This window comes from Heteronotia binoei, chromosome 3, assembly GCF_032191835.1.
Source record: "Heteronotia binoei isolate CCM8104 ecotype False Entrance Well chromosome 3, APGP_CSIRO_Hbin_v1, whole genome shotgun sequence".
NCBI lineage: Eukaryota > Metazoa > Chordata > Lepidosauria > Squamata > Gekkonidae > Heteronotia > Heteronotia binoei.
This window is the reverse complement of record NC_083225.1, coordinates 155,532,121-155,774,594: the sequence shown is the minus strand read 5'-3', so window position 1 is coordinate 155,774,594 and position 242,474 is coordinate 155,532,121. Positions and strand designations below refer to the sequence as shown.

The 242,474-nt window shown below is 44.3% G+C and overlaps 3 protein-coding genes across 6 annotated transcripts; 1 reads left to right on the top strand and 2 right to left on the bottom strand.

Annotated features, from left to right (window-relative positions):
* The first annotated feature begins 21,475 nt into the window (after positions 1-21,475).
* B4GALT4 (beta-1,4-galactosyltransferase 4) lies at positions 21,476-60,113 on the top strand. 3 transcript variants are annotated; one of them, XM_060234669.1, is made up of 8 exons: positions 21,476-21,648; positions 31,286-31,469; positions 41,450-41,891; positions 43,528-43,760; positions 47,959-48,146; positions 52,656-52,778; positions 58,819-58,923; positions 59,423-60,113. In XM_060234669.1, exons 3-8 carry the CDS (start codon positions 41,606-41,608, stop codon positions 59,562-59,564), a joined length of 1,077 nt encoding a protein of 358 aa, XP_060090652.1. In that variant the 5' UTR covers positions 21,476-21,648; positions 31,286-31,469; positions 41,450-41,605; the 3' UTR covers positions 59,565-60,113. The 3 variants fall into 3 exon arrangements, with proteins under 3 accessions (XP_060090652.1, XP_060090653.1, XP_060090654.1); XM_060234670.1 differs by having other exon boundaries at positions 21,488-21,648; positions 41,406-41,891; XM_060234671.1 differs by lacking the exon at positions 21,476-21,648 and adding an exon at positions 30,966-30,986.
* Positions 60,114-61,065: 952 nt separating this feature from the next.
* On the bottom strand, positions 61,066-82,327 carry LOC132568645 (beta-1,4-galactosyltransferase 3-like). 2 transcript variants are annotated; one of them, XM_060234673.1, is made up of 7 exons: positions 82,155-82,327; positions 78,432-78,904; positions 71,789-72,024; positions 68,564-68,754; positions 67,722-67,844; positions 62,863-62,967; positions 61,066-62,478 (listed from the first exon to the last, which is right to left on the bottom strand). In XM_060234673.1, exons 2-7 carry the CDS (start codon positions 78,667-78,669, stop codon positions 62,325-62,327), a joined length of 1,047 nt encoding a protein of 348 aa, XP_060090656.1. In that variant the 5' UTR covers positions 78,670-78,904; positions 82,155-82,327; the 3' UTR covers positions 61,066-62,324. The 2 variants fall into 2 exon arrangements, with proteins under 2 accessions (XP_060090656.1, XP_060090655.1); XM_060234672.1 differs by having other exon boundaries at positions 82,151-82,222.
* Positions 82,328-105,365: 23,038 nt separating this feature from the next.
* Positions 105,366-185,619, bottom strand: LOC132568642 (galactosylgalactosylxylosylprotein 3-beta-glucuronosyltransferase 1-like). The gene is made up of 7 exons (XM_060234665.1): positions 185,342-185,619; positions 135,581-135,789; positions 131,616-131,764; positions 128,991-129,523; positions 126,503-126,799; positions 124,649-124,752; positions 105,366-105,721 (listed from the first exon to the last, which is right to left on the bottom strand). Exons 3-6 carry the CDS (start codon positions 131,725-131,727, stop codon positions 124,666-124,668), a joined length of 1,029 nt encoding a protein of 342 aa, XP_060090648.1. The 5' UTR covers positions 131,728-131,764; positions 135,581-135,789; positions 185,342-185,619; the 3' UTR covers positions 105,366-105,721; positions 124,649-124,665.
* Positions 185,620-242,474: the final 56,855 nt, after the last annotated feature.

Sequence of the window (242,474 nt, the reverse complement as noted above, 5' to 3'; positions counted from 1 at the left end):
AGAACTGTGAACAGAGCTTAATTCACAGAATGGATTTCTTCCACCTCCTTTTTTTCTTCTACAACTCCTTGTGCCTTCCCCAAGCCAGGGCAGGATGTGGTGCAGAGCTTGAAAAGGAGAATCTGGAAATCATGAATGCATGTGTATCCCCTCACCCCTTAATGTGTGCAAAAGGCTCTTCCATTTGGGCAAGGAGGAGATGGATCCAAACCATCACTTCTAATATTCTGCACTGTTAAAAAGGTCTTAGGATCTCTCCACACAACTCTTTTGTTTTTTAACTAATATATATATGTAACCAGTGATAGTCATTTTTAACAGCCCAAACATCTCCTCACCAAGCTACTCATCTTTTAGAGGGATAACACATGAACAAAGTTTGAATCCGGTGGCCCCTTCAAGACCAACACAGTTTTATTCAAGATATGAGCATTTGTATGCAGGCAGTCTTCTTCAGGTAGCTGTGATGAGGAAGTATGGGAGTATGTCAGAGCAGATGTGACATAAATCAGTTAAGTAGAACCCCCCCAGTGTTTATTTGTTTCTAAAATATTGTGTGGGTAGGGATTCTTGACCCCAGCAAGCCAAGTGAGAAACAGAGGTGATTTGCCCTTGCTTTGCAGAAGAAGGCAAGGGCAAATCACCTCTGCTTCTCATTTGCTTTGCTGGCGTTGCATAAATCATCTCCAAGTAGACTTCACACACACGCAGAGGATAAAAGTAAATTAAGACACTTCTCTAGATTTTAACAATTTGTGTAATGTAGAATAAAACCTTTAACGCATGTTACCCTGCAATGTTTATTTTTCCTGAGCAATGACTCCGCAGGATCACATACTGCGTGGTCTGAATGGTAAAGAATGGTCTTTGCAGTGCTTGATATTTGAGATCTTTTAACAGGGTTCTTTGAATGTGCTGTAACTTAATCTGCTATTTGCTTGAGTGAATTTTCCATATTGTAATGAAAAATCTTCTGTAAGAGGCTGAATAAGTTTTGTTTGGTAATATTTTAACGCGATGAAAGGATGACCACAAGGTGGTAGCAAACTGTTGAATGTTGTTGGAAAAAAGTGGAGAAAGTAATGTAATTCTACCAGTGGAGATACACAAGGGCTTGTGAGGGAGGAATCTAATTTTCCTCTCCTTTGCCATTTTCTTTTTAACTTCCACTAAAGCCCCCATACCTTCTCCCTTTTCCTACTTCGTTTTCTCCTCTTCAACCCCACCAACTTACCTACTTTTTATCTGCCTCCAGCTGTATTTTTAATACCCCACTTTTCACTCCAGTAGGGCCCTAAAGCAGCCTACCTCATTCTCCTGCTCTCCATTTTATTCTCATAACTACCCTGTGACATAAGAATTTTCCAGATTGCAGCTGCCTTTCAGGTTTTCATGGGTATTGTGGCAGTTCTGATGATTGCACTATCAGTTCACACTTACTTCCTGCCAGGGGCGACCTATGGGCAAATGTCACCCTAGGCAAACTTCTGGGACCCCCCTCCACAGCGCCACACCTCCGTGGGGCCACCACACCCCCACCTCCCCCCTGACTCCCGCCCCCCTTGGCTGTGCCTCCTCTACCCTCCCTGGTCAATTTCAGTGCTGGGTGTCACGTTCTCAGGGTGCAGGCAGGCAGGCAGGAGTCCAAAGCCAGTCCAAGGTCAAAGTCCAGGAAGTCAAGCAGGAGCCAAGACACCAATGCAGAATCACAAACCGGAATCAGAAGTCAGTGTCCAAAAGCCAAAAGGTCAGGGTGCCAAGGAAATCAAGCAGGTCAGGATCAGGAAGGAGCGTGGATGCAAGCCAGAGAATAGACTTGTTGCTTCCACAAGGTTACCAGGTCCTGGGTGGGAGCAATATGGGAGTCTCAATCAGCCTGCTGCCTGGGTAGCAGTGACTCTGCTAGAACTCAGGGCTGAGAGATCTGAAGCATCGGCATGCCTCATGTCTTCGCTCTGAAAGTTCTTTCCAGAGCCTGCTTCGAACTCTTGAGATGGGAGGAGGAGAGCTTGGAGGAGATTGATCATCAACAGCTGACACTGGTGCCTGGAGAGTGATTGATGGGCCAGCTGCTGTTTGTTCAGCTGAGGAACAGGCTGGCAACTCTTCCAGGTCTGTTATTTTTTTTTTCATTTCATTTCAATTTTATTTATATCCCGCCCTCCCCGCCGAAGCAGGCTCAGGGCGGCTAACAACAATCAATACATTAGTTTTACAAGGTATTTAAACAAATTAACACATTAATTAAAATTCTACTAAAACTCAAAATCAATAAAATTAATAAAATTAATATACTGGTGCTATTTAATACAGATTTCATAGCAGTTTCCCCCTTAGTCGGTGAAGGCCAATCGAAAAAGGATGGTCTTGCAGGCCCTGCGGAACTGTTCAAATTCCCGCAGGGCCTGCATGTCCTCTCAGCCCCACCCACCTTACAGGGTGTCTATTGTGGGGGAGGGAGATAGAGATTGTGAGCTGCTCTGAGACTCTTGAGTGGAGGGCGGAATATAAATCCAATGTCTTCTTCTTCTTCTTCGTCAGGGCTCATGACACTATCCCCCCCTGCAGGACTCCCCCCCCCCCACAGACGGGCCAGGCTGGTCAGGGTAGGCCGTGTGGAACTGCTGCACGAGGTCAAGTGCATGTAGATTGTCTGCGGGTTCCCATGAATGGTCCTCAGGGCCATAGCCTTCCCACTCCACAAAGTACTGGAGGTCCCCGCGGTGTATTTGGGAGTCCAGGAGCTGGTGGACCTCATATTCCTCATCATCATCGACCAGGACAGGAGGCGCTGGAGGCGGCAGTTGGATGGGATCCGGAGGTGTAGCAGAAACATGGAGGGATCGGTGGAAGACGGGATGGATGTGGAGGGTGGCCGGCAGCTGTAGCTGGAGAGCAACGGGGTTGATTTGGTCCATGATCAGATAAGATCCCGCAAAGCGAGGGTTCAGCTTGCGAGACTGGCCAGGCTGATGCAGGTAACGGATGGAAAGCCAGACGTGGTCCCCGGGCTTCAGTGGGGACCCCACCTGTTGTTTTCGGTTGGCGGCTGTCTTGTAGGCCTCTTTAGCCTGTTGAAGCTGCTCTCGGAGCAAGTCCTGGAGAGTTCGGCATTCCTGTAGGTGCGCATCAGCAGCAGGGACTGCTGTGGGGGGCAGGACTGCGGGGAAGAAGCAAGGGTGGTACCCATAGGTGGCTGCAAATGGGGTCTGTTGCGTGGACGCATATACAGCATTGTTGTAGGCAAACTCAGCCAGGAGTAGCAAGGCGGCCCAGTCATCCTGCTGGTAGCTGGTGTAACAATGCAGGTATTGTTGCTGCGTGGCGTTGGTGCATTTGGTCTGCCCATCCGTTTGGGGATGGTACGCTGAGGACAAATGCACTTGGGTGCCTAAGCTGGGCTTGCCAGAATCGGGAGGTGAACTGGGGGCCTCAGTCTGAGATCAAGTGTGCCGGAAGCCCGTGCAGGTGAAAGACATGCTGGAAGTAGAGCTAGGCTGTTTCAGGAGCCGTGGGTGGCTTGGGACATGGAACAAAGACAGCCATTTTGGTGAAGAGGTCCACCATCACCAGGATGCAAGTGTGCCCCTTGGTACTGGGGAGCTCGGTGATAAAGTCCAGGGAGACGGTGTCCCAGGGTCCTGCAGGTGTGGGTAGGGAATGCAAAAGCCCTGGGGGCTTGGCTGGTATATCCTAGGCCCTCTGGCAGATCTCACAGGAACCGACATAGCGGGCCACGTTGGCACGGATGCGAGGTCACCAGAACTCCCGAGTGAGCAGGTGCAGGGTCTTGTGTTGGCCAAAGTGCCCCGCAGGAGGGGAGTCGTGGGTCAGGCAGAGCACTTTGGCCCGGAGGGGCCCTAGAGGCATGTATAGATGCCCAAGGTGCAGGAAGAGACCTTGGCAGGTAGAGAGGTTCCCGGCTGAGCCATCTCACACTTCTAGGAGGCATTGCTGAGCCCAGGGGTCTTGGGCCTGGCTGGTCTGGATGTCTGCAGCCAAGGTCGGGCGAGTCATGGTGGCAGAGAATACCGAGGGTGCAAGGATGAGCCCAGTTGAGGTCTCCTCCGTTAGAGGCACAGCGTACTCTGGTTTTTGGGAGAGGGCGTCCGCTTTCTGGTTTTGCAGGATGAAGGTGATCCGGAAGTCAAACCTGGAAAAGAAGAGGGACCACCAGATCTGACGCTGGGTGAGGCGTCAAGCAGTCTGTAGATGTTCCAGGTTCTGGAGGTCAGTCAGGACCTGGACGGGGTGGCGGGCCCCTTCAAGGTGATGCCTCCAAACCCTGAAGGCGGTTTTGATGTCCAGGAGTTCCCGCTCCCAGATGGTGTAGTTGCGCTCTGCGGGTGTCAGCCAGGTCAGGACCGTCTTTATTTTGTTCAGGTCCATCCGAGTCCCATGGGGTGAGACAATGTGGCCAAGGAACTCGACTGCTGTTAAGTCAAAGGCACACTTCTCTAGCTTGGCATAGAGACTACGCTCACACATTGGCATTGCGGGACCTAGTGGACGTGCCCTGCGTGCTGGGCGAGGTTTTGGGAATAAATTAAAATGTCATCTAAATAAATGATCACAAAGTGGTCGAGCAGGTCGCGGAAGATGTCGTTCATCAGCCTTTGTAAGACAGCGGGGGCGTTGGTCAGGCTGAAGGGCATCACGAGATACTCATACTGGCCATAGCGGGTCCCGAAAGCCGTCTTCCATTCGTCTCCTGTGCAGATCTGCACCAAGTTGTATACGCCCCGGAGGTCCAGCTTGGTATAGACCTGGGCCCCCTTAAGGTGATCCAGTAGTTCTGGGATCAGTGGCAAAGGGTAATGGTCCCGGACAGTGATTTTCTTCAGGCCCTGGTAGTCATTGCAGGGCCGGAGCTTGCCGCCTTTTTTCTTGACAAAGAGAACAGGGGCAGACAGCGGGGACGTGGATGACTGGATGAAACCCCGTTCCAGGTTTTTGGCGAGGAAGTCCCACAGGGCTGCTAGCTCTGGTTCGGACATGGGGTAGAGCCGCCCCATAGACATGGGTGCCCCTGGTACCAAATTGATGGCACAGTCATAAGGCTGGTGCGGGGGGAGCTGGTCAGCCCCCTTTTCCTCAAAGACATTGGCAAAATCTGTGTAGGCTGGGGGAAGTAGAGGACCAGCAGCCGGGGCGGCAGCGGCCAGGGTGGCTGACTGGGCCTGGTGAGGACAAGGGTCCTTGAAACTCAGCTTTCCCTGTGCCCAGTCCACGAGGGGGTTGTGCTTTATGAGCCAGGAGAGTCCCAGAATGAGGGGAAAGCGGGGCATGCGAGCAACATCGAATTGTACTTGCTCGTGATGGTGTTGGATCTGGAGCGTGAACGGGTGGGTCTCCTGGGTCACCGGACCGGAGTGGAGGAGGCGCCCTTCGATGACTTCAACCAGGGTCGGGGTGTCTTTGTCCTGCACTGGGATCTGGTGTTGCTTCACAAAGGCCACGTCGACGAAGCAGCGGGTGGCCCCGGAGTCAACGATGGCGTAGACGAACAGCCAGAGCCCGTCCAGCAAGCTGAGTGTGACCGGTACGAGGAACAGGCCCTGGTCAGTAACGTAGGGTTCAGGGGACCCGGCTAGGTGCCCCAAATTGGGGGGTCCACTCAGACTTGGGGCTGGTCTTTTACTGGTGGTGGTGGCACAGTACTGGGCTGGGTGCGCTTGGTGAGGCAGCCGGAGAAGTGCCCTGCCCCTCCATAGTACAGGCAGAGATTCTGTGAGCAGTGCCGTTCTTTTTCCTTGGTGAACTGCAGCCATGCAACCCCGAGTTGCATGGGCTCAGGGTCGTCAGTCTCAGGACTGGTGTGCATTGGTGTTGTCACCGTCGCTAGGCAGCGGGGCAGCTGAGAGGGATGGGTGCTGCTTCGCGCTTGGCGGTGGCTTTCCAGGCGGCCATCGATGTGGAGACACAGCGTGATTAGGCCTTGCAGCGTGGCCAGTTGGTCTACTCGTGCCAGCTCATCAAGGACTTCATCAGCCAGCCCCTCCATATACTGGTCCATGAGGGCAGCCTCATTCCAGGCCAGGTCTTGGGCCAGAAGCTTGAACTCAGTGGAGTACTGGGAAACCAAGTTCATACCCTGCTTCAGGGTCTGGATCTTCCAATTGGTGGTGGCTTCTTGCTGGGGGTTAGCAAAGGCGACCGCCATATGATCCAGAAAGCCCTGGTAGTCCGTCAGCAGGGGCGAAGGGAAGAAAAAGAAGAAGAAGAAGATATTGGATTTCTATCCCGCTCTCCATTCCGAAGAGTCTCAGAGTGGCTCACAATCTCCTTTACCTTCCTCCCCCACAGCAGACACCCTGTGAGGTGGGTGGGGCTGGAGAGGGCTCTCACAGCAGCTGCCCTTTCAAGGACAACCTCTGCCAGAGCTATGGCTGACCCAAGGCCATGCTAGTAGGTGCAAGTGGAGGAGTGGGGAATCAAACCTGGTTCTCCCAGATAAGACTCCGCACACTTAACCACTACACCTAACTGGCTCTCCAGGGGCTAGAAGCAAGGGGGTAGCCCATTTTGCTGCCTGCCCCTTTAAGACGCTGACAATGAAGCATACCTTGGTCTTGTCATTGGGGAAGTCTATGGCACATAATTCAATATACAGTTTGCACTGTGCTAGGAATGCAGGAAACTCCTCCACCTTCCCAGTGAACTTCTCTGGGAGAAGCACCGGGCACTTGGGTGGGGCAGCGACAGTGGCTTGCTGCTGCTGTTGCATGTGAGCCACGATTTTTGTGAGGTGCTGTACCTGCGTGAGCAAGGCTGCTAGCTGCCCAGAGCCTCTGCTTGCCTCCTCATCCATCTTGTGGAGTGAGTGTTGGGGGTGGAAGCAATCTGTCACGTTCTCAGGGTGCAGGCAGGAGTCCAAAGCCAGTCCAAGGTCAAAGTCCAGGAAGTCAAGCAGGAGCCAAGTCACCAATGCAGAATCACAAACCGGAATCAGAAGTCAATGTCCAAAAGCCAAAAGTTCAGGGTGCCAGAGAAATCAAGCAGGTCAGGATCAGGGATCAGGAAGGAGCGTGGATGCAAGCCAGAGAATAGACTTGTTGCTTCCACAAGGTTACCAGGTCCTGGGTGGGAGCTATATAAAGTCTCTCTATATGAGAGCCTGGGTAGCAGTGACTCTGCTAGAGCTCAGGGCTGAGAGATCTGAAGCATCGGCGTGCCTCATGTCTTCACTCTGAAACTTCTTTCCGGAGCCTGCTTTGAACTCTTGAGATGGGAGGAGGAGAGCTTGGAGGAAATTGATCATCAACAGCTGACACTGGTGCCTGGAGAGTGATTGATGGGCCAGCAGCTGTTTGTTCAGCTGAGGAACTGGCTGGCAACTCTTCCAGGTCTGTTAACCCTTCCAGCTCCTCCTTGTCAGGGCTCATGACACTGGGGAACCGGCGCTCGAGCGCTGCACTCCCTGGCGGGCCATCTAAAGCCCCCCCCCCGCCAAACACCTGATTAAGACTCAAACACTCACTCAAAGGCAGTGCTGCAGGGCCTGCCGGCGCTCAAGCAGCGGTTCCCCAGCACTGAAATTGACCAGGGAGGGAAGGGAGGGAGGAGGCAAACTAGGGGTTTGCCAAGGGAGGGGGGATCCCAATTCGGTGCCCCCTACCTCCCAACGCCCTAGGCAACTACCTAGTTTGCCTAGTGGCAGGACCAGCCCTGATTCCTGCCCCCCTTGTCTTTTTCCCCATCATGGTTCCATCTGTTCACAAGCACACTGAGGACTGATTTTCCAGGTTTTCTTCCCCAGTTTTTTTTGTATGCAGTGTTTTTTTTTTTTGTATGTAGTGTTTCAGCAATCTCAAGGGGACTGCACAATCCCCATTAAAATACATTACCCACACATCACATTACAACTGAGGGTCATACCTGGTGTGTCTCACCCCTTATTGAGAGGGCAGTGGCGTTGCAGCTACAGAGGTTCCTAGATGACGCTTCCGTCCTTGACCCGTGCCAGTCTGGGTTCCGACCGGGCCATGGGACGGAGACAGTGCTGGTCGCCTTGGTGGATGACCTCCAGCGGCATCTGGATCGGGGCGGCTCTGCGGTACTGATGTTATTAGACCTGTCGGCGGCATTTGATACAGTCGACCATCAGTTACTAAAGCGCCGCCTTGCCGACATAGGGGTTAGGGGGCTGGCCTTACAGTGGCTTTCCTCCTTCCTCTCCGATCGGGGACAAAGGGTGGCCATTGGGGGCGAGCGATCCCAGAGGCACACACTTGATTGTGGGGTGCCTCAGGGAGCAGTTCTCTCCCCAATGCTGTTTAACATTTATATGCGCCCCCTTGCCCAGATTGTCCGGAGGTTTGGGCTGGGTTGCCATCAATATGCAGATGACACCCAGCTCTATCTACTAATGGACGGCCGGCCTGGCTCCGCCCCAGGGAACCTGGATCGGGCCTTGCAGGCTGTAGCGGCGTGGCTTAGATTGAGTGGGTTGAAGTTGAACCCAGCGAAGACAGAGGTCCTTTGCGTGGGTCGCGGCGCCCAGGGAGGGGAAATAGCTCTCCCAACCTTCGACGGCGCACTATTGGAACCAGTGCGCCAGGTAAAGAGTTTGGGTGTTTTACTGGAGCCTTCATTATCAATGGAGGCCCAGATAGCAGCCACTGCCAAGTCAGCATTCTTTCATCTGAAGCGGGCAAGGCAGTTGGCCCCCTTCCTGGAACGCCGCGACCTCGCAACAGTGATCCATGCAACGGTCACCTCAAGATTGGACTACTGTAATGCCCTCTACTTGGGGCTACCTCTGTGCCGGACTCGGAAGCTGCAGCTAGTGCAGAATGCGGCGGCCAGGCTGTTACTGGGGCTCCCGAAATGGGAGCACATACAGCCGGGGCTGCGCGGACTGCACTGGCTGCCGGTTATCTACCGAGTCCAGTACAAAGTGTTGGTTATCACCTTTAAAGCCCTATATGGCCGAGGACCTGCCTACCTAAGGGACCGTCTCTCCCCGTATGAACCCCAGAGGGCACTGAGGTCAGCAAGTAAAAACAAAATGACCATCCCTGGGCCGAGAGAGGCCAGGCTCCAAAGCACCAGGGTGCGAGCCTTTTCAGTTGCGGCACCTGCACTGTGGAACCAGCTCCCGGAGGAGGTGCGGGCCCTGCGGAACCTCGACCAGTTCCGCAGGGCCTGCAAGACTGCCCTTTTTAGATACGCCTATAATGATACGGACTGCTGAGTTGCAATGAACGAAGAACCGCCATCTTTAACACCATTTAAACTGGCAGAATCAGCGCTAGAACAGCTATTACTGCCAGATATATATATATATAATGTAATTGTAAATTAAGTATTTTAACTGAATTAACGGGTTTTTATATGTGTAATTTTAATTGCTAATCTAAGCTTTTACTATTTATGTTAATATATTACTTACTGTTAGCCGCCCTGAGCCGCTTTGCGGGGAGGGCGGGGTAGAAATAAAATTTATTATTATTATTATTGGTTGCCTCTATTCCCACGTTTGAGCAGTCTCTCTGATTGCCCTCCCTCCATTTTTTGAATTTTTTTACCTAACTTGCGTCAAACACATAGCTTCAATCACATACCTAGCATATTTGAAACACAGAACAGATCATTTTTAACAACCCCCTCCTCTATACAACAAAATTGTCCAGGTCAGGGCTCAAGTGTGCTCACTCCTGATGAACTTATGGGGCTTACACTCAAGTAAGCATGTGTAGAAAGGGGTGCTTCTGGATGAGCTTGCCCTGATCTCCAGTACCTGTGCCCTTTCTTGGGGGAGAGGCTCCATGAAAGCCCCCTCCTTGCTCCAGTTCCTTTTCCTGGGCCTTACTTCTGAGTTAAGCAGAAAAGTGGGGTTTTTCTCAGGTTTGTAGAAAGATCGTTCTTGTTTGTTCATAGCTCCAGTCTCTAAATTTAAGCATCCACACAGATGGGGTCAAATGGACAATCAGATGAACTGATGATAGCTTGAGGTTCCACTGCTGAAGGCTGATTTAACCATTAAGGCCTCCACTTGAAGGTTGCTGAACAGTCCTTCCTTGTGATGGTGTTTTATGACTAGATACAATATGTATAGGAACCCCATGGTGCAGAGTGGTAAAGCTGCAGTACTGCAGTCCAGGCTCTCTGCTCACGACCTGAGTTCGATCCCGGCAGAAGCTGGGTTCAGGTATCTGGCTCAAAGTTGACTCAGCCTTCCATCCTTCTGAGGTCGGTAAAATTAGTACCTAGCTTGGTGGGGTGAAAGTGTAGATGGCAGGGGAAGGCAATGGCAAACCACCCCATAAAAAGTCTGCCATGAAAACTTCATGATGCGATGTCACCCCAGAGTCGGAAACGACTGGTGCTTGCACAGGGGACTACCTTTACCTTTTTACAATCTGTAACATTATCTTTTCTTCCTGCATTGAACTATAATGTCAGCCAACAGTGTGGAAGCTGCTCCCTTGTGCTACAATAAATCAGTGCATGAAGTTCATGGAGTAGATCTTTCCCACCTGACTGGCAAAAAGCAACTCTGCAGTATCTGGTTTGGTATTGCACTAATCTACTTATTTGTTGTATTCCGGCCATGGAGCATGGGTCACTGGGGATGTGGTGGGGTAGGTAGTTGTGAATTTTGTGTATTGTGCAGGGGATTAGTCTCATAGGTGTTGAACTCATTTGTTATGAGGGCTGGATCTGATATAACTGAGACCTTGTTGGGCCGGGCCATGTCAGGTTGGGCTGGGCTATTTGTATACCTATTTAAGCTTAGGTAGCAGAGATATAAATTTATAAACACAATTTTTTTTTTTTACAAAAAATTAAAACATGCTTAAAACGTTAGCATTCATTGGTCTTAAAGGTGCTTTCTTTGTATTTCTCCCATGGGATCCAGGGAACGGGGCAAAGGAAAGTGTGGCTCTTTCCTTCCTTCCCCAGGGGACTGGGGGGGGGGGAGCCTCAGCCAATAGAAGAAAGAGAGTTGGCTCAATAGCTCCACTGCACGATTGAGAGAGCTCTGTCTTTCCCCTTCCCTCTCCAAGGGGGGAGGATGCTCACCCAATGGAGAAAATAGAGGTTTTGCTCTGTAGCTCCTGTGCGATTGAGCAAGCCTGGCAAAGCAAGCTGTTACACAGAAGGAAGCAAGAGAGAAAGAGAAGGAAGTAGATGCCAGCCCGTTGCTCAGGGGCCTGATAGGAACCCTCCAGGGGCCTGATTTGGCCCCCAGGCTGCATATTTGACACCTCTGGTCTAGATGACTGGAGAACTCTTCCAACTCTATGATTCTATGAAAAGATGTTGCTGCTAACAGTAATTAATACGTATGATTGATATTTCTTGTAATCAGGCTATAGCTAATTAGCAGGTCTGCAATGGTGTTAAATTTTGAATCATTTTAATGGGAACACAATATTCAGTTTTAATATTTAAAATTAAAATGGAGGTGTTTGCATTCTGTCTTTCTCTAGGGATCCTTAATACCCAGAATCCTTAGATACCTTAGATACAGCATATATTCAGTAGGGTTGCCAGCCTCCAGGTGGTGGCTGGAGATCTCCTGGGATTACAATTGATCTCAGCTGGGATTACAACATTTTCTCAGCTAGAGAAAATGGCCACTTTGGAAGGTGAACTCCATGGTATACTCCATTGCAGTCCCTTCCTTCCCCAAACCCAACTCTCCTAAGGCTTCATCCCCAAAATCTCCAATGTGGAGCTGACAATCCTAGATTGGGGGCACACAAAATGTATTTTCCATATATCAGGTTTTGTCCTTCCATGAACTTTATTTTGGTAGGTTAGGCTGATAGCTGTTTCCCTAAGGACTAGGTGTGAGCACTACACATGTCTGGGCTGTACACAACTAGTAGGACCCAGTGGGCTCCATTAATAGATACAAACAAGAGTTCACCAGGCTACTATAAGCCTATTGCTCACATGAATCCCAGGCAAACCAGTGTCCTGAAATTACCATCTTAAGCCCTTCTCTGGGTGCCTTTACCTTTTGAAATTAGATGGATGGCTACTGGAGAGAGGATCCTTTGCTCCTTTCCATGGGAAAAATCACCTAGCACCTTCTCACTATTATCCTTTACACCAGAGGTAGGCAACTATTCATGCCCAGGTGCTAAAAATTAATGCTCTTGTGTTGGTGTGCTAGCGGGGAAAGGGGACAAGGGTTGTACTTGGCTGACACATGTGAAGCAAGCCAAACTCCAGAGATATTGCCAGTGTAAAGTACCAGACTTGGAGACGAGCGTAGGGCAACATAGTTTATTCCATGGTACTATACAAGATGGAGAGAGCGAGCACGCGGGCCGGATCCCGCATATATACAGTTGCCGGACTATTCTCCCTGCTGGCCGGTCCAATGCCGGCCAGCCGTATTTCCCGCCACGAGCTGTGATTGGCGGATCGTTGCGCCCAGCGCGGAGGCACCTGGATGTTTCTCAGTTGCCTCCGCGGCTGATGTCATTCTGCTGTTGTGGCCCTTATGAACTGGTTGCGTTCTGCGAACGCCATACACTACACTCCTCCCCCCTTAGTTAGTGACATAGTCCTGGAGGTAGGCGGGAGGTCGGCGCTCCCGTGTTGAACGCCTGGGAGTGGCTTGTGGTGCCGGGGCTACTTCCGCCTCTGGGGTTTCCCCGGGGGGTTGAGCGTTGTTGGGTTGTGGGTCGGGGTCCGAGGGTTGGTCCGCCTCTGCTGGTGTGTGTGGCCGTGGTGTCGGTGCAGGTGTCATTGGGTGCCCCTCGGACCCTGTCCCCTCCCTCGTTTCCGTGGGTACCTCTGGGAGAGTCCGGCGGCGTAACTGGTCGATGTGCCGGTGTAGGATCTGGCCCCCCTCGGTGGATACCTCATAGTGGCGGGAACCCACGACCCGTAGTACCCGCCCGGCTACCCACTCGGGGCCTGAAGCGTAGTTGCGGGCGTACACTGGGTCCCCTGCGAAGAACCCCCTAGCCGCTTCTCTGACCTCCGGTGACCCTCGCACGTCGGGGGCTCTGTCGGGGTTTAGCCGATCAAGCCTTGTGGTGAGCTTGCACCCCATGAGGAGCTCGGCTGGGCTGACCCCGGTGACTGGGTTTGGGATGACCCGGTTGTCGAAGAGGAACGCGGCTAGCCGGTGGTCCCAATCGCCTTGCACTATCCTTCCCAGGGCCTCTTTTGTTGTTCGGACCATCCGCTCGGCCTGGCCGTTGGTGGCCGGGTGGAAGGGGGCTGACCGGATGTGTCTAATGAGGTACCTCTGGAGGAACGCCTGGAAGTCCCCCGAGGTGAACGCTGCCCCGTTGTCCGAGACTATGGTGTCCGGAATACCGTGGGTGCACAGGACCCTGCGTAATGCTCTAATGGCTGCTGCTGACGAGGTAGACCCTACGGGAACGACCTCTAACCATTTTGTGTATGCATCCACAATGATTAGGAAGATCTGTCCCTGGAACGGCCCGGCAAAATCAATGTGGAGCCGGGACCACGGTTTCCTTGTGGTCTCCCACCGTGTAGCCGGGGCGCTGGGTGGGTCCGGCCGCGACTCCTGGCATGTGCTGCATCTCCGGACCCAGTTCTCTATCTCCCCGTCCATCCCCGGCCACCATACGTAGCTCCTGGCCAGGGCCTTCATTCTCACTATGCCTGGGTGTGTTTCGTGGAGTGATTCTAAGACCCGTTTCTGTAGAGGGGGGGGGACCACTACCCTGCTCCCCCATAGTAGGCACCCTTTGTGGGCTGTGAGTTCCTCCCTTCGCATTTTGTAGGGTTTGAACTCTTCCCCCATGTTCCCCTCTGGCCACCCCCTCACCACCCAGTCGAGCACCCGTGCTAGGGTTTTGTTTTTCCCGGTGGCTCTAGCCACCTCCGCCGCGTGGAGGGGCTGCTCCGGAAGCGACTCGATCGACATGACCTGGTGTGCTGGGGCTGGATCGGGGCCTGTGTCAGGGAGCGGCAACCGGCTGAGAGCGTCCGCGTGACCCATTGCCTTGCCCGCCCTGTGTACCAGCGTGTAGGTGTACGAGTTGAGGAATTGATTCCACCTCAACACCCTCTGGGACAGGATTTGGGGAGTTTGTCGGTCTGGGGCCAACAGACCCAAAAGCGGCTTATGGTCCGTCGCTATTGTGAACCGGCGCCCATACAAATAATCGTTGAATTTATGGACCCCCGCTACTATGGCCAGGGCCTCCTTGTCGATTTGTGCGTAGTTCCGTTCTGCCGAGGTCAGGGTGCGTGAGTAGTATGCGACCGGAACCTCCCGGCCATCCGGTAACTGGTGCCCCAGGACTGCGCCCACCCCGTACGGCGATGCATCGCAAGCCAAGATGACCGGAAGGCGCTCGTCGAAGTGGTGCAGCACCCCGTTGGAAACCAGAACGTCTTTAACTGCCTGGAAGGCGGCGGCTTGCTTCTTCCCCCACACCCATGGAGCTTTTTTGTCCAGTAATCGGTGTAGGGGTTCGGCGAGAGCCGCCTTGTGGGGTATGAACGTGTGGTAGAAATTGAGGACCCCCAGGAAGCTCTGTAGCTCCGCTTTACACGTGGGGGCTGGGGCTTGAACAATGGCCCTGGTCTTTTCCTCGGTCGGGTGGATTCCCTCCGCGTCCACTGCGAAACCCAGGAACTCCACCCGTGGCACCCCCAACATACACTTCTCCCTCTTAACTTTTAGTCCAGCGGCTTGGAAACGGCGGAGCACCTCTCGCAGGCGGTTGCGGAATTCCTCAGGGTCCGGGGCGGCGATTAAAACATCGTCGAAAAACGGCTGGACTCCGGGGATCCCTTTAAGGAGAGCATCCATTATACTCTGGAAGATCCCCGGAGCCACGCTGACCCCAAACTGCAACCGGTTAACCCTGAACGCCCCCCTGTGGGTAACTATTGTCTGCGCCTCGGCCGTTTTAGCGTCCACTGGGAGCTGCTGGTAGGCTTGTGCCAGGTCCAGCTTCCCAAAAATCTTTGACCCCGCCAGGGCTGCCAGGACGTGGCTGACTACTGGCACCGGGTATGGGTTGTCTTGGAGCACTTTGTTAATTGTGCACTTGTAATCGGCACATATCCGCACGTCCCCATTTGGTTTGACCGGGGTCACTATGGGGGTCTCCCACATGGCGTAATCAACTGGCTCCAGGACCCCTTGGGCTACTAGGCGGTCCAACTCTGCCTCGATCTTGGGCTTCAAGGCGAAGGGGACCCTCCTTGCCTTGAGCCGGATCGGTCTGACCGTCGGGTCGAGCGGTAGGGAGATGGCCGGGCCCTTGTAACTACCCAGCGACCCATCGAATACGTCGGGGAACTCTCCGCACACCTCCCCGAACCCTCCTGCTGTGGCTGTGCGCGCCACCTCTACTCGGATTCCCAAGGGGCCAAACCATGCAAGACCCAACAGGGTGGTAAGCGGCCGCTTGACTACCAGGATGTCTAGGGGCCCTCTGAAGGACCCCCGCTCCACCAGCACCCGTGCCCACCCCGCTATTTGGACCGGGTTTTGCTGGAAGTCCCGCAATATGAAATTTGCCGGTCGCAGCTGCAGCCCCTGGCCGGGGCGTAGCCTTCTCAGGGTCTCCTCCGCAATTATGGAGATGGAGGAGCCTGAGTCCACTTCCATGGTGCAGGGGGCCCCGTCTATGAGGACCGCCATTGTTATCTTGTTGGGGGTGGTCAGGGGTAAATTCAGTACCTGAAGTGAGGTGGAGGCTGTGGAGTGGGACTCGGCGGCCTCGTGGTGCGCGGTCGGCCGCGGGCGGTTGGGCTTGGCTCGGCAAGCTCGCGCGATATGGCCGATCTTCCCGCAGCTTCTGCAGTCCCAGGTCCGGTACTGGCAGTCCCGCCGATCGTGGGGGTCGCCGCAGCTGGCGCATTTAGCCCTTTCGCTGGTGCGCTGACTCTGCCGTTCGTGGGCTCGGGGGCGCTGTGGAGCTCGGGCGGCGGGTCCTGCGGCGCGTCGCGTCTGGAAGGCTTCTCCCTCGTCCTGGTGCTCGGGGTCCAGCTCCTCGTGGTGAGCGGTCTCGGTCTTGGCCCGGGGAAACGTCCTGGCGGTCCTCTCCCACGCTACCGCCTCGCTGAAGGCGCCCTGGAGGGTGAGCTCTTCTTTGGCGAAGAGCTTCTGCTGGAGCCTTTCATCGCGGAGGCCCCACGTGAATCGGTCGGCCAGGGTTTCCTCCAGCTGGGGAAAGTTGCAGTTCCCGGCGAGTTTGCGGAGGGCCGCCAAGTAGTCCGCTGCTGACTCTCCTGCGGTCTGGTCCCTTCTGTGGAACAGGAATCTGCGAGCCACCCGTGAGGGCTGCGGCAAGAAATGGCCCGTGAGGAGCCGGATGATCTCCTCGTAGGATTTCTCCGCCAGGCGGGCGGGCGCCGAGAGACCCTTCGCGATCTCGAACGTGGCTGGCCCGCAAACGCTCAGGAGAACATCCCTCTTTGCTCCGGCGTCGGTGATCTTGTTGGCCCGGAGGTAGAACTCGACCCGTTCCGAGTAGGACTCCCAGCCTTCTGGATTTGCGGGGTCGAAGGGCTCGAGGTAGCCGGTGATCCCGCCCTGGTTGGCCATGGTGACGGCGGCGGTCGTGTCCGGTCGTTCGTTGCCCAAGATCTCCGTCGTGGCCGATGAGGCTAGGATCCCACCTTCGTCGCCACTGTAAAGTACCAGACTTGGAGACGAGCGTAGGGCAACATAGTTTATTCCATGGTACTATACAAGATGGAGAGAGCGAGCACGCGGGCCGGATCCCGCATATATACAGTTGCCGGACTATTCTCCCTGCTGGCCGGTCCAATGCCGGCCAGCCGTATTTCCCGCCACGAGCTGTGATTGGCGGATCGTTGCGCCCGGCGCGGAGGCACCTGGATGTTTCTCAGTTGCCTCCGCGGCTGATGTCATTCTGCTGTTGTGGCCCTTATGAACTGGTTGCGTTCTGCGAACGCCATACACTACAGCCAGCATCTCATGGATTAGTCTTGAACTCAAATGATGGCTCTGCAGGTTTGAGAGGCAATGATGGTCATGACCCATGCCTGTTGCCTTCTCCTCGGCTGTTGGCACCAATAATGCTGCAAGTACCTTGGTTGCTTGGGTGGAGAGGTTGCCTCAGATGCTAAGCAAAATAGCCTGCTAGGCCTCTGTTGGCACGCATGCTATGTAGGGTTGACAGGTCCAATTCAAGAAATATCTGGGGACTTTAGAGGTGGAGCCAGAAGCCGGGTTGTGACAAGCATGATTGAACTCCAAGGGGAGTTCTGGCCATCACATTTAAATGGACCACAAACCTTTTAAATGTCTTCTCTCTATTGGGAATAATGGAGTGCCCAGCAGATATTTTCCCCTCCCTCCCTCTGCTTTCAGATGACCCTAAAGCGGGGGTGGGAGAGGAGGACCTCCAAACCAGTGGAACCCCTGCCCCCAGCCCTATTATGGGTTGCCTACACCTGTTTTGGAACTACCCAGTTTACCTGAACAGTGGGGATTCTGTTGTTAATTGCAGAGAAGCAGTTGTGTTACTATATTGCAGCAAAATTACATAGGAGTTGGGTAGCACCTTAAAGATTAACAAAATCAGTTCACCTCAACTGGGTGTGAAACAGTTCAAGCACCAGCGGAAGGCGTGGAATATGTGTGCTATTAGCACCTATAGTGAAACAGAAATCCACAGTCCCTGCTAAGCTTCAGGAGGTACATTGTCTTGAATTTATGAATGGAATCTAATTCTACCTGTTAAGCTCTTTGGAAGGAGAACAATAATCTTTAAATCACCCACAGTATATCCTGGGAGGTTAAAATGTTCCCTTGCTGGTTTATGAACATTGTTATTTTTAACGTCAAATTTGTGCCTATTTATTCTTTGGGGTAGGGACTGTCTTATTTTTCCAATGTAGGGAACAGAAGGGCATTGTTGACAAGTGGATCCTTAAGACACCTCTGGGTTAGAGTGACAGAAAGCTATCTGAGGGATCTGGGTTCAAATCCCTACTCTTTCATGGATGATTGCTTTGAGATATTGTTGCCAACCTCCAGGTGGGGCCTGGAGATCTCCCAGAATTACAACTTCTCTCCAGGCATCAGTTCTGCTGGACAAAATGGCTGCTTTGGAGGGTGGACCCTATGGCATTATACCGCACTGAGTTCCCTCCCTTGCCCAAAACCTGACTTCCCAAGGTCCCAAATCTCTAGGAACCTGGAGCTGACCATGCAACTGGGAGATGTTGGGCCAGTCATGTACTGTCAATCTAACCTACCTCTCAGAGTTGTGAGGTTAAAATGGAAAATGAGAGTATGTTGTAAATCACTCTGGGGATAAAAGTGAATTATAGATGAAATAGATAAAAGCTCCCCCCCCTGTATAATATGCCTTTAAAGAACAAACCCTGTCTTGTCTTTTAAGTCAGTGAGGGGAGCAGATTGTTGCAGACTTACAGAAACATACGTAAGACTAGGTAGACAGCTTTCTGTAATTTATAGAGAGGCCTCAGGTAGTGATCCTTTGTATGAGCCGGGTTGCTATTGGCACACTCCTGTTTGCTGGAGAATATGCCTAACATGCAACATACTGCCAAAAAAAAAGAGAGCAGCATTTATGAGATCACTTGGATGAAATAAGAGAATGGGTAAATCCCTTATGTGAGTATGTTATCAGTTTTGTGGATACATTTTTGAAATTTATCTCTGAAAAAAAATTGTCCAAAGTTATTGGAGGCAAGTAGTGTTCCAGAGTGGGGGAAAGTATGACAAAACGGACCAATTTTGCACTAGAACTTTAATCCTGGTTTAGCCCTATTCCCAAGCTGACATTCTACACTAGAATCATAGAATCACAGAGTTGGTTTCTATGATTCCGTGATTCAAGTGTAGAATGTCAGTTTGTGGACAGACCTAAACCAGGATTAAAAGTCTACTGTACAGGGCCATAGCCAGAATTTGGAAGGTGGGGGGGGGGGCATTTACATTCTTGGGGGGGGGGCACTGATGCCCCACCCAGTGCCCCAAATGACCTTCCCTAGTGGCTCCCTCCCTGCCTGCCTATCTTTCTTGCCACCGCCCTCCCCCTCCAACCAACTTGCTTCCAGGCTGGGGGCAGAAGCAGCCCCCAGCCCCCAGGCAAGTTAAAGGGCCCATAGGTCAGCTGTTTCTCTGGCCCTTTAATTGGGGGGGGGGCTGGGGGCTGCTTCTGCTGCCGGCCTGCACACTGTTTTAGTGGCAGGGAACGGAGGGCTGCGGCAAGCTCACTACCACCCTCTCCTCCCCGCCAGTAAAATAATGTGTGGCCTGGCAGCAGAAGCAGGCCCCCGCGTAAGTTAAGGGCCTGCAAAACAGGGCCTATTCGCCCTGGAGCTGCACCTGGCAGCAGAAGCAGACACCACCACCCCCCTCTGCCACCTTTTTGATTTTAAGCGCCAGCAGCCTGGTTCCATTCGAGGACAAGTGGAGACCGTCTTTTTTGAACAGCTCCCGCTTGTTCCAGAAAGCATCCCAATGCCTAACAAACTTAAACCCTTCCTCCTTACACCAGCATCTCATCCACACATTGAGACTTCTAATTTGTGCCTGTCTCTCCAGCCCTGCATGTGGAACAGGTAGCACTTCTGAGAAGGCTACCTTGGAGGCCCTGGCTTAAGTCTCCCGCCTAGCAGCCTAAATTTTTCCTCCAGGACCTCACGACTGCATTTCCCCACATCGTTGGTGCCAACATGCACCACAACCACCGGCTCCTCCCTAGCACTGTCTATCAGCCTATCTACTACACGCATAATGTCCGCTACCTTCGCACCAGGCAGGCAAGTCACCATACGGTCAGTACACGGTTTTGCCACCCAGCTGTCTACTTGCCTAAGGATCGAATCACCAACGACCAAGACCCCCCCTCTCTCCCTGCCCAGGGACGATTCCTTGGCGCGAAATGATTTCCGCTCACCAACCGAAGAAGAGGTCCCTTCTGAGGGCGCATTCCCCTTATCCTCAGCCTGGTGCCCTGTTCCCTTTCGACCCTCATGCTCCCTGGCAGCAACGGCGCTGCCACGTTCAGAGCAGGGCTCATCTAACACATCCCCAAGAGTCTTCTGTGAGTGCCTGACTGTCTCTGCTTCTCCAGGTCAGTCACCTCAGCCTCAAGGGTATGAACTTGTTCCCTGAGGACCAGGAGCTCCTTGCATCGAGCACACCCTTAAGACTTCTGTCCTGTGGGCAGATAGTCATACATGTGACACTCAATGCAAAACAATGGAAAGCCCCCACCCCCCTGCTGGCATTCTACCTTCATGATAGCTTTTTAAAAATATGCAGTCCCGTTTTAAATCCTGTTTGTTTATGTTGCTCCCCACCTGGAGAGTCTACTTACCTTATTGGGAACATAAGGAGTCTGAGTTCCTGGTCCTTACACAGCCCCCAGGCCAAGAGCCCTTTAGCTCTCGCCCTTCGGCTCGCACCTCTGGCAAGGCACAGCTTAATAATGCAAAGAGGGTGGGGAACACAGCCACTCTAATCAATCAGCAACAATCACCTTCAGTCACCTTCACCTTCTCAGAAGTTTTCAGCAACTTCTCCAGCTGCCAAGCCACAAACGTCACCCTTGTAGCATTCTCTGCTCTATTCCAGAGGTCTCTGCAATGTTTCCATTGCAATGTATAATCATGGACAGGGCTTTTTTTGAGCAAGAACACACAGGGATGCAGTTTATTATTATTATTCCAGCTGACTTGGTCCCAGGGGTGTGGCCTAATATGCAAATGAGTTCCTGCTGGGCTTTTTCTGCCAACCCCTCCCCGTTTAGTGGTTAAGAGTAGTGGACTGTAATCTGGGAGGACTGGGTTTGATTGTTCAGCTGCTGGGTGACCTTGGGCAAGCCACAGTTCTTTCAGAGTTGATCTCTGTGAGCTCTCTCAGCCTCACCCACCACACAAGGGAAGGGAAGGGAAATTCTGAGTGAAGGGTGGGTTATAAATCCAATTTCCACTCTAAGATTCTGAGTGAAGGGTGGGTTATAAATCCAATTTCCTCCTCTTCATATTCATATAATTAATATAGTATTTGTGTATAGTGTGAGATTTAGTTTATTAATGCAAGAAAGTAATTAAAACAGTATCTGTAATTTTTTAAAGTGAATATCTGAATAACTGTGATACTCTGAAATGCAATATGTTCCATTTCATTGCGTATCATGACTTTTACGAAAAGTCCTAAGCGATATCTGTCATCATTTTTAACGGGAAATAATAAAAGGGGTCCATAAAAACGTGCCCCTCTCGAAATCGCAATCCTATCGCATAGCTCCAGTTTCTAATCCGTGTTAGCGGTTCTGCGGTCAAAACAGGGATGGGTGCTGGGCAATGGAGCGATACGATCCGGTTTAGACAGCGTTTACCCGTAGGAATTTATGGAAAACTGCAGATAAGAAGGGAAAGGGCAACAGCTGTAAGGCTAGGCACTCAATTTGAATGCATTGGCTGGAAGCTGGAGAAAGGTTATCGAGGGTTACTAGGCCTGGTTTCTAGGCAACCGTAGTGCGGCCACCGGCTATGACGCTCTAGCCTGCCGGGAGGAAACTCTATGGTAATGGAAAGCGATCGGCCCGTTCTCTTCTCTGTGGTTGGCGGGGGATTTGGGTTGATACCCGAAGCCCTGAGCCGCTAGGGAAGTAACGGAAAGAGGAACTTCGTCGTTGGCAGAAGTACAGGGACGGAGCGGCCCGGCGAGGACTGGTAATTGCTGCAGCGGATGCGTGCGCCCCCCCCCCCCTTCCTCCGCCGAGTGGGACAGCGATGTCCTTCTCTGCAGCCCCAGCCGATGCTTATTCAAAAGCTAGCCCCTTGGAGTTCAGCATTGCTTAGGAAAATGCACTCGGGAGTGGGCGGTTAGGGCCGCCGTAGGTTGGAATTCTAGGCACGCTTTCTTGGGAGTAAGCTCTGTTGAACATAGCAGGTCTTGCTGCTTTGGTCTGTAAGCTCTGCAGCCTGGTAGTTCTGAGTTCCCTTAGGATGTGCACGCTGATCAGTGGAGACCGAATACCATGCATGCATGACCCCCAATAGCTGATGTTGCGAATGCACAGAACAATCCGCCTCTGGTATTACTGGGTGATAATAGGGAAAGAGGTTGCAAAACGCCCAGAGGTCCACGCTGGGATGAGCAGGAACTTTTTGATCTTGTTTCCCCAAAAATGGACTTAATTAACAGTTGGAATGTGCATCTGGATCTTATGAAAGCTGACACAACCGTTTTCTTGTTAAGTAGAATTGGGACAATTGTATTCTTCTTTGGAGCATCGTGGCATTTTTCTGAGATGATTATGATAGTAGTTTTAAGTCAACCATAAACAGCTGAATAAAAAGCAGCTGTGCTGTTCAGAGGACTGAGTATTGCCAGTGCTTTTAGAGCCTGTGTGGTGTAGTAGAGTTTTGGGCTAGAATTTGGGATGGATCAGCTCCCTGCGCTGCCATGAAGTTTGCTGAGTAATCTTGGACATGGTCATTCCCTCTCAGCTTTAACCTACCTTACAGGGTACTGTGAGGCTAAAATAGGAAAAAGAGGATCTTGTATACCACTTAAGATCCTTGGGAGAAGGGTGACAAAAATGTGCTAGACAAAAAGGTGGGGGAAAACCGTGTCAACCCTGTATGTGTTTTTCCTCCTGAACGTGACCTGGTGTACATTGTAATAGAGTATTTGTTTAAGGGTATCTGAAGAAAATTTAAGGAATGCAGTGGAGCTGTGCAGTTTAAAATGTTATGGAACTACTACAGCTTAAAGGAAAAGGTGTCTTTTAAGTTATGAACGGGTCACTTTTAGAAGTAAGATCAAGATGGATAGCTGTTGTAGTCTGTTTGTAGCAGTAGAAATGAGCAAGAGTCCATTAGTAACTTAAAGCCTAAGAAAATTTGTGGCAGGGTATGATCGTTTTTCATTATTAACATTTTTATTAATTTTTGAAGTAAACAAGTAACTATCAATATTAATGTGAATTAATGATCTTTCATGCGTTATTGGTAGGCTTTAAGGTGCTCCTGAACTTGTGCTCTTTTCTACTGCTTTAGAAATGGTGGTTTTTTAAAAATAAAGGTGTGCCTGATACCTGTGACATTATATGTTCTGATTAATTGCACCTACTTTTCAGGTGTGGTTATATATGCTCTGGTGACTTCCAGATTTTATTGCTTTAACGTCATGATGGAGTGTTGCCTTTGACAAGTGGTTTGGAAGCTACATCCAGATGAGAGTGCCGCTGCCAGGGTGCTCTGAAAGGAAGAGCAAGATGTTTAAACCACTGTATTGGTCCCTAATGGCTAGGATCTCTTTGTCATCCTTGGCAATCAGATGCTTTTCAGAGTCTGGAAGAAAGATAGGTAGAGCAAGAAGTGGTTTGAATTTGGAGATGGAAAGGCAGAATGTGCTGGAATGTTTTAAACCTAAAATTAGCAACACGGGAAGCAGTCTGGTCAGCTGCAGAGGCCCATTCTTCTTGCTGTGTGGCATCTGAAACAGTGTGGGCAATTGTGCAGTCTGTGATAGGAGCCTGTTTCTTTCATTGTGCTATGTGTGTACATTTGCAAATAAATCAGGTATTACAAAGGCTCCCTAAGTTTCCACTTTGTTATTTCATCCAAAGGCGGCTAAACCTGACATAGGATTCTTATCTCACTGCAGCTGCTCATTTTCTGCCCTCAAGCATTTTCCTTCCACTCTAATCAAGCTTATCATAATGCACATTGTACTTTTGCATCTTTTACAAGCATTCTTTACAAGACCCCTCCCACCTTCTGTCTAGGGCATAAACACTTTGAGATCTCCATTCCTAGTGGTGTCTGACAAAGGGAACTTTGACTCTTGAAAGCTTACACTCCAAAAATCTTGTTGGTCTCTAAGCTGCTATTGGACTTAAATCTAAATCTCACATAGCCATTTTGATGCTGGGCTCATTGATACAAACCTCCCTCTCCCTCCCTCCCTCTCTCTCTCTCTCTCTCTCTCTCTCTCTTTCTTTCTTTCTTTCTTTCTTTCTTTCTTTCTTTCTTTCTTTCTTTCTTTCTTTCTTTCTTTCTTTCTTTCTTTCTTTCTTTCTTTCTTTCTTTCTTTCTTTCTTTCTTTCTTTCTTTCTTTCTTCCTTCCTTCCTTCCTTCCTTCCTTCCTTCCTTCCTTCCTTCCTTCCTTCCTTCCTTCCTTCCTTCCTTCCTAGAAAGATGGAAGGTATGCTGTACACATGTATGACAAGCTGTCAGTGTTTGTTCTTGTATAAGCAGTTGTCTCCAGTTATCAAATACAGTAAAACTATTTGTGGTCAAATTTCAGTTCATAAATAAATTTATAGTGGCCACGCCAAGTTTTGCTGTTGTGAAAATAGGTCTTTGGTTTGAGTTGTGTGTTCCAGACTTTCTCTCCCTGTCATTAATTATTCATAGCCTCGCTATGAACCTCATTGTAATGCTTCATTGGACTTGGAAAATCCTGCCAACATATGATTTAAATGCTTGCAAGATAATCCTGTATATGCTTATGGAGAATTGTTATGTTATGGCCAAAATACTGGGTGAAATTGCCACAATTAAGCAGGTTTTCCAGAGCACTCAATGCTATGCTGTGTTCACTGCACAAAACTGGTTCTCATGCAGATTGGTTGGTTGAATGAAACCATGACTCCCACTGGAAGCTCATGTATACTGTTAAGTATTGCTTCAAAGTGTGAATTTAATTTATGTAGTGACCAAATACTCAACAAGTGTTTTGGATAATTTGTTTATTTCCTCTTGGCATTTGTGAAAAGACTTAATACTTAAGTGCTTGCTCATACAAAGTATAAGTACTAGTCTCTGTTCCAGTCCCTGGTGCAGTATTTTGTACCCAATGATACATCCTAATGCTTATTTTAAGATTGCAAGTTTCTTTATCATGCCCTAAAATACTTTTTCTCCCCCCACTTGTTTGTTTGTATTGAACATAAAGTATGTCACCCAGTGAACGTCTATAGTGGAGTGGGATTTTGAAACTGAGTCTCCAGTTCCAGTCCAACACTTTAATCACTATACCATACTCTCAATTTCATTATTGTTTTGTTTGGATTTTTTAATGGACCAGATTAGCACAGCCGTCTACAGTTCTTATTGTTTCATTAAACAGTATACCATAGTTCTTAACTTCACTCTAGAAAGGAGCATTCAACCATGCCAAGCCTAGGGCACACTTTTTAGCCCCCAACTTGCATTACAGAGATAATTGCTTAAGCTGTATAATTAATATAGCTAATTTTCAGTGTAGCAAAATCTGTGAATACTTTACTCTGTCCACACAAAATAGTGTTGCACTTACCTGTAATCATTGTTCATCTAGGTGTCTTGTGCGCAGGCACACGTCAGGACTGTGCTTGCACAGGCCAGCCACTAGAGGCTCTCTCACACCAAATTTAGTCTTTCTTTAACACTCCCAGGGGACCCCCTTCCCTGCAAAGCTCATGAGAGGTCATTTTCTTTCCTAATAGTCATGTGCTTTGTTGGGAGGATTCCTCCCTTCCCTAAGTCCTGCTGAGCTTGTCAGGATGTGTTCTCTTCAGCTCTCATTGTTGTGAATTTTTGCAAAGTTTCCCTTACTTCCTGGGAACTCTCTCCTCTTTGGGAAATGTCGCAGGAAGCTTTGTTTTAGAAATGGGCTCAGCGCGGTACAAAAATGACCTGTTTGGATGAATACTTTCTCTGCCTTTTCTGCTTGGGTAAGGCTCGTAATATAGCTCATGCAAGATTTGCCTTCAATTTATCCTGAATACCGCTCAGATTGAGCAATGTGCTTAAAGGCAAGCTTATAGGAGAAAGCGTTCTCTTGCTGTAATAGCTCAGCAGTGAAAACATCTGCCCTGGCAGAACACAGTCAATCCTTGCCTTCAAAATCACCAGTTGGAACCGACCAACTTGTGAGCTTGCCCTTGAATGTCATGATTCTGTCAGTTTTGGGAACAGAACTGAAGCATTAGGTCCGATCACCTGCCCATTCAGCTGAATGCTGCCCATTGGAACCCCCACCTAAGAAAGCCTACTCCAAATCAAAACATAAAGGAGAATCATCGTTCCAGTTACATGAGGCTCCCAGAATCGATCAGCTCTTTGGTTATAGCCAAACTTTCAGTTCTAATGAAACGACGGGAAGTTTCCTCACCACAGATGCCTTCTCCGCATGCCTCCCCAGTTCATTCATTCTCAGAAGCAGAAATGGAGCCTGACCATGGTGCAGTGGAGGTTCCAGCAGCTAATCGACCATTGGAACTATCCGCCCCCCAGCACCCTGGCAGAGTTCTACGCCTCCGCCTCCTTTGGCAAGGCTACCCTTATTATTCTCCTTCTAGACCTCAAGAATGGGGCAACTGGCAATCACAAAAGGCACCTCCAGACCTAATGCACCCCTTTTCATGGAACCATGACATGGTGGGTCCAGAAATTTGGTATCCTCCTGCAGTCTCTCCCCACCTCATGGGCTATGACAGACCAGTTTTAAAAAGTTCAGCAGTGCTGTAAAGGTAAAGATAATCCCCTGTGCAAGCACCAGTTGTTTGTGATTCTGGGGTGACATTGCTTTCACCGTGTTTTCATGGCAGACTTTTTATGGGGTGGCATGCCATTGCCTTTCCCAAAAAGTAGTTCCCTGTGCAAGCACCAATTGTTTCCAACTCTGGGATGACGTCTCATCACGTACAGATGGGTAAAGGATTGTGAAGGCTTAATTCCTCACAGAGCCAGTCAACCTTAGATGCGAAGAAGTGTATCATTTTACTTAGAACAAAAGGCTTCCAGTAGTCCCCGTGCCTTTTTGTATGCTACTCTGGTAGCTCATGGGGGAGGTCAGCCTCAGCACAGACCATTTCTAGATGGTTAGTCTTGGCTATTTTGGAGAAGCCCTCTCTTAGACAACATCTGCCAAGCAGCAATGTGGTCGTCATTGGGCACCTTTATCAAGTGCTATTCTGTGGGCATGAATCTGAGAAGGGGTTGGCAGAGCCGTGCTGGACTCCTTGTTTAATTTAATTTAATTTGCTATTTATACCCTGCCCTATCCCGCAAGGCGGGCTCACAGTGGCTACAATGTAACAATATTCCACTGCAACTCACCCCATCTCCAAGGTGTAAGGAGCTCTGTAGTCTTCCAATGTGAACATGAAAACAGTGTTGCATTTACCTGCAACTGTTGTTCATCGAAATGTCCACTGTGCAAGCCCACATTCCCTCCCTCCTATCTTGCTGTGAGTTCATAGGATGCAGTTACATTCATGACACTCACTGCGGCTCAGGAGGACTGAGGAAAGGGGGGAGCTGTTTCCTGCACAGCACATGACCATTAGCTGGAAAATGGCCTCTAATGAGCTCTGGAGGGGAGGGGCTCCCCTTGGAGTGTTAAATACCAGAGTATCTATCAGAGAGGCTCTGGTGGCTGGCCTGTGCAAGCACAACCCTTATGTGTACCTGCACAGAAGACACCTTGATGAATGTGCAACTCTATTTTGTATGAACAGAATTGCAAGGAAGCCAACTGAAGTGAGAAGTTGGCTTGCTCTTGTTGATCAGGACTAGTGCTGCTAAATCTACTTTGTAGCCGGTTTCCTATTCATGATTATTTGGCAATGTCTCTGAATTCAGTGGAGGTTGTGCCCATTGTGGCCAAGATCTTAACCTTTGTATCTCAAATGATTGCTGCCGCTGATATCGCTGCTGGGAGACTTTGCACTTCTGCAAAGAAATCAAAGGGTAAAGATTATTGTTTAATTGGTTGCCTTTAATTGGTTGCTTAGTTCATTTTATTATATATGGATTTCATACAGCTGAATCTTTGGAGCATTTAGGCAAGATAGCTGCACCTCTTTAATTAAGCCAGCTTCCAATTAATTAAGTAATCATAGCTTCGGGATGCAGTCGGGCCATGAAGAAATAGTTTGTGTCAAGATGGATTGGGCGTTATTCTTTCTGGTTTAGCTTTTGCTAATAGAAACCACCTTGCCCCCCCCCCCTCTCTCTCTCTGGTGTTTAGAGGTTGTACTAGTTGTGGACAGTCATCAGCTAGATGGTGGAAGCCAAAAGGCTGTGCAGAATGAATTGGGACAATTGTTTTCCATCTCAGATGAGGAAGAAGATATGAATGGGAGTATAAACTTTCTCTATCATGTTGACAGTGGTAATCATTGTTTGTGCTGACATTGGCCCCTGCCCAGAGAAAATGAGTTGTGCTGATGCCCCATGATAACTTATTTGCCCCATGAATTTCAAGAATTGTTTATGTTCTCTGGATTGAGATCTCTGTGCATGTACCTTCCCCTGTAAATATTTTAAACAAACACAGAAGAATTGTCCCTATCTTTCAGGTTCTGTGTAAATGAGCTTTAAAAATTACTTATGTTCATTTGACAGCTGTTAAATGCTTTTTAAAATCTTATCTGCTGTTGATAAGGCTATAGAGTTTACCATTGGTAGCACATAAGGAGCCACTCGAAAGTGTGGGCATTGTGTCAAAAAAGAAATGAGAGTGAAATGTATAAAAATATTTTGCACGCATGTTGGAAATTGAACAAAATGAAAAGGACATTCTGTCATTTATGGTGGATGTGTAACAAAGCCAAAATTGTTTGGATACAAAGACATTCACTAATCCAGAAGATTCTAAAGACAAATGTTCAAATCAAACTCTGGGTTTTTCATCTGGGACTAATTGGTGGACAACTAGAAAAGTCGTGGAGCTTTATTTCTATATATAACAATGGCAGCAAGATTATTATGTGCACAAAAATATAAAAGTTTGACATTACAAAGAAATGACTGATGACGATGATGGAACTTGCAGAGATGGCTAAATGTACTTCTTTGATCAGAGAAAAGATATTTACACTTATTGTTAACTAGAAACCCCTTATAGACTTTTTGCATGAAATGGAAAAAAACGAACTGATGCTGGTGTAGATAGATAATTAGATAATTTTATTTATATCCCGCCCTCCCCGCCGGAGCAGGCTCAGGGCGGCTAACAACATCATTCAAATTTCCATTATACAAAAGACAAAGTTACATTTAACATTAAACATTAACATTAAAATTCTGATAAGTTTAAAATTAATTAATTAAATTGATAAAAGTGCTAATGCTATTTGTTCTTTATGATGGCAGTAATCATTAGCAATTTCTTTCTACGTCAGCGAAAGCCAATCGGAAGAGGAAGGTCTTGCAGGCCCTGCGGAATTGTTCAAGGTCCCGCAGGGCCCGCATTTCCTCTGGAAGTTGGTTCCATAGGTTCGGGGCTACAGAGGAGAAGGCCCGATTGCGGGTGCATTGCAGCTTCACCTCTCTTGGTCCGGGGGTGATCAACAAGTTTTTTCCAGCTGACCTCAGTGCTGTCTGGGGTTCATATGGGGAGAGACAGTCCCTAAGGTAGACAGGTCCTCGACCATATAGGGCTTTAAAGGTAATGACCAGCACTTTGTAACGAACCCGGTATATAACTGGCAGCCAGTGCAGCTCGCGCAGTCCAGGCTGTATGTGCTCCCATTTAGGGGGAATTATAATGGAATTGTGGGAATTATAATGGAATTATTATAGAATTATTATAGAAAAAAAGTTTTAAAAATAAAAATAGAGCAAGTGTTAATGTTTGTAATTTTACGTGTATTTGTTGTAAAGAAAATCAGAAGCCACTTTATATTTCTTTACATTTTCCTTATCTTTTTTCTTTAGCTTTGTATTTCTTTTTCTTTTTTCAATATTTTTATTAGTTGTCTTTTGGTTTAAAAATTCACAATAAAATTATTTTTAAAAGAAAAAATGCGTGTTGGAAAGGAAGCACACTTCAAGAGACAACCTTTTTTGTTAATTACGTTAGAAACTTGGTTTAGAAAAAAAATGAAAATAAAGCACAGTGGTTTGATTTAAAGCTCCAGTGATGAGAAAATTTCTAACAGACATCTCAAATTATGTGCTGGAGTATTTCCTCCTATATCAGAATTTTTGCATATTTAAACCAGGTGTAGATTTGGGTCAAAGATGTTGCATTATAAGCAGGCCTTTTTTTTCCTAGAAAAAGAGGTGCCAGAATTCTCAAGAGGGAAATGAAGAACACATGGGTACCCCTCATGAACTTTTAAACATATCTGGAGAATTTTGTTTCCATGAAGAGGTTCTGGAACTCCATTCCACTGCGTCCCCCCAGAAAAAAACCCCTTATTATAAGCAAGCTTTGTGTATATACCCGTCAGGTGTTATAAATGTGTTTGTAACATCTTAAGCAAATCTAGTATTTACCAAAATTTGTTGTGCAATACTTCCTGTCAATTGATCTGCTTCTTTATAGCTTGACTCAAACCTGTTGCTAGGAGACGTAGGACCTGTTGTTCCAGACCAAAAGTCACACTTGCAGTAAAATAGGTGTGAGCCTTTTATCTCTCCCCCTGTCCTGCAGTGGCCTGTATGATGAATCTGTAGCAGCTGACCTGACGCACACAAGTGAGCAAATCATCAGGAAACGCTTTGTATTTTTGAGAAAAGTTTTGGTTCCCCATTATAAATATTCAGGGCTTTTTTTGAGCGGGAACTCACAGGAACGCAGTTCCAGCTGGCTTGGCACCAGGGAATGTGGCCTAATATGCAAATGAGCTGCTTTTTTTCCTACAAAAAAGCCCTATGCTAAACAATGGTGATGTCAAAGGGTGTGACCTAATATGCAAATGAGTTCCTGCTGGGCTTTTTCTACAAAAAAGGCCCTGTAAATATTATATGTAAAACATTTAACTTCTCTAGTTTTGTTTTGATTTTATTTGTTTGTATTTTATTCCCCCTTGTGTATTTATTTATTGCTTGTATATTTATACAAGAACAGTTTACAATTTTTCTTTTCATTTAGAGCATGCTGACCATCCCAGTTCCAGACTTGCTAAGTGGCAGAATAGAAAGGCTTATTTTTATCATCCTCTGAACAAAATGTCATCACTCACAACATGGTGTGTTAGGGGAGCCTCTTTTCTCCCTGTGCTGTGACACAACAGAACCTCTGTAGTATTGGTTATGTTGGCAAGCAGGGCAGTATATGAAAGGTATATGTTGTACCCTGAAGAATTTTCCCAAGGATTGAACCATGATGGGAAGGAGGAAATGCGGGTGTATTTGTTATGTTTGGCAGATTATTCTATCTGGTCTTACTTGTGTGGACATCTAATGAGTGGATTTCCTCCCCCCCCCCCACTGCTCCAACTCCCTTGAGTTCACCCCAGTGTGGCTCTTTTCCATCTCTTGTTAGAAAGGAAAAGGGGTGGGGGATGAAGTACAGAAGGGAAAGCCTGAGGGGAGTGGCTTTTGATAGGAAAAGGCTGAAACTGGTGACTTTTCTTTCCAGAGGTTCCTGCAGTTTTGAGCAGACTCCTCCTCCTCCAGAATCTGTGCAGAGTCAACAGAGAGTTCTTTATGGTGTGGGGTTTCATGAATGAAGAGCGCTTGCTGCTTTGGCACTGGAGCTGCCTTAGTTCCGAGAAGAACAAAACAGCTTTGCTGCAACAAGAGGACAGCAGTGGCAGGATCAAGTAAGTCTTAAGGTGCTTGTTTTGTCTCCAGCTGAAACTAGAAGAAAAAAAAGGGAAGAGTGGAAGACTCTTGACTAGAATGCCTCTTTTCTGGCACAGCTGTGCATGGATGTTTGATAGAATGTTGGTTAGGAGACAGTGGAAAGGTAGTCAGCCTAACAAGTAGGGATGGCTACGGAAGCCAAAGGGTGATTTTCGTGGGATCTAGACTGAGCCACTTCATGGATGTTAAATTGAAAATCTGGAAATAAGCTGATTTTAAAAGCATTGACTGAATTCTGGTCTCTGTTGTTACCTCTGGTTCCAATTATGTCAGTGTTTTTGGCTCACCTGCCTTACGTTTCCCGTTTCCATTTATCTGGTCATGCTGGCTGCAAGAATAAAACTGTTATTGCATGGTGAGTGTGAGAGTTGGTTCTACATTCTATAGTTTTCTGACCCTTCTGAGACTTTTCTAAAGCATTTCTTCTGTTGTCCCTTTTCCTGTTTGTACCACATGTCTTTCATTGTGGGGGTTCTATCATAACGCCTTATCGTAGTCCAAGGACAGCCAGATGTTCTGCTGCATGGGAAACAGGCTTGTGGAATATGATTGAGCAGGAAATGGATGATACTGAAAATGTGTGCTTTATAAGTATCCAGTTCATTGTTGCAACATTTCTTGCTTTTGCTGTGTAAAGTACTATTTATTCATTTCTGAATGCTTAATCATAGCATGCCTTCATGACTAGGTTTGTTCTTGCAGGGGTGCAATAGCAGTGTTGGTTTCTGACCAAGGGAAGACAAGAAAAATGCTTGAAATCTCCTTTTAAGGGAAGACAAAACTTGGGACAACCTGTCCTCAGGTGGCAGCTGTACAGTGCCCAGATATCTTAGGATCACAGTGTTTTCCTTGTTATGCTTTACAGCAGTGACCTTTGAGGACTCACTGGCCACTTTTAACCCTTAGGAAGCAGCAAGGACCCCCATGAGGTGCAAGCTCATGACATCAAAGGTGACATCAGAATTGTGTGACAGGAAGAGGAGGAGCCAGAGATTGCAAACATGTCTGCATTTAAAAAAATGAGTTGTTCAGTGACTCCACCAGGTTACCGTGCTGTTGCTCTCAGTGTGTGTGGGAGGCAGGGGACATGGCATCCTTGCTATCTATACCTGGGCCTTAGCAACAGGTCCCTCAAAAAACCCAGCAGCTCTGTAGGGGCTTGTGACTTAGCTGGTGGAGTCTTGTGACCTACTTAGATCCCAGCCCATGGGTTTTATGCCATTTCTTTATAGTTTAATCACCACCATAAATAAGCACTTGAATGAGTTGTGAAATAAGTTACAGTAATGCATTATCAGAGTTTTCATTTTGATCTTTGGAAACCTTTACAACTTTTTAGTAATTCTGTGCATAGAACTAGCAGACTGGATAATAATTGCCTGCATGCACTTTCTGATACTGATTGGTATCTCATCTGCGGAAGTAAGCAGATATTGTACAACTCTCTGGACAATGTTTGCAGTTCTGTGTTCTTCTAAATCTGGAGTGTCAAATGTCCGGCCCTTAGACCAAACTAGCCTGCCCAGGGCTTCAATCAGGCCCACTGGGCTCTCTTCTCCCCTCTTCTGTCCTCATCCTTTGAAGCTCTTTGAAGCCCAACTCCCTGCCTTCTCTTTACAGAGACTAAAGCAGAAAGCAAAGCTGCAAAGAAAATGCAGAATGGATTTTTCATTCAGGCTGCTTTGCAGAGGCGACCTGAATGGAAAATCCACTCCACGTTTTCCTTGCAGCTTTGTCTAGGTGTTTTAATGTAGTGCAGCTCAGTTTAACTTCCCAGCGTTCCTATGGCCAGCTGAAGCTTCCTGGAGTTGTGTCCTTGCAAATCAAATGTTGATTCTTTGAGCCAGCTTTCTCAATTCAATGGACATGAGAACTAGTGCCTAGTGAGTACCTTTAACTTGGAAACCCACAACCAAAGGGGGATATTACACTGGAGAGCCATTGCTAATCTGAGTAGACTGGGGTGGGGGGAAGCTTGCAATGCCTTGGCTTGCCATTTCATGTTTTCCCAGGCTGAGAGCATTTTATTTTTTTAGTTATCTGCTGTGTGATCCTTGTGCTTTTCCTTGATGTTTTATTTTTAAAATTGTATTGCAAAATCCCACTATTCCCCCCACCTTTCCATTTTAAACAAAATATTACAAGAGTTTTAAACATGTTTGTATTTTAAGTTAAAAAATGATACCTTCAATTGTGTTTGCCTGTGTTCTTTATAAAGTCTATATCTCCACTATGTGACATTACATTTTAGGACACACATGGCTTGGCCCCACAAAGTCCCATTTATATCAGATCTGGCCCTCTTAACAAATGAGTTTGACACCCCTGTTCTAAATTTTGCAGATGTTTGGATATTTAACTACTTTTTAAAACATCTGCAAGTTTCACTTCAGATTATTTGATATTCAGCTCCCCCTCCCCTTGTTCCCCATCCATTTATCTAGTTGCACTTTCTGTAACATACATACGTGTAACAATATAGCATTGATGCGGTCCTCAGATGTTCACACTTTTTCTCTCCTTCTGGGTTAGCGTGTTGCTCAGAAGACTGAAAGTGGACATGACATGCGTTTGACTGCTTTGTATGTTCATGTTTTATTGAGTTTATTTCCTCCTGTAGATTGTTGTTGTTGTTCCATAGACACTGTGTAGGAACGGACCTCTTCAGGACCTCAAGCTGTACTAGAAATAGTGTGGGCATGTGATATGCTTTGTTATAATGTTTCTTTGTCTTCTTATACTAATACCCCATGTTCTAACACTGTTATTTAGAAAAGGTGATTTGAATTGAATAAGGGTGCTTTGTCAAGTTTCTGATTTTCAGCTTGCTGAATAGCATGCAGAGTGATTAGTTGCTATAACTATTTAAACAATATAGTCACAGCTAAAAAGATCCTTTTATCTAAGGGTAGCATATGTAGTTTTCCATTACCTCATTTTTATCCTTCCAACAAGCTTGTGAAGTGAGTTATGCTGGAAGGTAGTAATTGGCATTGGATCACCCAGCAAGCTTCAGAGCTGATTGAGGATTTTAATGCGAATCCCTCTAGCCCTAGTCTAACATAACTGCTGTACCATACTTGTTCTCCCAAACCCAGGAGCATAATCCAAAATTTACCTATGTTACCCAGAAGTGACATGAACACATTGGGTGATGCACTTGCATCACTTCTGGATAATGCAGGTGTGCTGGGATGGTGCCCAATGCCACCTGGAAGTGGTGTGTGCGCATTGGAGAGGGCGAACACCTGAACTGAACCAAGCAGAAGCTCAATGAGTGTTCGGGGAAGCCTCCTTCCCTGAACCTTGGTCTGGGGTTTGCAAACTGACCAAAATTTGAACTGAACTTGGGCTCAGATTTAGGTCTGTGCCTATCTGTAGACTGGGATCTTATGTAGCACTTTGGTACCAGTATACCTAAAGGTCCTCCTCCCACGCTATCCAGCTGACCAGGTCTTCATCTCAAGTACTATTCCTCTGACCGTGGAAGTGAAGTAGGTAGTAACTTCGCCCGTGGAATAGCCTTCCACTTGAAGCTCATCTGATGCTTCCTTTTAGGCACGAAAAAGTGTTTGGAGTTTACATAAAAATGTTTTGGTTCCCCCCCACAGCCTTCTAATTGAATACTGTCTTGCCCAGCTCTCTCTCCACTCTTATATTGCTTCCTTTTATGCTAAAAACTGCTAGCTGCTGTTTTAAAATACTGGTACTGGATTTTATTGTTGGCGTTTCAGTTTGTTTTAGTTAATTGAGTTATTTTATAATTTAAAAATATAAAATTGTATTGTGTTACTTTGTATTGTTGACCTGCCTCAGGCAGATTCTGTGGGGTATCTATGTATCTAATAGTGAATACCCTAAACCTGTGGATCAGGACCACACCCAATGCTAAAGAGATTTTTCTACAAGCTTGGGGGAGGCCTTAGGTTTGCTGAAAAATCTGAAAATTTATGAAAAATATATTGGGAGGGGTTTAAATCACACTCCCCCGACAAAACAGCATTGTGTGCGATGCAGAGGATGCCAGGAGAGGCTCTAGGCCCAGTTGCCACAGCAAGGGATGCTGGGAGAGGCTCAGGACCTGACTGTGGTGGCGAAGGACGATGGGAGTGGCTCCCAGGCACTGCTGCTGCTGCCTATCTCAAAGGTGGCTGGTGTGTCTCAGAGCCACTCCAGGCTAGGCAATGGGGGGGAGTTAGGATTCCCCCATGAGTCTTGCGGGTCCCCAGCTGTAGGATGTAAATACTTTAACTTAAATAAAAAGGGAACAAAATGAGCCTGAAGTCCTATCCACTCGACCCTCGCTGGTTTGTTCATGTATTGCTGAACTATGGTTAGGCAGTATCACTGAACTAAGCTGTAGTGTGTATAAATTTTAATATGTTTCTGGTTTCGGTATTGTGTTAAAGCTCTTAATATAACTTAATTTTTTTAAAAAACAAACCAGCAAACCATGAAATGTTATCTACCCTGAGAGAAAACTATCGACTGAGATCATGAACATTTAGAAATGATCTTTTTTTTTTACAGTCAAATATGCCTATTGAGTTTTCCACGTACAAAAGATTTTAACAATCTTTGTGTTAATATTTAACGTTTATTTATTACTGATTGCTATCCATGTGGTGGTAATTGATGTCAAATGAAGGTCATTTCCTCATTCTGGGACCAGTTCACACATGTAGGTTGTTTCTCCATTTCTCCCAGCTGGGCTACGTTATGGAACTTCACGCCAAAAGTCAGCATAACCTTGAACTGTGGATAGATATAGTTGACTGTGGAAAACATGGGTTTTTGGAAACGTCAGCATGTTCTGCTCACTGCTGTGGTGATGTGTTCAGTTGCACAGTTGAGTCCGACTCTTTGTGACCCCATGGACAAAGTCACCTCAGGCCCTCCTGTCTTCCACCATCCTTCGAAGTCTGCTCAAATTCGTGTTTGTTACATTAGTAACGCTGTCCAACCATCTTTTTTTTTTTTTTTTGCCGTTCCCTTCTTCTTTTGCCTTCTGTCTTTCCCAGCATCAGGATCTTCTCCAGTGAGTTCTCCCTTCTCATTTGGTGGCCAAAGTATTTGAGCTTCAGCTTCAGCATCTGACTTTCCAGGGAACAGTCAGGGTTGATTTCCCTTAGGACTGACTGATTTGATCTTCTTGCAGTCCAAGGGACTCTCAAGATTCTTCTCCAGCACCACAGCTCAAAAGCATCTATTCTTCAGCGCTTGGCCTTCCTTATGGTCCAGCTCTCATAGCCATACATTACTACTGGGAATACCATCGCTTTGACTGTACGGACTTTTGTTGGCAGGGTGATGTCTCTACTTTTTATTATACTGCCCAGGTTTGCCATAGCTGTCCTCCCAAGGAACAAACGTCTTTTAATTTCATGGTGATGGAGATAGCTATTGATTATATCTCTATACACATTTCATGAAATGCCCTGTATTCAGGGGTGGTGAGCAGGGGTTGCATGGTGGCAGAAAGTATCTGGGCCCGCCGGTCTGCAGTCTGCTGTAGTTTCATACCAAGGCCATTGCCAAAAAAATCCATCTGTCATTTTGTGCACAGCTGTGGATCATTTGGTATTCCTACAAAAGGAGGGTTATACTGGATAAGAGGGAGCTGGAGCTGAGGCCGACAAAGCAGTAATTGTAATTACTGTAATTATTTAATAATCGTAAATACTTGTAATTATTTAGATGTTTATAAACTCCCCTTTTCTACACAGCCAGAAACTAAAGCATTTTATGTTGTTGTTTTCCCCTCCTCCATTTTACCTTGACAACAATCACCGTGTTTGGTTTGGTAGGTTAGGCTGAGAGAGAGTTGTGAGTGAGCTTCCATGGCAGACTGAGTTTTTGAATCTGAGTCTCCCAGATCCTAATCAGACGGTCTTAACTACTATGCAACACTGGCAGAGTAGTTGGCAGAAGAGCAGCTTTGAGGTCATGCCTATGCTGGAGTTCTCCTCTAGTGGGACCAGATGTGGATTGGCCTTTTAATATACCAGGATGGTATTTCGTGGGCAACTGTCCTAGAAGATTGCTGGGGGCCAGGAGCAAAGGAAGCTGAGCCTCGCTAGCATGGGGAGCACTTCAGGGACTATTTGGTCTGAACTTCTCTGCCTGTCATCTCCTTCCACATCATGATCTGGGTCCAAGCTGAGCAGCCCCTGCACAGGAGCTCCTTTGTCTGTGTCCATCTGTGGTGCAGGGGGTACAGGAGGAGACAGCAGCTGAGGTGCTATGCTTGTTGTGATCATAAGCACTATTCATGTTTGGCTCAGGTTGTTCTTGTAGCCTAGTCTACCCTACAAAGTTGAAGACTATCTGTCTCTGTCTCTCTCTCTTGCTTTGCCATAATTCACCTTTGGGTACTGAAAGTAAAACTTTAAATAATTATCTCAGTCCTCTCTGAGTATTCTAGGCCAATACCACATTTACTGAGAACCTTGATTTAATATGACAAAACTTCATAATCTGTGTGATATGTTGAGTTCTTTAATTAAAAAACATGGATGTCTGCCATTAGTCTTGCTGCTCTGTTTTTTTAAAAACTTCCTTGTATATGTTAACTTCTTTGCATGTTCTGATTTGTTTAACTTGTCAATAAAGGCTGTCATGGAAGGTGGTTTTTTTGTAAGTTTAGTCACAATATTATGAAGTTGTGCCTGTCATTTGGAAGAACATTGTTCTAATGACTATAGAACAAGTTCTCAACTTTGATGCTGACCAGTGTTTCCATGGACTCAAGAGCTTCTGCTCACAGAACATGATTTCTCACCCTCCCCTATCATGCAAAAGCCCCAAATGTTCCCCTGAACCCTGTTACACTGGATCATTTGGTCCCCCCCCCCGAAATTCATTAAACAAATCAGACCTCTCTATGAGCAGAGATCCTTGCACCCAGGAAAATGTCTACTTAGGATCCAACCTATTGTTGCATATATCAATGTGTCTAATTTTCAGTGTGGCCAGATCTGTGGATTCTTAAATCCAGAGACCAGAGCCATCAACAGGCAAGACGGATCTTTCTGCAATCTTGGGGGGGAGGGGGCAGATAAAATGTAGATTGTTTGCTAAGTGGAAAGGAAATGGTGAGGATATGGGGATTCCCAGGAGCAGGGAGAGAAGAAGTGATGTGGGGGGAAAGGAATACAGGAGCAGCTGAGTGCCCCAAAAAGTCTTTGTGGGTTCCCCAGTGTGCAAGTGTCCCTAACCCAGCAGCTGGCACTGTGCAACTCAGCCAGAGTTTTCCTTGGAAGTGGTTGTGTGGAGTAGGGAAGGACGGAAAGCCAAAGATCAAGGCGATAGATTGGCTGGTGGATGGGAAGTAGAGGAGACAGGAAAAGGTGAGAGGCTATGGGGTTTTCAGGAAAGAGAGAATATTGATGGAGAGGGAAACATCCCCAGCAAGTCCTTATGGGGCATTCACTTGTCATAGTCTGATTTTTATAATGGTTGTCAGTGATCAGGATCTAGCAGTCCCTTAATGGGTGCTATCTGTAATCATAAATGAAAACTATTAGGTGTCAAACTGAGCCCTTACTTTTCAGGTGCACCCAAGAGTTATGACATGAATCGGTGCTTCAGGGTTTCACTCCAGAGGATAAGAAAAACAGAATTCAGCACAGTAGTACTTTGCAGTGGAAGTCCTATTCTTGTGTTGTGCTTAAAAGTTTATGATTGCAACCTTTCTTCAGTTTTTTTTTTATTTTTTTGCAATGATGGTGGGGGTGACAGGAGATGGCTGTAGATCTCAGCAAGTGAATTGAGGGAAGCTGGTATTATCAAAGATTTCAGGTTTTCATGGCTGGTAACATCATTAGGAAGCTGGTATTGTCCAGTGCTTATGGGACTTTTAGAGCCTATGATTTGCATCCCACGAATGAGTTCCATGCATGCTAGATAGTCTCTGCTAAAACCTCTGTTTGTGCAAGAACCTGTTGAAGAATTTAATGAAAGAGTGGCAGAGGGGAAGTCTTTATCTTTTGGATGCCCATGTGGCTGGCATGCCACTCTTCCCGTCCTCCTGCTCAAGAATTTCTGTCCACATGCAACCCACTCGCTCTGCACTGCAGCATCTTTGAACTCTCTCCACATGAGTGACAGAGAACTCTGGACTGAGGATTCCTTTGGCTACTCCTACCAAAAACATCAACGAGTCCCAACAAGTATATGAGAATTCTTCCTGCACTGGCATATGACCCATTTGTGATAGGGCCATAACACTGGAGCTTGATCATCACTGATTACTGTTTACAGCCATTTGGAAGGTACTAAGAAGTCATCTTGCCCATCAGGCCAGCATCTGAGTATGCATAATGCAAGGCATGGTGCTGCTCCCTTCCCCTGTCTTTCTCTTAATGTCTGATAGAACACAATCTGATCGTATGACAACTGTGCATTGTTCTACTCTTTTCTTGCACCACTTGTGGTTAGCTAGAGCAGTGAGGTAATGCTGATGACATCTTCAGTGCATGTTCGCTGAAGGAGGTGTAGCTTTTACAAATGCATATTGGGTGCATTGGAGACCTCTAAGCCTTTTGAAATAATTTTATTTGGGCTTCATTCCCCCCTCCCAAAGTCTCAAATTAACTTTAGCATGTGTGAGTTGCTTCTGTTGTGATTTAGTTTAGTTTAGTTTAAAAAAAAACACTAGGTTAGAGTCTTGATTTAAGGTTACTTGTGTCTAATAAACATTCTGTTCTGTAAGATCCAGTAAAATACAATATTTGCGTGAATTGTGCAACATGCAAAATCCTACTCTTTGAATTTGCAGATCTGGATTGTTCTGGCTGTGAAACTTTTTGGTATTATTTCTGTGTCAATGGAAAGGTTAGCATCAATACTGTATGGATGGAGTGGGCAGTTTACTGTAAAATAATGAAAGTAGGGCAGGGGCTGACTGAAAGGACAGTATGAGTAGTAAAGCCATGACCTGATTGGCCCAGGCTAGTCCAGTTCTTGTGAGTTTGGAGAAACTAAGCAGGATTGGTCCTGGTTAGTACTTGGATGGGAGACCACCATGGAGATCCAGGGTTGCTGTGCAGAGACAGTCAATGGTAAACCACTTATATTTGTCTCTTTCCTTGAAAACTTTATGGGGTTGTTATAAGTTAGCTGTGACTTGACAGCACTTTCTACCACCACATGAGTGGTAAAACCTTCGCTTTGCTCAGTCTTCTCAAAATGGCCTTTTGGGTGTGTTTTTCTAGCAGGGCTCTTAGTGGCTCTGAGAGACCAGAAATAATTGCTTGCCAGGACAACAGTGACTTGGGATATAAAAATGTACACAGCATGTGCTCTTCCAGCCCACTTATGTCTCACTTTAAATCATGCCTTGGTCTTTCTTGCTTTATGGGCAATCAGCTGGACCCATGCAGTTATGCTGAGGTCTCATCTAGCTGTGCCTTCATATTCATCTGTAAAGCTTTCAGGTGGTAAATTCTGAAAAATACCAACTCTTCCTTTATCAAATGGGCCATTGACTTGATCCAACATGGCTTCTCTTATGTTCTTATGAATGCAGTTTCTGAGGCTATATTACATTGGGGTACAGTAAAAGTTTGCGGCACAAATCCAGACATTTAAGAAATAGTCTTCTCCTCCCTACCCTTGCAGTATTAACCATGTGGTCCCTGTTAAGGAGGCAGCAGATAAAGTAGCTGTTTTCCAACAGTTCATAACTGACCTTAACTCACAAAGCAGAAAGTGGGCTGAAGGAAGTGGCGTGGTAAGAGAAAACATCTTGAAAGTTGCTTGTGGTAGCAGCACAAGGACCAATGCCTAGCTTTCTTGTGCTTGATGAATTATCTTGAGGTGAGGGGGTCTCAGTGCAGATGAGTGGTAGAAGTAAAAAATAATTTTTTTTTCCTGCCCTAGTCTCTGAACAGGTTGATCTTTTGTAATGTCTGCTTTGTGTTTCTCGTTGAGCTAGAAAGCCATGCGTTCAGAAGCTGGAGGACCTCTGTCAGAATGTGGCGCCACGGACCTCTATGTGTTGTGTTGACTTCCCCGCTCTCCTCAAAGTGTCCTGCTTCAGGGCTACATCGGGATCCGTGCCAAAGGAGAAGCTTGTAACCCGGGAAGGGCCATGGGCTTGAGCTATGCCTGCCTTCACGTCTCCTACAAGCTCAAACTGCTGATGCTCTTCTCCGTGTGCATTTTAGTGGTGGGCTGGGCCACCTCCTCTTACTTGGTCGATGCTGTGCATGAAACCCCACAAGCAAAAAGTGTAGTGGCAAACTTCAGGAAGTCAACCGCTAGTGCCGAAGAGCAAAAGGAGGATCTCAACAGGCAAGCCAGGCCTACTGTGAAGATGCCAAGTGTGAAACTGCCCAGTATGAAGTCCCTTTGCCCTGCTCTGTCTCCTTATCTTAGTAAGTGACCTGGCTATTTTTTTTTGTGTGAGTGGAAGATCTTGCTTGCTTTTAGAGGTCCGAGGGGTAAGGAGGCTGCACAGTACATTAGTTGTGGCTTGGGTTAGATTCATGTTCAGTGTGGGCCTGAAACTTCATTAGCATTTGAAAAATGCTAATTTTTGCTTTCTTATTTTGGTGTTCTGCTGCTTGGTATTGTCCTCCTGTGTTTGGATATGGCTCTTCTGTTTGCTGATTTAAAGATTTATACCCCATCTTTTCATCAAATGATCCTCGAGGCAGCTTACAAGCAACAGATCAAACCCAGTGTCATAAACATAGAATTAATTACTCAAACAGCCCTCCTGGCTTGTGACAGAGACAGGAGCAGTGTCCTTTTCATCCTGTCTGCTGGCCCAGAGCAACCTGTTTTTTTTGGTAGCGGGTGAACAGACATCTCATTACTGCTCCTTGTTTGAGCGATGACTGTGGCCACACTGATCTTCTGTCAAAATGGTGGTGCCCCTGGGAAAGAGGGAGGGTGCCTTCTGTCCTTATCACCCTTTTAGAACCTGACATATATTACTGGTGTGGCATAGGCACCCAAAGGTTGGATCGTGCATTGCCCTGGCAATAGTTGACTCCCAATACTGTGTGGATTGGCCAGATTGTATATCAGTTCTGCATCTCCCTGCATCTCCCTGGGTGCCAACATCACTCCTTCCCACAAGCCAAGCCATCTCATGGGCCTCTGTTACTCAGGGCTGGCTGGAATGTTCACAGCCTTGGGAAACCCATGCCACACTGGTCATGTAAGAACCTGGCTGCAACTGTCATTAAGCTCATTGCAGGGTTTACTGCTGTTGCCAGCATTGCCTTCCGAGTTGTGCACTTTCCAGTTTGGTGTTAGGATTTAATCCTGCTTTGAAGACTGTGCTGTCACCTGGTAGTTCTGGGCTGGCTCTGAATCAAATTTGACTGGTGGAGGAAATGAGGGTTTGACAGGTGGTGGTGACGATGAGAGAAGTGGAGGCTCACCAGCCTCATATTTCTCTTCCACAAACACACCCTTTACAAGTTTATGTTCTTTGTTCATAGTCCACTTTTCTCACTGGGACTCAAGGTGGCTTAGAAGATACAGAAGATACAATTTAGTCAGTTAGCACAAGTTATCCAGTAACAATGGAATAGGACTGGGATTACAGAAATGTAAGAAACCGTGCAAGCAGGAAGCTGTTTAAGGGATGATGTATCATAAACAGTGCAGACAGCAAATTACAAAGTTTATATTACAAAGGCAGAAGACAGTCTTGTAAAAGCAAGATGATACATACAACAGATACTACAATAGACTACAATCCTGTTTCTTTATAAGGGCCTCCTCCTGGACTGCTCCATTGCACATCAGTTTTGATCCTTTTATAAAAATGGTCTCCTGAATGTTTTCAGCAAATCTAAATGCAAACCAGCACTCCATGCTCAAATGGTTTAGTTGCAAGTTGAGAAGTTCATAGATAAAATATCATGACATACACTCCCCCTCCCCCCCCCAAAAAAATTCATCATAGTGCCAACATCTTTAACTTAAATGAGCTGTTTAAAGCTTAAAGATTTCCGGTTTGCAGAAATGAGGCTAAACACTTGGCTTTTCCAATAGGGGGCCCCAGCAAGCTTACCTTCAGGGCCTCTCTCACCCTGGAAGAGGTTCAGAAGGAGAATCCTCGGGTGGCAAAGGGACGGCATCACCCAGAAGACTGCTTACCCCAGCAGCGAGTGGCTGTCTTGATTCCACATCGTAACCGAGAGAAGCACCTGCTTTACCTCTTGGAGCACCTTCACCCGTTCCTGCAACGGCAGCAGCTAGACTATGGCATCTTTGTGATTCACCAGGTGAGTCTATATGGAAAACACACCTGCTTTGCATCTAGGATGGAGGGCTGAATCCAGATCTTGCTGCCTTGTTGGTATTTCTTCCAGGCCTCCTGGGTACATCTTTTGCCTGTCACACCTGTGTGTTCCATTGGAGATCCGTATGCTGCCTAAGGCAAGCCCCAGATCTCTTTTGCACAGCTCTAATACAAATCTGTCTCAGTGTGTTATCAATGCTTATGAGTCCCTGTGTACATCAGTGCTGATGAGTTTCTTCTGCTGCAAAGCTTAAAGCAGATCAAATGAATTAAACAAGCTGGTGGCAAATTAACTTCATGTGCTGTTGCTAAAGCATGGTTATTTTCAGTGCTGGTGGCCCTGAAAAAAGTGTGCCTGGCTCAAATACTTGCTTGTATATGTCCCGGGGCTTGGCTTGTGCTTATGTCAAACAATCATCTTATTGTGGCCACTTACAGTGAAACTTTCTCTTTCCCTTTTTCTCTCAAATGGGGGCTTTGTTTGTTAAGGATAACACAAGAGAGCCCCTTAACTCAATGGCAGAACACCTGCTTTTTCCCATACACTTGCCATGTTGAAATAAAAACAAACCTTTTACATTTCCGCTTTGGTAACCACGGATATACGTTTGCACCATTCTGAGCAGAGCTGTAGGCTGCAGCTGAAATGAAGGATGTTTCTGGACTGAGGTGCTGTACAGAAGTGGTGAGGAAGGTCTGCTGATGGATGGTAGAGCAACGGTTGAAACTGTCTTATATTAGGTTGGTCTATCAAAGCTACTATTGCCAGCTGCTATCCAGGCTTTCAGATAAGAGATCTTTTGTATCACTGCCTGCCTGATCCTTTAAACTGGAGAGACCAAGCATTGCGCCTGTGTTCAAAGCAGATGGTTTTCCACTGAGCTATGGCCCTTTCATCACTTGCCAGACATGCAGAAGGCCTTACATTCAATTCTTGGCATCTTCAGGTCGAGGATTTTGAAAATGCATCTCTGTTTGAAATCCTGGAGGGTTGCTGTCAGTCAGAATACGAAGCTAACTGGATCACATGATCTCAAGCAGCTTCATAGGTTGGAGATAGCTGGGGCAAAAAGGAAGGAGGCTTAGCATCAAAGCTGAAGCAAGGCCAGTAGAAGGAGTTGCATTAGATCGGTGGTTTAGAGCAGGGGTCCCCAACTGCTGGGTTGTGGACCGGTACCAGACCGTGGCCTGTTAGCAACCGGGTCGTGAGTTGTATAATTATTTCATTATATATTACAGTGTAGTAGTAGTAATAATAATAATTTATAATAATAATTATTAATAATAATAAAATTTAAAACATTGTATTTATATCCTGCTCCCCACTCTGAATCTCAGAGTGGCTCATAATCTCCTTTACCTTCCTCCCCCACAACAGACACCCCTGTGCGGGTGGGTGGGACTGAGAGAGCTTTCAAGGACAACTCTGTGAGAGCTATGGCTGACCGAAGGCCATTCCAGCAGGTGCAAGTGGAGGAGTGGGGAATCAAACCCGGTTCTCCCAGATAAGAGTCTGCACACTTAACCACCATACCAAACAAATAGAAATAAAGTGCACAATTGTATCATCCAGAAACAATCGTCCGTCCCCTCCCCCCACAGCCTGTGGAAAAATTGTTTTCCACAAAACTGGCCCCTGGTGCCAAAAAGGTTGGGGACTGCTGGTTTTGAGGCACCCCCATATTTTTTGTGCAGCCACTGAGACTAATGAAGAAGGGCATCACTGTTCATTCTAGCCCCATGGAGCCTGAGTGGCAGGTGGGGACTTCTGGCGGCCTGACTGAAAGTAAAGACAGTAAAGAAAGTTAAAAAATGCAGCTGGGAGGATGAGAGAAGGACAGCCAGCTGAGTGGACTTAAAACTGGCCCAGGAACATGGTGTGAGGGGTAGGGGGATGGGCAAGGAGGACATGGCAGGGAACATTTGCAACGATGGAGAAGCCATTGCTGGGAACAAGAGCAGGAAGGAGCCAGCTCACTGGTATGATGGCTGCTTACCAGGAGGCGGCAGGGCTTCAGAGACCTGGAGGCAAAGGACTGTGGAATACAAGGGAGGATGGGTGCCCTGCCCTCTTGGAAGAGGGAGGGAGCAGTGTAGCTTAAAGGTATCACAGCTGAGCAGACTCTTTGGGACCACTCTAGATGGACTCCATGAACATCAGGCACAGTCATTTCATTAGACTGGAGGTGGGGCTCAAGGACTTTAGGTATTAAGGCAGGCTGTGGGGTTGATAATCATGTGAGTGCCAGTTTGCTGGAGACTGTGAAGGGGAAGACCGATTTGTGTATAGTGTTTGTAAAGGCAAGATTGCAGTCTTACAGGGAGGATTATGGGAGGGTGACACCAGCAGGAAGCTGCAGAGGGGATCCCCTAGTCTGAGGCCACATGTAACACCACAAAGGGAAACTTTATTCCCAGAGACAAGATCTAACACTATATTTGTTAAATGTTTACACGTAAACTCAGTTTTGATTTTAAATTGACCATTTGCTGTCTTCGTCTGCACCTGCTGTCCTAGTAACAATATATAATTATTATTGACTCATTTTAAAACACAAGCAGTGCATGACTTGACATCAATTTTTGTTTGTTGGTATTTGGTTTTATAAAGCCAGCTTTTTAGTAAGCAGGGCATGTGACACCTTTTTTCAGGATGACTTTTATTCATTTCCTACTTGGCCCCTGACGAATGCTGGTCAGGACATGTTCTGAATGCCTTGGAGAATTCATGTTTCTACTCTCATTTTCAAGCATTACCAGCTTTTGAAATGGGCAGCTAGGTTGAAAGTGTGGTCACAAGTTCTTAAAAAGAGAATGTTGTCATTGTTTTCATTAGAATGACTTGCAGAAGAATAAACAATATAGAGTTAAGGTGTATGAGAGGTTTACGTATAATAGGCCATTCTGCTTTTATTGTTTTTTAAATGCAAGTTACATCATGTATTATAATGAAAAGAAAGATTCTATCTTCCTATATTTTAAAATTCTTGTGCAAATGGAATGCTAATGTTTAAGTCAAACGTAGTGTTGATCACAGGACTGAGAGATTTCCCTTCCCACATTCAGTTGTTAATACAGAATACTTTTTTAGTGGAATGAATTTATATCTCTGCTAATCTTAAGAGCTATTAATGCCAAGTATTCTATCTGAAGGGTCAAATCCTGTATCTCTTGGATACCTGACTTTGCCTAAGCCAGTTGACAAAGAGTGAGCAAGCCCTTAGAAGTCTAAGTCAGGGGTGTCAAACATGCAGCCTGGGGGCCGAATCAGGTCCCGAGAGGATCCTATCAGGCCCCTGAGCAACTGTCTCTTATCTGCTTCCTTCTCCCTCTCTCTTGCTTTCTTCTGCATCTCAAGCTTGCTTTGAAAGGCTTTCTCAATTGCACAGGAGCTACAGAGTAAAACCTCAATTTTCTCCATTGGTTGAGGCTCCTTTCCCTCCTGGTCCCCTGGGGAGGGAGGGAAAGAGTCAGAGTGCCCAGTTCCCTGGATCCCATGGGAGAAATACAAAGAAAGCACCTTTAAGACCAACAAGTGCTAATGTTTTAAGCATTTTTTTTATTTTAAGTTTAAAAAACAAATCTTTAGTTGTGTTTGTCTGTGTCCTTTTAAAAGTTTATATCTCTGCTACCTAATCTTAAATTGGTACTATGGCCCAGGCCAACATGGCCTGGCCTGACAAGGTCTCATTTATGTCAGATCCAGCCCTCATAACAAATGAGTTCGACACCCCTTGTCTAAGTGGTCAATACCCTGTCCCCACAAGGAACACCTTTGTACAGAAGTAGTCATCAACACCTGTGGGCAGGGCACATTTGCTTGCCCATCTCCATTCACAGTTCAGCTCCCATAGAGGCCCTCGAGACACACCTGGCAGTGTTCATTCTTATCCAGAGAATTTTGAGTTGATTTGTGTGGCTGACTTTCTGGGTCTGGACTGAGGCCTGAGTCCTTTAAAAATGATTGATCTAGTTAAGACACGTCTATCCTACCTCATTTAATCACCCCACAGGTCCTGTTGCTTCTGTTGCTGCGTCTGGATACAATTGCTGTGAGGTGGGAAGGATCCCGTAAATATGTTTGATGAGGACAGAATCTTGGCACAAGGCTTTCCTAGCCTGACTGGCATGCCATGAATCAGTTCCACCTCTTTTGTTGCTGTTGTTGTCGTTTGTTGCAGGCTGGAGATGCCAAGTTTAATAGAGCAAAACTGCTGAATGTTGGCTACTTGGAAACCCTGAAAAAGGAGAACTGGGATTGCTTCATATTCCATGACGTGGATCTGGTACCAGAGAACGACTATAACATCTACATGTGCGGCAATCAGCCAAAGCACCTGGTAGTGGGCAGGAACAGCACAGGGTACAGGTAGGTGAGGCAAGGGTGATGGAAAGCTTTGGCATCTTTTGAAGCAGAGTCAGTTCACATGCAGCTTCGACAGATATAAACTGTTGAGGTTTACATCATGCTCTCTTGTTCTTCCTTCTGTTTCACTGATATCTACTTATTTTCATCACACTTTGGTGCTAAAGCCAGTTCTTGAAATTGAAGCCGGATATGGAAATTCTATATAGAAGTTCCTCGAGTAGAGAACTTTAAGCCAAGACAGATCCAGGGGTGGTGGCGGAGCACTTGGGCAAATCCTTGCCTTCCCTCTGGTCTTTCACTGGCATGTGGAGGCTGGAGGGAGGGGCACTCTGAGCTGAAGCAGGTTCCAATTAAAACGTGTAAATAATAATTATTTTAATCTAGCCATACAGCATTCTTTCAGAGAGTATTTTCTATAATGGGACTCTGGTGTTCAAAGAGAATGTACCTAATTTCTGATAAGACTAGGAGTGTGGTGGTCCTGGATAAATTTCCCAGTTTTCTGAACTTGCAGTCAAGCAGATTTTGCCTCACATTGTTTTGTGAGCCAGTTTGGTGTAGTGGTTAAGTGTGTGGACTCTTATCTGGGAGAACTGGGTTTGATTCCCCACTCCTCCACTTGCAGCTGCTGGAATGGCCTTGGGTCAGCCATAGCTCTGGCAGAGATTGTCCTTGAAAGGGCAGCTGCTGTGAGAGTCCTCTCAGTCCCACCTACCTCAAAGGGTGTCTGTTGTGGGGGAGGAAGATAAAGGAGATTGTGAGCCACTCTGAGACTCTGAGATTCGGAGTGGAGGGTGGGATATAAATCCAATATCACCATCTTCTTCTTCCTCTCCCCCCCAATTAAATTGACGTACTGAGTTCTCAGATGCCTTGCGCTGAATCTCACCACTGATCTAGAAAGGCCAGTATGTCTATTCAGATTGGCAACATCTCTGTCTTTCATGTCACCTCCTGTCAGATCCTTTCATCTGGAGGTGCTGGGGTTTAGGGCTGGGACCTTCTGTCTGCCAAGCATATAGTCTGGCACTGAGCCATGGACCACACACCCTTTTGTGTACTCTTTTATTGGCACTTCTGCCCAATAAGTCAAAAACCTCAGCAAAGCTCCATGATGCAATTGTGCAACCACAGGAGCACAAGACTGTAACTCCTCCTGCTCTTTTCTCTTCATCCTTTCCGAGTGGCTTGCACAACTGTGCCGTTGCAGTGAGAGCTGCCTTTTTTTAATCTCTCTGTGCAATTGTCCCAATACAAAATGTGATATATGCTTGTTACATCTTTTCTATCAAGAGGAGTGCACTGGCCAAGGTTGAACTGCTTGTTATCTTGTCTATATTTTAAGTGTGTGGTGTTTTTTTTCATTGGTTTAATAAAAATCTCTCACTCGTACCTTTCTCAGCTGATTTGATACTTTTGGACTTCTGGGGTATTTCAGAGATCCCATCAATTTGGAGAGAATTAATAGCAATCCTATGTTCCACAGCAAAATTTGTAATAGTACGATTGTGGGAAAATATTAATTTACCTGCAGTTACTGAATGGTTTAAAAAGTCGCTGAATTTTGTATGATGGCTAAAATAGCATCTAATATTCATGAATCTGAAACAGTTTCCAACACATCTAACTCTGACTCAGTTTGGTTTCTCTTTATTACTTACATTTCTGATCTGAGTAACCCCTCATGGTTATCTAATTTAGCAAAGACAATAATTCTTAGTTCTATTTTTCTCTTTCTTTATAGTATGTATAGAGAGCAACTTTTAGTCCTTTTTTTTCCTAAGGACTAATAATAATTGGTAATTTTATAATCTTCCAAAACAATGGTTTTTTTAGAAAAACATATTATCTGTACTTCAATAATATGTCTGTGCATTAACCTCCAACCAACAGTTATATATTAATTACCCAGCAGTTGCTATTGTTACATTATTATATTACCAAATAAATAAAAATATTTTTAAAAAAATCTCTCAGCCATCCAGGCTGTGTTCCATGGGCACTGACATGGTTTGTTTAACTGAAAAGCTGTGACTCAGCGGGGGAGAGACTATTTTTTGTTTGCAGAAAGATCCAGGTTCAATCGCTGGCATCTCCAGTGTATAAAAAAGGATGCTGGACAGAAAGTGTGAAGAAAAGACTTTTCTCTGCCTGAAATCCTGGAGAACTGCTGCCAGTTAGAGTAGAGGGGACAGAGGCAAGCTAGATGAACTTCATGCATGATGCCAAACAACGTCTAACCTTATCCTGAATATAACCTTATATTTTATTTGAGCCCAGTGGTACCTTTAAGACTAACAAGTGTAAGCTCTTGTGGGCACTCACATATTTTCAGATATCTGCCCACCCGAATCTTATCATTTGTTGATCAGCGTAGCCATCCTTGCCCTTTATATCCCCAGCACCTTTGAGGAATAAAGACTTTTGACTAAGGTTTATGAGCCTTTAGCTCATAATGAGCAGATTGGAGATATCTCTTATTTGTGCAGCACATGTTTGCTCTTTTAATTTATTAGAAGCTTTGAAGCCAGAGATAAGATAATTCCAAGAACATTCATGCCAAGGCTTCCAAGGAGATCATCCCACGGCCAGTTTGGGGCCAATTTAGAGCCCCCTACCCCATACTTACTTAATCTGAGCTGGCTGAGTCTCCTGTGGAAGAGAGCAGAAGACAGCAGGGAACATGTGGATGATGCAACCAGATGATTCTGAAAATGTCCCTTCTGAATCTCTCTATGAAGAGGGCTGAAAGGCCCTTGTATACTAGGAGCCCAGGAACACATGGATTCAGCTGGTGGGCTCCTTCAGACTGAAACTGTTCATTATGCTACTTGTTGCCTGCCACTGCTCTGAAGAGCAAGCCCTTGAACTGTGTTCCCATTTAGAAATCTAAGGGTGCTTCTAGGTGGAGGTTTCCTTGTTGTTGACCTGGAAGCCAAAATTGGCTGTTCCAACCTTCTGTAAGGAAAGAAGGTTTCTTTGCTTGTTTGTTGCAAGCCTGGATTGTAATTTGCCCCAGTGGGCGAACTTTGACCAGTAAGGAACATAAAGAATCATTACTTGACCAACATAAATGGAAATGATTTATTAACCAAAAGCACAACCCAGCAAATGCAATAGCACCAAAACAATACAAAGGTAAAAAAAGATATGAAAGCATGAATAGTAGAAAAACGTGCAAACTTCCACTGTATTTCAGGTGGCAAAGCAATTAAAAACACCATAGATGAAATATATAAATGAAAACTTTTCAAAAAGAAAGGATATAGGCCAATAATAAAAGATTTAAGGACCAATTATAATTGATTATGTAACAAGAAACTATGTAATAACCTACGTTCCCAGTAACCTGCATCCGCTCTAGTTAAAAGCTAACACCTGTGTGTTACCCTGCATCTTTAAAGCACTTCGCATAGCTTTCTTGAGTTTTTAGTTGGAATCCTTAAAAAAATCAAGAAGATACAGATCAACAGATCACTATAAAATAGTGAAAAGAAAAGATGGGAAGAAGCAAAGCATGAAGGCCCTACAAGCAGCATAGGAAGTGTGTGTGTGGCAGAGGGGAGAACTGGATTTGGTTTAGGGGAAAGTTTTAGAACTTCAGAAAAGAAAGTCTGGTCCTAATGTGTTCTGACTTAGCCTCTCATTTAGTTCTTCATTAGTCAGAGGCAGCGATCTTAGGAGAAATGCCATTCTTCTCCCTTCCCCATCTACTTACTCAAATGTATTATCCAAATCTTTTTGGGGTTCAACACAGCTTCTTTCAAGAAAGCTCCCTTAATCATCTTTTACTTTCATCAAAGGAACCCTTTCAGTTATCTATCCCATCTCTGTCAGTACTTGAACACACACTTGTTGGCTTCTGTAAGCAACTTTGTGGCTATTTAGGATTATGTATGGTCAAAATGTGTCTTCTCTTTAAGCACAATGTTGAATTATTGTCTTTCCTGGCCTTTGCCACGTCTCTGAGCTCCTGAGGTGACATAGTTAGGCTGGCTCCCCTTAAGAAAGATTCTTTTTTTGTCCTAGACCAAACTCACGGTTCTTCAGAGCAATCAGATTGAACTTCTTTGGAGTTCAAGGATCAAGTGTAGGGAGCATATTAATACCTGTCATGGCTTTAAACAGCTTTGTTTTGGGAGGCATGTGCTTGGTTGTGGGACAACCTAAAGACACAGTCTTGTAAATTAAAAGATCAGGAAAGTAGCTTTTTGTGCTGGAGTTTAGCAATAGCACATATGGCCAGGGAGGGGTTCTCTGATGTGCTTCTTGCACAAAGTGATATCTTTGAATTCCTAGAGCTGGTGCCAATTGGATCTTCCTGGTAAAACTAGTCTCTCAAGAGGCCCTTGGAAGCAGGTTCATACAAGGTCCCCCCCCCCCACTCTTGAAGGTATGTGGGTTTGGAGTTCAATCCAATAATGTATTTCTGATATAAATAATGGGTATTCTGGTTTTTTGTCATTAAAAAAACATTCTTTTCTCCCCCCCCCCCCCATGTGTTCCCAGGTTGCGTTACCAAGGATACTTTGGAGGTGTGACTGCTCTAACAAGGGAACAGTTTTCCAAAGTGAATGGCTTCTCTAATAACTACTGGGGTTGGGGAGGAGAAGATGATGACCTTCGGCTCAGGTAATTAGATGCTTTTGGGGGAGTGGGTGGCTTTTTCTATAATGACTCAAAGGTGGTTTAAGATGAATGGTGAAGAAGAAGCAGTTTAGGCTATTTGAAGATGACAAGGTGTGGGATTTGACAAGTTGCCTAATGAAAGGCATCAGACTCCCGTTATAAAAAGTACAGACTATAAAAAGGAACATTAGTCTTGCGGCAGTTCATTTGACCCTAGAACTAGTAAGCAGAAACTTTTCATTCTTTATCAAATGTCAAATAAACTGTTTAAAGAATTTTTATTCTTTGCACCTAGATCTTTTTCCCTTAGAGATATTCCTATTAATACTGCCTTTTCTTAGCACTTTTGTAATACTTGTCGTATCTAGCAATATATTGGCATAATAGAGGCAGGTGGAGCTCTCTTTGATATCAGAAGGCAGATCAGTATTTAAATTTGTACCAGTTATGCCCTTGAGTATCTTGTGAGTTGGTGAGCATGCAGCCACCAAAGAAATATTGGCGAGGAGGAGATGGGAGGAAGTCTATAATTGGCAGGGCATTCAAAATGGTACAGGTAAGTAAAAGGGGACATGCACATGAAAAATATTATTTCAATTCTGTATCGGAACAAGTATGGTTTTAATAAAATATTGGGAACAGTTGCTGTTCCAGAAATATTGGAACAATATTCCTGATATTTTATTAAAACTAATTCTGACTCTCCCATGTGGAATTAAGGGGGAAAGGGGAGAGAGACAGCTAAACTGCTATTTTTTCCCAGTGGGCAGAAGGACCTGATCCCCTTCCCACCCCCGTTAAAATAATAGCCATTTAAAGTTTACAGGCGCATGTGCTGCTAATCACCTGGGAAGCAGCAGTCCTTCTTCTTTTGCTGTTCCTGCCTCGCTCAGCCTCCCTCAGTAGGATTCCTTATTCCAGTATTGTTAGGAGTCCAAGTGGCAACACTGGAATTGGGAGTTGTGTTGGGAAAGCAGGAGCAGTATCTCGTGTTGCTGATCCAAAACCTGAAATATTGGTCATTTTATTGGCTCAGTAGTATCTGCCTCCATGCCTGTAGTTAGACACCCTCCTGAAGCTCATCCATCCCGTGTGCTTTCTAGGTTAAGAAGCACAATGTACCAGCCCTTTGGCTTACTAGCCTTGAGTGCCAGTAAAATCATGGCTGTCCATCAGAACATAAAGCAATGTGACCTGGAGGCTGTGGTGACAGTTGTGTGCTCCTCACAGGTTAGCTATAGTATCTGTAATTTAGATACTTTAATAAGGAATTGCACTCACCATGTGTTTTTATAATGTCTGTTGTTTTATCTGGCAAATATTTTTAGCCTTATGTACATCGCCCAGAACATGGATCGGGCAATTCACTACTGCTGTTGTTTTTATTGTTTCTGGAAAGGCTCGTAAAATGAGTATCATAAGAAGTTCTTTCTATAAATTAATGGGTCAGGTAGACTGCACTTAGCACAAGGCTGTGCTCTTGGGAGGAAACTGTGTAAGGGCTCGATAGTGCAGCTGTTTTGGTTCCCAGGATGTCTGAGTGCTAACTTCTGAAGCAGATAATTTGCACATCTTCATAAACTTTGAATCAGGGGAATGGTAAATGCATAATTAGTGTTCCATCCCTCTTCACTAGATATTTTTAGTTGACATTCTATCAAATTTAATATTAAAATACTAGGACCTGTGTAATGTGAGTACTGTAATCTAGTTTCTTCAAGTCAGATTTCTGGATTGCCTGCTGTTCTTCTTCCATTCAGGAAACTGGCTGGCCACATGAGCTGGCAATTTAGTTGGCACTGTACCGTTTCCTTACAGGAACTATTTATTGTACCCCTAGAGAGTTTGTCCGTTCTGTTTGCCCTCCTCCCTGAAAATCAACACAGCTGCAAGAACACAAATAGTGCAAACTTGATGAAACCCACAGATAGGAGCATTGTGGGGTTTTTTGCCTGGCTGCAAGCAAGGGGCATGTTAGAGACAGCCTGTTTTATTGTCTGGTGATGAATTGATGACATCAGGGTGCCATGACATTTGCTCAACTGTCCCTTTAAATTGAATTTGTGGCTGTTTGCTTAACGAGTCTGGTGCTGCAGGAATGTGGCAAATGGATCATACCAGTCTGCAGTATTCTTTCCCCAAAAGTTAACCTTGATGGCTTTTTAACCCTTCGCTTGTTTCTGTAGCTAGAACTTTTCCAGGTAATAAATACTTTGATTTCTTCTTATTCAGGTATTACAATAGCTATTCCGCTATTACAATCTTGTCCAGCTAAGGAGCTGTTTTAAAAGTTTGAGACAGTCTGATATTTTTGGAGAGTCTATTTAGATTTCTGGTGTCTGTTTTACTGACGTCTTTACATTTGCAAACAAAGGTAGTATCGATTCACACAAGCATATGCTGATTTCCAGCAGCAGCCATTGGAGGTCTGTCACAGACTTCACTCAGAGAAAGATCCTCAGTGCCGCATTTTTCAATGCATCCAGAAGAGGGTAGCAGTTTCCATTGACAATCTGGCAGAGGAAGTCACTGGCTTTTCATTTCACCTTTTTGTCTCTGTTAGGCAAATTGCCCTTCACTTAACATCTTCTAATTGTAAAGAGCCTTAAGGTACAGATAACAATGCAGGGATTGCACTCTTTTCACAGTTCTAATCAGAATGATGCCTCAGGCTGCCCTCTAACAACTCTCTGCCAGGAAAACTTGTGTGTGGGTGACCTTAGACCAGTCAGTCTGTCCTGCCTCACAGTGTGGTTGTTATGAGGATAAGATGAAGAAGGGAGAGCCATGCTGTTAACTGCTTTGGGTCCCCAGTGAGGAGAAAAGAAAAAGAACATGCCATCAAGTTGCAACCCCAGGCAGAGGTGGTTTGCCATAGCCTTCCTCTGCATAGCTACCCCCGTCTTCCTTATATTCACTGTGGCCAACCCCATTCACTTTGAAGCTCTGGCAAGCTGGGCTATTGGGGCTGCTGCTCTGGAGGAAAGCAGGATCTAAATTAATATTTTATTCCTGAGTGGTAACTGTTTTAGTATATTGCAGGGAAATGATGGCAGCAGGAAAAAAAGGAAGACCCAACATGAGGTGGATTGACTCAATAAAAAAACCCCATGGCCCTCAATCTGCATGACCTAAGCAAGGCTATTAGCAATATTATTTTTTGATGACTTTAACTCAGAAAACAAGAAGATATAGGATTTATATCCTACCCCTCACTTGGAGTCTCAGAGCGGCTTACAATCTCCTTTCCTTTCCATCCCCACAACAGACACCCTGTGAGGTAGGTAGGGCTGAGAGTTCTGAGAGAACTGCTCTTGAGAAAACAGCTCTGAGAGAACTTGTGACTGACTCACAGCAGCAGCACATGTGGAGGAGTGAGGAATCAAACCTGGTTCTCCCAGATTAGAGTCCACACTCGTAACCACTACACCAAACTGGCTCTCTTTATAGGGTCATGTTGGAAACAACTTGAAGGCACTTAATGCCCTGAAGATGAAACAGGAGTCTCTTGTCACCTTGAAGAAAACAAGTTTGCATCCTGTCAAAAGCTTTTGTGGACTAGGGGTGCTTTTGTATTGAGAGTCTGCATCTAGCAGATGCAGGGGGGTCTAGTCCACAAAAACTGATGCTAGAACACAAATGTGTTAGTCATTAAGCTGGCATAACTTCTGTCACTGATCTTTCTGCAGCTCTGGGTATCCTTTGGCATATTTTCTAGAGGTGTATTTGGGCTAGACTGGCTGCGTTGTACTTTGCAACAACATGCCTCTGGAGCCTTTTTCAGTCATTCAGACTTTGGGGCTGCTACACAGAATACATGGAGAGGACGCCATGCATGATTCTCTCAATATGTGGTCACCATTTTGTACAAATAGGGCAGCATGTGTGTTTTTCTGGGTTTGTTAAGTGCAGATGTGTATTCTGTAAAAATCTGCATTTCCGACTGTGTATGCCAAAGCTGGAAAATATGCATGTTGCCCTGTCCACACAGAATGATGACTGCATGTATCCAGAGGATTGTGTGTAGCATGCTTTCTTGGAAGCTGAAAGAAGAGTGCCAAGATTACTATGATAGGAAAGGATTGTAGTATCATTTCTCTAGTCTGAGTATTTTTGATAACGACAAGGTATTCATGGAATCCCTATTGCATCCATTAGACGTTACATCTGATATGCAGTTTGGGAAAGGAATCCTTTAGATGATTTCAGTCACCTCCTAAGAGTGGAAATACCACATTGGGATGAGTGAAATCTCTGGAACATTTTGAACAAAAGAGGGGCTACTTAGCTATGACTTGGTAAGGGCTCTGTTGCCATACCTTTGTCATATTTTCCCTTTTTTGACAGCTCAGGGTTCATGCTTGAGAAAATGTGTACCAGTCGTTATCCCCTCACCCCATGAACTATGCACTATGGGATCATTAATTTGCCCCCCTGTTTTGTTAAGTTTTCTGGAGCCTTTCCTTCCTCAAGTTGATCTCGTTAGCATTTGGACTCCTTTGTAGAGGCCATGGGCTTCACGGAGAATATTTCTCTATCAGAAAGAGAGTCTTTCTCTTCCTACCTAAATCTCCCTGGGGAAATTCAGAATGGCCCTTGTCCATTTTGGAAGGGAATTGTAACACATCTCTAGTAAAAAGGGAAGGGACCTGTAGAAACTTGGAAATCACTGCTTCCTAAAAGCGCAGTGTGCATTTCCTTGAACTGTTCAGCAAGCTAGTTGCTGTCAATGGGAAAGTGTACCCTTGTCCAGAAACTATGGGTCTGTTAGTTTGATCTAGGTTGTGGACCAAGGAAAATAGACAAACAAGGAATGTGTTATATGGTAGTTGCATTAAGGAATTACTTGTTCTATTGCCTTGTCGTTCCCCCCCTTCCCCCACCCCGCACAGTGCTGTTAGCCCAAAGGGATATTCTGTGACCAAAACTTAAGAATGTGATAATTGTTTTGAGAGCTGTAGGTTATTAACCACTGTTCACATCTTCCTGGTTTAGTTTATAAAATTCTGTTTTTCACATCTCTGGCTTTTGCATGTCTAAGCAGACCTTTCCTCCCTCTCCCAAAGGAATCACTGAAGGGAAAGGTGAATGAGGTACCGACTGGTGCCCAGGAAGGGTACTCCTTCCCATTCAAGCACATCCCACTTCTGTGAAACTTCCCCTAACTAAATTTGTGTATTCACAATTAAAGTGGGTTTAAAGGGATAGATTTTTAATAGTGTATGCCTTTGCATGAACTAAGTATGGCTGTGATTTGTACTCAGCTGTAAATATGGAGCCGGGAATGTTGCTAGTTCCAAATTGACTTTATGTACAGAGTGATTTCATACACATCAGGAAATGTAGTTAGAAGGAACTGGAGTGGCATTGGTCAGTCCTATTCACATAACTTGCCTTTTTGTCGATGTGATGGTGGCATAGCCAGGTTGGCAGTGCTTAATGAATCAACAGGCACAAAAATATGAAGGAGGAAGAGATTAGATTTATACTCCGCCCTTCATTTGGAGTCTCGGAGTGGCTCACAATCTCCTTTCCCTTCTCCTCCCCACAACAGATACCCTGTGAGGTAGGTGGAGTGGAGAGAGCTCTAACAGAAACTGCTCTTGAGCAGAACATCTCTGAGAGAACTTTTGACTGACTCAGGGTCACATCAGCAGGTGCATTAGGAGTGGGGAATCAAACCTGGTTCTCCTAGATAAGAGTCTGCACATTTAACCACTACACCAGGCCATTAAAGGCCATTAAAGGATACTGTGAAAGTTCATATCACATGTTCAAAAGCAGAAGTAGCAGCAGAAAGCCTATGTACAAAAATGCTGTGTGTTCTACTCCTTGCTCATCCATCATCAGAAGATAATAGTAGGCTGTGCACTTGTTGCTGTGGAAGCGAATGTGCATTGGAGTCCTTATCATTTTACTGAATATTAACTTTGACACTATCTCATGGTTCAGTTCCTACTTCACAAGGTTTTTCCTCCCCCCCTTCCATTATTTCTGTGGCATGCTTATAGCTCCTGCTCACTCACTGCTACTTTGTTTTCAGGGTTGAAATGCAGAAGTGGAAAGTGATCCGACCATCCCCTCATGTAGCCAAGTACACCATGATCTTCCATACAAGAGACAGAGGCAATGAGGCCAATGGACAGAGGTGGGTTAGGACAACGCATGGTCTTGTCAGGCTGTTGGTCTCTTGATCACATATTGTCTAATCCGATAGGCAATAAAGCACTATAGGATCATGGGTCTTCAGGGTCTTAAGTGTTCTATAGCCTCTCTGTTCAAAATCTTCAATTAGAAATACCAGAGATTTAACCTGAGACCTTCCTCTATGTGCAAAGCATGTGCTTCACCACCAAACTCTAACTCCTGCCCTTCTTTTAATTAATTATAAATATGTGGAAGGGAGATTTGGAAGACTGTGCAGTCAAAGAAAAGCATGGCCAATCACCACGTATCAGCAGATTTTAAACTGTGTAAGACCTAAACCTGGTATGAAAGCATATACAGGTGTACTCACAAAAGGAGTCAGTTGCCTTTCAAGTTGCAGTTTAATGCACATTCTGAATTTGTTTCCTCTGCTTTCATAGCTCAAACAATTTCTCAGTCTTCCTTTTTTCTCTCCCCCCCCCCCCTTCCAATTTGTTCAGGATGAATCTCTTGCGTCAGGTATCTCGAGTATGGAAAACAGATGGTCTAAATTCCTGTTCTTATAAGCTGCTCTCAGTGGAATACAATCCTTTGTACACAAACATCACTGTGGATTTTGGCATGCCAGTCAAGACCGCGTAACAGTTTCTTTTACAACAATGAATGTGGTGGGAATGGAAAAGAATTTCCAAGTCAACAGAGCTGCAGCATTTTTTAAGGTTTCCTCGTCAGAGGTTTCCCAACAGGAACTGCTGTACCAAGGTACAATAATGTCCTCATCCTGGGTAGTTTTGCAGTAAATTGTCTTGGACAGCACTGTTGATTAAGGTTGCCTTGGGAGAATGTCCACATGGAGCTGCCTTTTTCTTCCAGGACAACATATTGCCCCTTCCCCCCAGAGGGAATATTGGTTAAGCTGAGACTGAGTTTCTACCTTTTAAAAAAGTTGGAACTGGAATATAGATACAACACAGTGCCATCTTTCAATGATGCAAAAACAAAGGGCTTTTTCACCCACAGCACAACCTTTTTCTAAAACAGGTAAACCATAACAAACTGGGTTTTCTGCAGCCAGTTGAACAAGAACTCATCATCACTGAGTGGAAGGTCCATGATGCTGTCTTGTAACAGCCACTGTAAGAGTATGGGATATTTTAACTTTCTCAAATAAAATATAGTATCTTTACAGTCTGTTATACTTTCCAGTTACTTGTCAACTAATAGGGTCTCAGATAAGCCCATTGAATTCTGCAGCTAATTTCTCCTAACAGTATCTAAGTGGGGATTTCATGTTTATATAAGATCATTGGGAACTGTGCAAATACTCATGAAATATCCATATGAGAAGTGATGTTATGTGAGGGTGAAATTGGGGAGTCAGTGAATATCTCCACTGGGAGAGTCAGTGGGGAGAGTCAGTGAATATCTCCACTGGGGAGATATTGGGGAGTATTGGGGAGTCAGTGAATATCTCCACTGACTTGAACCTTGGAACATCTGCATGCAAAGCAGATGTTCTACCACTGAGTCACAGCTCAGCACTTAGTGTTAAAAGTGTCCCCTGTTTTGTTGTGGAGAATGAAGCAGAGAATTTTCTGGGGGAAATGAACATACTGTTGTTTTTACATCAGGAATATAGTTAATAGAAAAGTGTTCTTAATGTAGATGTTCAAACTGAAACGTTCTTATGCATTTCAAGGTATCTGATTGGGAGCCACTTCCAGTGCAAGCCCAATGACACAGACTAGAGTTAACTCCAGCATCAGAACTACACTTTTCACATATTAATAAGAGAAAAGTAGATCTGTTTGTTTATACCATTTACAAAATGTGAAGTGCTAGATGTTTCTGCATTGCACAGCCCACACAAATGGTGGTAATCATATTGCAGGGGAGAAGTGCCCTTGACAATTCAACAGAAATCATTAAGTGATGATTATTACTACCTGCTCACAGTATACTTGTCGGTCTTTTGAAACAAGCCACACTTCTGGTGAGTGACTGTTTTTTAATACTCTTTTAGGACCTGTCAAATCCACATGAGCCCTTGACTAGGATCACAGCAGTCTGAATTTGTTGAGCTATGAACTGATCTTGCTGCAGTTTTTAAGTAGCTCTGGATGACAAACTACTCCCAGCCTAGTTTCTTACATAAAATTTTATTCTGCTTGCAACAGAAGTCAACAAATCCATGACAAATTGAAAAAAAATTATTGTTTGTAAATTGTGGTTCTTAATTTCTTATCAGCTTTTTAAAAACACCTTGGTTTATATATAAAGTTTGGAAAACAAGTGCAAGTAAATACAGTGAAAGACTGTAGAGAGACTTAAATATGACACAGCATTTAAGAACAATCTTCGGGAAGAAAAAAGTCTGTTTGCATATGGACGAAGAGGTTTTTAGACTAGTGCATTCTCAGTAACACCATGTGCTCTGGACAACTCTGACTGTACAGTGCAAGTATCCCTCTCTTGCTTTAGACTGAACCACATTTTAAGCTGTAAGATAATTCTCACATTTATAACATCTTCTAGAAACTCAGGAAAAAACCTGACATTTCTCTCAATGTAAAACTGTTAACACAAACATTTACTATCCTACAGGTGTTTACAAAAATCCTTAGCAGTTGGTGACAGACAAGTGCTGTAATATATAATTTATAGGGGCAAACAGAATCGCACATTGCAGCCCGATGGCTTGTCACAGAAAATTCTCAGGGGTACTCCCATGGTGATTGAACTGGGTGTGAGCATTTGCTTTCTGGAGGTAGTTAAGTATTAGGGACAGACCAAGTTTGCTAAAGCATGAAAAGAAACAGTGCAAATAACTTTTAGGTACATTACAAAAAAAAACATTGCTTCTCAACTTTTCAACTTGAGTTTGATTTCATTGAGTTGCTTTTTTAAAAAAAAAATGTTAACACTTATAGTAACACTTAACTGCAGCCTTAAAGCCTTCGCACTAAGGTGCAGAAGAACAGGCTGTCTAATTGGCAATCCTTCTCAAAAACAAACTGTTCTTAACTAGGTCAAACACGTAAGAGTATCTTGCATTCAGTTCAGGTAGTTGCAGAAAGGATACAATAATCTGAAGTACCCACTAATCTGAAGTACTCACATCACAGTGTAGCTGGCTGGGTGTTCTACAGTTTGCTCTTTGAGAAGAGCTGTGCACGTAGTGAGGGAAGAGTGCAGAGTCTCAGTAGTCATTGCACTTAACAGTGCTCAAGTGTTTTTCACAATAAAGTTAATACCACTGTTGCCATTCCTGAGCACTTCTCATTTCCTTCTTGTAAACAGAAGTTCAGAGTAAAGAAATGCACTTTCATAACCGCTGTGTTCTCAGGCATGTGCAGCATTGCCAAACAGTCAGATGTTGTCACAATCTCAGCCTTTGCTCTCCTATATTTTGCTCAGTGAAGGCTGCATTGGTGGGTCCCCGATATCCACAGTAATGTTAGTATAAAGAGGATGCTGCTTCTTGGCCAAGACTTTGAACTCTAGAGAATTCATTCCATCGTCCTTCCATGTTATTCTAGTGTGTAATACAGCAGGCCTGAGGGAAAGAAAAACAAAGTGTGAATCTTAGTCTTGTTGTGTACAAGCCAATTTCAGGTACATGAAGCTCATGAAGAGATTTTCCCAGGGAAGTCAAGTGGTAAGCTAAAGACATTCATGTGCGGAACCCCACAGTGTCCTTGTAGCCAAAACCTAGCCAGGAGTGACTTTGAAGGCCTTTCTCTCCCGCTGGAATAATACTCGAGTTAGAAGTGCTGCACCCCTGTACCATGTAGAATGCGCACTTTGATTTCAGGACAACTGCATGGGGAAAAGTTGGCGTGGTTGTCACGGGTATCAACAACCCTGTCTAATATGAAGAACAAAGAATACTTCTAGGTGAATGTGACCATGCAAGGAGGGGGAGGGGAACCATGCTTACCTTTTAACAGTGTCAGCATAGCTAGAAATTTGCCCACGGTCCATCATCTTGTAACGCCCAAGATGTGGTGGGGTCCGAACTATTTTCATTCCTGCTAACCTAATCCTTTTGATATAAAGAAATTGGGAGGAAACATTAGTAAGGGATTACAGAATTTCTCAAGATGGCCAAAGCAAGACTGATTTTAGTCTTGATTTCAGTAAGGAGCAGCACAAGAAAAATAACCCTGCGAAAGAGAGCTTATCATGGAACTACAGCAGTCCCTCATGGAATATCCTAACAGCCAAGCAATTTTCATAGGCAAACTGAACACCTTAATAGGATAAAACTTCATGTGCTTCTGGAAGTCTGAAGGTGCAAAGCTCTTCAGATGCAAATATTGTTGAAAGCCACGTTTGATTCTGAGGCCAATACAAAATGGCATACTCCATGAGCACAGAACTATCCATTAATAATTTTTATAACTAAATTTGAAGAATACTAGCTTAAAACATCTGGCTGGCCATTGTGGAAAACAGAATGCTGGACTAGAGACAGAACCTCTGTTTGAAGCAACAGGGCAACTACTAATGTATGTTCCTAGTTTCAGGTGAACCTCTGTCCTTTCAAATCTTAGTGCTGAAGCACTTCAACCCAACTAAAGTCAATTCCAAAGTTTCGCTATAAGTTGCTCTATGTTTAGCACTGTCATGTCTTCTGAAAATAGCTTAATCTTCCCCCCTGCAGAAATACTAGCCGATGAGGACAGTTTACTTTAGTTAAGATACCTATTTCACTGAACCATTAAGAAAGACTTCAGGGAGGATACAGTCATTGAAAACAGAGCTATAATTAATGTGGAATTCATGATCAAAATCCAATATTGATGACAACATGAAGGTAACATTGATATGCAATTCACTTCGCATACTAGATTCTGTATTTTCTCTTTTAAAAAGTAGGATTTCACTACAGTTTATCAATGCTCCTGTGCTGCTCCTCTTATGTGAAACTTGACATTCTTCAAGTGATCATTCAGTACAACATACACTGTTTGTACAAGTACAGAAGCAACTCCAGAAAGTTCCAGGTCTAGCAAAATTATTAATGATCAAATCCTCCCTTCCTAGAGAGTGCTTTGCATGAGCCTCAAGAAGAATGACAAGTGCCTATCTGCTTAGTTCCTTTGGACCAACACAAGTAATTCTCCCATAAGGGGAATAATAAGAGCCAATCCAGCAGAAGAGAAAAGTGGCAGGTTGTACAACACTGCACAAAGCCACTTTAAGAAGATCTGATAAGAAACCTGTCTTCTTTGCGCTGCTTTACATAAGGGAGATTAGGGCAGTCACATACCTGGAACTGGGAACTGGAATGATCTCTTTTTTTAAAAAAAGAACAGTGCAAAGTACAGCCTGACTAAATGGTATGCTTTGCATGCTCCAGTGTGAAGGGTGTAGTGGGAGAAGGGCATGGATGCAGCTGACCATTTTGCTGGTCTATACCAGCTTTTCAGAACAGAGGAAAAGCTCTCAACATACATGGAGAAGAAGCTGTTTGGCTAGTGGTGCAGAGTGGTAAACTGCAGTACTGCAGTCTAAGCTCTGCTCACAACCTGTGTTCGATCCAAGTGAAAGCTGGGTTCAGATAGCTGGCTCAAGGTTGACTCATCCTTCCAAGATCGGTAAAATGAGTACTCAGCTTGCTAGGGGTAAAACATAGATGACTGGGGAAGGCAATGACAAACCACCCCATAAAAAGTCTGCTGTGAAAACATGATGTGATGTCACCCCAGAGTCGGAAACATCTGGTGCTTGCACAGGGGACTACCTTTTACCTTTAACATGATGATAGCTGATACCATGCTCTATCTATGTAAAGCACCTAAGAGAACTTTTGCATCCTTTTGGTGGGTCACTACAGTGAATAAATGGTTGCAATTCCCACAATCTTTTCTATGGCAAACATAGCAGGAGACTGCCCTTATCACATCTGAAGTGTGAAGAGTTATTTTATGGCAAGGTGGTAATCTTGCAAGAAAGATAACACAGAAACTACCTCATAGGTACATAAGAAACCATGCTGGATCAGGCCAATGGCTCATCCAGTCCAACATTCTGTATCACAGTGTCCAAAAAAACCAGGTGCCATCAGGAGGTCCATCAGTGGGGCCAGGACACTAGAAACCCTCCCACTGCTGCTCCTCCCCGAAGCACCAAGAATACAGAGCATCACTGCCCTAGACAGAGAATTCCATCAATACCCTGTGGCTAATAGCCACTGATGGACCTCTGCTCCATATGTTTATCCAATATGTATACTGGATACCTCCTTATACTTCCGCTCTGTATACAAGTAGAATGGACAGCGTCTTGGTGATTAAAGGGATAACTTAAAGAGTTATCCCAGAAGTCTATGGGGGAGGGAAGTGACAACTCAGCCAAAGATTCTCCCTCCCAGAGAATATCAATACACAAAAGCTGAACTGAGGGAACTCGGGAAACTCCCACAAAAATGTTCCAGAATCAATTCAACCTGTAATGGCAAAGAAGCAAAACAGGTGTCAGGAATGGGAAAACACATGGCTCAAATTCCACAGATAAGCAGGTGTTGGTATTGTAGAACAGGACCCTCTATGGTATCAAGGGGCCAGACTGAATCCGATGGCCTTTGTTTATTTTCTTGATCCATAGCTGCCTTACACAAATGTAGTTCAGGGTTTTAGGACACATCCTGAAAAGAAGAAGCTGAAGCTGTTAAGACAGCCCCAGCTCCTGATGATAACGATAATCCAGATCCTGAAGCAGAGTTAAATCCGCTGAACCTATAGCACCAGGAATCTTTCCCAAAGGAAAATGTACACATAGCGAACTACTACTTTTTGGCTGTCTTGTGAACTTACACAGTAAGGGCAGGAATCAGTTCTATACCTCACCTAACCATAGTAAGCAAAGACTAAGCGCTTGTCTGTAACTAAGAGTTTGTCCCCCACACCTACACTAGTGTTTAATGAAAGGCTGCTGTGCCATATGTGGCTGAATACAGGGGGAGAATACTTGGGGGAAAAACACAAAAAAATGAGGACCAAAGTCCATTGACTACCGTAACGCTCATTTAAAGAGAAGCAAGGCTTGCGGAAAGAGGGAAAGGTTTTCTCTTGGGGGAAGGAAGGGAATTTGACTTTTCATTCTTTGCCTTAAGCTTCAGTATTTTATGGAGTTGCTTCCACATCTGTGCACAACAACATGTGGGATTGTACAGAAGCCACAGTTTCTACTCTGGTAAGTAACACAAACGACATATTTCCTGACAAACAGTTAATGCCCATTTCAAAAGCAGCAGACTTTACCATTCTTTTTTTTTTCTTTGATCATGCATTTGCATTCAACTTTCCCAGCTCAGCAGCACAATACTTGGTAGGGTTCCTTTTGTTTGAACAAACATTCCATTTATATTTTTATAATCTGTCAACAACATCCAATAATGGAAAACATGCAAAGATTTTCCTCAGTTCCTTCAAGATTTTGATTACTGTGACAATAGTGAATCAGTCTCAGCATGAATTTAGGTTGTTTTTAATCATGCTAGCAACTGGCTAATCTTTAATGAAATACTCAGAAAGAAACTATGCCTTTGTAGCGTCACCCAGTATCTTCTTACTCAAGGCTGAATCAAAAGTCCCTTTGGTGTGATCTTGTATTTCAAAACAGCCACCTCCTGCTGCTCTTATCACAAGCTGCTTTTGAAACTCCTGTGCTTCAAAAAACATCAATAGCAAATGGATTTTTGTTTGTTTAAAAAAGTAACAGAATCAGAAGTTCAGTTTTTTGGACTGCAGCCCTGGTGTGGGTAGCTGGTTTTTGCACTTCAGGCCCCACTGAAGTTAGTGGAAGCCCTCTTAAAAACAGACTCAAGACAGCCAGAAAAGTCTACAGCTAATCGACTAGATATTGAATTTCCTCTGATATCGCTGAGTAACCAAGCACAATATGAACTAATCACTGGCACCAAAGCAGTACCATATCTAGCATGCAAAAGAGTTGTAGAGTGCAGAGGGGAGTCTTTTAACAAGAACTTTGAATTTGAAGGTCTGTATAAAGTCTTCAACTACATTTGCTACAGAATTCTGCTATGCAGTCATTTCCTTGGGCAAACATAGCTCCTTCTCAAGGTGTACTCTTGTAATGTTTATCCCCTTTAAGAAACCCCTGGTATGTAACACCTGTAATGGCACCTCTCTATAATGCTTTGAAATGACTTGTATTATGGTGCCTCCTGAACTTCCTTAGTGTTATGTAATAATTTTTGCATCTACCACAGGCTCTCACCCTAGACGTCTTAGTTTCACCAAGATGACTTAGTTATTTTGGGTAGAATGGCAGAACAGTCAACATGTGGCAGTGGCTGTAAGGTAAAAGGGGATCCTTTGCTCTAAATGAAACAGCTGTTTTCATTTAGAAACAGTTTATTTAGAAGTATAAGTGTAATAGGTTCCTTACAACTACTAGATTCCTGGTTGCGAGATTGGTGCAGGTCGTGGTCTTTTTTCCTTGAAGTTTTTTAAATAGGCTAATACCCTCCCACACACAACACAGAACTGAAAACAAAAACCAGCACATTCCCAGTCACAATCCAAACTCACTCTCTATGTCTGCTTTTTAGAAAAGTTTTAATGACACACAAGGTGAGATCTCAGATGTCTTGTCTAAAGCTGCCCTTCCTCAACAACTTCTCTTTCTAAATCAGCACAAGCAATAGAATGACAGCTTCTTCTAAGGCAGACAAACACTGTGTTCACCACCAGCTATTACATTTGAATCTGAATAAAGTGTAATGTGATTTTTTTCAAGGGCCCTCTCCCAGGCAGCCCTGGGTAATACCTTTCAGCAATGTCATCATGCTCACCACCGCGGTCCCAGTAGGTATTTGGAAACCCATTCATCTTCATGTAATGCTCTGGGGTCAAAGCGGACACACCGCCAAAGAAGGACCAATATGGCAAACTACAGGTAAGAAGAACAAACCTTATCTCAGGCAGTTTGCATTGCACTGTTGAAAATATTTACATGGATTTGGCATGCATTTGGCTGACTCAAATACTGCCTTTGTGTTGTGTCTTGAAACCCAATGAAAATAAGCACACCTTTGAAGAAGCAAGGCCCCAGCTAACGCAAGACATCAACTCAGTTAAGACTGGAAAACAGAAGACTGCCATGCTACGGCTTTTCTACAGAGCTCCTGTGAGCTGCAATGCTTCCATCACAGAGATATAAGCAGAAATGGAAAGAGAGTGTTCTACCTAATTGCTCTGTAAGAAACCTGTTCCCATCATCCAGCTGTCTGGCTAATATGCAAGGCCTTGGTGACTGGCTGAGAGGTGCTTGCTTGTGCTTTTCCCAGTTCTGTCAAAAGTTTTTATTAAATTAATTCTAAGACTTTAACAGCGACTAATTGCATTTCTATTTTTTCCTGTTCTGTACTGATTTACACCCCCACACAAAGTTTCAGGTTATGGGCCAGCTGTATCTTTTCCAGGTATCAGATGAAAAATGGGAGGGCATACCAAAGCACATATCTGTTATTCTTTGTGTCTAAGAAATCAGATGTAAACAGCTCTTAGTACCTGATGCCATGCTAAGGCTAAGTTTGGCCTCAGGAAGGCATTGCCTTATATTAAATATATTTACCCACATTACTGAGAGCTTTTGGTGTAATGGATTACCTGTACTGTAACTTGTCTATGGCACTGGACATGTGTTTGGGGTAGTATTCATCACAGACATAGAGATTATAATCATTCTCTGGAACAAGGTCTACATTATGCAGAAGCAGGCAATCCCAGTCGTCATCCTTCATGGCCTCACGGATGCCAATATTAAGAAGTTTTGCTTGGTTAAATGGACCATTTCCAGCCTGGAAAAAGAATGTGCAACTCAGTACTGAACACAACAAAAGTGACGAGATCAGGGGACAACTATCAGCTTGTAAAATCTAGGCTGCATTGTGCTTGTGGCAGTGAGATGCTGGCATGACTGGCTGATCTGGTGTATTAGCTTGGAGTATCCAGTTCCTGAGGAAACATTTGACGAACACTTGTACGCATGTTCTAGGCGGATCCTGCACTGAGAAGGGGACTGGACTAGATCAGGGGTGTCAAACTTGTTCGTTATGAGGGATGGATCTGACATAAATGTTACTTCATTGGGCTGGGCTATGTGTGCCATAAAATGTAACATGAGGTACCAGAGATATAAATTTTTATTAATATATTTTCAGATGCTAAATGGCAATAGCAGGCTTGATTGGATTAGGTGTGATATGCAGAGGAGTGGGTAATAGGCATGGAGATATCAGTACTGGGAATGAGACAGGAAATCTAGGTCACAATTTGGTATAGGAGGATGCAAAGAATAAATGGAAATAAGTCTGAAGAAGTATGGAGTGACTCATGAAAGCACACACCCTACCACAAACTTTGTTAGTCTTTAAGGTGCTACTGGGTTCTTGCTCTTTTCTACTGCTATTAGAAACCCTAACACTGAAAAACTGAATTGAAATCTAGGTTTCTTCTCTCATTACCAATGTCTGCTATTGTCAGTTGGCATCTGAAATCATTTCACTCCCCAAGGTATAATGACAGATGGACTCCCATTCTAGCTATATCTGAACAAGTGAGCAGAAACTCACAAAACCTCATGCCTTGCCACAAATTTGGTTAGTTGTTAAGGTGTTGCTGGACTTTAGTTCCCTTCCACTAATAAAGAATGCAGGTTTTGCTGTTACGCTTCTCCTACACTCTTTCTCTGAAGAAGTCTGCAGGAACACAAAATCTATACCTGGAAAAAACATTGTTGGTCTTAAACATGGGACTCCATTTTCTCTCTCTCTGGCTCTCCCCCTCCCCCCAGCACCCCCGAAGGAGAAGAAAAGATTGAATTTATACCCTGCCCTTCACTACCCAAAGGAGTCTCAGAGCAGCTTACAATCTCCTTTCCTTTCCCCTCCCCGCCCCCCGACAACGGTCATCCTGTGAGCAATACTCCCTCTAAGCTGTGGAGTCTTTTGAGCAAAAATTCTACTTTGTGAGCTACTGGCATTAAAGTTGTGAGCTACTGCATAAATTAGTTTGCTCTGGGGCCCTTTTTCCTGAGCTAAGACAAAAATGTGTGAGCCAGGGGCTAAAAAAATGTGAGCTAATTCACACTAGCTCAGCTTACAGGGAACATTGCCTATGAGGTAGGTGGGGCTGAGAGAGCTCTCCAAGACCTGCTCTTGAGCAGAACAGCTCTGAGAAAATTATAACTGACCTAAGGTCATTCCAGCAGTAGCATGTGGAGGAGTGAGGAATCAAATCCACTTCCCCTAGATAAGAATCAACACCTTTAACCACTACACAAAACCTACACCTGAAATAAAACACTGTTGGTCTTAAACACTGGACTCCATTCTCTCTCTCTGGTTCTTTCCTTCCCCTGTCCCTCTCTCTCCCCACCCCCATTCCTCTCTCTCTCTGAAGAAGTCAGCAAGTGTACAAAAGCTTGTACCTGGAATAAAACATTGGTGTCTGCTACTACGGGACACCATTTCTCTCTCTCTCTCTCTGGCTCTTCTCCCTCTCCCTTGCCAGAGGAGAGGGAGGAGCCCTTGAGCAATGAAGAGAAAGCTTTCTCTTTCCCTTCTCCCTCCCTCAGCCAATTGAGGGAAAGGCTTTCTTTCTCTCCTCTGTGAAGCAGAAAGTACAAGAGACTGTGCAAAAGAGCTGCAATGCAAGAAACAGGAAAGAGGAAGTAGCAGAGAGGTAACTGCTTGTGAGCCTGACTGGAGGCTTGCAAGGGCCAGATGCAGCACATGGGCCTTACTTTGACACCCCTGAGCTAGATGATTTGTATGGTCCCTTCCAACTCTATAATTCTATGAAATTAAACAGGTTGCAGTCCAACTCATGTGAGAGGAGGGAAATTCCTCAACACATGGTTTCCTCACACAGGAACAAGACAGATAAGGAAGAAATCCTGGAACAGAGAATCTCAGGGCCAAAAAACCCAGAGACAACAAAGCTGAAAGAAGTGTACAGAAGCAGCAATGGACTGTGAAAGAGGATCATGAAGAATAAAGAACAAAGCTTGACAGAAGCAGACTAAGGCTAAAAAGAGCTCTTAACCCAATACTTTACTAAGAGTAAAGGCCCCTTTAGGACATGCATAACATCATGAAATTGAGAGGCTCTCACTGCTGGGGATGATGGCAATTGTTCAAGGCTGCTAACCAGTGTTCCCTCTAAGCTGAGTTAGCGTGAGCTAGCTCACAGATTTTTGTCTTAGCTCAGGAAGGATGACCCCAGACCACACTAATTTATGCAGTAGCTTACAACTTTAATGCCAACAGCTCACAATGTAGAATTTTTGCTCACAAGACTCTGCAGCTTAGAGGGAACATTGCTGCTAACATGAGCCTCAATTTCATATTTGCATACAAAACACAATTTTTACAATCTACAAAGGGGGAAAGCTTCCTTCCAATCAGTGTCCATTCTTTACCATTAGGTGTTTCCAATAGGTGTTTTGAAAGAGAGAAAAAAACACAAACATTGCATGGGTAGAGAATATAAACGTCAAATAAGATCCATGTTAAAAGTTTGGACTAAGCTGAGTTCATAGCATTTCTTGCCTGGTAAAAGTAGCACAAGTAATTAAAAGATAAACCCACATGCAATTTGGAAATCTGCATTATCCCTGACATTTCATCTTTCTACTCGGCAGAAGTGCCAAGTAAAGCAGCTTTTGCCTTTATGAAGCTCCTGAACAGCCTTGTGTACATACACACAAAGAAAGATGTCCCTATTCCCCCACACAGTACTTCAAAAGACATCTGGGAAGACATGTTTTATTCAAAAGCCATCTACACTCCTCTGCAAGAGACAAGCAGCATGCCCTTAGTTTTAGTTTACCTGGTGAATCAAGTAGATGCGGTAGTGAAGCTGCTGACGCTGGAGGAAGGGATGAAGGTAATACAGCAAGTGGCGCAGCTGTTTTTCACGGTTCCTGTGTGGCACAATGATTGCCGTTTTGTAACGAGCCAGGCAGTGGGGAGGGCTGTACTGCCCACCTAACCGGACATAAGGATTTTTGCTGATGATTGTTCTTTCACTGCGTAGCACGTTAAAGGTAATTTTTAAGGGTCCAACTGCATTAGAAAATGGGGTGAGGACAGAACAAAACAAGAAGACAACCATGAAAAGTGAGACAACCAAAAGCTTGGAATCACTGTTTACATTTAACGAGATACTCCTTTTCCCCAAACTTAGACATAAATATCCTCCTTCTAAGGAACAGTCCTTACAAATATGTGAAAAACACTGTTAGTATTGGGGGGGGGGGGGATCATGTGTAATTGTTCAGGAGATTACCAAGCAGGAGCCAGCAAGGATGCTCTGTTAGAAAATCCATGTGGATTTTCAATTTCAGCATGCTTTTCCATATATATTTCTTCAATGAGGAAATGTACTTCAGTGGAAGCTATCCTTATATTGCTTTGAATAGCAAGAGCTATTAAGCATACAATACAGCTTCCCAGGGTTTGTGAGGTTACAGAGCTTCAATTAACGTTTTTAAATTAAAAACTGTTCCATTTTCACAATCAATAGAAGCCTGGATGCCAGAGGCTTGGGACAAAGCCTGCATTGGCTAATTCTTTGCTATCCTGATCCTGCTTGTATGCGGTCATGCCAGATTGTAGCTGAAGATGACATTTCAGTACTATGGCAAGGACATTACAAGAAGTTTGCAGGGACCAAGACATAATTAAATGATTTTTTTTAGTAGTTAATTGCAAGAAACTAGTCCAAGAATCAATTTTTTTGACAGAAAAGTGGGGTAAAATACAGTCGGCTGAAGGACAAATGCACTGCAGATAAGAACTTGATTCTTGAATATAGCAAATAGTTGCTCCTGTACCTAAGAAATTCCCGTGATGGCCACTGTACAAGGAGGAAGTTTCACAACATGCTGTTATTTCCCACTTCTTCCTTGTAAAATGACAATTTAATCATTCACAGTGGAGCAATATTCTGAGTTTCTTTGAAAGATTGATTCACAGTAGAATGAGAAGAGGAAGAGATTGGATTTATACCCCACCCTTCAGAGCCTCAGAGCAATTTTATAATTTCCTTCCCTTCCTCTCTCCACAACAGAGACCCTGTGAGGGAGGTGGAGTTGAGAAAACTCTTTGAGAATTGCTCGAGAGAAAAGCTCTGAGAGAACTCTGACTGACCCAAGATCACCCATCAGCAGCATGTGGAAGAGTGGGGAATCAAACCGGTTTTCCATATTTGAGTCTACTGCTCTTAAGCACTGCAGACCATTTGTTAGAATGGTCTGGAAAAATTGATTTTTACCAATCAGAGCACACTGTAATTTCAAGGTAGAAACTTGAGGCATGAGACCATTTTTTAGAAAGAATGAAAAAACCTATTAGATACTCAGCACACTGCGTGGGAAGGAAATAAAACCTCCACCTTCACTGAATATGAAATGAGGGGCAATATGCTGACCAAAGAATATCATTCAATATGTCAAAATCATGGCTAAAATAAAACTTAAAATTTGACTTAAAAATAATTCCTCTCTGAGCTTAAAACTTCAAAGTATTCTGATGTAATAATCTGAGAAATTCCATAGAGACCTCGGTGTCATATCACTTTACATGCAGGCATGTATGTTATGATCAGCTATATGACCTAGAAATGTGATGTTCAGGAAAATAAACATCCTGAGGGACTTTTTGGGGAGCACTAAAACTACAACAATGAAACACTTTTAGTATTAGAAGGAGTGAAATACTTTTCAAGACAAGGTTTTTAGTCACCTAGAATGCCTACCATGAACATTCTAACGTAAGAATTTTCATGTAATTCATGTGTATAGTGTAAACAACTTGAATTTTCAAATGACAAAAACCAGCGTACATGCATTAAGCTGACAAAGGGTGTAGCAGTTTGCATCTCCTTTCATATCGAGTATATCTGAAATCTTGCTTATAGAAAACCAAGGCATTTTTCCTTTTAAATAACATAAATATATCAAACTGTGCCATTTTAAATGTTGGTCAAACTATAAGTGATGCATTTAGGTGGTTAAGGCAATAAAATAAATTAAGGTTTTTCAAAGTATTTCATGTATTTAAAAATAAATAAATAAAAGGGACCAGGAAAAAACAGATATTTCAGGCCATGATGTTAAGTTCTTGTCAGCATCCTGAATGGGATGTACTGTAAACTAAATTAATGTATGTGGTGCTAGGGGAAGGGAAAGTGGGCAGCTGAGCTAGCTTCAGTACGCACCAAAAACTCCTAGGAAAAACAAACAATAGCAGCCCCTAGTTAAGAATATAAAAACTAGCAGTTAAGCAAATATATCTCAGCTATGAAACAGAAGGTATGCATCCCCTAACAGGCCAAGGGCAGAGGTAAAATGTGGTAGTTCTTGTTGTAACTATAGCAGAGATTAATTTAGATGATAAACTACATAAAGATTCAAAACTGGATAATATTTTCTAATAGTTTGAGGATAGGAAAGCCCTTGTAAGCAAAGTCCCAACCCAGATCATCTTCCCAAGACAGATATTCTAGGTAGCTGTGGTAGTCTGACAGAAAAGTCCAAAAACAAAGCTGTGCAATACTTTTATTAGGACCAACTGCAGTACCACCACACAAGTGTGCAGGCTTTCAAATTCTCCATAACTCTTTATTTATAGTTCACAGAACTTCTCTTGCCAGTGCCATCAAGACATTGTCCATTATTCCAAAAATTGCAATAAACATCACCTTGACTAATCATTGGGTATACCCTGGAGTAATAACAACAGTCTGGATGTGGAGGGTCAGGAAATCTGTGGAGCATCATGGAGTGTATGGTGGATACGGGACAAGAATCAGTACAAAACAGACCTTCCCCTTTCATGAGCAGAAGTGCCTTCTCTTTATATTTATTTATTTATTTATTTATATTGGGATTTATACCCCGCCCTTCGCACCGAAGTGTCTCAGGGCGGCTTACAACATGATAACTCAAATACTACAATTTAAAACACTTGCAAGTAAAATTAAAACCATAAATTAATAAAAGCAAGATAGATAAAAACCGGCGGTCTACAGATGCATTTTGTTCCATCCAAAAGATTTCCTTGTCAGTCAGTATTAAAGGCCTGCCGGAAGAGGGCTGTCTTACAGGCCCTGCGGAACTGCCCTAGGTCCCGCAGGGCCCGCACCTCCTCCGGCAGCTGGTTCCACCAATAAGGTGCCGTTACTGAGAAGGCCCGATCCCTGGTGGATTTTAGACGGGCCTCCTTTGGCCCGGGGACTACCAACAGGTTTTGTGAACCCGAGCGTAGTACTCTCTGGGGAACGTGTGGGGAAAGACGGTCCCTAAGGTAGACAGGTCCTAGGCCATATAGGGCTTTAAAGGTAATAACCAACACCTTGTACCGGACTCGGAATATTACTGGCAGCCAGTGCAGATCCCGGAGCCCCGGCCGAATGTGCTCCCGTCTTGGGAGCCCTAATAACAGCCGGGCAGCAGCGTTCTGCACCAACTGCAGTTTCCGGGTCCGGCACAAGGGTAGCCCCATGTAGAGGGCATTACAGTAGTCTAACCTCGAGGTGACCGTAGCATGAATCACTGTTGCCAGGTCGTCACGTTCCAGGAAGGGGGCCAACTGCTTCGCCCGCCGAAGGTGAAAAAACGCGGACTTGGCAGTGGCTGCTATCTGGGCCTCCATTGTCAATGAAGGCTCCAACAGCACCCCCAGGCTCTTAACCCTGCCCGACGCTGTTAGTGGCGCGCCGTCAAAAACTGGCAGGGGGATTTCCCTTCCCGGGCCGGAGCGACCAAGGCACAGGACCTCTGTCTTCGCCGGATTCAGCTTCAGCCCGCTCAGCCTAAACCACCTAGCCACTGCCTGTAACGCTCGGTCCAGATTTTCTGGGGCGCAGGCGGGCCGGCCATCCATAAGCAGATAGAGCTGGGTGTCATCAGCATATTGATGACACCCGAGCCCGTACCTTCGGGCAATCTGGGCAAGGGGGCGCATGTAGATGTTAAATAACATCGGGGAGAGCACCGCCCCTTGAGGCACCCCGCAATCAAGCGTGTGTCTCCGGGACAGTTCCTCCCCAATCGCCACCCTTTGTCCCCGACCGTCAAGGAAAGAGGAAAACCATTGCAAGGCCAACCCCTGAATCCCTGCGTCGGCAAGGCGGCGCGCCAGAAGCCGATGGTCGACCATATCGAACGCTGCCGATAGGTCCAACAACATCAGCACCGCCGAGCCGCCTTGATCCAGATGCCGCTGAAGGTCATCCACCAGGGCGACCAGCACCGTCTCCGTCCCGTGGCCCGGGCGAAAACCAGACTGGTAGGGGTCAAGGATAGAAGCGTCCTCCAGGAAGCTCTGTAGCTGCAACGCCACTGCCCTCTCGATAAGTTTGCCCAAAAAGGGCAAATTCGATACCGGCCGATAGTGTGCCAATTCGGTCGGATCTAACGATGTTTTCTTCAAGAGGGGACGGACCACCGCCTCTCTGAGCGCTGATGGAAAATGCCCCTCCAGTAGGGATCTCCAGTTTGCAAAGAAACCTCTGGATATTAATATTAGATATTTGCAAAGTATTATGAAAAGCAAAAGCTGAAATAAATCATGTGAGAACAAATCCGAAGGCCTGCAACTACCCAGACATAGAAGATCTGAGTCTAGTAACACCCTAGAGTCCAACAAAAAATTCTAGGGTATTAAGGTTTGTGAGTCAAAGCCCACTTCATCAGATAATTAAATGAGCCTACACCCTGAAAATTTTGTTGGTTTCTAATATGCAATTGGACTCATATTTGTGCTACTACTACAGTTATCCCCCCTGAAACTACACAGAATTAGTTGCTGAAAATGTATTTCCTTCAAAAAATATAAAATGCTACATGGTGGCTTGTTAGAGATCACAGGATGCTAATTGGTAGCACTCACACAAGTTAGTGCTACATCTCAGGACAGCAAGGTCAGCGTACTGAATAATGACAGTTAATTGATATGGGAAAAGCTGCTTCCTGCAGAAGGCAGCAGCTTCTTGTACAAGTTTAACACAAAAGGGAATGCAAACCCAAGAAAAAACAAGCCTACCTGCCAAACGCTATGTTCCTTCAACATCAACAACAAAAGCAAAAAATGGAAAGATCTGTTGTCAGACTGATGTAGAATGATTCTCAGAGGCCCATCTGTAAAAGCCAGCATGCACGTGCAGGCTTTCAAGATTTGCCAGATCAGATTAGAATATGAAGCTGAGCTTTGCTCACAAGGTAACATTTTAATCTCAAAGCAGTACAGGGTCAGAAGATAGACATCTGTTTTGCCAAACTACACCAGGTTATTCTCTAAAGACCCAGAAAACCACAGGAAAATTTTGGCAAGGAACAGGTTGCTCAGAAAGTCAGAGCACCTGACAACTTCTATGGCATGCAACTAGGAAGTCAGTTTGGAGGGAAAAGAACTTGTTGAACCAGTCATACAAGAACAGACGTTCAAAACTGTGCCTACCTGCCTCGAACTGCCCTGGTGCCAAAGTTCTGAGAAAGTATAAAACTGAAATTGCTTCTGGCCTAACTGTCTGGCTACATTCTGGATCCTACCAACAATCCAAAGTCATTTCCCTGCCTCCAGTCCTATCAGAACTGCACTCAGTTTTAATGTTGGAGTACCACAAAAGCATTGTTACAATATAGGAAAAAAAACCAAAGGATCTTGGAATCCGCACAAGACATTCCAGGAATTGCTGTCAGCTATGGTAATATAAAAACATTAAGTATACCTTTACCCCTACCAAATAGGTCAATTTAATCATATTTTTAAACATTTTATTAAGGTTTTAAAAATACAATTGGTAAAGTTATGAAGTTAGGGTATATCAAACAATAAAGTATTAATAACCCCAAAGCAAATAATAAAACTGTCATTATTACAGAAGTAATAACCTATTAAAAGTTATATTAATACTGATAATGGTAAATTTAATAATATTTTAATAATAATTCTGCTTCAGTTAAAATCTGACAATTCCATCTCAAACTAATCTCCATCTACTATTAATTCTTTGTCCTAACTAGCCTTCCAAATAACCTAAGAAAACAATTTTTGAGTCCACTGGAACTTTACGCAGTTTCAAATCAAAATCCCTGCAGTGGCTGAAGCTCCTAAGATACATAAGAAAACAACCTTATATGAAACAAGTAACAAGCTCTACTATCTTCCAGCCAAGGATAAAACATTAACCAACAGAACAACAACTATTTGTTAGATTGTCTACTTGCTCAAACCATAACTTTCAATGCACAGAAAGATACCCTATCATTTCAACATATAATATGTACAACATTCTGAAGAAGGAAGAATGCAAATGTCTGGCAACTCAAATTAAATTTGGTCCAGGATATGATTACCTGACCTGTACATGGATTTACATATATTAATCGGATCATAAGGATGGATTGACCCAGCTCAATTTGTGAGGGCAAGGGGGGAAAAGATCTTTTTAAAAATTGTATACATACCAAATATTGGTGACTGTGGTGTACAGTACGGCATAGTTTCCTTATCAGGAGCATGAATAAACAAGCTGAGATTTGTATACACATCTTCCGTTTTTGAGTAGTCCAATGGTTGAGGAACATCTAAAAAACCCTGAAACACACTTGAAGCTCCACCTCGATATAATATCAAAATAAATATTGCTTGAAAGATGACCAAGAAAAGAAGAAAGCAAGGATTTTCAACTCGAGAGAGGGACATTTTTTTCTCCAAAGGCCTTGCACAAGATTTAGCTGTGCTAGAAATTCTTCAGTACACATTAATATTTTAAAGGGGTAAGTATTAAAGTAAGCATTAGTGTTGGTCAGGTGAATGAGGTACGTAGCATCCTTTTAAAGCATTTTACATTATCATATTATGTGATCTGCATATTATTCAAATGTTTTAGATTTTAACTATCTCCTGTACATCTTTATCCATTCTTCCATTAATCAATCTGCAAGGCAAATGAGAAAAGCAATACAAATTTGTGAAAATATGGTTGCATAAAATTTATCTCTTGGCAAATACAACAGCATTTAAAGAATGACTAGGCATATTATTTTAACTCAGACATTGATTGTTGCCTCTTTTATAGAAGAACCCAGATTTAATCCTTGTATCTCCAGTTAAACAATCTCAAGTCACGTGGCTGGGAAATACATCTGAGGTCCTGGAGAGTCAGTTCCAATCCAAGTAAACAGTACTGAACAGAACATGCAATTCACAACAGAAAATACTGGGCTACACGGACCAAAAGACAGATTTGGCGTAAGACAGCAATATATACCATAAGGATTATTAATCTCTTTCACTTCCATGTTTAATACACATAGATTTACTTACTGTCTACCAGTAAGGTTGGATTACAGCAGCCAGATGATCTAGCTGTATTTATTTTACCATTATTAGTTAATACAAACACTTATTTCCCATAAAAAGGACAATTTCAAGATGCTTAGATTTTAATATTTAAAGCCCATCTTGCTCTTCATCCAAGAAACTCTGATTGACACTAATAGCTTTCCACTCTTCCTTTTCATCCTAATAATCCTGTAATGCAGGTTATTATAACAGAAACACTGACTAGTCCGGGGTCACCAGTAAACTTCTACTGGAGATTTGAACTTTGGTCTCCTTGGTCCTAGCTCAGGGGTGGACAAACTTGCTTAACGTGAGAGCCACAAAGAATAAATGGCAGATGTTTGAGAGCTGCAAGACATGAATGGCAGATGTTTGAAAGCTGCAAGACATTAGGCAGATGTTTGAGAGCCACAAATCCGGAAGGAAGGAAATAGATGGGGGGGAGAGATGGAAAGAAAGCAACTTTAACTTTGAGTGCATTCTCCAAGCTGCCAGCTGGCTTGGCTTGGATAAGTGGTTTAAAATGACAAATGCCTTCTCCAAGCCAGCCAATCAGGCCACACCCTCTGATACCAAGCCAGCCGGAACTGCATTTCTGTGCGTTCCTGCTCAAAAAAAAACAAACCCTGATTTTAACCATTATACTACACTGGTTCTTGCTAAATACTGGTACAGGTTTATGCTTCTGGAGTCAAGATGAAATAAAGTTACAATTACTGAATAACCACTAGTAGTTACTTGAAGAAGTAGATTATTACTTCAAGAGAAAAATTAATTTAAAAAAAACTTCCCGTTCAGGCAACCCACTGCAGTCTCAGGAATGTTTGTCTTCAAAATTAATACGAGGAAGGCTGATGGCATAGCTGTTTAATCTATTTTAATATAACCCCAAAATGGTGCATTTAGGTTCAATAATCTCTAGCTATCCCTTTCTCTGAATGTAGTTAGTTCTGGTGCTAATCAGTGATCCCCTCTTTCTTATATCTTTTCTAGGATGCAGAGATGCAGGATACTTTTACTCTGAAGCATGAATCAGCTTCCTCCTACCAGGGTTTCTACAGCAGTTTTGTCTAAACTTCAAAAAGCACTACTATGAAAGCACAGGAGAGATACTCAGCATAGCAGATCACTACACATGGGAGCTTCTTAGGGCCGATTCTCAAAGGCAGTTTTCAATATTAGTAATACAACCTTGAACAAACATAATGAATCCTCCAAGACTTATTTTAATTACTGAAAACCAGAACCTAACTCATACTTGCAGGATTGAAGGCAAGCATTTAAAAGTAAACTTGAAAAACCCACATCATACTTTTTAGCAGTCAGTTCTTATGCTCAGCTGCTAGTGGGAAGATGACCTTGTCCCCATACATTCTGGAAAATGGTGGAGGAGACACACACAACTATTGGGCATTACTTCACAGAGATCATACAGCGAGTGACAATAGCACCAAGCTGGGACTCAAAGAGTCTCTAGTTCAAACCATGCAGTGAATTCACAAGATGGCCATAGACAAAACTCTCAGCATTAGAACAAAGTTAAGAGTTCAGTAGCACCTTTAAGACCAACAAAGTTTTATTGAGAATGTAAGGTTTCATGTGCTAGACACTTACATTATCAATAAAACTTTGTCAGTCTTAGAGGTGCTGCTGGACTCCAACTTTGTTCTATTTCTTCGGACCAACAGGGCTGCCAAACTGGATCACTTTCAGCAGAGTATGGAGTATGGAGAGAGTTCTGGCAAGACTTTATTTACAGGGCTGATGTACAGATTACAAGAAAACAACATATAACCTACAAGCCATTCAATCCCATAAACAGCGACTCCAGGTGAAACTCATTGAAATCTATCAGTTTAGATTGGTATAACTGTGAATTGGATTGTATCTAAGGGTCCAGTTGCATATTTTTATTCCATACTCATTTCGAGGAACTCAGGAATGCTGGTAAAGACAGTAGCCATCTTATTCTCATAACTCTGGATGGTAGATTAGGTTTTTTTCTATTAACGTCAGCTGGAAATTTTAAAACTCTCCTAATTTAGCAAGAGACTGAAATGTATCTATTAACATATTTTTATCCTACTTGCCCTTTTAGGAGCCCAGGGTGGCACAAATGGAGTTGGATCCAGCCGCTTTTTTTGCTCAGTTTCAGCCAATTCTCCCTCCGTATTACATCCCACATGACTCATGACATCCCACATTACTTCTGTCCATACAGATCCCTTGATCTGCAGCAAAGGGTGGTCCAAGCGGATACCTCCCTCCAGTGTTCCCTCTAAAGTGAGTTAGCCTCCAGCTCACAGATTTTTGTTTTAGCTCAGGAAGGATGACACCAGGGCATACTAATTTATACAGTAGCTCACAACTTTAATGCCAGTAGCTCACAAAGTAGAATTTTTGCTCACAAGACTCTGCGGTTTAGAGGGAACATTGCCTTCCTCCCCTTTTCAAGGAAGTAAAAGTTGGTTGGCTCCAACCCATGGTTCTCCGTTCCTCCATTTTAACAAGTAAGGCTGGCCCAAGGTAATCCAGTAGGTTTCATGACCAGCTGGGATTTGAAGCTAAGCCTCCCAACACTAGCCCAAGACACTAAAAGCTACACCATACTGCCTCAGGAGCTTCAGAAAGCTTCACAACGGCCCGACCACCGGAAACCCCTTAAAAGGTGACCTTCCCCTCCCGCCTGGCCCGTGACCGGGAAAAGGGCAGGCAGATACCACTCCTCTTAGCAGGGCCGGGGGCCTACTTGGACCTCAGCCCCTCCCGGGGGTCCACACGCAACGCCTCAGGTCTGACCGAGCCTGCTTTCAGGTGCCACGACATCGAAATGGCTCACGTACCTGCCTGCCTCATGGAGGCGGGCGCGTGCCGAACACTTCCATTAAACAGCTGCCCTGGTTGCTACACCTCCCCGCTTAGTACTCGCTCGCTCGCTCGCTCTCTTGTCACCGGAGGGTTCAGGACTACAGCTCCCAGGATGCAACGCACTCTCCCCGGGCATACTGGGAATCGTAGGAGTCGAACATAGGAAGTCGCCTTCTTATTCGTTAGCAACTTCTTCGACTAAGACTCTGTATTACGGTTTAGGTTTAGGAGCGTTAGAGGACTTCTTGCTAGAAAGAAAGAACGCAAATTCTCCTGAAGAAATCCGGGCTTAATATACAAATCAAAAGTTCTGCATTCTGTAAAATTAGGCATATTTGCTGAAAAGAAGCAACTCCCTGGGCTGTCGAGATTCAACCTTGTGGTGTGTAGTGTAGCGAAATTCAACATTGCGCAGTATATGTTCAATTCTGGTGTGGCCTCGTATTAGAAAGTTTCCATATAAAGGAATGCTTGAGTGGTCCTGGACCCCTTTGAGATGAAGTTCCAGGGAAGAGTAGATGACAAGCTATTCGGCTTGGCAAAAGCAACAAGGCTGCTGTTATTTTGAAACACTAAACCACAACAGTTGCAAGTTTTGTGTGTGTGAATTAGTGTTGACATAGGTTTCTACATGCATTTGTGAAGTTTAGTTTTGTAACTGTGTTTGATTCGGGTGCGTAGCCATGTTGGTCTGAAGCAACAGAACAAAGAAGTCCAGTGGCACCTTCAAGACCAACAAAGTTTAATTCTGCGTATAAGCTTCCTTGTGCATGCACGCTTTGTGTCTGAAGAAATGTGCATGCACATGAAAACTTATACCCAGAATTAAACTTTATTGGTCTGGACAGAGACATTTGTCTTGTTGTTTGTAAGCCATTGTTCATCCTTTTCAGTTAATTCAACTATACAAATATGACAATGATAAATCCAAATTGTAGAGTTTGTCTTTGGGCTGCTCTGTCATATCTAACAGTGTGGTGTAGTGGTTACAGTGCCATAGGATCTGGAAGACCTGTGTTTGACTGTAATGGTAACTTGCTGGGTGACCAAGGACCACTCAGCAATTGTTGTGTCAGAGGGTAGCTGTGTTGGTCTGCGGTAGAAGGGCTAGATTAGAACCCAGTAGCACTAGAGACTAGCCAGATTTTGGGGACATAAGCTTTTGAAACTCAGCTCCCTTCAGAGAATATACTGGAGGAGGCTTTGAATTCCCATTAAGCCACAAACGCAGAAGTATTAAATGTAATTTAGAAAAAAATTGTGCTAATAAACAGAATTTATTCAGGGACCTTGTAAGGCTGCTAAATTGATATAACGTGAGTTTTGTGGCAATTGTTCAGATCATAAACCTCTTTCTCTCCGGGTCGGGTTAACCACCGGTCAGGCCATGATGCTCACCACCCTTCTAAACTCTTTCAGAATATGCAGGGCTTTTTTTCCCCTGGGGAATGTGGTGGAATGGAGTTCCTGAACCTCTTCATGGAAACTTCTCAAAAAAGTTAAAAATTTCATGAGGGGCACATGTGTGTTTCTCCATTGAGAGTTCTGGCACCTCTTTTTCCAGAAAAAAAGCCCTGTGAATATATAGAGAGAGCCATTACCATTTCACACCTCAGGTCCTCTGTCCCTTAACACTGTTTCTATTCTAAATCTGTTCTACCTTTCAACTTTTTCAGTGTGCATATCTGTACAGTAGAGTACACTGACTTATCCTAACAAGATAGAAGTGATACTGGTTGGGAAGGGTGAGGTCTTAGATGTGCTCCTAACATTTGAGGAGGCCCAGCTGATCTTTGCTGACTCAGTTAAAGAGTCTCACTGTTATACTGAACCCAGATGTATTGTGGAGAAACAAGTCAATTTAGTTGCAAAAAAATTGCTTTCTTCCATCATTCCACCTCTCCCTTTCTCAGTCCAGCCAATCTGGCCATGTGGACTCATGCCACAGTAATCTTAAAGTTAGACATTTGTAACATGCTCTACATAATCTGCCCTTGAAGATGACTCAGAAACTCTAATGGTATAGAATGCTTCATCTCAATTACAACCCGGAGCTAAATGGAGCATGCATATTACACTCCATTGGTTGCTAATTAGTTTCTGGGTTCAGTTCAAGGCCCTCGTAATTACCTCCAAAGCTTTTCATGACCTAGGGTCTACATATCTGCAGGAATCCTGGTCCAAATATACTCTACTGTGGTTGTTTCGGTTGTCTGAGCAAAGCTTTCTGAAGGTGTCACCCTGCAACTGATTATGATCCAAACCTTCCTGTACCTGAGGGCGGGGTATAAATCGAATTAAACATAAACATTCTCCCTTCTGGTTCCCACCTGGGGAAATGGCCAGCCTAACAAAGTCCCACACTTTCATCATTCTGCAGAATGTGTAAAATGGAATTGTTCAAGAGGGATTTTTTATATGTAAATGAATGTCTGTTAATGTCTGTGAAATTTTAGGTAGTTTTCATTGCCCCTTATTTATATTCTATAATTCAATTTTGTGGCATCGTTGTATGTATTATAGTCCTTGGGTTGGGATTGCCCATGAGGACTATCAGGCGTGTGCTTGCAAGTTCCCCACTGGGAAGTCAGTTCCTAGGAATGTGGGACTCAATCTAGGTTAGGATTGTATGGAGGAAGGTCCCTTAAACTTTCCTCCCATGCCATTTGCCCAATCTGAAATGGCCCCAGGGCAGGGCTGTTTGCTTCACTGGGGAATCCATTATGTACCCCAAGCTGTTTAAAGGCCCCAAGCTGTTTCAGGCTGGGAAAATAGTTTGTGTGGAGCAGGAGAAACAATAAAATTCCTTTTTCTTGTGTTCTTCAGTCCCAATCCAAAGTGGGCCCCACATGTCTGGGAACTGAGTGCCAAGTGGGGTGCACACAAGCATACATTTGACTGCACAGACCCAGAGAATACATAGGGAAAAACTTAGGGCCTCTTTCTATCCTACATTCAAGGCTGGCTCATCCATTAAGCACACCGAGGAAGCAAGATGTGGAAGGTTCCAAAAAGGCCTGTCAGCATTTCACTTGTGTGGCAAAGGGCCAAGAAATCCTTGGGCTGGCCCTGCCTACATGACAAAAGGAGAAATAGTTAGCAATTGTAGAAACCCCCCCTTTGTAAATCAGGATTTGGGAGAGATGACTCCCCTTGGCTGAAGAGAGCAGGTCAATGTGTGTCTATGAAAAGAAAATAGTTTGGATGTTGGAAATGACAAGAGAAGCAGCCAGACTGGGATTGGGGTGATATTGGATAGCAGATCTGCCCTCTGTACACCCATCTGTGCTGTTCACAGAAATTCCATAGATCTCTTGTCCAACAGGAACCAACCCAGGTAAGCCCTACACCTGGAATTTCTCACAGCTCTGGGAAACATGTAGTGCCAAGTTTCCTGAGATCCAGCCCCACAGCTAGAGCCTGCCTGGGGAGGGGGCCATGAGAGGGCCATGGGAACGTGACCATGGGGGTGAGAGCAGGAAGCTGGAGTGGCTGGGGGGCACCTCTCTTCCTCCCCTCTCTCGGGTGATTTAGAGGCAGCTGATTGGCTCACCCTTTAAATGGTGTGGGATGGGCAGCGGCTGCTCCTCCTGCACAATGTAAGTCATGCAGGAGTGGGGGGGGGGGAGGCGTGGCTTGGGGTGAGGGGGCCCAAAAAAAGCTGTCGGGGGCAGGCCCTGTGGGCCCCTGGTTAGCTACAGGCCTGCCAAGAGTCTTTAACTAAAGGTGGGTATGTTCCCTTGCTAATCAAAACCTTGGTCATAAGTTCTCTGTTATGGCCAAATTACATAAGTTGGGTCTGAGTTTCCCAGACCCAACTTGTGATCTCTGTAGCCACTCCAGTGAATGCCTTTTGAAAAAAAGGAGAGCCTAAATGGGCTTGCAATGCCACTGCAGGAGGAGGAAGGGCTCCTGCCTCCCCCCCCCCCCCCCCGCTGAGCTGTTTTCCAAAATAGAAACAGTGTTGGAGGGGAGCTATTTCCTCATTTTACTGCTCTTCATGGAATATGCTGTGCACATGTGGAGTAGGAAAAATGGGGCCATAATAACTCCTTCCTCCAGTGCTGTTTCCACATGGGAAAACAGCTCAGCAGGGAAAGTAGGAACTCTTCCTCCCTTGAAGCAGCATTCCAAGCCCGTTTGGGCTCTTCTTTACTTTTAAAAAGCCATTCCCCACAACTGCTGTTCAGCTTCAAGGAACCCAAGCTGGTTCCAGGGAACCTAGACCCTACAAATTAAAAACTTGAATGTGTAGTTTGACCTTAGTCCTTCATAGGTGCATGACACAACTGTTAAGATTGTGCAATGAAGTACAACCCCACGTGAATCCTCACAACTGACTTTATTAAATTAAGAGCAATTTCCAAATAACCCAAGTTTAATCAACAGTCTAGACAGCATACAGCTCTCAAGACGCTCTTCTGCATTCTACTACCTAGCTTTGGACCACTTAATCAAACAGAGGCGCAAACTAGAATATTTGTTGCAAGCAATAACCATTTTTATTGGACCCTGGGAACTCTCCACCAATAAGAGTCAGCTCAGCTGGCTTCCATCTTAGCCCATGTGTGTATGTTATCAGAAATTGAGCTAATCATTCACTGGATCAACATGGCATAAAACAAACAGCCTAATAACTCCAGTGTGTAACAGAGAAACTGATGAAATCTGCTATGGTTGTCAGATGCCTCTCATCTATGGGATGTCCCTTAGTTCAGAATATTCAAGCTCCATTAGGTATAAGCATACATCCACTGTGAAAACCAAAGCTCCCCAGATTCCATACTGAGAGAGTTACAGTTTTGGCCAGCGGACAGAGAAGTGTCCTTAAATCAAGAATCCTGTGCCTGCTGTTAGCGATATTGCTTGGTGTTAGGAAAGCTACTGTTTTTTCTTTCAGCCACAAGTGCTCAGAGTTGCCACCATATTTTCTCAAGGGGCTCCTTTGCCTTGACAGCAAAGAATCAGCAGGTGTGCAACTTCATCTGCAGATTTTTCTGACTGTTGTTGGTGTAGAAGAAAGTTGGCAACCTTAGCTGGTTAGCATGTAAAGTAGATATAACAGTGACTCTCTCTCAGGTAGGGTTGGCAGGTCCAATTCAATAAATATCTGGGGTCTTTGGGGGTGGAGCTGGGAGGCATTGGGGTGGAGCCAGAAGCAAGGTTGTGACAAGCATGACTGAACTCCAAAGGGAGTTCTGGTCATCACATTTAAAGGGACCGCACATCTTTTAAATGCCTTCCCTCCACTGGAAATAATGAAGGATAGGGGCACCTTCTTTTGGGGCTCAGAATTGGACCTGTAGTCCAATCTTTTTGAAACTTGGAGGGTGTTTTGAGGAGAGGTACTGGATGCTATGTTGCAAATTTGGTGCCTTTATCTCAAAAAGCAGCTCCTCTCCAGAGCCCCAGATACCTGCAGAACAATTCTCCATTACACCCTATGGGAATTGGTCTTCATAGGGAATAATGGAATGCCCAGCAGATGTTTCCTTCCCCCCCTCCCCACTTCCTGATGATCTGTGATCTGTTCATGAAATACAAGTTCAAGGCATTCTGGGGATTTAGAATCGTCACCTAGTTCTGTGGCCACTGAGTTTCATAACTAAAGAATAACAGACCATTTCAAGAGTTACATGAGGTGGGGTCCAGCTGTATGTTCCAGGCATGCATGCTACCAACAATGCTTCCAATGTACACAGTTGCCATTTTGTCTACATAGGGAAACACACATTTTCCAGCTTCAGACTGTATGAACCTGTACTCTGAAAATGTAATATTTCATTTGCATATACTAAAGCTTGAAAATATACACATTTCCCTAATCAGACAAAATAGTGACCTGCACACATTGGGAGCATTATGAATAACATGCACACTCAGTATGCACCGTTGGATCCCCTCAAATGTGACATCTGAAAAGGTTGATACTTTTAAAGATATGTTAGTATCTATTTCTGCTTTTCCCCCAATGCTGCATTTTTATCAAAAGGCAGCCTGGTGGAAGTGGTGGAAAGTCCCCTTAAATTGCAGATGAGTTAAGGTGACTCCTTAGAGGATTCAAGGCAAGAGAAGTTCAGAGTTGATTTGCCATTTTTTGCATAGCAACCCTGGACTTCTGTGGTGGTTTCCCATCCAAGTACTAACCAGGGATGACCCTGCTTAACTTTCAAGATCTGATGAGATTGGGGTAGCCTGCATTCTAGTAAATTAGCTCTTATTTTTTCATACTGTGATGTTGCACTTTCTTTGCACTGTCTTCCCTGCATTGTATTGGAGATAGAAGTTATCTTTTATGAGAGAGTTCAGACTCCACATAATTTTTTGTTAGACTTTGGAGTGCTCTATTAACATAATTTTACTTTTAATATAATCCAGTGGGAGACCTAGAAAAATTGGACTTGCATCATGTTGAATATGAACATCTTGGACTAAAATTGAAAGGCTAGGATGTTGTTATATCGGCATTATATGTTTATATTGCAGTTTCTGTTTGTTATTCGCATAATTTCACAATACTGTGATTTGAATTTTAGAAACTGTAGAAGAAAGTGCTGATTAATAGCATGTGTGTGCAATGCGCATGCACACCAGAACTTGTATTCCTTGAGGAGAGGTCCTGAATTTGTCCTGGTGGTATAAGAAAACAAAAGGTTTCATACTGGATTTTCACTGTGCTTGCATCCTTCCCATCATTTCAAATTCCAATTAAAAAACGAAAGAAAAACTTTCTCAGTTCACACTGAGGTATTATCAAGGTCGCTGATTTCCCTTTTAAATGTAGGGGGGGTTGGTGTTGCAAACTTTGGTCTTCTAAATTAAAAGCTGGCTTGATTGCTTTTAAAATTATTAACAGCCTCCACTGAAGCATGCCAGCACTATGCCTGGTGTATCGAACATCATCTGGGCTCAGCTGCAGTGCTGGGGAAAATACCCTTAAGCAATGCTAGGCTGAATATTTAAGCATCATGCATGAGGCTATCTTCTCACCCAAAGGTCTGTCTTTCTCATTTTAATGCAGCAGCCTCAGAAATTAAGCCAATGCATTTTTTTTTTAAATGCAGCAAAACGCAATCTTCAACAGAGCTTGAAATTAAGTTTTTGCAAAGGATTGTAGATATCTCAGGGAGGTGTTGGCTTGCTCTTCTCCACTACATATGTATGCCCTTGAAATACAGTTTCTTTCTGAATGAGTCCGAAACCAAATGTAAGAAATAAAAAAGTGCCTCACACCACTTAATAACTAAAGATATACGGCACATTGTCCTTTTGAAGGCCTTGTATCAGACTTCTGGTGCAATAGTAAACTGAGTTACCCTTCTAAATTCCATGAAATCAATGGGCTTAGAAGAATGTAACTGTTTAGGATTGCACTGTTATTTACATTATGGGTTTAAACAACCCCCAGAATTCTTAATAAGCCAGCCTCAGCTTCTTAATTAATGTTGGCATACATACCAAATCAGTCGGTTTGCATTGCAAATCAAGAACCCTGGGAACATTCATTTTAGCTAGTCTGCAGTAAGGAAGGAGTCCCCCCCCCCAATCCCTTCTATTTGATTGCTGAGTTCAGACCTGAAAAATAAAACCTCTGTGGCATATTCCGTTCATAAGACTAGTCATCCAGATCAATCCACAGCCAACCTGTTATCAGCATGCAGTTATGTATCTGTTGGGAATTCTTGTTCCTCCTAGTGAAGCATGGGAAGCAGATTCCACAGAGCAAACTGCAAAGCAATGGAGAGCTGTTGTGCTCAGGAAGGATCTTTCTCCTCTGGTGAAAAAAACTAGCTTCACTAAGAGGATCAGTGACAGCTTAGCTTACATAAATGATCAAAAGCAAATATTAAGAGTGCAAATGAGAGCCTGAAATGGAATGAACAAGCTGGGTTTCCCCCACCCCCAGTATTCCTGCTAGCATCCAATAAAGACATGAAGGTATTCTCACCTTTCTGAGCATTTTGCAGATGGGAAAACAAGGATTTGCTCATGTTTGTAGAGCCATGAAATTCCACATTTGGAATAAGTAAGCTTTTCCAGACGATGGTAAAAAGAATGATTTTATTTTAAGCACTGTATGAATGCTAATTCCCATCCAGCATCTGTGGCATAATATTCCTCTCTTACATTTCAGCTGGAAGGCATAGCAATATTTCTGCAACAGAATGGATATCCTAAGGAAAGACATATTGAGAACTGAATAAAATCTGTGCATGCCAACATAACCATCTGGAATACCCTTTCATACCATCCCGGTGAAATTAGCCATTCAGAAACAAGGCTCTCAGCTTCCTTTTCTCCACTGACCTCTTATAAAAAGCATGGACAGAGTGAGGAAGAATGCTAGGCCTGCTTATGTAGGACCTCATACACAGAGTCACATAAGGCATAATAGGGGAGGAAGTGTGAGAATGTCTCTGCCAGCCAAATGAACTCTGGGCTATGCTTCTGTTCCTCTCTTTTGTTACAGATATTTAAGCCTAGAGATGGGCAGGGGGAGGGAAGTCTGGAAACCATCTACCAGCTGAGTGACATCTGGCCTGGGCTTCTGCTCCCTACTTTCTTACAGGTGCTTAAGCCTGAACATGGGCAGGGGCTCTTCTAGCAGGGAGAGGGACGGCTGGAAACAGTTTGCCAGCTGAGCTTCTGTACCATTCACAGGTATTTAAAGCCTGGGCACTGCAAGGGACATAAAACTTTTGGCAAATGCCAAAGGGCTCTTGGCCCTTAGCCCATGCCAATGGCTCCTGCTCCAGTGAATTTACCAGCTTTTGGAGCTGTGTGTATATATATATTTCTCTTTGTCTAAAGTATATTTGTTCTGCCTCTTCCCAATCCACACTGAGTCTCTGGTGGGGAGAAATGTTTCTATAAATAAGCAGAATGATGCAATTGATTCTGGGCAGTACTACTTCAAACTGCAGGATGGGGGAATTACATGGTGGAGTGCTTCTCCATAAAAAAGAGTTCCTGCACATGAATAGAATAATATGACCTGTCTATGAATCATGTGATTCTTCCCACCTGTGGAACGAGTCTACTTGTATGTTTTTATCCTACTCTTCCTACAAAAATTTCAGGGGAGTGTACATGTTTCTTCACTCTTCCAGTTTATTCTAACCACAAGTGGTCCACAACCCTGCAAGGTGAGGTAGAAAATGAGTACTTCAGCATCAGCCAGTAGCCGAGTGGAGACTTGATCCCAGATCTCCTGAGTCTTAATCTGACCTTTAACTACGATGCCATTCTGGCTCTGGCCAGGCTTAAATTTGCTATTGGTGGGAAGTAGCTAAATATCAATGGAACTGAACACTACTGGTGCTGGAGGATGCGCAAACATTCAGGTATCATTTGTACCTATCATTACTGTAAGAACTGTGTTAGCAGCCAGACTTCTTCTGCGGAAGGGTAGTTTGAAACCAGATGCCTTCTTTAAATTTTACCCCCCAAATCATGAGTGTACTGTACCGCGTGACCTAGATGTGAAAACAAAATGGAGCTGGTACAAACAAAATGGGCGCTGGCCAAAGACAAGCTGGGGAAACTATTTTGGGTAGGTGGCTCAGGGTAGCTGACTTGCCAACAGCTCTTCTCCCTACCCTAAATGAGGTACTTTATCTCAGCTGTTGGTTTCTCAGGAAGACAACACCCTATCTGGATCTCACCCTGTCCACACATGGTCATGATTTCCTTTGCCCACTTACCCTAATTAATGGGCTATTCAGACAATCCAATAGTCTCTCCCATCCCAAATTCAAGGGTCATCAGAGAATATTAACTTTAGTTTACACAGAAAAATCTAATTAAGGAACTTTTAACATATTTAGTTTACATCACACAATCTTATAAAAAACATTAGCCCAGCTCATGCTAATTGTTACAGGTTCTCCCAGCTCTTTGTCCACACTGGAAAAACCAATCAAGTTATTGTTTTTAGGGCAAGCATGTTAACCTTGTCCCATGCTACATTTTTTCCCTATAAAAATAATGTCCAGCTCTAGAGGTGTGTGTGCGCGTTCCCTCACCACAAAGCATTGCACTCCCATTTGCTTGTGGGTCTCCTCATTTTCACGGGGAAATGCTGGCCAGTTCCCTCATTGACTTCTGCTGACCTTGACCTCCAGGATCTGGTAAAAATAGCCTTCCCTGAATAATCTTCTCTGCTACTCTCTTTTAATTTTCTTCTTAGTTAGTGTGTGTGTTTCCTTTGTATATATGTTTGCCCTTGTTTCTTTTTCTTAATAAAATACCTTTGTACTTATCCAAACTGGTTTATTTGAGAGTTTGCAGGGAACATTCCCCGTGAAAATTGGTGGAGATCCCCAAGTTACCCTCTCTTCCTTGTCTCCAGTTTGCTAATTCCCTCAGTTAATTCAGAGATCTCCAATTTGGGTAACAACTGTGGTCTGAAAAGACTGATTTAAAGGGTAATTGTACACCACAGAATTTTAAAGTGTGATGTATCAGGGAAGACAGGAGGAAGGAGAAGTTCACAGATGTACATAGCACCATGCTCATGGTCATGACCTAAAATTACACATTCATATACACTTAATAGGAGATATAATATCTGTCTTGTATATTGCTTGTGTATACAAGGCACAAGTAATTATAGTGAAGACTCATAAAGGAGAGAAACTGTTTTAATTTCAAGTGATTTGCTTCTGCATAACCTGTTAGTGAATATATAATACCACATCTATATTGTGGCAAACTGAAGGCTCACAAAGATTGCCTGGATGGTGGGCAGGAAACAGACAGGAGTGGATGCAGCCAGCTTTTTCACTCAGTCTCTCCTAATTCTGTTCTTTACTAAGCCATCATCCCAGAGGTAACTGCAAGTTCCACATTCCCCAGCATAGCCTGGTTTTGTTAATCAAAAGGGACCCCTCCTTCCCTTTTCACCCACAGAAAAGCTGGTTGGATCCAATGCACAGGTAGGAAACTCCCTCTCCATAGTGCAATAGCATGAGACTGATGAGCGCCAAGGTTGGACATGTATCTGAGTCTTGGCAATTGACTGCTACAGTAAAGTTAGTCTCACAAGGCTCATCTTTGGGGCTAAGGAAGCTGGGAGCTGCTTAGTTGGCCCAAACTTGAGCTATATAGCATAGCTGAGAAGATATATTTACCTCTTCTCTTTATATTTCATGATTTTGAGGGGAAGGGGTAACTGAGGTTGGTGGATGTGGATCCTACATGCTGTATACCCCAATTCTAACCCCCCCCCCCGCCCTCACCAAACATACATACACATACATACACAGAATTGTTCGTGTATGTTTCAGGGCACTACAGCTTTAAAAATTTCTTGGGTAGATATTCCAATTTTGGGACAATTATCCTGTAGCTGTTATTTTCCAAAATGGGCAGAGATGGTGATTGTGCTATTTAATATTCAGTAGATCTTGGTGTCAAAATATATATTTTTGAGGCGAATAAAGTTAAATATACTATCATATTGGTTGTAGATACAGCCATTTCTACTGTTTGAGACAAAATGTAGTAGAATTGCTATAGTGACAACTCCTGAAAGTACAGAAAAGTATTGTGCAGGGGGTTGGAATGAATAACCCTGGAGGTCCCTTCCAACTCTATGATTTATTCTGTTGCCTTAAATAACAGCAAACAAAATATGAGTGATATTCATCATGCTTATAGTCAGGGGTTTTTTTGGTAGAAAAAGCACAGCAGGAACTTATTTGCATATTAGGCCATACCTCCTGATGTTATCATTGTTTCACATAGGGCTTTTTCTACAAAAAAGCAATAACTTATTTGCATATTAGGCTACACCCCCTGATGCCAAGCCAGCTGGAACTGCATCCCTGTGGTCGTTTTCGCACTCACCTTAATCAGCAGCGACGACCCTCTTCACCGCGCAGGATCTGCGCGGATTTCGCACTAATTGCCGCGGAGCACCCAGAAGAGCCGGAAAGTCCCGGCGCTTTTGCAGCGCAAACGGAAACCGCCAAAAACCAGTTTCCTTCTCAAAAAAAGCCCTGCTTATACGGGGACTACTTTTTTTTCATATACACACACACAAATCTTTATTGGCATATATCAGATATTAAATAAAACAATGAACAGGTATAGAGGTAACAAGGAGAAAAGATATGTCAATCATAACATCTAAACATTAAGCAATCGATCCTTAATTGCCAGTCTTAAAAATAAGGCTACCTTTTCAGTTATTTCGGTTGATGAATCATTGAGGAGATGACGCACCTTCACAGCGTCTGAACAATCTGTCACATTATATGTTGGCTAAACTCTCAATCTTAAACAAAGGTTATAGCTCTAATCTAAAAACCTGCTATAATATAAAAAATTTTTACAACTTTTTTGAATCTTGCAGAAAAGAAGAGTCCAACCTTCTTGCACCTGCATGCATCAGATCTGCAAGTTTTAGTCAATAATACAGACGAGGTAGTACTTCTGCTTCAGTACATGTCTACCTTCTATAGTAAAGATTTTAGATGAGCTTTGGGCCAGATTCAGAACTGGAGAAAAATAGCATTTCATTCTTTTACATCGACTTCTCACTAACCTCAACTCAGAAGTATACAATGTTTTTACAAAGAGTCACATTCTAACCAGCAATGATGTTTTCAACAAGGTTGAGAATCAGTCCAGTAACAATGAGAGCAGAGCTTCTTAAGTTGGTCTCACAGCTAGCGTAAGTAGCCAGTTTCCTTTCCAGGCACACCTGGGTCCACTCCAGTCATTAGGATCAGTGCTCTTAGCTGTCATCCTTCATCCTCCCAAGGAGCAGCACGGCTCAGATCCTGTACAGACTCATCACTGGAGTCCCCTGCTGCTTCTATGAGGAAAGTGTGGCTGCAGGCTGCCAGGCACACGGTCCTCAGGGCCTCTGCCTTGGCTCTTTGCCTTATCCTCCCCCCAGATCTTGGTGGAGACTGTGGTGGGGCTGGAAGGGGATCTATCTATCCCATTGCCTCCTGTCTTGAGTGTCCGTCTGACTCAAGCTGGAGGCTGTACTGGTGAAGTATCCCTTCTGGGAGAAGATTCTGCTTCTCTGGGGCTGACCTTACAGGGAGTGTCCATGATGGGTCTCAGGAACAGGTCATCCTCTGATAGGGCTGCCAACCTCCAGGAGGCACCTGGAGATCTCCCTCTATTAGTTGCTCTCCAAACTACAGAGAGGAGTTCCCCTGGAGAAAATGACAGTTTTGGAGAGTGGACTCTATGACATTATACCCTGTTGAGATCCCTTCCCTCCTCCCTAAACCCTGACCTCACTGTCTTCACCCAAAAATCTCCAGATATTTCCCAACCCAGAGCTGGTAACCCTATCCTCTGATGATGATTCATCTTCCCACATGACAGAGAGTCCCTTAAAACTCCTCTCTTCTAACCATTCAAGGCTAAACCCTGTGGACAACAGCTGGTAGGAAGTGGGTGGCCATTTGATACCAATAAAGTGTCTCAGAGGAGGAATGACTGACATTGTGTGGCTCTAAAACTTGCAGATCTAATGCATGCAGGTGCAAGAAGGCTGGACTATTCTTTTCTGCAAGAATCAAATGAACTGTAAAAATGTTGCATAGCAAATAACTTTTTGTACTAAGGCTGTAACCTCTGTTTAAGAATGAGTTTAATCAGCATATAAGCAGGGCTTTTTTTGAGCAGGAACACACAAGAATGCAGTTCCAGCTGGCTTGGCGTCAGAGGGTTTGGCCTAATATGCAAATGAGTGCCTGCTGGGCTTCTCCTACAAAAAAGCCCTGCGTGGGAACAATGGTGATGTCAGGGGTGTGGCCCAATATGCAAATGAGTGCCTGCTGGGCTTCGTCTACAAAAAAGAGATGCATATAAGCATGATAAATATCAAACAAGTACTCTAACATTTTGTTTACTGTTATTTAAGGCAGCAGAATAAATAATTTCCCATACTTTTAGGAGCTGTCACCTTAACAATTCTCCTGCTATATTTTGTCTTAATATTACAATAAAAAAACCCAGCTTGTCTGGATTTATCTGTCCTATATATCTTAAAGAATAATACTTTTATTTTGTTGTTACAACAAAAGGAATAGTATATTTGGTTTTCTTGACCCCAAAAACATGTGGTTTGACACTAATATGAGCATCCTACAAGAATGTGAAAAAAAGATTCACCGTCTTATAAAATGGTGACGACAGGAAAAATGACTGTCTCTACAACTAACATAATGGTGTTCTAATATAATAGTGTGCATACATTTTGACACCAAGATGGGCATTCTGTGAATGTTAATTATTGCAATAACTATCTGCCATCTTGAAAAATGACAGTTACAGGAAAAATGTGCCAAAATTGGTATGTCTGCCCAAGAAAATTGTAAAGCAGTGGTACCCTGAAACACAAAAAATAGAATACTCTGTGTGTGTGTGTGTGTGTGTATATATAAAATATATATATATATGTGTGTGTGTGTATTATATATGTATAGTTTCCCCAATGCCATCTCAGGTATGTGGATAGGACCATACCTCCCAATAGACCACAGCCAATTTGCTTTTTGAGGTTTATTTCCTTCCTTTTATTGTGTGTCCCCTATCTTAATTCTTGTTGTGGAATATAGTTTCCCCAAATTAGGCTATTTCTGAGCCCAAGATTAATTAGGATAAACTATCCAGCCATTGATTTTTCATGACTGTTATCTTGGTAGCCGTCTCTCCTCTAGTAAGAATTGTTCTCTCTCCCCCCTTCTGTAACGCTTATGACTATTGGAACAAATGAGCTCTTTGAAATGGTTTTCTTGAAACATTCTTTTCACCTGTGATTATGTGATAATGAGTTTGCAGGAATGGCTCCCCTGTAATATTTTCTGGCTCCAGAGGTGTCTGTGAACATCCATTGTCACTGTAGCACCATCTATTCCAATTCTGAGATTTTGTGGATAAGATTGACAGAGCAAGAATTGAATTTGCTATTCAAAGATTAGGCTTTGAATCCACAAATATATGCATGATTGGAATTGGGTTCCTTTTTGCCGCCTTTGCAATGGATGCACATAAGTTTTGTAACAGCTTTACAAGATGATTATATATTTATGTTGCAATGTGAATTTGTTTGTGGTGGTATATACATTAATGCTTAGCATTTTCAGGCAGCCCTTATCTCTTTCCTGTTTTACAGAGCTAGGAACCTTCTTTTATTTCTTTCGCCTCCTTTTGTTCTGCAACTCTCTGGGCATAGCCATCCCATGAGCATGTGTGTAAAAACTCTCCTCCCTGCTTGTGCCTCTGGTGGCACTGAAGGAGCCTAAATTTAAACCAATGCATGCTGTCCCAGTGTGGTCAAAGCAATGGCTTGTTTTGTTGTTCATGGCAGAGATATATAATCCTGTTCTCATCCTGTTCTGCCACTGGCAAACTCAGAGCAGGTTACATACGCCTCACAAAGTACTGATCCAGTATCTTTTGCTTAGCTACCCAGCCCAACCTCATTTGCTTAGCTACCAGGTTAGGTTCCCCAGTTCTTCAAATTTTAAAGACCATAGAGGATGGGGTCAGATTCATGATACCTCAAGCACAGAAAATGGAAATATAGTTAAACAAGTTTATAGAACAGTTGCGTTGTTCACTGTAGCTATTGAGGGGTGGTAGATTCATATAACAAAATCCCTTTTCCATCTCACAGTCAAACGGAACAATTTCAAAAGGTCTAGAATACAGAGTTCTTGCATTGTGGTTGTGACAACTGTGTACGGCAGGCTGCTCTAAGTGGCAGTTACTCCCTGATCATTCTTTTGTTAAGCTGTTGACTGGCTCATAACTCAAAACAATTGGACAGTGTTTCATAAATGGGGACTGGTTACAGTAGATGGCTCGGGTGGTAAAGCAATGATTCTGCATGCAGAGGGTTCCAAGTTCAGCCCCCACCATTGCCCTTCAAAAGAACCAGGTAACTGGTGATGTGAAAGATATCTACCCGAGACCCTGGAACAAGGGTCCTGAACTTTTGAGCTTCTGGACAACTCTGGATTTCTGACACAGTGTGATTTAAAAAAAAAATCTGCACAGCCAATCAGAAGCCTTCCTGGGCAAAGCTGCCCACTTTCTAAAAACACTTGGAAGGCACCAGGAAAGGTGTTGGCAGGTGCCATGGTACACACAGGGACTATATTGGGGACCCTGCCCTGGAGAGCTGCTGCCACTCTGAGGGGACAATGCCAATCTCAATAGAAAATAGTCCAGCAGCACCTTAAAGACTAACAAAATTTGTGGCAGGTATGAGCTTTCATGAGTCACTGCTCATGTCTTCAGATACAAAAATGCTGATCTTGATAGCCCAGTGATTTGGTATAAGTCAGCCGCTTGGGCTCATGGGAATTTCTTTCCAGCTTTTAGAATGCAATACACATTAGAACTTAATAAGACTTCTTGTGGAAGCAAGAGTATAACAAGCCTGCAGTTAGAACGGATGGGGTTGAGTGTTCTCTCTCACTCGAAGGAAACCAGAGTTAGCAGGCTGCCCCCTGGAACTGATCGCCTCTCAGAAGTGGGGTGTACATAACAATACATTCTCCTTTAGCAAGGAAGGACTTTTTTTTTAGAGGAGAGAGCAGTGCTTTCATTGCAAGACACCAGGTATCTTCATGTGCTGTTTAATAATAGCCAAGCACCCACAGTCATAAATAAGCATTAAAAAGACTTCATTGACATTCTCTCTCTATCTCTCATTAACATTTTTTTTTGCTTTTACAATGCAGAAGGTTAATAGTATTCATGAGATTCAAGGACTAAAACAACGGCTCCAATGAGATGCGGAGGAGCCTCTGTACTGCGTTTGCTCGGCACAGCCCTTTTCAAGCCAGTAGCTTCTCCCACAGGAAGCCTTGCTACTTAGAGCTCTTCCACTGACATCTGATATTCCTGTATCAGCTTCTCTTCACGCCAGGCCATCAATGCCTCTCCTGCTTGCTTCATTATCCCTCCTCTAGAGACTACATGCTGTTATCTGCAGTTCAGAGTTTGTAGAAGCTGGCCTCTCATCATGTGTACAGCAAGCAATGTGGAAAGTGGGGCATTTGAGAGGTACATTGCCTGCAAGAAGCTACATCCTCAAGATGTGAGCCCCTACACATGTGGCTCAAAATACGGCCTCCAAGTTCTTGAATTTTCCCTTGATTTCCTTGTCCTTCCTTGTTTCTCTGCAAGACCTTCCTCAGTAGTTCTATTAGTGCTTCATGAGTCTATTCTGCTATTCTACTGGGCTCTAGATCTGTGGTATTCACTCCATATCTCATGAGCCGCAGGTGGCTCTTTCCTATGCTCTTCTAATTTTTAGGTCTGAGGGTTTGATTTATGCCTTCAAATGGTGTCCCCTGAAGTAAACATGGTCATGCTGCAAGTGATGTCAGACAAGGAACAAGTTAAAATCACAGGGGAAAATCCATGGAAGACCAAAAGGCACAGGAAGGATAAAGTAAATATAGGGCATCTGAGAGAAAGAGGGAAGATGGGAGAGGGAACACATATTATTGTATGTGTGGTGGTGCTCAGGGCACATATAGTGATGTTGCTTTTCTAGTTGATGGTGACTGCAGATATGGTCATGTGTGTTCTCCTTTGCAGAAGGCTTGTCTCAGCCAGAGATAGCATCTAATCCCTAGATGGCAGCAGCCTAAAACTATTTCTAAAATGCCTTTAGTTACTGATTCACAAATTGCAAAAGAATACTTTACAGACTTGCTTATCACTAACATAAGGTTTGCAGCAGTTAATGCACAGCTCAGTAATGGGCTGCTAGGGGGATATGGAGCTTTTAGGGTGCTTTCCAACTCCATATTGAAGCTTCTAGTAGACTGGCTGGCTGTTCCTGGTTAAAGCTTGCAGGTAGTAGAGGGAAGAATGGTAGTCATAGTTAACAATGGTAGATATTGGAGTTCTGGGTTCAAAGACTGCCTTTTTAATTAACTCAATTTTTTTACTGCCCCGTTCCTGGTCCTTTAACAAAGCTCCGGACCTGTGATAGAAGTTAAGCTAATGACACTTTCCCCATTACTTTAGAACCATGCCAGGCAAAGTTTTGCTTGATTGATTTTGGTGTGTGTTCAGCTGTTGTTAAAGGCCCAGGAGCAGGGCCAATGAAAAGGTGTGAACCAATGAAAAGGAGGGAATTTTCCACTTCTCCATACCTTGCAGACAAACCATAAGCACATCAATGCAGAAGTAAACTTTACTGAATCCGTTGTGATTTATTCCCTAGGAAATACACATAGGATTGCAGACCTAGTTTAAAAAAACAATCCTTTTAAAATAAAATTTGGGACCACAGCTTCCGTGTGCTGGAAAGGACTTCACCAGCTGAATTTCTTATGGGGCCCTGCCAGGGAAAAAAACCAGAAACCATATCTGGGATGTAGCAGCCATGCTGAAGCTGCCATACTTTATCTCACTGAGATAATGAAGTTTATAGTCTTCAGAGGGATTAGCACTATGGGATAAATTAATTAATGGTAAAAAATAAAGATAATCTAGCTACTGAGCTTTGATTGTAGAAGAAGTCTGTTAAGTATGAATTCAATTGGAGTCCATGAACATGATTAGATAATAACTGTGTAAGTGGTACAAATAACACATTTAGGACAATTGGAAGAATTTATATAGGTTAATCCAAAAGTTACACAGTTCACATGTTCCCCAAATGGATTTTGACATGTGTGTTTTTGAAGCTCCCTGCTGGGGATTTGATTCCCAGGTGCGAGGGGCTAATCTGGATCAGGACTCTGGTGCAGGGAGAGAAGAGGCTTTCACCTTTCTCACCCTGTGCCATTTTCCTGATCTTTCATGATGGAGCTACTATTTGCCTGCTGAGGGAATGTATGTGAACTGATGACTCTGCATGAGTTTCCACAATGGGGCAAAGAGTGGCTTCTTGGATCTGTTTCAAATCAGAAAATGGCATCAGGGACTGCGGGATTTTAGTGCTGTATCTCTGTGCACTATGGTCCCGATCTGAATTGGGCCCCCATGCACCTGGGCACTTAGTTCCCAAAGTCCTCATGGTATCCAGGCATCCATAACCTGGAAAATAGCTTTATATTTTCTGACGCTGTGAGGAAAGAGGTTGCTGCTGTGATTTCGTTCTCTTATTCCTTTCTGTTGTGCTACACCAGGGTTATATTCAGACCTCATGTTCAACCATGGTTTGTTTAAACAATGGGTTGTGTGTTACTCTGCTAAACACAGGATGCATTCAGATGCCCCAACAAACTGAGATCAGGTACAAAAACACCTTACTACCAATACTCCTTCTAAGCTGTGGAGTCTTGTGAGGAAAAATTCTACTTTGTGAGCTACTGGCATTAAAGTTGTGAGCTACTGAATAAATTCGTTTGCTCTGGGGCCATTTTTCCTGAGCTAAGACAAAAATGTGTGAGCCAAAGACTAATAAACCGTGAGCTAGCTCACACTAACTCAGCTTAGAGGGAACACTGTATACTACAGTGCTTGCAATATCCCCTTACTCCTCTTACCTCCTTCTGTGTACAGACCTTGATTGGTCTAAGCAAGCACTATTTCACCATCATGTCTGAAAGTAGGTGCCTTAGCAAACTGGAATTTGTTTACTGTCTACAAACTGGGTTTTTAAAACTCAATTTAATCCTACTTTGGGATGAGCAAACTCAATTTGCAGAGATGCCATCCTTTAGACATCATGGTGAAATGGAGCTTGAACGAACTAAAAATTTGCATTCAAATGCCATAGCAAATTGCAGCTTCATCAGTCCAGGAAGTTTTGTATCAAGCTCTGCACATGAAGAGAGGAGAGAGCTGGGAGGATTGTGGGGCACATAGGAGCAGGACACCAAGTTATTTCTGCCCAATCTTAGGGCATTTTCGCACTGACCTTAATCGGCAGCGACGTCCCTCTTCACCGCGCAGGATCTGCGCGGATTTCGCACCAATTGCTGCGGTGCACCCGTTTTTGGCGGTTTCCATTTGCGCCACAAAAGCCGCGGGACTTTGCGGCTCTTCCGGGTGCTCCGCAGCAATTGGTGTGAAATCCGCGCAGATTCTGCGCGGTGAAGAGGGACGTCACTGCCGATTAAGGTCAGTGCGAAAACACCCTTAGTTTAATAGCAGTTTGCTGAAATAGCTGGGTGCCAACACAAGTATCAAACCTTGGTTTCTGCATAAACTCCAGCTTGCTGCTTGCCATCTTTCTGTCTCCCAGCAGGGATGTCCAGCCAGCATGCTGTACTGGTTAAAGTTTCAGCCTAGGATCCAGAAGATCCAGATTCAAATCCCCACTCTATGAAATTTTCTGGATTACCTTGGGCCAGTAACACACACTCAGCCTAACTTATCTCATAGTATTTGTTGGGGGGGGGGGGGGAGAAGACCAATGTACTATGGAGGAAGGGCAGGATAAAATACATATATTAATAAATAATACACTGCCATCTCTGTGACGGGATAGCCACAGTAGCACTGTGTAATAAACTATAATTTGTGAATTCAGACATGATAGCAAACCACTATTAATACAAAATGTGGCTAACAAATCAGCTACAAATCTTGGTTTTGAAATCCTGGTTTAGTGTCAGCCAGCAAATTCTGATTCATGGGACTGTCTTCTTTCACACAACTAAATGGGGTTTGATTTAACCACAGTTTATAAACCAACGTTTATCATGATGCTATCTGAATACAGCTGAGGAGGCATCTCCTTTTACAGAAAGGAATGTAAAGCTATATGTACATTGTTTTAGCTGGCAAGGGTTTTATGAAGCAGTAAAACTTTGCTCCTGATGCTGGGAAGGACAGAAGGCAAAAGAAGAAGGGGATGGCAAAAGATGAGACAGCTGGACAGTGTAACACAAATTTGAACAGACTTTGGAGGATGGTGGAAGACCAGAGGGCGTGGCATGACTTGGTCCATGGGGTTGCAAAGAGTCAGACTTGACTGTGCAACTGAACAACAACAAAAACTTAGCTAATGCTTGAAAAATTCCTCCATCACTGAATTTCAGAATGATTTTGTGTTGTGCTGAGTGTTCACAATTACCTCACACAGACCAAACTGAACCACTCAAGATACACTACTGCAACTTTCTAGTTTCTTTTTTTTATTCCTTAGTACCTTTCTGCTAACTTCTCTTTAACCATAAATCCTCTCCTTTCCAATTATTGCTGCCACTTTTTTTTTTCCTGGCAGGGTAATTGCATGACAAGGCAGAAACTTGTCAAGTCAAACCATTTTTCATTACAGCTTGGAAGTGTGGGGGTGGGGAACCTTCAGCTTTGAATTTCTGCATGTCATGCTGCTCTTAAAGGTACTGGAACTAATCCTCCCCCCAAAAAAGGGATACCCTCTACTCAAATACTTCTTGTCATAATTTTTTTGTCTTTTCTGTCACTAAAACAACTGAAGGTTATCTGATAATGACCCTAACGGGAGAGGGCTGAGGCCTACTTCCTATTCCTATTCAGCCAGGTAGCTCATTTGTTGACCATGAGCCAATCATTCTGACCTTCCTCTGTTGTGAGGATAAAACAGAGGAGGGGAGAACCGTATATCACCCTGAAGTCCTTGCATGAAAGGCAAGATAAAATGTAATTGGTAATTTTCCTCAGAAAATTCTCAGGATTGTGTTGGAGGTATGTGCTATAATGAAATGACCTCAGTGGTTTACCTCAAAGAAGCAGCTGGTAAGAGAACCGAAAAGCTTGTTAAACCCTTTTTGCTAGCCTGAACACCCACATAGTCTCTTTCTCTTTTAGATTTCAGACTTTCCTCATTACTGTGCTTCTAATTATTTTGCTAATTTAAGACACCAGGTTTTTTTTATAATGCAGTGAGCATGAAATATATATGGCATTTCAGCAGTGAGCATGAAATTTGTTATTCCCTACTGAGATTCAGAAGAAGGAATGGGGAAAAATTCTCTACCATAAACATGCCTGATGAACCAGGTTAACACAAATGGAATAGGCAGATCAGACACAGGTTATAAATAAGTCAACCAACAAAAATAGGTGTCCTGCTGTTTCATAAGCACTTGCAGGAGTGGCTCAGTTGCTTAATAATGTCTTCCTTCAGTTTCCTCACTTGTGAAACTTTCCAACACATATGAAAAAACCTGGGATGTGCTATTTGTTGTGTGAATGCAGCCTATTACAGAGACAAACACTTGTGCTTTCAAACCACCATGCTTTTTCAGAATTTGGCTCACAAATTAATTGTTGGTCCTTGAATCCAGCCTTTTCCTAAGCCTTGCTGATATCCTGACAAACTTTTCTCAATTGCAAATGCAGGTGTGATGGCTGCTAGTGGGTATGAATGCTCTCTTCAGACATTTCAGCAATCTGGGCTTTTAGTAGTCATCCTGATTCCTTTGCCAAGTCACTCAAGTCTTCTTTCTGGGTGATGCTGTTTTGTGCATTTCTGAGGTTCTCACATGGAATACTGTGAAAATTTGGGAGTCTGTGGCTCAGTATTGCTGAGCACTACCTGCTCATTCCAAATATCTTGTTTTTCTGGAGTTCATAGCAGTGCAAAATGGATTATACAAGCACACCAGCAGTTCCAGAATGAGCAAAAAGTATACAAAGCTCTTAGAACTCTGATGGACCATACTAAGGATCCATCTAGTTCACTGTCTTGTTTCCTCAGAGTGTTCAACCAGATGCCTCCACGAAGCACGTAGTCTTGCTATTGCCCAAGATGTCTCCTCAGTTCACCAAGAAAGGCTAAGAAACATTCTGCACTTGTTGAAATGGTTACCTCTAACAGTTACTGGTGGCGGAGGGGGGGTTATCTAAAGAATACAGCGCATCAAGATTGGATACCACCAAATTGCAAACGTGGAGCCTTTGAGTCAAGTGACTCTAGTTTCTAGCTCAAGTTTGTCCTTCACATTTAAGTCACTGGAGATTTCTGGAACCTTGTTCAGAATTTTTCAGTTTCAAAAAAGGAGCTGATGATGATCTTCACACATCCAAATAATGAGCTGCAGGTAAAACGTACATTTTTAGTGCTGGCAAATACTTGCTGACCACCTAACTTCTGGCTAGTGAGTCCCTTAGATGGGATGAGCTTTTTAACTATTCTGAGAGCAACTCTTCCGCCTAATGATAGAATATCCCACTGTTCATACTTCAGGGTAGCCCCACCTCTCATGGCTGGGGTTAAGTTTTTACAAGGGCATGTTTCAGTGCTTCACAAAACAGGGCTGTATATGTTTATTCAGGGATGCAGGATTATCAAAGAGAGTTCTGTTCACTGTGGAAACCTGGCTCTTCTTTCACTTCCAAGATGGTATATTTTTGGCCCGTGGCCAATTTTTCAAAAGTGTTTTCCAACAAATAAATAATAAACACAGAAACAAAAAAATATTTTCACCTGCATATATGGCAAAATGGTCAGAGTAGAAAGTAAACAATGGACTTGGGTACCATATTGACTTTGTTTTTTTATGGCTCTTGGGGACTTGGAAGCTGGTAGATATGGACACAACTAGAATGTTATCTTGATCCTTGCATTAATGTGCTGCACATGACAGAGATGCTGGGATGGTGCCACCTGAAAAATAAACACACAAAGGGACATTGGAATGAACATATGGGGCAAAATCTTTGGGTTTTTACTTGGAACTGACCCTCCCCTCTCACCACATAATGAGGTTCTTTTAAACTTCTCAGTTTCAAAACCAATCTCTCATACTGGATTTGGGGAGGGGTTGCTGTTCAAGAAAACAATGTTCAACGCCACTAGGAATGATGATGATGATATTGGATTTATACCCCGCCCTCCACTCTGAATCTCAGAGTGGCTCACAATCTCCTTTATCTTCTCCCCCCACAACAGACACCCTGTGAGGTGGGTGGGGCTGAGAGAGCTCTCTCAGAAGCTGCCCTTTTAAGGACAACTCTTGCAAGAGCTATGGCTGACCCAAGGCCATTCCTGCAAGTGGAGAAGTGGGGAATCAAACCCGATTCTCCTAGATAAGTGTCTGCACACTTAACCACTACATCAAACTGGCTCCCACTGGATCCAGCAAACTTCCATTGCAGAGTGGGGATCTGAACATGGGTCTCTCAGATCCTAGTTTGACACTTGAACTTCTGGCTGTCAGCTTTCACTTACTCTGGGGAAGGTCTGGCCAAGTTACAGAAGCTTTGTAGTAACAAGTTGCTCAGATGAGTTGTATGTGTGGCGGTCACTGCTGGGCCAGCAGTTGTGCAAGTTGTACAGATGCTGCAGCTGGGCCCATCTGAGTTGTGTGGCAATATGTGGTTCACACTGGTGTTACACAGATTGCATAGTAGCAGGTTGTTGGGTTGTTGACACTGGGCCTAGTCCTGATGAGTCCTCCGTCCAGGGCAGAAGGGGAAGAGGGCAGCGCTGGAGTAAGAAACCAAAATAGACCTGAAAAAGGCCTCCCCCTGCCTTTTACTGACAGAACCCAAGGTTTTATCTGGGAATACTCTTGTGGTTAACCAGTAGCCACACAATGGTCACTGAAACCATACTTTACAGGTGATGCAATTCTTAATTTATTAAGATTTCAGATTTTTCTGGAGGTTACTCTATCCAGTCTGCTTATAGTTCCATTCCCTGGATTTAAGTATCCACAGATGGCACTGTGTTGAGAATTAGATATAAAGTGGGGGACCCACAAGGACTTATGGAGTCATTTCATTTTCTCCTTCCACACTCTTTCCTTTCCCCCTTCCCTGAGAAGCCCTCATTGTCTGTTCTCTTTCTCTGTCTCCTTCTCTCCTTCCTACCCACCACTCAACCTACATTTATCTGCCCCTCTGCCTTCAGTTTTTCCTCCTTCCCTTCCCCAGCAGCCTCTACCCAGGAAAAATATGGCCAAGTTGCCCAGTGCTGGCTGGCAGGTTCAGTTGTGTGATGTGGGAACCCACAAGAACCTGCAGGGAGCACCTCATTTTCCCCTGTACCCCTCTTCCAGTATTTCCTCTGTCTCCTCTAGGCAATCCTCATCCTTTTGCTACTTCTGTCTCTCCCCTCCATCAACCAAACAACCTATATTTGCCCCCCTCGTCTTCTGCTCTATTTATTACTTCATTTAGACTCTGCCTTTCTCATAATGGCTTTCATGGGGTGGCAGATGAGTAAGCCCCAGAAAGGGTCCTGCCCTCTCCCCCTACCTTTTACAGTCAGAAACCAAAGCTTGAAGGCTGGCAATACTATTGTTGCCTAGCAATAGCCAGTGAATGCAGTAGTCTCTTAAAGATAGAGGGGCTGCTTCTATTATTTTAGTGTTTTTAAATTTGATTTTAAAAATTCACTGAGGGTTTTTTATATTTGGATTTTTCTGCAAACCTGAGACATTTTTCAGGTTTGAAGAAAGATGTGTCTTGTCTGTTTATGGCTCTAGCCTCTAGATTTAAGTATCCACAGATCTGGCCATGCTGAGAATGACATATTTTGACTGAATTGTAACCACTGAACAAGAAATTAGCAGTACAGAAAAAAAAGTTCTTGATTTCTTTTTTCCCATTTTGAATGTACTCAGAAGAAACTGTATTATAAAGAAGGATAGAAAACAAACATGGGTTTAATACTATGGTTTCTTCAAGCCTGCACAGAAATTAAATGTCTGAGCATTGCCTCTATCCTAGAAAACAGCCATGTTTTACTTCCATGCTTAAGGATGGTTATTTATACAGTATGTCCAATCGATATGCTATCCCAGAAGAGAGACAGAAGATACTCTGCATAGTCTCTGGTTATTCTGAGTCAGTTCTCTAACACTAGCCTCCTGCAAAGAAGCAATAATCATTTTGGATCAAGATATCAACAGTGGAGACTGCATACCCTAAACGGAGAAAAAAACATTTCCTCCCTCCCCAGCCTTCTTTTTTGCTCATTATGTAATCATCAAATAGCAACTGCATTCCTCTTTGATTCTTCTGGAGGGCATGTTGAGGATAACAAAAACACAAAAGAATATTTTTAATCCTGTAGTTGAAGAACATCTTGCAAATGGTCCTTTTAGCCCCAGGGTTACTAAAGTGTGAGGTGGATCTCTTTATAGAGAGATACAGAGAGTCGCTAGGCTAAATCAAACCTTTTCAAGACACTTCACAATCTGTGCATTTTGTTTGGGCCAGGAGGCAGAAAATCCAAATGCACAAACACACACATTCCCTCTTTCTAAATGAGCTATCAGTGCAAAACAAAGACTTCTGACTATGTACAGATGGTTATAGTGGTGAAGTGATGTGCCCTTGATTGCTAAGACAGCACTTGTTCCCTTCTTGCTTCTGTTCCTTTAAAATCTAATCAAGGACAGGGTATTTGGAAGAGGGAAACAAGTCCTCTTCAGTGTTTAAAAGGGGGGGGGGGGACCCAAGTCCTCTTCCTCATCTACTGGCTTCCTCTTCTACAGGTGTCACAAGGGGGGGGGGGGAGGAAGCAGACGGCAGCTTTCTGCTCCCTTGCTGGCTGTCGCTGGAGCGGAGCTCATGACTGAGTGGGTATGACCCACCCTGTCCCCACTGTAGCTACATAGTCTATGGCAGGAGTATCAAACATGTGGCCCACAGGCCTAATCCATCCCTGAGAGGGCTCCAATCAGGCCCGCCAGTAAATGGCCCTTGTCTGCTTTCTTCTTCCTTCCCTACTTCCTTTGGTTGCCATTTTTGTGCTTCTTGTCTGCTTCTTTGGTTGCCATTTTCACGCTTTTCCCTGCAATGCAGCCAAGCAGTCTCTGGCTCTTTCCCTCTTCCCCCCTCCCTTTTCCCCAAGGGAGGAGGATGGAGAAGGAGCCTCGGCCAATGGACGGGCTTTGCCCTGTAGCTCTGCCTTGCAATTGATACAGTCTGGCTGTCTTAATCAAGCAGCAGAGCTACAGAGCCAAGGCCCTTCATTGGCTAAGGCTTCTCCTCCCTCCTCCTCCTTTGGGGAAAAGGGAGGGGGAAGGGGGAAAGAGCAGAGGCTGCTTTGCTCGGCTGCCTCAATTTCACTGGAGAAATGGAAAAAACACCCCTAAGAGCTTTAACACTGTTTTATTCAAGGTATGAGGTTTTTTGCCTTGCTCTCTCTGTGTTGTTAAGCTCGTTTTGTCAGGGCTCTCCTTGGTGCAACTGGGTTCCCTCCCCTTTTCACTGTATTCATGCCCTGATGCAGTCTTTTTCAATAGGAAAGCAATTTAGATGAGGAATAATCACAATCCACAGTGAGGTGGATTAGGCTGAGTGTGTGTCCAGCACATTTCCTGTGTGGACTGCAGATTTTGAACCCAGGCTTCTCAGATAGTAAGTAGGCTGATAGTGATCACAATACTGGCTGTCTCTCTTTACTTGCACTGCCTCATAGAAGTTGCAGTTATTTTTCTGGGGAAGATTATCATTTTATAGATAAACAGATACCCCCAGTCTATGGTGTCGTCACATGTTCTTGACCAGCACACAAAGCACTTATGTACAAAAACTCACAATGCCCAGCCATCTCAATAAATCAAATAAAGTAGGCTTGTAATTTACAGATACACCTCTTAACAACATAGTCAAGATTGCTACAGCACAGACATTGTCCCCAGATTTTGATGCAATAATTCAGAGCAAGAGGGGTCAGTTAATCAGTTAAACAAAATATTGGAAATATGGTAATGTTTTAAGCATGTTTTATTTTAAGTTAAAAAAAAAAACCCTTCAGTTGTGTCTGTGCCCTATAAGGTTTATATCTCCGCTACCTGGCATTACACTTTATGACACACATGGCCTGGCCCAGCAAGGTCTCATTTATGTCAGATCTGGCCTTCATAACAAATGAGTTCGACACCCCTGGTCTATGGGGAGCAAGATGCTGCTTTTAAAGAGGGCTGCATCACTGCTTATGCAGATAAGAACATAAGAGAAGCCATGCTGGATCAGGCCAATGGCCCAACACTGTGTCACGCAGTGGCCAAAAAAACCAGGTGCCATCAGGAGCTCCATCAGTGGGGCCAAGACACTAGAAGCCATTCCACTGTGCCCCCCCAAAGCACCAAGAATACAGAGCATCACTGCATTAATCCTTTTTTGTACTTACTAGTACTATTAATAAGATAATTTCAAGCCCTAATGGTGACCCCAGCAAGGGGTTTTCAAGGCAAGTGAGAAGCAAAGACAATTTGAAGAAGACGACGATATTGGATTTATATCCCGCCCTCCACTCCGAAGCGTCTCAGAGCGGCTCACAATCTCCTTTACCTTCCTCCCCTGCAACAGACACTCTATGAGGTGGATGGGGCTGGAGAGGGCTCTCACAGCAGCTGCCCTTTCAAGGACAACCTCTGCCAGGGCTATGGCTGACCCAAGGCCATGCCAGCAGGTGCAAGTGGAGGAGTGGAGAATCAAACCTGGTTCTCCCAGATAAGGGACGGCACACTTAAACACTACACCAAACTGGCTCTCTGCCATTGTCTTCCTCTGCAAAGTCTTTTTTTGGAGGTCTCCCTTCCAAGTCCCAACCCTGCCTAGCTTCTTAGATCAGGCTATACCGGGCTGCCTTCCCTCCCTCAAAGCAGATTACAATCAGTTAAAGTTTGAAATCAGTGGCATCTTCAAGACCAAGAAAGGTTTATTCTGGGTATAAGCTTTTGCGTGCATGCACATTTCTTCAGATACAATCAGTTAAGATAGCGTTACAAAACACAAATCAGACAACAACCTAGAAAATCAAGCATGATGTGATAAAATGTTAATGTGAAGGTCAACAATGATTAAATATGAATACCTCTAAAAAGCCATGCAGTATAGGACAGCCTTACAAACCCTGCAAATGGACAACAGAGAGGAAACTTTATGCAGCTCCTTGCTCCCTTGCTTTTGCTGTGCACAGCTGGTGGGGGAGATGGCAGTACTAATGAGGCATGCAGTGTGGATTCCTGTGACAAGAGACTGTCTTCCAGGCATGTGGCTCTCAGGTTGTGAAGGGCTGTTTCAAGGTACAAACCAGCACCTTGAACTTAACCCTAGAGGAAAGTGGTGCTCGATGTAACTGTTTAAGAATATGCCACCCAACACCACCCAGACTTTGCAACAGTTGAAATTTCCAACTTGTCTTTAAGGAAAGCCTCACATATACACCAGTTCAGCATGGCAGTTACTGAAGCATGAGTGAGGGTGGCCAAGTTAGTTTAGTCTAGATGGGAGGGCAATCTACAAAGAAACAGAAAAATGGCAACAGCATCTACTTCTTTAATAGAAGGATTGAGTCCAAAAGAATCTTCAGGCTTTTTATTTGATCCAAGGCAGCTGTAACCCATCCAGCTCCAGGAAGTCAATCCTTTGCAGAACTGAATGAGCTTATTCAGGAGCAGTGTTCCTACTAAGCTGAATTAGTGTGAGCTAGTTAAGTTTTTTAGCCTCTAGCTCACATATTTTTGTCTTAGCTCAGGAAGGATGGCCCCAGAGCAAACTAATTTATGCAGTAGCCAAATCACACACTCACAACTTTAATGCCAGTAGCTCATGAAGTAGAATTTTTGCTTACAAGACTTCATAGCTTAGAGGGAGCATTGTTCAGCAGTATTCCAGAAATATTAAAAAGCACTAGTGACATTCCAAACCATGTAGTACTTTACATAGTAAATCACATGGAGATGATTCAGTATTTGTGATAGAAACTCTTTGACCAAAAAGACTGAAATTATTAAAGACTAATTAATTTATGTATTTACTTCATTCATACCCTACCTTACTCCTCAGTAGGGAGTAAATTCAAAGCAGATTACATTGTTCTGTTCTTTCCCATTTTGCCCTCACAACAACCCTGCGAGGTAGCTTAGACTGTGTGACTTGCCCAAAGTCACCTACAGAGTTTCCATGGCAAAGTGGGGATTTGAACTTGGGTACCTCAGATCCTGGTGCAACCATACACAACACTGTCTATCTACTCAAGTAGATAATGGATAATTTGAGAGAATGGGCTGAAAGTTTTTGTATCTACTCTAGTGAATATGTTGGTGTCAGAAAACCATGTTGGGTCTTGTAAGATATCCATCACACAATACAACTGCTCAGGACATAAGGGAGGCAAAAGATGTTCTTGCAATAGGTGCCCATTTCCAGGTATAGCTGTGGCAGAACAGTCCTGTTCTGGCCTGCAGGCCAGGGTTCACTCTCCCCTCCAAAGTTTTCCCAACTTCTGGAGAGGTTTTTCTCTCTCTCCAGTAACCCTACGCCACCACCTGATCCTTTGTAGGAATTGCCTGCTGGGAGGGTCGGGACTTCTCATCCAAGTTCTGAGGCCTTGCCTCTGTGTAACTCCCACTGCCCAGAGCCTGGTCACCAGAGGCTTACTGCCTTGTGCAGGCCTGGAGGAACAGCCACTTGCCAACTGCCTTCCTGCCTCCTGTGTCCAAGATGGTGGAGACCTATGTGGCACAAGTGTGGGGAAGCATGCTATGATAAAGTTTGAAAGCCTTTGATGTTTCTTTTCTGCCTTATATAAATGCTATGAAAAGCATACAAGCACACACTGCTTCTGCCATTTCTCCTGCATGATTTGGATTGCTGGCAGAGGCTTGCCATGGGGGCAGCAATTTAAGCTGGGGCTGCCCCCACAGCAATTTAAATTGCATGGGAAGAGTGGCAGGAGCAGCCACATGCCTCCCTGCGCGATTTAAAGAGCCCACCAACCAACTGGTCAGTGGGGTCTTTAAATGGAGAGGGAGGCCGGCCCAATTGCTTCTGCCAGCGCTCCCTGCCCCAGTGAAAGGTCCTGCCAATCAGTTGATCGCCAGGACCTTTCACTGGTGGGAAGAGGAGCAGCTACTCCTGGTGCCCTCCCAGGTGATTTAAATCACGCAGGAGGAAGGGGCAGCCTCCACCCTCCCAAGGGGCACCCAATTAGACACCCCCCAGGGCTACCACCCTAGGTGATTGCCTAAGGTCGCCTAATGGGCACGCTGGCCCTGCACCCACCTTTTGACCTCTGTGGCTGGGAGAAAGACCAGAGCATCTATCTCACCTTTCTGTTACTCAGAGTGGAATGGATCTAATCTTTTTTTTAAAAAATTCACCATAGCCTGCTATGATAAAGTTTGAAAACCTCTGATGTTTCTTTTCTGTCTTATATAAATGCTATGGAAAGCATACAAGCACACATATATCTTCAAAGGAGAGCTACTTAGTTAACTCTAGACAGATCTTACAGCACTGTTAGTCTGAAGATCCCTGTCCTGACCATTTTGGGTAATGGCTGCTTTTGTAGAATGAATTCATGTAATTAGACTTGGAGCCATCCAACCTGTTTTGCAGAATCCTCTGGCAGACTGAAGTGCCCAACCTCTAGACCCTTATTGCTTCCAATTCCAAGCGTGTGTGTGGGGGGGGGGGCGGGGTGAGAGGGTGTTACATTTTTTAACTTTATTCTTAAGAGTAGTAAGCTGCACACAAGGGGGCTATATTCCAGAGTGAAAGTGACTTTCTAAAAGTGTTTCCTTTGATGGGTTCAAAACAGAAGTTGAGAGGGCATACTTTTAGCTACTTTTTTTCACCAGTACTCTGTATTAGCCCATACCAACTTACTTTCTCCTGTGGCTAAACTGAACATTTCTACTTGATTGAATCTGCTTCATGCAGGGAGCATTTTTCTTCTTTATACTGAGGAGCATAAAAAAGTTCCTCTCCCCCCTCCCCATGCACTCTATGGTGTTGTCCAAAATCTCCTTTCTCCTTCCTAATGCATAATTTGTAGACCTGCTCTGCCTGGATATCCCAGAGTAGCCTGGACTTGTCAGATCTCAGAAGCTAAGCAGGGTTGGCCCCGGTCAGTACTTGAATGGAAGACTAGCACAGGATACCAGGGTCGCTATGCTGAGGGAGTCAATGGCAAACCACTTCTGTTAGTCTCTTATCTTGAAAACCCCTTGGGGGTCATCATGAGCCAGCTACAACTTGATGGCAAAAACAACCACCACCACCCTGTTCTTACTCTTTTTCTTCACTAAACTTATGCCCTGGTCTTCAGCCAAAGCACTCAGGATGGCCAAATGCAGTAGCATGTGGGGGTGGGGGAGTGGAGGTTTCTACCATCTGGGCAGGTTACTGTACCAGATCTGCTTGGCTTCTCTAGAGGAAGTGTACCATGTGCTCGCAGCTTATTCACTTTTGCAGAAAGATAACCTAAATGCTGTAACCAGCTTCACTGAAATCAAAGCTTTTTGTTTTATAAATTATGGAATTAAGTTTGCAGGTGTGCTTTTGTATAATTGATTTTGTTTCTGATAGTCATCACAGAGACACACAGAACATATACAGCTGCCTCATGCCAAGACAGACCTTTGGCTCATCAGCACTACCTGCCCTGGCTGGCAGAAATTCTATAAAGTCTGAAAGCATAGAAAAGTGATTCTGAACACCTGCCACCTGGAATCCTTTAACTGGAGATGCCAGGGATTAAAGCTGGGGCCTCCCTTGTGCACTTATGAAACTGCCTTATCAAAGTTAATATTGTTTCCCGTGACTGGCAGCAGCTCTCCAGGGTCTCATAAAGGTCTTTCACATCACCTACTAACCTAACCCTTTTTTCAAATCATAGATGCCATGGATTCAAACTGCATGCCCTCCCACTTAGCTTTTCCTAAACCACTGGAAAACCTACTAAGCTACTCTCTTTTCAGCATCAGACAATGTATACAATTTTGCTCATATATTTTCAAGCTTACTTTATAATGGTCTAGGAACTTGTTTTCATTTTAAACAAGGACAAAGGGGATCCACATAATTCTCCTTCTTCTTTCTTCTCTTGGAGCTTTGGAGTGCTACTTAAATAGTGGAAGAGACACAGGAGAGGCCATGGCTCAGTGGAAGAGCCTCTGCTTTGCATGCAGAAGGTCCTGAATTCAATCCCCATCATCTCCAGTTGGAAAAAGAAGAGGAGGAGGAGATTGGATTTATACCTCACCCTTCACCCAGAGTCTCAGAGTGGATTACAATCTCCTTTCTCTTTCCCTCCCCACAACAGACACCCTGTGGGGTAGGTGGGGCTGAGAGAGCTCTGACAGAAACTGCTCTTGAGAGAACAGCTCTGAGGAAACTTGTGACTTACCCAAGGTCACACCAGCAGCTGCATGTGAAAGAGTAGGGAATCAAATCTGATTCTTCCAGATTACAGTCACACACTTAACCACTACACCAAACTGGATCTGGTAGTAGTTGATATGAAAGTCCTGTGCTGAGACCCTGAAGAGCTGCTGCCAGACTGGGTAGACCTTGATGGACCAATGGTCTGATTCAGTATAAGGCATCTCATGTGTCCATCTCCAAATGGTTAAACACTATCTCCCCCACAAAATTCATTGCTTTGTTATCTAGCACTTAAGCAGAAGATGATGATGATATTGGATTTATATCCCACCCTATACTCTGAATCTCAGAGTGATCACAATCTCCTTTACCTTCGCCCCCAGTATCCAGAACACTCAATCAACTTCTCCTTCTCAGTCATCATGCTGCTGCATCTTTGGTCGCATACATAATCTACTCTTGCTTCTGTAGTTGGCCACCTTGGTACTTGTAGCTGTTGCTTGGCTTCTGCCTGCTCAGTCTGCCAGCCTCATCCTTGGGTGCCCCCTTCTCCCATTAGCCTGCCTCAAGCTGCTGGGAGCCAGATCAGCCATAGGGCTCCCAAGCAGCTATCCCATTTCTCTGACTGCTGCAGAAGATGGCTCCATCCAGAGTCATCCACATTAAGGGGATTGTCAGCATAAGACCCCAGTTTGGATTGGGTTTGGGATGGGCAATAAGCCAGAGTTTCTGGCACATTTTATTTAAACCCTGTGAGTGCTGGATAAAAAATAAAACAATCCTCCATGTGGAATGCTCTCATCCCACGCAGGCTGGTCCTGAAATGAAGGAAGCATGGCAGGCTACAAGAAACAAGCTAGCATACCATTTCACAATTTCACTAGGTTTAATAAACATAGACCACAGAAGAAAATCAAAAGTGTAGAATTCTAGCAATGGCCATCTGGTCCACCACAGTCTCTTGATACAGACACAGCTGAGTAGTTATTGTGATGGGTGTCATGCCATATTATGTGAAGAACTGGACTTCACTTGGGACCCAGCAAGATGCTACGTCTAATTGTAAGGCTACCACCAAAATTGGGAAATGCTGTGTTTAGTTTACCTTCTTTCCTTGCTCCGTAACATCTAGTAGTACTTAGTAATGTCCTGATCTCATGGCATTGTGTATTTCTACCTTGCTCTCTTATCAGCCACTAATGACACGTGGTAGCAAGAAACATCTCTCTGTATGTTACTGAAAGGGAGAAAGTACATATGAAGCTGCCTTATACTGAATCAGACCCTTGGTCCATCAAATATTGTCTACTCAGACTGGCAGCGGTTCTCCAGGGTCTCAAGCTGAGGTTTTTCACACCTATTTGCCTGGACCCTTTTTTGGAGATGCCAGGGATTGAACCTGGGACCTTCTGCTTACCAAGCAGATGCTCTACCACTGAGCCACCGTCCCTCCCCATGTGGCCAGAGCTTCGCATTTAGCATGATGATCTCACCCTTACTTTTGATCTTGTATGAGTCTACTTTCACTCTTTCATTTCAGTAAAGTGGGTATTGTGGCACACATTACTACACAGAGCGCAATCTACTGGAAGACTCCTGGGAGAGTCCCCCATTGGGATTAATAGAAATGAAAATCTCTGTTACTAAAATCTACATAGAAAATCCTCTTAGATTTCTAAATCCCTGCACATGATTAAGTCCCTTCAAAGTCATACTAGGTATTTTTTGTGTCTCTGAGATCATTCAGAACCAATGTGTAACTGCTCCCCACCTCAGGCCCAGCCTCAGGGTAACAAACCAGGCACTGTAGCCTAGTTCAGGCTGACAAGAGCTTGACAGTTCTTAAAGGCAGTTAAATCCAGGTTTTCTCCACATATCTCCTCATTTCTTGATATATTTATAAAATACAAAAGCTCACATTTTGGAGAACAAAGGAACAGTTATGCTCTACTCCTGCATACGGGTGGTTTTTCGATTCTTGCCCTTGGGCAAGTTTAACTGTTGAGAGAAATAAAATCTTCTCTGTTGTTGAGTTTCAGAGTCTTGCCCGTTGACCCACAGAATTCATTTCTAGGAGGTCATAGGGCAGAAACTGTGGTTGTGGGTTGGAGATAACACATTAAACATACCTGGAACACATACACAATCGTTCATTTGAGGAACCCCACCATGATTGCTCTTACTAGAGTTGAGAAACAGAGCCCCTATCTATGAAGTTAAGAAACAACCATCTAGTGCACTTCAACACTGCAACAGTAAATCCCCTTCTGCAGAGACCTGCTCCAGTTTATTCTAGTGCACTTCTTTGATCGAGTGATGAGCTTACTGGATCAAGGGAATGTTGTTTCATTTCATTTCATTCGATTTATATTCCGCCCTCCCCACCGAGGTGGCTCAGGGCGGCTCACAACATAAAATTCTAACAATAAGATTAATGAATATTAAAATACATTAAATAGTTTACAGCAGTTAAAACAAGAAAACGATCTATCAATGTGCTATCCTATTGATGATGTTGATGATGTTTTCTTGGATTTCAGTAAAGCTTTTGACAGGGTTCCCTACTGACATTCTGATGGGACTGTGAACTGGACTCTAGAATAGTTAGGTGGATAGGGAACTAGTTAGAGAACCGCATTCAAAGAGTAGTTGTCAATGGAATTTCATCTGAGTGGAGGGAGGTGTCCAGTGGGGTGCCACAGAGTTTGGTTCTGGGCAAGCTTCCCTTTAGCATGTGCTGGACTGCGCCAGTGCACAAATTCTCAGAGTCCAGTGCAGGGATTTTTCTCCCAGTGCAGCTTCTTGGAGGAGTTGGTGGCCCCGCCCACCCGCCAGCCTCTCACCATTTCCCCTTTGGCCATCTTCCTCCTTCTGAACTGACCTGGTGGCTCTGCTATTCATCAGCTACCAAGCTCAGTGGTCAGCGTCACTGGAGGAAGGTGGGGGGGGGACTGTTGGCTGTGCTGCTTAAAGAGACATTGGAAGAATTGGAACCGCGTGGTCTGGCTGGAGCCGTCTGGAGTCGTGAGAGCGAAGGGAAAAAAGAACATGGAAGCGAAGCTCTTAATGGGCCACTCACTGCCTGTGCTGCCTTCAGGGATGCAGGGGATGCCTCAGTCCAAGAGGGGGAGGGGGGAAATAGAGCCCCAGTCCCTTTACCCACCTGCCCGTGGTTCTCTTCCTCCTCCCAAATGCTCACCTAAATGTAGTGCTGGTGGCGAGTAGCACATGAAGAGCCTCGCCGCCATGTGCTTTTTAAAGAGACATGGGGGGCGGGGGGAGGAAGGAACTGTGCAGTCCAGGGAGAGTGTGGTTCCTTTTCCTCCCCCCTCCCCATGTCCTGTTTAAAAGCACGGTGGCAGTGAGGCTCTTCATGGGCTACTCACTGCCAGTGCCACCATGGTGGGGAGGGGGAAGGCCTCAGTCCGATGGGGAGGCGGGGAGAGAGAGGGTTCCAACCAGGCTGGGGGGGGGGGGGGAGCTTCATGTTTGTGTGTATCTGTGTTTTGGGTGTAGGGGCTGTGTGTGTGTGTTTTGGGTGCAAGGGCTGTGTGTGTGTTGTAGGGACTGTGTGTGGAGATGTGTGTGTGTGTTTTGAGTTTGGGGGCTGTGTGTGCGTAGGGGCTGTGTGTGAGTGTGTGTGTTTTGAGTGTAGGAGCTCTGTGTGTGTTGTAGGGGCTGTGTGGAGGGGATGTGTGTGTGTTTTGGGTGTCGAAGCTGTGTGTGTAGGGGATGTGTGTGTGTTTTGGGATGTAGGGGATGTGTGTGTGTGTTTGGGGTGTTGGGGATGAATCTAGGGAATATAGCTTGGAGGTGGGGCTTTCCTCAGTTGCTTCTCACTTCTTCAGAAGCCCTCTAATCTTCTCAGAAGTGAGCAGTGACTCACGGAAGCTCATACGCTGCTACAAGTTTTGTTAGTCTTCAAGGTGTTACTAGCTACTTGCTTTGAAAGAGGTATTCTGATGATGCTGTAATTCTCTAGAGGGATGTCAAACTCATTTGTTATGAGGGCTGGATCTGACATGAATGAGACCTTGTCGGGTCAGGCCATGTTTGGCTGGGCCATGTGTGTTTCTATTTAAGATTAGGTAGAAGAAATATAAACTTTATAAAGGACACAAATATATTTTAAGAAAACTTAAAAATAAAACATGCTTAAAACATTAGCACTTGTTGGCCTTAAAGGTGCTTTCTTTGTATTTCTGCCATGGGATCCAAGGAACTGGGCAAAGGAAGCTCTGGCTCTTTCCTTCCTTCCCCAGGGGACCAGGGGAGGGAGGAGCCTCAGACAATAGATGGAAGAGAGGCTTGGCTCAGCAACTCTGCTGTGTGATTGAAAGAGCCTGGCAAAGCAAGCTCTCCCCCCCCCCAAGGGAGGAGCCTCATCCAATGGAGAACATAGAGGTTTTGCTCTGTAGCTCTTGTGCGATTGAGGAAGCCTTGCAAAGCAAGCTGTCATGCAGAAGGAAGCAAGAGAGAGGGAGAAGGAAGCAGATGACAGCCAGTTGCTCGGTGGCCTGATTGGAGCCCTCCGGGGGCCTGATTTGGCCCCCAGGCCGCAAGTTTGACACTCCTGCTCTAGACCCTTCTGCTTACAGTTTTAAAGCTAGCACCATTTTGGGCTCACAGGAAAAAAATTTCTGCTCACAAGACTGCAGACCTTAGAGAGAACATTGGTTCTGGGCCTGGTACTTTTTAATATTTTTATAAAGGATCTGGATGAGGGTGTGGAGGGGCTACTCATGAAATTTGCAGATGACACCAAACTGGAAGGATCATAAGATCAAGATAGAATTCAACGAGATCTGAACACAATGGAAAAGTAGGCGGATGTGAATGAGATGCAATTTAACAAGGATAAGTGCTGAGTTCTACATCTGGGAACAAAAATGAGCAGCATGCATACTGAATGGGGGATACACTTCTGGGTAGCAGTGTGTGTCAACAAGATCTTGGGGTACTGGTGGATCGTAAGTTAAATATGAGCAGCCAGTGTGATGCAGTGACAAAAAAGACTAATGTGATCTTGGGGTGCATCAACAGAGGCATAACATCCAAACTGCAAGATGTCACAGTATCCTTGTACACTACATTGGTCAGGCCACACCTGGAGTATTGTGTGCAGTTTTGGAGGCCTCACTTCAAGAAGGATGTGGAGTGGGTGTAGATGAGAGCGAGGTGGATGACCAGGGGCCTGGAGGAAAGGCTGAGGGACTTGGGAAAGTTCAGTCTGGAGAAGAGGTTGAGGGGGGACAGGATTGTTCTAACATATTTGAAGAGCTGTCACTTAAAGGAGGGCAGGAAGCTGCTCCTGTTGGCAGCAGAGGAGAGGACTTAGAATAATGGGTTTAAACTAAGGCTAGGAAGGAACTGGCTGGATATTAGAAAAAACATTTTACAGTAAGAGTTGTTCAGCAGTGGAATCAGCTACCTAGGAAGCTGGTGAGCTCATTGGCAGTCTTTAAGCAGAAGCTAGACAAACACTTGTCAGAGATGCTCTAGGCTGATCCTGCATTGAGCAAGGAGTCAGAATAGATGGCCTGTATGGCCCCCTTCCAACTCTGCGATTCTATGACCTCAACTGCAGTAAAAGTTTCTAAATAAGGTTTAATTGTAGTTGCAAAAGCATCATAGTGCAGGGGAGGAATCAAAGGCCAATCACCACACAAAGGGCCACTTGAATACACTCCAGGTACTTCAAGTGTTGATTATGAAGTACAGAATGGGTCACCATGGAGTTGTCATCAGTGACTTAAGAATTTCTATGACAGCACCATCTCACCATTAGCATTAGAAGCTTTCTACAGATTATTGTCTTCCTAGCACAGTACTGTCCATGCTGACCAGAAGCAGCTCTCTCAGTCTTTCCCAGCTTTGTTACTGAGATCTTTCTTTTTAAAGTGAAGATGCCAGGGATCTTATGTATGCCAAATCATGCTCTGGACAGCTGAGTGTTACCCCTTTATCTGGAATTCTGACACATTTCTCTCTACTGACACCCAACAACTTGTGATCTGGACCCATGCCCCTCTTGGCTGATTAAATCTTGCCAGAGGGAACTTAGATGTCCTATATGGGACATCGTAAATAGATCCCTCTCAGAGGGGTGTTTTTCAACACCTCTTAAAGAGGCTATGGTCTGCCTTCTCCTGAAAAAGAGTACAGCAGATCCGGCTGAATTGGCAAATTATCGACCGGTCTCAAATTTACCATCTTGGGGTAAAATTATTGAGAGGGCTGTAGCGTTACAGTTGCAGGGTTTTCTGGATGACGCTTCCATCTTAGAGCCTTACCAGTCCAGCTTCCGTCCGGGTCATGGGACGGAGACAGTGCTGGTTGCTTTGGTAGATGACCTCCAGTGGCACCTGGACCGAGGTGGCGTGGTGGTAACCATCAGTTACTGACCCGCCGGCTTGCCAACGCAGGGATCAGGGGGTTGGCCTTACAGTGGCTTTGCTCCTTCCTTGATGGACGCGGACAAAGGGTGGCAATTGGGGGAGAGCTGTCCCAGAAGCACTCACTAAATTGTGGGGTGCCGCAAGGGGCAGTTCTCTCTCCGATGTTATTTAACATCTACATGCGCCCCCTTGGCCAGAGGTATGGGCTTGGGTGTCATCAATATGCAGATGACACCCAGCTCTATCTATTAATGGATGGTCAGCCTGACTGTGTCCCTCAAAATCTGGACCTAGCATTGCAAGCCGTGACAGGTTGGCTCAGGCTGAGTAGGTTGAAGCTGAATCCAATGAAGACGGAGGTCCTTTGCTTGGGTTGTGGCACTCCAGGAAGAGAAATCCCCCTCCCAGTTTTTGACGGTGTGTCACTGAAAGCGGCACACAGAGCCAAGAGCTTGGGGGCTCTACTGGAGCCTTCATTGTTAATGGAGGCCCAGATAGTGGCCACTGCCAAATCCACGTTTTTTCATCTGAGACGGGCGAGGCAGTTGGCCCCCTTCCTGGAGTGTCATGACTTAGCAACAGCGATCCATGCAACGGTCACCTCGAGACTGGATTATTGTAATGCCCTCTACATGGGGCTGCCTTTGTGCTGAACCTGGAAGCTGAAGCTGGTGCAGAACGTGGCGGCTAGGCTGTTATTAGGGCTCCTGAAGTGGGACCACATACAGCCAGGGCTGCGTGAGCTGCACTGGCTGCCAGTTGTATATCGGGTTCGTTACAAAGTGCTGGTTATTACCTTTAAAGCCCTATATGGTTGAGGGCCTGTCTACCTTAGGGACCGTCTCTCCCCATATGAACCCCAGAGAGTACTGAGGTCAGTGGGAAAAAACTGGTTGACAATCCCTGGACCAAAGGAGGCCAAACTGAAGACCACACGAGAACGAGCTTTTTTGATGGTAGCTCCACAGTGGTGGAATCAACTTCCGGATGAAGTGCGGGCCCTGCAGAGTCTTGATCAATTCCGCAGGGCCTGCAAGACCACTCTTTTTAAGATGCCTTCATCTAAATATGGTGTTAAGTTAGATCCGCTGTTGACGTTTCCACCACTATATTCACTGAAGGTCTGAGATGTAGCACCGTAAATGTTAATTTTAATAGTAATGTTGGTTTTAAATGATGGTTTTATTTAATGTATTATCTATTGAAATGTATGAATGCTTTATTGTATATCAAATTTACATGTTGTGAGCCGCCCTGAGCCTGCTTCGGTGGGGAGGGCCGGATATAAATAAAATGTATTATTATTATTATTATTTCAACCAACATTTCTAGTGAAATGTATGTGGACTCTAATAGGGATGATAGTAGCTAATACGAGTGCCTATGCAAATTTATTTTCAGCCCCTGTACTCCACATGAAGCTAGCTGGGGACCCTAGGTCAGACTAGGGTGGCCGATCCCCAGCTGGGCTGGGGTTTTCTCCAATTTCAGGGGACCAAATCCTTTACCCACTAGCTGGCCAGCAAGGGAAGTCCCAACCATGAACATCCCCTCTCATATTGACACCACCATGCTGAGCACATTGTGTATGATGCTCTAGCATTTTGGTCAAAATGGACCCAGGAGTCCTCCACTGGAAGCCAGGTATGACCTGGCAACCCGAGGTCAGTCACAGCTCTCAGAGCTCATTCAGCCCCCCAAATAAGACTAGTTCACCAACTAGAGGTGCTAAAAGAGTTAGAATGTAATGGTGCCAGCCAATCTTCAGATCTCATATAATAATAATAATCATAAATTTTATTTATATCCCGCCCGCCCCGCCTAGGCAGGCTCAGGGTGGCTAACAACATATTCTAACAACATAGCTATATTACACACAATACCATATGATAATAGTAATTATATGTCTACCCTTTGGTAGAGAGCAGTGTCCAACACAAGCAGAGGGGAAGGAGAGGAAACAGGTGTCAACTAGAATAAGAAGAGAAGAAGAAGAGACTGGATTTATACACCGCCCTTCACTTGGAGTCTCAGACTGGCTTACAATCTCCTTCCCCTTTCCACAACAGACACCTGTGAGGTAGGTGGGGCTGAGAGAGCTCTCCAAAAACTGCTCTTGAGAGGAACAGCTCTGAAAGAGTTATGACTGACCCAAGGTCATAACAGCAGGAGCAGGTGGAGGAGTGGGTAATCAAATCCAATTCTCTCAGATTACAGTTTGTGCACTTAACCATTACACCAAACTGGCTCCTAACCACTTAGCCACTACACCAAACTGGCTAATGCACTTATGGGCCTTGTCCTGAGGTGAATAAGCCAGTCCTGCCTCTATGCTTATTCCATGGCAGCTGTGACCAGAAACAGCTGCATCAGAATTCTTGGTAAAACGTTTCAGTGTTTATTAGTCGAGAAAAAAATGACTGCCAGAAATAAACATTGGTTTATAAAATTATGCCTGATAAGAAAATGGATAGAAATTTTTCTCCTTGTTCATAACATTAGAACTCAGGGTGGCCCAATGAAATGGATGACAAGTCGATTCAGGACACAGGAAAAGAACAGAAAAAACTTCACAATGCACAACAAATTGACACAATTCACTGTCATAAGATTCAGTGATGCCCACTCATTTGGGGGGCTTTTAAAAAGGGATGAGACAAATAATAATAATAATAATAAATTTTATTTGTACCCCGCCCTCCCCTGCCGAAGCAGGCTCAAATGAATGAAAGGTTTACCTATGACAACAAACACTGAAAGCTAAATGCATCCTTTGGGGACAGAGGCAGTGTGTGTCTGAACAGCAGTTGTGAGGGGATAAACAGGAGATTTTCTCAGCTGCCTGCACTGTTTTGGTGCTTCCAGGAGGCACCTAGCTGGCCACTGTCGGAAGCAGGATGCTGCTGGACTAGACTGGCCTTTCAGCTGACCTTGCAATGCCCTTCTAATGTTTTTATATGCTTTTAATAAAGTTGCCCCCAAGGTTGAATTTTTGAATCCCAAATTTAAGATAGGTGTAGAGCTATTTAAGAGACTACAAGAGAGATCAGCAAAACACTCACAGCATAGGATGAATTCCCTACACTTCCACCCTTGGGTCCGTGAATCCACGCTTGCCTTCATTAACCAGAGTTGGCCTTTCAGTTCTTGTGTGCCAGACCAAGACCTATCAAAAGAAATTCACGCCATATTAGAATCACATAGCAGAGCCTGAAGGCACCAGCAGATGTACGTGACAGCGATCTATAAAAGCTGAGGGATATTTTAAAGCAAACATTTAAAACCATTATTTAAAATAAACATGCTTTTAATATTTAAAAACTCTTTAAAAATAAACAAAAAAACCCCTAACACACACATACAAACACATATTTAAAAAGGCTTGATAACTGATACACTTCATGTTGAAAACAGCTGAGGGTCAGTTAAAGGATAAAGGAAGGAGGGGAAATTAGTCTATGTAATTTTCAAAGAGCTTACAGTATCCTCTAGGGAAACATTTTGGGAGGTGGGGTGGGATTTCCAAACTGCTCTATTCTCCTGTCTGTGACCTTCACAGGCTCCCAGTCTTCTTACTATTTATTTATATGCTTGATAAGAACCTGATTTGCACCTCTCTTCCTTTGATTCTCCAAGACATTTCAGGCGGAATTGTTTTGGTGTATGCTTTTTTTTAAAGCATATATATGACAAATAAGAACACTCATCAGAGATCTGTGATTGACTGGTTGCAGCACCCCATTTGAGGTCACATCCAGGGGCAAACCTAGGTTCATCCCTGCATAAAGTGAAATATCCCTCTAGAATTACTTTAGGGACAGATAACTGGCTGAGAGGAAGATTACTGATTCCTCTCCCTCCAACTTTAAATTCAACTTAGAAGATTCAGTGGATGGTTTTTGTTCACATTCAGCATCTGGATGATCCCCACAGATGTACAGCTATTTACAAGACCATCTACACCTGCCTATTATGTAGGCAACTCACTACCAAATCCATTCCAATACCTTACACAAGATACACCTGAAAGATTTATGATGGGATTCACACCAAGTCTCTCTGCTCCAACTCCTCTGTCTCCCCCCCCCCTTTTGTGATTTTCCTTATAAATATCATATGAAGAAGTGAGCTGACTAATGTAATCTCAGGCTAGAGTAAATGTTAGTCTTGAAGTTCTGATACATTTTGATCCACAGACAGGACCAAGAGTTTTCACACAGGACCAATTATCTTGTACTCCTTGGTGAACCCTTTGTATTCCATGGTAACTCGTACCACTTTTTAAAAAATTCCTTTCCCCCACTGCATATGTCTTGGCTTGCTTACTCAAATCATTTAGAGCAATCTGCAATGCAGCTATTCCCACTGGAATACCTGTTCTCTATCTCAGGGGTGGCCAACGGTAGCTCTCCAGATTTTTTTTGCCTACAACTCCCATCAGCCCCAGCCAGCATGGCCAATGGCTGGGGCTGATGGAAGTTGTAGGCAAAAAACATCTGGAGAGCTACCATTGGCCACCCCTGCTCTATCTGAACCATATTTTGGTCTGTATTATATAAGCTGCTAAAATGATATGTAGGTAACATGTAGGTGGTCCTGCTTTTACCCTGGGGGCAACAGTAAATGAATTTTTGGATCTGTGTCAGCTCTGACTCTACCACAAAAACATTGGTAAGTCAGAACTACAAAAACATTGGTGAGGGGAGAAAGTGTTTTGGTCCCGTTTCATTACAGATGCCAGATTTCAGAGCTTTCTATCAGCACATTCTACTGCACACAGTAGCCAATCGACAACTGCTCTGGGTTGAACTAACAAGATTAGATGCAATTTGGGATGCAAAGATTCCAGAGGCAGAAGATCACATGAAGAATTATGGCTAGAAGGAGAAAAAACTGTCATATAGGTTCTCTAATACCTTTGTGCAGTTGGCAGCTTTGGGCTCCAACCCATCCATGGTCACCAGATCCTTTAGTAGACTGGTTTCTTGGTAGCCTCCTTTCACTCCATCCAGCTTGAAACTGGCATGAGGTTTCTCCAGGATCAGTTTGATGTTGATGGCAAAGCCTGCCATGTCAATGGCAAAGGGCCGGTTAGGATCAAAGACAGTTTTCCAGCCGACCACTTTTCCTGCTGGGCTCACTTTTGGGGACTCAAACCTGAGACCACCCACAAAGGCAACTGGCCATACGGAGACCTTCTTTGTGTAGCGCATCTGATTGTCAGAAAGAAAACAAAGCATTTCCAGTCCCTTGACTGTGCACTCTTGCCCCCCTCCCTTGGCTTCTTCCACCTGCCCCCCTTGTCTTGTTTCTCCAGAACAACCATTTCACTGCTTGACCTTCTCCTGCTTTCTTTCTCCTGACTTTTCAAAACCTTCTGCTGTTCTGCTCCACCAATTCCTCTTAAGAACTAGCCCTTTCCCTGTCAGCCCCTACTCCACCACTACCTTCAGTATTATGTTTCCCTGGTCCAATGAAGGCCTTCACTGGCAGGGGTCTGGGTAGGGTTGCCAGCCTCCAGGTGGGGCCTGGAAATCTCCCCCTTTTACAACTGATCTCTGGTTCAGCCTGCTTTGGCGGGGAGGACAGGATATAAATCCAATAAATAAATCAGCCCCCCTGAAGAAATGCTGCTGTTTGAAGGGCACTTGGTGTGATTGGTAGACTGATCAAAGCCACCAAGTAACACACAGTCTTTGTCTGCAAAAATATATATTACAAGAATTGTGTATAACGCATAATAAACAAGGCAATAATGATAAAGGTCGGTGGTGCTAGGACCTTTTAAAGTAACAGAAACCCCAAAGGAGCCAGAAACCCCCGTCCCCAAATGAATAGCTATGTCCAAACTTGGAAATAATCCAACTGGAATTCACAAAGTGGGTGCTCATTATTGTATTGTTTATTATGTGTTATACCCAATTCTTGTAATGCAAACTGAAAGTTGGTGTATTACTTGGTGGCTTTGATCAGTCTTCTGAAGAAAATGGCTTTGAAGGGTGGTCTCTATGGCATTGTACCATGCTGAGGCCCCTCCCCAAATCCCACCATCTCCTGGCTCCACCCGCAAAGTATCCAGGTATGTTCCAACACAGACCTGGCAACCCTAGCTCTGGGAGACGAACCAAACTTTTCATGTGCCTCTCTAGGAAGGTTCATCTCACTGCTTTAGAACTGCTAATCTAACTGCATTCATCAGTCCCAACATGTCACAGTCTTGCTATCTGTTAAATGCTATCAGATCTCTTGATATCCTAAAACGTTCATTTAAAATCTCCTGTGTCATATGGATGGTTGGTGTCTTTACTTGTCTATCTCAATAATAGGGTTGCCAGCCTCCAGGTGGGGCTGGAGATCTCCCACTTTTACAACTGATCTCCAGCCTGCAGAGATCAGGTCTCCTGGAGAAAATGTCTGCTTCAAAAGGTGGACTGTATAGCATTGTACCATGCTGAGGCCCCTCCCCTCCCGAAACCCTGCCTTCTTCGGGATCCACCCCCAAAGTCTCCAGGCATTTTCCAACACCTACTCAATTTTCCAACCTTACTCAGTAATGTGCTGTGACCACAGCAGCTATGAAGACACAACAACTTAAGAAGACTCCTTCAAGATCAGATCAAAGATCAACCTGTTCCCAAGTGCAGCCAGCCAGACAGCTTGGAAAGTCCCATAGTCAGAGGTACAAAAGCCCCTGGTATTGCACAATCAGCAGTAGGTATTCTACTGCCACTGAACACAGAGGCTCTATTTAGCCCTCATAACTAATAGCCACTGATGGACATATCCTTCATGAACTGGTCTGATTCCCCTTTAAAGCCACAAGGACAAAGCACCCACCAGTGTTGCTGTATCACGGACAGGGGTGAAGAAGAAGAAGATATTGGATTTATATCCCGCCCTCCACGCCGAAGAGTCTCAGAGCGGCTCACAATCTCCTTTATCTCCCTCCCCCACAACATACACCCTGTGAAGTGGGTGGAGCTGGAGAGGGCTCTCACAGCAGCTGCCCTTTCAAGGTCAACCTCTGCCAGAGCTATGGCTAACCCAAGGCCATTCCAGCAGGTGCAAGTGGAGGAGTGGGGAATCAAACCCAGTTCTCCCAGATAAGAGTCCGCGCACTTAACCACTACACCAAACTGGCTCTCCACCTGCAAAGCCTCCAGGTATGTTTCAACACAGACCAGGCTCTGGGAGACGAACCAAACTTTTCATGGAATTCTAGCAGGAGCTCCTTTGCACATCAGGTCACACACATCTGATGTAGCCAATCCTCCAAAAGCTTACAAAAAAGAGCCCTGTAAGAGCTTGGAGGACTGGCTATGCTAAGGAGCTCCTCCTAGAATCCGCCCCCCCCCCCGATCACAGACCAACGAGATGCAACAACTATCATCCTGAGTCTCTTACCTCTTCAAAGAGCTCTAGGCTATAGGTGTTATCATCATCAGCAAAGTATACAACACCTTCCGGTGGTGGTGTGTTGCGGAAGTTTTCCCTCAGCCAATGCAGTCCGAGGTTCCTTTGCAATGTGCCCCTCGGCGTATGAGATGGGATCCAGGACAGACCTACTTTCAGACTCTTCGGAGTCTCAACGTTCAGGTGAGTAAAATTGAGCCCCGCCTTCTCCAGCAGATTGGATACTAGGTTGGTCCTTCGAGGTGAGTCCTCCACCACTACCCAATGCAGATTCTGCACATGGAGGAAAGTATTGGCTAGCCGGGTAAGCTCCGCCTTTTGCACTGGTCGGGTGTAGGTGGGCGTGATCACAAAGATGGCAGGCAATGTGTCTGACCATGGAGGAGGCCTGGCATACACATAGCTCCGGATTATTTTGGCAGTTGTCCCCACGGCTGGCTGTCGAGCGCATGACAAGCCTTCTTCCCTCATAAGAGATGTACTGTTGAAGAGTGATTTAGCTGTCAAATTTTCATCAGTTTCTTCTAAGGCAAAAGGAAGAAAACTATTAGAGAGTAAAGCACAAACACCATCAATGCCCATCTCCCTGTCAGTTTATATCCAGACTTCATCCCATCCCCTTTTGTGATCTAATTCTCTTCCCCTGTGGCTGTTTATCGTTTGATCAGTTGTAAAGAAGCCCCAGAGAAACACCAAGTTAATTAAGACAGCAGGGATGCCAAGGTTGATGGAAAAGATGCTTGCAAAACTTCCTTTGTAAAGGAATACTGTTGTTAAGAATCTGCAGACAAAGTCTTAGAAAGGCAAACTTCACCACAGAGCTTTGGAGGAACATGTTTGAAGATGACACGGCAGGTCCCCCCTTGGTGAGGATGTTCCTCGAGTACTCTCTTTGAAACCTTGTGTGGAAGAGGGACTTCCTGGGACTCAAGGAGATAAAAGTATATGCTAGGGTACACAGAGGGAATTTTTAAAGCGATAGGCAAACTCCACTGGGCTCAATTCAGAACTAGGTTCAGTAGACTGAGCAACTGTGTTGAACAATCAGAAACAGATTTATTTTTAAAAGCCCAGTCCTGAGCTTCAGAACTCCAGTGGTGGTCCTGATGCTGAAATGGAGAGTGTAAACAGAATCAGAATGGGGTAATCAAATTGGAACCTGCAGGGCTTTTGAATAATTCTCCCATTCCTCTGTTCCAGCATCCACCAATCACCCACCCCAAATATGCTCACCTGGCTTTGGCTGCTGTATAGAGACAGGGAGGAGATGTCTCTATCCCGTCTTCCCTCTCTTGTTCTGACAACACTGCAGGTGACAGGATGCCTGTGAAACATAGTTCCTAGGGCTTTCTAATGTCTCATTTTCCAGGCTTCCTGGGAGATCCTGCCACAGCAGGATTTAAGGATGTGGGGGAGAGCTGATAGATCCTGCTCACCCCCCTACTACCGCTGCTGCAGTGGCTGACAGATGGTCGCAGCAGCAACCAGGCAAGTGGGTTGGAGAGGGGAGAAGGTAGAGCCTCTCTCTGTTTGGATTAAAATTTGAGCCAGAGAAGAACTCATGGATTGTAACTGCTTGCTTTGGATTGGCGGCAGAGGCATAATGGCCAGACCAAGTTTGCATTCCAAGCCTAGACATCACTATGTTTTCAGAGCTCTAAGGTTGGCAGGTTGCAGCCTCCCCAAAATGTTTTTTTTTAATTAATAGTACTGCTGCAGTAGGAGATGTTGCTGCTTCTGCATCCTCTATCTCTTTTCCATAATGGGATATCTTGTCTTTCACTAAGCAATGTGTGTAGACTGTGGGGAGGGAAGGCAACTAGCAAGATCTACCAGGATTTACCTTCCGCTGCTGCAAGAGAGGTAAAATGAAAAACCTTCTCTGGTTGTAACCTGGTAAACAGTCAAGCATTTCACAGTGCAACCTTATTCCTAGCTACTGTGGTCTAAGACGAGGAATTCTCAATAGGACTGAACTGATGGTAACATCAAAGTAACAGAACAAGAATAAGAAATATTCTTAGAAATGAGAGTTAATGCGGCTGATTCCCAGGGAAATGTCTTTAGGATTGCTGCACAAGTGATCTTAGCCCCATAATGCTTTCAATATCTAACTCACAAGGTTGCTGGAAAAAGAAAATATGGGTGAGGGGGACCATAACAATTCACTTGGAACTCCTTGGAAGAAAACCAGGGCAAAACTGGATGAAGAAGAAGAAGAAGAGGAGGAGGAGGAGGAGATTGGATTTATACCCTGCTCTTTATTACCCAAAAAAGTCTTGGTGTGGTTTATAATCTCCTTTTCCTTCCCCTCCCCACAACAGACACCCTGTGAGGCAGGTGGAACTGGAGGAGCTCTGACAAAAACTGCTCTTGAGAGGAACAGCTCTGTGAGAACTTGTGACAGACTCAATGTCACATCAGCAGGTGCATGTGGAGGAGTGGGGGAATCAAACCCAGTTCTCCCAGGTAAGGGTCTGCGCACTTAACCACTACACCAAACTATTCCACCATTACTACTCTGAATCTTGCATTATTGTGCTTCAGATTCCCCATAACAACACTATCAGGAAGAAACTGTAGGGGGTTTTCACGAGGCCAAGTGACTGCACTTACTTCTCAGAAGGCTGAGGTAGCGAGTGGTGGGGTACTGGTGCCATAAAGTGAGGAGAAGACCCCATGGCAAAGCAATCAAGAGTGTGGTGAGCAGGTTACGTCTTCTCAGCATGCTGCAGAGAGCTTCCAGTGCCCGGGCATCTCCCTACCTTCCAAAACAGAGCAGGAAGTGGGTTATACAGGTGATACAGGAACAGCAGACATCAAGGGGGATCGTGCAGTTGCCCAGTGTTTGCTCAGTGGCACCTGTCAGCTTTTCATCTTCCATGAAGTGACATACTCTTAACATATTTTGTCCACACAAAGGTTAAAAAAAAGTTTAAAAAATCCTGAAGCCAATCTCTTGTGGTTTCATACTGACTCTGGCTGCTTTAGTTAGGCATAAGAAACTGTAGACTGAACAGAATGTTACATGGACTTGGTATTTTAATTTTTGAAAGCTTAGTCCTTGAAGGAATATATATTTATAGCAAAACCAGTGCAGAATTAATTGACCGCTTCCAACCACAGGCAGCTTGAAATAGCCTGTCATGACCCAGATAGGGGTGCCACCTGATGCTGCCACCACTCTGGATTTATGGTCCCTTGGGAAGGCCCAGAGTACCCTCCCAAGCCCAACAAAAAAAATGCCCCTTTTAGCTGAGAAACGCAGGCGTGATGACCAGGCAGAGAACGTTAAAAGATAAAGGTTTAACAATACAGGGATGGGTATTTAAACAAGGCAAAGTGCTTAACAGATATAACAGTGTATAAAGGAAAATGAAAATAAACCCTAACGCGGCTACTTGGATGTCCCCTAGCCTGTTAGTTGTCAGGGCTCACAGCCCTTTTCCCCAGGCTGACTGCCTGTGACTCACTCTACCTTCTGAGTGAGAGATCCTTCTCTCAGCCACAGACTGTCCTCCCAGCCTGACTCTGAGAGAAAAGAATGCAGTTCCACAGCACACACAGTTTATTTATCCCTCTCCTCACAAAATCCGTGGACAGATTGGTTACAGCAGGCACCAGCATTGTGGGGATTGCAGACTGCGTCTGCTTTCTACTCCCACACTGATCTCTAGGCTTAGGGCTCCCTAGGCCTTGTCTCCTAGTCCTGCACAGATCATGACACAGCCACTTACACAGAACTGTCTGTCAACTCTCTGGAGAACTGTCCTCCATAATGAAATATTCTTGAATTGTTTGCACGGTAAACTGAAGCTGTAATCCTACACTCTTCTACTTCCAAGTTTGTTTCAATGAACTCAGGGGACTTGCTCTGGACTAGTTTTGCACCAGTTCAGGCTGTTGAGACTGAAATTACTAATTTCGCACAAGTATGTCTCAGCCCCTGTGCTTACCAATATGGGGCACCTGCTGCTTCTGCCACTTTTAACAGAAGTTCTGAGTTCATTTATTTACAAACGTGGACTTGTGATGAACTCACAGGGGAAGGGAATTCTCCCAACCATTGTACATCCCCTTTTCTTCTTGCGGCTTCTTTCTGCCTCCTGCTTTTCTCCCCCTTGCTCCTTTGTCACTGTTTACTACTTCTCTGCCTTTTCTTCCCAGAGTGTGTTCATGATGGGTGTTTACCTGGTTAAAGGCTGAGCTTGTGTATGCCCTTCTTTCTCTCCTCTCCACCCAGCACATTCAGACTGAAGATCAATGTCTTCAACTAACTTCGATTAGTTGTGATGTCTGAACAGAGGTGTCTTAATAAACTGACTTATTCACACACTACACAGCCTACATCTCTTCCATGTGTCCGGTCAACAAAGACATCCCCTGGATGCAGACCCAGCGCATCTGAGTAGGCCAGATAGGCAGCCACCTAGGGGTGCCATCTGGCCTATAGGGGTGCCAGGCGCCCCTCCCACCCCTACCCTCTCCCTGCAGGTGGCCAAGCAGCCTGTGAGGGAGGCCGAGCTGCCAGCAAATAAAAGCAGCTGGTGGCAAGGCAGGAAGGAAGCTCTCAGCTAGCTCTTCCTCACCACCACTCTGCTCTTCCCTTCGCTTCCTGGCCTCCTCCAGGCTCAAGCTCAAACTCCACTCGCTGCTCACAGAGGCCCGGACCAGCACCTGCCTTCACTTCCCTTCCTCCCTGGCCCAGCAAGGGAGGGTACCCAGTGGCCGGTAGGGGTGGTGGTGCGGCATGGTGGTGGGCGCACTCCAGTGCATCAACTGGGGCTTTCCAGCGCCATGCTGAGGTGAGGAGGGAGGAAGGGTGCACAGCGGGTGGGAAGCCGGGATTGGGATGGGCAACTTGCCTGGGGCAGCAGCCAAGCACCAGCAGCCTGGACTTTAATTCCCAGGCGTGCAGGGTCCAGTCATATTTGGGACTGCAGCAAACTGGGAAAAGGGCTGTTAAAGTTAAGTTTCTGGTTTCAAAACTGGATAAAAGAAATGACACATGCCTAGAAACATCAGAGATTAATCATATGTCTTCCCACCAAGACGTCTATTTGGAAGTTGTAACAAAGTTCCTTTATTTCCATAAATGCATCATGTAAACTCAAACCAGGGTCCTTGAGCCTGCTTCTCTTGGGCCCGTGCACATAAAATAAATTCTGTTTCTTCTGTCAAGGAGTCTCTAGTTTGGGGTGTGGTTGTTTTCAGGTGCAGCCTTTAGGGTGACCCGGCATGTCCAATAGATTCCAGGACAGGACCTTTGGGGTTAGGAAGCAATCTTTCTCCAGGTCAGTTTTGCCAGAAATTCTGGAGGATTTTTTTTTTTACTATCTTCTGGGCATACAGCCGGGTAACTGGTGGTGTGGGGGGAGGTATTTGTGAATTTCCTGAATTGTGCAGGGGGTTGGACTAGATGACTCCAGAGGTCCCTCCCCACTCTATGATTCTAAGTCATAGCCAATTTATGGCAATCCCACCAATGGGTTTTCAAGGCAAGTGAGAAGCAGAGGTGGCTTGCCACGGTCTTCCTCTGCAGCATCTTCCTTAGTGCTCTCCCATCCAAGGACTGACCATGTTCAAATTCTGAGATCTAACAAGATCAGACTATACCATGCTGCCTTCCCTCCTGGGATATAGGTTGCCTGTAACTTATTAAGAGGGAGGGGCTGTGGCTCAGTCATGGAGCATCTGCTTGGCATGCAGAAGATCCCCAGTTCCATCCCTGGCATCTCCAGTTGAAAGGACCAGGCAGCAGGGGATGTGAGATACTGCCTGAGATACTGGAGAGCTGCCACCAGTTTGAGTAGGCAGTACTGCCCTTGATGGACCAACGGTCTGATTCAGTATGAGGCAGCTTTATGTGTCCAAGATACCTACATCTGAGGGTCATGATTGAATGGAGTTAAAGAGCTACACCACCTTCAGTCTCAGCACTCTGTGTGAGAGAGGAGGGAGGAAACAATTGAGTCTGACAAATAACCAGTCTGTGCCTGTCATGAACAAACTCCAATTCAAGCTGCCATGAGCTGCCACAAACCTCAAGACAAAGGCTCTCCTCCTCACATTCAGCAGGACATATAAAGATCCTTGATTATAGCAAGTATATTGCTATTATATTTTAGAGGTTCCAGGGGGCTTCTACTTCTGCAATTTCAGAATTTTGTTGGCCCTGGCCACCTTCTCTCAGTGGCCCCGATTCCACTTTGTTTGCAATACCTAAATCAAGCCAAGATTTCACTCCACCTGGAGAACAGAGCCTGTAGCACATCCAGGGTGCCTATTATTTTTAGTGGTTGTGCTACGCTGGACTGTTTCTTTCACCTGGAAGTTTAGAGTGTTTTTTAATGCCCACATGAGAGAAGAAAAATGTATCTTGCGTAGCTTTTACCACTACTGAATCTCCAGTCTAGGAAAAACTTCACATCCTTTGTGTTCTGCTCAATGTGCAAATGTGAAAAGATACAGGAGCCTCACCCCCTCCCTCACCCCAAAACACCCTGGTGGCAAGCTTGCTGAACAGGCAAGTGATACTAAAGCCAGAGAGCAACCTGATCAGCCATGTTACTGCAACTCACCAGTGATCTCTCACAACAAAGGACATGCCTTGATACCAATGGGAAGCGAGTCTGCCTGCTTCTTCACCTCCTGGCCTGCCTGGTATCTGCTGCAGGTCTGTGTCCTCTGAGACTCTCCTCAGGGGAGGGGTGCATATGCTGGGCACTTCCTTGTGGGCCTTCTTCCACATTCCTACCTGTCAAGTAGTGGCTGGGCTTCCTCTAGGGACCTAAAAGGAGAGAGAGAAAACAACTCCCATTAACCAAAAAGGCAGATTTCTTGTGTGCTTAGAAGAAATATGTAATCAGGGCCATTCTTGGTAAGAAATTCCAACCAGGGTCTTTAAATTAGAAATTAAAAGGTAGACACCATACTCGTCTCCATACACTTATCAGATACCTGCACTTCCAGAAGCATGCCTCCTCAGTTCTCCAACCTGCAGCACACCCAGACGAAGCCTACTGTAGCATCCTTTGACAAACCTGTTATTGTGTTCCATACATTGTTTTCTTTCTGCTAGAGGTATGCACATCTTTCAAGCCTTTCCTCACACAACTCATTTTCTTGTTCTCTAAATCTTTTCCAATTTGGCAACATGCTTCTGGAAGTGCAGTGCCTATAGTAACTGACAAAGCTGTGGCAGTATGCAATGAGGCATATGATTACCACTCAATTTTTGGAGATGATGGCTTAGATTTTATGACACTATTCCCCTGAGGCTTCATTCCGGACACTACACAGGCTTTACTCCACTATGGTGCTCACTTCCTCTGCCACTAACACCTCTTTGTGTGTAAGAACACCTTTTAAAACCTCTATCTTCTGCTCACACAAGTACTGGTGGCAGAGGAAGCAAGCACTACAATGGAGGAAATCTTCTTTAGAAAAGTGCAAGGAGAACAATGCCATAGGATCCAAGATGTTTTCACAATCTAGAATGGCATTGGCATTTTGTGCTGCAGTGTCACATGCCTGGCTTCTCTGTTGTTCACTTTGAAGCCAGTCCTCATTATCTTATATTTATGCCATTGGTCTTCTTGCCAGCATTTCATTAGTGCCCCCCAGCAAGATTTGCAATGACATTTAATCAAAACTGCATATTGCCAGAAGACCTCCTATCAATTATAAATGCTGTATTTTTAGCTAATCATCTACAAAGGATGGGGAATGTTCAAAATCAGAGCAAGACCATTTTCACAGAGTGTAATATTTACATGAGTGTCAAAGAACAGATAAATGGAAGAGATGGAAATAAAAATGGTAAACTGCAAACCTGAAATGTTCTGTTAGAGACAGTAAGCACAGCAAAGGCAATGAGACAGAATAGAAACAGAAGGTTAGAAAACAACTGATGTAAATGAGGCAGGAGGAAGCATAGAGGATGATTTTTTTTTTTTAAAAATGAAAGACTACAGGGAGATGTCCACAGCTGGCAAGACTACGAGAGAAATGATTGTGTGTGTTTAAATATATCAGGAACAAAAGACATCTGAACAATGAAATACTGCGTCTCATTACTAGAAGCAGAGGGCAAAACGGCTAATAGTGATGCAGAGAAGACAGTTGTGTTCAAAACAGTTTTCCGGATTATGAAAAGAAGCAGGATGATGCATTCATGCCACATAATGATGACAAACTATTTCCTGTTCCAGTCGTTTCAAAGGAGCGTGTTATATATATAGGGGCACGCAGATTGAAATGAGTAGACCTTGATCTCTTCTACAACATATTCCATGTCTTGGAATATTTGCAGGGGGGTGTAGAAAAAGCCCAGCAGGAACTCATTTGCATATTATGCCACACCCCTGACCCCGCCATTGTTTCATGTAGGTATTTTATAGAAAAGGCCCAGCAGGAACTCATTTGCATATTATGCCACATCCCGATGCCTGCTGGAACTGCATTCCTGCTAAAAAAAAAAAAGCCCTGCAGGGAAGAGCATTTTGAGCAACAATTTCACCTGCGCTTTTTCTGTTTCCTCCAGATATCTGCATAACTGTTATCTGATCATGTATAAGCATTCCAATATTATCTATAATTGTTGATCTTTTTAATAATTCCAGAAGTCAGATCCACAATACCTAAATATACTTGTCCCTTAGAACTGATACAGAGGACACAGTCCTATCATGATATGAGGGCTGGGGACTACTGAAACAACTGGGCTTAATGTTGATGTCTGTGTTGTATTGTGGCTAGAGGGGCTATATGACTGGCTTGGAGCATCTTTTAGGGGCCTTTCCTAAATAACATCTGTTTGGAGTAATTATTTTCAAGCAGTGCAGAATACCCTCAGAACAGTGTTGAACTAGCGGGGAGGAAGTGAATGTGGCTGATTAGGGGACCTTCAAAGATGTTGGCATATGGGAATATGTGTTAAGAGTGTGCAAGTTTGTGTTTAAAGAAACATGCAGGCATTATATATATATATATATACATATGTGCAAAAGGTGACTTTCTATGATTGTGAAGTGAAACTATGAGCATGGAACAGGACACAATGAAAAATTCATGCTGGGCTGGCAGACAAAAACATTTTGTAACTTCCTCTAACCTGCACTTTGGCTTACAACTGCATTCATCATTCATTGCCATTGCCCTGCACTGTGGAAAGACCTGGTACCCCCCTTTCCAAACATTCCCATGTTATGCATTTCTAAGCATATGCATGTGGATAGCAATGTTTTACTTGCACTATGATTTTTCTTTACAGAGATACACAAAGAAGAAGGGGGAGGGGGAAGCTGCAAGACATACAGAAATGGAAAACAGATGACACACATGGAGACAATTACTGTATCCTCCATCCTCACATATAAGATGGGACTGATGGACAGATATATGCAGGAGCTCATGGCATGCTTCTGAACTTCTAAACTTCTTGCTGTGTCCTATGGAGAAACCTGAACATCCACCAATTTAGCTCATGTTCTGTTCACTGGTCATGAACAGGGAGACAAGACTCCTTCCCATCATTTAGCTGTTTGCAAGCAGTTTGAGCCTGTTTGTCCGCCTGTTATTTTTTGCATTCAAACAGTACAGTACAGAAGAGTGCAATTAGCAGCATTCACAGATCTGTCTTACTGCACGCTACTAGGCAGCCAGTTGTATAAATAAATAGTAAGCAAATCAATCAGTCAGCTGGTGATAATAAACAAACACGGTTTTGGAAAAAAAATCTTACCCATTTGGTATTCATTTCAGTTTGTGTTATTAAGGTTATTTCACGTGTACACATTTTTAACAGCTCCCCTTGCACATCATTTGATTAACTGACCTGACCATCCATGACCCATGGGGGGAGGACGATTTCATTTACTGTTCAGGTGCAAAGTTAACAAGACTCCTCCACCACAGCTACTGCATAGCCACAAAGCTGTTCAACAGCTGTCCAGCTCAGGTGATAGCAAACCAAAGAGATATGAGGTTTGGCTTGCAGCTGATGGTGGTTGCGGAAGATGGGCTGTTCACCTCCTGAAACTGTTTGTGGCATCCTTAATCTTATGCTGAAGGCTGGAAGCAATGAAGAGATGACAGATGCATTTGGGGGTTGCTAAGGAGATGTTTATAAGGGATTAATTATTCATTAGCTGGAACAGTTGTGCTTTGCTTGTTACCAGAAACAACTGGGCAACCAGAGGTACCTGAGCACAAATGAATTGTTTCTCATTTTTGGCATCCACCACATGACCTGGCCCAGTAAACATGTAGAGATGCTGCCTTTTCTGCTCACAGTCTTGTGGTCCCTTTTAATTTTACTTCCTTCTGCATCTTCACTTCTGTCTCTCTTCCTGCATTTACAGGATTTTAAAAACATTTCCATTTGACTTCTCCAAGAACTTTATATAACTAATGATTTTTACATCTGGAATCTGGATCTTCCCATGTTCCATCCCAATTACTACCCTACTTTCAGACTTATTACCAGGAACTGCGTTTTATGGAAGGTAGACAAAATTATTCTGGAGCAGATATATATCTGGCTATCTTACTGCTTCTGACACCATATATAGCTACTGTATAAATTCCTTTCCTATTATTATTACTTCATTGATACCCCATCTTTCTCCCCAAAAGGCACCCAAAGTGGCTTACATCATTCTATTCTTTTCATGATATTTTCACAACAACCTTATGAGGTAGGTTAGGCTGAGAGACAGACTTGCCCAAGATCACCCTGCAAGCTTCCATGGCAGAGAAGGGATATGAATCTGGGGCTCCAAGATCCACCTAGAGTGACATGCTAACTACTATGCTATATTATCACTGGGACAGAGATATCTTGGAACTGCTCCTATCTCAGCTTTTGTTATACCCCCCTTATTCTCATCTTTACCTTACTCTGAATATTTTTGATCCATCTTTACCTTAATTATTTTGAACATCACATTCACATAGATTTGGATTAGATTTTAAATGTATGCCACCCCAATAACTATCTTGTTGACTGGGGAAAGGTAAATGTTTAAAATAAATGCTTTTATTAAGGGAATGTATAAACAGCTCCACATGAATCTTTGAGACTGCAAATTCTACTCATCTCGTCATTCCGTTTCTAGGGTATCATCAGACCTGTATAAAAGATGTCTCTACTTTCTTTTTTTTTTGTTTAAAACAATTTTATTGGTAACATATAGTAATAAATCTATTTCTTACATCTTTAACAACTTCTTTATCTATCCCATATATTACTTTCTACCCACCCCTCCCCCCATTACTTGACCCCCGCCGGTGTTATTTACTTAAAATGCTAATATTTAAAGGTACCCTTAACTATTAAGACAAAAATTTATATTCTTCTTCTTTCTAAAACTTAATCATTATCAAAAATTGTCCAATGTCCTTTTATTTTCCACTTTTTTTCTACATATCTTCTAAACTTTTTCCACTCCATCTTAAAAATTTCTAAATCATTGTCTCTTAATATTCTTGTTAATTTGTCCATTTCACTCCATGTCATAACTTTTATAATCCGATCCCATTTCTCTGGTATTTTTTCTTGCTTCCATAACTGCGCATATAATGGCCTAGCAGCTGAAAGCAAGTACCAAATTACAGTTCTATCTTCTTTTGGAAATTTTTCCATTTGTAATCCCAACAGAAAAGTCTCTGCAACTTTCTTAAATTCATATCCCAAGATCTTAGAAATTTCTTGCTGAATCATCTGCCAATACTTTTTTGCTCCTTCAAAAGTCCACCACATATGGTAGAAAGAACCTTCATGTTTTTTACATTTCCAACATCTATCTGGAATCTTATTGTTCATCTTTGCCAATTTTTTAGGAGTCATATACCATCTATACATAATTTTAAAACAGTTCTCTTTAATACTATGACACGTCGAAAGCTTCATAGAATTCTTCCAAGATGTCTCTACTTTCTTACCAGCAATCCTGCACCTGTTTTTCTTTAAAACTCTTCTATTCTAAGGGATGTTTTAGAACTATTCTTTTAAGTGTACACCTAAAAGGTTGGCTCCTATATGGTTTCCTACTCCTTCATTCCATTCCTAACTTCAGCACCTGTTTCATATGGCTTTTGCACCTGAAAGTTCCACAATCACTACACAGCCTTTCAGCTGTCAAAGGGGGCCCCTGTCCTTTCTTTTTCCTGCAAGAAAGTTGATGTGATCCAGCTGAGAGAATGTAAAGGCTGAATGTGACAGATAAGTGTTTGAAAAAAGAAAGCCAGGATTGGTTGCAGCTTTGTTTTCCAGTGTATGAAGTTACAAACCTGGGTTTGGCGTTAGAAAAGTCCTAAGATTCAGTGGACTAGAAGCCTGAATAGCCTGGGGCTAGTCAGAGCTTGGAAGCTAAGCGGGAGTGGCTTTGGATTTGGATGGGAGGCCACAAAGAAAGGACAGCGTTGCTATACTGAGGAATGCAATAGCAAACCACCTCAGTATATCTTACCTAAGACTCCTTCCTCCAACTTAAGCAACTACTCTGTTGGAAAAAAGGCCACTTGAACTGGAGGAGGGCTCCCTAATCTGAGGGAGGATTTCAAACTTTGTTTAGCGGAATTGTATACACTGCACATGCTAATATGTTGTACATCCCACCTTGATATTTTGTTGGGCTGCTTCAAGGTACATTGTCACCCTTAGCAAGGCACACCTATTGACTTGGACTCAGTACTGTGCAAATGGAAACATAAACAGATTTAGCAGTTCTGTTTGTACACGACCTCATGCAACATAAAGCATTTTTCTCCCTGTAATGCTCAGAAACTGGTTTTACAAGCAGAAATGCAAGTGAGGATACAACAAGTCTGATTTAGGATTACAAGCGGTTACCGCAGTCTTTTTCTTGCATTGCTGCTTGCGCAAGAACTGTAGAACAAGCAGAAACATCACACTGGCTCCAACCCACTGTCTCCACCTATGTTGCTGCTGGGTCAGCAATGGACTTAGCCACTGTGATGCAACCTCCTCATGCCAGCCCAAAGCATCGCTTGGGTGACTTGACCAGGGAAGTAGCTCTGACTTTTGGGTTGTACAGACCGCAGAAGTTTGACCATCAACTCTACAGAGTAATTTGTCAAAGGTGGGGCAATTCATTTTGCCTTTGTTCCATGCAGCACAAAGCACACCAAGAGAGACTGTGCAATCTAGAAGAACCAGAAATGAGTCACTTCATATTCATGTCCAATTTAATCTCCCCCCTCCCCTTCCCAAGCTTCTCCGTCTCCAACCTCCTATTTTGCTAGTACTCATGGCACCCTTCTTTACTAAATGCCTCTAACAATGTTCACTGGTCGCATGATGGATGCCTTCAATATGCTGCGGGTAAGATTCTTAAGCCGATTTCCAATTATGCATGTCTCCATTTAATTTCACCCATCAATCTTCTGCTTCCCTTTTGTATAGAGACATTTACAGCAAAGTTTCATAATTAAAAGTTTCAGATTCAGCCTTAAAACAGAACCCCTCTCTTTACCTTAAATGCTCCTGTGGCCAACATGATTGTGTGCATGTGTTGTTTTCAGAGGCACGTCATAAGAGTAGTTTAAAGCGAGTCCTTGGTTAGAAGGCAAAATCGTAGAGAACACAATTATGTACTGCTGTACAATTACAAAACGAAGAGTATCTGGTAATCAGCAGCCTTTAAAGATTTTTTGTTAGTTTTGTTGAACGCAGTGCTTTTTGTTGAACATAGTGCTTCAGAGAAGCCATCCTTCAGGTTTCAGCCCCTTCTTCTATTAGGAGATAACACTACAATCCTAACAATGCTTACTAGGGAGTATCAGTGCAGTCCTATGCAGCATTAATACAGTCCAAGGCCCATCAATAGACTGGAGTAACTCTGCATAGGATTGCACAGAGTCATGAAACTCAGTGGGACTTTAATCTGAGTAGAAATGCACTGTGAGTATTAAGCAATGGAATCCTGCAGTCAATCTCAGATTAGGGGACGCAAATATTAAGCAAACATATAGAGCACAGCCTTCCACTTGACATGTTGCAGCTGCTCATGTTCTTTTAAAACAATTAATTGTGATATTATTATTTGCCGTCAAGTCATATCTGACTTACAGCAGCTCACTGATGGGGTTTTCAAGGCAAGAGACCTTCAGAGGTGGTTTGCCACTGCCTGCCTTCATGTCACGATCCTGGTATTCTTTGGTCTTCTCCCTTCCAGATGCTGACCAGGGCTAATAATATAATAATAATAAATTTTATTTGTATCCCGCCCTCCCCGCCTAGGCAGGCTCAGGGCGGCTAACAACAAATTCAATAAAATTATACAATATATGATAAGTTTAAAACAGCATTTAAATTATACAGTAATTTAAAACAACAATATCTAAAAAACAATATCTAAAAGGCTGACACTGCTTAGCTTCCAAGAGCTGACGAGATCAGGCTAGCCTGGGCTATCCAGGTCATGGTGATAACATATTGCTTTTCTACATCTCACAGGTAAAAATTCTGATTCCATGCCAAGAATTCCATTGTGAACCCCACCTTCCCCTACTCTTACATACTACTGAAAGCTTACTCTGTCTAAAGTATATGGTGCATCATCCCTTGATTTAGAAGCCAAGAAGGAATTAGGTACTGAACTTGTTCTGGAACATCCTGCTTGGAATTGACAGCTGCTGCTACTGCCTTTGCACTACAAACCATGAGAAGCAGTCAAAGGAAGCTTCGAGACAGAGTGACTAGATGCGTGGCCATCTCAGGTAACAATTACCAGGTGCCTCGGAGCCTCTCCTGAGGCACCACTCAGAAGCTTTCGCTCCCTTCCCCATCCCATACCTGCTTGTCTCCAAGGATGAAGAGTGCTTGGACAAGATCTGGAGGCAGCGCTGAAAGAACTGCACATGCTGATCCTTGAGGAAATCCAGCCACTCCACATCACTGAAGCCACCTCCTCCTCTCCCCCCAGCACAGTACTTGCTGCCATGTTGGCCAACTGCTCCCTATCCTCATGCATAATGTCCATCACTGGTAGCACCCAGTCATGTGGCACAGCCGGAGCGCTATGCTAATTGGGGAATCAGTGCTCTTGGGAGGAATAACTGGAGGAGGCAGTTGGCCCTGCCCCCTGCGGAGGGGAGGTGGGGCCAGGCGTTAGTGGTGTCAGCCAAGAAGTAGCTTCAAGATGGCTTTGGTGGGCTGCAGGCATATCTTTTCACCACACTGAGCGCTTCCAATGCAAGCCTTCAGCATGGATGGCAGTAGCCAGATTTGGACAGAGGCCAGATAAGCCAAGACTTTCATGGGATACGAATCTTCACAGGAAAATAGAGCATAATGGAGGCTACAGCTTTTTATAGGTCTCACAGGGAGCTCAATCCTATACAAGCACATCTGCCACCCCCGCACAGCCCCTTCCACACCCACAGCACTCCTGGAAGGCCATCAGGCATGATGGCAAGGTGGAGGCAGGCAACAGAGAGGTGGGCAGTGGCAAAGGCAAGTGCAGTGGTAGCAGGGTGCATGTGGGGAGGGGGTGCCTGCCACTGTGGCCAGGTGGCACCCTAGGCGGCTGCCAACCTGGCTTACTGGGTTGTGCCAGCCCTGTGCAGAAGTAGGCAATGACAAACCAATATCTCAATATCTCATGTCTTAAGAAACCCACAAAGGGTTGCCATATGTCAGATGTGACTTGACAACAAAAGAAAAAAGAAAAAAGAAAAGAAGAAGCAAAATCATAAAACACACCACACCCGCTATAGTGTGTGAAACAACAAGCCATGCACTGCACAATGACTTAGTGTTCATACACACAAAGGACATGCATGCGTACCAGAATTAAGGACTCTGATATAACTTCTAGAGACTCTGGAGAGAGAGCTGATCTTTGAAGGATGAATTCAGACTAGAGCAGGGATGTTTTTTGCCTACAACTTCCATCAGCCCCAGCCAGCATGGTCAATGGCTGGGGCTGATGGGAGTTGTAGGCAAAAAACTTCTGGAGAGCTACCGTTGGCCACCCCAGGATTAGAGGAAAATTACATTTTATCTAGCAGAAAAGGAGGCAGACCATCCCCGGGGAGGTTTTCCTTGCTCCTTCTTTAATTGGCCTTCCAAAAGTAGCGAAAGACAATTTTGTTCCAAAGAGCATCTCATATATGCCTGAGAGCCTGGTGTATTATTACTCACTGTTGTTCCTTCTGATTTGTGTAGGTCACAGTTCTCTATTTGAGTTTATTGTCTTGAGCACTGCATGTTTGTAGTGATTATTAATGTCTGGAGGCTGCCTTGGTGCTGTGGTGAAAGGTGAGATTTAACTATTTTAGTTAATGAAATAAACAAACCTGGGTATGACATTGTATGCATCCCTTCAGTTGTTTGTGATTCGGTGCACAAAGCATTTTCTTAAGACTGAATTGTACAGAGCCAGCAACATGGGAAAAAATGGTCTTGGGCCTGTTTTGTTATTTGTGATTGGTAGGTCAAAGTGTTTTGTCACACCTACTGCTTTTTCTTTCCTGGTACAAGCTTTAGTGAGTGGCTTAATGGATCGGTTTTCATCCAGACTAAAACTGAGCAGGGAGGATGGGAACACATCCTTTCTTTTCATCTGCATTCTCTAATCCCCCCCCCCCCAGCTATGCATAATAAATTAGGGGATAGATCATGTGGATCTATTCCACTAACAATGGTATTTTCTTCAGCTGCAAGGAGCTGTCCTCTGATGTAAGACTCTAGTGTCTTGTGTCATACAAAATTCTCCTTGGCTTACCTTTAATGAAAATTCTGAAAGAGGACCTGCAATCCAGGGATACATTGGTGGCTGGCCTTTCTGAATGTCTTACACCCCGGAAGCGGGGCAAAATCGCCAGGTACTGGGGTGGGGGTTGAGAGAGAAAGAAAGTTGGTTTTTGATAAATTGATTCATATAGTTTTGTCACCTTCTTCAAATAAATAGCACAAACCTAGTTTCATTCAGTGGTTCATTGGGTGGCTACATTCGGATACCGCACTAAACTGGGATTTAATTCCAATTTGCTGCACTGAACACAGACGTGGCTTGTTTGTAACTCCTGCATGCTCTCCTCTTAGCAAAGAATGGGAAAACAAACTCCAGTTGTCCATCATGTCCAAACTGCTGGGCAGATTCTGTCTTCCTTTCATAAACCAGGATTCTAAGCTAAAATTCAACCTTAATGCGGCCAATGTTTAGGATGAGTATCCTTTTGACATGTTCATGCTACAGGTGGAAGATCACTTCTGACCGCTTCTATACTTTTGTAAAAAAAAAAAAAGAGGGGGGGGGGAATGGGCAGAAAGTGGTTTTAGTTGTATATCTTTGTGATATATAAGGAATGACTGCATGCAACCTGGAGGGCAAGTTCACACACGAAGTTTAAAGCTGTCCTTGTTTTAAATTTGTTTGCCATGCAAATGCACAGCTGCATTGGCTATAATGCCTATTTGCATAACAAGGGCCTCTCCTATGGTTATTCTTTTCTGCATTAATAAAGTCACACAAGAGGACACATAAACAGTTAAAAGTGTGACTCATGGGCAGCAGAGGGCTCACACACAAAATGGTCTGAGATGTCTGGAGGGCAAAGAGGTCTGCATGAGTAAGGTGTGTATGTGTGCAGCTGTTTAGCACTTGAAAAGTATGTGGAATGGGTGTGGGAACATGAGTGCCTCAGCCTGCTGCACTGCAGGTCTGATCAGAGTCACTTTAAAATGGCAGCAGCATCCATGAGGGGGACCTCTGGACTCCGTCACATCTAGTTAGGCTCCGACTATTTGCTTATCTTTGTAGTAACTTGGGCCAGAAAGATTATTATATGTTGACTGAGCTTTCCTGCCTTTCTGGCCTACCTCTCCTTTTTCCTGTTTTTGTCCCATTTGGATCAGCAGATATAAGCATCTCCCCCCAATATAATATTTATCAGTCACCTTGCATGTCAGAAGCAGTGGGATCTAGTCCACAAAAACATAAGCCAAAATAAAAATGTTATTCCTTAAGGAGTCACCAGGCTGCCCCCCCCCCTTCAACAGAGTAACATTAGGAGTCTGCAGAAAAACAAAATTCAGGATTTTTCATATTTGGATACATTGGACCCCCCCAAAAAATTCAGGATTCTTCCCCCTCCCCCGCACATGAATTGCTATACCAGTATGGCATTTAGATGAGGGTTCTTTTCAGAAATCCTGATTTCCAGCTCCATTATAGCCTATAAGACCATTATAGTCAATGGAGAACCTGTCTAGAGATATCCATGGGTCTGTTTTTTGAGGCAGAGACACCAAAATTTCAGCATAGCTTCTGGGGCTTCTCCTCAAAAGTCCTCCCAAGTTTCAAAAAGATTGGATGAGGGGGTCCAATTCTATGCCTCCCCCAAAATGGAAAACAATGGAGCAAAAGAAGAAAGCATTTAAGAAAGGCACTAGTACATTGCTCTGGTACTGCTTGGCACTCTGTGCATGCACTGACTATGTTGGGCTTGGAACCCCCTTTCCCTTGTCTAGATTTGTTGAGCTAACATTGCCACAGTAGCACTGGTTCTGCTGGGCACTCTGTACATGCACTGGCTGTGACTAGGATTGCACTCCCCCTCTCCACTTGGATTTGTTGAGCTGGCATTGCCACAGTGGCACTAGTTCTGCTGGGCACTCTGTACATGCACTGGCTGTGCTAGGCTTGCAACCCCCTTGCTTGGATTTGTTGAGCTGGCCATTGCCACAGTGGCACTGATGTTGCAATCCCCCCCTTCAGTTTCTACTTTTCTGGTTTGACATCAGCCCTGCTTTTTTGCTGCTCTTCTCTCTCCATTGGGAATAACTGGGAATGGGGGCACCTTCTTTGGGGGTCCAATTATGTTTAAACTTTTGAAACTTGGCAGGTCTTTTGAGTAGAGATGCCAGAAGCTACACTGAAAATGTTGTGCCTCTACCTCAAAAAAAAACCCCAGCCCCCCACATATCCCCCGAGATTCCCCATTATAGCCTATGGGGATCATTGACTATAATGGCCCCCATAAGTTATAATGGACCTGAAGGTATTTAAAGATTATTGTGGTCCCTTTAAATGCATTCAGAATGGTGTTTAAAGGGAGTGCACTCTGTTTAAACTCAGTTTAACTGTGGCTATCCTGCTTCCCCAGATAATCCTGAACTCCACCCCCCCCCCCCAATCTCCTCCTAAGCAAATCTACAACATTGGCCACTCCTTTTTGGCACAGAACAGTATGCTGGCTTGTGGACATACAAACAGCTTAATTTTTAGCAGCAGGTAGCCATGTAGACAACCATACAGCAAAGACAGCACAAATCCCTTGATCCAAAAGCAAGTGGCATTACAGGCACATGTGCCTATGTGGGCTCGTGCCAGGAAGCATCTCATCAGGTGTGTACACATCCATAGGGCCTTCATTCAGTGCTGGGTAAATAGAGAGAGGCCTTTGCGGCAGTTGGGTTTGGTGGCTTGCCCTCCCTGCAGCCTCCGTCTCTGCCAGCCCTCCAACACATCAGGAAGCCCATGCAGATTTCATGAGTTCGCTGGTGTTGGGAGATGAGTGCCGAAGGCAGAGCCGAGTGGAGAGCCTTCCGTCCATTATTGATGAGGCTGACCTCTCTTTAAACAAGAGATGCATAATTCATGGCTGCTCTGGTGTTTGACAGCAGCTCTTTCTGCTCCCCTAATTCTGTAGGCACTCTCGGCTGCCAAGGCCTCGCTGGTTCCATCACATCCCCACTTCCTCAGAAACCCTGACGGAGGCTGTGATGTGGTGTCAAGTGCTGCACTCCCTTGAAGTGTTCGGCAGCAGCTATTTCCTCCCCTTGCAACCACCAGCCTGCTTCCAATGCCCATGTAGAACGAGGGGAAAGGCACTTGGGGAATCTTCTCCAAGCAAATGGTTGTATCCCATATTTTGCTGTGTCAGAGAAAAGCTCAGCCTGTTAGCAGAGTGGGGGTTGTAGATTCTGTAGGCTTTATAGTGCAATAAATACAGTTGCATGGGAGACACATACTGCAAGGTTCTGTCCCAGTGGTACCGAATTTTCCCAACACCTGAACAGCAACTGAGCTGGAAAGCCCAGGCTATCCTGATCTCATCTGTTCTCAGAAGCCCTGGTTAGTACCTGGATGGGAGACCGTCAAGAAAGTCCAGGGTGGCTATGCAGAGGCAGGCAGCAGCAAACCACCTCTGAATGCCTCTTGCCTTGAAAACCACACGAGAGGCTTCCATAAGTCAGCTGCAACTTGATGGGGGGGGGGTAGGGGTGGGAAGCAACATTTTATTGGATGGGGGTAGGCAGTTCTCCCCACTTACCTTCTAATGCTTCAATAGTGAGTGTAATGTAAAACACAGTGGCGTGAATTTGTAAACTTTGGTCGGCTGTTAGGAAAAATTTCCTAATGATAAGAACAGTTCAACAACGAAGGCAGTTTACTGGGGGGGGGGGTGTTTCACTGGACCTCTGGAAAGGTTTTATAGGTCAAAACCAACATATTGAATAGAGTTTAGAAACACACAGGTAGTCAATGAGGCTGTTTTAACCGCAGCATAGTACACACAGTGCAAAGCTTTCAACAAAAAGACTTTTAAGCCTTGTACCTGCTGAAGTTTCCAAGACAGTTCAAGGCAGTCCTGTGATGAATGTATTACAGTCAGGGGTCATTTTATAGGGGAAAAAAGTGCAGGAGCTCAGTAGCATATCTCATTTTCATATACCCCGGGATCTGTGTGCAGTGGGGAGAGAACTGCATGGAGACCCTGGCTGGAAGTTCAGGAGCTCTGCTCCTGTGAGCTCCTGCTGAATTCAAGCCCTGATTACAGTAGTTCAATGAAGATGTTATAGATACATCAGAGTTGTTAGATCAGCAGGGTCTAAACAAGAAGACAACTTGCATACCATAACCCCAATCCATTTCTGCAATAACAATGGAGAATCACACCCTAAAACTCTCCTAAACTCTTGACATAGTTGGACCAGGCTAGCTCTAGATTGCCTCGAACAAGATCCTTCTATTGCTTTCCTTGTACACTTTTCTATATCATGTGAATCTTCTAATCTGTATAAATGACTGAGTCTCTTACAAAGGCTTTGCTAGCAGCCTGGGGGTTTATATAGTTATTTGTCTCTGTGGAATCACTTTATTTTTAACTGACATGTTTGGGAACAAGTTGAGTGTTTCAGCAGAAAAGTGGCTACAGAATAACACTTTTATTGACAAAGCACAAGAATGGCAGAGAGAACTGGGGAGCAGGATTAATGGGAAACGGGGAGCAGCATTGGTCTGGCAAGTGTCATCTGTTAAAGGAGTGGGTGGTATCATACTGGGGTGGTACCTGCTTTGGGAACCAAGACCATGCAAGTCTGCAATACCTTACAGTACAAACTTAAGAAGAGTTACACCCTTGTCAACCCACCAACTTCAATGAACTTCAGATGGGTGTAATTCTGCATTGCTCTAACCTGGATAGCACAGTCTCATTGGTCCTGGCTAGTATTTGGGTGGGAGACCACCAAGGAATTCAAGGGTTGCTATGCAGAGGCAGGCAGAAGCAAACCACCTCTAAACGTCTCTTGCTTGAAAACCTTATGGGGCCACTATAAGTCAGCTATGACTTGATGGTAAATAAAAAAAAATATCTGCACATGATTTATTATTTTTATGTACTTCATTTACACCTGACTTTCTTCCAAATAGGGACCCAAAGTGGCTTCCAATCTCCTCCATTTTATCGTTGTAATATGCCCATAAGGTAGGTGAGGCTAAGAGTGTGTGACTGACCCAAGGTCACCCAAGCAAGCTCTCATGGCAAAGTAGGGATTTGAACCTGGGTCTCCCAGACCCTAGTCCGATACTCTAACCACTACACCACATTGGCATCTCAATGTTAAGGGCACTGCTAGAAACAATTCAGTTACCTCACAGACAAGTCCAGACCCTGCTGTGCCACGGGCAACCATGTTATAGAAACTGATTCTTTTTGAATTCTAATAAGTTTTAATAAATACAAACTTTCTACATGTTGGATTAGTTGAGAGATGCCAAACCGTATCACAGTGGTCGACGCTTAGCGTTCAGCCTTGGAAAGGCACAGAACAGGCAACAAATTGTTATAAAAATCCACAAGATGTTCTGCTGCCAAAGCCCTTCCAGAGAGACAGTAATGAATGCAAAGACGTTTGCCCCGAGTTACGTGGGAGGAGACGGGCCATTGTTAACAAGGGAATCAAACTGGCTACACGAGATTTATCAGAGCAGGTTTAACATATTGTTTGGGATTATGGCTTATCCGCATCATCCTGCTGACTATGGAAATGGGCCCCCGCTGAAGGAGGCTGCTGCTGCAGCAGCTGGTTGTCAGGAACGGATCACCTGAAGCATCTGAATAACATAGACTGGGACAGCCAGCCCCTGAGCTCCGGTGAGGAAATGTGGCTGGCTTTCTATAACCATGGGTTGACTTCTTGTCCTCCCTTTGTTATAAGAACTTAATGTGATTGCTCTTCAAAGGGCCTTGGGGTTTTTTTGCTGCATGTCTTTTCAAAAAGCACATCTGTGACTATCAGTTGGAGCATACTACGTTATGCCTTCTGGTGTATTAGGAACAAGTCGACATGCTTGTTTGCAGAGATGCACAATTCAACTTCCTTTAGCTTTATGGTTCAGCAGCCCATCAGCCATATATCGAATGGGTGGGTAGGGCTAAAGCCACAGGATTCAAATACATGTATGCCCTACAGTGGTATGTCGATGGGGAAGGGTAGGGATAACCACAGGATCCAAACGGGAAAAGAAAAATGGGGTGATTGTTGTTATGCCAGACTCTGCACGGAGTTGGAAGCAATGGCAGCGGTACATCAACCAAAGTGGTGCCAGTCCCATTGGAAATATTTTATCCCACTGTTCTAGTGCTTGAGGCTGGCTGCATTCAAAAATTAAAAACACTGCACACATACTACAAAACACACTACTTCCCTCCCAAATAACAAATCAGCCATAAGCTAAATAAAAGCAAAGCCCTTCAAATCAACAGTAAGGCCTGATTTAAACACAGAACTGGTGGGACAAAGGAACTCATCCACATAGCTTGGAGTGCCCACTGCCCACTCTGCAAGGATAGGCTAAGGAGCTGGGTGCTGCTGTTGTTCTTCAGTTTGGGGGAAAATGGCTGTGAGGATAAAGGTTTATAAAATTATCCATGGGTGGAAAAAGAGAACAATTCCTCCTTTTTCAATGTTACTAGAGCTTAGGGTCATTAAATATGCTTCATCAGCAGTAGATTCAGACAGACAAAAATAAATCCTTAACTTACATACAGTTTTCAGCTCAAACCAGTTCAACACATCATTAATGACCTACCACCTATGCTGGATAGTGATACTCTTCACTCACAGGCAGCAGGAGGCAAACCTTTTCTTGCTCACAAACAGCCTCCTCACCTTAAACATCTTCTCACCCCCAACAATGCACTTCCTAGCATGGACTCTGGGACCAGGGTCTGCAACAAACCAAAGTACCAACTGTTCCCCCATATTCACTCTGAAAACACAATCACTGGACTTAACAACACTGGCCATACCATCTCTATTTCATTCACTTGCTTGTCTTCCAAAATTATGTATGCCCTCAAATGTCAGCAATGTCCTTCCACTCTCTACACTGGACAGACAGGTCGATCCCTTTGCTAAAGAACAAATGGACATCAACCATAAAAACCACTACAATTGGAAACCAGAGGGAGAACATTGTAATCTTCCAGGACATTCCATTGCTGACCTAAGAGTGGTAGTCCTTGAACCGAGAAACTTTAAGGCAAGATTGCAATGGTGACTGCTAAACTTGAGTTCATTCACAAGTTTGGAACCATGGACTCTCCCCATTCCAAACTCAGTATAGGTCTCTATAGACATCACATTATGTTCCCATCATGCAAATAAGTTTTCACAATGCACCTGATACGATGCATTATCAGCATCTTGTACAAATTCAGCAGCACATGGATTTCCCATGATGTACAACTTCTGTTCCAATGAATCAAAACCTTGATTTCCCACAGTTCTGGTTCACATGAATGGAAGGAGTATGCATGTGGAAAATCCATGCAATGCCCATTTCCCATGAGATGGGGACTGGACACACTGGGTACATCACTGGGATCCTTGACACACATGGCTGGCAAGCTTTGAATGGAATATCTGCAGAAAGAATCTCTGGAAGTTTGTTGACAGCTAAGGCTGTTTCATCCTAGCCTTCGCCTCAACCAGCAAGTCCCTATATGCAAGTCAGACATGCACACACTTATCTGCCCTTGCACTTTATTGCAGATGTTTCTCCCTTGATGCAAAGTTGCGCCTTGGGGTCCTGGAGCCTCTGCACACCAGCCTCGTAAGCGCTGCACTTTGTCATCACAGTGAACACTCAGCAAGTCAAAGAGAAGCCCAGCCCTCTGTGCTCCATCTCAAGTTTTATTCTGAACACATCAGCTTATTACCTGGTTTGTGAAATTGGATTTTGGTGGAGAGACTAAATGAAGCTTTCGGAGAGGCAAAAAGACAACAATCGTTTCAATTTATTGAAGCATTTTGGCGGAGAGATTTCAATCCTGGAAAAGAGGGTGGCATCTAGTCAGAGTGAGTGGGAGACTGTGGACATATCAGAGCCTGGGAGGCAAGCTCTTTGCATCTTCTTGGGCAAACAGAAATGCAACCAGCCTGACAGATGCAAGAGTGTGTCTTTTTCATGCTTTTTATTATAACTTCAGAATAACTTTTGTTAAGGGGTCTTTTTATTATTTGAATTAAATATAAAATTATGTTTTTATAGATTCCCCCAGATGAAGCCTGCACAGAGAAACATATAGGGACTTTGCAAAATAAATCAGTCATCTATCATCTGATCCCCACCCCCCACCCCTTTTTGTCCTGTTTCCACACAGGGCAGCATTGTACAAAATGATTTGCAGTTACTTGGATAAATTATTAGGGACTGTGGTCTATACTGCTCTATATAATTTGCTGTACATTTGAGCCAGCTATGTAACATTGCATCATTTAATGTGTTACCTTAGCTATTTGCTTTGCTCCAGTTCTGTTTTTCAAATTTTTGTTTGTTCTACAATCCTATTTAATTGTTTACTAAATGTCCCATCCTGTTGATTGTATTGACTCACTCTGTGTAATCCGCCTTGAGACCCAGTGAGAAGGGTGCACTATAAATAATGTAAATAAATAACAAATAAATATAGCATTCCCTCTGTGTGTATGTGCCATCAAGTTGCAGCCAAGTTATGATGTCCTTGTAAGGTTTTCAAGGCAAGTGATTGAGCAGAGGTGGTTTGCCATTGGCCTGCAAACTCTTCCTTGGTGGTCTCCCATCCAAGTTCTGACACTGCACCATCCCATATCCACAACATTCAGCACAAAACTACTTTTCTTTGGTAGAGGAGAGAGAATGAAAGAGGCAAGGGCAGGGGGTGGGAAAAAAAGATCTCTTTGCCTGCTTCTCCTTTTGGTTTATTGATTTTTACCTGAACAGCCAACTGTCCTCTTCTGCAGGGATTCTGGGCTTACACCCACTGGCCTCATGACCATTCCTTATTGCTGCAGCTCCTAGAATAACTGCAGAAGTTTTCACCTCTATCCCCTCACTACCACCTATTCCTTCTTGGCCTCTTTAGGCTGTGTGCTGCTCTACCAAAAGGCACTGGTGCTAACCAAGCGCTGTCCTAGGTAGCCACCTAGTGGTAAGGATGTCCCTCTTCGTGAGGCACAGGGGTAATTACTACTAGCCTGCCCTCACAATCCAAAACCAAGAACGAAGTTCATGTAATAACTCTTATTAGGACCCACTGAACTGAAATAATTTGGTGAAAGATGTACATGGATGTTGTTCTTGTTTTGAGATTGTGAGAATCAACATGTCTATTAAGAACTTTGTCCCTACAATGCCAGCAGAAAAAAAGAGAGAGACACACAGTGTCCTAGCTCAATCAAAAGTGTGGGTCAAATCAGGAGAAGCTGAATCTCAGTGGAACAAGGCCTGCAAACCCAAGAAATTGGCAGTTCTAATTAGTAGGACAAAGGCAATAAAACAGCACGCAGGGAACCCAGCTTTTGTTCCAAATGTCAGGCCTAACTCACATTACAGCAGAATGAGATGAAGGGGGCAGAAGGACTTTCACTGCTTCAGACTATACATCGGGCATCACAGGAATTCAGTGTGGAGTACTCTTCTGTGTTAAAATGCCCTACAAGTAGCAAGCAAACGAGAGGGGATGTGTGCTACTTTTCTATTTGTAAGAAGGAACATTATTTTTTAATGCCAAGGAACATTTAGAACTAGATTCCATCTCCTGCAGCCCAAAGTGGGGTATTTTATTCTACTATCTCATTCTCTAGCTCATGTGAACCAGGCCTTAGTTGAAAGGAATTCACCTCAATGCCATGGACAGGCATACTAAGTCTCAGTGTGTACTCTCTACTTAGGGGCTGGGATTCAAACACTTGCATCACATCTCCTCATAAAAGAACATGCTGTATGAACTTATGAACAGAGATGCCTACCTTTGAAGACAGGTAGAGGCAGCTCATTGGCTGCCTCTACCCCTCTTCAAAGGTAGGCTATTCGTTTGTGCCAAGCCAATGAAAGAACTAGGATGGTGGGGTGGGAGCTGATACTGTTCACTCTGTTTGGACCCCCTCTGTTTATTGTGCTGGGCATAAACAATTCAGGCAACAAGATTTGTAGGTGCTCCCCCCTCCAAGGATGCAACCCCCAGTTTGTCGAACTATGAGCTTCAGATAAGGGTCAGAATGCCATCTGAACCTTCTACTTTGTTCAGGGGGTGTAAAAAAAGGAATATTTCAGATTCCTAGTGGCCCAGGTAAAAAGGAACTCACGATTTCTCCAGCCCTGATGTGGGACTTCTTCTGGTGTTTCATTTGGCTGCTTCTGGTGTTACATTTCCCTCCTTACCATGTGACTAAACAATTAGAAGAGCAGCCAGAAACTCAGCACAGTTGGATACAATATGGGGAACAGCCAGATGAACTCTCCAAAAAGGTTCTTATTTTATTTTTTATTTTAGCTAATTTGTATCCCCTTCTCGGTTGTTTGTTCAATCTAAGGTTCCTGCCTGACCATTCCTACGTTATCTGGAGGTGCCCCATTTTCCTTCACAGCTTATTAGGGAAGCACTGCGATCAAGCGCAAAAAATCTTCTTGAAATCCCTGGGCCAAAAGAAACTAAATTAAAAGCTACCAGAGAACAGGCGTTCTCTACAAAGGCCCCCCAATGGTGGAACCAATTGCCGGAAGAGGTGCGGGCCCTACGGGATCTTAACCAGTTCCGTAGGGCCTGCAAAACTGCCCTCTTCCAGCTAGCTTTTTAAGACAGAACTCTCGATAAGACCAGTAATACCGAGCCATCTTATACGCTATTCGACTGTATTTTAATGTCTTACTATTTTATTGTTTTATTTTTAAATTATTAACTGTATTATTTATTGTCTATTTGTATCATGGTTTTCACCATGTCCTGTTAGCCGCCCTGAGCCTGCCTCGGCGGGGAGGGCGGGGTATAAATAAAAGTTTTTTATTATTATTATTACATCAAAGTTTTAAACCTTGTCCTAACTGAAGAAAGACATCTAGACTACAAACTTCAGCTGGTTTAACAGTAATTTCCTCTCCAGGAAATCTGGGAAACTGTAGCTTTGTAAAGAGGGTTAATCATCTCTAACAAATAATTGTCAGCGCCTTAGACAGACAGTCATTTCCAGAATTCTTTGGGTAGGTCATGACTGCCAAACCATTACAAACATATAGAGTTTGTAGAGAGATGGGACCTTTAGTGAGACAATTTGGTCTTTGCTTCTTTCATTTCCCAAGTGGAAAAAAGGTTCAAAAAGCTCCTTCTTAAAAACTTTCCTGGAATCCTCATCTGAAAAGAAATTAAATGTGAATGATTAAAAGCACAAAATGAACATGTTTCCACCAACATAACCCTGCCAATAGCCATAACTTATCCAAAAAGATCACATTGGTACTCAAGCAGTGAAATAATCAACCACTGACTTTGGAGGACCTAAGGTCTAGCATGAGTTAGAAATGCTTAATTCCTACTGAAATTATGCACATAAGCACTAGTCTACATGGCGTTTAATCAGGTTTCTGTGAATCTCACATTCTTAAGTGGACTGAATACAGAGTTTTGAAAAATATCTCCAGCAGCTGTGGAGTCAGCATTGCGTAGTAGTAAAGAACAGTGGACTCTAATCTGGAAAAATTGGGTTTGACTTCCTGCTCTTCCACATGAAGCCTGCTGGATGATCCTGGGCCAGTCACAGTTCTCTCAGAACTCTCTCAGTCCCACCTACCTCACAAGGTGCCTGCTGTGGGGTGAGAAAGGGAAGGCAATTGTATGCCACTCTGAGACTCCTTATGGTAAAGAAAAGCAGTGTGTAAATTCTACACTTCTGCTGCTTTACTGCTACTCTAGCATATGGAGTTGTTAGTGACTCTTTCTGTTTTTTTTTTTTGCTGGAACAAGAGATTAAAGGAAAGCCTGAACATATTTTTGCGTATGCTTCAAAGAGTAGGACCTCTGCCAGTTGAGGAACTGGAGGTGGCCCGTTTTGCTCACAGGAACACAAGAGAAATGTCATAGATGAGAAATGAGAACAATCAGAATGTTCTGTGATTTTCAGCTTCAAAACAGTAATTTACTGACTCGTCTTGCATTATAAGCCTTGCCACTGCAGGAGAGCACAAAAGGGTCTGTGGTTATGGCAAACTCAGCAGCTTAAAGAAGGTAGATGATTTACTGCAAAGTCACAGGGGGTACAGCATATTACCCATAATGTGGTAGACTGTCAGCTTGGACAAGTTATTTGTCCTCCACTGAAGTTCCCCATCAATGACTTGGGAATAATAAACCTGCCTACCTGAGCTTCATTGCCCCAACACAGTAGTTTCATGTATCAATATTCAGAATGTCAAGTACAGTTTTTGCTCTTTCACAGGAGTGACACATCTTAATGTAGCCAAGGTTTACATGCCTGTATACTTGTAAATCACACAATGGTAGACCAGGCTGCTCCAAAATTCTCAGAATACTCATACCTGGTCTGTCAGAAGAATGTATATCCTTTCTTTCATATTACCTTTTTCATTTGGCTTGAGGGAACAAAAAATCTTAACATGGCAAACCATGAACAGGCTGTTGTTCAGTAGTAGTCTACATGCTTTGCCTACATAAGATCCCAGCTTCCATTTCCAGCATCTCCAGGGAAATGATCTAAGGCTGGGAATGGAAGTGGTATGAGGTGGTATTGAGGCAACAGAGTGCTGAGGTGGTAGAATGGACTGCTCCACTTCAGACAGAATTACCCTGATCACAATTCCCCTGTATGAATTATTCTCTATAAAAATACCACACTGTGTGTGAAGGATGTGCTCATTTTTAAATGTGCACACATTTTTTAATATTAATATTAATATTAATAAATTTTATTTCTATCCCGCCCTCCCCACCTCAGCAGGCTCAGGGCGGCTAACAACATTTTATAAAAACATACAATAATAATAATAAAACCTTTAAGTTTAACAATATAAAACATCAACAATAAACTTAATAACATTAAAAACCAGTTCAATAAATACAGTTATTCTGCGGTATAGTTCTTCAACCGCGTTGGCGGCTCCTTAATTTCTGATCTTCCTAACAGTCCGAGTGTGCAAATTTGAAAAGGACGGTCTTGCAGGCCCTGCGGAACTGCTCAAGGTTCCGCAGGGCCCGCACCTCCTCGGGGCGTCGGTTCCACAGAGTAGGAGCCGCAATCGAGAATGCCCGTGCTCTGGTGCTCTGATATTTTATCTCCTTCGGCCCGGGGATGATCATTAGATTTTTCCCGACTGACCTCAGTGCTCTCTGGGGTTCGTATGGGGAAAGACGGTCCCTCAGGTAGGCAGGTCCTCGGCCATATAAGGCTTTAAAGGTAACGACCAACACTTTGTACTGGACTCGGTATACAATCGGCAGCCAGTGCAGTTCACGCAGCCCCGGCTGTATATGCTCCCGTTTTGGGAGCCCCAGCAACAGCCTGGCTGCCGCGTTCTGCACTAGCTGCAGTCTCCGAGTCCGGCACAGAGGTAGCCCCAAGTAGAGGGCATTACAGTAGTCTAATCTTGAGGTGACCGTTGCGTGGATCACTGTTGCGAGGTCCCGGCGCTCGAGGAAAGGGGCCAGCTGCCTTGCCCGCTTTTTACATAAGGGAAACATTTAAAAGGTGATTCTCCCCACCAACTGTCTGAAGGGGAACATCTCATTCTACCACCTCAGAATTCCTCCCAATCACTCTGGTGTATGTCTAGATCAGGCTTAGGTATCAAGTGGTGGGAAAGACCTCTCTCTGCCAGAGACCCTGGAGAGCAGAATAAAGAATACTGAGCTAAGTAGATCAACAATCTGAACCGATACAAGGGAGCTTTGTATGTTCATCTATCCCTGTGAATCAAGTCCCCAAGGCACTCATAGATTCCTTTACTTTCAGGTATTTGGGGGAGGAGGGGAATTATGAGGGAAGAACAACAGATGTGAAAAGGAGGAGAAATTTCAATGGGAAGAAAAAGATGGAACAGGTCTGAGAAAGACATTCAACACATTGAGATAAAGTAGAAGGGAGGTAGATGATAACTGAGAAGAAAAGAGATGAAAAAGGCCAGCAGGGTGAAAAAAACTAAGAAAAATAAAGAAATGAAGTATGAGTGCATAAAGTGAGGGGGGGGGGTGAAGAGTCTGGCTGGGTGTCTCTGGTTTCTTTAAGGACAAATTAACTTTCTCCTATTTTCCTTCTTCTCTTTCATGATCTTGCCTTAAAATTGCAAGAATGTGGCAGCACAACATCAGCTCTCTGATTTATTAATTCCCTCCTGTCCTACAAGTCCACCAAACAAAAGCATCTGTGTTTCCCCCTAGAGGAGTGCATGAAGGGCCTCATTCATGTTGGAGGTGGGGACTAAAGCAGCAGGTACAAGACAGCCATCCACGTTGCACCCCTCGGTTCTTTTTCACCTTGTGCAAATTGGGACCGAGAGGGGACACAATGAAAAAAATTGTCCATCCAGATAAATGGCAAAAGGAGAGGGGGAAGGAAATATAAGAATAGAGAGGAAAACAAGATCAGTAGGAACAAAAAATGGCAATGCAAGCTTCACAGCAACAGCACTAAAACTTCAAACCATGCTGAACCTAGCAGAACAGCCATCTTGGTAAGTGTTTGGCATGCTTTAGTTGGTTCCTTTCATTAAATAACAGGGATTCTTGGATTGTGGTCACTGGCAAGTACTGGTTATCTGAATTTATGAGATATCCCTTTTGTAGCCCTATGACAAAGAAACCCCAATGCACAATTTCTTAAAATATGCAACACATCGGCCAAGGGGAGTTACAGTTCCAAATATAGTTCCTGACCACCTCAAGTGTTAAAATGACTGGTTATCCCCCTAACTGCTAATAGCAGGCATAAAGGCTTCTACTATAGAGATGCATGGGGAGCAGCAATTCTCATGCACTGCAACAACCAGTAAGGACTTGATTTAATATCAGAAAGTCAGGGCTTCTGATGAAGCCATAGGGAGCCAGTCTAGGTGTTCCTCACGCCATGGGGATCAACATCCCTGAAGCAAGCTTCCTGATTTGGAGCATCTGTGGCCCAAGCGTAGCAAACTAGCACTGTATGAAAAAGGTCTCAAGTTCAGCCTCAAGCATCTGCAGAGATGGAAGTTCACACAGTAGGACTAGAGCAGGGGATGGGAAAGACCAGTAAGAGAAGCACAGCCAGGCAAAAGACAATACCAGAGTCATATATTCAGTGTTCACTTGTATGATGAAACAGAGTTCACCATATTGATCAGGGCCAACATCTACTGTCTGATCCTCAAGCTTTCAAAATCTTTAACCCCCCCTCCAGGTGGCAGCATGGGACCTACTGAACTGCAAAGGAAGTCATGTGACAGAAAGAGGCAGAACCAGGGTTTTGACCTCACCAATTGAGGGAGGAGGCAAGTGTATGCAGACCACTGGAGGGCAGACTAGCAGGAGCACAATGTGGCCAGGCTACAGAAAAGTGAGAAGTCAAAGACTTTGCTTTGTGCATTGGAAGTCCAACTGGCTGCATGCAACCACACAGCAGGAGTGCTGAGAACAACAGAATCAAAGAATTGGAAGGGACTTCAGGGTCATCTAGTACAACCCTCTGCACAAATGCAGGAAATTCACAACTACCTGCCACCCCCAGTGACCCCTGCTCTATACTCAGAAGATGGCAAAAGAAAAAAAAAAAACCTTCATGATCCCTGGACAAACTGGCTGGGAGAAAATTGCTTCCTGATCCTAAAGTAGCAATCGACATTTCCCAGGTCATATAAGAAAGGGCCATGAGAACTGTGCATTGATGCCACCATTCCTGCCCTCCTCCTTACAATCTGCCTAATTCACAGAATCAGCATTGCTGTCAGAAGGCCATCTAGCCTCTGTTTGAAAGCCCCCAAGGAAGGAGAGCCTCCAGAGGAAGCCTGTCCCACTGAGGAACTGCTCTAGCTGTCAGGAAGTTCTTTCTAACTGTCCAGTTGTCTCATGAAGCAGTACTTCTTTGCAGGATTCCTGGCAAATGTACAGTGTAGCCTCAGGAATGCCAGCACCTGTGGCCCATCCTCTCCCAGTTTACTTAAGCTGGCCTCTGGGAGGTCAGCCTTGTTCGATCAATTCAAAAGAACAGTGGCAGCACAATATGTAAAATACAAAAATACAAAATATTGTGCAAAAACAAGCACTCTTGACTGGTGTATACAAAATTCTATTGTCATGAAATGAACAGCCTACAACAGTGGGCATGCATTCATACAGTATAAATAGACAACAAACAAAAGTCTCAAAACAATATTCCAAGGAGGACCCCACACAGTCTCTGAGTTTTCCAAACTGAGTACTAAGACTCAATAATAAAGTTCCACAGGAGTCCCTCCGTTGCTTGTTGACTTCTGAAGGAAAAATTCTAGCCTTCACGCAAACCCCGGCTTTGATTGCGTTCCGCTGCTCCTGCAGCTTCCTCGTAAGTCAATTGAAACCTCCAGCCAAGTTCTCTCTCAAACGCCCATTTTGGTATCTTAATTTGCGGAACTTAATTTGTGGAACTTTATTATTGAGTCTTAGTACTCAGTTTGGAAAACTCAGAGACTGTGTGGGGTCCTCCTTGGAATATTGTTTTGAGACTTTTGTTTGTTGTCTATTTATACTGTATGAATGCATGCCCACTGTTGTAGGCTGTTCATTTCATGACAATAGAATTTTGTATACACCAGTCAAGAATGCTTGTTTTTGCACAATATTTTGTATTTTTGTATTGTTCGATCAATTGGCTCACCAGGCTCTGAGGAGAACCTGACTACACAGAGCAAGACATAAGGCAACTAAAGAGCTTTTGTGGGGAGGGTCGCTGAATCTGCTTATGTTCAAAAGAAATCACCACCAGTGAATAATCTCTCCTTGCTGTTCTACTGCTGCTCTCAGTGTGTGGGCAAGGAGAGGCAACAGGAACGGTGTCCGTGTCCTCCATATGTGAGTATAGCAGCAGAAAAAGCAACCAAAAATGGCAACTCTGTAGGGGCTTGCAGCCCAACAGGTAAGCATTGATTTAGTGAGTTTCCCCACCTGCACCAGAAGCAATCATTAATACGGATTTGGGGCAGTGAAATTCACTGAATGTCAGCTTTGTCGACAAGCAGGGCGATGATTGCCTCTCCTTACACAGTGGAATGTGTTATGGAGGAACTGTCTCCCCCCTGGTTGTATGCTTACTGCTATAAAAATTTACCATGTAGTAGCTTATCTGTGGGCCACTTCATATGTTAGATCTTTTAGGTGTAAAGCTGGAGGTCATACTGTGCTTGACATGCACTTGTATGCAACCTTGCCCCAATGTCATTTGGAACAAACACCAGTTGTGAGAGAGGTTGTACTCTTGACTGGAAGACCAATATAATTCTGCATAGCGAGAATGTGAGTATGTGTGCATGGTGAACTAATTTCTGATCCAATGGGAAACAATTAAGTGCCTCATCCTCACCTATTAGCTGTCAGCTCCAGGCGGCTCTCTCCTTTGGCTGGTTTTCTTTTAAATAAGGTCACCGCACAGAACCATAAAGTGTGAATGCAACAGACTTATGTTTGCAAAGATGTTTCTCATACAGAAAACACCAGTCTGGGGTTGGGTGCAACCCCGTCTTGCACATATAAGTATCTGAAGTGGGTTTTTCCTCAGAAATGAGTCTACAGGGCTGAGTTCCTTTTGACTAGGCCAAAATGTTGCCTCTGCTTGCAACCAACAGGACATTTTCTTGTCCAGACTTGCATGGAACTGATTGGAAATACTGGTAAGGGTATGCAATACAATGGAAGTAACTTGTATAACAAGAACTGTGATGTGCTTAAGCAAATGTAGGAAATGGGAGTCCTTTCAAAAGTGCAAGGTGAGCATTTTGGTAATTTATTTTTAATGAGATCTCTCAGTTGTCAAATTAGTTTCGTACAAAGTGTTGCTGCCTCCCCTACCCACCCCCAGTACCAGCACAACCCCCAAATTTGCTATTTGGCTGCCTTGAAGTCTTTTGGAAACAGGCAAGTGATTCTCTGGGTGCCAGACAGAAAGAATTTCCCAGCTGACTGATTTCTGGCTTGAAGTAGCCAGCAACTGTGAAGTCTCATCCTAGGAAGGTTGCCAAGCTGGGGGAGTCTGTAGTTGGGACAGTAGCCAAAGGTGTGTGCGTGGGTGGATGGATGGGAGGGAGGAAAAAGAGTCTAGAACTGTATTGGGAGCTTGGGGTCCTTTCTGCCTTATGCTCAGAGGACAACTAGGGAGACAGCATATTGAAGGAGAAGGGGATGCCTATTGATAGAACAGAAACAAATATTAAATCAACGATTCTTAGGATTTTGTATTTGCATATCAGGATAAGGCAGAGGTCCCATGAATGTTGCACAATACCTCCTCTCTGGTATGTGTCTTCATTCTATTTGCTAAGAAGCAGTATCAGGGTTTTGCTTTCTTTTTAAATCCTTTAATGTACCACTGTTAAAAGCAAATGACAGCTAAGGATTCACAGCATCTAGGCAAACTTTGATTAACCTCCAATCACACTCAAGGCCTGTACTTATGATTAAGTTACCTAAATGTCAGGTTGAGCCTCCCATGTTTTTTATTTTTCTGTTAAGTTTTGATTTTTTGCGTGTTTGCATATAACCTTGCTGATGTTCCAAGTGTGTGCAGGAGGGGCGGGGGGAATGGTGATCAAAGACCTTGTTTTAAGTATCATTGCTACAGCAAGCTTGCTTATTTAGTAGTTATAGTAATGGGCCCATCTGACCTTGGAGGTGGGGTGCCAAAGAAGATGCTTTGCGCCTTCCTATACCAGCTTTTGTGAGAACCAGCAGACCAGAGGGGTGGAGATGGATTTTACCCGGTTTTTTAATGTCTATAATTGTAATCACTTTGCCTCTTGGGTCATTCCTGGCAATAGCTTTTTAGAAGAAGGTCAACTCTTGTATTGAACTCTCAATAAATCCTAGCCATATTCTTATGTGCATGGATTCTTGGAGTCAGTAACTGGCAGAAGCTTACCAGACTCTCTTTTGCCACATTAGTCTGTTCAGTAAAGTGATCACCTTTTGCCCAAAATGCAACATCCCTAGCATTGGAAATGACCATGTAATTCTCTTGATCCATCACCAGGCTTTGTAGATATACCGTTTGTGCACTAGGGGAAAGGAGACAAAGGGAAGTCATAAATGCATGAGTTAGGAAAAGTGATTTAAAAATCAAAAGGAATAATTCCAACCATCTACCTACTTATTTTAGTTACCATGAGAAGTATGAGGCCTGGCTTGGTGCTTGGGGGGGGGGGGCACAATGGAAGGGCTTCTAGTGTCCTGGCCCCACTGGTGGATCTCCTGATGGCAATTGGTTTTTTTGGCCACCGTGTGACACATAGTGTTGGACTGGATGGGCCATTGACCTGATCCACCATGGCTTCTCTTATGTTCTTATGAAAAACACTGAGATGCTTTGCATGAAGGAAATCCCAAATTCAGACCTATCATTCAAAGGACCTCAGGGAGTATCTGCTGGGATAAACCCCACACAACGCAGTAGTAAGTTAGATGGACCAATAGTCTGACCTGGAATAAGGCCATTTTATAGGTTTAGCTCCCTACTGTATGATGGGGAGGAGCCAGGCTCAATGGCAGAGCATCTGATTGGCATGCAGCAGGTCCCCAGTTCAATCCCCAGTACCTGCAGCTATGGAGGGGAGAGGAGCAGCTGCCAGTCTGAGCAGACAATATTGACCTTGATACTGATTCAGTAGAAGGCCGCTTCAGATGTATTAAAAAAACACCCAGAATTCACTGTGTGAACAAGGCTTAGATCAATGGTGTGACTTGGTATAAGGCAGCTTCATACATTTCATGAGTTCTGGGATGTTTGCAAATAGAAAGGTAGAATGAAAGCAGCAGATGAATGGAAGCTCCTTTCCCTCCTTTCCAGGCCTCAGCATAAGTCTCCACAAAAGCCTCTCTCAAAAAAGCACTGGGACAACTCCTTGGACACTGGAAGTTTAGCACAAGTTAGTCAGGACTGGTGAAGCCAGTCTTTATTAACTCTTGATCTTTTGTTTAGATTTAGCCAAATCTAGTCCTTGCTGTAAGGACCCCAAGAACTTGCTCATGCCCCTCTGGAAAAGTACCACATATACCCTTTTAACAATGACCCACCATGCAGGGAACCAACATGAAGTGTGTGACTGATGTGCAACTAGGAAGCTCCTCCTAACAAAACAGCTTTTAAAAGAAATATGCTGTAGTATGTATGTACATAAACTCCAATATGCTGCATTATTATTACTAGTAATTTTCCAGGTCTGCAGCAAATGTTTACATTTTACGAACACTCGCTTTCCCCCCTTTCTGTTATATTGCTTGGCGACATGCAGGCAGCAGCCTGAATAGCAGCTGTGAAACAAAATACTTGGGTAACTTAAAAAAGAAAATCAATTGAGAACAGTATTGTTTGTTTTTTGCATGCCAGGGTGATGCATGGAGCAAGTGATCATACAGACTTTGCAACTGATTAGTCTCCTTTCAAAGACACAGGAGATGAAGCAATCCACACATGGCACAGCCCAAAACAGTTCAGCCCAAATGTTTGTCTTCAGACTGCGAAGAACCTATTGCTCAGAGCATCACGTACGAATTTCTATTCTTAATTTCCACATGATATTGACAAGTGTCCCCCCCCATGGTGAAACATTCATTATTTTCACAGCCACTGAGATTTTCTTTCCTGTCCAGTACCACAACGCTGTTTTCCTGTATCCATTTTCCTACTTTTAAAAATGTGTTTCCTAGAAGGGTGTGTGTGTGTGTTGGAGTTTTAATATGTGCATTAACACATAATGTATAGAGCTATAATGCTAGCACTACCACATGTGTCCACAGTAAGGAAGAATTTTAAAGTCATGGTGTTCTCTTGCATGAGGATAGGCTTGTGTGGTTTCCCCCTTTGCTGCTGCAATTGTCAACGCAGCTCAGCAGCAGCAACACGGCTTCCACGCGGCAGGTGTCCCCACCCCAGGCCCACATGGTGGCTACTGGGGGGCTTTTCAGGTTTTTCTCTAATTAGCAATTGACAAATATTATGATGATTTAACAACCAATATATGAAAGATTTCAGGTTTTCACGGCTGGTAACATCATTAGGGTTTGTAGAATCTTTCGGGATCAAGTGCCGTGTTCTACTGGAGAAAGTTTTCCTTCCAGACGTTTCGTTCTCGGCTGCGGAGAACATCCTCAGTGGCGTTGCAGCCGGAGCAGGCGCTCAGACCTTCTTGGCTGCTGTGCATTGAGTGGGGCCAGGGCTGCTGGAGAGCTGCTATTTGTAGGCTGGAGGGGGTGTGAACGAAACGTCTGGAAGGAAAACTTTCTCCAGTAGAACATGGCACTTGATCCCGAAAGATTCTACAAACCCTAACCAATATATGCTCCAAGTTTTTAAAAAGTCTAGCCCCTTTTCATGGCAGATATTCCTTTGCCTTCCATTGTTGCAATAATGGTATCATGGTACGTCAATTCCCATTTTTCTTTTTAAAAGCCCTCCAGTGGTAGGAGAAAAGGGCTACCACAGGGGTCCAGGACCAGGGAAATTGGGCCAATTTGGAATGACTAGGAAGAGCTGGGCTTTCCTAACCACATGGGTGCTCCCCTGGCTTTGCTATGATCTTTCGCCCAAAATTGTAGCAAAGCAGGTTTGGGAAAGACAGAAAGGACAGAGAAAGATCCAGGAGTTGCAAAGAAGTATCACAACGCTATGAGGAAATGGGGGGTGGGGCAAGGACTGTTTCCCAACAGCATCCAAGCAGGGGCAAATAACTTGTATATAAGCGACCAAATGGCTTTCCTCTCTTCATGTAATTGTACGTGGGAGCATTTGTGGATCAGAGTCATGGATGCAGTAAATCCCATCCTTATGCTCTAAGCTACAGGATTTTTGTTGCAGTGTTATAATAGTCAGATGGTGATTAAGATTAGATTGGCACAACCATTGAAGAGGAATTGGGAGGGAGGTCATGGTTGTATGATCTGAGGAGAATAAAAATAATTTTTACAAGTCAACTTCAGATATTCAGACCGACCTCATCAACACATGGGAAAGAAAATCTCTTTTAAAGTACCTTATAAAATGGTAGAGGGCTCAGGTGAAACTACAAAAAGACGTGGCTTGTGTAAAATGACAAGGCATTCAAAATGCCATTTGGACAAGCAGATGATTATCACGAGTGATGGAACCTCATGCTAAGATTACAGAAACCTGGGAAGGAAAAAAAGGGCCCAGACTGCAAGAAGAGCTAGCTATTCACCACCAGCTCCACATCTCTTCTGTTTCTCAAGCAAAGAAAGTGGCTGGCTCTGCCCGATGCAGCAGTCTCAGTGATGAATGAGACAGCCAGGTGAGTCAGTGAGGGGAAAACAAATAGAATTAAGTGACTTGGGTTCAAATCCCTGCTCCCCTATAAAAGCTGCCAGATGAATTCTGTGCAGTCACACTCTCTCAGTGCAGCCTATCCCACAAGGTAATCTTTATGGGTAACACTGGGGCAGCTGTTTGAACCTTGTGTGCTGGAGGAAAGGTAGGGAAATCTTGTACTAAATAAACACATGTTATTGAGGGCTTTGACATAAGAAGGCAAGTGATGACTGCCACAGTGTCTAAATTAGCCAGCGTGGTATAGTGGTTAGAGTATTGGACTTGGATCTGGGAGACACAGGTTCAAATCCCCACTTTTCCCTGGAAGTTTGTGGGATGACCTTGGCCAGTCACTCTCTCTCAGGCTCAGCCTCATCTACATCACAGGGTTGCTCTTCTGCAGATAAAAAGGTAAGGGGAGTAATCCTGTAAACTGCTTTGGGTCTCCGCTGGGGAGAAAAGTAGGGATATAAATATCTAGGTAGAGAAATGATTAGGCTGCCATTGATTGATTTAGCATCAGCTGTTCCTTGAGCACAGCAAAACAGTGGCATCTTCAGATACAGACTTGTTCTTTATGCATATTCAAATTATGTATTAAGATGCACATACTTACAGAACAACAGAACATGAAAACAAGGAGAAGGGAGGGGGAGAAATTAAATAAAGAACTAATGGTACAATTTGGGGCTCTGCTGTGCATGCTACAAGGATGCTTTCTGTTCCAGATCCCTGACCCATCCATGTTGCAACCAAAACAAGACATCATTATATTGTTAATGATGTAGGGAGGATTCTGATTTAGAGGCAATCAGTAATCATCACTTATACCATCCACAGTCCAAAAATTAGTCATATTTCATCTTGAACCAGCCAGTACTTTTTCGCAGAGGGGAGAAAAAAACATTTTCCCTTACAGGCAATGCAATAACTGTATAATTTAAGGTTGTGTCGTATAACCATATTTTTTTTACATGGATCACATCATAGCTGGATAATGTGAAACATTGCCTTTCACAGAAAGAGCTTTTTCATTGCATCCAATTCGAACTTATCAATGTTTACGGCTGCACTGTAAAGGTCCCAGGAGAGTCACCGAGTGAACTAGTTACATGAAGCTTCTTTGGCTAAGATGAGTGAGATTTTGTATGCCTGTAATCTTTATTCTCTCTATAACTAAAGACAAGATACATTTTTATTCTGCCATAAGAACAGCTCCACTCAGCCTGAAAGCTTTGGAATCTGAACCCAATGAAACATATCAACATGCCTACTTTGCTTCTCACATTATGGGTTGTTCTGTATTATTAAACTGTTTTGTATTATGAAACAGAGATGGAGTGGTTTCTCCAAATATTTGGCCTTAAGGTAGCAATTTGGAAGCAAAGTAGGATTTGGGGGGCGGGGGGAGAATATGGGATATAATCAGGGCTGCTTCTATGGATGCTAATGATAGTTTCCTTAGAATCCACTGATGTTTCAGCCACTGATAGGTCTCCAGAGCAATAGTTGTAGACCTATTCAGAAATATGGGGGAACAGAGACTAAAGCTGTGGGGCCAGGAAACCACTTAGAGCTATGTATCCTACAAGGTACTTAGGAAGTCATCCACAATTCTTTCTCATTTTATCCTCACAATCACGCTGTGAGGTAGGTTTCAAATTCATGTACTGGGAGTCACCAACCTGTGCATAACAAAACTGTCTGCTAACTGCAATCTCCTACTAGAACATGGTTGTCTTGTTGCATGAATGAGGGCAACATGTGTATACACTGTACAAATACAGTTTTGGTACACACAAAGTGACTACTGGATTATTCAGAGTTTTTGTTCATGCGCATTGACACTGCATCCACATAGTAGGTATGCCTGTTGCCCCTGTTCACACAACATGGTGACCACACATATTGAAAGGACTAACCAAGTTCACCTAGAAAGCATCATGGCACTGTGAGCACTTGAATCTCAGTCTCCTAGATCCTATGTAACATTCTAATCACTACATCAAACTGGTGATTTGGGGACTGTCAGGTACAGCTGTAACTTCCAAACAAGTGGCAATGTCCCATTCATGGTTGCCTCCACATCACATCGGTCCCTCTATGACAATTTCTAGTTCTCTTTGGGACTGAAATTATGGCCCAGTGCAGGTATAACACTTAAACCATGGGTAGTGTGCCATGTGGTTCATTGCTTTAACTCTATAGCGAAACCCAGCTAATCCCTTGCCCTGAAAGCTGTATATATATTTTTTATTTCAAACAGTTATAGCCCATGTTCTCAGCCACTAAGGTTCCCACAGGGGCTACAGGCTTGTCACTTTGCAGACAGTGAAGCTGGAAAAAGAGAGGAAATAGCTTCAACCATGGCTTGCTCTGTGCTACTGCAAATGACCTTGCTTGGGAATTGCAAAAAGGGGGGAGGATTATCCTTCAAGCACTAAGTCATTCTGCTCTACATAAATGTTGCTATCTTTCTAATGATAGAGGACACAGTGGATATGGCAGACAAACAAGCAATTCCCCCCTCCCCATTTTAAATCTCAAATTCTGAGCTCGCTTGAGCCGCTCTGAGCCCACTTCGGTGGGGTAGGGCGGGATATAAATCAAATAAAAAAATAAAAAAAACTAGCAAGTAAAGCGAATCCTTTGGGCATATGCTTCAGAAAGGAGAGCTGGACATCTGAAAAGTCAAGTGTAGTGTATTTCTAGCAGTCATGAGTGACCCATGCCTAACTGTGTCAATATCTTGTTTCTTATGAAGACTGAAGACACTTACACAAACTAGAGAAATCCCAGTACAGAAAACAAAAGACAGGAAGGAAGGGAAAAGGGGATAGAAAATATACTTATCATTAGACACAACTCCCCATAGTTCAAGAAGCTGAGAGCAGAAATGCCATGAACATGAGGCACAACCTGTGCACTGCATTTGACTTTTCAGAGGTCTGAATCACCTTCCTGGGTGACCTTGATCCAGTCACAGTGCTCTCAGAACTCTCTCAGACCTACCTACCTTACAAAGTGCCTGTTGTAGGAAGGGAATGTGATTGTAAGCTGCTTTGAGACTCCTTAGGGTAAAGAAAAGCAGATTATGAAAACCTTTTATTCTTCTGCACCTGGGGCCCTGGAGAGCTGCTGCTTGTCTGAGTAGGCAATATTGACCTTGATGGGCCAACGGTCTGACTCAGCAGGAGACAGCTTTGTGTGTTCACATGTGTACAAAGGACTGTAGAACAGATATAGTGGCCTAGTCATATATGCCTTTGTCCTATCTGCTCAGTTTGAAAAATGTTCATTGTAAGCCTGTTCTATGAGACCAAATTATCAATGTGACTATAACAGCACTGCATGTGATTAATCCAGCTGTCCAACATGGCCTTCCCAGCAACCTTTGCTGGTTCCCAACTGTCCCTATTACTGATCCATCCCACACAGATTCAGACAGCAAAAGAAGTCAGTCAACAGGCTCCCAAATGGATTGCTCTGATAAGGCCTTGGGAAGAAATGAAGGTCCAAAGAGACGGCCCAAATAATGAATCCTGCCCCCTCCCACTAGGAGACAATACACAGCAGTATTTCCCATGCTCACAAAGTAGTAAACTTCTTCTACAGGCTCCTCCTTCTTTGCCTTTACCATCTGCTCAACTAGGAGGTTAAACTTTTCACAGCATGAAGATCAACTTCATCACTTGAGGCTAACTGTGATTAGCAAACTGCTAGAAAGGCACAGCTGCAGGAGACAGTTTTAATATTGATGACTTTAAGTTGTCCCTGACCTGCATAGCCCAGACCAACCCAACCTAAGTAGAGTTGGCCCCCCGTTAGGATGAGAGACCTGCAAGGATGTCCAGGCTTGTGACATAGAGGTAGGCAATGGCAAACCGCCTCTGAATGCCTCTTGCGTTGAAATTCAGGGTCAATGTAAGTCAGCACTTGACAGCACTTTCAGCCACCAGTGACTTAAGTCAGGTCATTAACACAGGGAAGGAATAATGCTTTACTAGCACTTCACTTGGGCAGATGGTATCCCTTTCCACAGATAATAAGAGCAGGAGAAGCGATCCTTGCTGACATTGTGGGTGTAAAGGAATGGTGGCGGGGCGGAGAAGTAGGGCTTTTTTCCTGTACTTGTTGGAGATATGTATACAATTGCTAAAGGGAAGACCCTGAGTGGACCTCTGCTACAAAACATACTTGTCCTGTTTGTTAAAGGGTGGGACATAATACGTTCATGAACAGCCATATACACAAAAGTTTGGGGTCTTGTGCACATCAGTAAGGATTAACGCACACAAAATTCAGTTTGCTGCAAACAGTAACATCAATCGAGTCCTACAAGAGGCCTCCTTTCCTTGAACATCTGCAGGGTAATTGCTGTTGTTATGATGCAGCTGGATACAATTCCCCCCTCCCACTTTGAGAGCCTCTCCCACAGGAGGAACCCCACAGGTGCTGGATAAAAGTCCCAGTACGCTTTTGAGTCACTCCCATGTCCATTGTTGGTGCCTGAACACAGGAGGCTTCTCTCTCTCTCTTTTGTAAAATGGATTGTGTCCATTATATAGTATTAAAAAATGCTTTGTCACCCCAGGGAAAGGAGCCATTTAGAGGGCTGCTGACAGTGCAGTTGTGTTTCTCGTGTGGATACAACTGTGCATTGATAATAAAAACAACACGGCACATTTACAGAGTGCATTCAAAATGCTCAAAGGGTATTACAAAACATGAAAATCCTTTCAATAGCCAATAGTTGTTATCCCTTCCTCACGACATGGCAGGGGTAAGGCTACCTGTGGAGCTTGCGCTCTTAGCCACTATGTTACACCAGCGCCACGGGACTGATGATGTGCCAATCTTCCAAACAAATGTTCAGTCTTATTAGCAGCCTTGCACTCTTGGACTACTCAGCATGCCTCCCCCCACACTTATATTTCTGCCAAACTCCTTAGTGCAAAAAGCCCTTGCGCTATTGATGCGCGGGGTGTGTGTGTGTGTGTGCACGTCCTGCTGCTTCCCTTTACATCAGAGGTGGGCTGCATTTTTGTTTCAGCTCCCACTCCCTCCATAAAATGGCTTGAATAGCATTCCCAAGGCAAAGATTGCTCTAAAAGTGGGGAAACGATTTATTAATGGATCTTTGGCTTGTTGGTAATTTGGACGGGCTTTGGCGTGGTGCATGCTTTAATTCAATATCAATAGACTTTCAAAACATATGATATCGGGCTTTAATTGCTATGGGTTCTTCCCCCCTTCCAACTCCCCCAAGCTTTTATTCACTGCAGAGTTAAGTGCACGGAGAGCCATGCTAAGTGGCTGCTGCTGTTCTCACAAGGCCAGTGTAGTAATCATACTCCCTGTGTGCCTGGGCCCTGGCTTGGGGGGTGGGGGGACCTTCAACTTTCACTCCACGGCATTTTGAAAAACAGTGTATTATAACCCTACCCCTTCCCCATACAGCAGTTGACACTAAGAACATAAGAGAAGCCATGTTGGATCAGGCCAATGGCCCATCCAGTCCACCACTCTGTGTCACACAGTGGCCAATACACACATATACGCACACACACACACACACACACACACACACATATATATATACACACACATATACTGTGGCTAATAGCCACTGATGGACCTCTGCTCCATATTTTTATCCAATCCCCTCTTGAAGCTGACTATGCTTGTAGTCGCCACCACTTCCTATCCATTTTAACCTGACTGCTCAGCAATTTCATTGAATGCCCACGAGTTCTTGTATTGTGAGAAAGGGAGAAAAGTACTTCTTTCTCTACTTTCTCCATCCCATGCATAATCTTGTAAACCTCTACATTGTCACCCCGCAGTCGATGTTTCTCCAAGCTAAAGAGCCCCAAGAGTTTTAACCTTTCTTCATAGAGAAATGTTCCAAACCTTTAATCATTCTAGTTGCCCTTTTCTACACTTTTTCCAATGCTATAATATCCTTTTTGAGCTGCGGTGACCAGAATTGTACACAGTATTCAAAATGAAACCACCATCGATTTATACAGGGGCATTATGATACTGGCTGATTTGTTTTCAATTCCCTTCCTAATAATTCCCAGAATGGCATTGGCCTTTTTTATTGCAATCGCACACTCTCTTGACATTTCCAGTGAGTTATCTACCACGACCCCAAGATCTCTCTCTTGGTCAGTCTCTGCCAGTTCACAACCCATCAGCTTGCATTTGTAGCTGGGATTTTTGGCCCCAATGTGCATTACTTTGCACTTGGCCACACTGAACATCATCTGCCACGTTGACGCCCACTCACCCAGCCTCAACAGATCCCTTTGGAGTGCCTCACAATCCTCTCTGGTTCTCACCACCCTGAACAATTTAGTGTCATCTGCAAACCTGGCCACTTCACTGCTTACTCCCAACTCCAAATAATTTATGAACAAGTTAAAGAGCATGGGACCCAGTACTGAGCCCTGCGGCACCCCACTGCTTACTGTCCTCCACTGTGAAGACTGTCCATTTATACTCACTCTCTGCTTCCTATTAATTAGCCAGTTTTTGATCCACAAGAGGACCTGGCCTTTTACTCCATGACTTCTCAAGCTTACTAAGGAGCCTTTGATGAGGAACTTTATCAAAAGCTTTCTGGAAGTCAAGGTAAACAACATCTATTGAGTCCCCTTTGTCCACATTTGTTCACCCCTTCAAAGAACTGTAACAGGTTAGTGAGGCAAGTCTTACAGAACCCATGTTGAGTTTTCCTCAATAACTTGTGTTCATCAATATGACTACCCATTCTGTACTTGATAATGCTTTCTACTAACCTTCCCGGTATTGAAGTCAGACTGACTGGCCTGTAATTTCCTGGATCTCCTCTGGAACCCTTTTTAAAGATGGGGGTGACATTTGCTACCTTCCAGTCCTCAGGAATGGAGGCAGATTTCAATGAAAGATTACATATTTTTGTCAGGAGATCCACAAGTTCAACTTTGAGTTCTTTCAGAACTCTTGGATGTATGCCATCTGGACCTGGTGACTTATTAGTTTTTAATTCGTCTATCAGTTGTAGGACCTCCTCTCTTGTCACTTCAATCTGACTCAGGGGTCTTTCAACACCCCTTCCAAAGTTAGTGGTTCTGGAGCGGGCAAACACTTCTCATCTTCCACAGTGAGGACGGAAGCAAAAAATGCATTCAGCTTCTCAGCCATTTTCCTATCCTCCTTCAGTAATCCTTTTACCCCTTGGTCATTCAAGGGGCCCACTGCTTCCCTGGCTGGTTTCCTGTTTCTAATATATTTGAAGACATTTTTATTGTTGGTCTTTATGTTTTTTGCAATATGTGTTGTTTGCACAAGGGACACTACTAAGGGTCCTTGTGCCAACAGAATGAAATGCTATGTTGGCACAGTGGATTTATGCCGGAGCAAGGACACTGTTGCAGATACCTGTAGTTACCCCAGCACACTTATCAGAATGTTGCCTGCATGAGGAACAACAATGAGCAGAGTCTGGGCAAGAACAGGACATAGGTGAAATCTTATGCTCCTTTAGAGATTGCTTCCACCAGAACAAGCCAACAAAAGAGATGGAGTAAAAACCTGGGTGGAGAAGGCAGCATCGTATAGCCTAATCTTGTCAGATCTCAAAAGCTAAGCAGGGTCAGTACATGGAAAGGAAACCTCGAAGGAAAGCTCTGCAGAGGAAGACAACAGCAAACCACCTCTGCTTCTCGTTTGCCTTGAAACCCGCTTGCTGGGTTGCTGTATGTCGGCTGTGAACTGACAACACTTTACACGCACACAAGGAACACCCTAGACAGCCCCCCCCCCACCTCCATCTACGAAGATGAAATCCTGAGTAATCCAGAGACCATTTCCAAGACACCTTGTGGATCATGTGCATCAAGTCATGGGGTCAAGGCACTCTCTCTCCCCACCCGCACAGAGAACTGGGAGCACACATATGGAGAGACTGATAAGAGGGAATATTGAAAGGGCATTTAGCACAAAATGGAAAACTTTGTACAAACCATGCACAGTTGAATATTAAACAGAGGAAGGGAAGATGGATAAGGCATCTTCTCAGACCGTTACTGGTATGCTGCCTCAATATTCCTGACACAGACACCTCCGGCAACTGCTGCTTCAAGGACAAAGCACTCAATTTAAGTAAGAATTGGTGGGGGAGCCTGGGCCTCCACTCCAAAATACCTCCATTGCTGGCCCCTGAGCCCGCCCCCCAGGTTAACAGAGCACTCTAACCCCAATGGTGTCTGTTCTTCCCATGCTGCAATCAGAGTGGTATGGTTTACCGACTTGACAACCTTTTAGGGACAGCCCTAGACTGTCTGGCACCATAGGCAAGGCTAACTTCTGCCCCCCCCCCCCCCCGATAACATCATCCAATTTGGCACCTCCAGAAGGCCGGCATCCTAGTTTGTCTAGTGGCGGGGCTGGCCCTGCAACCTTCCTACAGTCAACAGCTTGGAACAGCATCTCCCAGTCCTCAGGGCAAGCAGACTGCCTGCACAAAGGGAGGCCCTGTTTCAAAAGAGCAGCAGAGCCAGTGCTGACCAGCACCCATGCCATATTCTTTCTTCCAGGGTTACTCAGCAGTGGAACTAACAGTGGCTGGAAACAGAAACGCCTAGTGGCACATGGGTGCATGGTGTCTTCATTTTCCTGAAAAGGTAAGGCCTTGAACTCAGATATCACGGAGGCTTCCAGTTGAGTACACACTCACTGGATGAATGACAATTCCAGCTGTAACATACAGAATGGAAATAACACTTAGAGCAGGGGTGAGGAACAGTGGCTCTCCAGATGTTTTTGCCTGCAACTCCCATCAGCCCCAGCCATTGGCCATGCTGGCTGGGGCTGATGGGAGTTGTAGGCAAAAAAAATCTGGAGAGCCACTGTTCCCCACCCCTGACCTAGAGGGTGGCACCATTTCTTGGTTACCCATTCAAAGAGCATTCAATATTGGGCACTGTCCGCTGCAGAAGCTACCTACTGTGCATTGCAATCCCCATGTCTCTCTCTCTCTCTCTCTCTCTTTCCACAGATAAGCAGGCACCCTTCCAATAATCACATGTTATCTACCATGCAGGCCGCCAGCAAGGTCTATAGTGGTGGCAGCAGTGAGAACCCAGAGGTTCTAATCTAGGCTTGCCATTGCTTTGTTCTCATAGAGTTCCTGTGCCTTTGAAATCAGCTAGGCAGACAGATCTGTAACAGGCACTGTTCTGCCCAATGGCAGTGCAACAAAGGGAAATGCTGCCCCCACTATCTTCCTTTTGGTCATCCCACTCCCAAAGACACAAGAGCCTTGCAAGAACAAGACCCATGGTGACCTCCATTCCTCTATGTTCCTGTCAAAACTCATACCCTGATTGACATAGTTTGCGAAATCCATAACTAGCTTATCTGGGGCTCTGCTCTTATGACTGTTATCAGATAGATCATGACAGTTATCAGATAGAGAACCCTCCCCACCATACACACATACACAAAATTGTCTACTTGGCTCACACGACTTTATGATAGGATGTACTGAAAGGAACAATGGGATCTCCATCTCAGTATCCTGCAAAACTGAAGACCTGCCTCATGCTCCATGGCCTTGCAAGATTATTTGGAGACCTGCCAATTCCAGAAAGCAAGTCTCGTAGACTGCTGCTTAGCCCTGCATACTATGGAGTCCTCTCAAGGGTCCACCGTGTTTCCCCATGCTGTTTAACACAGACACAAAACCCCAGGAGGAGCCATCTGAAGATCTACAATGAGGTCCCACAGATATGAGGATGACATCCAGTTCTTGTTTTCCTTAACATCTGAGCTATATGGGTTCATGGGAGTTCTGAAGTGGGGTCTGGAGAAGATAATTGAATGGATGAGGGGCAATAAACAGACAAGAATGAAGTGTTATTAGTCAATGACAAAGCTGCTTGAGAACAAAGGAGTTGTTCCCTGAGCTGGAGAGGGCTACACTCTATGAAGGAGCAGGTTCGTAAATTGGGGTGCTGCTAGATCCTGGCCTTTGGCTGCAGGCTCAAGTAATTTTCTGTGGCATACAACACCTTTTACCAGCTTTGGCTGATATGCCTGCTATATCCCTTCCTTTAAAAGCATGATGTGGCCATGGTGGTCCATGCTCTGCTTACACCCAGGTTAGATTACTGTAATGCATTTTAACGGACTCCATCAAAGAAGCTACAGCTCTCAGTTTGCAAGACCTGAGGAAGGCTGTTAGCAATAGAACATTTTGGAGCAGGGGTGAGGTGATTAATTCATAGTCTTACAATAAGTCAGAAGTGGCTTGAAGGCACTTCACACACACAAACACACACAGAGCGTTTTATGGGGCTGCCTTTGAAAACTGTTTAGAAACTCCAGCTCATCCAAAATGAGGCAGCCATGTTATTGTTGTGAGCTGCACACAGGGATTCTCTGTGCTGAAAGAACTGCACTGACTGTCCATCTCTTTCTGGGCACGATTCAAAGTGTTTGCTCTTACCTGTAAGGCCCTACATGGCTTGAGATCAGGGTGCTTGAAAGAACACCTTCACCTGTGTTATCCATCCCACCAGTTAAGATCCTTGTCTGAAGCCCTGTTCTCTGTTCTCCTACCCCTCAGAGGGGAGGTGGGTCATGACCAAAGACAGGGCCTTTTCAGCTGTGGCACATCAACTTTGGAATGACCTCCCCATGAGGCTTGCTGGCACCTATCATGATTTTCTTTAGGTGACTGGCTAAAACATTCCCTTTTTAGTGTCTTGTTTATAATGACTTTGGTTTTTAATGCTTGTTTGAACTTGTTTTAATGCTTGTTTGTATTTTATTGTTTTAGTTGTAAGCTACCTCAAGTAGGCCTCTGGAGAGGCAGCACAGAAATCTTCTGAAAAATTAATAAGAGATGAGAGGCCCCAGGTGTTCAACATCTTTCTAATATATACTCTCCCTAGTTACTACTCTTGCGATAACTGTGATCATGTTGCTGTCGTAATGCAAAAGCTGGTTGACAGACAGCAAGGTCGGCTGGGAAAATAACCTATGGGAAGGACAATCAGCCAATGAACACGGGAGAGGTGGGCCTAGATGGGAGAAATGAGGTTAGTAAAGAAAGAAGAAGAAAGTCATCTCTGAATAGCATTGAGGCTATTCTAAGCAACATGCGGCCGTTTTAACTGGCCACAGCACTACACTGTATCAGGGTGTATGCCTTTGTATGGTTACAAGCGCATCTGGAATGATTTGCATGCTGAACCTATGCTTTCCCCTCAAAGTTATTTCTGTGCATTCCTTGGTGCTCACAATTCAATTCCAGTCTGACTTCTGGGGAGCATCTCCGTCTTCCACCAATAGCCCTCCTAACTAGGAAGATGTAGAATCTGCATGGATTGTTGTGATTGGAACAATAATTCTTCCAGCCCTTTTCTTTGTTCTAGGACAATCAGGTTATTTGGAGGCTGCTGGTGGTGGTTTCTGTGGTCTTAGTCCTCAGTTTGCAGACAGGTCAGTTACTGTCCTCCTGTCCATGGGAAAATACTGATAAGGGAAGCACTTCTGTGTGGGTGCTTCTGGGGACTGGGAATATACTTTACTTGTTGGGGGTGGATTTGAGGGGTGGCTTCTGTAACATCATGGCATTTGTGCCATTGCTGCATGCTGACTGGTACTTTCATGCATGGCTAATACTGGGGTATCACTGCAAAACATTATTGTGATCAGTGGCTGCAATGCAGTGGTTCTTTGGGAGCGGCTCTTGCTGTTATTTCTAATGCAATCACTGAGCTTTTGATTTTGTTGTTGGGAACACATGAGATCATGACTACATTCTGGAGGCATTGCAGTAGCCAGGCACAGCAAGATCATAGGAATGTTGTGCCTAGCTTGTCCTACCCAGATCCCTTCACAAGAGGAATCTTCCAGCACCAAACACGCAGGGACTAAAGACAGACAGTGGTCCCTATTCAGTCAGACTGTCAGGACCCTTTCCTATGATGCACAGCAAAAAAAATGTGGGTTTGCCACTGAACTTACACTCAACAAGGAGCTGCATATATCTTGTCTCCCCCAGTGAATGCATCTATATGATTTGTAAGTTACCAGCCACTTGCACTTTACATTTTTAGGTGCACTTTAAAAAATCTCAGATGTACATCTGAAAAAGCAGTGTGTAGCGACTTGCCAATATTCATCAGCAGCATTGCTCTAGGTCCTCACCTCAGGCTGGTAACCAAAAATGCTAACCCAGCAACTCTTGCTCTCAGCATGAAGTACCATTCTGAGTTTCAAAAAAGCTGGCCACAAAGTCGTTTACCTGCTGCATCTTTCATTAGCAGCATGCCCAAAGAGCAAGTATTCAAAGATTTCAGGTTTTCACGGCTGGTAACATCATTAGGGTTTGTAGAATCTTTCGGGTTCAAGTGCCGTGTTCTACTGGAGAAAGTTTTCCTTCCAGACGTTTCGTTCTCAGCTGCGGAGAACATCCTCAGTGGCGTTGCAGCCGGAGCAGGCGCTCTGACCTTCTTGGCTGCTGTGCATTGAGTGGGGCCAGGGCTGCTGGAGAGCTGCTATTTATAGGCTGGTGGGGGTGTGATGAAAGGGCAATTGGTTTGTGGATGTGCCCATTGTTTGGTGGGGCTTCCTGGAAGGGTAGTGATAAGGAAACTGGCTGTTGAATGTGACCATTGTTCTGTGTTAATTGCTGGGAGGGTTGGAAGGGGTGTGAAGATAAGGAAGATGGTTGTTGACTGTGCTGATTGTTCTGTGTAATGTGCTGGTTGTTCTGTGACTTTCTGCAATTTATAGTCTGTATGTGCTGATTGTTCTGTGTAATGTGCTGGTTGTTCTGTGACTTTCTGCAATTTATAGTCTGTACAGACTATAAATTGCAGAAAGTCACAGAACAACCAGCACATTACACAGAACAATCAGCACAGTCAACAACCATCTTCCTTATCTTCACACCCCTTCCAACCTTCCCAGCAATTAACACAGAACAATGTCACATTCAACAGCCAGTTTCCTTATCACTACCCTTCCAGGAAGCCCCACCAAACAATGGGCACATCCACAAACCAACTGCCCTTTCATCACACCCCCTCCAGCCTATAAATAGCAGCTCTCCAGCAGTCCTGGCTCCACTCAATGTACAGCAGCCAAGAAGGTCAGAGCGCCTGCTCCGGCTGCAACGCCACTGAGGATGTTTTCCGCAGCTGAGAACGAAACGTCTGGAAGGAAAACTTTCTCCAGTAGAACACGGCACTTGAGCACGAAAGATTCTACAAACCCTAATAAGCAAGTATTCAGATCAGCACATACTACCAAAAGGCATCTTGGCCATTCTGACACAGCAAAGACCACTCTGAAGACCAGCCTACTCAGGTTTCTGCTGCTGACTCACATTTCTCATGCACTCCTTCAGGGACATATTCACAAATGCCACTGGACAATAAAACCTCCTGTTGACTATTCAAAATGCTTTATCAACTGGATCCAGGTTTGTCAGATGCCGGTTCAGCTCTCTGTGAGTGAGCACATTGGGTCCAGGTTCTGCCTCAGAGTACATATGTGCAGAAACATAGGCTCCAACACATGCAGTAATATCTGCTCACTTTGTCCAGAGCTACTTATCATCCCATTTTCTTCCTTACTTACTGACCAAAGTATGTCCTGACATGGACTAGCCCAAACTCATCAGATCTCAGAAGCTAAGCAGGGTCAGTCTTGATTAGTATCTGGATGAGAGACCATCAAGGTTGTTACATGGAGGCAGGTAACAGCAAACTGTCTCTGAACGTCTCTTGCCTGGAAGACCCTATGGGGTCTTCGTAAGTCAACTGTGGCTTGACAGCAAAAAACAAAACAAAACCCAAAATGTGACTCCCAACAAAATTTCCCAGCTTCCTCCATTCTCAGCACACAACGTCCACTCATTACACACATACTTCACCTCTGTTAGATTCACCAAAAAGTATGTCCTACTATTCTCATTTGGGCATCCCTGGAACTACGGTAACTCTATCCATGCACTGTCATCTTGACCCCTGCTTCCATTTTCTCCCCACTTAGGATCAATTCACACATTATCCAGCAACAAATATAGGACTGCTACCAAGAAAATCTCAGCTGCCAATAAGCCCACCTCTTTGATGAGTGTGTACCTATGTTACAAACAAATTTCCAAACTCTTATAGTCACACATTACATTTCTAGGCATACACCTAGAACACTGGATTGGTTCAGACATCCCGCAAAACCGCAGTTCAGTTACACAAACTGTGGTTAATGTGAATGAATGCAGGCCACTTCACTAGCTGCAACTAATCAGAGTCCTCCAAACCAAACTTTGAGATCAGTTTATTACGTCTGATGTCTGAATGCAGGTACCTGGATTTAATTCTGGCTTGGTCTCTAGATTATGCTCATTTAGATCACAGAAATAAGGGAATCAAATCAGCATTCGTTGAAGAAAATCAGGACATCAGTGCTTAGTCCTGGCTTCCCAAAACAGCTCTGCTCTTTATGTTATATCTGAACTGAACCATAATGTGTTATGATGAGATCCAGAAGAACATAAGGCTGCATGGACCTTTCCGTTCCCAGCCCCTTTCAGGATGAGCTCTGGCAGAGATGTCAATCAAAAGTTTCTCTAAGTCCCACCCTGGACAAAAAATATATTATGAGGTCCATCATTGTTTTTAGAAGCCAGAAAGATGAGTTTTTCTTGCTTTTTACTCTACAGAAACAAAATAAGTATGTCCCTTTTGTATTTGTTTTTTGGACAACAGGTTGAGGGGCCTTTTTTAACAGAGGAAAAATGGGTGGTGGGGATCTGAACTTCAATGCTCATGTTGCATCAAGTGTTCCCTCTAAGCTGAGTTAGTGTGAGCTAGCTCACAGTTTTTTAGACCCCAGCTCACACATTTTTGTCTTAGCTCAGGAAAAAGGGCCCCAGAGCAAACTAATTTATGCAGCAGCTCACAGCTTTAATGCCAGTAGCTCACTACGTAGAATTTTTGCTCACAAGACTCCACAGCTTAGAGGGAGTATCGGCTGCATCCCATCCTGGTATCATTTTGAAAGAAGCACTCATATCCACCATGTGACACAGGGAAGTTTTTAAAAATGTATTACTCCTGCAGAAGATCATACTAGAGGCTTTCTCTGCTAAACCAGAACTAAATCTGCAGGTGCCACTGGTAGACCCTTGCCTCTCACGGCTGACCAGTGCCCATCATTCTCAAGTGCTTATTCTTTCTCTTCCAGCCTCTCCCCCTTTGTCTGGATGGTTATTCCAGTTTCTGTGCCCTACACAGCAGGCCCTCTGTATCCCTGCCGCCTTGTAACCCCCTAAGATCTAAGAGGCTGTTCAACTTTCCTCAGAGCACATCTCACTCTTGAATTTCGACAGCCACAGCAAATGAGCTAGATTGGAATTGGATTTATCAGCCCACATCTCATCAGAGCTGCAGTGGCCTCTCCTCCTTAGTCCCTGTTCTGGGCCATCTTGATCAGAAAAATAATTGGGGAAATGGGAGGCTGCTTATAGCAGCAAATCAGAACCAGGCTGCAAAGTACTAAATCCCCTCCAGTTTGTTGCACAGGGGAAACCTCCTTCCTCTGCCACAGAGGTAAAACAGAGGCAGAAAGTGTTATTCACGATCCATCGCTTGCCGTTCAGAGCGTGCAAGATCAGATCCTTAGACAAATCTGAATCAAACAAATAGTTTTCTGTGCTTTCAAACAACCACGTAGCAGGGAGATTTTCAGGTGATAAAGGTTTTATCGCTGCAACACGGTGATGGGAACTGCACTTCTTACAACTTCCCCTTGGCATGCAGATTTTCAAGCCACAGGAGCATCCAGAAGGCAGCCAGCTCTGTGCGTATCCCCAGACATTACAGCTCATACACATACCTACTGTTTGGAGTCCACAGACTTGCAAGGATTAAGACTTCCAGCTGCAGGATCACGTTTGTACAGTGACTTACAATCTTAAGATTCTCACTGACACATCCTTTGCACAAAGAGCTTTGTCTGTGCAACATCTCAGGACAGATTTTGCTCAGGGATCTGGTTTCCATGCTTGTGCTGGGTCCTGGACCATTCCTGTGCATGCAGGGGTGCTTCCCACCTCCACAAATCTGAAACTAAAATGGTTCCCTGCACCTCCTGGCCTTGGAGAAGGGCTCCATGTCAGAAAGTAAGGATTCTGGCCAGGACCACTGAGCCTTACCTTTCTGTTTTTGGAAATTAAGTTTCGTTTGCACCTGCTGCCTGGCACCTCCCCCTCCCTTACATTTCTGGTCTGAGCAGGACGGCCAGAAAAGTGAAACTATTGCTTCTGTCAAATCCATCCCAAACAAAGCTGTTAACGCTTGTGCAGTAGACAGCGAACAAGATCAACAGTGACAAGGGCAAAGATAAGCGAGACCCCCAGAATATTTGATTCTGTTTAGTTGTCAAATGGTGCCCTGACCCTATACCAGCTTTCAGAGTTTGTCTGGGTAAAATGCATCCTGCCAAACCATCTTCCTGAAATTTTATTTCCTGCATCTTGGAATACCTTTTGCAGTACTATGGCCCCCTCAACCCACCAGCCAGTGGGGGCAGAACGTGTTTTCCTCAGTCCTTTCCAAACATGCCAGGAGACTTGTGCTGGCATTAGCGAAGGCAGGGACAGAATAGGTCTCTTGCCTGCTGTTCTCTGCCAATGCTTTGTTCTTTCTCAGGAGGTGAGTGAGTGGGCTTCTCAGCTATCTTTACTAGCACATCCCCTCCTCCCTCCCATCAGTAAGACATAAATGAAACATCTCAAATAGAGGTCAAGGAAGGGTTAATCAATTCATTGAGACAATATTCGTTTAGATGCTGTTCCTGGCGCTTAAACAGGAGAGATCTCGATAAAGGCAGAAAGCCAAATCTAATCCTTTTTTCCCTCAACAGAGGGGGGCGCAGCAGGGATGCTCGGACTGGGCCGGGGGCACGATGCGGGAGATGATTTGATCCCTGATAAATAGACTAAACAAGCCCCCCCCCCAAAAAAAACCCCAAGTAACCAAATTCACAGTCTAGATTTCTTTTTGCAGAGCATCTTTCAAAGTTCACTGTGTCCAGCCTGTCCCATCGCTAGCAGAAAGTGGGAAACACAATGTATTATTCTTCAAATGTTGTGTGCGGCACAGAGAGAGAGAGAGAGAGAGAGAGAGAGAGAGAGAAAGACTACCAAGGTCGTTCTCCCCCTCCAACATCTCTTTTTAAAAAGCAAGATCCATTCGTGTCCTACCTGAGAAAACCCTGCGCCAGTTTGCTTCATGGAACAGTCGCAAGGATCTCCAGGAGCACCCGGGCGGGAGATCTACCGGCGACCAGGCAGCACGGGAAGGGGAGGCAGGCAGGTGTCCGTCCGGCTTGCAGGTCTGCCGGCAGCGGGTGCAGCACGTGCCCCCCAGTGGCGGCCGCAGCGGTTTCCTGGACGCTTCGACTCCTGGGCTGGCTCTTTGCAAAGCCTCTCACCGACTGGAGAGAAACGGATTTCAGGAGCTTCCTTACAAAGCGGCGCTGCTGAACGCTTGGAGCTCGGTGTGGAAGGAGGCGAGGAGATTTCTTTAAGGGCGTCCTGCTCGATCGCCGCCGGCGGACTGGGTTGCCACAGTGGCTGGGCCACCTTAAGAGGGGAAGCGGGCTGAGAGCGAAAGAGGCAACCTGAGCAAAACGTTACACGGCTTTTCTTCTATGGTGCAGAACATAGGCGGGCAGGAAGAGTTTCCCCCTCCGCCGCCCCCCCCCCCATGCAATCTTTATGGGCAGTGGAATAAAAACCCCTTGCGGTTTATTCCGTAGGTCACCAACAGTGTTCTCTCTAAGCTGAATCAGTGTGAGCGAGCTCATAGTTTTTTTAGCCTCCAGTTCACACATTTTTGTCAGCTCAGGAAAAAGGGCCCCCGAGCAAACTAATTGATGCAGCAGCTCACAACTGTAATGCCAGTAGTAGTAGAAATTTTTGCTCAGAAGACTCCACAGCTTAGAGGGAGTACTGGTCACCAACGGGTTCTTCTGCTCTCAGGAGCACCAACACGGGACAGAATCCATAACCCCCGCGCACCAAATAACCCTTGGTGTGTTCTTTTTTCTTTAAAGTGAGGTTTTGTGGAGGGGCGTGAAGCTGCCCTTTGCTTCTTCTCATATTAAATCCTCCGAGTAGAAATGTATAAAGTGACTTGAGGAGTATCTTTTTTCAGACGTAATGGTTAAAACGCGAGTCAGAGCCTGTCTTTTGAGGCCTGGTTTGAACGGACCACTGCAGGACCCGGCCTGGAGTCTGAGAAAAAGGCGGGCGATAAAGCAAAGCAAATAACGCTGGTAGTGGTGATGCGGTGGAAGTTTTAGAGCTATTTATCCTTCTGCACTTTGACCATTGCTGTAAGAAACGGCGGTCACTCACAGCGGGACTCCTCTCAGACTGGGCGGACAGGCGGTCGCGGACTCCCTCCTGGGGGCCCCTTCTCCGAACCGAGGAGGTTGTGGGCACGACGTTGGGCAATTTTCCATGCCCCGAAGCAACGTGTGAACAGAACTAATGTCTCTGGTTATCTGAGGAAAGGAGTTTGAGTTGACTCTCAGCAGTTTACCTTAGACATCTTGTTAGTCTTTCAAAGGGCTACTGGATTCGAATCTTGCTCTTCTTCTACGCAATAATATGCAGCCATTCACTATTAATACATGACTGTACACGGGCATTTTGGAATGAGCATCTATCACGGTTGCAATGCTACACATTTCTGGGAGTCAGCCCCGCTTAATAAAATGCGACTTTCTTTTGAATAGATCTGTTTAGGCTTGCGTCCTTTGCCACAGAACGCACACTCGCCACAGTAAATAAGCCTGCAGATCCTCTGAAGCAGGAAGACCCGCCGCCTCTTACTCTCCTGTCCAGGTCGGCTGAGCAGGAGGGGGAAGAGGGGAGGCCAACAGGCCGGATCTTCGTACTTTCGCAGCTTGAAGACCATTTGCAGCTGGCCTCTCGCTCTCCTTTCCAGCTCCGCCGGGGGAAGGCGCCCTCCACTGCAAGTCGGGGGAAGAGTCCCCAGAGCGGCCCTCCCCACGCTACGGCCTGCCAACCCCCCTCCCCCCCATTAGCTAACTGATTCACAACTGTTGAACCAAAAAGTTGTACCTTATTAACCAGTTGTCAGATTTAAAATAATAATAATGTGCCACACGGTAATTGCGGATGGCAGATACCATCTTAAAAGAGAGACACCTCCCCCCCTTCCATGAGCTTTCAAAGACTTCTTACAAGATTATATGGGACAAGCATCTGAAAACAGTTGTTTTTTCCCTGCAGAAACATTGTTTTATTCATATCGATTGATTCTGATTTAATTAATTGACCAAGGGTTAATTGTCTAATTGGGTGACAGCCTGAATTTGCAATGTGTGAGTCTGCCCTGACTGCAAAGGTAAACTGGCCAGTTCCGGGTGGTTGGGAAATACCTGGAGATTTTGGGGGTGGAGCCGGAGAGGGAATGGAATTCAATGAGGTATACTGCCATAGAGCCCACCTACCAAAGGACCCATTTTTTCTAGGTGGAGTGATCTCTGCCTTCTGGAGATCAGTTGTAATAGTGGGAGATCTACCATCACCACTTGGAGGCTGGCAACCCTGGACTGCTGCAGGGAGCAAAACTACCTGCTACTTTTTATCAGGATACATAACGACTTGCAAGCTTTAGCACTCTCCAGAGCCCTTCATCAGGCTGAATATTGTTGAATTTATTGTATTCTTAATTAATTTTTTTTAATTTACTTCATTTATGCTCTGCCTCTTTTGCCCCAATGGGGACCCAAAGTCACTTACAACATGGTCCTTCGATTTCATGCTCATTTCAACACCCCTGTTGCTCCAGATAAGGACATTCTCCAACTTGCCTAATTGGCATGCTCATATACAGCTCAATGACAACAATGAGCTCGAAGTGAAGGACTGTTCATGGTTCACAGGTGACACCAAAAAGGTGTTAAGGTTATCATGCGAATGGGTTATTGTCTTCAGACCAATTAACTGCATATTGGAGAATTCTGAACTGTATTAAAGACATTAATGCAAAAATGCATTAAAGGCTGTCACATGAATGCAGCTATGCCTTGGGTCATTGCCTTCAGTCAAATTAACTGCGTATTTGAGAATTCAGAACTGTATTGAAGTCATTTGTATGCACATGCAAACAGTGGGAGGGAATAAAGGGCCAAAACATCCAAAATTGTCTGCCTTAATCCACTTGGCATTAATCCCTATTAGATTATTTTGAATATGCATTTTGCGTGGCAGTTTCTCACATCTCCATATAATGGAGCCAGCAGCCTGCTGTTGTGAGATCTGTTTCCTAGACTGGTGTAAGCAGGGCTGAAATTGCAAAATTGCTGAAATGGAAAATTGTATGAATTCCTTGTTTTCAGACATAATAGATCAAATGTGTATGACTGGGAATCCAATAAAACCCAGGTCTGGGGCACCAATCACACACCACAGAATTTAATTTTCTAGTCATGACACCTGCAGATACCTTGCACCAGCCTTCAAGCTACGCAATGCGTATGTGATTCTCCCCATCCCCCTTTTGTTTCAGCTTGAATAGTTAGTTGTTCCTGATACTGGGTAAAAAGTCTCTTTCACGTAGAAGGGCTTTTCAGTGCACATGAGAGGGCTATGAACTAGCACATGGGTATCAAGGCCAAGCACAGCAGCGGGGCTAAAAAGGATGGAGGGCCCACCACCTGCTCTCTCCTGGTGGCAGTAGGAGAATGCAAGGGAAAACAAAAGTTATCTACTTTCTTTTTCCATCATAAAATGGATCAAAGGCTCAGAGGCCCCCATGTGACACTACTGGGGTCTCTTGGGCAGACTCCTGGGTCCTGAGTTGAAGACAGGGAGGGAGTGGACCTCTGACTTATGCTTTTTAAAGCTTCAAACATCAGTGGAGCTAACAAGAATGTGCAAGAGGTACACTCCTGCCTCCGGCATGGCCTCAGCAGAGATATGGGGTGCAGAAGTTGTTCCCTTTTAAAGATTCATTATTTCAGAACATTAAGAGCAATGAATGCATGCCATTCATTATTAAGCAAGCTTTTTAAAAATAGATATTTAGATATGTTGGTCCCCCAATTCACATTCAGTGCTTCAAAACATTGTTTACTATGTATAAGTCAGATAAACATGCTAAATCAGATCACACACAATTTAGGACACTGGAAAAATTATTCATTTTTCTGCAAAATGGGCCACAAGTAGAGAGGGAAAGCCATGACTGAGATTAGAGGAGGGTGTTGTAAAGGAGGGGGCAGTGCATGTTGTGTGCCCAGAAGCCCTTAAAAATCTGCAGCCAGCCATGATGGAGCATGTGCTGAAATGCTGATCACTGTTCAGTCCAATGGACTAGACAGAAACCATGTCATCCAAACCATGCCAATACTGACAACAGTCCCCATGGGAGATGCCACTTCTTGCTGGAAGTGCCTCCCTCAGCTCTTCCCATTTATCATTATTGGCACCAGAAGAAGCCACTGTCTGGAAACACCTTAGGACATGTTTTATAATAAAAAAGTTGATTAAATTTGAATAAATCTGCACATGGATGAGTAACAGCACTGGTGGAAAATACCAATTTCCTGAAGAAAAATCCATACATTAACAAGCTATGATTGCCTTAAAAGAAGAGGAATATAGTATTTTATGACTGTGAGTCCACATGGCATCTGACTAGGCTCTGGGAAGCCCAGGTTTGAATTCCCACTCTGTCACAGAAATCTGCTGGGTGACCTTGGCCCCGTCACTTTTCCTCAGCTTAGCCTACTTCATAGGGTTGTTGTGAGGCTAAAATGGTGGAGGCTAAGAATGATGTTGTATGCTGTTTGGGGTCTCCAATAAGGAGATACGTAAGATGTAAATATCCAAATCAATAAATGTGCCATTCTGCAATCAGGATTTGCAAACAAACAACTCCTCCCCATTTTTTTTACTTCATTTCCAGTCTGCCTTCTAGCTGCTGTTAATTTATTTTTATTTTTATTTTATTTAGAATTTATATCCCGCCCTTCCCACGAATGGCTCAGGGCGGCTGTCATCACACATACCTCTCCCTACATTTGCTCTGTTAACAGTCAACTTAGGGGAAGAACTCATGCTATAGGAATGGCAAAATGATATAATTATTTTTTAAAGTAGGGATAAACAAACCTGCTGCCATAGTTTATGAGAAACTGGCTTTGTTAAGCAAAGAAACAGCTGCAGTCACAGGATGAAGATCTCTGGCTACCAGAATAGTTTCTTTTTGCACATTAATATTTTATTCCTAACACTGGCCAAAGCTGATTCTTTAAAAGACCAGTCATATTTATTACTATTTGTCTAGAATGAAGGTACGCAAAGAGCAGCCAAACCAATATTTGGCTCTGTGGGGTCCTTTCGCTGATTCCCCCCCCCCCAGTCACAGCTGACTTAAGGTGACCTCATGGGGTTTTCAAGGCAAAAGAAGTTCAGAGGTGATTTGCCATTGCCTGCCTTTGTATTGCAACCCTGGACTTCCTTGGCGATTTCCTCTCTAAATATCAACCAGGGCTAACCCTGCTTAGCTTCTGATGAGATGAGACTAGCCAGTAGGGTTGCCAGCCAGGCTGAGAAATACATGGCGATTTTGAGGGTGGAGCCTGACGAGGGTGGGGTTTGGGGAGGGGAGGGGAGTCTGCTTCCCAAAGCAGCCATTTCCTCCAAGGGAATTGATCTGTGTTGCCTGGAGATCAGTTGTAATAGCGGGAGTTCTCCAGCCACCACCGGGAGGCTGGCAACCCTACTAGCCAGGGGTATCTAGGTCAGGGCTTTCTGATGTTTGCCTCTGAGCCATATGTGCTCTTTCTTTTGCCTGTGTCATTTGGACGGCACTGGTTTGAGAAGGCTGTGCAGCGAATGCTGTTCCCTGCAGGATCGCCTGGGCAAGGTTCTCTGACATCCTCATCCATCCTAGCCCAGCCCCAGCTGTGTGGCGTAATGAGAAGCACAGCCCCATCTCTAACCCCTGGCCCTGCTTGGCTGGGCTCTAGCAGAGAGATATAATTGACACTGCTGTACATTCTGGGCAGCTTCAGCTACCCAGGGAGAAAAGTCACGTATTGTGTGCGTTTGTATGTGGAGAAAGCCCAGGACAGTGGTAGTTTTGCTGTAATGCATCCAATATATCAGCTCTTGACTTCCAGACAGCCATCTGCTCTTCTGCCTCCCTCAAAGCAAAGGGTAGGACTAGTAGGGATAATCACATTTGGGAAAGACCAGGGCACCATTTAGGGAAAACCGTGATGGTGATGCATGTGTGCTTATTCTTCAGTATTTCTGGCTTATTCCCTGGTTTCTTCACTGAGCAGCCTTCTGTTTTGAGCAATTAAATACATCTGAGTACTAGAAGTTATAAATCTCTTTGCTTAAAAAGAGAGCGTACAGCTACCAGACCATGTTGATAAAATCACTTTAATTATTATGAGCTCTCATAAAAAGTAGCCTTATCAGATACTTTTAAAAGGCACACAAAAATGTATGTGTATGTATAATTAATAGTGCAATTCTGAATATTCCTAATAGTGTGATTTTAAATATTCCTAATAATTACTATAGGGAGGTTCAGTGGGACTTACTCTTTTCGAAGTAGAGAATAGCTGCCCAAAGCTTTTTAAATCTTGTGAAGAATCTTACCGGTTCCTCCAAAAAGCTGCAACGGTGCCCCTGGGAATAGCTTTCTGCCATAACCTTCTGTCAAAGTGGATGCTCGATCTCCCATCCCCCACCTCTAGGGAAATCTTTTATAGATTTACACCTCATTCTAATCTGCTTTTGCACCCCAGAGACACAGAGAAGGCTTGTTTCTAAATTTTTCATATGGCAAAAAAAACAAAACAAAACACAATTTTATTAGGAACAGGGTGGTCCCAGAGGATTGGGCTGTAGCTCTGTTGACTTGAAGCATTTTCACAAGGCAGTGCACTGAGCTTTATGATCAATGATAACAACTCCTAATGAATAATAAAGCCACAGTACAAGTGTCTAGAGCCACCCTATATGGATTGACTGCCATTTTTATTTAAAGTTTACTGTCATTTTTAAAAACATGTAATATAAAACACTTGCATCAAACAGCTCCACCCTCCTATAAACTCAGGGATGAACACAGGAATATTTATAAAAGGGGAGGGGGTGGGAAAAACCCCAATAAATAACACTAACGTCCCAAAGGAAGGGCGTTCTGAAGGTAAAAGATATCCAAGCAGTTACAAGCAAGTATAATATCGGGTTTCACGAATCTTTTGATTCCCTCATCCCAGTCTTTTAAATACTGTTTTTCTCTCTTCACTGCTAAGTCCAATAGTACTTCTTTCCAGATTTCTGCTTGTGGTAGAGTTACTGATTTCCAGTGTTGCAGGATGAAGCTTTTGGCAATAAAGCACCTTTTTGAAATCCAGGGTTGTGGTTACCATGTGGGAAATCTCAACCGGCCCTTATTAATGAAATAGTAGTAGGCCGAGCCCCCTCCCCCCTTATCTTGTTAGCTGTGTTTCTTTTTTTAGCTTTCTTTTTTTTTTTTGGTACATTCATTTTCACAATTTTTGGGCTTTTTGTATCCTAGACTCCAAGAGTATCCTAAGTTGTTTATAGAGATCCTCCTTCAACTTTTAGACTTTCTAATTATCTTGTTTTTTCTGTTCACTACAACCTTGCACACTTTGTGATGGAGTGAGCAACTCATCATGCCTGGACATTGGGGGTTGCTACATCACTCTAAGTGTGAATAGGTGTTACCTCCTTGATTGGGATGCCTCTCTTTGTCTTAACTAGAGTTGCCAGGTTTGGGTTGGAAAGAGGCCTTTTGCAGGGCCTGTAAAACAGAGCTGTTCTACCAGGCTTTTGGATGAGGTGGCGGGTATCTATTAGATTGGTTGGCTTCCTCTACTGTGCTGTTCTGCTGTACCATTCTGCTATACCATCCTGTTATACCATCTTGCTGGACCATCCTGTTGTACTTCTACTAAATACTGTAACTGGTTTTTATTGTGACGTTACTGTGATTTTATTGTGAGTTCATTTTTACTATGATATATGCCGCTCTGAGCCCCCATGGGAGAATGGGCAGAATATAAATAAAGTAATAATAATACCTGGAGAGTTGGGGGTGGAGCTGGAAGAAGGTGGGGTTTGGAGAGGGGAGGGGCCTCAGCATGGTACAATGCCATAGAGTCCACCCTTCAGAACAGCCATTTTCCTCAGGAGAGCTGATCTCTGCCAGCTGGAAATCAGTTATAAAAGCAGATCTCCAGGCCCTACCTGGAGGATGGCAACCCTAAGAGTTGTTCTCTGATTACACCCCCACACACACACACACACTTTACATGGCCTTTCATAGAGACAATGTCTCTCCGGTCTTTCCTGTAGATGCAGTGCCTGCATAATTCCATACACGTGATAATGGTTTAGCTGGCTATTTGTGATAGGGAACATCTTTTTATTTTTGGCTCCTTTCTCTCCTTTTGACTGAAATCTGAATGTGAACTGAATCTACTTGAATAAATGTAAGTTTATTTTCTTTGCAATATACTTCTTGGGATATTTATTTACTGCACTCAGTATCCTGCTTCGATGACTGGGCAAAACTCAACTATATTAACCAAATATCCCAATACTTCGGTCATGCATCGATTCAAGGAGCAGAGTAAAGATAACAGAGTAAAGATAAAAGCAAGAGTCAAGTTGCACCTTTAAAACCAACAAAGATTTATTCAGAGTGTAAGCTTTCCTGTACTAGAAGCACATTTCATCAAATGAAAGCTTACATTCTGAATAAAACTTTGTTGGTCTTAAAGGTGCAACTTGACTCTTGCTTTGTTCTACTGCTTCAGACCAACATGGCTGCCCACCTGGATCTATCTATAGAGTAAAGATAACAGAGAAACTTCCAGCCTCTTCTTTTCACTGCTACCCTTGAGTTTCAGTACCCGCCTGTTTTAGTGACTGGGTTACTCTTCCCCTTTGGTTTGTTTAAAAGTGCTGTTACACCAGTGGAAGAAATCTTTTGGATCCAACCCATTGTCTTCTTTTGAAACCCCCCCTCCCCCCCCCCACACACAAAGGAATATTTCCTTAGTATCAGCCATCCTGGGAAGCAGAAATGACTGAGAACATTGTCAACGGCATCAAAACAGGATTTTATAGGCAAAATGACATTTATAAAACTGTAGCAGAGGGATAACCAGAAGCTGGCAAAGCGATATGTGTGAGACTGTTTTCTGCTGACTGCATATAAAACAGCACTTGGCACCAGAGGATAATTTCACACACTACACAGCTACAACAGACCCAGGTAGAAGGCCCAAAAGACACAATAGAGAAATTGCAGTTCTCCATCTTTATGCAAAAAGCAAATTAAAAGTCCATGTAATGAAGTGGTCAGAGTGTTGAACTAGCAGCAAGAAGACCTGGTTCAAATCCCAGTTTGCCATGAAATGTACTGAGCAACCTTTGTTCAGTCATTATTCTTTCAGCTTAACCTACCTCACAGAGTTGTTGTGAGTATAAAACAAAGGGGGAACCACATGTGCCACCCTTGAACTCCCTGGAGGAAGGGTGGCATTAAAAATGAATTAAATAAATACATTGGAAATGGGTACAGTGTTTGATTCACGCAGGGAAGAAAGAAAGGCTTAACTCTTCAACCCAGCTTGGAGTTGTAAATTGAAACAGGGCTCCCTGTGTTGTCATTAACATTTTAAAGAGGGGAAGAATATATGTTCTTTTTAACACCCCCGCCCCCATGCTAATAAAATAATGGAAAGGCTGTTGAGTGGGGGACAAAGCATAAAACCTGTTTTTCCCTTTGAGCACATGCCCAACCTGGATTTCAGCAGATCCAAAATTTACCTTTTGCAGATTGATGAAATTCTGCATTCTTCATCACAGCTGTTCAGCAAACTACCCATTGATGATCGATCTGTAACTTCCGGGGTTGGAAAATGCCGAGCTAAACTGCTTCTCAGATAAAATGGAATAAACTTAATTTGTCATTGCTGGGTAGAATAGCTGCAATTAAAATGAATATTCTGCCAAGAATAATGTATTTGTTTCAAACTATTCCAGTTGTGAAAGACAGTAAACAATTTAATAGATGGCAAAGAAAAATCTCAGAATTTGTGTGGGCTGGGAAGAAACCAAGAATTAAAATGAAAATTTTAACAGATGCAAAAGAGAGAGGTGGATTTCAATTACCAGACTTAAAATTATATCATGAAGCAGTTTGTTTAGTGTGGATAAAAGAATGGATGATGCTGGTTAAACAAAAAACTCTTAGTGTTGGAAGGTCATGGAAATAAATTTGGCTGGCACGCTTATATGTATTATGGGAAAAAAAAGATGGATGTTTCTTTCCCTCACCATTATATAAGGAACAACTTGTTAAATACGTGGATGAAATATAAGAAATATGGGGATGAGAGAAAGCCGTTATGGATAGTGCCAGCAGAAGTAATAAAAATAACAGCTGAGATGGGTGAAGAAAAGTGGTTGTCATACAACCAACTATTAAAAATACAAAGTGGCAAAATAGAATTGAAAACTGCTGAAGAACTGAATAATATGATTGGTTTCAAATGCAACAAATAAAGAGCTTGGTGGAAAAGGATATTAAAACTGAAGGAATAAGAAAAGAGTAAACAGAAATGGAAAGAGTTCTGCTTGGAGATAATGAAAAATTAATTTCAAAATTATATAAATTACTTCTAAAATGGTCTACGGAAGATGAAGTAGTGAAATCTCAAATGATAAAGTGGGCAATTAATGTAAATAAAGAAATACAGATGGAAACTTGGGAATATTTGTGGAAGAATTCTATTAAGCTTTTGACATGTCATAGTATTAAAGAGAACTGTTTTAAAATGATGTATAGATGGTATATGACTCCTAAAAAGTTGGCAAAGATGAACAATAAGATGCCAGATAGATGTTGGAAATGTAAAAAACATGAAGGTTCTTTCTACCATATGTGGTGAACTTGTGAAAGAGCAAAAAAGTATTGGCAGATGATTCAACAAGAAATTTCTAGGATCTTGGGATATGAATTTAAGAAAGTTGCAGAGACTTTTCTGTTGGGATTACAAATGGAAAAATTTCCAAAAGAACATAGAACTATAATCTGGTTCTTGCTTTCAGCTGCGCATTGTATGCGCAGTTGTGGAAGCAAGAAAAAATACCAGAAAAATGGGATTGGATTGTAAAAGTTATGACATGGAGTGAAATGGACAAATTAACAAGAATTTTAAGAGACTATGATTTAGAAGTTTTCAAGATGGACTGGAAAAAGTTTAGAAGATACGTAGAAAAAGAGTGGAAAGTAAAAGGACATTGGACAATTTTTGATAATGATTAAGTATTAGAAGGAAGAAGGGTATTAATCTTTGTTTTTATTAGTTAAGGGTACCTTTAAATATTAGTATTTTAAGTAAATAACACCGGCGGGGGTCAAGTAATGGGGGGAGGGGTGGTTAAAAAGTAACATAAGGGATAGATAAAAACAAGTTATTAATGATGCAAGAAATAGATATTGTTACCATATGTTACTAAATAAAATTGTTTTAGCACAGATGATCGATCTGTGATTGGATTCTGCAACATACTGTTTAGCCTTTACAGCACCAGGGGAGGGGGGAGGTGATGTGGACCAGAATTGCTGGGAAGGTGGGAATGTGGATCTTTCCCTATAGAGCCATTTCTCTAATTGAAACTGGCCGTCTGAGTTGCTTTTAGGTCCTGTCTTTTCCTCCTACCAGGGTTAAAAGCTGCCAGACAGCAAGTTTGATCAAGAAAGAATTAACCCCCTTCTTCCTTAGTGGTCTCAATCCATATTGTTCCCCCATCCTTCCCTGAAACTCCTTTTTCAGGCTTTTATCACAGATATCCAACTCTTCCATAAAAAGCCCCACCGAATCCCAGCTTGCCAGGCCTACCTCCTTGACAGGGATGCACAACTCAGGTAAGTGGATGTCAGGTGGATGGATCTAAGAGAGATTACTTGATTCCACTCCTTGATCTCACTATGTTCTGTCAGGGAAGCTTCCAACTGGAGTGGGGGTAGAAGCTAGAATGCCATCCATCTGATCTGTCCTTTTCCTGAGATGGAAAATATTGCCTCTCAGATGTTTGCATTGCCATCCATTGAAACCCTCCCCCACACTCTGAGATGCAATAGGGAAATATCTCCATTACCAAGCCCCTAGGTTATGGCTGACAAATGTCTGCCCCTGGGTGTTTTGACAGAAAAGTAATAGCTAGGGAGCTATTTGTAGCTGAGGACATTTTTCCCCATGCCCAGACAGTTGATGTCAAAGAAGAGGCTGTAATCAAAACAGACAGGGCTATTGTAGCTTTGTAGGGGCTTTGGGGCAATTTTGACTTAAGACAAAGCCCCTTAACTAACAATTAGGGAGAAAGGATGAAAGCTGAGGCAAAAACCAGTAAGGAGAGAAGAGCAAGGACTGCAAAGTAAGAAACTGCCCCAGAGTCAGTGGCCCCCCTCACAGGGCCTTAGGGATTCAGATTCTATTGATGCTTAGGGGTGATGCAGGTGGGGCCTGGAGAGTTTCACAACCAATCTCCAAATGACAGACATAAGTTCCCCTGCAGAAAATGGCTGCTTTGGAGGGTAGAATCTATGCCAATATACCCTGCTGAGGTTTTTCTCTACCCTCCCCAGGACCACCTGCAAGTCTCCCAGAATTTCCCAGCCCTGGCATTCATGGCAAAAGCTGTTGGACCTAGGCCAAAGAGACGCAAGATTGGTCTTGGGTCTCTTGGGTGATGAACTGTTGACCAAGTCTGTCATCTTTTCAATTCTGTTTCCTGGCACAAGCCCTGCAAAAAGACAGAGGTGAGACTGATGCACTAAAACTGACCTTTTGAAAGGCGTATTATTATTATTAATAATATTTATTTATATTCCACCCATTCCTCCATAGGGGCTCAGGGCGGAGCACAACATAAATAAAAATCACATAAAATCATATATTAATAAAATAATAATAAATAATAATAATACATTTTATTTGTATCCCGCCCTCCCCGCCCTCAGGGCGGCTAACAGGACATGGTCTACACCATGATTTGTATAAAACAATTTTAAAATACAGTTAATAAATACATTTAAAAATAGTTACATAAAAATTTAAAACTACAATAAATTAAGGTGCTATATTCAATAGATGTATTCTGATGGCTAAAAGCAATCACCCTGACTAGAATTCAGGATGCGTCCAAAAGAGCCATCCCAAAGGCTCTCTGCACCCTAGACAAGCCTGTCCCAACTGCCCCCCTCTCAGCCTGACACACTCACACACACCAACAGCTGGCCCAGATATGGCCCTGGGTACACCCCTAGCCACTTGCCAGGTGGGCGACTCCAGGCTTACTTGCCTGCTGATGTGGCAGGAGAAAGCTATTGGGGGTGGGGGGGAAGGAAGTTATGCCTTTTCTTGAGGACACTCAAGGGATCTCCCACTACAGAGACCACAAAGCCCACAGAGATTTGGGGGTTCCTAAAATGTTGCCCGGAAGTGACAGCACTTCCAGGTTTCAATGCAATTCCTTCTCGATACTTTCTCCCACCTAAGGTTGCCAGCTCTAGGTAGGACAATTCCTGGAGATTTCAGTGTGGACCCTAGGGTGGGCAGGATCCAGGGAAGGAACTAAGCAGGGTATAATGCCATAGATTCCACCCTCCAAAGCAGTCATTTGCTCCAGGGGAACTAGAGATCAGTTATAATTCCAGGAAGTTGGCAATATGAAGATTGGCAGCCCTACGATTACACCCTATCAACAGGTGAACTGGGAACAAGCTAGCTGGCCAGTCAGCTAGCAGGCCAGGACAGCAGAACTGGATCCAGGGGTGCATCCCACCCTCTGACACCATAGTTAATAGCCTAGGTTTTCCCAGCGGGTGGCCATCCCTGAAAAGAGTAGGGAGAAATAACACCTTCCATATCTGTTCCTGCCACCAGCAATTTATTGCTTTGAAGTTTTGTAGACTAGAGGTCTACATCTGATTTAGGCTAATCTTGTCTTTTACCTGGAAGTAAGTGAAATTAGTGAGGCAATTTATCTAGGATTGTAACCCTAAAGGCTGACTTTCTCCTGTCTGAGTTTGTTTATTTTAGTACTTCTTAACAACTTCTTAACAGAATAAACATGCAAAAATTATAGATGCAGATACAACATTAACAAAAAACAGTATATGACAGTAACAGTTGTCCACAAGCAGTTGAGGGGAGGGAAATGAAAAAAGCAAAGGTGTTGACTTCAGAGGGTTAGCTGAACTATGCATTCACACTAGACAGTGTCTTAGCATTTGGTTTATTGTTGTCATTATCTTTTAATTTATTTCCTGTAATAGAGCATTTTCATTATTAAGAATGTTGTTATATACCATACTAGAAAATTTTAAGAAAGGAGCTGAAACCAAAGTAACCAACACTATAATACCTTTGCATAGATCTATAATGCTGGCATGTCTTGAATACTATGTACAGGACTCAATGTTCTCTCTAAGGTGTGGAGTCTTGTGAGCAAAAATTCTGCTTCATGAGCTACTGGCATTAAAGTTGTGAACAACTGCATAAATTAGTTTGCTCTGGAGCCAGTTTTCCTGAGCTAAGACAAAAATGTGTAAGAGGCTAAAAAACTCTGAGCTAGCTCACACTAATTCAGGTTAGATGGAACACTCTGGCCACCTTATCTCAGAAGGGATATCATAAAGCTGGAAAAGTTGCAGTAAAAGAAAATTAAAGGTGCCAAGAGGTTGGAGCACCTTCCGGTGAAGAAAGGCAAAACTTTTGGGACTTTTAAATTAAATAAAGAGAAGGGTGCGTTATAAGAGACTTATAACAGTATGCATGGTTTGAAGAAAGTGGATAGAGAGCACTTTTACTCCAAGCCTCAAAATATCAGAATTCAGGGGCACCCACTGAAACTGATGAGAAGAGACTCAGGATGGGCAAAAGAAAGTATGTTCTTCTACAACAGGTAAGGAGCTCGCAGAACCAGCTGCCACAAGATGTAGTTTTCAAGCATTAACGGAGGACTAGGCAAATTATGGAGGATAGGTTCATCATTAGCTGTTAGCCACAGTGTCTTAAATGAAACCTCCATGTATGGAGGCAGAGCCCTTGTTGATATCCAAAAACGGATGAGGTGGGGTGCAACAAGATGGGGAGATAGTTGCCTTCATGCTTTGCTTGTGGGCTTTCTGGATGCATTTGATTGGCTGGGGTGGGCTTTGCATATTGGCAGAATTCAGAAATAATCCAATCCATGCTTTGGAGTTTGCTTTCAATGAATGTACTGCAACAGGATTTGCAAATTTATTATTTATTATTATTTATTACTTTAAATTTCTATCCTGCCCTCTCCGCAAGCGGACTCAGGGCGGCTGACAACATTCATATTCACAAGTTAAAACCAATAAAAACCAATAAAACATAATTACAATTTAAGATTTTAAAAACATTTAGTGGTGCTGTATCACTACAATATAAGTGAGTTCTTTTCTGACGGTGATCACCTAGTACTCTATATGATGTTGGGTGGCAGTTCTCTCCTGGTTAGATATCAAAGGCCTTTCGGAACAGTTCGGTCTTACAGGCCCTGCGGAAAGTGGAAAGATCTCACAGGGCCTTTATGTAGACAGTAACTGACTGCAAACCATTAGCGCAATAGAGAGGCCTTCATAACCCAAACTCTAACACATGCTAACAGAGAGAGAAGATAAGAAGAGGTAGACCAAATTGCAAGATAAAACATTCAATAAACCCCTAAACACTAGAGAATGCTCCACTGGTCCCCCTAGGGTACAAGTGGACTAAACTACTCCCTTTCAGCAACATTTGCAGTTTTAGATTCTTAGCAGGCTGTTCTGTCTCTGACATTGCAAGCCACTCCTTGCTTCTATAATCCCTATTTGTTTTTCCCACCCAAACATCAAAGTGGGAAATGGTACCACACACAAGACTGGGAGATATCACTTCCCCCATTTTCAAAGGTGAAACTACTGTGAACAGATGAACTACTACTATGAACAGATGTAGTCAAGGTCATACAACACACCAGTGCCAGAGGCATTGATAGAATGGAGGAATACAGATTGCCAGTCACCTGGTCTAAACTACCTTCCTCTTCACCTGCCAAGCTCCTTGGCTCTTAAGCCTCCAAACTTGTGAAAGGCATGGGTTGCCCTGCCAAAGTAGGCAGCACGTGACAACTCCCATCCAGCTTTGCAAGGCAAGCCAAGCTCCAGCATCTCCTCTCCTTGCCTTCCTGCAGCAAACTGATCCACACACTAATCAAGCTATTTTTTGCTACTGCCTGGGGGGACAAGAAAGACAAAGAGTGATGGGGAGAGATTGTTATTTGTTGTGTCTATTTTTAAATACTTGGGAGGCATTCTGTTACTACAAAGATTGGGAGGAGAAAGAGGATGCTGTGCAACGATCTGGAGACAGATTGCTTGCAAACACACACCTGTTATAGTAGAACTGAGAGGCTAACTCTTTTGGAATTATAGCAAGCAGAGGCTGAGAAACTTTGGCTTTTGATACTTGGACAGAAGGCCAAGCTTGGTCTGTATAATTACTAGTATTTTGATGATGTTTTCAGTAGCTTATGGGCCACAAAATAAAGGCCAAGAAAATACATCTCTTGGCTGCAATGCAGATGAATGTGTGCTTGCATCTGTTTAGCTTACAATGGAACCAATAGCCATGTACAGGGGTCATTTTGTAGAAAAACAGGTGGTGGAGCTCATCCAGGAATTGTTATGCAGCTGCACCTACTATTCAATGGGCAAGGTGGGAAGGAGGAGAGGGAACCTTCAGAAAGGTTCAGGAGCTGTGCTCCTGTGAGCTCCTTCTGAATTCAAGGCCTGGCCATGTACCTTAAGGCTGTAATCCTAAGCACACTTACCAGGGGTAAACTTTGCTGACTTATCCAGGGGTGGTCTTAATTATGGGGCATCTGAGTAGGGTTGCCAGTCCCCAAACAGAAAACAACAGGGTGTATAGGTTGAGCAACCCCAAAACAAAAAATACCACCCCGTTGAACATTGTATATTCATCGTGAATAGGGTCTTTGAGATATTTCAAGCTGCAGTTTGAATGACCCGACTGTGCAGTAGCAACTGAGATTGCATCAGTTTACTACATATAAGCCTGCACTGGTTTACTTGTGGAATTGTATTGAAGTGATTAATCACATTCTTGAGTTATATATTACATTGTGTTTTTTGTTTTGTGGTTGCTCAATCCCCAGTCGGAGGCAGGGGATCCCCCAGTTTGAAGGCCCTCCTTCTGCTTCAGGGTTGTTATCAGAAAAGGGGGGGGGAGGAAAATGTCTGCTGGGTACCCTATGGAGATTGATTCCCATGGGCTATAATGGAGAATTGATCTGTAGGTATTTGGAGCTCTGTGGGGGGAGGCTGTTTCTTGAGGTAGAGGCAGCAAATTTTCAGCATAGTGCCTCACTTCAAAACATGCCCCTCCCCCAAGTTTCAAAAAGATTGGAACAGAGGGTCCAATTCTATGAGCCCCAAAAGAAGGTGCCCTATCCTTCAAATGGAGGGAAGGCATTTAAAAGGCATGTGGTCCCTTTAAATGTGATGGTCAGAACTCCCTTCAGAGTTCAATTGTACTTGTCACACCCTTGTTCCTGGCTCCACCCCCAGCCCCCCCAGATATTTCCTGAGTTAGACCTGGCAAGCCTACATCTGAGGCAGCTGCCCTGGACACTGGGCTGGATGGGCCCCCAAGCAGAAGGGAAAAAAGAGGTGGCCACGCAGCCTATCCACCACCTCCAGAATCTGGGCAGTGGCCAGCCCGCTCAGGGGCTGCCCAACCCTCTTCAGGGCTCAGGCAACTGCTGGCTACTCCTTCCATAACCCATCCAATCCTTTTGAAGTTCAGGCTCAGCCTGCCATGCATGGGGAGCCACTCCTTGTTTGAGCCGGGGTGACTCAGGGAGGGATGGTGGCAGCAGTGATTCTATGGCCCCATCTCATGGCCCCAGAATCACTAATTTCCGGCCGGGCCACGGGACGGAGACGGTTCTGGTCGCCTTGGTAGATGACCTCCAACGGCAACTGGATCGAGGCGGTGTAGTAGTGCTGATGTTACTAGATCTGTTGGCTGCATTTGATACAATCGACCATCGGCTGCTGATCCACCGCCTCGCCGACATAGGGGTTAGGGGGTTGGCTCTACAATGGCTCTCCTCCTTCCTCATGGGTCGGGGACAAAGGGTGGTGATTGGGGGTGAACGATCCCAGAGGCACACACTAGACTGTGGGGTGCCTCAGGGAGCAGTTCTTTCCCCGATGTTATTTAACATCTATATGCGCCCCCTTGCCCAGATTGCCCGGAGGTTTGGGCTGGGTTGTCATCAATATGCAGACGACACCCAGCTCTATCTGCTAATGGACGGACGGCCCGCCTCCGCCCCGGGGAACGTGGACCGGGCTTTACGGGCTGTTGCAACGTGGCTTAGACTGAGTGGGCTGAAGTTAAACCCAGTGAAGACAGAGGTTCTCTATGTGGGTCGTGGCACTCTGGGGAAGGAAATATCTCTCCCGACCTTCGACGGTGCGCCACTAAAGGCAGCGCAGCGGGTGAAGAGTCTGGATGTTTTACTGGAGCCTTCACTATCAATGGAGGCCCAGATAACAGCCACTGCCAAGTCAGCATTCTTCCATCTGAGGCGGGCGAGGCAGTTGGCCCCTTTCCTAGAACGCCAGGACCTAGCAATGGTGATCCATGCGACGGTCACCTCAAGATCGGACTGCTGTAACGCCCTCTACATGGGGCTGCCTCTGTGCCGGACCCGGAAGTTACAACTAGTGCAGAACGCGGCGGCCAGACTGCTGCTTGGTCTCCCAAGATGGGAACATATACGGCCGGGGCTACGCGAACTGCACTGGCTACCGATTGTATACCGGGTCCAGTACAAAGTGCTGGTCATTACCTTTAAAGTCCTATATGGCCGAGGACCGGCCTACCTGAAGGACCGTCTCTCCCCGTACGAGCCCCAGAGAGCACTGAGGTCAGTAGGAAAAAACAGATTGACTACCCCTGGGTCAAAAGAAATCAAACTCCAGAACACCCGCACACGGGCCTTTTCTTCTGCAGCCCCATATCTTTGGAATCAGCTCCCAGAGGAGGTGCGGGCCCTGCGGAACCTCGATCAGTTCCACAGGGCCTGCAAGACCACCCTCTTTAAACTGGCGTTTCCGAATAGCTGAATCACAAGTGCACAACAAGGAAATTCGCCATTGATACCAACTGATAGATAGCGTCAACGACAATAATATGGTTAGATTTAATTAATGTAACTTAGTTTAATGTAATCAGATTAACAATGGTTTTTAATTAATGTATCAACTGGTTTTTAAGATTAATTTAATGTGTATTAATGTAATGGTTTGCTAATGTATTGTTGTCTTCTGTTGTTGTTAGCCGCCCTGAGCCTGCTTGGCGGGGGAGGGCGGGATACAAATAAAATTTTACTTTACTTTACTAAATTTTACTTACTAAGGAGCTGCTCCCAAAAGCCTTTTTTGGCTAGAGATACCAGGGACAGGGTCAGGGATCGGCCACATTCCCAGCATGTGTCCTAGTGGTGAGCTACAACTCTGTCCCTTAGAGACAGACCTTACCTATGTGAGGAGATGGTCACTCAATAATAATTAATTCCTTAGGGTTGCTGGGGACTGGAGATCTTCTGACATTACAATGGATCTCCAGAGATCAGCTCCTCTGGCAAAAAGTGGCAGCTTTGGAGAGTGGCCTTTATGGCATAAAACCCCTTGAGGTTCCCCCCCCGCCCTCTCCAAGTTCCACCACCAAATCTCCAGGAATTTCCCAACCCAGAGTTGGCAACCTGACTATAATCCACCCACCACTTTTTCCAAGGCTAACAGAATGTAAAAGAAGGATTTATTTCCTGATGTTACCTCAATTGTGCCTAACTTTTCTCAGGAGCATCTGGGAGTGTCACTACTCCAGACAGATCAGATGCTGAGGAGTCCATAATGACACAGCGGCAGTAAGATGACCGATTTGTCTGTAGATAAAATAATGCCTACCTTCACGTCAGAATTAAAGCTTATCTTGTATACTTTGAGCCAAACAGTCTCTGCTATTTTAAATGTTCTATGTTTAGTGATAGGCCCTGGAAAAATGTAGATTTAAATTTAATTGCAACCTCTGTTTTGTCTGAAAAGTTGTTTGCTTCGGGGGTGGTTTGAGAAGCGTTTGTCAAATGAAAATGAATTTCTCTTATCTTGATGGCTCACCTGTTTCTTTGAAGTGTTAAACAAGTCTAAGTCTTGCTGTTGAAATTCCAGTCTTATGTGGAAAATTTAATTGGGGATTCTGTTTACCTAACCTCAACACATTAATTGAATTCTGGCTCTTGAAGAAATTAATTTTACTACCCACTTGACCATGGGAATCACATTAGCATTCCCTCAGTAAAACACATGTTTTGTGAGACCACCCATCTTTGCCAAGTGTAGTCTATCTTTACATGGCTTTGGTGCAATATCTATCTATCTATCTATCTATCTATCTATCTATCTATCTATCTATCTATCTATCTATCTATCTATCTATCTATCTATCTATCTATCTATCTATCTATCTATCATCTATCTATCTATCTATCTATCTATCTATCTATCTATCTATCTATCTATCTATCTATCTATCTATCTATCTATCTATCTATCATCGCAATGTGACACCAAAAAGACTAATAGATCTACTGTAGCATAATGTTCATGGACTACAGTCCACTTTGTCTGATTCATGCAGTGTCTTCAGTCAACAGATGGGCATAGAGGAGGGGAATATATATATAGTGAAGTAAAAAGGCAAATGAAATGCAGTCTGTGAATGCATTTCTATGCATACCTCAAACATTTATAAAGTAACCTGCTGTTGTCCATTCACAACAGCAATACTAAATAATAGTTCAATCTTCTTAGAAATGCTACACCCAGAGTCCCTAACTTATTATTAGCCTATGGGCATTGCTGTGATTCTGACAGAAGGTGTGTGTGTGTGGGGGGGGTGTGTGTGTGTTCAACCATAACATTGCCACAATGAGAGGGAGAACCATACACAAAGGAAGTAAAAGTGCAGGGACAAAATGAGAAGCTTTAAAAAACGGATTGGGAAAGAGGAGTGAGAGAGAACCTGCCACCAAAATATTATTTTAATTTGCATAGCCAACCATCTCCAGTGGCCAATCAGAAGCCTTGCCAGACAACAGCCTCACCTGGCCATACCCACTTTCTAAAAATTTTGGGTGGGCACCATGTTGAGGACCCCTGTCTACACTAATGTAACATTTGTAGTGTGAAAAGACGCCATTGCTTTAATTAAAGACTAAACAGATTGTTGTGTTTATTTATTTAGGTTATTTTTATCCTGCCCATTGACACTGAAGAGCAACAAAGACAACTTTCAATAAATAGAACACAATCTAACTAACCAAAAATGAAATTAGGAAAATAAAGCACATTTCTATCAATATACTAAAAGCAGCACTATATACAAATGCAATAAAATGTAGTAAAACCTTGACTTTAGAAGCAGCAGAGAAAAAAATATTAATGGAGCATCTCAAAGCAGTAAGATGAAATAAAAATGGCATAGTCACAGCAGCATCCAAGGGATCTTTAAAGGTGGGGAGCCGAGTCACAATTCTTTAACTCAGAGGTTTGAAATGATTGTTTGTCCTGTGTATTGATTACATCATGTACATATTACTGATGGACTAAACAAAATGTCTGCTTGAAAGATTTTCCTGTGTTTGGAGCTTTGCTGGTATGTATGCTTTGCTGGTACAAACCCAGCGCTGGACCTAACCATTCACTGGTTGTCCCCCTCCTCCAGCAGAACCAGGCCACCCACACACAAGGAAGGGTGGAGGACTCATTCCTCACGTATGAGGAAAAATATGACTGTAAATTAATCCAAAGAAAAAACAAAACAAACCCCCAGAACAGCAGGATGAAAACTGAATATGCTCCACAAGGCACTCAATGTTAAGTGCAGCTGAAATGTAGTTACAGTAGCTGGCTCAGGTCCCAGAGGGTTTATAGAATCCCAAAAGAGCAAGATTTGAGGAAAGGTTTCCACATCATTTTCCCTTCCCATGATTCCTTGCAGGGGCCCAGTTTGTTTTTTTCAAGCAATCTATTTTCACTTCAATCATTTTCATTTCTTAACCTTGGTGGTTTCCACAGAGGGACAGGATGTTGTGTTTTCCCCATTGCTGGTGCAGCTACAATGGGGCTTCCACATGGCAGGTTTCCCCATAGATTCCCTGCTCACCCCCCCCCCCTAAATTACATCTCCCCCCCAATCCTGGCCCACCAGGGCTTTTGTGATTCTTTTTTAAAAATCAGCACTAGAATATGGTTATATTATCATAAAAAGGTAAAGGTAGTCCCCTGTGCAGGCACCAAGTCATTACCAAACCATGGGGTGACATCACATTGCAACGTTTTCATGGCAGACTTTTTATGGGGTGATTTGCCATTGCCTTCCTCAGTCATCTACACTTTACCCCCAGCAAGCTGGATACTCATTTTACTGACCTCAGAAGGATGGAAGGCTGAGTCAACGTTGAGTTGGCTACCTGAACTCAGCTTCCATCAGGATTAAACTCAGGTTGTGAGCAGAGCTTGGACTGCAGTACTGCAGCTTTACCACTCTGGGCCACGGGGCTCTCTATATTGTCATACTATTGTAATTAAAGGTGTAGCAAGTTCTCTGAAGAAGCCTGTAGCCCTTTCCCTTGAAAAGTGATCTTGTTTCCCTTAGGGAAAGGGATAGAGACCTGCCTTTTAAATTAGGGTTGCAAGCTCTGGGATGGGAAATACTTATAGGTTTTGAGGGTAGAGCCTGAGGACTGTGGGGTTTAGAGAGGGGAGGGACTTTGGCAGGGTATAATGCCACACAGTCCACCTTTCAAAACAGCCTTTCCTCCTGGGGAACTGATCTTGATAGTCAGGAAATCAATTGTAATAGTGCAACTCCGCTTTTTAACAAATGAAAGCTGAGAATTCAGGATATCTGCTACACCTATTGTTATAATGGAAAATCACTATAATAATGTTCTAGTGCCATTTTTTTTTAAAGGCCCCCATAGCAGAAGGAAGAAGTTGCTGTCATGGGAACTATATACACTTTGACCATTGTTGGTCTTGAGACTATCAAGTATCCTATCCACAGCTATCCCTATGTTTTCTGTTCTTCTACATTTTGGGCTTAAAATTGTCTCCTGCCTCTCATGGGACCCTACTAATGTAACCTTGGGTAGAGAAACAGAACATAGTTGCACCATAATGAAAATATTATTCATCATGTGTCCTTGGTACGTGTTCCATAAATGATTTTTGGATATTTGTTGCATGAACCAAAGTAAAACAATTTGCTGAGAACTAAGAATAAACCTTGTTATTTAGGAGAGGAAAAATGGAAGGTGGAAGAGAATCGTAAGTGCTGCATTAATAATGGGAAAGCATGTTTGTCACATCCGTCACTCAGGCTGCACTCAGGCATCACACCAAGCTGCAATTAAAGTGGCCTTTCCTGTGACAGACACAAGTGCAGTTCGTTGTCTGTCCATGTGCTCCTCTCAGCATATCTTCCTTCAGCTCATACTCCTCTTCTCTTTCCAGTGGCTCAGTGAAGAAGGCACTGACTGTCCACAGGGGTTTGGCTTGGAAAAAGTGCAGAAAAGGTCAACTAGAATGATTAAAGGGTTGGAACATTTTCCTTATGAAGAAAGGTTAAAGCACTTGAGGCTCTTAGCTTGGAGAAATGATGCATGGGATAGAGAAGGTAGAGAATGAAGTACTTTTGTCCCTTTCTCACAATGCAAAAACTTGTGGGCACTCAATGAAATTGCTGAGCAGTTCGGTTAGAATGGATAAAAGGAAGTACTTCTTCACCCAAAGAGTCATTAATACATGGAATTCACTGCCACAGGAGGTGGTGGCAGCTACAAGCATAGATGGCTTCAAGAGGGGATTGGATAAACATATGGAGCAGAGGTCCATCAGTGGCTATTAGCCACAAAGTATAGATGGAACCCTCTGTCTGGGCAAGTAATGCTCTGCATTTTGGGGGCAACAGTGGGAGGGCTTCCAGTGTCCTGCCTCACTGGTGGATCTCCTGATGGCACCTTTTTTTTTTTTGGCCACTGTGTGATGGAGTGTTGGACTAAATGGGCCACTGGCCTGATGCAACATGGCTTCTCTTATATTCTTATGTTCTAATGCTTGTTTCTGGCTATTGTCAAAGGATCTGCACCACCCATGGCTGGGATCTACAGCAAGTTTAGCTCAGATCTGTCTGGAGGCAGTATAAGAAGAGACAGTGGATGTACCTTGCTTGGGGTAACAAAGTACCTTGAAGAGCTCCAGCCCTCTTTTTTCTCTGCATGCCCATCTTTTAGCTTCCAGCTTTCACCTGTTTTCCCACTGCACAGGCTGTGTATCCATCCTGGTATGGAAAGAGAACCATTGCTGGATGAGACAAAGCACTCCTGACATTCCCCCATAATTTGAATGGTTATAGACTCATACATTCTGCAGGTGTTATTTACTGGTCTCTCAGCCTACTTAGTTCTTATCATCTTCAAGACAAGAACCTACATCCCACAGTATATGTAAAATGGAACTGTTGAAGAAGTAACCTGAAAGTGACATCATCATGTCAGTGATGTTGCATGCAACACTCTAGTTTGGGGCAAAATCTATGTGTTTTTAGCCTTCAAAACCATAGAGGTTGCCTAAAAACCAGAGTATTGATGTACAATATCCCTGGCACAATAATGTCTCCTGGAAGTGATGTCATCGTATTGGGGGCATCACACGGTGATGCCCCTGTTTGAGGGTGGGGGAACTCCCACTGGGACCTGGGAACTGGCAAATACTACAAAATTGTTTGTAGTATGTATTGCATTGTTTGCGTTATACAATGCAAGAATAAAAGAAAACTGACTAAAATAGCAGCTCCTCCCTTGCTATTAAGTATAAGTAGAGCATTAGGGCCTTCTCATTCTGTAATCCACCTTGAGTCTCAATGAGAAATGTGGGAAAACAACCAAGTAAGCCCTCATTAGGGAGACATTTATACATGAGGTTAGGAAAATGTTTATTTAAAAAAAACTGCAGGGTCAAAAGGCTATTAAATGCAGGAAGTTCAAGATGAGATGTCATTATGTAGAATTCAAATGTAAAGAAGGAAAGAACAAATATCATTCCAAATAGCCCTAGCGGGTGATAGTACAAATGCTGGTGTTGTAGAGTGAGAAGAAAACTGGGCCTTCCTCTCTGTTAGATCATACTGATCAGAACTCTGCAGACTGCTGTCACAGCAAATATCAAAGGAAATATTAATCTGATGTATACAGCCATGAGAACTAAGCTGCTTTTCATGCACAGTTTTCCAAGCACAGATGCCAAATTCTTCATTCCTCCAGTTCAGAGAATGCCATAGCCTTTGTATAGCTCAGAAGGGGAGGAGAAGGGATAAATATCTGAACAGAGGGTGCTTGTCACCCAGCTACACTGATATATGAGGAAGTTGCTTCTATTCCCCAGCTCCTTTCTGCTCACTGACTTTCATCAAAATGAATTTTGAACAAGACTGCCTTTTGTATAGAGGGAATGAATAGACTGAAGAAGGGTCAAACAGATATGTGCACACAGGCTGAAACTGCTGGTATGCACGACTGCTATTTGCATCCTAGAACAAAATCACCCTCAAAAATTCATATGGATCCAGAGGAATCATCTCATCCACCATCCCTGGGTGTAGGGGTGGAGCCAAAGGATAGTCTGGGCCAATGTACAAAAGGGGAAGTAATATAAATTTTATACTAACATTCCATGAAAGTATCCAGTTGTTGAGAGATTCAAGAGGCTCCCTTTGGCTTTCTTAGCATTTGGACAATGCCTGCTGCTATCTAGTTCAGCAATGGCCCACAGCCATATTGCCATGTGGTTTATTTGGTGGTACTTCCAATTGGATCTCTGCCTTTGGAAGACAACCAGCCCCCCACCCCACCATTCATGACTGACTATGGTGTCTATTTTATTTGTTTGTTTATTATTTTCAACTTTTAACCCATCTTCCCTTGTGCAACGGCTCAAAATGGGGGACAACATTTCCAATTAGACAACATTTCACAATCAGGTCAAATCACCACAGATAATTAAATATCAATTTACAGTTTACAGATGGTACATAAAGGCAAACAATTTGTGTTCTTATCTAATTTTTATTTGGAGGAGGGAGCCAAGCGAGATAGAAATTGCCTTGTTCTGACAGATTCCTATATATATTATATTTACTTCGCTTTGCAACCAAAACATGAGTCCCAATGAGTAGCCTACAGCTATTTTCGATAAAGATATACATAAAACATCATAAAAAGTGGCCAGGGAAGCAGTTTTTGATGAGTTCTGGGTCCAGGCATGATGGGAAAGTATTTGGTTTCTTCCTCTTCTTTTTCATCCATGGACTCCATCTCAAGAACAGTTTATGAGTTGTTTGCAAAGACTGGCCTCTTCTCTGAGCCTGTTCTAGCATTGGTTGTATAGCCAAACTCTCCTCCTTGGCTATTAGTGTAAATGCAGCCTTAGAACCTTCCCAAAGGACCCACCTGTAGAATAATTAATGGTGGTAGTTTTAGTGTGTGAGAGCAGTACAGATTCTTTGCCATGAAATTGTAACTCCCAAGTTTAATGTGGTTACAGAGGGTTCACTTGACACTGTTAGATTCCATTTGTGCAGTGGCAAGGGGGCACAACTTTTTTTTTTTAAATGTTACATATTGCTTACAAATGTGTAATTTTTCAGTGCTTTGAGTGGTCTCCTTCCTATAGCTTTCTTATGCAGGGAGAACCACTGTTGAGATGTAACTATGATGCATATTGTATAGTTGCATGAACAACATGTGTTGTATTTTACTGTTTTTATTGTTATTTATATATATTTGTATTACATTCACCGCCCTGAGCACTGTTCACTGAGGAAGGGCGTTCTAAAAATCAAACCTAATTAGGGTTGCCAAGTCCAATTCAAGAAATATCTGGGGACTTTGGGGGTGGAGCCAGGAGCAAGGTTGTGACAAGCATCACTGAACTCCAAAGAGAGTCCTGGCCATCACATTTAAAGGGACCACACACCTTTTAAATGCCTTCCGTCCATTGGAAATAATGGATGGGGCACCTTCTTTGAGGGCTGATAGAATTGGACGCCCTGGTCCAAACTTTTCAAAACTTGGAAGGTCTTTTGAGGAGAGGCATTGGATGCTATGTGGCACATTTGATGCCTCTATCTCAAAAAACAGCTCCCTGACCCCCAAATTCCTGCAGATAAATTCTCCATTATACCCTATGGGAATCGGTCTCCATAGGGAATAACGGAGTGCCCAGCAGACATCCCCCCCACTTTCTGATGACCCTGAAGTGGGGGGAGGGTCTCCAAACCAGGGGATCCCCTGCCCCCACCTGGGGATTGGCAACCCTAAACCTATAAATAAATAACATCACAGAAAAGTAGTTTCCATGTAGTTGTGAACATGTAGGGAAAAGACCAAAGTCTGTATTTTTAAATTCAAAAGTGATGAGTGCTAGATGGAAAATCCCCACCCTTCTGCAGCAACAGCCTGTCATTTTGTTACCCTTCTAAGAGTAATTCTAATAGAATGCTGAGGCAGTAGAATGGACTATACCACTTCAAACTGCAGGTAGTTGATTTCAGCTTTGTGCTTTCTTTCTAATAAAAAAAAAAAACCCTTTCAAACAGGAAACCAGCACAGCAGACTCTCTATTTGCAGTAAGTTTTCAATATGGGGAGGTGGCATTCCCAAATTAAGAAGAAAATATTGGATTTATATCCCACCCTGAATCTCAGAATCTCAGAGCAATCACAATCTCCTTTACTCCCCCCTCCCCACAACAGACACCCTGTGAGATGGGTGGGGCTGAGACAGTTCTTACAGCAGCTGCCTGCCCTTTCAAGGACACCTCTGTGAGAGCTATGGCTGACCCAAAGCCAATCCAGCAGCTGCATGTGGAGGAATGGGGAATCAAACCTGGTTCTCCCAGATAAGAGTCCGCGCACTGAAGCACTACACCAAACTGGCTCTAATTAAATAATTTTAGACTATGAACTTAATCGTTTTATGTTCCCCACCCTTTGGATGTTAATATATACTTAAAATGTAGCTTGTTTGGGTGGGGGTCCCATTGCTGAGCCACTGAAACAAGTATTTTGCATCACATGAAGCCCCAGTAGCTCCACGGTGTGATCCTCCATGACTCTTCTGCCGCATGAAGTGGTTCAAGCCATTTCACCACCTCAGGTGTCTCTGCCTCTTCATTCCTGCCTCATTAGCTCTATCTGGACCTCACTCTCCATCACTGGAGTGAAAGTATACTTTGGTTTTCTAACAATCAATTAAGCGGAAGAGGGGCTGTTCTCCTACAGCAAGGCTTCCTTCCCCAGTATCTCCATTCATTGTTCACCAAATGAGAAAGAAATTAAGCAAACTATTAGCTAAAAGCCATACTGGGTCCATCTCAATCAATTTTTGTGTGCCAGTTTTTCACCACACCATTTCTACATCTGTCCTGATCACGACCTCTTCTTTGGGGCTAAGGAGGCCACCCTGTGTAGGCAGCTGAAACGGCAATTCAACTTTTTGGGTTTCTTTTGTGGTGAGACCCTTTCCCACACAGGCCATGAAAAAAAGTGGCTATTGTGCAAGGTTAGGATTTCCTTTCATAAGGAACGGCAGGAAGTGGTGTTTGTGATTTGCTGATTTCAGGCACAGTTCCATTCCCTGCTTTCTTCTTATTCATGCACGGGTGCATTATAATGTAAAAGGCCACCACCTCTCCCTATACAGCCCGCCCAGAACATTTCGATTCCTGAAATGGAAAATGCCTTCCCACACACATATACAACGCACTAAAGGATAGGGGGCACAATCCACTGATGTAGTCTCCTACACAAGTCGAATTGAAATGAATGAGAGCTATACAAGGTTGGCACCTGGTGGGTTGTGCACCGCAGGTCACATCTCTTTGCCTCTAACCTTTCAGTGGGCACAGCAAATACAAGCCAATGTGGCCGCCTTACCTTGTGCCCAAGGCTGTATCTGCATATTGTTGGATATTTTGCTATGGCAATCTTTTGCAACTGGATTTTCTTGCTCAGACAAAACAATCCAGTTGTGAAGGATTACTATAATGTCATCTCCAACAATGTGCTGGTGCAGTCCAGGTAGGCTGCTTTAGATCCTTATCTAAATGCTGTGACGGACTGCACTTTAAAAGCTCTGAAGTCCTATGTAAATATGCAAAGGACACAGATCCAGAGAGCCTTGAGTGACAGGCTGCTTCAAGGAATCTGATTGGTTAATGTGAGTTGAGCAGAGAAAGTCTTGAGAACTGAATGCTGAGGAACCTGAATGCTGCAGACTGAGAAGAGTTCAGTATTGACAGGGTTGTGTTTAGCCCTGACTAAGGTCAGTTTAAAACAGACAGAGAAATGGGGAGGTTAGCAGGAGGAGTGGGTAGATTGGTGAACACTCCCATTCAGGACAGTAAAAGGGACAGATCTTCTAGTGAGAGAAGAATTTTCCTACACAATTAAAACAGGGAGATAGCTCTGAAGAGTGGAGAGATCCCTGTTTTGGTGTGTTTAGAAAATGTCTTTTAAATCCTGAAGAGTCAGAAAAAACAAACTCAAGAAAAGTACTGGTGTGTTTAGGAACTGGATAGTATATCTCTGCCTTCTAGAAACTAAAAGAGTCAAATGCACTCAAGAAAGAATACTGGTGTGTTTAGGAAACACTGAAACAAAAGCTTCTCATCTTAAAGTTTCTAAGTCATTGTGAAAAGCTTAAGAAACTCTCAATTGCTTGAAACATACAAACTGTAGTCAGTGCCTATATTGATTTACCTCAGAAATTTTATCCCTGATTCCCCTGACTTTTCCTGTCTACATCGAATAAAATTTGTTGTTAGTTCTGAACTTTAAAAGGCCTTAAGTGCCATTTCAGTGTTCTAATTTAAAGAGGAACACCTTGTCAGAATCATAGAGTTGGAAGGGATCTCCTTGGTTATCTTCTCATTGCCTTCAAGTTCCTGGGATAAGCAAGCCAGCAGCAAAATTTCATAATGTAAAATGTGCTGCAGATCTCCAGAGGCTGGCCCCACTAGATAGTGTCTTTCAAGGACCCTTGCCTCCCAGTTTTGGTCCAGTGGGGCTTTGCTTCCTTGTGAGTGGAAGCATGTAATGTAAACCCATTTTCTCCTACCAACCCAGTTTGGGAGAAGAAATTATGGGTCCTGAGTTAGTTAATGGAAGGGTGTGTGTGATGAAAAAAAGTTCCAGCCCACTGGCCTCCACTTTCTAGCAAGAGGAATAGCCAGAAGAAGAGAAAGAGAGAGACAGAGGGTGTTTTCGCACTTACGTTTTACTGGCGCGAAGACCCTCCTCACGCCGGCGGATCTGCAGTGATTTCGCACTAGAAGCGCCGGCGCAGCCCAAAGAGCCGGCTACTTCCATCGCTAAGCCAGCGCAAACGTTTTCCTGCTTCTTGGCGGTTTCCGTTTGCGCTGGCTTAGCGACGGAAGTAGCCGGCGCAATGGGCTGCGCCGGCGCTTCTAGTGCGAAATCACTGCAGATCCGCCGGCGTGAGGAGGGTCTTCGCGCCAGTAAAACGTAAGTGCGAAAACACCCAGAGTGTTCAGACATGACTCTCAGATCCCCCAATCACCTATAACCACACACACATATAGAACTTAAAATAGAAGTAGGTCTTAACTCAATAAAGAGGATGGGGGATCAAAACAGGACCCACATACACAAACAGCCAGTTTGGTGTAGTGGTTAAGAATACGGACTCTTATCTGGGAGAACTGGGTTTGATTCCCCACTCCTCCACTTGCAGCAGCTGGAATGGCCTTGGGTCAGTCATAGCTCTCGTAGGAGTTGTCCTTGAAAGGGCAGCTGCTGTAAGAGCTCTCTCAGAGCCCCACGTACCTCACAGGGTGTCTGTTGTGGGCGGCGGGGAGGGGGGGGGAGTAAAGGAGATTGTGATTGCTCTGAGATTCAGAGTATAGAGCGGGATATAAATCTTATCTTACTCGTACACAAAAGTCAGGCTTGGACAACATGATTTAAAGTTGGAATCTTTACTGTTTCTCTGAGGCCTTATGAAAGTCTCTCACAGTTTGTCAGCTGTGGCTGCCAGGCTGCCTCTAGGTGGTGATGGGCTTTGTGTGTCTATCGTGTGTATGTTGCTGCCTATCTTCAGAGGCTGCAGCTGCTCTCTTGAGACTCTTTCTAAGGTCACTCTGTTCTCTGCCATGCCCAGATGGCTTCTGTCTCCTCAGAACTCTCTCTCTTTCCTCCCACCTCAAGAATCTCCTACAGACAGCTCTCTCTCAGGGACAAAATACCTCCCCCTCTATTCCCCAATAGAAGGGCAAACACACAGGGTTTCACTAACTTGGAGTATGGGGCACTTGGCATCTTCTTCTGGGAGGCACAGAGCAGGTGGCTGGATGAGCTCTGCATGGGTCTGATGGAACATATCCTATTTAACGTGCTGTCTCACACTTTCTCAGATTAATTCTTCATCAGTGATGGGGTATTCTGGTTTTAATCATTTTCCAAAAGCCCAGTGGCCATTTCTTGCATACTAGGCTTATTTCTCATCCATACTTGGGCACCAACAGGATGGTCCAATTCTGTGTTCTCTTAGGGTTGCCAACTCTGGGCTGGGACATTCCTGGAGATTTAGGGATAGATCCAGAGGAAGGTGGTGTTTGGGGAGGGAAGACCTCAGAGGGCATACTATAGAATGCACCCTCCAAAGCAGCCATTTTGTCTAGGGGAACTGAACTCTTATTGTCTGGAAATTAGCTGTTAGTCCAGGGAATCTGCTGGCTGCACTTGGAGGTTACAAAACAGAGGCGTCACAGCCAAAAGAGCAATGAAAAGTAACAAGAAACTTTGATCAATGACACACATAAAAAATAAAATTGGGTGTATACAAACAGTCCAAAGCAATATGTTCAATGTCTCTAAAAAGTCAAAATGTACAAACAGTCCAAAGTATTATATTCAATAGTGATATAAATCCACCACTTCTAGTGGGAAAAGTAGTTGACAAATAAGTCCAGAAAGAAAGGCTTCTTAATGGAAATAAGGTAGGTAACCCTGACAGATATCCAGAATGGTGGTCCGGATTCACTCAGTAGCATTGTCAGCAAAGATGCTTTCATTAGCTAGAGCTGGTGGAATGTCTTCTTTCAGGGCAGCCACCCTTATCAGAAGTCTCTACAATCTTTGTTACAGAGTTCAAAGTATCCAAAAATTAATTACACGCAGAACTCATCTTGCAACAATAACTTCTAATACCATTTTCCTCTGTCCAGTGGAGTCCTACACCAGCAGAATCTGATGAGTGGCCACAAATTCCTTACAGAGCTCTTCATTGGTCTCATCTGAGTTTCTTGTGGCTTGTATTATCCAATAACGTATCCAGGTCTTTAACCAGCCATTGACCAAATTGAGTGAAACACCTGAAGAGTGACATAATTCACCAGAAGCAGCAGATTCAAAAAGTTCACATTCTCCACAAATTATGGAAGGGCCCTTTGCCCTGATTCTGCCTCCCAGAGTTCCTTTCCTTCCCTGTAGGCAACAGTGACATCAGGCCAGAAGAAGAGAATTTACAGGTTCTTGTTTCCTTCTCCACGTCATTTTTTTCTGCTTCACATACTCTGTCTTTCTGCCTTCTGGAGAAAGTGCTGTAGGCATTCTTCTCAGCCTCCACTCCAGTGGAGCCCCCTCAACCTCAGTGGCAGCAGCCTTGACCTCAATGCCCCCTCAGCCCTGCATCCTTTGATGGGCCTTGGGCCCTGCATCTCCATGGTCCTAACAATGGAAGCAGGCTGGGCTTTAGTATTGTTCCCCGTTGCCTGAGTGAGACTTCACCCCCCCCCCCCAGTTGTGGTATCTCCTGGGGCACTTCAGTGATAACTTCAAGGCTGAGCATCCTTTCTGCCCTTGGTGGTGGTTTCTTCTTCTGCTTCCCGCAGACTGACACCAAAGGATGAGATAAGCACTCTTAGCATTGTAAGTGTCAAGTGAATGAGAGTTATGCTTCCTGTAGTGTCCCTTTCTTGAAATAGGAAGTAAGACCTTTTTTCACATTACATTAACTTGACAGTGCATGTAAGAACACAATAGCCTTGTTTGTTCAGACCAGTCATCTGTCTGGTCCAGCATCCTGCTTGCCACAATGGCAAGCCAAATGTACCTGGAAGGCCAACATGTAGAGAATGGAAACGAAACCTTCCCATCTTGTCGTTCCCTAGCAATTTCTCTTCAGGGATATCCTGCCTCTAAGCATGGAGGATTCCTCCTAGAAATCATGGCTAATAACGTACATTATAAATTCTGCTTTCAGTACACATTGTAGCAATATTATAATTATTATTATTAATTTGTTTATTTATATGCTGCCCATTCCCCCATGGGGGCTCAGGGCGGAGTACATAAAAGTAAATTACATCAATATAAATAACAAGACAATCACAATAAAAGCACAATTAAATCAGTTCCAATAACCAGTTAATAGTACAGCAGGATGGTCCAACAGGGTGGTATAACGAGATAGCACTGCAGTGTGATATAGCAGAGGGTGGGGCCAGCATTTTGGGCATGGAATATTATTTGTTTGTTATGACTGGGGCCTGTTCTTCTACCCAGAGTGGCATTTTAGACTCCCAACAAGCCTGAGAATGTGTATCACAGCCACCATGCAATTCCATAGCTAAATAGGAATCTGGCCTCAAGGGTCCCACATCCAAACCCAATGCTTTAGCACTTGACAAGAATTAAAGAGGTAAAGTACTCAAGGGCATATCCACGATACATATTAAAGAGAGCTGGAAACCATTTCTTTAATCATGACTTACCTATGGATTGCCATGGGAAACGTTGCTTTGTCAGAGTGTTAAGAATTCTGACTGAAAGATCGCCAGCCCATTCTATTCATAGAACTGTGGTTTCAAGGGATCCTTAGCTGGGAGCCATGCACTTACACTCAGAACTTTGAAACTGGTTAAATTGTGCCATAGATATATTGATGGAACAGGAGAGCATCATTTTGACAACTTCCCCTCTGTCTGAAGTTTCAGCAAACTATGCTGTTGCAATGATAGGATTGCCAGTCTCCAAGTGGGGCAACAGAGACAATAGGCAGGCAATAGAGATCAGTTCCCCTGGAAACAATGGCCACTGAGGAAGTAGACTCTGTGGCAGGGTTGCAACCTCCAGGGATGCAATCCCCAGAACTCCCAGAATTGCATCTAATCTCCAGACTAGAGAGATTCGTTCCCCTGGGGAAAGTATCTGCTTTGGACGTTGAACTCTTGTGGCATCACATTCCCTGCCGAACTCCCTCCGAAAATTATTGTGTCCCCAGGCTCCACCTCCAAATCTCCAGGAATTTCTGAACCTGGAGTTGGCAACCCTAAATAATTTTCAGGTGCTTCCCACAGAACATACAAAAGTTGTTCAGTTGAACCAACTTCCTCTGGTTCAACCAGTTGCCCCCCATAATGCACTCTTCTTTGCCTTTCTGCGTGCACAGCCTTTTGAATTCCAGAGTTGTCCTTGCATACACCTCCACAAAGCACCCAAAGGTGGCCTTCAGTCACCAACCACCTCTTTCTGTTGCCACCAACCACTTGACACATTAGAACTGGCTAGAGTTATCTAACCTTTCTTATCTAGGCTGTCACTTATCTCTGTCTGGGACTCCAGGACATTATGCCACACAGACAAGCTCATTTGACACTTCATTATGAAGCTAGTTTAAAATCTTGGTTGTTTGTGTAAAGTTAAGGTGAAGGAATGGGTTTGCAAGCCCTTCCATGCTCCTTTTGATTGGCCCCAAGTTTCTGTTTGGCAATGTGCTCTTTCCCCTCTCCTGGGGTGCCATTTACAAACTGGGTAACCACTGAGTACCCAGCTTGCTGGGGGGGGGGGGGAAGTGTAGTTGACTGGAGAAGGCAATGGCAAACCACCCCATTAAAAAGTCTGCTGTAAAAACATTGTGATGTGACATCACCCCGGAGTCAGAAATGACTGATGCTTGCACCTTTTTAACCACTAAGTGCCACCAGCAATTCTTAAAAATATCTCCTGCCAGATGGAGTCTGACACTCTAGCTGCATTGCTGTTTAGACGCCCCATCTAGCTGCTGAGCCATCCACTCTGCTTCTACAAATAGGTGTGCATGTGTGTGTGTGTGTGGGGGGGCAGGATCTATTGTAACATCACAATTTTGAACACTTTACTGAGGTTAGTTAATTTTTCTTACACTACAAAGTACACATGAAGCTGCCTTACTGAATCAGACCATTGGTCCATCAAGGTCGGTATTGTCTACTCAGACTGGCAGTAGCTTTCTACAGTCTCAGACTGAGGCCTTTCACATCACCTAATGCCTGGTCATTTTAACTTGAGATGCTGGAGGTTGAAGCTGGAACCGTCTGCTGGCCACAAAGCCATGGACTGTTCCCATGTCCTTATTTTAGCAGATTAATTATACCCTACTTCATTATACAATGGGGGGGGGTTGTACTAGGGGAGGCTGGCAATACTCCCTCTAAGATGTGGAGTCTTGTGAGCACAAATTCTACTTCGTGAGCTACTGGCATTAAAGTTGTGAGCTGCTGCATAAAATTAGTTTGCTCTGGGGCTCTTTTTCCTGAGCTAAGACAAAAATGTGTGAGCTGGAGGCTAAAAAACTGTGAGCTAGATTATGCTAACTCAGTTCAGGAGGAATACTGGTGGCTGGAATTTCTAATCTCTCTCATTATCCATTGTGCTTAAGAACCAAATCCATTCCATTCCCTTACATATAGAATCACCCCTGTTATAAATAACAGGATTCATGCCAAGCCTGTTTTTGTTTCAAACCCCACCCCCATTTTTTTTCTTATACAAATGTCCAAAATTATTTCCTTCCCATAACATCTAAAGAAATGAGCTCTGAGGGATCGTTTTGTAGAAAAATAGGTGGTGGAGCTCATCCAAGGATTGTAATGCAGCTGCAATACTATTCAATGGACAAGGAGGTGGAACTCTCAGAAGGAGGAGGTGGAACTCTCAGAAAGGTTCAGGAGCTGTGCTCCTGTGAGCTCCCACTGAATCTGAGGCCTGACTCTGAGTAATGAACGTGCATGCTGGAATAAATGTTGTCCATCTTTAAGGTGCCTCTGGATTTCGGTTTTATCAGGCTTCAAGGAGAAAGTCTGAGAGCAAGAACATGCATCAGAAATAAGCCCTTTTAAATTAGACATAAGGAGTTTACACCAGTGACTGGACTAGGTGAGCTTGGCTATTTTCTAATAAAGAGAGGCTTACGGTCTGAATAAAGGAGAGTTCTCACCAATGAAAATAATATTGATTTTCCGTCTGAATCAGTTATCATGTAAAGACTTCATCAAATGAAGCCTGAGTCGTTAAGCTGGTTGATGAGCTTAGAGAATGTAAGTCACAGAATGATGTTAGTGTTGCTCAGTTTGGAACTAGAGCTTTTTGGGGGGGGGGCAGGGAGAGGTTGGAAAGTTATTAGTTATCCATTCCTAAGAGATCATTTGTTCCCCATTTCAGTGATCATATCTTCAAGGAGGAAGCCTTGACATACTAGTTTGCCTGTATGGATATTTGCTTTAACTGACCATTCAGCCCAATAATCCTTTACTTCTGTGCCGTGTGCCAACAGCTTGCTAGTCCTGTGATGAGGATCACATAACCTTGTTCCCACTGCTGTGTCTTATGGTGTAATGGTTAGTCAAGTCTGATCTTGTTCAGTCTGGTAACATTCCTTCATTTCTGCCTAAAGTTGACTTGCTCTTTTTAAGGGCCAAACTAGACAATATGCTAAGTTGCCACATGTCAGGTAATGGGTGTGGGCCCAGACTTGCAGTCAGATATGCATTGGTGGAACTTACTTCAAAAAGCACTGTGGGGGAGTTCTGAGAGGGGAAGAATTAGATTCTGGTTTCTGCTTTCACCAGTGAAAAGGCTGGCAAGCCTGCCACCCTTTCCAATGGCCATAGCGGGATAGGAGGGAAACCAGGAGCTCCTTCTCTCTCCTCTCAGAGCTCTCTCACAGCACCAAGCCAATGGTTGCACACCCATGACCCAACATGTCAGGTGTGTTGTGCAGTTGCATCCTGAAGCTTAGGATAGGAGAAGAAGAAGACGAGAAGAGAATCAGAGATGGATTTATACCCTGCCCTTCACTCAGAGTCTCAGAGCCATTTATAATCTCCTTTCCCTTCTCCTCCCCACAACATTACACCCTGTGAGGTAGATGGGGCTGGAGAGCTTTCAAATAACAGCTCTTGAGAGGAACAGCTCTGGGACAGATTTCTCACTAGCATTGCTCCACCCCCAGGCTTCTGTTTCCCCTGGTGCAAGCAATCAATTTCCCACCAGCTGTTCCACGGATGCATTTTGACATAGGACTCCCTCCAGTTCCCTGCATGGTTTTGTGATTCTGTTTTTTAAACATTATGATGCTGCAAAGGGAATTGGAAGGAGCCCCGCATCACAGTGTGCCTGCAGAGAAACTGGTCGGAAACTGATTGCTTGTGCTGGTGGGGGTGGGGGGGACAGAAGCCTGGGGGTGGAGCAACACCAGTGAGAAATCGATCTGAGAGAGTTATGACTGATCCAAGGTCACTCCAGCAGTTGCATATTGAGGAGTGAGGAATCAACCCCAGTTCTCCCAGATAAGAGTTTCCCATTGGCTAGCAACATTGATGGATTGATCATTAGGGCCTCTGGAAAAGTCCACTGGACAGATGGCCTAGAGCATCAGTCCCCAATCTTTTTGAACCCAGGGACTGGTTTTGTGGAAGACAATTTTTCCACAGACTGGGGGAGGGGGGGCAATGGTTTGGGGATGATACAGTTGTGCACTTTATTTTGGTGCAGTGGTTAAGTGTGTGGACTCTTATCTGGGAGAGCTGGGTTTGATTTCCCACTCCTCCACTTGCAGCTGCTGGAATGGCCTTGGGTCAGTCATAGCTCTTACAGAGCTATCCTTGTAAAGGCAGCTTCTGTGAGAGCTCTCTCAGCCCCTCCCACCTCACAGGATGTCTGTTGTGTGGGAGGAGGATAAAGGAGACTGTGAGCCACTCTGAGATTTGGAGGGCAGGATATAAATCCAATGTCTTCTTATTGTAATTATTACTACATTGTAATATATAATGAAATAATTATACAACTCATGGCCTGGTTGCTAACAGAGCATGGACTGGTACTAGAGGAACTGCCCCTCATCAGGACCACCCCAGCCACACACAAGGCAAAATTATTGACACATACAGGGTAACCCATGGTGGGTGATCTATAAGGAGATTTTGGAACTGCACAAAATGAATCACAGCAAAACTATTTATTATTATTATTTCTTGTTAAAATAATACAATGTGATTTACAAAGAAAGACAGAAGTTTGGAGTGGTATGGTTCTATGAGGTGCTGAGTGCTGATCCAGGGGAGCTACTTTTCCTAATCAGCTGTCCAGTTTCCATGACACCAAAGATCTGGGTTCTGGGGCGAACATAGCTGTGAAATTCAAAATTACAGGGTGCCACAAGAAATGGAGTTTTTTTAGTTTATCCAATGAACCCTCCAAATATGGAAAGTGTAGACAGTTTGATACCCCCTCCCATGATATGTCACATCTTATGTGTTACAACGATCTGTGTGGTTAATTTTGATAATGAACGCTCTCTCTGACATCCATAAAGGGTGTGAGAAGTGCCAAATGGAAGCCATTAAATTCTCAGGGCCAAACTAGATGTGATGTGTTCAGTCAGGATTGGTTTTCCTATTGCTTTAAAATTTAGTAGTGGGCTGTGAGTGGGGATTCAAATTACGACTGCAGAGCTGCATGAAATGAAGTTTAAATCCTTTCCTCCTGCATCCTTTTCTCAATGAAATTAGTCTCATGAAGGTTCTTGTTGCCCCTGCAAGGCAAATGCTGCTGGGATAGGTAACACCTACGGGAGGGCTGATTTCCCTCAGGAAAAGAGTACAGGAAGGGAAGGTACCCAGCACCATGTTCCTGTCCAAATCCCCACCACCACTGAAGTTTATATTTGTTCATTTATTTGGATCATTATATCCTGCCTTTTCTCCCAGTGGGGACACAAAGCAGCTTACACCCTCTTCCAGTTTTATTCCCATGTTAACAACTTAATGAGGTAAGATATGCTGAGAGACAAAGAGGGCTGCCATGGCACAGTGGGGATTTGAACCTGGGTCTCTCAGATACTGTACCTGAACCAATAAATTGAGCTGGCTCTTGAAGAGACAGGAGGTGGAGTCAGAGATCTTGAAGGTCTCTCATTTCATTTGCTCTTTAGATATGGGAAGAAGTTGGCCTGGCTTGTTCACACAGTAGTTTGGGTTAGGGCAGTCTTGCCATCTTTGTCAAACTTCCTGTGCAAATGGCCTGAAGTCTGTGTCTGTATTCTTCATGACCTCTCATTAACACGATCCATGGTAACAGCTCTGAAAGAAGCATCTCTGTTTCATTTTTAAAAAGGAGACCTCCAGTGGCTGGAATTCAGCCTTGGGTGAGGCTAAGGCCTCTTATGTTGCTAGACGAAAGTGGTGTCTTTAAGTGCTTCTGCATCTCAAAAGGGGGGGGGGGGGAAGAGAGAAGTATTCTGCTTATGGCAGCTTGACATACACTCACAGGGTATGCTGAGTGTGTGACCTGGCTGTGAGCCACAGAGGATCTCCTGCTCTGCTTTAAATAAAACCACTAAAACAGTAAAAACCTCAATTACCAGACTTGCAATTAGCCATCAAATTGGTTTGTCTGAAAAGAGGATGTGTTTGACATGCCAAATTATCAGTTCAGTATACAACAGAGATAGTTGGGCTCAGGAACAGGAAATCACGACAGGGGGCGGCTTTCTAGCAGAAGGCTGAAATCTGAATTTGAGTCAGGGCTCCCTGTGAAGTAGCTCCAGAGTGCCATAACAAAGAAGAATGTCTCTGAACATGTATAGAGGGCATTGTCTCCACCACTAAAGAACCACAGATTTGAGATAAAGGATTTGAGTTGAAATAGCATAAAAACAAAGGTTTGAGGCATAGTTCCTGTAATTTTAAGACATTAACCCCTGAGATTAACTGTGGTTTTTGTTGCCTTCTGCAATAGGATTGCTGTGCTCTGCCTGGCAACTGGTGGGAGATTGGGGACAGGGACACGGGGGATGCCAGCAGTTGTACCAGTTCCTAGAATGCAACAGCACTGGCCTTTGTATACCGCTTGTAGATCTTCTGGGATCTTCCAGCTGGCCACTGTGGGACATATGAATTTATGAAGCTGCCTTATACTGACCCTTGGCCTGTCAAGATCAGTCTTGTCTGCTCAGACTGGCAGTGGCTCTCCAGGATCTCAGGCACAGGGCTTTCACATCATCTCTATCTGGCCCTTTTAACTGGCAATGCAAGCGATTGGACCTGGGATCTCCTGCATGGCAAGTAGATGCTCTGCCATTGGGCCATGGTAGATCCCCAACAGGGAAATAGGTGCTTGACTAGAAGGTTGTTTGTCCTGATCCAGCACGGCTGCTTTTACATTCTACTCATACTAGGAGCTGAGAACCAGCATGGTGTAGTGGTTAAGAATGGTGGACTCTGATCTGGAGAGCCGGGTGTAAGCCCCTACTCCTCAGCATGAAGCCTGCTGGGTGACCTTGGGCCAGTCACAGTTCTCTCAGAACTCTCTCAGCCCCACTTACCTCATAAGGTGGCTGTGGGGAGAGGAAGGGAAGGTGATTGTAAGCAGCTTTGAGACTCCTTAAGGTAGAAAAGTGGGGTATAAAAACCTACTTAATCTAGCCCTAACAGGTTTTTAACACAAAGCACCAGAAGTAGGCTAACCTGCTTTCAATGGGAATTTATATTCAGGGTTCTGCTGCCACTTCCTGCCATTAATTTGGTTTGTAATATTCATATTACAGTATTTGATTGTAAGATTATGTGATGAGCTACATCCACACACTGATGGGCGTTGCACTACCATTGCTCTGTTGCAATCATTTGCAACTGGATTGGCTTGACCACACAGGAAAATCCAGTTGTGAATTATTGCTACTGTGCAATATATTCAAAGATGAGAAGCAGCTCTGCATGAACAGGAACACGAGGGAGAGAGGCCACCCCCTTTTCATATATGCTCAAAGCCTAATGATTGTTGTTATTGATCCAAACTGCACAAAGAAGGGGGAACGGTAATATTAGGTGTGCAATTAAATCTGAACTCTCAGAACTGGAATCTCACACCACGAGCCAGCTGCTTGGGTTGCATTTGAAAATCCTTGTATTTTTCCAAAGCCTCATTTAGAGGAATTGGTTTCATGTTCCCACTCAATGAGCCTTTGCTGTAAATGAACTAAATGCATCAAATGATATTGCCTGTGGGGGAGACAGTCTGTGGTAGAAGCTGGCAGCAGTTTCTGTGTTCTGTCCCTTTGGCTAGGGATGAGCAAGCAGCTTCTGTTCAAATGTGACCTTGACATGATCTTTATTCCATGATCCCATAGTTAGGTAGTCCCAATCAAGATTTTTTTTTTTCAGGCTCTTGCAATGCCAAATGTCACTGTAAATTTGACTTTTCTTTTGCAGTCAGGGCTCAAGTACTCCTTGCCAATCTAGATTTGAGGCCACACTTTTTAATTCCTTAGTCAATGCATTGCAGTCTGGATCCAAGGACCTCTTATCCATTAGGAGGATACCTGTTTTCACTCCCAAGGGAAATATTCTGCCTAGGAAAAGACACCTGTATCACCAACAACCAGTAAAAAGGTAATAATTCAAGGGGGGCTTGTTAAAGTGGACAAAAATAATGTCAAAGGAGAAGTGGGTGGCCCCAGTCTTCTGGAGATGCTCAGAGCTACCGCTCTTGGTAACAGATCTTCCACCCAGATGTATGATTTATTCATATGATACATTCTTCTAACATCACATTCAAGGGGGTTTACTATTCAAACAAGCTGCCTATAATATAATACCACACAAATGGGAACAGGGGGCAGAAAGCAAAACAACAAATAAAGAACTTCCAAGTACTGATGCTCAGGTCTTACAGAGCCATCCTGGGGTCTACTGAGAATCCTACTCCAGTTTATTCAGCGGGGCTAACTCTGAGAAAACTATTCCTAGGACTGCAATATTTAACAGTTCCATGATGGCCAGATGGAATGGCTGTCGCAGGAGATTGTTCTGGGTGGGGGAAAGTCAATTGCCCATTGGCCCCAGAAGGCCTATGGAGGGGGCCCCTTACTTTTCTTCTCTTCCTCTGATATGGCTAAGAGGGATGGCTGTTGAGGGAAGCAATCTGAGGAAGGAGGAGTCAAGTAGGAATCGATGTTATGGAATACATAGTAGAGTTTAAGAAATGCAGATGATAATTCTCTTATTAATTTGGAACAGATGGCAGGAGATGTCTGTGCTATCTGAATACTCTTTATAAATAGGATAAGTTCTGTTTATGCTTATAGTTTATCAGTATGTACTTGTGGGAAGTGTTTGGGTCAATATTCTATTCAGCTCTAAACCAGCCATGATAGAGGTAATAAGGTTGCCAACTCTGTGCTGGGAAATTCCTAAAGATTTTTGGGCAGTCTAGGAAGGGTGAAGTTTGGGGATGGGCCATTAGACATACCCCAATTCATCCTCCAAAGTAGCCATTTTTGTGCAGGGAAACTGATCTCTGTAGTCTGGAGATCAGTCATAATCTTGGGAGATCTTCTGGCCTCAGCTGGAGGTTGATAGCCTCAGGGGGCACCCACACTTTCCCATTCACATTTAAAGTAGGATGGAGTGAGGGAAGCCAAACCCTGCCCCCCACCTTTACCTATTGAATTTGTTTCCCAGAAATGACTGTGTGCATAATGGAGCTAATCTTGCCCTCTGTCCAGCCTTTCTATTTGGCAGAGTAAGGAGACAGCATCAGTCAATCAATCTGATCAAGGATCAGAATAATTCCATTTAAGAGCTAACAATGCTGTATGAGAAAGACACAGATATAGCATGCTTGTAGATTTACCAACACTACCTTGGGAAATTCCTGGAGATTTGCAATTGGTGCTGAGGTAGGGGGAGTTTGGGGAAAGATGGGAGCTCAGCAAAGAAGTGATGTCACTCTAAGACTTCCATTTTTGCTGTACTTAAGCTGTCATTTCCTCCAGGAGAACTAAGGTTGCCAGGTGCCTGCTTATGGTGGGAGGGTTGCACTATTTCTTTAGTTTTGTTTCATTATTGTATATTATAGGTTGCCAGGTCCCTCCTGGCACCCGGTGAGGGATGGGGGGTGGACTTACCAGATGAAAGATAAAGGCCCAGTCCATGTAATGGATGTTGCACAGGAAGTGACATCAATCATGCCAGCAGCTTCCAAATGATGCTCTGGTACTTGGACAAAACTCTGTGGTAAAACCAGCTTATAACATAACAGTTTTTGTCCAAATACCAGAGCATCACGTGGGGGTCGCTGGTGTGACGACAAAACTTCCTGTGTGATGCAGCAATGTGGCATAGGCCTTCATTTTTCTACTGGTAATGACCAACTGATTGGTGGCTGGGGGGCAGGGGCTGGTGGCAGGGGCCCCCTCCCTCCACTGGGAGGGATCTGGCAACTCTAGTATATTTTGCTGTTTTATTGTATGTAGGATATTGTTTTTAGAGCTCTACTTCATAATTTTTAAAATCCCACTTCACTGCATTATTGATTATGTGCTCTGATGGAAGGGTTTTTAATTGTGTAATCTTCCATAAGTCTCAGTGAGAAAGACAGCATGGTATGGAAGGGTGGATAGGGTACATGGACCCTACAAGAGATGGCAGAGTACATTAGGAGTTGAGTTGACCAATGGTGAGAGTCTGGTTGGAAGGGCATTGGCATGTCAGAGGTTGGTTTTCTTCTTGATGTTCAGCTGTAATCCTGCTTTGGCACTTTCTCCTTTCACCTCCCTTAGTAGTCATTTCAGGTCTTTACTATTTTCTGCCAGCAATGTGGTATTATCTGCATATCTCAGATGTTGGTGTTCCTTCCGCCAATTTTCACTCCCCTTTCATCTAATCCAGCTTTCTTTATGATATGGTCTACACATAGATTGAACAGATGGAGAGATAAAATACATCCTTGTCTAACACCTTTGCCAATTGGAAACCTTTATGTTCCTCCATATTCTGTCCTAACAGTAGCCTCTTGTCTAGAGTGCATCAAAATAATCAGATGGTGTAGCACACCCATTTCTTTTAAAACAGTCCATAGCTTTTCAAAATACACACAGCATTATTATGTATGTACTCTTGTGGTAACATTAATTTGTAAAGCTTGATTCAACATAGGGATATGTTCAGCTGTTCACAGGCTAGTATATGCTGCAATTGCAAATTACCACTATGAGCCACTGCCATTTTGTGAATCAGCCCTAGCTAGAAAAGACAATGAAAGCAAATTTATCTATATTTTCTACACCTCAGAATCCCATTTGCCTTAAGTCACCTAGGGCACAAGTTCCACCTTCTCTCTTGGGAGACTACTCTGCATGTTAATAGATCTTTGGTTCATGTAATTTGCTGTGAGGCACAAGCTAACATTTTTCATACATTAATACGACAGACCTGATGAACTGCCCTGTTTTTTATTTCCATGTAAAATCTCAGGAAAGGGGGAATGTAAGATTTCTATGCAAACCATTCACAAAAGGGCTGTGCCTATTTAATGAAACACAGACTTGCAAAGGGGAAAGGACTGCTAGTGAAAAGCTAAGCAGAAAGAGAACCTAGGATGTAGTGTGGATAGCACTATCTTTTCACCCAACGGTCAGGTGCCTATCATGAAGAACTTGCCACAAGTCCTCTTCAGTGAACACTATAGCTTTGGAGTCTTCAACCTTGTTGAGATTGTGGGTACTTTTGGAATGCTGAGAATGAGTAGCAGGTGCCACCACAAAATAGCTACCATGGAAGGCAAAACCAAACACAACATGGCTGCCAATAATGGACCCAATCTCAGACTGCTGAAAGGTTCTAAGTCAAGCATCTGCCAATGGTAGATGTAGCCATTTCCAAATGAGTGTTCCCTGCACACCCAAAGATGATGAATCTTGGGCTCTCCAGAAACCACCTCCTACTCTAATGAGGTAGAGAAAAGGCCATGGTTGGATATTTGTTTTGGAGAATAAATTCTTTGGAAAAGAGGATATTGGGTGCCAGGAAATACATTGGTAGGTGCCACAGTGATGATCATTGCAATAGCAGGAGCTCCCCCCCACCAAACCCCTGCAATGGCTTGTTTTGCACAACTGGTGATTGTTTTGCACAACTGGTATGGCAGGCCTTTGGCCTGATTCTGAGCTCTTATTTGCTGGTACAGCACCTCTGCAAACCAAGTTGCTACTTGATCTTTGCGAATCCCATGTAGGCTTCCTTACAGAATCCTCCACTAGAAGCTTTTATGTTACTAACAACAGGCTGGACTAACAACCCAAACAACACATGATGCACAGTTTTGTCTAACTTTGCCCTGACAGTCTTTTCTTTAATGAGCCACAGCTGCAGGAGACTGTAATCTTGAGCAGAAAACCTGTGATTGGAAGTGCTTGTGTGCTTTCTCATCAGGCTATTTTCCAGCTCCAAATTTCCCCCTCCGCGAACAGAGAGAGGGTTAATTCAGGCATTTTCATGGTGTGTGATCCAATTTTCACCCATAATTGTTTTTGTTTTTTAGAATAAGGTCAAGAGATAATAAGCAGTTTGGGGCATTGCAAAAATCTACAAAACTTTGTAGCTCAAGAAGTTACCCCCACCCCACCCCCGTTCTGAAATCAAGCTATAACATCTGGCTTGAAGGCCCCACCGCAGGCTAGAAATGTGCTCTCCATCATCCTAAATAAAAAAACCTTGAAATTGCGCCAACTTACAGTCCTCTAAAGCCATCTGCACATGCTCAGCTGAGCCACATTTCACTGAGCATCCTAGCTATTATACTTTCCATCTGCCAGCAATCACGGCTGGCCATCATGAATTCCCTGCACCTGTCACATCAGCTAAAGCCCCTCAGTCGATATATGCAACTTGCATCATTCTGGCCTTAAAACATGTCCCCAGAAACATCTGAGCTTTTCACCAAGCTATTGAAATTCTTATTCCATCCTCTCTTAGGTCCGAAATAGGACAACTCCAGGGCATTTTCAAATAAGCTTTCCTCTTGTCAAAAAAGGATCAGAGACTGACGGAAGGCAATAAGACAACCAACAGTTCTTTGCAAGAGGAAAGAAGGGAGCAAGGACACTACAAGCTGCTCACCTCCCTTGATGTCCTGTGCAGATATTGCGGCCATTACTGTCCCCATCTCTCACTGCTTTTACAGTCATAAAGGGGCATTTGGCTAGTGCAGGAAGCTGGTATCTGCACCCAGGTTCAGATACATTGGATTTGGGTGGAATGCAGTTTGTCTGAGGGCCTTGGAGTAGACCTGGACTCTTTCTCTCTCCTCCATGATGTGGCCATGCAGATAGGCATGATTCTTAAGAGCTGGGATCCATTAGCCTATCTAGCATATTTCTATTTAGTCCTCCCTCCAAAGAGCTCAGGACAGCATATATGGGTCTTCCCTCTCAGTTTCATCCTCACAACAACCCTTTGATTTGATTAGGCTGAGAGTGTGTGACTGACTGTAACAGTCCAGTAAGCTTCACTGAAGCATGAGGATTTGAATCTGGGTGGGTGTCCCAGTTCTTGTGTCACCGTGCATGTGGGGGGAGTGGGGAGGTGAATTCTGAGTGCACCTCTTTTCCTTTGGAAGTGAATAGAAATCATTTATGCCTAGAAGGAAAGGTTGGAGACACTGTTCTGGAAAGGGCAAAACCTGCACTTCATCTTTCACATCAGGTAGCTTGGTTTGTTGTGACAAAAATTCTGCAGAGGAGGTGTGCACGCTGTGTCTCTGAGGAGCAAACGTAGAGATAACACTGCACACCCAGGGATCTCTGCAATGCACAATTAATCCCTGTTCCAGTTCACCCTCTCTGTTGTTAGGGGTGGGGGGGCCCAACGCAGGATAGCTGCTTTCTAAAATGCTTGTGGGGGAGGGGTACATAGCTGGCATTTAATAAATGTAGTTTCCAAAGTCAAAGCTCTGTAGTAACAACCAGCAGTATTCACTTTAATTTGTTCAGCACAGAAACAAAATTGAGTCTGTTTGGAAGGCTATCAGTGAGGTCCAGCAGCAAGAGAACAGGGGAATATGCAGGCCAGCCGGAACGCTGTATTATTTAATGGAAAATTGCTTTTCGCTGTTACCCTGTTGGTTTCGTGCTTCTGATTTCACATCCTAAATAAGATATCAAATATTAATACAAAATATTACCTCTTCCTCAGGGACTAGCAAGCCATTCTTGGAGTGTACTCTTGGTTGCCATTAAACAGCTTGGGGCGACAATTCTATTATTTTTCAGCAAGATATTACTTTTTTGATGTCAGAACTCTGTACTGCAAGACGCAAAAAAGGAGAAAGAAAACAGCAAAAGCAACACAGAGAAGGGAGAATGAAAAGGAAAGACTGCAAGAAACAGGCAAAGAAAAAACGTGAGGAAGGCGAGAGATACCATGGCAAGACATAGGCAGGCAACAGACAGATGAGAAGAGGGTAGGCTTGCCAATCCCCAGGTCCCAGCGGGGGTTCTTCCGCTTTCCCAGGCTCCTTCCCGCCCCCAGTCAGCTGGCCAGCAGGGGAAAGCCCCACCCCCAAAGCCACCATGTGACTTTCCCCCTCCGGAGGCTCCAGTCTCCGATTGGAAAGGCTTCCTCTTGGGATGGTATGTCTGTGCTACTTGGAAGAAGTTGGCTGCAACTCATGAGTAGAGAGGCCAATCCCTCACTTCAGAGTCGCCAGAAAGGGCGGGGGGGGGTAGGGGGGGCGGGGAACATCTGCTGAGCACTTCATTATTCCCTATGTGAAGATCAATTCTCATAGGGTATAATGGGGAATTGATCTGCAGGTTTCAGGGGCTCTGGGGGAGCTGTTTTTTGATGTAGAGGCACCAAATTTTCAGTGCCTCTCCCCAAAGTACCCCCCCACACACACACGTTTCAAAACAATTGGACCAAGGGGTCCCATTCTATGAGCCCCAAAAGAAGGTGCCCCTATTCTTCATTATTTCCTATGGAAGGAAGACATTTAAAAAAGGTGTGCTGTCCCTTTAAATGCAATGACCCTTGGAGTTTAATTATGCTTGTCATACCCTTGTTCCTGGCTCTGCCCCCAATGTCTCCTGGCTCAACCCCCAAAGTCTCCTGGCTCCACCCCCAAAGTCCCCACATATTTCTTGAATTGGACTTGGCAACACTAGAAGAGGGAGACAAAGTGGAAAGAATTATTATTTGTGTGGAATGAGTATGATAGAGAGAATTATAAACTAAATAAGATTCAGGGGGGCCTGTGACTGGATCACCCCTACTAATTTTCTATAGCCCCCCTCCCCCCGGGCTCAAGACTGTTGTGGGAAGGATATAACCGTTTCCATTACTTTTTTTCCTATAAGAAAGAACATACAGATCTTCCGCTACATTTCCCCCCATCTAATTTTAGCAATTTCCAACTCCACAGGAGACAACTGGGACTGGGGCTGCCAGGTACCCTCTGGCCACCGGCAGAGTGTGGGGGTAGGGCTGCCAGAACAAGGTCAGAAAACACCTGAAGATTGGGGGATGGAGCCTGGGCAGGACAGGGACCTCCATGGGGTACAATGCCAAAGACTCCACCCCTCCAAAGCAGATCTCTGTAGTCTAGAAATGAGCTTAGGATTCCTAGGTCACACTTGGAGGCTGACATCCCTATGAGAAACTGATAACCACTCCCCCTAGCACTGTGTCTCCTGTCCAAATCTTCTTTCTCCAGGCTGTGTTTAAGAACAATGGAAACACAGAGAAAGCTGATTGTGAATGTTTTACTCCCAGTTCTCGTATAATTTTGGCACTGAGAGGCCAGCACCCTCTACTGTGCTTTCCCCCACTGTAGGGATTAGATCTGAGACCTAACAATGATCAGTCTTGGAGAAGCAGTTGAGCTTTCTTGGGGACTAAGGTATGGAAGAACAAAAACTGCAACTATTGTTCAAACTGGTTATATGAATGTGATAGAAGTCTGGGACAGGTGTCTTTCTCACTGAGACCTATTTTGAAATTTAACAACCTGATCTGAAGTTCCATGGCAGCCTCAGGTGTTTGCCTGTGAATGCTTCTGCCACCTGCTCCAATTCAAGGGTAGATAAACACTCCACCCTGACACTTCAAGAGTTATCTGTGAGTATTCCTGTATGGCTTCCCCCCGCCCCCGTGAGTAATATATAGCAAGCAAACAAAGAGTGGCAAAGAAGTATCCAGGTTCTATGAGAAAAGAGTAAAGACAATGAACTAAAATGGGTTAAGGACAGCTATGGTATACCTAGCCTTAGAAGCTTCAATGACATCAGTGGAGTATGAAAGGACAGAAATATAGGTGTACATAGCAGTATCTGTACACAGGTGGGCATGGTATATGTGCATTGGCTTTAGAGTGTTCAAACTCTTTATATTATACTAGGAGTAAGGCCTGTTGTGAAGAAAAAATACAATGGGCTCTAGAAGGAGGCTCTGGGCAAGTGCCCACCACCCTTGCTGTCATCCCACCCACTCAAGTGAAGGCATTAACTTCCTCCCACCTGAAGGGGAGCTTATCTCTGCTATCTAGAGAACAGTTGTAAATCTGAGTGATCTAGAGTTGTCAAGTCCCCTTCCTCCTGGGGCGCGCGATGCAATGACATTACCTGAAAGTGATGTCATCATGCCGGCAATGATGCACACGACCGCTCTGGGTGTTTCTGGGAAAACTTTATGGTTTTTCCGGACTCTAGCCATTTGGGAAGTTAAAACTCTATTATACCTATTGTACCATAGAGTTTTCTCTCTCAATTGGCTAGAGAGTCCAGGAAAATCATAGCGGAAACACCTAGAGAGGCTGCTGCATGCCGGAGCAATGATGTCACGTCCAGGTGATGTTATCGCTCCGGCGCCATAGGGGGCAGTTCCCCCCTGCTGGCCCAATGTGGGCCAGCTGGTTGGGAACCTCCTGGGGGGGGGGGACCCCTGCCCGGACCAGGGGCTTGACAGCCCTAGTGTGATCTCCAGTGGTTCCCTAGGAGGAAATTGCATTTTACCTGTCTGAGGTCCCACCCCTCCATAAGCCCCAACCTCTACAGGCCCCACCACTTAAATATCCATGAGTGTCCTAATTTGGAGTTAGCAGCCCTATCTCCTTCCCTTGATCTGTCCCTCTGACTTCAGCTTTTCATCTCCTTTCCCCTCCTGGTAGCCTCTACATAGGCTGTCTTTCTCCACAGTGTGTGTGTGTGGGGGGGGGGGCGGGGAATCAAAGCAGCTTGCAACATTCTCCTCTCACAACCCTGTGAGGTGAGTTAGGCTGGAAGTCTGTAACTTGTCCAAAATCACTCTCCCCGCCCCTCCCCAGACTTCCTACAACAGGCCCTGAGGAGAAGCAGTATTGATCAGTAAGCCCCCTATCATCAGAGAACTGTCTCCCTTGGAGGTTAGTGGCCTTTTGCTGGTGTTCTTGCCTGATGGGGCCAGTGATGGGCGGGGAGAGCAGAATCAGCCAGTGGCAAAGTAGAGACAGTGTGAGCCAATCCTGTGCAGGCTACATCCAACAAAAGAAAATCCTCAGAATTGCCACGACAGTTGGGCTTTTATTTATAACAGATTAAACAAAAGAATGGTTTTCCAGCATCTTAAAGTCAAAATTAGTATAGTTTAATATTTCATATACTCAGTTACTTATACCCCACTTTTATCTCCCATGGGAAACTAAAGTCTCTTACAACAATTTTGTGAGGTAGGTATGACTGAGAGAGAGTGACTGTCCCAAGGGCACCCTGCCAGTTTTTATGGCGGGGGGCAGGGCGGGTCCAAACCTGGATCTGTCCAGTTCTAATCTGACGCTTTACACTACACTGGCTCTTGTGGGCTTGAGTCTACTTTTTATTTTTTGGAAGTTGTGGTGTGTATGTCTGCACCTGGAAGTCATGGTGACCTCTGATGAATGACCCCTACTGGGGGCCTGGAGGACATTCAGAGAGGTGGATGAATAAAGCCTGCCCCCATCTCCTGGTATTCCAAGGAGGTCTCTCATCCAAGTACTTCCAGAGTCAGCCTTGCTTATCTTCCGAGCAATAACTTGACATTGCCACCTACTGAAATACATTAGCATACTTTATCATACTTTACAGCAATTCTGTTTAATATTATTATCCTCCTATTGTAGATTTGGTGGCTTCCTCAAGTTAGCTATTATTATAGTCCTTGCAGAGGTGAGATGTGAAGTGGGACTTCCTAGCTAACTGTAGAAAATTGTATCATTGCTACTAAACTAACAGTGCTATCTGGCTTAATTTTATAGATGGCTTTATACAGATTCATGGAGGATAGGTCAGTTGATGGCTACGAGTCATAGTGACCAAAAGGAAACGTCAGTAATTAAAGGCAGCAGTTTCTGAATATGGGGGACTGAAAGTAGCACAAAAGGAGGTTTTGACCCCTATGTCCTGTGGTTGACCCTCCAAGACAAATGGTTGGCCAATGTGTGAAACAAGATGCTGGACCAGATGAACCACTGATCCAACAGGGCTCTACTTATGTTTCTATGCCATTTTTAACCAGAGTTGCACACTCTTAAATCCACTGAAATCAATAGGTTTAGAAGAACGTAGCTCTGCTTAAGATGGCACAGAAAAACAGCTCTCAACCCTGCTTATTTTATCTATTACAGTTAAATCCCATCTCTGTTTTGAGAGACTACACAAGGGGGTGTACGAACAGTTCCTAGGAGATCCTCCAACCTTCCACAAATTAGTTTCAGCAAGGCTGTAACTATAGCTCATATTGGAATAAGTGGTGTTGTATTTAAGGTGACACTGGACTTCTGTTTTGCTTTGTTGTATCCTGAGACCTGGAGTGTTAAATGGAAGGGAGTTTAATTTCCTGAAATGGGAGACCTGCCTACAGACCTAATTAAACTCTTAGTATCAGGTTTGTTAACAGGTTTTAGTGCTCAAGTCTCCTTTTCTGATTAGCCTTTAAAATACTTTTATATTTTATATTTGGTGGCTTTCTCAAGTTAGCTATTATTATATTCCTTGCAGAGGTGAGATGTGAAGTGCTTCCTGCTCCCACGTAGCAGCTCATCTGCTCCCAAAAGACTTTCCACACACCCTCTCTGGATTGTGCTGTTTGAGTCCCTGTTGGGAAGATAAGAAGGGTATAAATATCTAAATAAAATATATATCAAAATAAACTGACAGCTACCAGATCTTCTGATGCTATCATCTACGTACGAGATGCTGCAACCAAATCACATGGTTCTTGCAACATCCTCTATAAGATTACAGGAAACTCTCATTATGAAAAAGGTTTGTTTTACAATTTTTTGGTTGTGTCAGGAATATTTTCCTGTCACCAAAGTGTTTGTTGGTTAATTTTCTGTAGTTATTTCACAGTAAAATGTGACATATAAATTTCATCAACAACAAAACACCCTATACATTTAATTTCAGGGTTTTTTAAAGAGAATGTCAGCAACAATTTCAATGGGATCATTTTCAATGTAGGAAGTAATTTTTTTTTGTCAAATTGTTTTCCTGAGAATAGCATCATTGTTTATAACTGGCACTCTTCCATCTGCTTAAGAAAAAGCTGCAGTATTGAGGTTAAAATGAATAGATTCTGCTATAGTTCAGTATACTGATCTTAAATTTTTGAAGGAAAAAAGCCAAAGAAAAAAGAAGCCAGTTTCAATTCCGCTGCTGCAAATAAATCAGAGTTGGTGCTTCAGCATTTCCAGAGGAGTTCCAAGGTCCTCTTAGGACTTGTGCCTCAATCTCATGAATCAGCAGGACTCCTGCCTTTTCGTTTTCTTTCCCTCCTTCACTCTCTTGTTGCTTCCATTTCCTTCCAGTTTGTTCTCACTTCCTTCCACTAATGGTTCCTTCCAGATGATTAGGCCATTTTGTTCATGATAAATGCACTGAACTTGTTTGCTTAACTGTTGCAAGGGATCCAGAGTAACTGTCAGCCTTCCAGGAAGAATCTTAAGGAGCAAAACCCACAGCGAACCCTAAAGCCAGCTCCATTCCTTCACCAGCCCTGGGCAAACCCCCGCCTCTGTCAGTGGCCTCTCTGACAAAATGCCTGGGAGGGTGGGCAGACTAGGTTTGGGGGGGGGGGACGGTCTATGAGCTGCCACGCTGCCCCCTGCTTGGCTGGACAGGGGAGGGGAGTGCCATCCCTTAGCCTGCCCGGGCTGACAGCCTACCCGACCCCACAGGGCTGTTGTGCACAGGGTGCTAAGGGGGGGCTGATGAAATGGACTCAGAGTTCTGCAGTTGATGCACTCGCACTCTGAGTTCTGCGGCCCCTGGGGGAGGTGTTCCGTGCACATGGCAGGGGGCGTCAGAACAGCACAGGGGGTCTCTGGGTGGGGGGGGCGTGTCTGCTGCTGGGCTGCTCACTGCCAGTCACATATTCCAGCTGCTGTCTATGACAGCAAACTCCTGCACTTGGTACTTCCTGCTTGTCTGCCTGCCATTGGCAGAATCTCTGACAGCGGGAGGGTGTGAGGAGATTGACAGCTTCTCTGTGGTCCAGTGCGGGCCTGTGTCATCCCCACCCCTGCTTTGCCACCAAGCCAGGATCCTCATCAGCGCATGCCAAGCCTCACTTCTGTTCTCTCCCTGTGTTGGTGGGATGTCTCTCCTTTGCCTTTGATGGTCTGCTCATCATTGGCTCTGTTCTCTGTTTGGGGGTGGGTTGGGGATGGCTATCAGCCTCTCTGGGGCTGCCTCTCCCCATTGTTGACTGTCATGAGCTGTGGCGCATGAGCCAGGACTGGTCAATGGGGGTGGGTGGGCTGGCCCTCCCGCCGGCTGCCTCCACCTCCTTTGCATGCCTACGCCAGTGGCGTTGCCATGGTGACCTTCTCCCTCACGGCAAGCTACACCTCTCCCCTCCCCATGCTCCAGCGTGCCGAAAGTCCTCAGGAAGTCTACTAGTGGCGCGGCAGCTATGCCATGGCTGGCCACCACTTATGTCTGGATTGGGCTGAAAGAGGCCTACAACATGGTTGTCCCCACCTCCATTTTATGTGAGTAGAGTTATACTGGGAATATAGTTATACTGACAGACACTCACTGTTCTGGGTGACGCTGATCCTGTATCTAAGAAAGTGTGCATGCACACAAAAGCTCATACCTTGAATAAAACTTTGTTGGTCTTAAAGATGCCACCAGACTCAAATTTTGTTTTGTTGCTTCAGACCAACATAGCTACCTACGTGGAATTGATCCAGTAAGTTTCTGTGGTGGTCTAAAGATTCTAACCCAGGTCTCCCAGATCCTGGTTTATTTATTTACTTCACTGATACCCTGCCTTTCTTTCCACTGGGAACACAAATCAGCTTACATAATTTTCCACTCCTCCATTTTATCTTCACAGCAACCCTGTGTAGAAGGGCTGAGGATGTGTGACTCATCCAAGGTGACCTGGCCAGCTTCCATGGCAGAGCTGGGATTTGAATCTAGTTTTTACAGATTTTAATTGGAAACTCTAACCACTGTACTGCACTGATTCTGCTTAATTCATATTTCTCAGTTGCCCAAGTGGGAACATTATTCGTTGTTGTATGTGTTACAGGGGCATCTCAAACATAATGTTATAATAGATTCAAGTTTGCTTCTCAGTTTGGTCTGTATACTCAACACAGCCAACCAGCCAGCCAAAACCTTTATTGGCATAGATTAAAAAACAAAAACGAAATAAAACACTTCACAAGGATCACAAATTTTAAATATACAAAGGCAGTCATCCCACCAGAGCTTTAACCTTATATTCTCTAACCCTCAAGAGAGGAACTTCTCAACACAGCCAATCTTAGCTCTCTGCCATGTTTTAAAAAACAGCTGTCATTATAACTTGTATTCACATTATGTTTTTAGCATTTATAAACTTTTTAAAAATCCTTTGTAAAGTACCAGAAAAGACCTGGGTTAGAATGCATATCCATCTGTGTTCTTGTTCCTGTCATTTTCCAGACAAGTGACACCCAGCTGTCCAGTCACCTCTGGGCTACATTCCTGGATTTTGCCTGTTTCTTTTGAATGGCTGCCTTGAGAGCCAGTTTTGTGTTGTGATTAAGTGTGTGAACTCTTATCTGGGAGAACCGAGTCTGGTTCCCTACTCCTCCACTTGCACCTGCTGAAATGACCTTGGGTCAGCCATAGCTATCGCAGGAGTTGTCCTTGAAAGGGCAGCTGCTGTGAGAGCCCTCTCAGCCCCACCCACCTCACAGGGTGTCTGTTGTGGGGGGAGAAGATATAGGCAATTGTAAGCCGCTCTGAGTCTCTGATTCAGAGAGAAGGGCAGGGTGTAAATCTGCAATTCTTCTTCTTTTACCCCATAGGCAAAGGGGAAAATGGCGACAAAGGAAACCAGGTCTTCAGATAATGAAACTATCAGTCCTATTTGACCTCTTAAACAACATATATGTGGCTTACAGAATGTCAAAAGAGCATTCTCATAATTTCACCAAAACAGAATTCTAAGAAGTCTTCAAGAGAAGATGAGAAAATTAAAATGGTATACGACCACATAAATTTGTAACATATATTATTTCCCATTTAGGCTGTTAATTTAAGGAGGCAGATGGACAAACATGTGAAGCTGTCAGGACAGGATGGTATTCCTCAAATAAAGGAAAGGCTCAGGCTTTGGGAGCTTTAAAGCAGCCAGCTGATACCAGATTTGTTTTGGAAGAAGAAGTGGAGGAGGAGGATATTGGAGTCTTCACTTGGAGTCTCAGAGTGGCTTACAATCTCCTTTCCCTTCCCCTCCCACAACAGAAACCCAGTGAAGTAGGTGGGGCTGAGAGAGCTCTGACAGAAACTGCTATTGAGAGAACAAGCTCTGAGAGAACTTGTGGCAGTGCATATGGAGGAGTGAAGAATCAAACCCGGTTCTCCCAGATTAAAGTCTGCACTCTTAACCACTACACCAAGCTGGCAAGGTCACCTAACTTGCAAGGTCAGGAAGATTATGGATGTGGTGTGATAACTTCAGCTGGAAGTCTGTACTTTTCAACTGTGACCAACAGACCTAGTGGTGCTCTATTCTTTTCCTCCAGGGGGAAAAGCAGCTCAAACATGAAACTTTCAGAGGAAAAAGAGACACCAGAAAATGGGTTATGGTCCTCCCAACCTGCCTTTCTCCAGGCTGTGGTCCCAAACAAGCTGCTTTTATTGAAAAAGAAAATAGCTGGGGGAATGCTACATATAATTCTGAAAAGTGTAGCCATAATGGTCTGCAGTAGAATAGCCACATTTGAGTCCAGTGGTGCCATAGCGACCAAGAAGCTTTTTGGAGCGGAAACTTTTGAGAGTCAAAGGTCTCTTCATCAGACACATGGCAAAGGGAGCTTTGACTCTTGAAAGCTTATACCCTGAGAAACTTCTGTGTCTCTATGTTGCTACTGGACTCAAATCTACTATAAATCTGAATAAAGTCTAATTCCATCCCCCCCCCCCCCCGTGGAACTGTGTTGTGGGACTTGTAGATCTAGTTAGTGGTATTCATATTGTTGCCATTAATCTAATAATATACATCACTTTGCACCATGGAAAGAATCCTTTGTATGGGGTTATTCCTGTATATAAAATATACAGAAATGAAAGGGAAGGGCATTTGGGGGGTTGTTGTGCTTTATGTGCCAAAGAAGGCATAAGGGCCAATAAGAGACACAACATGAATTCACCAAATTGCTGTGGGTAGAAATGCCAAGACCAAAAAGTAGCAATAGTACTAGGAACATGCCATCATACAATAATTCCGAGGCTCACCTCTAAATATGAAACTTTTGATCCGCCTTACTTCAGTCCTTCCTTCTCTGACTGGTAGCAGTTCTCCAGATAAACTTTACACCACAGGTTAGAGAAAAGTCTTTCCCAATACTTGCTATTGGAGATACCAGAAAATGAATTTGGGACCTTCTGCATGCAAAGTCTGAATTCTGCCATAGTGCCTTCCTTCCCAAGA

Coding starts and splice junctions, on each gene's coding strand:
- B4GALT4 (XM_060234669.1), top strand. CDS start 41,606: ATGGGCTTGAGCTATGCCTGCCTTCACGTCTCCTACAAGCTCAAACTG. Junction 41,892..43,527: donor TGCTCTGTCTCCTTATCTTA/GTAAGTGACCTG, acceptor CTTTTCCAATAG/GGGGCCCCAGCAAGCTTACC. Junction 58,924..59,422: donor AATGAGGCCAATGGACAGAG/GTGGGTTAGGAC, acceptor CAATTTGTTCAG/GATGAATCTCTTGCGTCAGG.
- LOC132568645 (XM_060234673.1), bottom strand. CDS start 78,669: ATGTCCCTCTCTCGAGTTGAAAATCCTTGCTTTCTTCTTTTCTTGGTC. Junction 72,025..78,431: donor ACCACAGTCACCAATATTTG/GTATGTATACAA, acceptor TTTCTAATGCAG/TTGGACCCTTAAAAATTACC. Junction 67,845..68,563: donor ATAGACAAGTTACAGTACAG/GTAATCCATTAC, acceptor TCTTACCTGTAG/TTTGCCATATTGGTCCTTCT.
- LOC132568642 (XM_060234665.1), bottom strand. CDS start 131,727: ATGCTGAGAAGACGTAACCTGCTCACCACACTCTTGATTGCTTTGCCA. Junction 126,800..128,990: donor GCCTAGAGCTCTTTGAAGAG/GTAAGAGACTCA, acceptor TCTGACAATCAG/ATGCGCTACACAAAGAAGGT. Junction 124,753..126,502: donor AAGCTGCCAACTGCACAAAG/GTATTAGAGAAC, acceptor TTCTTTTGATAG/GTCTTGGTCTGGCACACAAG.